The 288,358-nt window shown below is 45.5% G+C and overlaps 4 protein-coding genes and 1 non-coding gene across 6 annotated transcripts; 3 read left to right on the top strand and 2 right to left on the bottom strand.

Annotated features, from left to right (window-relative positions):
• Positions 1–65,851: 65,851 nt before the first annotated feature.
• LOC135899303 (probable ATP-dependent RNA helicase DDX43) lies at positions 65,852–67,843 on the top strand. The gene has a single exon (XM_065428542.1). It carries the CDS (start codon positions 65,962–65,964, stop codon positions 67,681–67,683), a length of 1,722 nt encoding a protein of 573 aa, XP_065284614.1. The 5' UTR covers positions 65,852–65,961; the 3' UTR covers positions 67,684–67,843.
• Positions 67,844–68,201: 358 nt separating this feature from the next.
• On the bottom strand, positions 68,202–68,274 carry TRNAP-CGG (transfer RNA proline (anticodon CGG)). Its single transcript has one exon. It is a non-coding gene; the product is annotated as a tRNA-Pro (tRNA).
• Positions 68,275–81,469: 13,195 nt separating this feature from the next.
• On the top strand, positions 81,470–200,762 carry Sap-r (prosaposin). Its single transcript, XM_065428627.1, has 34 exons — positions 81,470–81,647; positions 90,477–90,628; positions 90,692–90,763; positions 90,866–90,931; positions 90,995–91,054; positions 92,908–93,003; positions 94,286–94,420; positions 94,995–95,057; positions 95,299–95,355; positions 96,849–96,911; positions 97,479–97,577; positions 97,676–97,735; positions 98,892–98,951; positions 99,056–99,172; positions 106,702–106,822; positions 107,149–107,202; positions 110,688–110,767; positions 119,378–119,540; positions 126,319–126,422; positions 127,609–127,774; positions 128,311–128,423; positions 135,446–135,611; positions 138,926–139,050; positions 140,519–140,684; positions 147,644–147,759; positions 151,784–151,949; positions 168,895–169,010; positions 171,165–171,330; positions 182,409–182,491; positions 186,710–186,890; positions 188,405–188,559; positions 190,519–190,599; positions 196,156–196,284; positions 200,457–200,762. The coding sequence occupies exons 1-34, from the start codon at positions 81,608–81,610 to the stop codon at positions 200,493–200,495; spliced, it is 3,630 nt and encodes a 1,209-aa protein (XP_065284699.1). The 5' UTR covers positions 81,470–81,607; the 3' UTR covers positions 200,496–200,762.
• Positions 200,763–204,825: 4,063 nt separating this feature from the next.
• LOC135899368 (uncharacterized) lies at positions 204,826–223,846 on the top strand. The gene is made up of 4 exons (XM_065428626.1): positions 204,826–204,964; positions 214,963–215,039; positions 222,133–222,295; positions 223,538–223,846. The coding sequence occupies exons 1-4, from the start codon at positions 204,850–204,852 to the stop codon at positions 223,618–223,620; spliced, it is 438 nt and encodes a 145-aa protein (XP_065284698.1). The 5' UTR covers positions 204,826–204,849; the 3' UTR covers positions 223,621–223,846.
• A 13,309-nt stretch (positions 223,847–237,155) lies between these two features.
• Positions 237,156–281,266, bottom strand: LOC135899367 (pancreatic lipase-related protein 2-like). 2 transcript variants are annotated; one of them, XM_065428624.1, is made up of 9 exons: positions 281,129–281,265; positions 267,172–267,224; positions 263,315–263,403; positions 259,035–259,094; positions 253,319–253,456; positions 250,499–250,795; positions 247,680–247,932; positions 243,845–244,039; positions 237,156–237,851 (listed from the first exon to the last, which is right to left on the bottom strand). In XM_065428624.1, exons 2-9 carry the CDS (start codon positions 267,194–267,196, stop codon positions 237,622–237,624), a joined length of 1,287 nt encoding a protein of 428 aa, XP_065284696.1. In that variant the 5' UTR covers positions 267,197–267,224; positions 281,129–281,265; the 3' UTR covers positions 237,156–237,621. The 2 variants fall into 2 exon arrangements, with proteins under 2 accessions (XP_065284696.1, XP_065284697.1); XM_065428625.1 differs by lacking the exon at positions 259,035–259,094 and having other exon boundaries at positions 281,129–281,266.
• Positions 281,267–288,358: the final 7,092 nt, after the last annotated feature.

Here is a 288,358-nt window from a genome sequence, read left to right as displayed (position 1 = left end):
TTGCGAGAGCTACTGTATGTAACTTGTTTTTAATAAGCAAAATATGGTACGTTATGCAAGTTTTCTGTTGCTCTCGTTTAAATGTGCGAAGGTTCCACAGAGTATTTGCTGTATTCATTTGGGCATCAGAATGGGAGAGGTGCCGCCGTACGAACTTATTTAGGAGAGTCAAGGACGGGGGCTTAGGCCTGTCACATCTTTTTGTGAAACAGCTAGTAAACCGTGTTTCTTTTCTGTCGATACGTGCATGACCCCTTTCTGCGCACAATGTGCCAGTTATGACTGAGCAAGCATCTGTCGATGTACGTGATGTGCAATTTAAGTATGCCTGGTGCTCTTCGAGGGTACCTAAGGGAAGTTGTTGATAGTGTACGTTTTCTGTCCGTACGATTTTCTAATGATTATTCTTTTTCGGTGTCGCGGAAGAACTTGTATAGGGATATAGTGTATAAACGACGTGTTAAAGCGTGTCAAGAAAATGCAGGTGCAGCCAAACACTAGACCAACGAGCCGACGGCTGTAACCGCCAGCAACACGTTTAGGTATTCGTAATGTCTTGGCTCGCTGCAACAAGTAGGAGGATTAAAAAAAAAAGCATTATGCATCACATCATGGGCTGACAGCGAAAAATAAAGGAAGAAGCGGGCTCGTCCGGGATTCGAACCCTAAGCGCGAAACATATCCTCAGACAAATGAGCCACTTGCTTTTTCTTTATTACCGACTTGGCAATATACAAAACGAGACATTTGAATAATACATGACGGTCACGATAAAAGCGTCCGCCATTTTTGACTGACACGGGGGCTAAAAACACTTGAGTTTCGCAAGCTCAGTCAAAACATTGAGACATGCTGCTTTGTCTTTTTGCAAACTATAGAATTTGTTGATATAGCAAATACTTTCAATGTCGTGTTCTCTAACAGGTCGGGGGTTTCATTCAGCATGCCTCACTGCCATTCTAATTTTCCATAAACTATGCAAGGACAACAGCATGAAGATGTCATATGGTACAGTGTCTTGATTTATAGTAGGCAAGAAACGAATGCCGTATGGCTATAATCGGTAAGTCTTTCTTTAAGGTTCTCTGTAAGACACCCCAATGGAAAATCGCATCCCAACAGTAAAGTAAAGAATAGATGTGTTCGACTATCTAGGGTTTCCTGCGTAGTCAACAAGTTACGTTCCATAGCAGAAAAAGTTCTTATTCATCTATCCATGGTTTCACAGGTAATGTATTCGTGTGCAGCTGGAAAAAAAAGGAATTCACAGATGGACGCACTGGCATTCGCTTTACTCTTTTTGGCACGTTCTTTTCAGGTCTCATTCAGAACATCGAACCACACAACGGTGCCGGCAACAATGCATCGATCAGGTTCATATTTAAGCGCTTTCATGGTACCCGACTGAGATACTTCATGGAAAACCGAACCTTCAACTGCCGAAATGCCCAGAGTACTTTCTTTAGGAAAGCGCGCATACTCCCTTGACTGCACCGACGAGACGAAACAATGAATTTTGGTATAGGTTCGGGCGACTATGCCTTACTTGAAACGAAGTTAACAAAAATGCTCCTTTTGGTCCCGTAAAAAGACAAACTTAGACACAATCTGCCGTATGAGCAAGTGTGATCGACCATTCCTCCATTTTTTTTCGGAACGCAACAGATTGATGTGACTCGTGCCCTCCCAGCTTGAACCCCATACAAACACTGCCAGTACTCTGTGCAGTCGTTGTACAGGGTGATCATTTTTAAGTTTTATGTGATATTTTTTTAATCGCCTGGCGCACATAGTATAATTCTTGTCCTTGAGCTGGATTAGTCGAAGAGTCAGACATTGCTAGCAAGTGAGAATATTTGAGCAAAGCGTTTGTTCGGCTTGGTAATCCCTATAGTTATTAGTGTTTTAGCGCAGCAACTACAAAAAAGCACACAGGTACACGAACGGAACAGGCGCTAATTCCAACTAACGTTTAATAGTGTACAGTGTTTTTTTGTCTGTTTTTCTGTATATATTCAAAACATCGGGCATTAAACGTTTCTTGGAAGTTAGTGCCTGCTCCGTTCGTGTCTCTGTGTGCTTTTTTGTAGATTCTGCACCAAAACACCAATAACTGCAGAAATTCCCAACAAGGACGAACAAACGCTTTGCTCAAATATTTTCACTTGCGACCACAGTGCTATCAATACACACGCGCGCGCGAGAGAGCGCTGAGAATTCGCGGAGAGCGATACATTTTAGAAACTGTACAACGACATTTCGACGCAATCTTCACTTGAGCGTCCGAGGCTCGTCTTCAGCTATATAGAGTCCCTCGTGTAAACACAAGGCCCTTAACAGCACTTTTAAATCCATGGAGTTCACGTTGTAACAATATTCAAATTAAATCAAATCAAACCTTTATTTCTGACACCAAAACGTCGCAGAGACAGCCAAAAAGTCACAAGTCGGTTTGTCATAGGAAGTGTGCCCCGCGTTTTCCCATCAAATCCAGAGTTTATTTTTCTTTTCTTTTTTTTCTTTCTTTCCCTGCAACTTACTGACTGCAGACGCCCTTGTATGGGTCCTCTGCAGTTTTTACGCGCTGCGCAAGTGTCGCTCGCTCGATATCGCGCGACTTGTTCGCCTTCGACCTTTTCACGTGCGTTGTGTAACCATCGACGGTCGCGCGTGTCTCTGTTGCGCCCGGCGCATAATATAGCACACACGAAACGTGAGTGCGTACTCAAATCGACCGCACTTTGCAAATAACAATGAAAATAGATAAGCAGGAAAGGCGGCCGGGCCGAGGGTCGGCGGCGTTGTGTATACCGATCGAAGTCGAGGTTAAGGCCGCGGACATTCCTGCACAGACGCGGCCAAAAACTGGGTCGACGCGCACTGAGCCAGTGTGCCGAGCTGTGCACACTTCCCGTTCCTGGCGAGATTGGCGGCCGCGCCACGCTGCAGCGAGGCTGGACACGTACGCCACGCACTGCCCCGAGACATCCTTCTTTTCGCGCACTTCTCCTTCCGCCCGCCGCGAGAAGACGGCCGTGGCGGAAGGAAGAAGGGCCCAGCGGCTTTCCGGTTCGAAGGGCAGCCCTTATCTCCGCAGAGGATCGAGCGCGCCCGGCGTTGTGCTCCGCGGACGTGGCTGCCCCGGTCTGGCCGCCGCGTGCTGCCATTGAGGTGCGCCCACTGTACGTTCCGCACGGCCGTTTCGCAACGACTTCGCCACCGCGGAGCCACGCTTGAGTCGGCGTGCAAACCGGCTCGAGCCGCTCGATTCGATGTGCCGACGTGAACGAGTTTGAGTTCCTCTCGTATGTATACACACACGTCGACCCCCTACCGTGCCTGTACACTCCTCGCAGGGCCCGCGGGCCGGATCTATACTAAACTGCTCGCGTGCCTTATGAGTGTACTCTGTATGTGGTGGATTACTGTACGCTGTTGCACACTTCCTTTCCTACACTATGTACCATTTACAGCGGTTAGACTGCGAAGCGCAAAGGAGATTGCGCTACCGGCTACGACGCCACACGACCCCGTACGACGCCTTCCGAGTGCAGCAAAAGGGGAACGGCCAACTCCATTCACTGTATGCGATGACAGATTGCACATATGAAACAAATTGGAGCGTGGCACACCTAAAGAAGTATCCTCCAACACTACGGGATAGCAACGTGCGCCGATAACGCGTGTTGTGCGGACGCTGACTTTTAGCAAATAAATAGTTGCATGTCATATGCGGGCTGTCCCACGTATAGCTTGAGTCGAACATTAAAAATATGCAAATGCCACCTAGCTCGACAGAAACAAGGTAATGTTGTTTGCCCGCGCTTGGAGATAATCAGATTATTTTTTGCATTCCGCCTAATTAGATAATTTGTCTTAATCAATTAATCAACTTCTGATATATTATAATTAGATTAAAAGTGTCGATAAGAAAATTGTGGAGCACCGTGAAAAACTCCCGATGCAGCTTTCTGTTCCTCTATACATGCTGCATAAAAGTGTTTCTTCGAGTGTGAAAGAAGCCCGCGAATACACGCAGAATTGCCGTGGACTGGCCGCTCGAGGCACTTTGCGTGTATTCGCGGGCTTCTTTCACACTCTCAAAAACCTTCTATGTAGCTCGTATAGAACGACAGAAAGCTGTATCGGGAGTTTTTCATGGTGGTCCACAATGGATCCACAGCTATACTACCTGCACGCCACACCCAGCAAAAGCCAACTCAAGGTCAGCTAGATCGCTGATCAGGTTGTTCAGAGAACCCGGTTCCTCGGTCAAACCTATGTGCTGTAAAGCGTGAGAGAATCTCCGCGGTGACTCTGAGGTTTTCTTCGCCCAAAATAAGACCATGTAAACTGTTCCTAGAGAGCTTTTCGTGCTCTCACGTTCTGAGGTCACACGTAGCAGACGCCCTGGAGATGACGCAACTGATAAAGCACTATATGGGTGGAGTAATCCTAAGACGCGTTTCTTACTTCTTTTTGTTTGTTTGTTTGTTTGTTTGTTTGTTTGTTTGTTTGTTTGTTTGTTTCGATGATTCTGTTGCCGGTTGGTACTACATGCAAGGCTATACTAATGAGCAGCTATAATATAGTATAGGCTATACTAATTAGTATACTATAGTATAGTGATGAAATACTAATATACTAATAATGATATTATTGGCGCACATTCAAAAGGTTACCAGTGTTCGTACTAGTGGCAGCGGTAGCTTGTGCAACTCTAGAGGCTGTCTTTACGAACCTCCATCATTCTTCCCCGCAGTCACGCCTCAACGTTGTTTTTCCCTCTTCTCCTATACATATTTTATCTTACATTCATTTTTATATTTTAAGCTTATCCTTCACTTGTTTCGCCAACCCACTCATCTTTCGCTTCGTACGTACTCAAGCGCCAAAACTCACGCCTCCGCTCACTCACGCCTCCGAGTGCCACTACTTTTAGGAACGATTAAGTAAAGCGCTCACTACAGCAAAAACAGGACAATGGGCCTTAGTTATATTCCACGTTTTTAAAAGATTGCCGGCATGATATTTCCGACTCTTCTTTTTTTTGCGTGACAGTAATGTCCTGGGCCTCTAAATCATAGTAAAAGTACAGGCAGGCGTCAGATATATAGTATCGATAGCTTTTCTGCAGCCAGTTTTGATTTTGCTGATATGGGAAGGGGGGAGGGGGTACTGTGAAGCCACCAGTGGTGTAGCCAGGAGTAGAAGGGGTACCACAATGGGCATGTGTCTCCCCAACGGAATTTTTGCATACGAAGAATACCTGGCGTAAAACAACGTGCGACAACTCCCCCTGTCCCGCCTTCCTCCTCTGGTCAGGTGCAAGCATGCCCAACACCCGAAAAAAAATGTGTATGCCTATACGCCACTGGTCGTGACGTCATGACCCAGAAGGGAATCGTGTCGTCGGAGCAGGCGAAGTTTTGGCACTCTCTCCGGCTCGACAGATCGGGCCTCAAAACCACCAGCAGAATAGGAGTCGACCGAGGGAGGCGGAGTGAGTGCCAAAACGACGCGATGCACGACTCCCACGTGACCATCTCCTGCGTCATGTCGTCACAACACTCTCGGAAAGCGGAATTGAAAAAAACAAATGGCTGTAGAAACACTATCGATATTAAACTATTTAGGCAGCTCTGAGCCTTGCGAGCGTTTGTTCTTGGGTTTAGAGGTTCGGGGCATCAGTTAACGCAATAAACTAAGAGTCAAGAAATATTCCCACGTCAGTATTCATTTAAACCAATCTCACCCCGCTTTGTTAATCGCACAGCCACTCCTGCAGTGGCCCACTCACAACTCCAACCACGGGCATGGCACGATGTGTGCCGTATCACCGACTGCACACGCAAGCCGGCCTATCTGCATTCATCGATGCATATCGATTACTCTACTCGGGCGTCGTAAATTATGCGCGTTGACTAAAGGACACGCTTAGCATACAACCATTACCCATATACTACAATGGCTCAGGGGGGAGACTAATTGTTATGGACGCGTAAGGCACCAGGTCAGGGTTATGCACTGCTCACCAAGACCGATGATTTCTCTTGTAGGCACTCTTACCGCTGTTGTTTCAGCGATGATTGCCTTGGAGTATTAAGAACACGAGATTCGAGATAACATCCTTACTCCTAAACCTTCCCAGTGTAATAGCTTGAATACTTCTTCCAAGCACGCAGTGAATGGCATTGTAGAGATTGTGTCTCCTTGTCTGACCCCTTTCTTTATATGTATCTTGCTACTTTTCTTGTATAGAATTAAGGTGGCTGTGGAATCTCTGTAGATATTTTGCGGGGTATTTACGTAAGCAGTCTGTACTCCTTGATTACGCAATGCCTCTATGACTACTGGTATCTCTACTGAATCAAATGCTTTTTTCGTAATCTATAAAAGCCGTATAGAGAGGCTCATTGTACTCTACGGATTTCTCGATAACCTGATTAATGACATGGATGTGATCCATTGTAGAGTATCCCTTCCTGAAGCCAGCCTGTTCCCTTGGTTGACTAAAGTCCAAGGTTGCTGGTATCCTGTTGGAGATTTTGGTAAATATTTTATATAATACTGGGAGTAAGCTAAAGGTCCTATAATTTTTCAGTTCTTTAATTAACGTCTCCCTTTTTGTGAATTAGTATACTGTTTCCATTCTTCCAGTTTTCTGGGATCCTTGCAGTCGATAGACACTTATTATAGAGAGCCGTCAGTTCTCCTTGCATTATGTGTCCTTCATCTTTGATTAAATCGACTGTTATTCCATCCTCTCCTGCCGCTTTTCCTCGTTACATGCCCTGCAAGGCCCCTCTAACCTCATCTTTAGTTATAGGAGGAGTTTCTGTATACTGTTCATTATTGTTTCGAATAGAATACTCCTGAGTCTTCTGGGTACAGTACAGGTCAGTATAGAATTCTACCGCTGTTGTTATTATATCTTCGAGATTGCTGATGATATTGCCCGGCTTATCTTTCAGCGCATACATCTCGGTTTGTCTTATGCCAAGTTTCCTTCTCACTGATTTCAGGCTTCGTCCATTTTTTACGGCTTCTTCCGTCTTTGTCACGTTATAATTTCGAATATCACTTATTTTTGCTTTGTTGATCAGTTTTGACAGTTCCGCGAATTCTTTCTTATCTCTTGAGTTGGACACTTTCATTCTTTGTCGTTTTTTTATTAGGTCCTTTGTTACTTGGGAGAGCTTGCCTTCTGGTTGCCTTGGTGCCTTGCCTCCCACTTCATTGCTGCCTCTGAAGCCAGCCTCGTTACGGTTTCATTAATTACCTCTATATCTTGATCATTATCATCTCGCTGTTCTAAGGCTGCATATTTGTTTGCAAGTACCAGCCTAAAGTTGTCTGCTTTTACCCTTAGTGCCTCTAAGTTGACCTGTTTCTTTTTGACCAATTTTACACTTTCTCTCTTCAAATTGAGGTGAATCCTAGCCCTCACTAACCTATGATCACTGCACTTTACCCTACCTATCACTTCTACATCCTGCACTATGGTGGGATCGGCAGAAAGTATCAAATCAAATTTCTTGTTTCACCATTAGGGCTTTTCCAGGTCCACTTTCTGTTGCTACGTATCCTGAAAAAGGTGTTCATTATTCTCAGCTTATTCCTTTCTCAGCTTATTCCTCTACCGTTCCTGGTATCGACGGCGTAGTTGCCAATTACTTATTCACCAGCCTGCTTTTTCCTCACTTTTGCATTGAAGTCGCTCATTACTACTGTATACTTAATTTGCACTTTTCTCATCGCAAATTCAACATCTTCATAAAACTGATCTACTTCCTCATCGCCGTGACTGGATGTTGGTTCGTAGGCTTGTACTACCTTTAATCTATACCTCTCATTAAGTTTGATTACGACTACTGCTACCCTCTCGTTAATGCCGTAGAATTCATCAATGTTGCCCGCTATGTCCTTATGGATTAAGAATCTTACCCCGCATTGCTTCTTATCAGGGAGACCTCTATAGCAGAGGACATGACCGTTATTCAGCAATGTGTAAGCCTCACGAGTTCTTCTAATCTCACTAAGGCCGATAATATCCCAAACAATGTTTGATAGTTCCTCGAAGAGTCCTGCTAAGCAAACGTCACTCGGGAGGGTTCGGGTGTTAAACGTTGCAAGGGTCCGTTTCCATTGGTGGCGTGTCCGGATCCAGAGATTCTTAGCACCCTCTGCTGCGTTACAGGTCTGACCGCCGCCTCGGTCAGGTGCTTTTCAGCTGCTGGGAACTGAGGGCCATTGGTTAATTGAAGATGTCATCAGGGAGGTTGTAGCCGAATACTGCACCAGGGAGGCCAATTCCTGTTCTGGTGAAGGAGTGTCTTCGTTCAGCTTAGTGGGCCTTCCTAATTTGGTTGTACCTGGATTAGTATAGCCCCACTCGCTCTCGGCATCTTTCGCCGGTTTCAGGCGTCACTCCAAGCCTACAGGCTTGGAGTGACTATTAAACACCATAGAGAACTATTAATCCCCATACGTCACTAATGCCTATCTTATTAGCAAGTTTATGTACTTAGTAACACATAACTGAGCTGCAGAAATGAAGCTGGTTAATGTTACACACGACCACTGACGCATTCGTGGCACGAATATGTGGAAGCTGATGATATTTTGAAATGTGCTACTAAGGGGACATGTCTTAAGCACTGACAGGCTAGGATTACGCCATTTCTTTATTATGTTTTCACGAAGCTTCCCTTGGGGCATAGTTGCAATGTATCTATGTGGACACAAGATGCTAATTTAGAAGTTAATGAGAAAAGTTTTCTTAATTATTCATATTATTGGAAATTACTCGACAAAATTTTATGTCCAGCACTAATACGAATCTTGCTCAGTAAAATTAATCATTTTCTCTATCAAACCTCTACTTCTCCCCGTGCAAGTGGTCTCGTATAGCAACAGTAATCACTGTCATCCTTCGTGTTACGCGGCTAACAATATATCCACCAAACTGAGGTCAAAACATCGCGTTTGCAGTTGCCTTAGAGACTAGAGGACGCAGAAGATGGGTTGGATGAGGGAACAGGGACAAAATGAAGCGGCAACCTCTGCTCGTGTCGTCCACGCCTAAACGCTTAAGGGTATTATTATTATTATTATTATTATTATTATTATTATTATTATTATTATTATTATTATTATTATTATTATTATTATTATTATTTAATGAAAAGTATACCTGTAGCTGCTTTCTGCCCAAAGCAGGCACCTCGAGCCAACTAAACTCTCTTTAAATATTTACAGAATTATAGCTCCCTGCTGTTTTGTTTTGTTTTCTTCCTTACATGAACTTTCTTATCCAGTTAAATGAACTTTTGGTGCCTTCCATAACTCCCTTTCGTTTTATTCGTCTAACAGCGTAACAGCGTACGTAATAGCTAGAGCACCTTTCGCTTCTTCTTTTTTTTTACTCTTTCGTTTTAACGAGAGGATCATAACAACGATTTTCTCTCCAGCTTACACCCCCCCCCCCCCAAAAAAAAAGAAAAAGAAAAAGAAAGAAAGAGTGAAGAAAACCCTGCAACGTCAAGGATGACCGCTGTTTATATCTCGATTTGGCAACTGAGGTGCACAAGCCAAGCTTTGAAGCGCTTGCACCGCGGGGCTGCTCGCAACCTCGTTCTCCTCCGATTCTCGTATTTCCATCTTGCTCACGAAAAGGCGCGCCCATGCTTCGAACAGGGAGGGCGCCAAGCCTGCGTCCGCCACGCGTCAGCGGTGCGGGGAGAGACCCGCGGTCCGCCGCCGTGGTGTGCGCACACACCGCCTGCCGCTGCTCGCTGCTCGCTGCTCGGCGACGTGCCCGGCGCGCCGTTCTGCTGGCGCTCGCGGCGCGGCCCATGTGGGTCAGCTGGCCCTTCCGAATCGTCTGCAGCAGCAGCCGCGGCTTCTGCTGCTCTCGCTTGCTGACCCGGCGCGAAATCGGCCCCGGCTCCTCTTATAAACTATTCACTCGCGCGCGCGTCTTTTTCCTGCGGGGGGAGGGATTGAATAAGGCTCGCGGCGCCCGTTGTAGGTCAGTGTGATACCGCGACTGAGCTGTTCCTTCCTTCGGACGGGCCGCGGCGGAGAAGAAAAAAAAAATGAATCGAGAACGGGCCTCGCTGCTGGGACGCACACACAAGGAGTAGCCGCTGCTGCTGCATCTTCACCGATGCAAGTTGCAGCGTCGGCCGCTCTCTCCCTTCTTCCAGCCCACTTGCTTTTGTTGCCAGTTTCTACTGGACGGCGTCGTCTTCCACGCCCGCGCTTTCGTGTCTGTGAGGGGCTGCTGCGAGCCGTCGCCTTTCGCGTGCGTTCCGCCGAGCCCGCCTCAACTTTCCACGCGGGGGAACGAAAGCTGACGAGTGGCTGACCGCGCGCCGGAGAATCTGGCTCGCGCCGGCGCTCCGCTGGACCCCACCGCGTTCCTGGGGCCATCGGAATGCGCCGCATGTATATAGAGAGAGGCCGGGGGGAGGAACGAATGGTGTCGCCATGGGTTGTGAGCGGCGCCGCGGACCAAGGAAGCGGCAGCCTGTAGCAGTAATATGATCAAAAATAACGTACAGCGCGAAGGACAAGGACAGCGATAGACGACATACACAGCGCTGACTTCCAACAATATTTTATTGCGTTGCCACATCGTGTGTATATATACAAGAAGAGGCATGCGCAAAAAAATGTACGACAGTCACATGGGGTGTTCTAACAGCAAGTCATTGAAGGGGTCACGGAAGGCTACAGTTATTTTTGATCATGAATTACCAACTAGCCCAAGCAACCACCCTAGTTCAGTAATATGACTTCTGTCTACGATCGGCCCCCTGGCCCACATGATTGAGAAGGTCGCACCTATATTGCAGCAAAAACATTGTGTAGCTGCACATTATATTTACCTTTTCTACTATGAAATACCGAAGGGGAGCTCCCCTTTTTTCTGCAATCACCCCACATTGTCAGAGAGTATATACCAGGGGTTTCACTGCAATTCCTTATGTCGTGTAGCGGTTTTAATACTTTCTAATTAGGAATGTCAAAGATAAAAAAGTATGTATGTGAAGCCGAGCATATGGTAGAGGTGGAGAGGGAATGGGATAACTAAGAAGATAGTATATATATATATATATATATATATATATATATATATATATAGACGGCCCCCGTGCGTGCTCACTCGAGCACGCACGGGGGCCGTCTCTTTGAAAATCGCAGCTGTTCATTCGCTGTGCAGCCGTCTAAAACTTTGCCGACACGATCAATACAGTATGATCTACGCACCGAGCTTGCCTGTTTGCAGTGTTCAAACCCGGTGAGGGGGCTGTTCAAGACGTCAGGTCCCATAATTTTTTTTTAAGGAACAGTAACCACACACCCGGTTCGCCACCATGTAGAACAGATGTTTTCAACTTTTGCTCCGTGAAGTTCCTCGGGAGGACAATTGAATACGCATAACTGATATAAAGTTAACGAGGCTATTAGAATAAATACGGAAAATCAGTTCTGCGGCACCCTACCCGCCGCGGTCTTATCGGCTATGTTGTTGGCTGCTTAACACGAGGTCGCGGGATCAAATTCGAGCCGCGGCGGCCGCATTCCGTTGGAGACGACACCAGATATATATATATATATATATATATATATATATCATCATCATCAGCCTGGTTACGCCCACTGCAGGGCAAAGGCCTCTCCCATATTTCTCCAACAACCCCGGTCATGTACTAATTGTGGCCATGCCGTCCCTGCAAACTTCTTAATCTCATCCGCCCACCTAACTTTCTGCCGTCCCCTGCTACGCTTCCCTTCCCTTGGAATCCAGTCCGTAACCCTTAATGACCATCGGTTATCTTCCCTCCTCATTACATGTCCTGCCCATGCCCATTTCTTTTTCTTGATTTCAACTAAGATGTCATTAACTCGCGTTTGTTCCCTCACCCAATCTGCTCTTTTCTTATCCCTTAACGTTACACCTATCATTCTTCTTTCCATAGCTCGTTGCGTCGTCCTCAATTTGAGTAGAACCCTTTTCGTAAGCCTCCAGGTTTCTGCCCCGTAGGTGAGTACTGGTAAGACACAGCTATTACATACTTTTCTCTTGAGGGATAATGGCAACCTGCTGTTCATGATCTGAGAATGCCTGCCAAACGTACCCCAGCCCATTCTTATTCTTCTGATTATTTCTGTCTCATGATCCGGATCCGCAGTCACTACCTGCCCTAAGTAGATGTATTCCCTTACGACTTCCAGTGCCTCGCTGCCTATTGTAAACTGCTGTTCTCTTCCGAGACTGTTAAACATTACTTTAGTTTTCTGCAGATTAATTTTTAGACCCACTCTTCTGCTTTGCCTCTCCAGGTCAGTGAGCATGCATTGCAGTTGGTCCCCTGAGTTACTACGCAATGCAATATCATCAGCGAATCGCAAGTTACTAAGGTATTCTCCATTAACTTTTATCCCCATTTCTTCCCAATCCAGGTCTCTGAATACCTCCTGTAAACAGGCTGTGAATAGCATTGGAGAGATCGTATCTCCCTGCCTGACGCCTTTCTTTATTGGGATTTTGTTGCTTTCTTTATGGAGGACTATGGTGGCTGTGGAGCCGCTATAGATATTTTTCAGTATTTTTACATATAGCTCGTCTACACCCTGATTCCGTAATGCCTCCATGACTGCTGAGGTTTCAACAGAATCAAATGCTTTCTCGTAATCAATGAAAGCTATATATAAGGGTTGGTTATATTCCGCACATTTCTCTATCACCTGATTGATAGTGTGAATATGATCTATTGTTGAGTAGCCTTTACGGAATCCTGCCTGGTCCTTTGCTTGACAGAAGTCTAAGGTGTTCCTGATTCTATTTGCGATTACCTTAGTAAATAGTTTGTAGGCAACGGACAGTAAGCTGATTGGTCTGTAATTTTTCAAGTCTTTGGCGTCCCCTTTCTTATGGATTAGTATTATGTTAGCATTTTTCCAAGATTCGGGTACGGTCGAAGTCATGAGGCATTGCGTATACAGGGTGGCCAGTTTCTCTAGAACAATCTGCCCACCATCCTTCAACAAATCTGCTGTTACCTGATCCTCCCCAGCTGCCTTCCCCCTTTGCATATATCCCAAGGCTTTCTTTACTTCTTCCGGCGTTACCTGTGGGATTTCGAATTCCTCTAGACTATTTTCTCTTCCATTATCGTCGTGTGTGGCACTGGTACTGTACAAGTCTCTATAGAACTCCTCAGCCACTTGTACTATCTCATCCATATTAGTAATGATATTGCCGGCTTTGTCTCTTAACGCATACATCTGATTCTTGCCAATTCCTAGTTTCTTCTTCACTGTTTTTAGGCTTCCTCCGTTCCTGAGAGCATGTTCAATTCTATCCATATTATACTTCCTTATGTCAGCTGTCTTACGCTTGTTGATTAACTTCGAAAGTTCTGCCAGTTCTATTCTAGCTGTAGGGTTAGAGTCTTTCATACATTGGCGTTTCTTGATCAGATCTTTCGTCTCCTGCGATAGTTTACTGGTATCCTGCCTAACGGAGTTACCACCGACTTCCATTGCACACTCCTTAATGATGTCCACAAGATTGTCGTTCATTGCTTCAACACTAAGGTCCTCTTCCTGAGTTAAAGCCGAATACCTGTTCTGTAGCTTGATGTGGAATTGCTCTATTTTCCCTCTTACCGCTAACTCATTGATCGGCTTCTTATGTACCAGTTTCTTCCGTTCCCTTCTCAGGTCTAGGCTAATTCGAGTTCTTACCATCCTGTGGTCACTGCAGCGCACCTTGCCGAGCACGTCCACATCTTTTATGATGCCAGGGTTAGCGCAGAGTATGAAGTCTATTTCATTTCTAGTCTCACCATTCGGGCTCCTCCACGTCCACTTTCGGCTATCCCGTTTGCGGAAGAAGGTATTCATTATCCTCATATTATTCTGTTCCGCAAACTCTACCAATAACTCCTCCCTGATATTCCTAGTGCCTATGCCATATTCCCCCACTGCCTTGTCTCCAGCCTGATTTTTGCCTACCTTGGCATTACAGTCACCCATTAGTATAGTGTATTTAGTTTTCACTCTACCCATCGCCGATTCCACGTCTTCATAGAAGCTTTCGACTTCCTGGTCATCATGACTGGATGTAGGGGCGTAGACCTGTACAATCTTCATTTTGTACCTCTTATTAAGTTTCACAACAAGACCTGCCACCCTCTCGTTAATGCTATAGAATTCCTGTATGTTACCGGCTATATTCTTATTAATCAGGAATCCGACGCCTAGTTCCCTTCTCTCTTCTAAGCCCCGGTAGCACAGGACGTGCCCGCTTTTTAGCACTGTATATGCTTCTTTTGGCCTCCTAACTTCGCTGAGCCCTATTATATCCCATTTACTGCCCTCTAATTCCTCCAATAGCACTGCTAGACTCGCCTCACTAGATAACGTTCTAGCGTTAAGCGTTGCCAGGTTCATATTCCAATATGTCAGAGAGTCAAAAGTCACGCGCAGAACTGCCTCTACCTCAAACTCACTTTTTTTATAGACATTTAGGACACGAACTCTGAAGGGGAAAAATATTGACAGGCACAGAAAAAGCATATCAATAAGTTTTCCCCTTTATAGTTCGCGTCCTAAACTTCCACATAAGCATGAACCAACTTAGCCCAACAACAAGTATTGGTAGGATTCACTGCATGAAACGTCCCACGGGACCTCGGCAAATAATCGTCCAATGCACATCCCGCGATACCGCCACTGGGAGGTCGCCACGGAAAAAAAAAAAGAGGGAAAAGATGAAGGAAAAAAACATTGTGCACTTGTCCACCGCACGTCTCGTAATCTATATGAAGAGATGCTTTCGTGAAGCGGTTGATCACATGCTATATAAGTTTGCGCATCTCATTCCGGCGTGTTTGCCGTAAACTGGCGCGCGCGCATGCGCTCTCGCACGCCCCATGGTGTGCGCCGTGTGACACATGGGGCGATCGTCTCAAAGATGCTAGTTGGCGTTGGCAGGATATAGGTGCGCATGCGTGTCATTGCGGCCTAATTACGTCCGGTGTCATCGGAAGTTCTCTTTATTTCTTTTTTTCCTCAGTGTGCGCTGAATACGTCCCTATGAAACAGACAGACAGACAAAGAACTTTAATGGCAAGGTCCTGAGACGCTTTGCCCTAGGGCAGAGCTGCGGGCCGCTCCCACGTGGGGACTGGTAGGCCGAGCCTAACCGCCGCATCGTGGGCTCTCTGGACAGCCCAAGTTTGACGTGCATATTCTGAGCTCCGGATGGCAGAGCTCCATTCTTGTTCTGTGATGCGATTGGGTCCCTGTAACGAGGGGCATCGCCATAGCATGTGTGCGAGATTGCTAACAGCCCCACAGTCGGGGCAAGTAGAGCTGAAAGCCTCTGGAGTGATCGTGTGGAAAAGGGCCAGGTTCGGATAGCACTGCGTCTGAAGCATGCGTAAAGTGGACGCCAGAGGTCTAGCCAGTTTGCAGTGAGGGGGAGGATAAGTCCTCCTACCCAGGTGATAGTGCGTAGTAATTTCGCTGAAAGTAGTGAGAGTGTCCCGAAACTCGAGAACCCCAGAGTCTGAGCTCAATCTTGCTCCCGCGCGGTGGGTTAGTGCGCGCGCTTGGGAGTGGGCAATGTCATTAAGATTGGGAAACGAAATGAAAGAAATTAAGAAAGAAAAATTAAATTATGGGGTTTTACGTGCCAAAACCACTTTCTGATTATGAGGCACGCCGTAGTGGGGGACTCCGGAAATTTTGACCGCCTGGGGTTCTCTAACGTGCACCTAAATCTAAGTACACGGGTGTTTTCGCATTTCGCCCCCATCGAAATGCGGCCGCCGCGGCCGGGATACGATCCCGCGACCTCGTGCTCAGCAGCCTAACACCATAGCCACTGAGCAACCACGGCGGGTACGTCCCAATGAAATATTGCATCCCAGCAATATATGAATGCGTGTTCTATTTTAACTGTTTCTTACCGCACAAAAGTCGCTTCTTACCTGTATAGACAGTGAGGACGCGGTTCCATTTGACACCTTCATGATCCTCTGCCTTCGCAGCTTCTGGAAAAAGAAAAAGGATTCGAGAGTGTCTTGCCAAAGTTAATGCGCGTTCTGTGAGGAAAAAAAAATCGATTCGCCATCCCGACCCTGCGAAGTGGATGGCCAGCGAAGCTCTGAGAAAACCACTCAAATGCCGTCGATGGGGGTATGAAATGTTTTATTGTTCTGCCCAGTTTTAACACGACACCGTTGTTGAGCATTACGATTTTGCACTCTTCGACGCTCATCGTAATCACGTGGTTCTTCGGGAGTCTTCATTTTCCGTGGTCTACCCCTAGAGGTCCTGCGATGAACTGAATGAGTTGCTAGGCAGATCTCACTTTTATATATGAAGTGTGGTGACGTCGCTCGCTGATTCGTATGCTGCTGTTGCCTCTTTCCCGCGGAGCAGCTTATGCAACCGTAATCTTCACCGGGAAACACACGCGGGGAGAAGGAACGTGCCTCGCATTTTTCACGGGTGCCTTGTCATCCATCGTGCGCTTTTGACGCTTGTTTTGCGCGTTTCTTTATTGAAATGAATACTGAGCTGTGTGTTGTATGCTTGATTGCAAAGGAGATATGCACTTTTCTATGTTTTTTTTTCTTTCTCTTTCTTTTCTTTTCTTTTTCTTTTTTGTTTTTGTTTTGCTGATGGACACGAAAATCCCGACAACCTAGAGGTTATAGCAGCTTCGCTGTAAAACTTTATTGAAAGCATTGCATACGTTCGTGGTGCCTACAAACTGCAGCCTAATCCGCCACGCTGGCTTGCTGTATTAGATGAATTTGTATGTTTGAGGAAGTTCTAGTTTTTTTTTTTTTCGACACTCATTCATATGTGTTTAAATCAGGCTGTATTGTTGGAAATATCTCAGTCAATCTGAATGTATGCCACTGAAATTATGCAGGCAATTAAAGTAAAAAAAATCCTAGGACACCTAAGGACTTTTTATGAATTGTGGATGCAAATGCATTAATGTGCAATTGAACGCTGCTGAGCGGTCCTTCGGGCTTTGCTCTGAGGGTAATGTTTTCGCGTTTTTGCTGCGGGGTATGTTATCGACTTTTGCGGTTACGTTGGCGTGGTTTATTTTTAAATGCATAAACATTTCTATGCCTACCCAACGAGGAACCCATCCGTCCGTCCGTCTGTCACGTAAGACGAATCGCTATAAAAATTTAATGTATCGAAGGCAGAGCAAATTCGAAAGGGAGAACTTTGGCTAGGGTTAGTTTTGAACCTACTAGCCCACGCTCAGGAGTCGGGTGTCTTACCGACTGGGCAGAACACCCACGCTTACAAAGGATGAGTATACCTGAAACCGTTGAAATGTTGTACCGGCGGTACAAAACAAATGTCAAAGAACAGTTTCTATGAAGGCTTCGTTGAAATAATTGATGATGGTTGTATAAAAAAACATCCTGTACCACCGATCTGCCACCGAAATGTCACCTATCTCCAACCTTTTATTGACGAGTGTTGCCTACAGGCAACATACCAGAAAAAAATGTTTTTTCTTGCCGAGTTTCAGTATTGAGTACAAAGTTTCTTGCGGAATGTCTTCGGCCAACACTAAATGACAGGCAGCAAGCGTCATTTGTTGGTTATGAGTAGGAACACTGGACGAGAAAGAAGCTTGGAACGCGACTGTCTCTCTTTTGAATACAAGGTCAGCGGAAACAGGCCGATGCAAGATATCCAGGTGCAGTGAGGTCACACATGTGCTATAAAGCAAAGTAAATGTAAACCTATGGTTCACATATTGTAACATTGTCGCGGCCGTTAGGCCACGGCAGGAACGAAACGTACGTACACGCCTGGGAACGAGACAGGTAAAACTCAGCCTTTATTGTCAACAGCAGGGTGGTTATATAGTAATCCAGGAGAGGGGGAATGGAAAGGGGAGACAGCGAGTTAGAAAGAAAACTTCACGCTTGCGCAGTGTGTAGCCCGCACTATGACACAGCGGCCGATACAACACTTCTTCCTCCTAAAATCGGTCAACAGGTCTCCTCGTCCTCGTAGAACGTCGTAAGACTTGAGCGGGTTCGCTTTGCACTACTGCTTCGGGTGACGGAAGTGCCGGGAAGGCGCGGTCAGCATGATGATCCCCAACTGCAGGCGGCAAGGCAGATGCTTCCAGGCTCACATCGAGCTGTGGCGAGGATTCCTCTGGCCTGAATGTAGCGCCGTCCGAGCACGCGTCTTCCGCAATGTCGGGTGACTGCGTTTCTGTAGGCCGACGACGCACCTGGTCCACGTGCCGCCGGACAATTGCTCCAGGTGTTTCTACTGTAACCATTCGGGTCCCAGATGTAGATGTCACATGTCCTGGTATCCATTTGTCTCCTGCCCCATAGTTGCGAACGTGCACACGGCTCTCTAGTTGGGGCAGCCACTCCTGGTTAGACTACCCTTCGTCTCCACTACCCTTCGGAAAACACGTATCCAGGCGCGATCTAATCTGGTATCCGAGAAGCATCTGTGATGGCGACTTTCCGCTCTTCTGGGGTGTCCTTCTGTAATTGAGCAGTAGTCGCATTAGTTTGTGCTCCAGTTTTCCTTCCTTCAACTTCCGAAGACCATCTTTCACTGTTCGGACAGCTCTTTCGGCGGCCCCATTAGATTGCGGGTGGAAGGGGGCGGTCCTAACGTGCGATATGTTGTTGTTCTCGATAAATGTTGCAAATTCACGACTAGTGAATTGTGTTCCGTTATCGGAAACTATCGTTCTGGGCACGCCAAATCTGCTGAAAATGTCCCGCAAACAGTGGATTGTAGCTGTCGAGGTAGCTTGCTTCAAAGGAAGCGCTTCTATCCACTTGGTGTGCGAATCGATTAGCACAAGCACCATCTTGCCTTCTATCGGTCCGGCAAAATCCACATGGATGCGCGACCACTTCTCAAAAGTTTGTGGCCAGCTTGCTGGTGGAGCGGCTGGCGGCATGGGCAAATTGTCGATGCAATTCTTGCACTGAGCCGACATTTCCTCAATCTCTCGGTCTAGCCCTGGCCACCAGAACAATGATCGCGCAATCGATTTCATCGGCGAAGACCCTTGGTGGGTTTCATGCAGCAGCTGCAGCAATCGCTTTCGCGCACCGGCTGGTATAACCACTCGATGGCCCCAATAAATTAACCCATGTGCCAGGGACAACTCCAGTCGACGGTCAAAAAATACCGCCAGGCACGGCTCAAGGCCTTTCGAGCTTCTAGGCCAACCACGTAGCACGTAATGCTTGACGCGATCTAGTGTCGGGTCGACAGCTGTAAGGTCCTTCAGCTTTCGTGTCGTGACTGTGCCTTCCTCCAGGATTTCCAAAGAAAAAACGTACTCTTGCGGCTCTAGGGGCTCCATACTGGGACCGGGTGATTGCAGCGGAAGCCTGCTGAGGGCGTCCGAGTTCAGCAGTTGTCTTCCGGGAGTGTACTGAAGTTTGTAGCAATATCCTCCGAGATAGAGGGCCCAACGCTGAATGCGGGCTGCAGCCATAGACGGTGTTGGGCGGTCGGCCCTTAGCAATCCGAGGAGAGGCTGGTGGTCTGTAACCAAGGTGAATTCACGGCCAAACAGATAGTCTCGGAATCTCGTGACCCCAAAAACGAGTGCCAGTGCCTCACGCTCCAGCTGCGAGTAATTCCGTTCGGCTTTCGTGAGAGTCCTTGAACGGAATCCTATCGGTCTGTGGACGCTGCCTACTGTGTGAAACAGTACTGCGCCAATGCCGTGTGGGGAAGCGTCGCACTCGAGTTTCAGCTCCTTTAACGGGTCAAAATGGGCAAGCACTTCGGCATTCTTGAGACAATGTTTGGCCTTGGCGAACGCAGTTTCCTGGGGCTGGTTCCACTGCCATCGCGCATTCTTTTCTAGTAACTGATACAACGGGGACAACACGCTTGACATGTTCGGCAAAAACCTTGAATAAAATGTTAGCATTCCGACAAACGAACGCAGCTCGCTCACGTTACGAGGGCTCGGTGCTTTCATGATAGCTTCCACGTTCTTTTCCGTCGGGTGAAGACCGATACAATCGATACGGTGTCCCAGATAAGTAACCGATGGCTGGCTGAAATTGCATTTGTCATATCGCAGCTTTACGCCATGCTCTCGAAACCGATCCAACACTGTTTTCAGCCGAGCTCCGTTGTCTGCCGCCTTTTCAGACACAAGCACATCATCTAAGTATGCCTGAACGCCAGGCAGGCCCGCTAGAATGGTATCCATCTTCCTTTGAAATATAGCAGGAGCAGAGGAAATGCCGAACGGCAGCCTGTTGTAACAGAATAGGCCTTGGTGCGTATTAATGACGCACAGCTTGCGTGAAGCTTCGTCTAGTGGCACCTGGTTGTAGGCATCTTTCAAGTCGAGTGTACTAAAAACTTCACCACCGCTTAAAGACGCGAACATGTCTTCAATCACCGGAAGGGGATACTGCTCAAGTGCACAAGCATGATTCAAGGTGGCCTTAAAGTCCCCGCAAATCCGGACTGTGCCATCTTTTTTAAGCACTGGTACTATGGGGGTCGCCCAGTCCGAATATTTTATGGGCGATATTATGCCTAGCGACACTAGCCGATCCAGCTCTTTTGCCACCTTGTCGCGGAGCGCGTACGGAAGCGGTCGCGCCTTGCAAAACTTGTTTACCGCACCTCCCTTGAGCACCAAGCTGGCTGGGGGTCCCTTCATCAGGCCCAATTCCTCGGAGAAGACATCTTCGTAGTTACTGCGTAAGGCGTTGATGTGGTTGATGGCTTCTTCCGTCACCGGCACTTCTTTTTTACTGACTTGCAGTACCGGAACTCCAGCCCTATCCAGCAGGGTTAACAGGTCTCGACCGCACAGGCTTGGTCCGGTGCAATCTAGTACTATGAGCGTGCATTCAACTGACACACCTTGGTGCCCAACAGCTAGCCGAAGCTCGCCTAACACAGGCAGCCTTCCAGCGTAGCTTGAAAGTTTCAGATGTGAAGGCTTCAAACTTGGCCAGTGTTTGCAATGCTTATCGAAAACCTGTCGCGCTATGACGCATACTGGTGATCCTGTGTCTACTTCCATTGCCAGTTCTACGCCGTCCCAATTGAATGTGCGGCGAAGTGGCGGCTCGAGGCACTTCGTTCGCGCCGACAGCAAAGTCCAGATATGAGCATTTTCATAGCAATCTTCTGATGTGGTTTCTTGCACTGTTAATGTTTGACCACGAGGCGCAGGTGCAGCAGCCTCGAGTTGCTTGTCGCTGCGATTGGGACACATTTTTGCGAGATGTCCACGTTGACCACAGTGGTAACAGCGAGCTTTGGCCCAGCTGCAGCTGTTAGCGTCATGTTTCAAGCTTCCACATCTACTGCATTGCCGACACGCTGCATTTTCGGCGCTTTCTCTCGGTGTTGGCCGGCGACGCGCTTGCACTTTCAATAGTGGCGTTACTTCTGAGGAAATCTTTAGCGCATCGTTTTCCGCGGCTTCAGCAGCTATTGCTGTCGCTTCGGCTTCTTCTAGCTTGAGCTCTTTCTTTGCCAAGAGTTGTTTCCGTACTGCACTTGAGCGTACCCCGCAGACAATCCTGTCTCGGATCATCCTGTCAAGGCAACTGCCGAAGTTGCAGTTGTCTCCGATGCGGCGGATCTCGACGAGGAAAGCCTGAATAGATTCTCCTTCCAGTTGGCAACGACTGAAGAATTTGTAGCTCTCCGAAATTTCGTTCCGTTTAGGGTCATAGTATTCATTCAAGGCTTTGATAACTTCGTCATAACTCAATGAGTTTGGCGCGCGGGGAGCCACCCTTCCGGCAAGGATTTGAATAGTCTGCGTGCTCAGTGCAGCCACAAGAAGTGCTCTCTTCTTACTTGACTCAACGATGCCATTTGCTTCGAAATATGCCTCGACTTTGATCAAGTACGGCTTCCACTTATCTGTGCTTTCGTCGAAGCTCGGGAGCATCTGCAAAGCCATGGAAATCGCTGGCACGGCTGTCTTCAGTGCCGGGGTGTCTGGCTCTGCCTTGACTGCGTGGGTGTCGTCTTGACTCGTCGCCACTGTAACATTGTCGCGGCCGTTAGGCCACGGCAGGAACGAAACGTACGTACACGCCTGGGAACGAGACAGGTAAAACTCAGCCTTTATTGTCAACAGCAGGGTGGTTATATAGTAATCCAGGAGAGGGGGAATGGAAAGGGGAGACAGCGAGTTAGAAAGAAAACTTCACGCTTGCGCAGTGTGTAGCCCGCACTATGACACAGCGGCCGATACAACACATATGATAATAGATGTCTATACAAATGGAAAACGAAGCCTTAGATCCCTTAGTGTGAAGCCCAATTCCAGTTTCCTGCCTGGGGTTTTTCCCCCTATTGCTAAAAACATTTCCGCAAAATATCTTTTTTTCTTTTTGTTGGTTATGCTTATTACTGATGTGTTTTGCAGATTGAGATAGAAAATAAACATATTTTCTGGGTACATATATGTCTCGTCCTTAAAGGGTTAAAGACTCAAGATCTTCGCGTCGCGCAACGTATACATATAAGCTGTCAATAAGTTGATAAGGATGGTAAGGAGTGATAAGGGGCTATATGAGCCTCATCACGGTTGATAATGGTTCGACGCGGGTAGATAAGGTGCTAAAAACGGTAAGGGTTTATAATGGTCGGAGCAGTTCTGATAAGGGCCGATAAGAGTAGATAAGGGTCGGGTCCTCTCCGATAAGGTTGTTAAAGACAGATAAGGGTTGATAGTGATCTGAACGATTGTGACAAGTTTGATAACGACCGATACGGGTTGATACGGGTTCACACTGGTAAGATCAAGTTTGATAAGATTGGTAATGACACCGGGCTGCGTGGAGATGAGCAAGTGGCGCAATGCTTACGCACATTATAAAATATGAAGACGCCAAATAAACAGACACACACAAGAGAAGAAAACGGGACAGGGCGCCTGCTTACGCACACTTAGGCAACTTCAGCACAGTTTTTGCCACAACTTTTTTTACAGTTCTTACGTTCGCGCCCCACTACGCGGTCCTGTACATTAAGCGCATCGAATTCCAATACAGGGGAAGGGCGCATGCATAGTTCTGCTATGGCTGAATGCGGCACCTGATGAAGAATTCGGCCCGCACATGCAAGCCTTCACGGAGCAGAAATTGAACACCTGCTGCAGCGATAGCGCGCCAAGTGTTGCGTGAGGGGAAAGGACATTACCGCTACGTGTCTCTCCCTCTTCGCTCGTTTTGCTGCGTTTTTCCGCTCTTCGTCCGCGGTGTACTGGCGTGGAGGGCCACGTTTCGCTACTGCTGAGGTTACGGCCGCCGACGTTGTAGATACGTCAGACTCCATAGCGGTATGTGTTGCCCGAGCCCGCAAGCAGCAGCAGCTTGCGGTGACTACGCCGCATGCTACCGACGTCCTGCGCGACGAAAGACCGAGGAAACAGCAGCGACCACCAAGGCCCAGTGGTGGTAAGAGAGAGGCACGTGGAGGCGATGCCCTCTTCCTTCACGCAAGACCTGGCGCGCTATGGCTGCAGCGGGTGTTCCGTTTCGCCCGCTCTGCTCCGTCAAGACGCGCTCGTGACGTGGCGTCGCGTCCAATGGGAACTTAGGGGCCGTTTCGCTGCTACAGACGCCGGCTTTTGCGATCACTGGGCAATTCGATGCTTTCGCATAAAAAAAAAACTATTGTGGCCTAATGACTACAGCACTGGGCTGCTGGGCTGGGCAACCGAGATTCTATCCTACTGTCGCGCACGTAATTCAATATATTTTGAAGGTATGAGCTATTCGACAAGACAGCAGTAGCACCCAGCAAGCATGGATAGGAAGTACAGGAGGGTTCGCAAAGAAAGTTCCGCTTTGAGAAAGAGACTGGGCTCGCGACCTAAACGCGGCGTGGTCCCTGAGCTCCGGTTTAGGGGACTGCAGGGAGGAAAAGTCGCTTGGCGGATGCTAGTCGAGACAGGAACAGGAGAGAATGTCGACGTTGGCAGTGAAGCTCACTTGGTTAGGAGTGGCCTTCACAAAGGCATATTCTACATTAATTGGAATGACTGACAGCGCAGCATGCGAGGTCTGTGGCACCGAAGAAAACATCGACCACCTGCTGTGCCACTGTCCAAGATATCCCCCAGAGAGACAAGAACTTGTCAAAGCTTTCAAAAAACTGGACAATTGGCCACTTTCTGTGCAAGTGCTGCTGGAACACCGCCCCCATTGCCCGTCGGCCCATAAAGCGGTGAAGGCGCTTTTGTGTTTCTTAAGGACGACGGGTTTGTGCGACCATCTGCGACTTTTATTGCAATTTCTGTAAGACCACACGCGTCAACGAACTCGCCGCAATTTCCTTCTTTCCTTTCCTCCTCTCTCTCCCTGTGATCTTTGTTTTCCCCTTTCCCATTTCCCCGTTGTAGGGTAGCCAACCGGACGTTATTCTGGTTAACCTCCCTGCCTTCTACTTTTCTCTTCCCTCACCCCCCCCCCTCCTGGCAGCATGGCAACGTGACATTTCAGTTTATCCTAACCCACAGTGAAGAACCTATTCGGAAAATTATTGCAGTAGGGTGCTCCGTATATGGCAACGTACAACTTCCACTGCCTATGCAAAATTTGCAATAGGGTCTGATGTGGGGCTCTTTAAAACCACACACTGGCTATGACAGACGCCGTACAATGAAACTCCCGATTATACGCCCGCCGGGGTTGGCTGAACGTGCATCCAAGGCGCGGTACACAAGCCTCATTGCATTCAGTCCCCATCGGAATGCGACCGCCGCGGCCGCGGGAATTGAACCTGCGACCTCGTGCTCATGTAGCAACCGAAAATATTACTGCTGATTTAGGGGGGAGGGCGCGGAATAATGGCGACTTTCTCAATTCTCCAGCGTTTGTCTACATAATAATTTCCAGTTGAACCCCGATTTTACGAACAAATTAGTATTGCCGAAGTGTTTACCATTGAGTATAGACAGTATAATGTATGTACGAATTTGAACTTACGAAAGAAAGTTGACCCTCGGTCCAGATTTTACGAAGCCACCCCGACGAAAAGAGGCGGAAAAACAGCAATGCGTAAGCGCTGCTGCCAGCGCAGACATGGACGCAACACAAAATTTGGAGGACGAGGACCTTGTGAAGCCTGTTGCCGACACACAACAAGTGCAAGAAGATGACGACGCTGACGCAAACGTATAGACGGTCTGCCAATAGCTAGCGAGCTCATGGACGCCGTCGAACTCCTCAGGCGACTTGCTGCTGGGTCTCAAGAGGGAGGGCAGCGGATTCTCATCGCCCTCGCGAGCTACGGGAGCTGCGTGACGACCGTACTGACAACCGTATAGGCAAATTAAAATAATCGACCTTTTCGCCAGCAATAATTGGCTCCTGTAAAAGAGGAGATTTTTCATTTTTATATTTGACGCAATTGCTGATTTTACTTAAGTTTGACCATTTCCTGTAGAGTTCGTAAAATTAGGGTTCAACTCTATGTAACACTCCTCGTAGTCTGAAGTATAGAACATTTTTGCGAGGGCGCTGCCATCTTTGGTGTTCCTGTATATGCTCCCGCAGGGAGCATGCGGGAGCATATGGAGGAACACTAGCCATCTTAGGCCAGTAACGCCATCTATCGTCTGGCCGGGCACAGCCACCATGCTGGCATGGGCGGCTGGCTGTAGAAGCGCGTGGCTAATAAGCGCTGCATAATTTCCCTATAACATACATAATATTTTTTTTTTTGTCTACTGGAGAATTTCTCTCGCGTATGCAATGTAGAAAAGTGACTGTCTTTTGTTTAAATCTGGGGTCAGAAACAACCTCTCCAGTTATCGACTGCTGCAGTGCTTCCAATTATTTCAAAAGTACTAGAGAAACTCTTCTGTGTAAGGGTTGTGTCAGTTTGCCAGAAGCATTCTTTGAAGCTACGCATCAGGGCAGGTTTCATCGAGGTATGTCAACAGAAATGGCTCTGTTAACGCAAAATGATCTAGTGTTAACTGGGTTTGAGCAAAAAAATGCCAAACATTTGGTCTTTATGTATGTTTCTCTAAAGCATTTGATGGAATTAATAATATGATGTTGTTCATGAGATTAGAGCCCTACGGATTACGCGTCTCACCTCTTGAATTTCTTAAATATTACTTGAAGACAAAAAAAGCGTGCGTCAGTCTTGGAGATGAGTAGTCACGTTTGCTAAACATACACGCAGGGGTTCCCCCGAGGAAGTACGTTAGGGCCTGTACTTCTTACGATGCTATATCAATGACATAACAAACGTTAGTGACGCAGTCCAGTTTATTATTTATGCGGATGATCTGACCCTTCTTTCTTGAAATTGTATTACCTAGACAACCTACCACGAGTGGCTGATACCACACTATCATTTATTCTTATGGTCTAGAACAATTTCATTGGTCATGAGCACAAAGAAAACAAAAGCTGATATGTTTTCCCTGCTACAATAACATGTAAATGGTGATTTAGACGTTTTTCTTGGAGCTCAAAAGCTAGCTATTGTGTGCGACGTCGAAAAACTGGGGGTATTATTTAATCAAAATTTCAAATGAGAAATGGCTGTTAAACATTACTAAAGTAATGTTTAACAGTCTCGTAAGGGAACAGCAATTTACAATAGTTAGCGAGGCACTGAAAGTGGTAAGGGAATACATCTACTTAGGGCAGGTAGTGACGGCGGATCCGGATCATGAGACGGAAATAATCAGAAGAATAAGAATGGGCTGGGGCGTGTTTGGCAGGCATTCTCAGATCATGAATAGCAGGTTGCCATTATCCCTCAAGAGAAAAGTATATAACAGCTGTGTCTTACCAGTACTCACCTACGGGACAGAATCCTGGAGGCTTGCGAAAAGGGTTCTACTTAAATTGAGGACGACGCAACGAGCTATGGAAAGAAGAATGATGGGCGTAACGTTAAGGGATAAGAAAATAGCAGAGTGGGTGAGGGAACAAGCGCGAGTTAATGACATCTTAGTTGAAATCCAGAAAAATAAATAGGCATGGGCAGGACATGTAATGAGGAGGGAAGATAACCGATGCTTATTAAGGGTTACGAACTGCATTACAAGGGAAGGGAAGCGTAGCAGGGGGCGGCAGAAAGTTATGTGGGCGGATGAGATTAAGAAGTTTTCAGGGACGACATGGCCACAATTAGTACATGACCGGGGTTGTTGCAGAAGTATGGGAGAGGCCTTTGCCCTGCAGTGGGCGTAACCAGGATTATTATTATTATTATTATTATTATTATTATTATTATTATTATTATTATTATTATTATTATTATTATTATTATTATTATTATCATCATCAAATGAGATGAGCATGTAGAGTGTGTAACAGAAAATATGGTCAGGGCGCATGGTATACGTTGCATATTACAAAACACTCTTGCCATGAAAATAAAGTTATTGCTTGCTGTACAATACAATATTCGCCGATGTTGCTAAACAGTTTTATTTGTTTTTAGTTAGACGGAAATATGATTTCACAGCGAAAATTGAGAGGGCATTTTGCGTGCACTGAATAGATGGGTATGAAGTCTGGGCGCCAGTTCTTTTTTCGAAATTCACTCTCTTTTTAGTTTGTGAACAGAATTTGTGTGGTCTATGCGATAGGACTTACATTATGACCGAATTAAATAATTATTAATTATGACCGTTATGACCTAAAAAAATATAAATAAGTAAAATACAAGAAATAGCGTGACACACTGCATACAAAAGTGAGCAACATGCATTTGGTCGCCTCGCCTTAGAGTGTATCGGCATATTTTTAAACTCTGGCTAAAGTTAGCTGAAACACCCTATATAATGCGTCAAACAAGGCAAATAAAAATGTTGCGTAATCACAGGCTCACAGATCACAGAATCCTACCCCCCCCCTTTTTTTTCCTCTCCCCCCGATGCATCGTTAACCTATACCGGCGAGACAAAAGACTTTCTGGAGAGGTTGCGATAACATCGCAATGAAGGTCATGCCCACAAGCGAACGCGTTGCAATCCGTCGAGTCCCCACAGTGGTGGTGGCGAGCGACCATTGATTCTTTTTCTCGTCTGCTAGCCAGAAAGCGTCCAAAAATCTCTGAGGCCAAAGTACACACGGCCAGAGAAAAACTAACGCGCACCAAAGTGCGTCGCGTGGTTGTCACGGCAACACGTGAAAAACGCATGACCTCTGGCTAGCTCTGGCAGCACACGGGTAGCGAGAACAAGAAAATTGAAGAGGCTGAGTGTGCCGTCGCGAATAAAAGTCAAAGCAGAAAAAATAAATAAGAATGTAGTTGCCTTTGCTGGCTTTAGTGTCTTGACATGGATGCTTTGGCGCAGGTGACATGACTGCACAAAAGAACCATCACAACGCTTCGTCTCACCAGACCTTGATGTGCGCTTTGTCAACTTGTCTGATAGTGTGTTGGTTTGGCTTGTCTCGTTGTACTGTCCGATGTACAACTTTAGAAAAGTCAATGCAACTTTGGCGTCAAATGTTTATATGAACATTAAGCCCACAAAGATCTGAAATTGAAAACCTAAAGCACGACTTTGGAAATGTCAATGCACTTTTCGCATCAAAAGTGTATGTGATTTTTATACCCATAAAGTTTCGGAATTTAAATCCATGCGCTCCGTAGATTCTGCGGCCTCCGCGAGATGCCGCGACGAGCCCGCTCACCATCAAAACGCCCTTGAAACTTTGTGCTCGTATGGGGCTCTTTGCGTTATGTGACTCCAGCTGCACTGGCGTTGCCACGAAATCCAGCCCGAGTTCACAATCTTCGCGCCGAAATGTCTTTTCGAGCATGGAAAATACGTTCTATACAAAATCCAGAAGGATTTCCGGCGCTGGGGGTTGTTTTGGTCGGCTGTGCATGACGGCACGAAAACATTTCGGGAGGGAGGGGGCTGGAGCCCCATAAGCCCGTTCCTTCCGTGAAGTATTATTTATTTTGAGGCCAACCCAGTGTTCCCTCTGGCTACGCCTCTGCTTTGAGGGTACTACAAATTAATTAATTAATTAATAATATCATCGATGCTTGCAAGACTGCATGTGATGTACCTTAAGCTGCTGCATAGACACGTGAACGGAGATAATGAGAATCGCGCATTAACGCCATCCGTACTCCTTCCGCATGTTTTTGCACAGCAAGCACGCAGCAAGTTACATTGCACAGGCGTGAACCAGCGTGAGACCTCTTCTCATAATATTCGCAAGGGACGTCGATCCCGTCCGCTACAGTGCACCTTTCGGCGGTGCCGCAACGGTTGTTACGAAATTTGAATTTGCCGCGCTCCACGAGCCGCTTGCGCCGAGCGCGTGGCGTGGCGCCCTCAGGTGGAGAGCAGCGCCGAATAACTTACGGCGCTACCCAGTGGCCGAGCGAGATATTCCGAGGTTGAGTTCCAGTACGCGGGCAAGTAACTAGCTTTGTTCGAAGTAACTCAATTGCGTCGTCGCCAGAAGCGCCACAGCAGGCACTGTCAAAGCTGAAACGCAGGCGTCGTGGCCCAAAGCAATGTTGACGAGAGCGCAGCACGCGCGGAGGGAATCAAACTGCACCTGACAAGAAGGGGAGCGAAACTTCGAAATTAAGACAACAAGAACGATTACAGTAGTGCAACCCCTCTAGCACGTTCCCGCTTAAGTCGTAACGACACTTTGTACGAAGCCAAGGAACATCTTCGACTGGGCTGCCTTTAACCTAATGTACTTTCTACTTGCACGCGTCGCAGCAGCTGCTTATTGTTTACTTGACGGCTTAGGTACACTGGTTTAGCTCTTCAGTATGTTTTCGAGATAATTCACAGCAATGTCGCGTATCGCTATGCTATATAGATGGGCTTATGACTACGCTTGAAGCAGAAAGGAAGCACATGAAGTTCCTTTTTTCTCTACATTATAGTTTGAAAATTTGCATCGAATTAATATTCTAGCTGGTTCATATCGCACACACGAGGTCTGCTCCTGTGGAGGCGCATGGTTTCAATGTTGCCACAGCAGTCCACAAAGTGGTCTCTTGCCAGGAATTTCATTTTTCTAGCACGAACATGCACTGCTTCTAACAATGTAAAATGTGAAATATTATTTAAAGGTAGAACAAGATTTTATTTTGTTTTTAACATTATTTTAATTTTTCTGGACATTTTAAGAATCGCCTGTGGCACACAGCCTAATTCTTGTCCTTGAGCTGGATCATTCGAAGAGTCGCACATTACTGGCACGAAAAATCGAAACCCATATTCAACTAATTAAAAAAATTATCACATTAGCTTCTTAATTATTTACTTTACGGCACATATTGCACGTTACGAATTGTAGTCGGTGAGTTTGCAAGGCGTATCTTCATGCCGAGAGTGGCTTACTGGTGAGATGCTTTGGTGGGGAGGTTGAATGAGCAGCAATGGCTTTATTTACATTTTTACACAATTAAAGAGCACTCACATTTGCATGTTTAATCTGGGGCACTCATGTTTGCATGTTATGGGGCCCTCATGTATAGAGCACTAAGCCGGACCAAAAATGTACAATATTATATCATAGCACACTCGTAGCATGCTTGATGTACCTCATATAAACCATCATGTTTCCGCAGGTCTTTACACCAAGTGGTGCCAAGCCCGCGTGTGATGGCACCTTCGGGAGAAGAGGTCCGCACAACCTCGCACGTCTCGCCAGTGGAGTAGCCAGCATTTTCTTTTTTTCGGGAGGGGCGCCGGGAGGCACCCACTTTACCGGGGACGGGGAGAGGGAGGGGGGTTACGAAAGTCGCGTGCTAACATAGAAATATGGGGGGAGAGGGGGAGGCACGTCCCCGGTGTGCCCCACCCTGGATACGCCACTGCGGACTGCTCTAGCGCACAAACGTAAAAAGGAGAAAGTAGGACACAGTACTGCGATTAGTCGGGAGGAGATCAACGGCATAGAATGATCGCCAAATGTCATCCGGTCCTTTTGGGCACCGGTAATTAGCTGGCTGGAGTTTCTGCAATTAGTTTGCAGATGCCCAACGCGCCCTTTAGCAATTATATGGATAGCAATTATATGGACATTGCGGGCGCATTTCCGCCTTCGCTATCGTCCTGATATTCTATATAAAGTCCAAATGCGATAACATCGCGGCCGCGCGTCGTATGCTTCAGGTGCGATTGAAACCGTGCGAGGGTGACCCGAGATAGGATGGTGGCTAGATCTCGCGCGCCCAAATGAGGAAGGCGGCGAGGAAGCGCACCGTCTTCCATCGTGCGCAAGGCAGCAGCTACTCCAGCGGCGGCTGCGTATGGCGCGCCTGCGCGGGACCTATCTCGAAAGCGATCTGGGATGGGTACAGAGTCTAAGTGTACTGAGGGCTGATAGCTTCGTGCGCGCTGCGTTCTCGCCGCTTACTTCGCGTTCAAGTGAGAGGCCGCATGAAGGGCTAATTCGTTCACTGCAGCTGCCGCTCTCCCTCACGCCAGAATTGTGACAGCGAGTGTTCGCGGTCATCGAGTGAGATATGTTCATGTTCGCCTGTGCGCGCGTGCCACCATGCTTAGTGGTGGCATGCTTAATGGTGTTGCGCTGCTAAGCACGAGGACGCGGGATCAAATTCCGGCTGTGGCGGCGGCATTTCGAAAGGGGCGAAATGCAAAAACGCCCGTGGCATTGGGTACACGTTGAAGAACCCAAGGGGGTAAAAATTAATTTGGAGTCTCCTAGAACAGCGTACCTCATAATTAGATTGTGGTTTTGGGACTTAGAAGTGCCCCTCCACTTTTTTTTTCTGTACTTGAGTGGCGGGATGCAATTATCGATGCTGGAAGAATATGGCCAGGAATATATCAGTGCATCTCAAGGCGCGCCAGAAATTTTACAGAGTTATCAGAAAAGTGACTAAAACAAGTAATTGTGCCATAATCTAAACTCACATCAGGTCAAGATCTAGTACTTCACGGGGTAGTATTTGCGTCAAACTGCACAATATGTATATTTGGGTATAGAGGCTCAGATATAGTATGCGCAAAAAGTTACAAAAAGTGTCAGTCTAGAACATGGTACGCTATCACGGCACCGAGTGTATATTTTTGAACATACAGAATTTTAAGAAATTGTGTTTTTAAAACACACACATACGCGCGCGCACACACACGCACCCACGTGCACATTCATATGCTCGCAGACACGCACAGACGCACACATGTAAATCGTGACATCAGCACCCTGTCTCGTGGTCCTTCTTCTCTGTATAAGAAGTGGTAAACTTTTACAATGTAATGATAGCGGCGCTGTGTTGACATTCAGATACAAAAAAGCAGCCTCTGACTACAATGCGAAGGCCTCGAAACAAGATTCCTTGCGGTACCCGGCGCCTGCATTGCCAACTTTGCCAACTTAATTCACGCGCATCATTTTTGGACTTCGTTCTCTGTCGATCGAACGCGGCACTGCGTACAGATGTCATAGTCAAGGGGTCTATCCTGAAAGAAGCTAAAGCGTGCAGACACGGACACAAGAGAACCAGGCAACACAAACGAAGGTAAGGCGAGCAGACATGGGCGCAGGAGAAGAGAACCAGACAAAACAAACGGCAGTTGTGTTGCCTGGTTCTCTTCCCTTGTGTTTGTGTCTGCATGCCCTACCTACAATCACGATGAATCCCTACCAAATAGCTCAACTTCCTGTGGTTCGCGGGGTCGATGTGTTGAGCAAAACACATTAGTTATTCCCCTCTCATTCTCTCTTGTCAATGTCGACAGGCGTCGGACCCAATACGCTTGTTTGTTGTATAGTGCGTGCCAAGGGCGGCAACAGCATGTCACTAATGTCACTGGTTCTGTCGTCTGGCGAAACTTACCTTTGTGACGATTTCATCGGTGCATTGTCTTTCTGACAAAATGATCGATCACCGGTGCTCCTGCTTCGAAAACAGCTTAAAAGCTGCAGTCGCATGGAAACAGTGTCACTGTCAGCGCACAGTTGCCATCACTTAGCTGACGAAGCAAATGTTAAATAACTATGACCCATACTGAAGCCCACATATCTTCAGAATGACTGCGAGCACAAGTTATAAAACCACGCTATGATTATGAAGTACGCCATAGTGCGGCACTCTGGAATAATTTTGACCGCCTTTAACTTCCAGCTGAATACAAGTACACGAACGTAATTGCATTTTCCCTCCGTCGAAGTGGGCCGCAGCGCTCGGTATTGAAACCGCGACCTGGAGCTCAGCAGAGAAACGCCGTAGCCACTGAACTACCGCAGCGAGTTTACTACTGTTACGTTTCGCCTACGACGCGCGATATGGCCGGCGCGGATGCAACGGACGTCGGGGCTTCGTTCAAAGCGGCGGACATTTTGGCCCGTTCGGAGCGGCCGCGACGCATCCCCGCCGAGCGCGTCCCGGCATGTTCAGTGCCACGTGTCTTTGTGTGTGCGTGTGTGTGTGTGTGCCCACGCTTGTCAAAGCGCGGCAGCCGGAGAGAGGAGCTCCCCCAGTGTGAAGCGAGGAAGTCTGACCGGCGCCGGCCCGGCTGATGCGTCACCTCCTTGTCCCAACGTGTCTCTCAGTCCCTCCGTCGCCGCTGTCACGTGGTGTCGTCCCGTGACCTTCCTTCTTGCCCGCGACGCCAAGAGTATAAGAGCAGCTGCCCCCGTACGCCAGGAGAGAGGCTCCGATTTCTTCTGTTGAGTAACGTGCTCTCCCGTCTCTCCACTTCGGTCGACCTGACCGCCCGCTCTTTGCGATGCTAGAATAAACAAGTTGTTCTGTTAGCAGTCGCCTCATGCTTTGCTGGGACCTTCGGATGCTTCCAGTGTGCCCCAGGCCGCCAGGCCAACGCTACCCTTGGGGCTTGCGACCCATTTGCAACAACGGGCGCCAACGGTCCGGTTGCAACAACGGGTGTCAGCACTGAGGTTCCAACAGCTGGTGGCAGCGCTGAGATTCCAACAGCCGGTGCCATCGGTGCTGATCAAACACTACGATCTTATTGCGCCACAACCTTCACGTCAGATAAAAAATTGGGAGAGAAAGGAATGAAAGTTGCAGAAAGGCCCTATCACGTATCATCCAGTGGCTTACACCATATAGCATTTCTACCGAAACCTTCTCTGGAAAATCTTTCTTGTGAGCAGAACACTGCTGCTCGATGTAGACTGGCTGCGAGGCTACAGAGGAAATAAGAAGATATACGCTAGTAGACTGGCGGTGTCATTAATTTTGTTAAATGCTATTTAGCATTTAGCCTTTCTTTGTTTTCAGTCATATTTTGCAAAATGATGGCATTCTTAGGTCTTCATCGTTCAACAAAGAATTTGGTACCGTTGTTTGCCTGTTTCGTCCGCTGTTGCCGACGGGCATCGAAAACACTGCACGTCTCCACAGCAGCGAGTTTCTCCTATGGCGAAGGGCGAGCTCACCAGTAATTTTACAGCGAAAGGCAGCGACCATACAGCTTTACCGGCCTGCCTGACTAGCCATTCCGGCCTGATAACGTTGCATTGCATGTTCTTCCCGGCGTTACTGGCCCCAACCATGGAAGGACGGCTGCCCATCAATACAGCTCTCTTGGGATGACACAAGCCACAGGCAGTCATCAATATAGGATTGTGTCCGAAAATGCGTTCGAAATGCCTTAAAAATGGAGAAAACGCTATGATTATGTGATTTACTTGTGAATGCTTTACCACACAGGTACGCATAATAAGATGACTCGAGGTAGTAATTGGACAGAGTAATTTTGAAGATCAGGCTCTTAACTCTTCAACAGAAAGAGTCCGACGCTTGACCTTGATGTACGATCTGAAGCCCGTAATCCGACGAGTTGATAACCGCAAATCGGACGTACGAGAATTCGTCCTCGCAGTATCCTCCGCAGTATACCCGCAGCGGCACTGGCTGCGAGGATACTCAGTCTCTTCGCGAATTCAGCCCTTTCTATCGCTGACGTAGTATTGGACTCGCACACTGTGGCCGGCACGCTCGTCACTTTCGCCAGCGATGACATTCCAGCGGCGGGACCCTCCAAGCTCATGGCCTGATTGCTCGGAGACCATTGTTCGCCCTCGTTATCATGGGTGGCGTGTCACTGAGCAACGCAGCAGCGCCGAGCGCGTCCGGTCTCTCGGTAAACGCCCCCTTGGATGCCCAAACTGCTCATTTGACCTTAACCGAGACGGAAAACCACAATCCGATAATGAAGAGCGGGGTAACGTCATGGGTAATGTATAGCTCTGCGATCGACCAAAGGCAAGGAATGCGTATATGCACATGTATCCATGTAAGCGCGTATTACAACAGCAGGAAGTTGTTATCGCAGATATCTCCAGCAAGAAGTCGATGCCGACCGTTGTTGCGAGTGGATAGACGAGCCATCAGAAATAACAATCGTTTGGCGATCACGCGCTATTTTCGCGGTGGCCCTCGCATTTTTTTTTTTCATTTTGCGAAGGTTGCTATCGCTACTTCTGTGCACCTTTCGTTTCGACGTTCTCAGTGGCGAGAGGTATATTGCCAGAGTGTTTTTTGTCGACCGGAGCGTTTCTTGTCGAGCTACCAAGTGGACGAGAACGTTGAACTTTTAACAAGTGCCAGCGCGTACATTCGTATGCAGTTACTACGTGTCTCACAGACAATTCCGTCAGGAAAATTCATTCACTGCGATTATAAATGGCACCTATCGGTTGTTGTTGCTTCGATGTATACCATTTCCAAAGATATTAAGCCCACCTTTTCTTAGCTGGCCTGTTTATTGTTTTGTTTGTTTCTTTGTCACTTCAGTAGAAAAACTGAGGGAAAATAGTTGACCGAAATTGCCAGGCCTGTCAGAATACCACCATCGGAACGACTTTCTCTCTTCAGCACCTTTTCTTTGATTGCCCCTTACTGCTTGAATTTTTTTTTATTGTGAAAAAATTATACATGCCTCTCTATAAGACAGATGTACATACGTACCTAAACCAACCTCACTCATCTAAAGAAACACCTGGTGGATATCTTATGAGCCAAAATTGTCGCTTATATATATGTATAACATATAATATATATGATACGTGCACCGGCAATTACTGGTAAATTTTGTGACCATGCAAAAAGACATTAGAATTTTTGACAACTTGCAAATAATATCACAACTGTTAAAAAAAGTTTGCACATTGCTTTAACTAATCTAGTATATTTTTTCGCAGCTCCATCTCGTAAACGTTTCACTAAAATTTCATGACGTCATCCTTCATTGACTAATCAATATCTTAAATATATCAGCCGCATCATTTATAGACATTAGTTTTATGTTAATTTTCGCTTTACGTTGTCATTAGCAATTTGATACAAGCCAAAAGAAAACCTTCTTCCTTTCATTCCGAGAATTATTTGTTGCTGCTGCTGTTATGAGCTCTTGGAATGTGGCAGGAATCGCGTTATCTTCATCACAAACAATGATGGCAGTTTCATTTTCTTGCCTATTCTATACCATAATGGTGTTGAGAATTAGTATAGCCATACAAACATCAAATTTGTTCTTTTGCGAGCAAACGAATCTCTATTCTCTTGCACATGACTACCCACAACTGCAAGCCGTACCATATAGGATACAGCCTCACAGAACCACGTGAACGTATTTCTCAAACAAAACATCTCAGTAGTCCAATAAAAAGCTAATAAACACCCTGATTTTTTTTCTGCTCCGTTTCCAATCATTTGAATCGTAAAAATAACGTGTTTATTTACGAACTTTTTTTGCGCGTTGCATGACGTGCTGTCGCCATACATTTCTTAATGGAAAATCACTCATAAATTATTTCGAATGCTAATGCTGCTATGTATTTCATTGCTTGGAAGAATATAGATTCCAGGTGAACAAGTAGGAGTTTCTTTCTTTTCAATTCTGTCCTTCTAGAAGTTGCCACATGTTCTTTTAATCGCCGTCTGGCGAAAAATATGACGTGCTTTATCTTAAATAAGTGTATTATATTGCTTTTTTGAAGAAAAATATCAGCCGAACCAATCTCGTGGTTACTGTCGGCAGTAATGCTAAGCTTAGCATTCAATCCATATATCGACGCGACGTATTGCCACCGTCTAAACACCTTGTGTCATTGTCGTTTTGTCATTTAGAGAGACACATTCCCAGCGCCAATTACCTGGTCACTGAAGTTCATTGAAGAGCGGCACACACCTACCGGCGCTTACCGAGTGACCCAAGTTGCTAACGAAGGGGTTCACTGAAGGACAGCACAGATCGAGTGGCACATACAGACAGTGCTCCGAGTAAGCGTGAAAGAAATTCGTTTAAGAGCGGTACATATACCCATGGCGCAGAGGGTTGCCAACTGTCCCGAATTTGGCGGCACAATCCCGATTTTTGAGTAAATGTTCCGTGTGCCGACATGGCCCAGTCGGGACGGCCAAATGTCCCAACTTTTGCTTTTTTTTAATTAAAATTACATTATGGAGTTTTACGTGCCAAAACCACTTGTTACGTTTCGCCTACGACGCGCGGTATAGCCGGCGCGGATGCAACGGACGCCGAGGCTTCATTCAACGCGGCGGACATTTTGGCCCGTTCCGCGCCGCCGCAACGCCTCCCCGCCAAGCGCGTCCAGGCATGTTTCAGTGTCACGTGTCTTCAAGTGTGCGTGTGTGTGTGTGTGCATGGTGGTGCCCACGCTTGTCAAAGTGCGGCAGCCGGGGAGAGGAGCTCCCCAAGTGTGAAGCGAGGAGGTCTGACCAGCGGCGGCCCGGCGGATGCGTCACTACACTCGTCTCAACATGTCTCTCAGCGTGTCCGTGCCCCGCCGTCACGTGGCCTCGTCACGAGGCCTTCCTTCTTGCCCTCGACTCCGAGAGTATAAAAGCAGCTGCCCCCGGACGCCAAGAAAGAGGCTCCGATTTCTTCTGTTGAGTAACGTGCTCTCCCGTCTCTCCACTTCGGTCGACCTGACCGGCCGCTCTTTTGCGATGCTAGAATAAACAAGTTGTTCTGTTAGCAGTCGACTCATGCTTTGCCAGGACCTTCGGATGCTTCCAGTTGTGCCCCAGGCCGCCAGGCCAACGCTACCCTTGGGGCTTGCGACCCATTTGCAACACACTTTATGAGGCACGCCGCAGTGGGGGACTCCGGAAATTTGGACCACCTGGGCGGCCGCCGTGGCTGGGATTTGTTCCCGCGACCTCGAGCTCAGCAGCCCAACACCATATCCACTACGCAACCACGCGGGAGTTCTTTTTTCCTTTCTGCTGGATAACAATAAGTAAAATGGATTTCGTTTTTATATTCCATGACAGCTCGTTTTTCGCACATTCTTCCTTTTTGTGTTCTGATGCTTTCTAATAAACATAAAGACGTTTTTTTTTGGTCGTTGTTTTTTGTCGCGATTCTAGTCTACTGTAGGCCCTAACTGTTCCCAGTATATATATCCGCACAGGTAACCGTGTTAGTCAGGCAGCTATACTGTCACCTGTTTTGTTGTAAATCGCGACTCGGTTGGTCTAAAAAAAAATTTCCATTTTTGTTGCACGTACAGACTGACGGCTCGGTATTAGCCAGCCACCCCCCTCTCCCTCGAATATCCGAATTTTTGTCGAAATTGTTGAAGTCGTCGCTTTTTCGTTTCGTTACAATATGTAAGGGTTGACGACACTTATTGGCAATATCAAAAGAGAAAGCACGATGGAAGTGAGGAATTGTTTTTAGCGAATAGTCGTATGCGAATTGATTAGGAAATTTCACTTTTGGAACACCCCTAAATAAAGCAGTACGATCAATGAAAATAGATGTATTGTTTTATTTTATTGTATTAATTTTACACCGACAGCTGTGAAGGGCGCTTTCTCTAACTATCGTGTGCAACGTCAGACACCGGAAGGCATGACCCGCCGTGGTTGCATAGTGACTATGCTGTTGGGTTGCTGCTCACGAGGTCGCGGGATCGAATCCCGGACACGGCTGCCGCACTTCGATGGGGGCGAAATGCGAAAACACCCGTGTACTTAGATTTAGGTGCACGTTAAAGAACCCCAGGTGGTCCAAATTTCCGGAGTCCCCCTCTACGGCGTGCCTCATAATCAGATCGTGGTTTTGGCACGTAAAGCCCTATAATTTAATTTAATTTTAACCGGTATGAACCAATTATATCATCATAGGTCGCGTCTTCTTTGCAGAGGTTGCCACAAAACCTTATCTGTCCCCTGTCTGAGTGTTTCTTGCAATTACTTCGAGGAAAAAGACGCGCTAGGCGCTTTCTTACGCATAAATATGCCTGGAAGTTGGTGCTTCTCATTGGCATCTCTCTGAGAGAGCCAAGACATCTTGAATATACGTCTTGCAAGCCGTAATCCGACTTTCACAAAGGCTGGGTCAGTATTGAAAAAAGAACGTGTAAAATTCTACTTTTTCTCTACTGTAGCTTAAGAACATCATTTATTAAAATGTATGCGCTCGCAATGGGGTGTACAGTTACATCTAACGTGAACAATACCGGCTGGTCGCTTAAGTTGGAAAGTAAACAGGAAGCACTGCGCTCTGTGCGTCGGTTTTAATCGCATGTTTCCGTTTCCTTGATTTACTTTTCCTATACGCGAGCCACTAATGAAAGATGTACTAGAGGATAATCAAGCCTTTTTGTTAAGATTTCAATCCAAGAAACCTTTATCTGCGCCACGTTGTAGGCCAAGCCAAGACATGACAAACCGTCCATATTCCGGCATTCCCTCGAACTATCTTTTTTCCCAGAAACATCTCCTTAAATCCAATGATGAAGGCAAGCTTGCGATACTATATATATATATATACCTATCAGACGTTTACCCTCAAGAAATGCTCTCTTAGTATAATTTAATCCTGCCTTTTGTTCCGATCAAGACACTTCAGGGGCCGGTGTCTGTGTAGTTGTCCCTGCCGCGAAAACACTCGACTTACAATTGTTTCCGGAGAGGAAAAAAAACAGAAAAAACAGCTTGAGCTTGTATTGTCAATGAAACAAAGGCAATTGTGGGATACTAGTGAAATATGTTGTAGTCTCGACAGCGGCTGTATACTCGGTCGCCATCGGCTTTCAGGCCTCACTCGGCTGAAGCGTTGGCTCTACAATTGACCAGTTTTGTTTAATCATACCAATAAAGCGACCACGGATTTAGTCGCAAGCACTTCTACACCATCCAAGTCTAATTGTTAAGGGCAATGCTTCTAATTAGTTCCTTCCGGATCACTCTATCGGTCATTCGTTTGTTCTTGAGCTTCGTCATGTGGATACCGTTCCTTGGATAAACAGTATTGCTCTCAGTGCAACCCCATTTCCTCTTGCCACCAGAGAAAACCGTCATTGTCTTCTCAATAATATCAACCATAAGCACTATACAGCTTCGTATACCCCATCAAAACGCACTGCTGATCGAAGCACTTGCCAGTGCGCGGTTGAATGATCAAAAGAGCGTGGAAAGCAGAAACCATAGTGCCATGATACAGATACCTTAAATGAAATGGAGCTGCCAAGGCGTGTTCAAGCTGTCATATATGTACGAGTCGCCAAACTGAACAGTTTTAACAACGTGGCTTTGCTGGTTACAAATCGGAACGCACTGCATACACTGAAAGCTTACGCAACGTTTTCGTTAGGCGGCCCTCCTCTTTCGGCGGGGACGGTAGGATGGGAACGGTGCGATTAAGCGTGCGAACAGTGCTGCAACACATATACTCCCAATTAAGGAACTCCCGACCGGCACGTAAGTGAAACGAGTGCGCCTTGGCCAAAGAGCGCCCGACACACTGCGTCATATGCACTCACAGGCGTTCTCCATACACGTGCTACGTTACAAAAGTTAACTATTGCGGCAAACTAAACTATGGCGCCGCGCACAAGCTATATAGGTTTGTTTCGAATATGAAGAATAAGAACAGCAGACAAAAAGCATGCGCTGTTCTCAATGTGCGCTGCAACCGCACGACGCTTCTTTCGCAGCTCCGTCTGGAATGGGTTTTTATCTGCGTCGCTTCAACGAAACGAAACCATACGGGAGACACGATAATGGATGAGACACTGAAAGCCGAGGAACAGGTTTCGAGTGACCAGATAGATATGCCAAGTTCGCACGAGTTTATCAAGCGTCGCCTTCGTATCTGGTAGTCCTCGTGGGGGCTGCTTGAAGAGGATAAGAGAGCTCTCCACGTGCCCTTCTGACGCCCTGTCTGTTCGACGCCGAGTCCTCGGGCTACGAGCGCTAGTGGAAACGCCAGTATTCTCCGAGCTCCAGCGACTTTAAAAGCAACGTTCATCGTAGATCTAAAAAAAGAGAGAAAAGAAAAACGACGCTACAAATATCCTTATTACGTGTTTACTTTTTCGAAAGAAGCGTGCTTTTACTATGCAGTATACACGTGAAAGCATGAAGAAGTTATCTACTCAAATTTCGCTATCAGAAAACGTAGTCTATTTGTGAATAAAACGTGCCAAATTAGGTTACCGCTGTTCTGGCGCATGTGGTAGAAAAGCGAAGCACTCAACTTTCCGTAAGAGCTTCCGAACATACGTTTGTATGCATTAATAATTTTAATGCCTTTCCGAATGGAATTTCCCGCATCATCTCGCGTGTAACTGCACGAAATAATATAAAAAAGATAAATCACCAGCGTGATATCATAATGGCGTTCTAGAAATGGAGTAAATACAACCACAATACATCAGAAACTGATGGCTGGTTCAGTGAGTGTTTCTCCAGCCCTCCCACCTCCAAATAAAGGAAATATTTAAATAAACGGCAAATATTCGCTAACGTATTTTATCCTTGTGGGGGAGACCGTTTTCTTTTCGTTTCTTTCCTTCTTTTTTCTTGGCAGCGCACGGGCGCTAGAGAACCATAGGACAAGAAAGGAGACCGATACAAGGCAAGGCGAAACAATTAACAACCGAACGTTTATTTTATTTGTTGTTTGTGCAGAATAAATGCTGGCTGACAAGCAACAAGCCGAAGATGCGCATCAGCACAAGTACATAAATAAAAAAAAACAGTACTGCGTGTTCATACCAGATCCCGATAGGAAGTACACGTCTTTCTGTGATAGCATAACAGAGGGAATGCTAACACAACATTCTTCCACTCTGTTTGTCTCGCGAGCTTCGATAATTTCTCTCTTCAGCCGATCAGCAGATGTGCCGAGATTAGCGTTTTCCAACAAATGTGCGCAGCCGCAGTTTTTACAATGAAAACTTATCTTTTTTTTTTTCAGAACATTTATGAAGTAGGAGGCAGTTTTAGGACCGCGTTCGGCGCCTTACGCACGTTAAACGCAAATCCTTGGCCGGATGCTACGGTGCGCGTTCCTTCAAGAGAGAGAGAGAGAGAAAGAGAGAAAAGGAAAGGCAGGGAGGTCAACCAGCACTTTGTCCTGCCATTGTTGTGTCTTCATTGGCGTGCTGTCTCTGTTGACGCTTCATCTTTGGAAAGTCAACCAGGCGAGCGTCCGGTTTGCTACCCTACACTGTGGTTGAGAGAAAGGGGGAATTGAAAGAGGAAAAGAGGAAGAGAGTGAGCCCTGAGTGCACGGGGGATGATGCACAGGCGCACTATAAGCGGTGTCTCAAACCGGTGCACTTCAAGTACCGTACTAATGCACGAGTCGTTTTTTGTGCCAGTGACGGATGTGGCCCCGGTACGAGTATATTTCACTCGGAGAACAGTCTCAAGTACATTCGGTTTAAGGTCGTCCGGAGAGAAAGCGAGAGAGAGAGAGAGAGATGTTGGTCGTCGTAACGAGGACATGTGCACAATAGGTGATCGATGGTTTCCTAGCACCTGCAGGAATCGCACGTCGAGCTATGCGCCATTCCCATGAGATAGGAGTAAGGGTTCGTAAACCCCACCCCAGCCACAAGCGGCACAGCAGCGTTGCTTCGCCGCGGGAAAGGCTAGGTGGTAGCCGTAGCAAGCGTTCTAGTTTATGCAGTCGGCATTGGAAGACAGTTGAAGTCCAGAAAGCGTTTCTTGAAGACTTTTAGCCTAACGTACGGGAACGGTAAATATAAATAAAACGTTAAACGATAGAGAGCAGTCTGGCGACTCGTGCCAGACACGTCCAAACCAAGGTAATCCATTCGCAGTCACCCTGCTGTTCTTATGCCGACGCGTCCCGTCAGGCCCAATAAATTCACAAATTGTACGCGCTAGGCGCTCATAACTACTGTTTCGGGTGACTTCTGAGGAAGCGAAAGCTTATGTCTCCATTTATTGGGGATCAACGATTGCGAGAGCTCAGCCATCGGGACAATCGACACAGAAGCGGAAACCGTGGACGCCACCATGCTTGACAACGCAATTTCAAAACGTATGATACACTGGCCAGTTAGTATGCATGTGTGTGACATAAAAAAGGAGTCACCAGGCTCTCTGATATTCAAAAATGCAAATCTCCAAAAATTTTGTTTAATGTCTGTTACGTGCCCTTTATCACAATTATTCGATTTGCTTTATGTTTATAACATCTTTTTCACTTCCTTTTCGTTTAATTTTTATGGCTAGGCCGACTCGGAATTGCCTTATTTGATTTATGTTCGGTTTATTTCGTGTTTTCATTTATCCTTTTGTTGTCGTAATACCAGCCGATTATTAGCCTATCTCCACAGTGGGTTCATATTTACGATAACCCAAGCAACCGAAAAAGAAACATTAAACTTTTCTGAAATTTCAGACTCTCGTCTTTTAATTTTGCCACGGCATTTCGGGATCTATCATTCAGCAAAATTAACCAGTGGAGTGAACCACCGGCGCCCTAATTCAGTGAATATCTTTGACTGGCTGAGTGGACTGTTATATCTTGGCTAAAACGTTGTAAGCTCAAAGTAGCCGGTCGGAACCTTCATTCAGGTCGACTTTTCAGCTTTGTTTATAAAAAAAATTATATATCTTGTGAGCTCCAGACTTCTACATTAATTCGTTCACAGTAGCCATGGCAGCGGGGTCAACGACGTCGTTTTGTTACTTAGCACGCTAGGTTGCGGGTTCGTTTCCTGACCGCGGCGGCCTCATTCCGATCAATTAGGAACGGAAAAAAAAACGCTCGTGTACGTAGATTAAGAGTGGACGTTAAATAACTCCAGGGGGATTGAAACTCATCTAGAGCACTCCACTACGGCTTCCCCCTACTGGGCATCTCAGTATGTTACAAACCCCATAACACAATAATTTAACTCTTCGATGAGTGAGTTCGAATCAACTCCTATTAATGTGTGCCCTGGAAGTGCCCAGTTATTTCCCGAGGCAACTTTACTTCACCCTTCACAAAATACATAAACTCAGGGGTAAAATAATACCCGGAAATTTTGGGCGTTGCCCCAGTGGCCGTCTGCCAAAGTTCACTGTAATGCACCAGTGTAACTAAATGGGCAGCATTTGTAACATTGATCTTTCAAAATGCCGCCTGAATTTCAGCATCTTTCAGTTGGCAACATCGAGATGGTACGCCCGTCTAATAATATGCGTGTCTGCACAACTTATTCGAACTTTCCTGCTGCGTTATAGCTCTGTTTAAATCCTGACCGAAATTCTGCTAGAACGCAGCTAAGACGTTACGATTAAGTGTCGTAAATACGTATGTTAATAAAAAGGCGTACCTTCTCGACATTGTTAACGGAAAGTTGCTGAAATTCAGATGGTGTTCTGAAATATTTTTTTTAATGCTGACCATGGAATTACGCTGGTGCACTGTGGTGAAGTTCGACAGATAGCCGAAGGGACAATGTTCAAAATTCCTGAACGTGAATTTAAAGTTTCTTCAGTGTTTGAGCAGGGCCGTTCAGACCACTGCTTATGGGGAGCGTTCCGGCCACTAGCTCCTCCTTTCCTTTCTTTCTCGCTCTTTTCTACCTTTCCTTTCCTTTTTTTTCTTTTCTTTTTTTTTTCTAGAGGCCAGAGCTCTCTCCGATCGTCGAGGTCATGACGATAACACGCGATTCCAGGCTGACAAGGGAGCTTGGCGACGAGAAAAGCGTGTTCGTTCCGGCAGGGAAATCTAGGGAACGTATGGGGAAAATACGTCGCCGGTTTTTGCCGGAGGGTTACGAAGTAGCGAGGAACAGGGGCATAACCTAGAGAAATGTATGTAACCTAGGGGCAGCGAGTACTGAAATTCCGTGACTCAACGTTATACGCCTGCAGCTAAGCGAAACGGAAGAAAAAAAAAGGGGGCGGGGAGAGAAAGAAAAGCAAAAAAGAGGAGAAAAAGTACACGCCAAAATAAATCTGCATAGCTAGTTGCATCGCAGAAGCGCATATTTGACGCTGTAGTCACTTAAATTTGTGCGGCCCAACTCTTCCTCCCGCGACCGTGAATGACGACAAATGGTTATAAAATTACGAGATGCGTAATATTCTGTTCAGCTATCCGCCTGACGCGCCTGACATGCGCTAGGTTCTGTCGATGTTTCATAACTAAAGGCACTCTTCTGTACCCTGCTTAGACGTATGCTTACACGGAAATCCCACTCCGGCAACGCTGGCAAATTTGCATTCGCATGGTCTTCTTTTGGCTTTTTTGATCTCACTTCACATTGGATTCAGCCTCCGAAACTACTCACAACTACTCGCATGATAAGGGTGAAATGTGAAATAAAAATAAATAGAAGGGAGAAAAGAAAGCCAGGTCGTAACACAGGCCTGAAGCGCCGTACTGCCAAGCGAGAAAGGATGCGTCACCGCCGAGCTGATCCGGAACACCGCGCCGAAGCTGCCGCTGAGAAGAGGCGACGACGAGTCGAGGGTCCCGAGTTTCCGTCCATGAAAAGCGAGAGTCGGCGCCTGAACGCACGGTGTCGCCGAGAAAGCGTTCCCGGCCTGCGACTGCTCGAAAACGTCCAGCGTAAAGCCCGCCGAGACAACAACTTAGCGAAACCTAGCATAGCCTCGCAAAGCCTGGAAACAACTTGGCCAAGCCTACCATAACCTCGCAAAACCTAGAAACGACTTAGCCAAGCCTACCAACAACTTAGCAATACCTAGCATATCCTCGCAAAACCTACAAACTTAGCCAAGCCACATAAAAGCTAGGCGATCACAAGCTCCGCTGTTGACTCCAGCCTTGCACTACTAGTGCAAGCTGCGCACGTTTATTTTTATTTTTGTTATAATTCACGAATGAGTGTTTTTGTACAGTGTTTAAGGGTACCCATGGTGGCATGCAGTTACCTCTGTTAAAATTTTACACGGATTTAGAGAGAATCGTCGCTCGCGGTTAACGGAGAAAAAATATGCCCCCAATAGACTGAATGTCCTCCTCCCGTGGCTGCGAAGGAGTCTCTTATGGCTAAAGCAAACTCAGAAAGAACAGTTCATAAGAAACCCCCGCGCGTTTTCAACAATGCCGACTACGATTCACGCACATCCCGTCATTCCAGGCAGCCGACGTCCGGTTCGAAAAACCACAATAGGATGATCTCAGGCTCGTGCGAGCGTATATATATATGTGTGTACTGGAATGCGCCGAGGCAGCTGACGAAGACGTCAGGGCGCCTGTACTCGGAAGTCGCACTGTTCGCGGCGCCGCTCGCGCGTCACTTTTTGTCTTCCTCCCGGTGCATGCGCGTCGGTTTCGTGAGACTATTCTGACGACATCCGTCGGCTCGCGCATGCCTGAACGGCTGACAGGCATCGTTCCTAAGCCCCTGCGCACGCTGAATTGTCGTCACGGGACCCACTGAAATCGGCGGAGGCACGCAAGTGTCAGGTGCCGTTGCTATTTTGCCTATCCCTCTTAAAGCGACACTAAAGAGAAACACGTACTGTTTAGTTTAGACTAATAAGATATCCTTCGCAGACGGTATTTTTTTTTGTTAATTTCGCAATCATTGGTTTACTATTAGAGGAGAAAGCGAAGGCTAAAGTTCGAATTTTATAGTATTTCGGGCCGAAACCATACCGCTAGTACGTCAACGTGACGTCACAAATGTCAAAGTATTTAGTCGTTGTTGGGCCATTCTGTCTTAGTAGAACTTCTCGCAGCTTCCTAAGTTCAATTTCAGGCTCCTCTAGAGTACAACGCAGTCCACCTTTGCCGATCAAGAAAAAAATAATAAGAATTAGACCCATGTAGATGCCGTCAAAATCCATGACGTCACGGCGAAATAGTGCGGAGCGGCGTCGCCGCCCATTTTTCGTTTTTGTGTCTTTCCTGGCTATGCCGATTCACATTTCGCGGTGACAGTGGCTTTTTTGGTATTGTAGAAGCGTAATTTAGTAATACCGATACAAGCATTATTTTTTTCTTTAGTGTCCCTTTAAATTTGGCCTACTTCCTTACCCTTCTGTCCGTTAGTGCGTAAAATTACGTCTATAATGTCCAGTACTTCGACACCGATGTTCCTCTCTCTCTCTTCGATCACTACAATGTGTCCGAAGCATCACTAAAAAACTTTTTTTTAAAGTAAACCCCTTGTCTCGGGAAAACAGCATCTTCGTTTGGAAATTGAAGCGTGAACTCGTTAAAGAAGCCACGAAACCGCATTTTCGCACTGAAACTCATTTCAACATATTCGTCATTGATCGAGGGAAGGTGCTCTGAAATTTTTAGCCAAATTTTAAGTTGCGTATAATAAAAACATTTTTTAATTTTTTTTCTTCAACCTTCGCTTATACTCACAGCCGCTGACGGCGCAAACCGTGAGGCACTCCGCGCTTAATCTGCTGCCGTGGCTACCGAGTTTCGTTTACTCGGATGAGTCTAACGTGTTACTGCTCGTCGTTCACTCGACATAAGGTGCACACGATACTTCCCTGATAACCCGCGCCAACTTATCAGCTACAAATCAAACTCACAAAAAACAGTGTTCAGTGCGACCGGAGGAATTCGACGATGATGAAAGGCCGGGTGTTGACACCACATAGAATGATGCTTCCCACACTTATGCGCGCTCACTATACAGTGTAAAATATAGCTTGTTTCAAAACCATTCGAGACATGACTAAACTCTAGCAAAGCACTTCTTGCGTCCTCTGAACTAGTTCAGCCACGAGAAAAATCCCTCACGCAAACTAAGTGGACGCACTCATTGCGCATTCTGTACATGCATAAGAACCTCAGTAGTTTGTTTGAATTTCATTAATTTTGAAAAGAAGTTGAATAAGCTCATTCTGCGAATATGAATGTAGGTATCTTTCTTGTTCGTGTGAATGTCGTTATTTTTGTGGGTAATAACTGCGGTTTTCCGTACATTGAAATCGGCGATCTGGTGTGCGGCTGTGTAGGGCGGACTGCGGACTCTACATGGAAACGCACGGCGTATAGGGCATTATTTGTACCACGCAAATATACGCATACAGCAGGCTTCCCCGAGGTATAGGCCAAGTGCAGAGGTTCCCCTCTCTATTACACAGGGTGTTCAAAATTAAGCTATATGGTTTTCTTAAAATTAGGCGCTGGGAGGCACGCCAAGACCACCTGGGCAAATAAGTCATGTGGCCAGGGGGACACAAAGTGAGATGATAATTATCGCTGTCAGCAGTCCAATTAACTAAAATTGAATAATTATCTTTTTGTTGGTTGCAGTAAGTGGGCATGTTGTAATTGAAAAGTTAGAGGCAGTCCTGTTTCTACGCAGTATCAGTTGGAAGAACTCTAGCCTGTCTGTGCTCCGAGCTATCAGGCTACAAATTCTAATTGTCGTTCGCATGATTACGCATGCAAGAGAGTTAGGATCGGCACAAAGCTCTTTCCTGATGTGACGTGGCTGTTGCGTGCGGCGTTTAGTCTGACAACGGGGTGGAGGCATATAGGCAAAGATGATAAATGTCCCCTTTCCCCTCTCGGCTGGCGAAATAAAAAAATCGAAGAAACCGGAACCGCTGTCGTAACACGCGACCGCGCAGCCTGTAACGATGGCGGCAGTTGTCATGCAGAGATAATGGCGCGAGCGGAGAAGCCGGAGGGCAGTGCGCGTGTGTAATGGTGAACAGACGAGCGGGCATGGTCCTTGCCTGGGCTACGCAAATAAAGTGACTGCGGATTTCGAAGTACTGCAAGCTTTATTGAAATCAAGAACAACAACTGCACGGCACACCGCGCTGTCATATCTTGATTTCGCCAGCCGAGAGGGGAAGGGGAACAGTTATAATCTTTGCCTATGCCTCCCCCCCCCCCCCTCCCTTGTCAGACTAAACGCCGCACGCAACAGCCACGTCATATCAGCTTTGTGCCGATCCTAACTCTCTTGCATGCGTAATCATGCGAACGACAATTAGAATTTGTAGCCTGATAGCTCGGAGCACAGACAGGCTAGAGTTCTTGCAACTGATACTGCGTAGAAACACGACTGCCTCTAACTTTTCAATTACAACATGCCCACTTATTGCAACCAACAAAAAGTTAATTATTCAATTGCAGTTATTTGGGCCGCTGACCGCGATAATTATCATCTCACATTGTGTCCCCCTGGCCACATAACTTATCTGCACTTATCTGCATAACTTACCTGCAATTATCTGCCTCCCAGTGCCTAATTTTAAGAAAAAAGCTTAATTTTGAGCACCCGGTATTCGCGTTAAATTCAGCATACTATTGTGCACTTGCGGCACGTAAGGATGCCTACCAAGAGAATTATTTTTATTGTTTTTGCTCGAACATGTCTTTTTTTTAGCGGATATATATTTATAGGATCGTATAGCGTCATTATTGTTTTAGTGGAATCTATGCGAGAAAGAATGGCGACACCGTTCGCAGTTGTTAAAGAGCACGTTTGCTTTATCTGATATCCTTTCTCGTCCAGAGTGGTCATAGCAAATTTTAGCAGGTTTCTCTCTCTCTCTCTCTCACTGTTATCTTCTTTCTTTTTTTCCTGGTGGATATTGAAAAGTGTCTAGCAGAATCCTTACAGAAAAAAAGAAAGAAAAATACACGCACAATTCTGAGTTAACTCTAAGAGCAGCTAATTGTAACCTGATACCCACGACAGGACAAATACTATGCGCACGCATTCACTCCCATGCTCTATTCTCGCCGATGTGTCGTATTGCCGTAGGTGACGCGTTAATCGGTGAGCTAAATATGGTTTTTGACTCCACAAGCTGCACATCAGCACGGCGATCGCTGCTGCCGGTGGAAGAAGCTTCCATCCCAAAATATGACTCGCCAATTCTGGATCATTCAGATCGAGTCTGTGGGATTGCGAATATCTTGCCGTATGGGCTTCTAGTTATTTCGCTGCTTTGTAAAACTACCATCTTGGAGACCATACGATATTGTTTTCACTGCGGCTGTGCGCGTGGTGGTCATCATAGGACCTGCAGAAGCGCGTGCGATTTCCGTCGTCCACGCCGGTGCCTTTCTTTCAGACCATCCGCATCCACTAAACAGAAATGACATACTCGCACGTATTGTGCGAGACGGAGGCAGAGCCCCTTCGTACGTAGCCTGTACAGCCAGCTGTATACAGAGCTGGCCACACTTCTGCTGCAGGTGAGCGTCTTGGGATGTGTGCTCGTCGCCGCTCTCTGTTTGTAGACTGCGTATGCGCATCCCATCCTCGTTTCTCGGACGGCGGCAGTGGGTATATGTATCTGGAGCGCTGCCTGAATCGGCGATGCGCGCGCGCGACGCCAGCGTTGTACAAGCGCGGGAGCCGTGCGTTAAACCGAGGAAATGCCGCAGACACTCGGCTCGGTCCCTCCGCGCTCCCGACACAAAGCCCGAGGCGAGCCCAACGAAGAGACCGCTTGCATAACCGAGCGGGAAAGAGACGAGAGGCGCCACCGCGGGCTGTGGCGTGCACACGCGCACACATGGCGCGCGCGAGCGCGTACACACATTCCGGTCTGCGCCCATGCGGCGGCGCTGGTTCACCGCGGCAAATCTCGGAGATGAGACGTGCGGCACGGTGGCCCGGTGTACACACGCGGTAACTCGAGCTGCTGACCCCGTTTCGGCCGGCTCAGGTGTGTCGAACGCGCCGGGATCACAACGACCGGGTTTTCGATGGCGGCGCCCGGCGCTGCTGCATACCGCATGCTGGGGGTTGCTGTGCGCCGGGGGCTGAGAACAGGAGTGACGGGAGATCATAGCCATATGTGCCGAGCGGGTAAGGACCCCGCAGGGAGTGGGGATCGGAGATCTCCGCAGCGAAAGGCAAACAGATCCTTGGCGATGGAGCTGACCGTTTCCACGGCTGGTCGTGTCGTGCTGTCGCTCCGGAATTACTCCCGACTAACTGAAACTGCGTAGACGTTGCGTGTGTCGACGACTGATGGTTTCCAACGTTTTGAAACAACACTCAGGCTATGAGGAGCGCTGTAATGGGTGCTGGTCTCTGGACTACGGGAGGGGGGGCTCCTCTTTAACGCGACCGAGCAAGAATATCGATACACGGACGCTTTAATTTCACATTCCACCCCTGTCGACGAAGGCGGCATTTGCGTTCACTAGTCGAAATCGTGACCTAGCGCTTGATCAACGACGGGTTACAGTCGCTGAGCCACTGCGGGTTTGCCGGTGATCTTCTGTAAAGTACAGCGAAGGTCAGTGCTGCGTGCCACAAAATATAAACAACGTTTCCACCCGCTGCTCCTTTATATGCACATGGGAACGAATTATTCGTTTTGCTCGGCATCCACTGCATTGAATTCGATAAAGTTTTCTTCACATAAGAAAATTTTAAATCCAATGACTTTCATGCGGCAACTTCTTTTTTTTTTTTTAGGCCATCAACTAAATTATTATTGAAAAATAAAGAAATAGAAAAACTGAAGCACCAAGTTTGCGTTTCTAACTCAATAGAGCTTCGTCGTAAAACCCGCATTGGGATAGTGTGTAACATTTGCGCCTTTCTCGTGCGACTGAAGCGCATTCGCAAAGCCACGAAGAAACGTCATACCGGGCAGGCGCGTATTCGCTGGGCTGCAAAAAACGCGGTGGAGAACAAACACCAGCGGTTGCGTGCGCCTTACGTCAAATACAAGCAAGAAAAAAAACTTCTACGATGACAGAAGAACTAGAACAGTTCCTTGTGTTTATTTAGAAATCAAATTGCGCGCATCACGTGTCTCGTTGCATAACATTCAATTTAAACCTTTCATCAAAACTATGCGATTGCCATAATCTGTGGTCTGTATTATTATTAGTATTATTATTATTAAGAATCTAGCCGATATTCTTAAAACTTCATAAGCGACATAGCAACGAATTTTTTGTCTGTCTCAAATTTCAATGATTTCAAATGTTTATTTGTTATACCAGCCATGAACACGATTGCACAGTTATATTTATAGTATTAATATCAGAGCCTACGAAAATATTGGGAGGTATTTAGGGAGGTAGCGGAATCAGTCGCAGATTTAGCAGATGCATTTATAATAGTGGAAACAAATGTACCAGAGGATTGTGTTAGTATGTATAAATTAAAGGGTAACAGAGCCCATTTTATGTCACGGCAGAAAAGATGAGGAGGTGGCTTAGAGTTGTTTGTTAAGACAGGATATGACGCTGTGGTTACGGACATTTGTTTAAACCAAGCCGAAAACTTGAGAGTAAAAATCACGTTTAGTAACACAGAATTATTGCTGCTAGCTATTTATCGTCCTCCTAACATTATCACACGATAGGCCAAATAACAGCGGATCAGATTCGTTTGGCGGGTGACCTAAACATTAATATATTGAGCACTAGTTCAACTACTGTGTCGGATTACCTCTCCAATTTATCAACACACGGCTTACAAGTGACTGTAAATTAACCTACGACAGAAGAACTCTTACAAAATAGACTAGTATCTTCCTGTATAGACCACATAGCAATAAGAGATCCGAATTATTCATTAGCGGCGTGTGTCATTTGGGAAAAAAGAAAGCGGATCACTATTTAGTCACATGTCGCCTTAATGCACATTTACCTCTTTCCGGAAAGGACAATTCAGAATAAAAAGATAATACGTAATAATAAACTGGAAGTGCAGACTTTTAATGGGATAACATTTGACCATTTGATTGCACAGTATGACGGGGCGCAGATGATTGAAGATTCGAATTATGCTAAAGTTTATGAAAAATTTGAGCAGCTAAATGAATTTGAGCTTTCTAGTTTGTACACAATAGCTAAAAAAAACAAAGGAAAAGTTTTCGGTCGACATAATGAGAGTTATGTCCTACAGCGATTGACTGTAGAAAAGGGGCAGGCGTGCGACGAAAAATCAAGACTTGAAAACGGAATATAAGATTGCGAGGAATAAAGGGTCGTTGCTCTCTTGAGATCAAGAAAACGGCGGTATTTTTCAGATAGATTTGATCAAGCACACAAATATTTTGCAAAAACTTGGGCTTTAATAAATAAGCTCCAAGGCAATAGTGCAGCACTTACGAATGTCTTAGTACCTTTTTCAGAGAAGCCAGATATAGTGGTAGATAAGTTAGTTCATTATTTTCACACGTTTTTCTAACTTTACGCAGTCGCAGAGACACACTTGCTCACTCAAACAAACTGTTCGAGCATCCGCTTTTTTTGCCCAGGTTGTCGAAGAAAGCCTCTGTGTTTACAATGGGTGTACATGACGCCGGCGCGGCTCCGAAAACGTCCGTTTCGGCGGATATCGTATACGGTGACTGGGTGGACGACACGCGAAGCTTTGACAACAGCTTAAGAGAACTTGCAAGCGCTTTCGGAGCTCATTGCGCTTTTTCCAAACGGCGTGAGCAGCGTATACGGTGCTTGAAATAAAAGCGGGGCTAAAATGTTTTCCAGGCTATCGTACCTTTCTGCTTATGAATTGAATCAGTATCAGTGTGTTTAGTTCTTCGTTCTTTATTTAGCAAATACTCTTAAGCAGTGGCTTGTCACGTTTCTGACTCAGTAGTGTTCCCCGTGTGGCCACTATCTGATTGTTTATTTTCTGCTTATCGATCGCGGGTGTGCTCAGTTGCGATAGCCTTGTTCTTGCTGGGCACAAGACTTGTAACGTAGATATTCGGTACGTTGTAATAGCTTGTAGCAAACACCCATTATAGCTAGTCACTCGCTTACTGTGTGGATCGTTACTGAATGTTCAGCTTGGAACATTATACTGTGTTGTCGATGTAGTGGCCGTCGCCCATGCTTCGGAGCATTGATTCAACTACACATGCGCCCGCCACTTATTCTTGATACTTTGGCGATAGAGTGGGTGTAAGTTTGTGTGTAAGTTGGGGTGAATGTGTGTCGATAACGTGCGAGAAACTTACTGCATGCAAACAAGCGGTGCTACTCCCTCTGTCACCGCATAACAAGCGGTACTGACTCATATAGACGTTCCGGCCGGTTAATTTCTTTCTTTGGAGGTTAGCGCTACAACGCTGGTGGATGAGAGAATTTTGTGTTATCTTCCAAGGAAGCCTTGCACCGGGAAGAGCCAGCAACACAGGCCATCCTTGTGTAGCAGCGGTTCGTGAACTTGTGCACGCAGAATAATTATATTCCTTAATATGTCAGTCACCATTTTTGCAGCTAACTACTGCACACGTCTTCACTCCACCGCTCCATATTTTGCAGCACGAATGGAGCACACTGCGTTAGCGAAAACTCAGTTGCATTTCCGACAGCTGATCGCACAGAAGCAGCGCAAAAGAGGTAATGGTTTCGTATTCGTGCACTTTCGCTGGGGCAACGGGCGGAGCGCCGCCCAAAGCGCAATCTCGTTACTCTAAAGCAAACTGCTTCGCGAAAAGGGTCAATATTATCTCAGTACAGGGAGGAGTGGGCACGGAAAGGTCCTAGGAAGAGGGAGCTGGGAGTAAATACAGATTCTTGCTTCCCCGAAGCTCCCGTGGTCTCGGAAGAGATCGAAGCAAGTTCACTGTAGATCCTTTCACTGTTACGTTTTTGTCCACTGACAAAGCCCGATAAAAAGAGTGAGCAAGAAAGGCAATAGCCCCAATATCAAGTTGCAGGAGTGCGTTAAAACAGAATTCCGCAGATTTTTCAACACTTTTCCTCTGTACATAACGACAATTTTACAAGTAAGGTTGCCGTAACTTAAACGAAAATGTTTAGGTATTAGTTTTGAGGCGTAATGCGGGAATGTATTTTATCTGAAAACGTAACAATAGACTTTCCGAACATTGAAACAACTTAGAAAGATGCTTTATGTCCGGCGTAGCAGCCTGATAAGGCATGTGACCGGAAGCTACTTGGGGCCACACGCTCGCTGCTGTTATCGAGCGCGTCAAGCAGTCGATATCAAGTGAACAAACTTTACATCAGCAGGGAGTATACGTAGAAAGCCAATACAAAGTCTGCTTGGTTGCTACCAATCTATAGAGTGACTGTCACGGACCTATACTCGCGGACAACTTTCTGCGGTAATGAAAGGAAAGCTTCGGAGGCAAAGCACGCGTACACGAGCGCTCCCGAAAATAGTCCCGCACTTTCATCCGCGTTAGTTTTGGCTGGGAAGAGAAAACATAAACACCTGATGTACAACAGCTACATAAGACAAAACACACCACTGAGTGTTGAATTACTTTGCGGCTTTTTCCTTCCGCGTCCGGGCAAACGCGAAACCGTCGCACATGAAGGTGCGCCAATTAAGCGTCTGTTCCGAGCAATCAAAAGCGCTGCCCATGGCATCCGAGATTGTGCGCGCTGACAGGTTTTGCTCCAGCCGTCCTATTTGTAAGGAGAGAGCGTAAGTTCAGTGGTGGGCGTGGTCGCCTTCTTGCGAGGGCTTTTCGTGCGCATATAGCAGGCCTATATATACATTTGCTGCGGATGAGCCGAGAAAAAAAATGCATATTTGGAGCTACTAAGTATGAGTTGGGATTTCTCATATTTAGTCATCATCGTCGTCATTGTCCTATTTATGTCCACTGCAGGACGAAGGCCTCTCCCTGCGATCTCCAATTACCCCCTGTCCTGCGCCAACCGATTCCAACTAGCACCCTCAAATTTCCTCATTTCGTCGCCCCACCTAGTCTTCTGCCCTCTTCTACTGCGCTTCCCTTCTCTTGGTACCCATTCTGTCGCCCTAATGGTCCAACGGTTATCTAATCCGCGCATTACGTGACCTGCCCAGCTCCATTTTTTTTTCTCTTGATGTCAATTAGAATATCGTCTATACCCGCTTGCTCTCTGATCCAAACCGCTTTCTTTCTGTCTCTTAGAGTTATGCTTAGAATTCTTCGTTACATCACTCTTTGCGCGGTCCTTAACTTGTTCTCAAGCTTCTTTGTCAGTCTCCAAGTCTCTGCCCCATATGTCAGCACCGGTAAAATGCACTGATTGTATACCGTCCTTTTCAATGATAAGGGTAAGCTTTCAGTCAGGAGCTCACCATGTCTGTCATATGGTATTTAGTGCTCCCTAGGAGCCACAAGTGCAAACGGGCACTGTTTCTATGGGAAAGTGCTGTTTATTGTGAATAACTTATCACAGCAGTGTGGCCCTTATTCTATTGGAAATTATTTTGATAAATATTTTATATAATACTAGGAGTAAGCTAATGGGCTTATAATTTTTCAGTTCTTTACCGTCTCCATTTTTTTGGATTAGTATAATGTTTGCATTCTTCCAGTTTTCTGGGACCCTTGTAGTCGATAGACACTTCGTATAAAGAGCCGTCAGTTTTCCTAGCTTTATATCTCCTCCATATTTGATTAAATCGACTGTTATTCCATCTTCTCCTGCCGCTTTTCCCCGTTTCACGCCTTGCAAGGCCCTTCTGACCTCATCGCTAGTTATAGCAGGCGTTTCTGTATCCTGTTCATTACTGTTTACTCCTCTGGGTACTCCTCTGGGTACTGTACAGGTCAGTATAGAATTCTTCCACTGCTTTTACTATGTCTTCAAGATTGCTGATGATATTACCCTGCTTATCTTTGCGTGCATACATCTTGGTTTGTCCTATGCCAAGTTTCCTTCTCACTGATTTCAGGCTGCGTCCATTTTTCACGGCTTCTTCAGTCTTTCTCACGTTATACTTCCGAATATCCCTTATTTTCGTTTCGTTGATCAGTTTTGACAGTTCAGCGAATTCTATCTTATCTCTTGAGATGGACACTTTCATTATTTGTCGTTTCTTTATCATGTCGTCTGTTACTTGGGAGAGCTTGCCTACTGGTCGCCTTGGTGCCTTGCCTCCCACTTCATTGCTGCCTCTGAAGCCAGCCTCGTTACGGTTTCATTCATTACTTCTATGTCATCATCATGATCTCTCTGTTGAAAGGCTGCATATTTGTTTGCAAGTAACAGCCTAAATGTGTCTGCTTTTACCCTTACTGCCTCTAAGTTGACCTGTTTTTCCTATTTTACTCTTTCCCTGTTCAAATTGAGGTGAATCCTAGCCCTCACTAACCTGTGATCACTGCACTTTAGCCTACCTATCACTTCTACATCCTGCACTATGCTGGGATCGGCAGAAAGTATGAAATCAATTTCATTTTTTGTTTCACCATTAGGGATTTTCCAGGTCCACTTTATGTTGCTACGTTTCCTGAAAAAGGTGTTCATTATTCTCAGCTTATTCCTCTCTGCGAATCCTACCAGCATCCCTGCTCTAGCGTTTCTATATACGATGCCGTAGTTGCCAATTGCCTGTTCACCCTCCTGATTTTTCCCCACTTTTGCATTGAAGTCACCCATTACTACTGTATACCGAGTTTGCACTTTTCTTATCGCTAATTCATCATCTTCATAAAGCTGATCTACTTCCTCATCGTCGTGACCGGATGTTGGAGCGTAGATCGAGGCTTGTACTACCTTTAATCTATACGTCTTCTTAAGTTTGATTACGGCTACTGCTACCCTCTCGTTAAGGCTGTAGAATTCGTCAATGTTGCCCGCTATGTCCTTATGGATTAGGAAGCCTACCCCGTATTGCTTCTTATCAGGGAGACCTCTATAGCAGAGAACACGGCCGTTATTTAGCAGTGTGTAAGCCTCACCAGTTCTACTCTCACTAAGGCCGATAATACCCCAAACAATGTCTGATAGTTCCTCAAAGATTCCTGCTAAGCTAGCCTCACTCGGCAGGGTTCGGGTGTTAAACGTTGCAAGGATTAGTTTCCATTGGCGGCCTGTCCGGACCCAGAGATTCTTAGCACCTTCTGCTGCGTTACATGTCTGACCGCCGCCTTGGTCAGGTGCTCCGCAGCGGCTGGGGACTGAGAACCATTGGGTAATTGAGTGAGCCATTTGGGGAGAGGGTGGCCGAATACTGCACCAGGGTGGCCAATTCCTGATCTGGTGAGGGAATGTCTTGTTGAACATTTGGCGCTTGTAAGAAATTGACGGCTCTGCCACCGCCGCGGTCCTAATACAATTCTCGGGAATACAAACGAAAAATCGCAAAATATCTTTTTCTCGTGTTTTTTTTTTTCATTTGTAATCTTTGCCGTTCGATCCGTCAAGAAGTCGTTGATGCATGCGTATGCTTTACGTCCTATATCCAGCTCAATACCTCTGATCCCCAGAAACATGCACCCGGAGTTTCCCAGAAGAATCGCAAGAGCGAGAGCTCTCCAGGAAAGATTCCGCAATGCCAGAGATGTGGAAGATGTGGACGTGGCGGAGTACACCGTCTGAGATATACAAGAGTATGTCAATAGTTGCTACGAGTCTAGAACGTGACTCCAGAGTTAGTGGCATTGTAAAAACAGGAAAGGCGGAGGTGGCGAAGGAGACTGCCTTAGCACTGGCAATAACCTCCACAGAGGGTAACATCGTAGTCAGCGACTCCAAGACCACCGTCAAGAACTATGTCAAAGGAAGAATCTCGCCGGAAGCGCTAAGAATTTTGCCTAACTTTATTGCAGATCGAGATATTTACGTTATATGCATGGGCACCCGCACACTCAACCCTTCCAAGGAATGGAATAGCGCACAACCTGGCTCGAGAACTGACGGACCGAGCAGGTGACACACAAATACTGGGATCGGGGAGAGACCGGCTGGCCCCTTTTAATGACATCACCAAGCACTATAAATTGGGGAAGGGCCCGTTTCCCCCCGGCACACTCCTCGCTAAGTAGACGGCAAGCGACGACAAGCGATGGCATCACGCTTCTAACAAACAGCTACATATATCCGAACCGGTGGCCTGCCACCGCTACTAACCGGACCTTTACACGGATAGATGTAGATTGTGTCAAGAAATGGCGGACCTACAACATATGGTTTGGGCTTGTCCTCGAACACCCACACAGAATAAAACACGTAAGACCAGAGAGCAGTGATAGACCGCATTGATCAGCTTTGCACCGGAAGACCAACTTAAGGCAATCTAGCAGGCCGAAGATGCCGCTAGGCATCTTCGGCCTGCTGGATTGCCTTATGAATTCTGGAAGCTCTGGAAGCTCTGGAATTCCTGAAAGTTCTGGAAGCTCTGGAATTCCTTAAGCTCTGGAAGAATTACAGAGAAATGTACATTCGCGGAACAATCGCAGTTCTTTTGGGTCCCTCGTTTACTGCTCTACCAAGTGCGAAAACCGATTGGTATTGTTATTTGGGAAGTTGCGTAACGATGCCTGGGCGCCAGTCCCGTACAACGTCGTAAAGCTCAAGATGCAGCGGTTCTAGACGTACTGCGCCCACTGCCAAAGGTTGGAACAACACCCACATGAGCACAGCAGAGAAGTGGCTAAGTCAGGCGGTTCGACTGATAACTGTAGAAGCGTCATCCAAGACACACGGAATTGTTCTCCACTTCCGGCGTCGTTTTCTCTACTTCCTTTTTAAGTGAAAAGATGTTGATCCATAAATATTTAATAAAAACAATGGTTAAATTTGCTAATGTTCGCTTTTCGCTCGTATTAGTCTGTAACCTTGCATGGCTCTCTCCTATAGTAGATCACTTAATTTCTCAACACCTTGCGACTCTTATTTCCAGTTGCCAATTTTGAACGAAAAGTGCTGTACAATTAGGGAAAACCCAGACGAGGTAACAGGTGGCATTCATATTGCTTATAGGTTTAAGGGCTAGTGCAGGGTTTGATGATGGACGCTGTTTCGCATTGTTTTATTTTACACCTTATCTAACCCATATAGCGGGTATATGGTTCCGGGCATCTGCCAGCGTCGTGGCGAGCCCTCACTCGAAGAAATAATGAAGCAAAAGGAAAAGTTAAACGCAAGTGGCGTTTTTTCCGGCCGCAACTCGTTCCACGAGCATACAGACCAGCTAAGAACCGAAACCCTTTACTGGTCCCTGGATTTGATATATTTGATATTTGATATTTCAGTAGTGTTGGCTAAGCGAAAAATTACTACTTGCTACTGGGCCCAACATCCTCAATTAGATCATACTTTCACATTAAGCGAGCTTCAATGTGCAATTGCATCATGTCGCCAAAAGTCTGCTGCTGGGCCGGACGGCATTACGTACAATATGCTAAGAAACCTCGGACCGACAGGTACAAATGCTCTCTTAGACATCTATAATAACTTATGGATGGAGGAAACTGTACCTGACTCTTGGAAAGTCGCTCGAATCGTGCCAATTTTAAAACCTGGTAAGACGCCCTTGTGCCTTGATTCCTTCCGCCCTGTTAGTTTGACAAGTTGTTTATGCAAAGTAATGGAGAAAATGATTGACGCGTGACTTCAATGGTGGTGTAATGAAACGAATGGGCTGTCCAACTACTTAGTAGGATTTAGAAAACATAGATGCACAGTGGATGCAATATTAGATATAGTAACCTGTGTGGAGCACGAGCGTGCACGTGGGAACATGACTATAGCAGTATTCCTAGACATCAAGAGGGCATTTGACACTGTTAGTCACGTTCATGTTTTGATAAGCATGTTGGAACTTGGTCTGTCTGGCAGGTCCTTGCGATGGATTTCTGAATTTCTAGCAGGTCGCAAAATATTTGTTCAGACGGGTGAAGGAAAGAGTGCTGAACATGTTGTCAAACAGGGAGTACCACAGGGAAGCGTACTCAGCCCCTTCCTTTTTAACTGCGTCATGGCTGATTTAACACGAAGGTTGCCATCAAAGTTAAAATTCTCACTGTATGCAGATGATGTGTGTATCTGGACATCTGGGTCTAATACTCAACTACTTCAAATGGCGTTACAAGATGGCATAAATATAATCAACAAATTTTTGAGAGAGAGAGGGATGGTACTATCGCACGCAAAGACAGCTGTATTATCCTTCACTCGAAGGCAGTTAAAAAATTTCACTCTTAATCTGGAAGGACACCCTCTACTGATTGTCACACAGCATCGATTTCTAGGCATAATACTTGATAGGCAGCTATCCTGGGCACCCCACATAAAGAAACTCGAAAACGAGGTCAATGCCGTCGTGGCTGTACTTCGTAGACTTGCAGGCACATCATGGGGCGGATCAGTATCGTCCATGCTAACTGTATACAATGCATTAATACGACAAAAAGTTGCGTATTCCGCGCCCATCTTACACGGACTTTCCCACACGTCAGAAGAGCGACTTCAAAGACTTTTAGCTAGAGGACTACGCCTATGTCTAGGAGTTCCACGAGCGACTTCTAGTTCTCTTGTAATAGCTGAGGCTCGCCAATCACCATTTCCAGTTATGCGAACAACAGAAACATGCCGGCATTATTTCCGTCTTCAAACCCAGCATAAAAACCACCCATTGGCTCTAGACATAATGAAACGAGATAGAAGTTATGTTCATATAGAAATTCAAGAAAATCTTCACATATTGCCAAGAAATGAATTTTGGAACTCAGACATCGAATATCCTCCTTGGCTGCTTACAGTTCCAAAAAATCGAATTGTCAGTAGATGGGATATTCAGCAAAAGAGAAATGTTCATTCGAGCTGCTCAACAACTAGCGCTGTACCAGATATATATGCGGTATTCAGGATCCACACACGTCTATACAGATGGCTCCAGTACAGCAACCTCTTCAACTTCATCATTCATTATACCGCACCTCAACAAACAAGAATCATTTAAGTTATCTCGTGCGACTTCATCTACAACGGCTGAACTGTTCGCAATCCTATGTGCGATAAAATTTATATTGTCAGTAAGAGATGCGCAAAAATGGGTAATTTTCAGCGATTCACAGGCGGCTCTAACATCACTCTGCAACACAAAGGGGAAAACATTCAGTGACAGTATAATATATGAAACACTTAAAAACCTCACAAAGGCAAGCGAAGCGAAACGTGCAATATCATTCCAGTGGATACCAGGGCATTGCGACATTCCTGGCAACACAGCAGCCGATGCAGCAGCACGACAAGCGCACCTAAAAGATGATACGGCTCCGCTCCCAATATCAAAGGATGAATTACGCTGCATTATAAGGACAACGTCTCTCAAATTGTCTAGAAACACTTGGTTTGACCAGAATTATAAGAGCTCAGACTTATACCGTATTGATCCAGTTATTGAATTGAAATTTTCATTGTCATTAGATAGAACTATGGAAACCCTTATTCATCGATTAAGGCTAGGCACTGCTTACACAAAGCATTTCTTACACAGAATTGGCCGTGCGGAAACCCCCGAATGTGATTGTAGATTTGTAGACGAAGATATATATATCACCTCCTTCTAGATTGCCCACATCACGACACACCAAGAAGCCGACTTAAATCAGCGCTAATTAAATTAGACCGCAGACCTTTCAGTTTAAGGAAACTTTTGGGCCCTTGGCTAACAACGGCCTTGCAGAAGAGTGCTTTAAAAGCACTAAAGACTTTTTCTTGAAGACAGCGGCATTGCTGGACGTTATTAGCGCTTTCATTGTTCCCTTCATTTCATTGTCACTGTATATATCCATCTGTTTGTGAATTATGTTATGTTGACTGTTCTGTTGAAACTGTATGTGATAATGCATTTACACGATGTATGTACCACCCGCTGACTAGACAATGTGTTATTAGGCGACAATATCTTTTGTACTTTTGAGACTTTCATCCAAATAAGTGTGGAGACATTTACATTGTATATTGTATGTACCATGTATTCCTTACGTCATAGTCTTCCCGTGGAAACGTTGCGTGATAAGTCCTGGTGCTTGTGTGAAAAGACTATTTGATATGTAACCTTGAACCCTGTACGATGTATGACGGAACCACTCAAGAGATGAGGAGTAGCCGGCGCCTTAGATTGTGCGCCAACATCTCCTTATATCATATCAATAATAAAAAGAAAGGTTGAACTAACGAAGCAATAGCGATTCGCGCGACCATTGAATAGATGGTGACAACTGACCGGACCTCGAGTTAATCGTGCGGGCACCGAACGTATGAGAAAACTGGCCTTCACACCCCAGGAGATGCCGATAACTACCGCCATCCAAGAGGAGTGAAAAAGGCAACAAAATGTTGACCGCTGCATAGCTGTCAAGTCTCAACATTCATTTGATGGCGCTTTAGGAATGTTTGAGGAGTGGTGGTGTGCACTCTTAAGCAAAATTACACCCTTTTGCCACACAACGATAATCATCAACTGTCTTGTCCGCATTTCCCTTCTTAAGAGGAAGCTTTAGCTCGGGTGCTCCTATCTAAATACATGTAAAAGGAGAATTCGTTTTTCTCGGCAACCACGGCACGAAATTTGACGAGGTTTGTTGCATTTAAAAGAAAAACTTAAAATCTAGTGACTGTTGGTTTCGAATATTTGAGTTAGGTCGTCAATGTTTTATTAAAAATTGGCAAAAATACAAAATTTTCAAAAAACGGAACTATCAAGATTACAGCTCTGTAACTCAACAACAAAAAATGATAATAGGATTCTGTGAATTGCATCTAATAGTACATCTAAAGCGGACAAAATAGATATGTTACACATGAATATAAAAATATTTACTAATAGGGAAATACAACTTTTGGAACACCCTTGTAACCAACGTAACAAATTCACGTAAGATGTAAAATGACATATTGAATTTGTCCGCTTTGAATGATCTAATGGATGCCGTTTACAGAACTGCGATATCAGTTCTTGATGCAGAGCCATGAATTTTTAAACTTCGTGCTTCTTTTTTTTTTCAAACGGTCAAATATTCGAAAATCGTTTTAAGAAAATTCAAGCCCGAAATCGAAATTCCGCTTCCAACAGTCACTAGAATTTAGCTTTTTCTTTCAAATGCAGAAAATTTCATTAAAATCAGTCCGGGGGTTATTTCATAAAAACTTTTTTGCGTTTTACACGTATTTGAATCGGCCGTGTCGGAGTTGGGCCCGAGCTAAAGCTTCCTCTTAACGCGGCGAGCCCGGTACTTTCCAGTAACGAACGGCATGCGCGTTATCAGCATGACATAGCATTCCCGACAGGAAAGAAGCGGGCGCAGCGTTTTCAAGAAAGGAAACGCAAGCAAGGCAGATGACGATTGTCGTTGTGTGGCAGAGATACACCCCAGCTACGTGCCTGGTTTCCTACAATAATGGGTGTACCCACAAAACACATGTGTACCTCTCGTGCCGTCACATGTAGACGTTAGCTCGGCTGCTTGGTCAGGTTTCAGTTTCGGTTTGCGCATAGTTGCTTATTTAAAATTATTTTCGAATTTGCAGAACCATTATACTATCAGACGCGTGTCAGGGAAGTCTCGGGGTCATAAATATTACCTTGACATGGTCAAAAAATTGGCTGTGGTTTAGCTCTTGTTAAACCTGGTTGAATTGCGAAAGCCAAGTTTCTTGGAGACGTTCAACTCTTTCTCTCATTCTTCCTACCTTGCTTAGCTTTCGCCTTGGAATTTAACTGTTCGGAAGCAGTAGAGCAACTAGATTCAGATACAGACTCTACGTCGGTAACTTCCATGGTGAGACTGATCAACCAACGCGTAGCGCACCGCTATATATCCAAGTGAATCCGCCACGGAGGGAGCGCAAGGCGAGGAGGTCGTCATATCAACGGAGCGACCACATGTTAGGCGCGGCGGCGGCTCGGGAGCCACGGCACTAAAGCCCCTTTCACGGCACACGCCACGAGCGGCTCCCTCATGGGCTCCCTTCTAGCTGCGGCGGGGAGCAAGCTGACGTCATACGTCGTCACAGCAACGGAGAGAGCTCACCCCACACCACCTGCTAAGCGCCGCGCCGGCTCTGGAGGAGCCACGGCATACGCGACGAGCGGTTACACCTGGCGTATTATTGCTTTCGCAATAAAAATCGCCAGAATTGCCCTTTAAGACTGCTTACGTGTGGGAATGTGAAATCATCCTACAGTTTTGTAGACCTCGGAACGTCATTAACGCGCTCATGAACGCACGCATCTAGGCACACCTTCAGTCAGCCAGAACCGTCCGTGGCGTTGGGGAAGCGTGCCCGTCTCGTAACACGGACGCACAGATCCGATTTCCACCCAGGCAGAAAAGTACAAAATTTCCATTTAATTTAGTCATTCATTCACTTTGTTCACAGGGATCATCCACCTGAGGAATTTTGACGTCAATTCATATATTTTTGACGTGTTTTTTACTCTTTCGCCTAATGCCAACGGTCATGCCGACACCCCCAGATTTTCGCGTAATGCGGCATGTAATGCTTTCGCAACTAAAAGCGTGCATATTGATCTTATTTGACATAAAAATTCCGCCACTCATTGGCCCGGCCTGCGGTGATTCGTGCCTCGCAGATGAGCTTCTGCTAATCTTGCCGCTTACTCTTCCGCCGTGGAAGCTTTCACCTCTTACACCAACTTCTAAAGACGCCATAGCGAAGACCCGAGCACCTCACTGCACAAGCTCATGGTTACAGATGACAGCTTCATGAGTTTGCGTATTTTATTTTTTGCGCGTCGCCCGCCACGATTAGCAGACGACAGGCGCCGCCCAGCACCGTTCTCTCTGCTGACTGCAGCGCTATTTTTGCGTCATAATGCGGAGAAGGGGTGAACTACGCTCCAGACGTACGTGTCGGTCGGAACACCTACCTCTCTAGCCACTATAGCCAGGTCTGCCTATTCGTCAGTTTGTTCGTCAGTTTGTTCATGGATCACCGTGCAATTTTCAACACGTCATTCGCTATACGTCATAGGTATAGCCATGCCTCGGACTGCAACTAGCACTACAGCGAAACACGATGTTGTTTGCACCGGCAAGACGTACGTTCCTTCAGTTTCGCGGCCGATTTTGGAGACCCGGCTTGATGACGGCGGGAGCAAATGCGACAGAAGACTTGATAAAAAGTTTACTGACGTGAACGCAGATACTGAGCCACCGGCAGCAGCGCTCAAAGTTGTCCCAAACGCTAGAAAATGTGATGACAGTGCTCGAAAGCACCAAGATTTCAGCTGTTCACGGATTCAGGTCAGAAGAGACAGTGACGATGGTGGCTGCCGTGGTTTGTCTCTCCCTGACAGGGCCAAGCTGTTTGCCGATATCGACGAAGCGAAGAATGGGCAATGGGCCTCCCTTCCACGAATCAAGAAAAACTTCTGCACTGAACATTACCATGATACAAGCATGTCTGCGGATATGGTAGAAGTTTTCAGACTTGCCAACAACATAACTGTGAATCACTGCATGGCGTCGCGAAAGCCCTCAACCCCAGATGTAGCAACGAATCCCACAACAACATTTGAGCAGGCGTTTGCCAATTACCCGATAATCCTTAAAGAAATTGACAAAAATCATTTGGAGAAGCCATCGAGAATTCAGTGCCAGGCCTGGCCCATTCTACTGCAAGGCCAAGACCTCATCGGTATCACACAAAGAGGTGAAACAGGAACGATCCTGGCGTTCCTCTTACCAGCCATGGTACACATTGACGGTCAGATTCTTCCAAGGGAGGCGAGGAAAGGTCCTTCATGCTTAATCATGGCTCCTACGCTTGAGATCTCGCAGAATATTGAGCGAGAATTCAAGAAATACAACTACCGAGGCTTTAAGTGTGTGTGCGTTAGCGGAGGGGGAAATCGACGAGAACTGACGGCAGCGAAGTCAAGCGTGGAGATTGTCATCGCAACACCTGATCGCCTACACAATATGGCCTCAAGAAAGATAATCGACTTTACTTACGTCACGTTTGTCATACTCCACAAAGCAGATCGCATGTTAGACACGGACTTTAATTTTAACATCCAGGAGCTTATGCTCAAAATACGACCGGACCGGCAGGTAGTCGTAACAGGTACCACCTTGTCAGAAGGCGTGCGTCGCTTCGCCCAGCAGCACATGGCCAACCCCTTCGAGGTGGTAGTCGGCCCCCTACAATTTGCCCCTGTGCACAGTGTGATCCATAAAGTCGTCTTGTGTGACGAGAGTGAAAAGCCGGAGCATCTTACAGATTTTCTTCAATACTGCCTTCATCCAGGCGACAAGACAGTCGTTTTCTTGCGTAAAAGGGACAGGGTAGAACGCCTGACGGTGGAATTGGTTCTGGGTGGCATTAAATGCGACTGCATCCACGAATGCTTGGAGGCTTGTGACCGGCAGCGAGCACTCAATGACTTTCGGAGAGGCACAGTGCCAATCTTGATCGCTACCGACCTTGAATCTCAAGCGTTGGACGTCGAAGATCTGACGCATGTCTTCAACTACGACTCTCCTCTAAACGTAGAAAAATACGTCTATCGAGTAGGCCGCGCAGGTCACGCTGGGCGTCGCGGTTTTTCCGTTACGCTCGTAACCCGTCAGGACTGGATGCAGGCTCGTGATCTGATTGAAGTTTTGGAAGAGGCCAACCAATATGTCCCCCAGGAGCTGTACGCCATGGCTGACCATTTCGACGCATGGAAAAAGCGATGTGCGTTTCGGTCGTTTTAAGAGCGCTTGCGACATAACGGGTTCATCAGCATCACCTGCAACCGCGGCCACTTATAACGCAGTTGATATACGGTTTCTCTCAACGCAGTTGATGTGTAGTAGATAAGTATTTCTGTATGGCATGCTCTGGACAGGTTGCCTTTTACTGCAATAAATAAGGTACAAGCAACAAAACGTGTCATAGAGAACTATGACGGTCACTGACGGTCGCGCCCCTGTCTAGGCAGGCACGTAGGAATTTTTTTTTTTTTCGGAGGGTGCCCAAGCCTCAGGTGCATGGTCTGAACAAATGCTTCCTCGGACACATACGCGCACAAATATATATATATATATATATATATATATATATATATATATATATATATATATATATATATATATATATATATATATATATATATATATATATAATGAGAAGCCAACAAACACTGACACCAAGGACAACATAGGGGAAATTGTGCTTAATGGAATGAAGAAACGATAAATTAATGGAAATTAAAGTGGATGACAAAACTACTTGCCACAGGTGGGAACCGAACCCACAACCTTCGCATTCCGCGTGCGATGCTCTACCAATTGAGCTACCGCGGCGCTGTTTATCCATCCACTTTCTTGGGTATTTATGTGTACTATTAGAACTCTGGGAGTGTTCGCCAGCGCCACCACTTACAGACCTTGGCGGCGGACGTGGAACGTCCTTGCTGCCGCAGGCGTCACGAGACCGTGATCTTTCTGGGTGAAGGCAACTGGTCAATAAACCCACATATGCTACCTGAAGGCATCAATGTTGCCGGATTGTTGGCATCAATGTTGCCTGAAGGCATCAATGTTGCCAGATTGAAGGCATCAATGTTGCTCCGGCAACATTGATGCCTTCGCGCATCTTTGTGGATGTAAACCGCCATTCCTCGCGAGGCGCGGCAGGCGCAAGGCGCGTAAACGCGAGCTTGCGCGCGTCTGCAAGCGTGCGTGTGGTCTGGGCTTAAAACCAGGGTTCAATAACTATTTGTAACGCTTCTATATCCCCTTCAGTCACAAATTATGTTCGACTGCCGATAAATGTGTAAAATTTACGTAATTTGATGCCAAGGTGCTGGAGGCTCCATAGAAAGCAAGTCAAGGCGGGACGAGAATGATGGTGCATTTTCTAAAGAGCTACCATAATTACATGATAACTACATATTAATTTATTTTGCAGTCCAAGGTGCTACGTCTCTTTATTAAATATGGTTAATCACGCGCTCGAATTACATGCAGTGGTTAATTATCTGGCACAAGCACTGCAACGAGGGAAAACGATCTTTTGAAATTACTACCGAAACGCCCCAATTCAAACGTCCCCTCAAACACGGTGGTGCCTTCACCAAAGCAGTCCTCTAAAGCGACAAATTTCTCTCAGAAGTGAAGTGGGTGTACTTCAGAAAAGCAGAACGTTCAATTTCCTCAATGCTTAGTGTTCGTTGTCTATTCCTCGCAACCACAGCATAGTAATGGCAAAAATAAGTCGCGTCCACAAACGTGTACGCTGTGACTGAAGGGGATATAAACCAGAAACGTTAACATTATACAAAATTTTGCACTTAGGATGACGCTCCTTCCTTCTAAGCAGGTAAGTGTAGTTTCTGAAACGCAGAGTTATCATGGGGCATTGGGAAACGTATCTGATAACGCTAGCGTGACACTCTTGAACACTCGATCAAGAATTTTTTAACGCGACAGCGTTAAGGAGCTCGTGTCGCAGAAAAGCCGGTGTCGTCGGTGTCGGCGGCGTTGGCCGTGAGCGATAAATCCCAGCAGGCGCTTCATGAATAAAAAACAACTTGCAAGATGGGATGGGTGGGAATCGAACCAGGGTCTCCGGAGTGTGAGACGGAGGCGCTACCACTCAGCCACGAGTTCGATGCTTCAAAGCCGTACAAAAGCGCCTCTAGTGAATGCGGTGTTGCCTTAGAAACGAGCTGTTTCTAAGGCTCAGGCGTGCGTCGCTTGGTCAGGCGCACATATCGTTGCCGCGCCGAACGCTGCGTTGCTCAACGCTCACCGCGTCCGATGCGGGGCGCGTAGTCGCTGCGTCGTAGCCCATTGTCTTACACCCCTTGGCGGGTCGACGTGAACGCTGTCGCGTTCCACTCTTGAAGGCGAAGCTTAAGCGTCCTCCAATTTTTTTGTTTTTTTAGAAGCTGCATTTGATGAACACGCATTTAAAACGCACAAAAAGGTGGCGTAAATACCCTTTGTGTTCACAAAATTTGACCTTTATTGTAGTTACTATGTCAGAGCAGCCGTCTGTCTAACGCCGCTAGTAAAACGTATTAACGACAACCCGAAACACTTGTATACGTGATCTACTGAAAAATGCGCATTTCACTTACACATTTGAAACGTTGCGTAGACATTACCCGTTACGTGTCCATTACTTCCCCTAAATCTGAACAAGGTGCCTTCTGTTCATCGAGGACACCGGAGAAACAAACTACGAGCCTCGTATATGACGCACGAAAATAGGGGAAAGAAATGGTTCAGTTTGCAATGAACCTACAAAGATTAAAAGCATATCGCTCGTCACTGAGAGCATGCTTCCTACTTCACTGAAATATAAACATCGCGCCTCAACTTCGCTTACCGAGGAAACTGAGGAAATGCAGCTGAATGCTTTGTATGAGGTACAAAAATTGGGAGAAGGCTAGGGTTCAGTAATTATTTTCAAAAGACATAAGTTACATAAACAGTTCGAACATTGAGTGTGCGTCAGCCAAAATGTGGCCCATCTCCTCAAAATATGAAATTTCTGATGTGCATGTTCCTTCCAGGGAACATGTACTCGGGCGCTATACCGTAAAACTATTCCAAACTTTTCTATTCCAATTCTGCAATCAGCCCTCCGCGATCGGTCAACAACTTTTTGGACCACCCACACTTCACCTGTCTGTCCTGCGACGTCACGAAAACTGCCTTAGGTCCCCATCTGATATGACGTGTTCACATTAATTGAGCATGATTTGTCCAAACAAAAGAAACATGGTTATTTCTGATCCGACGCCTCTTCGCCATAGCCCTCAGCTATTGGTCAAACGTTTTCGGGCTGCACCTACTTTACCTGCCTGCCACGCGACGTCACTATACTGCAAAAACTCACGCGTCAAAGTGACGTGTATGCGTTGTTACGATCGGCCTGCGGGGGCTGACGATCTTCGGAGAAGCGACCTCCGAACCCCTCTCAACCCGCTGCGACGACTCGTTTTGTAAAGACGACAATGCGCCTCCTCGTACAGCCCGACGGCGCCGGCATGTCTAGTCACGTTCGAGTATTGTTAGTTGATTCGCTGCCACCTTCACGGTTTGCTTGGAGCAAGAGAACACCTGGAAGGGGATGTTTTGCGGTGCTTTCCCACGGGCCCCAGAGGTCGTCACAGACAATGGACAAACGCGGCGGCCACTGACTGTGGGGTCAGCTCTGGGATCAAGAGTTGCCTGCTCGGTTCAAGACCTCTGTGTGCGTGAACCCTCCCCCTCAAAGGCGGGTCGACTTCGATGACTTAGGACACTCCCATTAGTCGAAGGCTGAACGGCAGTTTTCCCTCACCTAGGGATCTAGAGAGGACAGAGTGTTTTTAAGCAGCCTCCGGCTCTTCAGTGTGCATTCTCTTTCAGTCATGCTAGACTGATGAACTGTAACGTTCTCCACCCTTCATGTAGATATTGTAAATAAATCCCATATTCCTCGTTCTCGATGAGAACAAGTCCCTCCCTTCAACAACGTCCTCAGCGTGGATGAGTTGGACGACGGCATGGGCCAGCTACCATCTATTTCGTGCCCGACCCCAACCCTTACAGCGTTAAAGATGCATTAATATGTCGAACAAAACTGAATTCCCTTCTGAATAGCCGCAAGCTGCCCTGTTCCGGTACGAATAAAAGATGGCTGCCGCCGATCGCTCAGGCACTGGCTATTCGCACCTGCCAGAGATCACGGGTTTATTTGTGCATAATGAAACTTTTTGCGTGGCCGTGTAACGTTTCCGAGCACTTTCGGCACGTTTACGACCTCGTTCTGTCAACTCTTCTTTGCTGGGGATCCGTTTTAACGTCATCCTTAAGCTTCCGTTGCATGCCGCCGCGATTTTCGACCAGCCACAGCATGCTAAGTAAGGGAAAGCGGACCAATCGCAGACGCCGGCACCACCCTCTTCATCCAGTTAGCGATTTTCAGTACGTTGGCTCGGCCCCATCGTATCCCTCTCCGCTTGAGCGTACGCCTCGGCTCTTGTCAGCCAATTAGATAAAACAAGCCGCTCAGTGTATGCAATGTCTTCGTTTTTCAAGCAAACAAAAGTGACCTCCTATGAACGAGGAGAGCGTTTAATTGGTCTGTTCAGGCAAACCTGCGGGTGACCGCCCGATGCTTGCGTCGGCGGTTACGCAAATTTGACGTAAGGAGATTGAAAAAAACACATTGGAATAGTTTTACGTTATAGGGCCCCTAGTGTAATTAACTCGTACGTAGAAGCAGCATAAAATTGAAATGGACAGACACTGTCAGAAGGGGCACATGTCTATAAAAAGAAATTGTCAGCCTTGTAATAGTATTGTAATGGTTCTGCACATTCGACATGGTCGTTTTTAACAACGTATCTAGGATAAGTCGTGATCACACACACACACACACACACACACACACACACACACACACACACACACACACACGCACAAAAAGAAAGAAAAAATAACCGTAAGTACTGTAAGAGCCTTTATTCGATTTTTGATCGTAATGAGATGCTGAGTCTACAAGACTATGTCGACTATCTCTAGACAGTGTTTCAAAAGTTCTGGTATTTCATAATCCAATGACCTCATACCGTAATGCGTGCAGTCGCTGCGCGCGGCCGATTACGCTACTTTAACCGGCCCCTCCCCCCTCAACCTTAGGTTAAACATAGCAAGCTGATTTTGTTTCTTTGCGAATATGATTGAGCAGTCCCAATAAACTGGGCATGTTGCAAGAAGCGCAAGCTGAACTTTTTTTTATGGCGGGAACTGTCAGCGTCAGCCATTTCCGCAATGCGAGCGTGTATGGGGCATCCCACACGTCGTCCGCCACAGCGCGTCGCGGCGAGGCACGAAAGACAATAATCCTAGCTGCCAAGCGGGGGACACGTTATAAAGAAAAGCGTTACTTACGTGGCCACTGTAGTGAGAAAGAAAATTTGGCCTCGGATGTTTTGTTGAATTTTCTAGCGATCAGGCGAAAATGCAAGCTTTCGATATGGGGGAGGGGGGGAGGGGGGTACAAATGGCATACTTTGCCCCTTCACTTTTGACAGTGCGTGGGCAAGTGCCTCCCTTGTCCTTCCCCCCTCCCCCCGGTAGTTACGCCTATGTGTAGTGCTCCTTCACAGAACTAGAAGAATAATTGGCCCGATATTTCTGTGCCGACCGTGCTGTTGTGCCATTACCACAAGCCCGGATTCCGAATCTGCAAGATGCAGAATCTATCCTGCGAGCGCCCTAATTCTCCCTTCACAAGTCAAGATGCTGAGCCGTCAGGCAGCGGGTCCTGCGGGAGAAGCGGAGAAGCCTCGGCAAGCCGCAAGTTTGGACGTGTCAGCGTGTGCCCGACAGCCCGGCGCCGCACCTCCCTTGCCTGGAGGTCACCGCGCGCGCGAACTTTGAACCGGGTGGCCAGCGCGGTCGCTGGTTGGACCCCTCGGACGACCGTCGTGTGCTGACTTTGTATTGGGCCGTTTGAGTGACAATGGGCCTCGGGGATTATAAAAGCAGCGACACGCCGCTCGAAAACAGGATCTGCCGACCCCACCGGGAGAGAGTGTCGCTCCCGACTGGGGTGAGATGTGTAACGCGTTTTCGCCGGACGTCGTCGTGCGAGAACAGTCGCGTTTGTTGTGAGCACTCGGCCCCAGTGCCGACCCGTTCATGTCCTGTATGATAACCTGTATATAATGTATAAAGTCCCTTTTGTTATTCTCATCGACGCCAGGCTCGGAGTCTTCGCTACCAACGCTCTGTCACGAAACGGGTGACGAGCGCTACGGGATCACAAAGCCGTATTCGTGGTGCAGCGGTGCAAGTTCGTAACACTGGTGGCACCGGTTGGGTGTCATAACACTGGATGGCAGCTACGGGATTGACCGGCATCAGCTACCTCGGCGCGGTGAGTGCCTGAAGTTTACCTCAAACACCAGACTTTCTCTGACACAGGTTATAGTAGCTTAGGGAAGGATTTGGTGTTGCATTGTGATAACCTTGAGTGTTTCAAGCCTAGTAAGAGTGTTTTGGAAACCAGGGGATGCTGAGGGGGTAAACAGGGCAGTGTGTGAAATACTTGCGTATGTCTTACTAGTAGTGTTATAGTAGCGTACGGCAGGTATATTCAAAAAGGGTAAACAGCAGGAGGACAGTGTGAACGATGGAGAAGTACAAGGTGAAGGAACTTCTCGAAATTTGTGAGGAGTTGGGCATTGAGTTGGGCTCAACCAAAAGAAAGAATGCGATCCTTGAGGTCATGAGGACTGGGGACGTAACGGCTGAGGAAGCCGCAGAGGCCTGGGCGGATATCAATGAACGTCGGGAAAGGGAGGAAAGGGAGAAGGAACGTTGCGAGCAGGAAAGGAGAGAACAGCAACGTCGCGAGGAGGAAAAGGAGGAAAGGAGAGAGATTCGTGAGCACGAGCTTAAAATGAAAGAGTTGGAGACCCGAAATAGCTCGCCAGCGCCTAGTCTCACTTCTAACGTTCCAAGAATACGCGATCAACTTCCACCCTTTGTCGTCGGAGAGGATATGGCCAAATACCTCGTGAAATTTGAGCACGTCTGCGAACGGAATAGCATTGAGCGATCCCTTTGGGCACAGAATCTGTTAGCCTTGCTTCCTGGGGAGGCATCAGACGTAATAACTTGCTTATCGAAAGAGGCGTTTGAGAGCTACAGTGATGTGAAGGAAGCGCTACTGCGGAAGTACAAATTGTCGCCCGAAGCTTTCCGGCAGAGGTTCCGGTATGCAAAAAAGGGTAAGGAGTCGAATGTTGACTTCGCGTTTCGTCTAAAAGCCGACCTGGTGGAATGGCTGAAGGGCGAAGAGGTTTACGACGACCGCGACAAAATTGTCGAATGCATCGCGTTGGAGCAGTTCTACCGTTGCATTGATGAGGATGTCCGGCTCTGGCTGCAAGATAGGCTAAAAGAGGTTAAGCTAAACAAGGCAGCAGAGTTAGCGGAAGAGTATTATACCCGCCGCAGCTTGCACAGCAAGGCAGTGCGCATAGAGAAAGCAGATAGAAGAGATGGGTTTTACGGGAAGCCCGACGAACGGAAGGAAATCACGCGTCGCGAGTTTCGGGACGACGAGTCGCTTCCCAAAGAAACTGTAAGGGATGGACAGAATGCATCTCAGAATGATGACGATGGTCCGAAACAGCGAAACGAAATGACGCGTTCTTTTGAAAAACGGAAACCGTTAACCTGCTACAATTGCAAAAAGCAAGGGCACATCGCTGCAAGCTGCCCAGAGAGAACTGCTTTTGCAACGATACAGGAAACTCACAAGAACATACGTCTATTGGAGCCCTATGTGCAGGAAATTAAGGTAAACGGCAAGAAGTGCCGAGCACTGCGGGACTCTGCAGCAACTATGGACGTTGTTCACCCGTCTTTCGTCTCCTCGAGTGATTTTACGGGAGAGTGCGTTAGGATACGGCAAGTGGCCGAGAAGGAGAGTGTCTGTTTACCGATCGCAACGGTTATCATTGAAGGAGAATTTGGGAAACTTAACACCGAAGCCGCTGTGTCAGCCGCCCTCCCGGAGCAATTTTCCTACCTCTTCTCAAATAGCTCGGAGCAGCTGCTGAGGGATCAGGGCAAATCATTCTTTGCCGACGTGGCGTACATGGCCCCCACGCGATCCAAAGCGCGCCCGCTGTCGAGGGAACTTGACTTAGCGTCGGTGAGCGAACAGCGGTGCGGTACAGGGACCGATCAGGGTAACTTGAGTGGCGAGCAGTCACGGGAGAGGCAGAGCTCGGAGGCTGGCCTACACGAGCGGGTCCTGGAAGTGAGTGGGAGTGACGCGTGCAGTGCTAGCCGCGATAGAGACGCGACGCCGCAATTAGGCGACGCGGGCTCCACACTCGCTCCGGTTTCCGCCAGCTGGCAGGAGCAGGCTGCAGTTGAAAGGGAAACTCGGATTCGCGAACAACAGGAAGATTGTTCACTAGGCGATCTGAGGAAGAGCGTCAAACGGGGAGTGGAAAAAAAGGGGGTTTCATTTGGCAAGGAATCTGGCTTATTGTACCGCCGCTACACGGATAAGCAGGGTCGCAAATATAAGCAGCTTCGGATTCCGCGAAAATATCACCGGGAAAAATGAATGACCTCATTTGCTTCCTCAGAAGTATGTTTTCGGTCCAAGTGATTTCAAGGGGACCATTCTATTTGTAATTATTATTGCTGATTAATAATTGTTTCTATTTTGTTGCGTTGTTAATTTGAAAATTGGTTGTTTGAGCCTTGTGTACTAGATCGTACACCTGCCTCTTGTTGCAGCGGGAGCAAAAAAAAAGGGGATAGCGATTTAGTTAGGTTGATTTGAATTATGGCTTTGTCTGGTGTTTGACGGGAGACAGAGGGCACTTGTTCGTGTTGGGTGTTGCCTTTTGCCGGTCGGTTTTGCAAGCTGCAGAACGACCAAGCGGGACCAGTGGCGAGAAGCAAGGTCTTAGGAACGACCCGAGCGGAGCTGGTCAAGGTGCCTTGGCGACGACGCGGTGAGCAGAGCTCCTGTCCTGGCGAGTCGGACCTGGGCACGTGAAGTTACCTGGCGTCCCGACACTGGACGTGAACTTGGACGAGCCTGACGAACGTGCGCGCCCGGCATCCGAGCCACGTGGAGGCAGCTCGTCTTCCCGGCGCCTTATCTGAGGGCGGGGATGCTGTTGTGCCATTACCACAAGCCCGGATTCCGAATCTGCAAGATGCAGAATCTATCCTGCGAGCGCCCTAATTCTCCCTTCACAAGTCAAGATGCTGAGCCGTCAGGCAGCGGGTCCTGCGGGAGAAGCGGAGAAGCCTCGGCAAGCCGCAAGTTTGGACGTGTCAGCGTGTGCCCGACAGCCCGGCGCCGCACCTCCCTTGCCTGGAGGTCACCGCGCGCGCGAACTTTGAACCGGGTGGCCAGCGCGGTCGCTGGTTGGACCCCTCGGACGACCGTCGTGTGCTGACTTTGTATTGGGCCGTTTGAGTGACAATGGGCCTCGGGGATTATAAAAGCAGCGACACGCCGCTCGAAAACAGGATCTGCCGACCCCACCGGGAGAGAGTGTCGCTCCCGACTGGGGTGAGATGTGTAACGCGTTTTCGCCGGACGTCGTCGTGCGAGAACAGTCGCGTTTGTTGTGAGCACTCGGCCCCAGTGCCGACCCGTTCATGTCCTGTATGATAACCTGTATATAATGTATAAAGTCCCTTTTGTTATTCTCATCGACGCCAGGCTCGGAGTCTTCGCTACCAACGCTCTGTCACGAAACGGGTGACGAGCGCTACGGGATCACAAAGCCGTATTCGTGGTGCAGCGGTGCAAGTTCGTAACACTGGTGGCACCGGTTGGGTGTCATAACAGTGCACCCGTGGCTCTTCGCAGTTCACTTCGAACTCGGTCGCTCTGTGTGGATCTAAAACGAAATTCCCCTGCTTGTATCGAGGGGGACAATGAAGCCGTGAAACTGACACTAGGCTCTCTTGCCCAAGTCAGAGCGACGAATTTAGCGATATGTAAACCCCCCTACCGCCCATGGCAACCTGTTGGGAAAATCAGTTTCTTTGCACGCGAGCAGGAGCGCATCTCTTGCGGAAAAGAAGCGGGCGTGTCAGTGCTTGAACTTTTATTCCTTTTTCGCTTGCGAAAATGGGCGGATACTTCTATTCCCGGGGGAGGGGGGGGGGGGAGGGTTGCCTTGTTGCCCCGGAACGTGTTTGATTCTAGATGGATTTTAGGGAGACGCACGCCTGTCCGCCACGTGCACGACCCTGTAGAAGGTGCGTCTGTCAACCTGCCGCTCATTAACAAAAAACTGCTTCGGGACATTTTATATCACATAAAATTGGAGTAATGGTGTATAATGCAGTAATGAGTAACGGAGTGAAGCATAAGAGTTATGCGAAGGTTGTGGGTTGAGTACCCAACGGCAACAAGTTATCTTTTCGTGCACTTTCATTTGCCCTTTTCTTTATTAGTTTCTGCATTTCCCTGTCAACTACATGCTTTCCTTGGCTCTATTACCTGCTGGCTTTATATGGCCGTGATTAACAAAAATCTAGCCGCTCTATTTCCCTTCTCCTCGTTCATTCATAGCGAGGATCTCGAATCTGGCCGTCTTGACGCCATTAGGTGACATGCGGGGGTTTATTAGCTACGTGTCTACTCTCCTAAGTTCACGCGTTACATGACTTCATTGGGCATAAAGAAAAGCAGGTGTTCCACATCCGCCCGCCATGGCTTTGACTGGCGCTGGCTAACACTCCCAGGGCTATATCTAGTACACATAAATACCCAAGTTAGCGAACGGATTGATGGCCGACGCTGCAGCACAATTGGCACGTATGGCGCATCACACGCGTAATGCGAAGGTTGTGGGTTCGGCCCCGCCCACCAGCAACAAGTTATCTTTCCGTCCTCTTCCATTTTCTCTTTGCACCCCCCCCCCCCCCCCCCGCTTCATTATTTTCTGCATTTCAATTTTAACCACAGCTAATTGTCCCTATGCTCTCCTTGGCTTCATTGCCTGCTGGCTTTTATTCAATAGAGCGAACCTTTCTAATCCTTCTGCGCCTACTTTCCCAGCCTTTAGGTAAATAGGCACGAAACTGCAAAGTATCGCCATCTCGCGGATTTGCGTGATGATGATCGCGTGACGTATTTACATGGGGCAACTTTTCGATGGAGCCCGGCGGAGAACACTTGCGTGTTTAAAGAGCAAACAAGCGGTGCAATACAGAAAGGCCCGCGCAACTGTGCGCAAACAACATTCCTCGTCTGCGCGCGCTTTCGCCCCACATTCCCCGTCCTCGCATTACGTACCCTTGCGTCGGTATGCAGAAAACATCCACTGATTGTCGATTGTTTGCGCCGAAATAACTGGCTCTTGCTCTATATCCGCAGCACGATTTAGAGGAGGATGCTGGTAAATTAACAACAACAACAAAAAAAGACAGTGTACATACAGAATTAGACACACTAAAACAGCACGACATGTACGGGACAGAAAAAGGACGACATCGTCCAATCAGCGCTGTGTAGTATATATGCTTTTTCTGTCGATATTGCCGCGCTCCTAGTTTCCTTTGTACCCGGAGAAAAACATGACTGGCTTAAGCCGAAGCAAATGACGACGCTGTCGGCATGAGTCTCGCCAATGATGTAAAAGCAAAACAACAGTAGGTGGAGGAAAGTTTCCAGAGTAAGCTCAGCGAGAAAAAGAAGTTTCACATTGGCTATAAAGCTTTTCCTGATTGAGATACTATCCCTAATTTATTAGTGCATGCGTATTGCGCTCTAGTTGATTAGTTAACATTTTGCGACCTGATTCACTTTTAGAAGTCGACCACTACATATATTATCCCCGCCAGAAAATTGTCACAAGTCAGTTTATTATTTTCTTAAATTTACCGAGTGCGTAATTCGCTCGTCCGCAAATGACGCACGAATCGAAAGAGGGATTACTCATCCATCCGGTCGTTTTTGCATTGTTTCTTCGCACGCGCGCTGGGTCGAGAGAGAGAGAGAGAGAGAGAGAAGAAGCAAGACGCAGTCACGTCTGTTTACCTCTGCTGCGAAGCACGACGAATGCTGCCCGTTTGTTTGCGTGCCTAAAATAGCACCTTGTCTCTGGGCGGTGCGAAGAACAACAGTGTCACGGTAGAAGGAGAGAGGGAGAGACGACATCGATCTTCTGGAATATTTCAATAAACAGTGTTTCAAGCGGCAAACGACACCTTTTGTTTGAGCCACGTCACTTGCATTCAATCACCTGATCAGATTCCTATTTCTTGCTTCGGCCATTCCACTGCATGTGGTTACTGAAAGCGACGAAAATGTATGTATGTATGTATGTATGTATGTATGTATGTATGTATGTATGTATGTATGTATGTATGTATGTATGTATGTATGTATGTATGTATGTATGTATGTGTGTGTGTGTGCGTATGTATGTATGTATGTATGTATGTATGTATGTATGTATGTATGTATGTATGTATGTATGTATGTATGTATTGTATGTATGTATGTGACTCATATCCGGCTACTTTAGGTGCATATTGCTTTAAGAGGCGGACGTTGTTGCACATTACAGTCAGCTAATTATTAAAATTTCGCTGTTCAAGTTTTCATTTATTCACATATGTTCTCATTGCGTAATTGAAGCTGGACATTAGATAATGATGTCGCAACTAAGTTCTGAGTCTGGCACCATGATTCGAGGCATGCCTCCCCATAATGCGCCTACGAAATATATTGACGTTGAAGTTATTATTTCCTTGGAGTGCATATCTTGCGCCCTGCTGGACAAATTGAACTTGACGTGGAAACGACCACGAAAATTCAAGAGGCCGACTTGTGGTGGTGTGCACAGCAAATGCATAACCTGCCCCAAAATATGATCGGTCGATTGACACGTGAGTGACTGGGCACACCATCCGACCCAGATGTACAAACAAACAAACAAACCAACAAACAAACAAACAAACAAACAAGCAAACAAACAAACAAATACGCAGATCCCACGCGCTGCGGGAATCGATGAGTAGCCAGATTGACCAACGTGTTTGCCTAAACTCGAAAGCAATCAGCAATGTGACGAAGGGGTTGGGCATACCTCTCTCAGACACAGCAGTGGTGTTACGTACAGTAAAACAGAAAAAAAATCAAGGTTTTCGTAAACCTTATTAAGGTGGCTAACTCTGGTAACAAAGCCCCTTTTACAAGAGTGAATAAAATATCTGAAAGATAGCACACTTTGTTTTAATTTGAATAGAGTTTCCTCACTGTGAACTACAGGTGAATGAAGCACGAATACTGGATGTAGACCTAGATGGTCTTTTGTGGCCGTGCAAACTCTTGCAGATTAGTTGCAGATTAGTGAAGAACCTGCTCGATGGTGCGAGGCAACATGGCCTCTTTGTGATGGTGCGCAGTCGGGTATCATGACTCCAACTCGAAGCGAGCAGAGTTTTGAGATGTTGTGCGCCATGATATTTAAGTATTCTTGTGATTGTCGCAAATTATGCACAAGATTGTCTTTATCATCCCATAGTAATAAGTTGTCTTGATACCTAAAAACCTCGCAACGCTGTGTAAAAAAAAAAAAAAGCTCCCCACCAAAGTCTGGCCACTAGCGCTTGTACAATTTAACTTAACTAAGTTAAGTTGTGTTCCTACTTTATGAGTTTAACCATTGTCAGTATCAGAATAAAGATGTGCAAAATCTGTCTCAGGAACTCTTCAAATGATTGCAATTTAGCCGGTAATCCCAGCAATTACCAATCGGCTGTTCTGAACTGTTGATTTAGTTTCGGCTTGTTCCTTACGTTTGATATGACAAGAGATACGCATTGCTTTTGATTTTGCGATTTAAATCTCCCACTTCTCATCACTCAGAGGGAAAAAAGAGTTCAGAAACTCCAACTGCAGAAAATCCTAGGGAATCTAGGGACTACCTAACGCCTTTAGGGCGACGACGGAAGCAACGGAAGTGTGTGGTGGCGTCGAGGTCGCGGATCATATGATTGTGATTCTGCAGATCCCGTCAAAAGCTCTATCCTCGCCTGCGCTTGCAGACAGTTCGCCTTGTTTTCTTTATGTGAGCGTCTGTCCTGTGTTCTTCGTGTGGCAGCTGACACTTAACCTCGCGGCGAAATGTTTGCGAGGGTGCTCCTCGCGGCGAGCATCATTTGCTGTGAGTATACAGCCGCTGCCAATGCTGCCTTTTGTCGGCCGATTTGTACCGCGTATATCGTTAATTATTTCATGCAATGTGTGTTTCTTTAGCACTATGATAACATATTTCTTTTTGTTTCTGCATTGTATTTTAGTTGAGTGCATGGAAGTGATCCGATAACTTGTGGTCGTATTTGACATTACAACTTTTGACGAACACTGCTCGATGAATGAAAATACCCCTGATCACACGTGCACTTTTCAGCGTGCTTGAGTCAGTGCAGCTCGTTTCAGATCGAGTGATCTGACACGGTCGATTCAAATGTAGTTGACAGCTCTGTGCTTCGAACGCACTCATATAAAGTGCTCGTGCGAAAGGGGAGATTTTTCTGCGTTTGGGTGTAGTTGCTGTGTCGAAGTTTGAATCGGGATAAACCAAAATCCATTGTCATGTAAGAAGCACAATGGAAGCCCATTGTATGATCTGTTCGCCTATGATCGCATTTGCGGGTGGAAGTTACTCTTTGAAGTTAGCACAATATGCGGTACGTGTGACGTCGCATTGCTGCATTAATGAAACCTCTTACGGCGTTTATGGAACTAGCGTAAGGTGGCAATCGACTACTGTTATGCTGAAAGTCCAGTCTTGGACTGTGTCGAAAGATCTGAACAGCTGCGGTCGTACAATCGCGATTGTTATTTAGATGTGACGCGCATTGCGGCATAATGAAAACTATTTTTCTCTGTCTATGGCTGATTCGCAATCTCGAATTTTGAGTCCGGTCATGGTTATGCAGAACCCGCGTTGATGGGTTTATGGCAGGCGGCACTTATTTTTCATATCCGCTTTAGGCGCTGCTTGTACAATCGTGCACGCCAAGATAATGCCTAAAAATAAAATTACTAATGAAAATTGTAAAGGAAGCAGAGGTTTGCGTGAGAATGGAGACTTGCCGTGATCAACAACGGTCGAAGGAAGGATTTTTCTGGAGCCATCGTTTCGACAAGGAAACTTCATCAGTCAACAACAGGCAAAGTTGTTACTCTGACAAAGACAAGTTCCCTTTGCTGAAACACTGGCTCCAGATACATTTCTGGTTTGACCGCTGTTGATCACTTTGCAGTTTAAAGTATTTAAAGTGTGCTGCACACATCATAAGACACTTATAATTGGACCTGTGCTACAAGCTATATTTATTTTGGCTAAGCATGCCAGAGAAAAAAGTTATAACATAGATGTCTGGCCATTTCTTTGTGGCACCAGTATGTAGACATGTGGTGCACTTGGTCTTCTGTAGTTCTTTGGGTAAATTTCTCAGGCAGCTGGGTGTTCTCAAAGTACACTTCATGTTCCATGCATTAAGTACTTTTAAGATTCAGGACGTGTAGTCCACATTTGTGGACAGAACAAAAGTTGTTGAAAAATTCTTATTCAGTTTTGCAGCTGTATGTTTTAATGATACTGAAGGCCCAAGAAATCTTGAAGCTAAATTTTCAGAACTAGCCAAAGGAACAGTCCTTGCTGCTTATAACAAATGACGAGTTGTCTCTGTCTACCTTCAGTCCTTAAGTCACTGCCAAAAACAACCATAATGGTTGGCTCCTGCTGCCTTGCAACAGGGTACTTTGTCAGCCTGCTTCACTTTTAAGTAATACTGGTGTCACACGACCAGTTTTGATTGCAATCAAGCCTGATCCAGATCAAAATTCCTGACTGCGATTGGCTCCCCCATGCATCTTGCCCAAAGGAGCGAATTGCAACCGATAAGTTTGATCTGGATTGGGCTTGATCGCAATCAAAAGTGTGCCGTGTGACACCCATATAAGATTAAACCCATCATGCTGTCTTTTCTTTGTTTTTTGCTTAACTTGCATTTGTGGCTCAAATGAAATGTGCTTTATATTTTCAGGAATGGTATGTATTTTGGGGCTTTGCTTTTATGCCCCTCCTTTTTTTACATTGACACCATTTGGGGCCTCACTGAGCAGATGTTTGATTTTGTATGCTTTGTGCACCTGTGTAAAATAAAGCTGCGAGATATTATGAAAAAGAACTGCATTTAAGCAGTTACTCACCACTGCTGAAATCTACATTTCATCTAGGTCAAGTGGTTTGTTGAGGATCATCTGTCCTTATTTGTACTAATAGGACAAGTGATACTCATTACAGGAACCTGGCTTTTTTTTCCCACAATGCCTGAATTTGTTCTCTCGTAACACTAGTTACAAAAAAGGACGTTGAGTTACGTAATGGGAAAAGAGCAAAAAACTTTTCAATTTAATGCCTCTGTCACTCCCTGTGTTACAGGCACTTTCACTCCTCAGTGAAGTTGACCTGTGTCTGTACTTCAGGTATGGTTAGAACGATAAGATGCTGTGTCATCCAACTCAATGCTCATTCAGATGCTGAGCCCGGTTAAACTTCTGGATACCATGTCTCACTAGGTGTGCCCAAGACAAGGACATAGTTGACAAATGGGCCTCTGCTGCAATAATAACAATGTAGCCGGCAATTTTTATTGAGAGAAAGCTACTTTGTTTATTTAGTTGTAGGTGAAAGGTTGGCGATTTATTATTAATCCAGCTTACAACTACACGCATTGATTTGCACACTGTGGCATTGTACTGAGGGAAGATATCAATGGGAAACTTTATCCGTTCATGTTTATACTTTTTTGAAGTTACTTCTATATTTTTTGTACTTGTTTTGTGTGTGCTAGCCTGCTGAGCTTGAGCAAGCTGACAGCAGCCTTGAATCTTTTTGGAAATGGCACCAGAGAACACAAAGAACAATACGTTTTGACCAGCTTCGATCGCATTTGAGGATTTCAATCACTTAGTGACATATTGTATGCAGGAAGTTAACAGCAGTTGATGTTGCAAAGAGCATTTAGTTGGACCTAGTTGCCAGCAGCATCTGTTTTGAAGATTTTAGTGCAAATTGACTTAATGATTATTGAAACCACCCACATGACAGGAATGCAACAACAATTTTGTTAATATGAAGAACATGAACTTGCTGAAATTTATTCTGTTGAAAAAAATACTGGTCTGTTTATTTGACTGAACTGTTTGTTTTGTAAAGATACCAGTGAGGGCATAATGATATTCTTGCTTTTAACAAGGAAGGTAGTAGTATACGGGAATGAGGCCAATAAATTTCACACAGCTGAGAATGATTTTTTTGCCAGTGTTGCATATTTTCATTCCCTCTGTGTTGTGGCTCCTTTAGGCCTTGTTGGGGTTGTTGGATTTAAGGAGTTAGAGTTATCGCTAGGAGTATGAACCTCATATGGTACTCGTTGCTATGCCTACCAAATTTTGTGGAGCTGTTGAGAGTTATGACGTCATAAAGAAAACATAGCATTTCTTCAATTTTTCTGTTAGAAAATAAAATGAAATAAAAAGAAATGTCTGTTAAAAACTGCTAAGCGGCAAGGAACCCCACTGGCATGATTAAAAAACATAGTCCGAAAAAGAATATTGAAGTAAGATTCGTAGTGCTAAGCACAAATTCTTTTCACATTACCTCCCAATCCATGATAAAAAATAACTAAAAGAAACTCTGGACAGTGATCTCCCCTTGAAAACAGACAGACTGAATCTCACTTTAAGACGATACCAGAGCGCCTGTTTCAGAAGAATCCTCAGTCGAAATTAATAATTTCTTTACCTTGATGTTCACATGCGAGGATTACTCTACCATTTCTGCAATTCCAAACATAAAATATAGGTATATGGTGCCAATAAAGATTGATTATAGCATTTCATCTCTAATTAAGAATCTGAAGGCCTCTACCTCAGCTGGCATTGATGGTATTGATAATAAAATTTTAAAGCATACAGTTGCATATTCAGCCCCAATCCTCTCACGCATTTTCGAGCAGCCCTTATCAACAGGGGAACTACCATGTGACTGGAAAGTTGGGAAAACTAGTCTGATCTTTAAGTCTGGGGATAAAAGCAAGATAAGTAATTACTGACCCATATCATTAACAAGCATTCCATGTAAACTTCTAGAGCATGTCATAGCATCTAATATTGTGCAGCACTTAGGAGCTAACAATTTTTTCTATCCAATGTAACATGGCTTTAGGAAAGGACCTTCTTGTGAGGCTCAACTCATCGAATTCACTCATGAGCTATTCATATACATAGACCATGGATTCCAGTTTGATAGCATATTATTGACTTTGCTAAAGCCTTTGATCGCATTCCCCACTCTAGAATGATAGCCAAGCTGCCATTATTACATTAAGACAGCCTTACAATATCGTGGATGAGGAACTTTCTCGTGTCCTGCAAACGGTTTACGTTTACTCGCAATCATTCGTCTTCCTTGGCCGACGTGACATATGCTGGTATATCTCAAGGTAGTGTACTGAGTCTGCTATTGCTTTTCATCTAAATCAACAATTTGCCGTCCACCTCACATCAACAAACAGATCATTTGCTGACGATTGCGTAAGTTATCACAAAATTAAGACGCTCGATGGTCACTTCGCTCTTCGAAAAGATCTAGATGAAATTATAAACTGGTGCACGCTATGGCAAATGTTACTAAATACAGGAAAATGCAAATTAATGACCATCAGCTGAAAGCAAACAAACTCTGTTTACACTTACTTGCTTAATAACGATGCTGCCGCTATCACCCCCTTGTACAAATATCTTGGTATCCATATTACAACTAACCTATCGTGGAGGTCACATATAAAACATGTTACAGCAAAAGCATCTAGCACACTTGGTTTCCTAAAACGAAACTTACGTGAAACCCCCTCAGCCACTCATAAAATAGAGTACAGAGCCTTTGTTCTTCCAAAGCCCGAATTCGCATCCGCCATCTGGTTGCCACATTAGGAATACTTAATCAATTCTCTCTAATCTGTTCAAAACCGTGCTGGACGTTTCATCACCAAAGATGACAGTAGGCATTCTAGTGTTGCTGTTATAAATAAATCACTGTCACTCCAATCTCTTGAATCACGAAGATTGGAAGCTCTGCTTTGCTTACTGCACAAAATAACTCGCAGTCAGCACACAGCTACATTACAAATTTGCCAACCATTTCGCACATCTTGCCGCTTATATAACACACACAGTTTCACACGTATGTTTGGCCGCACAAACGCATTTAATAAATCTGCATTACCTCGGGCAATAGCAGCTTGGAATGAACTTCCAAGCCACTTTGTTGAAAATAATAACCTGGAATCTTTTAAATAAACATTTAAAAAATGATTTCATAGCATAGTCATGTGCACATTTTGTTTTATTTGCCTCATGTGACTTAGCTGTCATCATCCTTGTTTCTTGCCTGCTGTTTATATGTATACATACGTTTTCAGCCCTTTTCCAAGAGTTTCATTACGCCATGTGTTTTTCTGCTTGCTCAGAGTGTTGTTGTTCCTGGCTTGCTCAATGTTAAACGCTGCCATTTTTTTTCAATTCTTTGATTTGTTGTTAGTTACATTCTCCTGTTTTCGCTATATGTTGTTCTTTTCTTACCCCCTCCTCCCCCCCTCACGCAATACTAAATAAGTTTGCTTATGCAAGCGCAGCTGTGCATGAGTAGTAAAAGTGTGAGCTATGATGATTTGAATGACTGGTAGGTTTGGTAATTTTCTACTCCTTAGTCCCCCTGGTTACAACCGTGACTGGTGGTCATTAGCATTCTTTTTGCCCGGAGTAGACAAAAAAGTGTGTTTATTATTGGACAGTTTTAACTTGGCATTCTTTAGCTCCTCTCAGACCCATGCACCATAACAAGTTACATACAGCTGCTCAGTGGGATTGCTAGTGCATGTGCACACAACACTTACGCATGTGGCACTGGAAAGTGGTATGCAGCCCTCATTTCACTGCCAAACTGACTGAGTGGAACATGATGGTGCCTCCACTGGGTTTCTTTGTTGTTTTGCAGCCGGACTCGCCATTCATTGATTGCTTGAGTCTCTGGGATAAACATTTATCAAAAATGCGAAATGAACACAGTTCTCTAGCACTTGAGTACTCAAAATGTGAGCTGAATGGACTGTAAGAGAAACTCAGATAAAGCTGTCTGTTATAGCATGACAAGCACTTGGAAACCAGCAGAAGTTGCTTATGTAGATCAAGACTTGAATGTCTCATTTAAAGAAATTTTTGTTTATTCAGGGTGCAAGGTAGTTCGTACCTGAGATTGAGTGACATGCTGCAGGTGAAACTAGCTGATGGTAATGAATGGTAGTACTCGCATTGTGTGCACTAGCGCAACACTTGTGCCTTGTGTCTGAGGGGTTATACAATGGGTGTAGAAGAAAATGCGAGCCAAACTGCGTGTCTTTAGTACCTTGCAGTGGCATGATAGGCACAGTGGCATAGACACTGGCATTGACTGCTTCAGTGAAGGAGGAGGGCCTACTCAATTCGTGTCCTCTCATGGTGTCATCTTTGCGCTGTCTTGTTGTTATCTCGATTCTTCGCATGTTGCTCGTGTTTTGCTTTACAAGGGTAGTTTTCAATGTTTATGTTCCTGAATGAATGCGCATTGATAGCAGTATTGGGAGGTTTATCATATCAAGGACTTTGGGTATTGTGTAAAGATGTGCACATGCTGTGGCCTTTCCTGCTTTTATTTTGCCACACAGGATTAGTGAGTGGGAGTGCGAGCTCGCATGATACTTTGGCTTCTTTTGAATAAGCACTGCCAAGTGTGCAGTGCAGCTTGATGAGAATGTCAAATATTCTTTTGGCTTCTGTTTCTATTGCAGCAATGTACACGATGGCTGTACTAAAGTAACAATTATATGTCAGTACTGTTTCTCCTCGTGCTTCATGACTACTCAGTTTCATTCTTAGCGGGCAACACTGCAGAAGCTACGCAAGTAACACAGCTTAGTTGGCTTTGGAAGCTTTGATTATGGACCCACATTCCATTACTTTTATCAGCAAGGCGTCAACGGGGTTGCACAAGGCCAAGCTTTAGTTTTTTAATGCTTGTATCTGACATGCGGTGCACTTTTTGATGATATGCCTTCACCCTTTCATAAGAAGTGGTGTGATGTATGCGATTGAATGAGCTTATGAATGGGTGGTGTGTTTTTAGAAATAAACACTGCATAGTAGTGTTGGACGTGTTGGACCTTGTCTGTTGTTCACTGTGTCTGGGTCGAAATTTCTTGCACCAAGTTTACCACTCGACAAGTAGTGCGGTCATAGAAGCCTCACTCAGCACGTTTGAGAGTACAGTTGGGCCGGTATTTTGTAGGGGTGCCTTTTCCGATGCTAATGCCTTTGGGTACTTTTTTGTGTTCGTAAGTCACGCTCCACCCTGTTGCATTGCTGGACCACTCATGAACATGAAAAGTGCGAAAAGGCATTTAGCTTCGGGAGAAGGCATTGCTAGAAAATATCAGCCTTGTTTATGTTCTATGAAATTTCATGCAGAATAACTACATATACAACTATTCAGTCAAGTTGCAAGTGGTCACGTAGGCTGTAAGCTTGTGGGGATAACAAGGCTGCAGGCTTTCCCGTGCCATTGCATGAAGGTTAACACACACAGCTGAAGCTTCTAGCACTTTCTTTGGGCTGATGTTATGTACTGTCGCAGAGTTTTTCAGTTTGTCAATGTAGACAGAGAATTGTGTTAACAAAAATGATGCTTTGAATTTGCATGCATTGTCATGTTCTATTTTGTAAATGTGCAGAACTATTTTCTGTTTGCCTGTTTGCTTCATTGTCATAAAAGCTTGAATTTTTGTTGCCTGCACAGAAAAAGCCATGATTTCTGAAAGATACTTGTCAATTTATAATTTTTATTGCAGGGTTTATGTTTATACTACCTAAATACACTAACAATTACGAGTTTTATTGAGCATCAATTATTGAAGTGCTCTGACAGAACTTTGTTTTTAGCATTGTGATTCCCTTACTCATTGTAGTAGTACAATGTTGCAACATTGGCGGTAGAAAGCTGAATATTTTTTATAATTCATTATTTTCAAGATATAGTTGCAACCAAAACCACCTATGCTGTGCTTCTGAAAATAATTAGAATTTAAGCTTTTAATGCAAACTAGAAGTTTTATTAATTTGCATGCAATTGCCTGAAGAAAACCAACATTTTGTGTAAAGAATCTCTGCTCAATGAGGCAAGCTTTAATAAAACATTTTTATTACTATCATCACCAAGCAGAACTCGTGTCTCTACCTCCTGTGAGCATAAGATACATATGCTTCAGGTTTCACTGCCGATATTCTGTCAAATACGCCAAAAAATTGGTTGTGCTAGTTTATGAATTTTCATCCCCTAAGATATGTATCCGAAGGCACTCAGTGTGGGCATAGCCTGTGTAAATGTTTCTCTTGTTGTGGAATGTGCACACACTACCCTGATAGATATTTTATTCCTTCAGTAAAGGCTTCTGACATGATACATTATAATCGCTACTTTTCTCTTTTTCAGCAGCGGACTGTAAGGCACTAATCCTGACTCTGCAGTCATCTTATTATACAATATTAACTACGTACCCATGCTGTGGCAGCACTTGTAGATGTATGCTAACTTAAAACTGGATTGTCCAATGGCATATTCAAAAGAATGGGACAAGCATTTCTTTTGATTTAATTTTTTATTTCATTTTATTCTAACATACCTTTTCTAAGATTATGTTTCTTTCTAACGTAACATATAACCCGAGTTGTCTATGATAGCTTGCTTGCATTGTTTTGCTAACATTTTATTTATTCTTACACATTTATTGTGTTTGAGTCTCCATGATAGTTCGTCATTGTCTTTGAAAGTGGCTAATCTTGCAAAAGAAAAGCTTTTAAAATGAAGTTTCTTTTTTTCTGATTTTAGTAACCAGTGCAGTTCCCCTGGTCAAGCCATCTGACAAAGTTTGCCAGACACTGAGCACATCATGCCAAGACCTGTGGGTTGCGTCATCATGCAAAACTGTGAAACCCTGCATAGAGATGATTTGGGAAAAGCTCGAAGTCCCTATGGACAAGGTAACTTCTTCAACTTTTGTCAGCAGTGGTGCTTAGACCTTACAACTTGTGCTTTGCTCACAGAGCAATGTGTGCAACATCTGCAAGGAAATGGTTAAAGAAGCAAGGGACCAACTCCTCAGCAATGAAACTCAGGTACTGCAAATTTCCTTTTCATAGCTCTTGCATCCTGCCTCTTTGGATGCAAATGCCATTTACGTGTCACTGTATTACAACACCATTGCATTTCTTTTGCAGGAGGAACTAAGAGAAGTGCTTGAAGGCAGCTGTGCATTGATACCGGTTGAATTTATTAGCAAACTGGTTCGTATTGTTTGTTACTGCTTTGCATTTGATTTTACTAATGTTTTTTCTTTCACTTTACAGTGCAAGGACATGGTTGACAATTTCATTCCTGATCTGATTGACATCCTTGTTTCAAGGCTTGTAAGTGGGTCAACACTTATATTCGTTGCTGTGCTATACTTGTGGACGACATTCTGCAGCAATGAAGGGAAAGCTATAGGGGCTGAGCATCTGCACATTTGTTACTGTGCCAAGTAGTTCAGCAGATTTGGGCACACTTTCTATTTCGGTACGTTTCTACTTTCTCGATGCAAATACTGAATCAGCGTAGCCTTCTATTGCAGTGGTGGTCACCATCAACTTAGCATAGGGGTTGATGGTGTCATTTAGAAATATTGTGTAAATTGCGTACTCAAGCACTCACGCCTGATTTGCTTATTATAGTGGGACCTTCCTTGCAACCCTGCAAAATCGGGAGAGCAGATTCCATGGTTGTAATTTAAACAACTTTCACTTGATTGAAGGCACAGTTATGCAGGAGAGGCAAATTGCAGAAGTGTGCAATGCTGAGCTTGTTGGGTCAACATGTTCTAACATGTGAAGTCGTTCTTTTGCACTGTTTTCACATTCTAAAAACATGCAAGAGTGATTTGGCATGCTAAAGGTAAATAAACATATGGACTTCATTATTGTGACTTCATTTTATTTGTGTACGTCCAAGGCATGTGGTATTCCTTACACGGCCTTGGTCTGTGGTATATGTATATATATGTACATATGCTTAAAGTGTGCTGATTGAGCAGAGGCCTGTTACAAGTCGAAAGGATAGAAGGGCTTTATTCCACGATAAATGCACATAGAAAACCATTCTTTAAAAAATTATGAATCTAGTTCTGGAATTTTTGTCTCAAATACCTTATTGATGCTCACAAAGCCGGCTTCGCTGTATCTATTCTCTTTCAGTTAAAATTGAGACCATATGGTGCATAGATGTATGTTCAACATTGCACCAAAAGTGCTTGTCACTGTGCCAACTCGTCTTTTTTTTTTTTTTGCCTGTGCCATGATCTGCCCCAGAAGGTCCAATGGCTGTTCTGCTACTGTATTTGCAATGGTTCCAGATTTGCCAATACAGGAAAGAGTAAACTGAAAAAAAAAATTATTTTAACACTTAGTGGTGTATTGGTAAAGGGTGAGTGCTGTGTTAAATGAGATGTTTATTTCCTGTTCCCTAGCTTAAACCAGTGTCAGTGAGACTCTGAGACTACTTTCAGAAGTGCCTTCATGTGTGTGCTTTGCCTCTGTAGCTTTATCATCATTGCCACAGAAAGCATAGGTAAACATACATAAACCCTATGGCTTGGGTCTATCTTTTAGAAGGTCTTTTACTTGACTTTGACTATAAAGTTTGAGTTCCTTCTTAAGCACATGTGATGTAGGGCAGACGGACTGGATCCCAAGGGAAGGGAAGCGTAGCAGGGGGCGGCAGAAAGTTAGGTGGGCGGATGAGATTAAGAAGTTTGCAGGGACAGCGTGGCCACAATTAGTACATGACCGGGGTTGTTGGAGAAATATGGGAGAGGCCTTTGCCCTGCAATGGGCGTAGCCAGGCTGATGATGATGATGATGATGATGATGATGTAAGGCAACAAAATATGAAAGACGAATTAATCATGATAGGTGTTAAAGCATATGAAAAACATAAATAAGCAGCAAAAGGGGGCTGTAACATTTCACAATGCCAGCAATGGACAGATCTAGCTTTCTTGCTTTGCTTTCTTAAAGGGAGGCATTGTCCTCTGTAGAGAGCAGCTGGTCTGTATGACCATTGTAGTCAAGGAAGTTGCTGCCCCAAATTACAGGTCCTTCACCACTTTTTCCTTTTGCAGGCTGTTTTTCTCGTTGTCTGATTAGTTTCTGACAAATTATCTGTTGTAGAAAATTGATTAATTGTGAAACAAGAACATATACTTGTGTGCTTCACAAATTCTTAGGATCCAGACCAAGTGTGCACAATTGCTGGACTCTGCAATCCTGACTTTGTTACCAGGAAGCTTCAGAATCTCCTGGAGCACAAAGTCTTTATGGCGGTAAGTGGCTACTGGAGGGTTTCATTCTGAAATAAATGGTATATTACTCTGGGGGGGATGGGGGGAGGATTACTTCAAAAGCACTTTGCACTCTAAGCACGCTACTGTCTTTTGGAGACTGTGTTCTTGTTAGCCAGGAAGCACAAGACAAATTAGACCTTAAAGCTTACTCTAGCAAGGGTTGTGGACGCAACCTGAATGCAAAACATACCAATGAAAAAATTTCAAATGAGAGTACTGATGGACTAAGACTTATTCATGACATTGGTATTGCCAGCATTTTTCTTGGTCACAGACACTGGAGCTGGCTCCACTTTTTCATGGTGTCTGGTGCATGAATAGCTATGATGCAAGATTTGTTTGATGGGCGTGTTTTTGTAAAGATGCAAGAAAGAACTAATGGATATACAGTATTTTCATGCTTCTGCTGCTATAAAGGCTTCTGGTAATTGTGTCCTTATTAGAATGAATGAATGGCAGTTATGGGGGGGGGGGGTTGATTTCTTGAATGCTGTCATATTAAGTGCTGAGAAAAAGAAACCTTAGCTCCATGCTATCGATGCTTATGTTTGTCCTATAAAAAGTTGTGATACTGATGAATAAAAAATTTGGAGGATAAGCAGCAAAAGGGGGCTGTAACATTTCACACTGCCAGCAATGGACAGATCTAGCTTTGCTTTTAAGAGGGGAATGTGAAAGCATTCAAAGATCCCCGATTGCTTCTCATGCTTCCCGGCAACTGCAACTTATGTAACTATAATGTTTACCTGGAAATACTGATGGCAAACGCTATGCATGAAGGCGAGCTTTAACATTTTTTATTTTTTGTCCTCATTAGCCTTTGTGCACTGCTGCCGCGAATGTGCGGAGGCAAGCGCCATCTGGATGGTGTGTTGCAAAGAACCAAGCAGGGTGAACCACCCTATGAATGGTAGAAATGCTGGAAAAGTGGTTTGTGTTTGAGTTTCTGCATAACAGTTATGTTTTCTCATATATTCAAATTACAATCCGGCGCTATCATGTCTGCAGGTTGTGTGTAAGTCGTACTTTACGATTTTTCTGATGCATATCACTTTGAGAAATTCAGTTAGTTCAGTAACGGCTATGCACCATGCATGGTTTGGCATGCATGGTTTGGAGTGATTTTTTTGCTCATGAGATGCCCAGCCCCGGACGCCGACACTGGATTTTCTGCGGCATGGGGCGCTTAATGCTGTCGCGTTAAAATCTTGAAGAGCATTGTTTTATTGAATGCATTGTCTTTCTCTCTTCGCAACTCTAGTCAATGCAGTCTCGCCTCTTCCTGCCTTTGTCAAAAGAAGGTGCATCAGCATCAAGTTCTAAGAAGGAAGCCACATGCGCTGAGTGCAAGACTGCCATGAAGCACTCCAGAGAACTGTTCAAGAAATTGCCCTTGGTAATTGCAATTTCTTGTTTATTCTTTTTTCCTTTATTTTGATAAGTCTGCTACTATAGGTTCCTGAAATACTCATTTCATAATAGAAGTGTCGATTTTAATTTTTGCTGCTTTTGTAGTCTATGAATAAAGATACACGGTGAAGATGGCATGCAATTTGTTTCCTTCCCTTTGTATTCTGCGTGCATTGCTGGTAATTTTTTTATTGTGTTCTTTATGATGTTTTGTTTTCTGTTAGTTTTGTTTCTTTAAATGCAATTTTCAGCATGCAGCTACAGCTGTATTCATTGTGAAGAAATAGATCCTTACCGAATTTTAGTCATGATCATTACTCCTTATGAATTTTTCTTGGATTTTTTATATATTAGTGCATCAAATATGTTCACAGTTGCTTCCGAAACAGCAGTCTTTTTGGTCATTTCTAGGGCCAGCATTCTAAGTTAGTAATTCAATCCCTAAGACAATGTCTTTAGTTCTTATAAAGGTCACCTTTTGTTTTAAAAAAATAGGGATGGTTTTGCTTATGTTGGTTGTACTTGCTGCTATTTATGGCACATTATATTTCACATTACAGGCAGGAGTCAAGTCTGCGGTCCTGAAGGCTTGCCAAGGAAAGCTTGGCACTGCCAATCCTGAGGTACTGTGCAGTGCTGTGAATGTTTGTAAAGTTGAAATATTGATACTGCTTGTAAGCTTTCACATGTTGGAAGATGTAAAAGTGAACTATATTTGCATTTATCAACAGGGAATAAATAGTACATTTTAGTGCACCCATTATTCACTGGTAATTTTAGTTAATGCAGTGGTTAGCCATGGTTTGATTAGGACCTGTGTGTGTGTGTGTTTTTTTTTTTAATTTGTAGTCTGATTTCTTGCAGTGCTCCACATTGGTGAATGCTTTCCTGCCATCAGTCTTCAAGTACCTGCAGTCATTGGTGAGTATTAATTATTAAAAGGCATGCATCACTTGATATTGTCTCATGTCATTGCATCAATTGACACATTCTTGCGGTGTGTGTTTTTGGCATCTGTGTAGAGTGATGGTGTGGCATGGGTCACTGAGTCACTTGTAGCAGTCACATTTCTAACAGATTAGAGGCCAACTGCATGAAACATTGGGCTGCATAAGGAACCTAGCTTCAGATAGCGCGATATAGGAGAGCCTTCCTGCAAAATTTTGTGCTTGAAATATCAGCAGATGCTTCGTGAAAAGCTAGCAAAAATACTTATTTTTGGTACCGAAACTAAACGTGGGGCCATTACTGCTAGTTGAAAATGATGCAGAACCCGGAAAGTTGAAAAAAGAATGCAGTGCCTAGGCATGACCATGGGGTTGCAAATCTTGTAGACCATGTGCTACGTTTCTGTCATATCTGCTTACCATCAGGTGCCTGTGGCATCTGCTTAGGTGTGATTTAAAGGCTGCCGATAAGAAACATAGACAATAACCAGCCTTCTAGCTTTGCGAAAATAATTTCAATAGTTTATACTACTCATTTATAAGCAAAATTTTGTTGCAGTTGGCCTTTATGATCACTTAAAATATTGTTACCAAAATCGTAAGAGAAACTTTTAATGTGTTTTGTGTTTCATGGGGCCGTGCATTGTGGCCAAGAGTGTTTTGGTCACTTGGCATTGAGCCAGGGTGTGCACAGCTCCTTGGGACTTTTGGAAAATTGTTGAAATTGAAAAGTATGTTTTAAAGCCCTTGACAGGCCTGGAATTCTTTTTTTCCCCTTGAAAACCCTTGAATTTCTTAAGTAAGTCTAAGATCGATTGTCTAACCTGCTTTCTGTGGTGGATCAGCATGAACCTGGCAAACTTCCAGTTTTATAGAAACAGTGGTATAAAAACTTAAAGCTGGCGCGAGTGTACATGCTTGATACAACTTGCGTGGAGCTGGAAAAACCCACAGTGGGTGAGAGTGAGACACTGGCACTTGGTGCTTCGGTGTGCGCGCGCTAATTTCTTCGTGCCTCATTAGAAACTTGAAGTGATCAAAGCTGGACATTTCCAATATAATTTTTGTGTCTGTAGTGCAATAAAGCTATCTACTATAATGTTTTGGAAATTTTGTTATAGCAAAAATTTGGCTCTTTGGGATGCTGCTCTTGACTGTTGGAATAGCTTTGACGGGGCCTGGAATGTCCTTGAATAGCCTTTAATTTTTGTCTCTGAAACTTGTACGAACCCTGTGAACACGTGACATTGATGTGTTTCAGTGGAAAGCACATGAACAAAAAGTGAATTATACTAGCAGTTACGTAACTACCGCCTACTCGGCATTTACCTGAAAAAGTTTGAACAGTAGCATCATGGTGTGCTACATTCTACTGCTATGCTGGTATATTATGTGAAGTGGCTTGTGATTTGAGGACATTTGAAGAAGGTGCGTTTCCTCATGAAAATTTATTTCCCTCTTCTTTAGAACCCTGAAGAGTTTTGTGCCTATGTGGATCGCTGCAAGGCTCCGAGCCCACCAAAACTGAGCGTATGTTTTTCTATTTTGTAAAAAGGGGATATTTTTGTGTTTTTCACAACATTTAGAGTGCAGGGCCGGGTAATGTTGCGATTGTATCCCTATTATTCTTTCTTCCTTTCTTCCCCCGCTTCATCAGTGGTTTTAGCAGCACTCCACCTACATTATCTCCAGGGATGACCAGCTGTAAGCACTTGATAATATGAAAGGAACAGAAACAAGCAAAAGTAATACCTGCATTATGCCAACCAAGATCTTGTTGCAGTGTTAATATTAATATTTTCAAATAAAAGTGAGCATGATATTGATCAGTTAAGAAAAATTTGCCTCATTTGGAGTGTTTATTTTCTTAGATCTTTACTTGATGTAAGTAAGCATTTTACACATACGATATGATCAGTAAAAGCACTTCTAGTACTTTTGCTGGAAATACATAGCATCCATACTGAGTGTCATTCAGCCATTTACATTACCTCACATTCAGGTGTTGTACATTACCAACTTATTATGCACTGTAGTGGCCTGTAAATTTCCTTTGTGGTCACTTTCTTAAGTGGGGCATTTATTGATCTCCTTCAGCTCCCGCCAATCACCATAGGAAAGGACAATTTGACTTGCGACTTCTGCAAGCAGCTTGTGGATCATGTGAGGCAAATTCTTGCTTCAAACACAACAAAGGTGTGTTGTCTTTCTTTATTGTGGAAAACATACACTTTGGTTCATTGAACGTTAGTCACCGTAAATATGCATGTTTTATTGCTTCCTTTCTTTTGCAGCTAGAATTTAAGCAGGCTTTGCTGAACTTCTGCGAAGAGCTTGGGGCTGCTGCTGAAGAGGTAAGAGGCTGTGATTATAAAATGTGCACCTTTGCTGTGGTTTTGCATTGCAATAATGCCCAACCTTGATATAATTTTTTTCCCCTTTATCATGGCGTGTGGGATATAATTTTTTTCCCCTTTATCATGGCGTGTGGCCTCATTGATTTCAATATTACTATACCAGGGTTTGAATGCCTCCTTGTCGACCCGCCACGGTGGCTTAGCAGCTGTGGTGTTGCTCTGCGAAGCGCGAGGTCGTAGGATAAAATCCTGGCTGTGGTGGCCGCATTTCAGTGGGGGGGGAAATGCTAAAATGCCCATGTAACGTGCATTGGGTGTACATTAAAGAACCCTAGATGGCCAAATTAATCCGGAGTCCCCCACTATGGCATGCCTCATAATCAGGTACTGGTTTTGGCACATAAAACCCCAGAAAAATATTATATTATGCCTCCTTGAATACCCTTTCTTGATATTGAAAAAAATGTTTGGGGACCTTTGATGTACCCATAAAGATAAAGGGGTACGTTGGGTTTTCTGAGAACTGGAGCAGAGGCAGTTTAGGTAATTTTACCAGCACACTTCAGGAAGGGATTTGTAGTTCAGAAGCTCTGCACTGTCTGAAACATAATGTTCTCTTGGTATTTGTGTAAAGTGTAATAGATTGAAAGTGTCTGATCGACTGAAATTCACAGTGCACATGCTATTTCTCTTGTCCAAATAGGTTATTCTCTCTCTCTTTTTTTCCCCTTATATTTGATGGGCATATGTGTCCATCAAATATGTAATGTAAGCGTAAGCTTTGTAATGTACACTATACCCAAGTTTGCTCTTGTACACTGGCAATGGGCCATCTGTGCAAAGGGTCTCTAGATGTGCATATGAAAAGGTGAGGAAAATGCAAAGTTTCAGCATCCATGGCATTTTGTCAAAGCTAAAAGCTTGCAAAGCTTTCTTGCATGTTGTGTGTAGGCTGATTTAGTGGCCCTTTCAAAAAGCCCTTCAACATTTTCATATTTTGTAAAGAAAGTAATGTCTACTGCATACATGTGTACGTGCATGCATGTGCGCGCACACATACAGTGCGCAAGCAGAGACACACATAGTTCTAGTGTTTAACGAAGTTAACTTGTGTTCTGTGGACTTATGTTTTCCTTTTCTTTCTGTCTTATAGTGCCAGAGTGTTGTTGACGATTACTTTGACAAGATGTACTCTTACCTTCTCGAAGCTCTTGTGAGTATATGCCTTTATGCCTTTTTTTGTTGAGACCACTGCCAAGCATTTGTGCACTAGTACTGCCATTGGCACTGACATAATGGATGCAATGTGTTCTGCAGGAGCCAAATGTTTTCTGCAGTACCATTGGCCTCTGCTCTGCTAACCGCATGAAGTCTGAGGAGAAGGCGCTGAACAAGCTCGTCATCAAGGCAATCCAAGGTGCACTGCAACAGAAGGTGACTGGCTATGGCCTCTTCTTTTCATCATTTGTGCTCTTGCCACATGTATGGCAGTTTCACCTGCACTGTATAATTTTTGTTTTGTGTGTGTGCTTTAAGGTATAGCCGAATATCTCGTTGATAATTTTTATCTAGAGTTCTCTGGGTACCTGAGTTATATGTTGCGGCTGCTGAATGTAGTTAATTACTGGAATATGTTGGATGAGGTTTCTTTTGACATTACTAAAAGGTAAATATATGAGGTGGTATTTGTTCTAGTGAAAGGAACATGCCCAAGCAGTCGCTGTTGGTATTGGCATCAGTTGAGCTACCATACTGCTTCTTTTTTACTCTTTGTGCTTTCCTAAAAACTGCAGGTTTTGCTTCATTTATCTTTTATAACACTGCATGTTATAAGCCTGCCTCCCTCCCTGCCTCCTGCACTAAAACGTAAACTAAAGTTATCGTTACTCACTGCCAGCTGTCTGTAGCACATGGTACTGTGAAACGTCTTTCTTTTTAAAAAAGATTTTGTAAGCACTTAATTTTTGTAAACGTTACAGAGTGAAAATGCTGTGAAATTTGAAGACAGGCACAGGCCATGTGATTGACCAAACGTGGCACTTCAAATTAGAGAAACTGAAATTTAGTAGTTGTAAAAAATATGCCGGAAGTGTCCATTTTGCAAAAAATTGTGCAATAATATACAAGTTACAGTATACATACAGCATGAATGAAGCCAGTGTTTTCATGCTACTGGCTTCATAAAGGTTATAGATGATAAATAGACATATTGAGCATAGTTTGTCTTGAGAAGTTGTTTTGCAAAATTTTGAATCTTATCCGACACTTTATCTTTTAAGAGCAGCTTACAAATTTACTATTCAGCAAGAAGAAAGGGTTGTAGGAATCGTATTCTTTGTGATTCAGTGTCTGTAATCTAAGCGTACCAAGGTGCAGTTAGAAATGATTTTTTTTTAATGCTGTTCTGCAAAAGAGTTTTTTCGCATATCTCATTCGAATCAACCACATTGGGTTCTTGATAGCGTTGTGCGAATATTCTAAAAGTTTGAATATTATCGAATGTTGTATATTTAATATTCGTATTTAATTTGAAAAACAGATATTCAAAAATGTTCAGATAGTTGGTTGGATACGAATATTCGAATCAAATCAAATATATTGCTGGCTGTGTGGGAGCAGCCATGGTTCTTGGCATTTGTTTCTATCTCACCTAAGACTATTGGGGTGATATTGGGCTTCTTCGATTTTCGGAGTTCTGGCAGCCCGCTGGGAGCCAGACGGCAGCCAGCTAGTTCCGGTTCTGACAGGAAGTCATGTGGGCTGGGATCCCCAAGACAACCCGAACCTGCCCGAAGTTTGCAAAATCGAACGCCGGTACAGCTGGCCAAATGTAAACATGCTACCAGCATGGCAGCGCCCGTCGAGGCCGACGCGCGCTCGGCGTAGTCGGCCCATTTGTGCGTTGCCAGCTTGAAAATATATAGTTGTATTCAGGAACACGATCACTTTTGCGCGATTTCGCGTGACTCGGCCAACCTCGCCTTGCGCAGCGCAACCGATGGCCTCCGACGAGGCGCATGACAAGACGTGAAATCGTGATTGTATACTCGAAAGCGATAGCTGGAGGATCCCTGCTCGCAGCGATCACGTCGACCACCGGCGACAATGATGAGTTGGCGTTGTGTCATCACAAGACATGAAAAAGCAGGTTAACGGGTACGTCTCATACGCATAAAATTTCGCGCCGACCTGGTTGGGCTTCGATTTCAGAAAGTTTGTTGTGGCTGATGGTGCTTCTCATTTAAGGAGCTGGGGACGCGGCTGGCGCGTGAAAATGCACGTCGCCTGTGACCAGCGAAACGTTTCACACGAAAAACAACATTGGTCGCAATCATGAGAGCAATAAGCCAATGTACTACCGAGTGCAATCTGTGTATTCTTAGATCAACGGCCTGCAGTTCAAACACATGTCGGTTTCGAGCTGCCACCCAAGCATACGACGGAGAGACGGAGCGCACACGGGCTAGCTGCAAAGCCTTGGCTAACTGCAGAAAAAGGAGATACATCCGCATGCATACGCGAGATATGTGAAAAGGAACGCCATCAGTGAAAGACGAACCGAAAATGTACCGCAATGTGTGAATGAGCGCCTACAGCTTGCGTGGAACACGATGCAGATAACATGCACGCATGAGAGCGCGGCGTGCTGATCACCGCCGCGAAGAAGCAATCAGGGGACACACACACACACAAAAGCTTCAAACGGTTCACCACGGCTCGTATCACACCGCTTCGCGATGCGGAACGGAGCGTCAGCACCTAAAACGATAACGCTAGAAGTAAGGAAATCCGAAGATGACCGTAGACAGTTGGCTGAGCGAGGTAAGTTTAAGTCCTCAAGCGCCCGTGTAGCAATCCGTGAAGTCCCCGTAAAGATGGCGGCGAGCGCCCATCGCCTCTTTTAGTCGTCTGCTATCCAGAGAACTTCCAGAGAGCAGCCAGACCAAAATCGTCCTGGCAGGTTCTGGCAGCCCGCGGGTAGCCAGAACCGTCCAGCGCGAGCAAAACGAACGCCCGGCAGAAGTGCGTAGTGCGGTGGGCGGAGCAACCCGAGAAAAACGAAGATGCTCTGGCTGGCTCTGGCAGCCCGCGGGTAGCCAGAAGTGGAAAATCGAAGAAGCCCATTGTGCTGAATTTTGTGACAATTTCGTGCTGCTTGAGAAATTTCGCCTGTAAAGTGCACTTAGCATAAACTATGTGGGAAAGCCAGCCTCTGGGTAGCCAAGGGCTTGGGTTTGCAAACAGCGAGTTTTTTCTTCTTTTCTTTTCTTCTTCTTTTCTTTTTTTTTGTTGTACCACCCCCAATTCTGAGTTTATTGCTTGGCAGCAAGTGCGATGTGCGACGACTAGCACAGGGTCAAATGCCTCCGAATTTACGGGCATATGGTGCTGTATAATAAGGCACAGGCTGGCGAGAACAGCTAGTGGGAATGACTAAATTTTCCAAGTTAACATGAGCCAAATACACAATGTTTTAGTATAACGACTTACTAGTCATTACTAGTCGAACAATGCAATTGCATTCCAACATAACAAATTACTAACCAACTTACTAATAAATGCATGTGCATATTACTATTCGATATTTGATTCAATATTCAAAACTAAGTGTGTGTATCCTATTCGTATTCGATTCGTATTCAAAAATTTTAATACAGTAGAACCCCGCGGTTACGTTCCTCACTGCTGCGTTTTCCCGGCTGCTACGTTGTTTTCATCCGGTCCCGGCATAGCTTCCACAGGATCCAATGTATAAGGAACCCCGCTGTTACGTAGTAGCTGGGAAAACGTTCCCGCGTGATACGTCGCAACTTAGCACCCTGAACTCGCCTGGACTAACGCAGGCAACGCGTGCCAACCGCCATTTTGGCTTTTGACGAGTTTTCACGAGTTTTGGCCGGGCTTGGCTATAGAACTGGCTGCAAGCCGCCGCACGCCAGTTCGAGAGGCCGCCGCTAAGTGGCCATTCGTGAAAAAATGCTCTCGCTATCATCACTGTGATTATGGTAACCGCATGGTTTTTGGACGGGTCGACTCGCGGAGGAAGGAAACTGGGGAGAGGCCCTGACGTCACTCTTTGTGAAGCCGGAAGTTGGCGTTGCTCATGGCATGCTCCGCCTATCGGGCCAGCTCACCTCTCTTGTTTACATTTCTCGCGAAACCATGCCGCGCCGCGCGCAATCAGGCTGCTCGGACGCATGCGCTCCGCAGAAATACTAAACAATCGTTAGCATGATTACGCCAAAGAGGGCAAAATTTCCCGCGCATATTCCTTCGTCCGTTGCCATTCCCGTGGTGCGGTGACGAGGAGGAGCATGAGCCGCATGATGCCGGGGAGTTGCCAAATCGTAGCTTTGGAGAAGCCGTCGCGGCTCTGGAGTTCCTCTGCAGGTACGTCGCACCTCACAGCGACGCTGACAGCAATGCGGCCTTCCAGGCTATTGAGAAACGTGTGGCGATTTCTAGCGAGCGATAGAAACGGCAAGCCGCCATTCCAGACTTTTTTAAGTCCTAAGTGCACTCTGTGGAAATAAATTGTCTATAGTGGAAGCTGCACTTTTTTCATTCATTTTCGGAGCTTTCCTCACTGTTGCGTTTTCCTGGCTGTTACGCTTTTTTCCCCCAGTCCGGTGAAAAACGTATGAACGGGGTTCCACTGTATTTGCACACCCCTAGATTTTGAGCAAAAACAAAGGAAGAGTGCACAAGCTTGTATCAGCACTTCTGCTGCCTGCCCATTTCTTTTTTGTTTCTTCCTAGCTACGAGCACATAATCCTTTGTTTTGCCAGCAGTGAAGGCACGGTGATCTCATTTGGAATGATATGTAAGATGTGGTGGGCAAGTCTACTTGAAGAATTTCTCAGGAGGTCCACTGGTGCATTCAGACTGATCATTTTGGAAGCTTTTGTAGGGTTGGCATCGAATGTAATGCAACAACACATAGGTGTGACCTTCAGTATGCACTACATTATGACGAAGCATGTGTTTTGATGTGAGAAGATAGGGAAAAACATGTGAGTAGCACATGCACCTTCGCATCTCTTGCCTCAGGCTACCCACAAGTGAAAACTGTTTGCATGCTAGCACATAATACAGACTGTATCTAATAATGCTGTTTTATCAATTGATTGCTGACTGTATACCTGTAGGGGAAGTTAACTGATTAAAGCAGCGTGTTAAGCTGGCCTTTCAGCTATTGGTATCTTTGCTATCATGGAGCAAAGCCATCATGACCATAACATGGCTTTGGCACTGGTGTGGGCTGCTGCTCACCACAAGATAATAACACTTTTGTGATACCCTAATGTTTTTTCTTAAGCGTGTGAAAATTTACTGCAATTGTTTTTCATGGCATTCTTATAGAAATTATGTTTACTTGTCAACATCTCTATGCATTATGCTCAACAAAATAAAGCAAAAATCAACAAGCTCCGCCACCAGTCCTCCCAAGTAGTGCACTGATCGGTAGTTTTATCTGAAACTTTGTCTAGTCTTCTTTCCGGTCTGTATTGTGGTTTTCAGTGTTCCTTACATGTTGCCATGGTTGGGAGTCAAATTTGAACCCATACAACAAGAATGTGGGCCTGTGGCACAGAGGGAGATGCCTGGGGTTTGCATTTGTACATTTGAATCTCCAACGCCACTCATATACAGTGAGACCTCATTCAACCATAGTTGGCCGGAGCTTGAAAAAAGTACGTACTAAACGGTAGTACTGTTTAACCGAAATATCATGAGATCGACCACTTACCTGTCAAAAACGAAACTCTGAGAAAGTGTAATGAAAGGGGAAAAAACATGCAGTATTTATTTTCTTCGCGCAACAAACATGTTATTTTCGTTTGGTGCCGCGGCAGCCTAGCAGCGACGATAGTGGCCTCACACTTGCTGAAGCTGTGAGCCAGCTTTTCAGCTGGCCCCTCTTCTCGGCAAGCAGTCACATGGCAGATTCCTCGTTCACGTTGCATATTCACCGTGCACAGATGCGGTAGCGTTGCAGAAGTCGCGGGGCACCTTTTCATTGCGGGGTGCTCTTCTATTCGCGACGATTGCATTCATGAGGCTGCCGTAAAGCGCAGCTCCTGCCACTGTCGGGCCTGAACCGCCCGTGCTGTTGCTTTCCATGTCGTCCTCATCACTGTCGCTAGTCGACACTTTGGCAACAACAGAGGCAACGATGGCGAAAAGTCTAACCTCGTAGCCGACATCTCTTCGCGGTCACAGCAGTGCTGCCGAGCAACTTCTTTGCATTTTAAAGGCCACACACCGTAGTCAACAGTAGATCCCTGTTGCGTGCCAGCGCAGACTTCTTCGTGTCATGATAGCATGAACAATGTCTTAATTTTTCTTCTGTGCTGAGCACCCGGCGTCTTTTTTATTCGAGCTTTGACATGACACAAGTCCTTATTTGCACGACGCCACAATGCTCTCATAGAATAAAGAACCGCCGAAATGATGTTGATGTGGCTTCGCGTGCAAACGCACACGGTGCTTGGAGGCTGTTGTTTCGGTCTCTGAGGCTTGTTGTTCTTCTGGGCCGCCCGATGGAAACGACGCACTGCCGTGTTTGCCCGATGAAAAGTGGAAACGCTATGTGTTAACCAATATGTATGCAATAAGCTGGTACGGTTTATGCGGATACAAAACACATTACTTTCAATGGCCGCTGAGTCAAGGATTTGACTTTAATACTTTTAAAATGAAACTACTGTTTAATCGGGTATGGTTTAACGAGGTTTTACTGTATATGCGCACTTGGGAAAGGTACTTGTTTAATTCTTTACTGACGAGTGTTGCCTAAAGGCACTTTGAAAAAAAATAATTCTTTTCTTGCAGAGTTTCAGTATTCAGTACGAAGTTTCTGGCTAAATGTCTTTGGCCAGTACTGAATAACAGGCAGCAATCGTCATTTGTTGGTCCAGAGCAGGAACACTCGATGAGGAAGAAGTTTGGCATGCGACTCGCTGTCTTGTGAAAGCAAGGTCATAGGAGACAGGCCAAGGAAACATGTCCAGCTGCAGTGATGTCACATGTGTGATCTAAAGCAAATGAAATGTACACCTGTGGTTCACATATCATGAGACCTGTCTATACAAATTGAAAACGAAGCCTTAGGTGGCCTGGGGTGAAGCCCATTTCCAATTTTCTGCCTGGGGTTTTCCCTCTAATGTTGAAAAAATTTCAGCAAAATATTTTTTCGTTTGGTTGATTATCTTATTCTTGATGTGTTTCGCATATTTAGATAGAAATTAAAATTTTTTTGTGGGTACTTATATGTCTCATCATTAAAGTGTTAAGAGGAACCTGTGTGCCAATTTGATGAAACTAACACTTGAAAATGCCTGAAATGGGACTTTGCTGATGTTTTGGCCGCCGGAGTGGCCTTCATCGAAGTCAATCTTGGGCATTGCTTTCTGTCCAAGCCAATGTAAAGTCACCAAGCCAATTGTATAGCACCCATTGTAATAAATAGCACAGGTAGTTGGTAGCTATATTATACACATTTTTAGGTGCATGGAACGTACAAACAGCCTTTATTCAATGTGTATTTTCTCAGAAATATGCATTTAAGTGTTTACATTTTTTGAAGAACTTGCACAAAGGTCAAAATTATTTTTAGTGTACCTTTAAGAATTTCCAAGCAGGCAGCCTGTAAAGGCCGTGTGGCAAGCACTGTTTTGCTACCTGTAGTGCACCTGTGTACCAGACTTACTCAGTTGTAAAATGTAATCAGCATTAGGGCTCTTTTAAGCGAGTGTTCTTGACACCACTATTATACTGAATGGAGGTTGGAGTACCTATGACCTCATACATTTACAGCAGTACTTTTAAGGGAAAATATTTTTAGGAATGTGTATGAAAGCTAGCTAAGTTGAATAAGTACAGTGACTGCAGCATTTCCAGCTGTCTATAGTAATAATGTCTGTAGGAGGGTTTAAAAAGTCGTATGGCATTGCCCTAGGGCCACCTCAAGAACCTAAAAGCTGCCAAGAAAGTGAAGGGTTACTTGGAGCCATCTCCTTCCGTTCCTCTTATCAAGGTCTACCCTGCTTTGCCAAAGAAATACTTTGACAACAACAAATGTGAGTCTGCTTGCTTATTGTTTATACCAGGTCTCTCTTTTTCAGTTTAGTGCAACCAGAATGACATAATTGTGTATGTAAATGTATTCATGTTCAAGTAAATCTAATACATAGAATTGTTTTATTTGCACTTCTGTAATATAGTGTATGTGCAACCGTAAACATGATATACAAGAGGCAGCTTTGATATCATGGTAGAGGAACAAAAAAAAAAAAAAAACAAAAAAAAGCTATCATTGCTAGTTGCAGTGCAGCCAAAAGTACGATAAAATGCAAGTGACGTGGACAGTTGGGCATGTTTATTTATTACATTTTCACCTTTTCAGCTGAAATTGCATTTCCCATGGTAAAGACCTTCCCTGCCCAGTATAGCCCAGTTGGTAGGTACTCTTGGCTTTTTTTCTTGTTTTTCTTCTTTTTTTGTTTGTTTTAGTTACTGGAAGAGGTTGCAACATAGGTCTCAAGTGTGGTGTGCAGGACCGTGAAACTCTTGTGTATTGTCCATTGAGGCTCTCCCAAGTATGCATACCAGCCATCCCCACCCTATTTGCCTCAACCTAGGCAGTGTATCCTTCCTCCCCAAACAATCCTTTCCAGGAAGTTCTATTTTCTTTCTCTCCCTTTTTTTCTGGCAGAAGTGAAGGCATTAAGTAGTTCTACTACTGCTACTAGTATTACTACTAAATAGAACCTTATTGATACATTCCTTTTCGTTACGCTTTCCAGGCCCTTACACTCTGAAGCACCGTTCCTGTTTATTTTCGATAGTTCTTTGTACTAGCTTCTTGTTTGCTATGTTTATCTTCCTGGTTGTTGTGCCCAAAAACTGCGACTTGCCACCACTAGTGTGGCATTGTCCTTTGGCAGTATAGGGATCGAAACGAGGCCCTATAGCCAATGGGACATGTCATGGGATAGGCTGACAGGTAGGTGACCATCTAGAATAGGAAGTGAGCAAGAGAGAGAGAACAAACATTTAATAATGCAAATCAGTGAGAAAGAGTTCTTTCTTCACCCAAAGCGGGTGGCCTCCTCAGTCCAGGTAGCCATTGGCCCTTGCTGCTTCCCTGCTGTGGTTCACCAGCTTTCGCTGGTCCTCCAAGTCTGGGGCCGCAAACATGGCCTCCCATGATTCTTGGCGGTCTTCTTCTGTGCTTTTGTTTTCGGTTCTTGATTGAGCTTATTGATTGTTGGGTTCAGCAAGATTAGGACACCCCATCACCATGTGACAAAGGGTATCTGGCGCCCCGCAGGATAGGCAAAGGTATGAGAATTGGGCCGGGTGCATTTTAGGCATTATAATGCTGTGTACATAGGAGTTTCATGGTATGGGTTGTGACAGCGCACACAAGACAGGGACAACAGAAAGATTAAAACGACAACACAGCGCTGTGTTGTCCCTTTCTGTTGTCCCTGTCTTGTGTGCGCTGTCACAACCCATACCATGAATCCCAACCAACTGGCCCAGCTTGCCGTTCTGATACATAGGAGCTTGTTTGGAGATGCCGCAGAGCAACTGTCTTCGCTGGTTAGACTGGGGTGCGGTAAGGGGTGTACCCTTCTTTCAAATTTGTAATGCTGCAGGATATCCAAATATTTTTTGGGAATATTCTCGGACCTTGTCGCCTTTTGGAACCCCTCTGGCAGGAAAGCCCCGCTTGTATGATCTCGGGTTGCAGCGTGTGCCGCTTCGTTTCCCGTCAGTGACTCATGGCTATAGGTCCAGACGATGTTGGTCTCGGGAACTTGTGTGCATTACGATATTTCTTGCAGGATCACCTTTTCAAAAATTACGATACGCGGATAGCGAGTTGCTCAGTATTACGGCATTTTCCGTGCATGTGGAGATGGCCAGTGCCATTGCCACCTCTTCGGCCGTGTCCGAATCTCTTGCGATTATTGTTGTAGCGGCCTTTTCTTCCCCTTTGGTATTAATTGCAGTTATTGTGAAAGCAGGTATCGTTGGATACTTAGCCGCATCTGTGAGTTAGGGCCTGCAGAGAATTTCTCGCGAAGTGCTCTTGCTCTTGCTCGTCTTCTTTCCTCATGAAAGTTTGGATGCATATTGCGGGATGCAAGTGCCACTAAGGTATAATCTCGTATGTGTGTTGGGAGTTTCGATTTTTTCGTCCGATTTCGCAGTTTCCTCCACATTGTAACCCAGCTGAAGAAGCATGCCTCTCCCAGTGGGAGTCAAGTTGAGTCTTTCAACTGGCTTGTTTTATGCACTTCTGAGAGTTCTTCCCATGTATTGTGCAGGACAAGTTTGAGTAATCATGCCGTAGATGCTGCTCACAAGGTCCACAAGGTGCAAACACAATGAACCAGAAAAGCAGCGATACAACTTGCACTTGCGCCATCTTGCACGAGTGCATAAGAGCCTCTGATTGGCTGTCTGAGCAAGCGCCTAAGGCGGGCCAGAATAATTTTTTGCAGGGGGGTGTTGATGTCTCACCCGACGCAGCACGGTCACGTTAGGGAGAGCGGATGGATGGAGCCGCGCCACCAGGTTTCCCCGCCACTGCAATGGAAAGCCAACTTCTGGGGGCACTTCTGCGCCGCTTGTAGTTCGATATATTGGGAGTCGCTGCTATTTTTATTAGATGTTAGCGTAATTTTTGCTATATATACTCATTGTAACTATATCGTGTTCAGAAATTGTTCGATATACAGAATAATTTGATGTAAACGGTTTTGATATAGTCTGGTTCACCTGTATACACATACGTTTATTATACGGAAACTTTCGCTCCTGAATGAATCGGATAACTGTGCCAGCAGGTTCTCTGTGACGCAGGGCCCAAAGCACTACTCACGTTTAAAATAATATAATGTGCACGATGGGCTCGCTTCGATCACAAGAAGGGGAGCATCTCGGTAGGCACATATCGGCAGCGCGCTTCGGGAATTTCTGCAACCCATTTCGTAAACCATATGTGCCTAAGAAATCCTTTGATTTATCCACGATAAATGTGTTTTCCTAATTGCGATGGATAACTCAATATAGAACGATTTCTAAACCGTTCTGGCCTTGTAGTTCCGGAATCTCACGTGTGCAGGCAGCCGTGAACTTGGCTAGGCAAACCATACAGGCGTACCGACGACCTTTCACCGTTGCAAATGCATGCTCGTGATCTACAGGAGTACAAGTGGAAACCCGTGAAAACGAATAAACAAAAATAACCAAAATACAAATAAACAAAACTGAAAGTGGAAGACTGCATGCCGCCCGTGGGAGCTGAGCTCTCAACTCCTGCGTGACGTGCAGTACTCTCCAAATTGAGCTTCGTTGAAGACTGACTGTCCTTGCATCCCCTTTAGTGGGTATTTATGTGCATGCACATATAACCTGGCCCTGAGAGTGTTGGCAAGCACTACTCACGACTGGCTGTGGAGGTGGAACATCCATTAAGCTGCAGGTGTCACGTAGGGCATTACCTTGGGAGCGAGCAACTTGCCAATAATTTCGTACATGTACGTACTACCCCAAGATTGCCAGCCGGAAGACCCTCGCTATGCAGTGAGCAAGAAGAATTGGGAAGGGCCCAGTGAAGCCTCTCAGTACTCCTTATTCTTTTTGCTCACGAATTCTTTTAGTACTTTTGGCATCAGTAAGGCATAAAAAAACAACATTGAAGCTGCTCTTGAAGCTGATTGATTTTCAGTTGAGTTTCATGGTGAGAGTGCTGTAATATGAAATGGGTTTATGAAATTTTGCTGGATTATAAGTGATATAGTCATGCAACCAAACGCTACTTCCTGCCATAGGGAACAGCCTGGAAAATAAAAGCATAGTATGCCTCATTTGTTGGTGTTATATCTGTTCCTGTAACATCTTTATCTTTTGTCTTTTTATTTATTTCAGTTGAGGACATCTACACCTGTTCTATTTGCAAGGCATTCATCACCCTTCTTGAGCAAGTCATACCAGTAAATGCAACTGTGGTGAGCATAATTTATCCTTGCTTCCTTTGCATTAGGATTTTGCATACCCACGTGTCACAGTGGTGTTAGCGAAGTGCACATGCTATAATTATGGTAACAAATTTACCTTAAATATTTACTTCAGCATGTTTATAGTGAGTTCACCATATACCCAGTGAACCATTTATGTCCCATAGATGTCCACAAAACATCATGTTTTAGACTTTGCCCACATCCTATAGATAATTTCTATATTTATTCAAACAACATTACAAATACGTACCATGTATAATCTAAGTCCCATCCAGATCATGTTGCTGTAACGTTGAAAGGATGTTGCAGCTGGACATAAGTGACCTCTAATAGATGCTCCTTTTAGTTTTGCAGGAGGTTCATAAAACATCTAATGGATCTTTTCTATTCACATTATATTGAGCTGCATACCTGCAAGTGCCACAGCAGATGTACTATCAAACACAAATGAAATGCGAACAGCAGAGCATGTGACTGAAGCAAGACTGAAAACACAGTGTGGCATCAACCAGCCATCATTGTACACATGCACGCGCATATGGTTTCGATGCGGAATGCGGGCCTGCTTGTAGGGAGAAGCACTCGTCATACGACTCTAGTTTGGACCACTCTAATCAAATGTATTGCTCTGATTCGGAGTAGCGCTTGTACACTTCGTGGCGTTCTGCGTACTGTACACCTGGCCAATTTTTAACAGTATCGCGCAACCATCGACCCGCGTGTTTGTCAGCACCTTATCATCACGGCACGGAGCGGCAAAATAGCGAAAGTAAGCGCACGTGTATACATGCGCATATCTCGTTTGTTTCACTGCTCAGCGCCGTTAATAAGGTGCTGACAAGCACGCGGGTCGATGGTCGCGCGATACTGTTAAAAATTGGCCAGGTGCACATGCGAGCAGCATTTAAATAAATACTGTCACTATTGTGCATGAGTTGCATTTGTTTCAAGGTAAGGGTGTCTTTCGGTACTTTTGCCATTGAAAAAGATTTTTTCATTTTTAGAATTCGTTAGTTGGGGGATTGACCTATATTCCGGTCCGACCTATAGTCCGGTTTTTACGGTATATCAAGCTGCAGATGCAGCAATGGTGCTAGCCACCATAACTGTGTACTGCCAGGTGGGAACGGCACTGCTGCGTCGAGATGAGAAAACAACTTTGGGACAAAATGCAGGTGACGTCTACTGCAGTAGGGTGAGCAGCACTGCACTCTGTATGAGAACCACAAGCTCACACACGTGCACAATGACTGGCCGACAATGTAAACTGTACCTTTAGTTATGCTTCGGCCACACGCTCTGCTGTTTGCATTTCATTTGTCCTCGATGGCACATCTGCTGAGGCACAATAATGCCACAGTTGCCACCATTGTCGTCAAGTAGCTGGTGACCTTGTTTTAAATGTTAACATGTAAAGGTCAAAATTTAAATTGCAACACTTATGAAGTATCTTTCTTATTACGGAGAAATTTTTGGATGGCTCATGGGTAAAAAAATCCGATGTCTGGTGTCGTGGCACGAAAATTCAATGGCACCAAATTGGGGGTCAAACCTTCGATCCTTGGGGTTGAATAGGGCGAAGCAAATTAAGGCACAGTTCATTAAGATAGCGTTCATTAAGGCACTATAACCCACAACCTTTCATGGAAGTTGAACCCACTTGGTGATATGGGGGAACTAGCCATATCTCTGAGTAGGATTCCAATTGACATTGTGAAGGTCGAGAGTAGAACCCACGACCTTTGGTGTTAATTAGGGTGTATTTAATTAAGGTACTGCTACTTAAAATGGAGCTCATTACGGCAATCGAACCCTCAACCTTTGGTGAAGTCAAACCCACGACCATTAATTAGGGTAAAGGTAATAAGACACAGTTAATTAAGGCACTCAAACTCATGACCTTTGGTTGGAGAAAACAAGTAATTGGAAATGCATTCGAATCAGAATGACAAGTAATTTAATGAATGTCTTGTGAGTGCCCTGGCTTTCGCCTTCATCCTCTTTAGCGTATGCTAAAGTGACTGTCAACTTTTAGTATATGTAATCCTAGTGCTCATCAAAATATGAAAACTTGGCTCTCAAAATCGTAGGTTTTTATTTTGATCCTTGTGAATTATTACAAATCCTGCAATGGCTACATGAAAAAAGTGAGTTCATTTAGCACTAGGTAAAGTACACAAGTGAGACTCACAATGTCATATCAGTGTGACTTTTTATTTATACGATTGATAAAGCTTTATTGCAAAAATGATTGGCACCCAGCCAGGCACATGTATGAAAATATTCACTGCTCTGCTAGCTGTATACAAACACTTTAACATGAATCTAAAAAAAAAAAAAACATGCAAAGAACTTCAATAAAAAATTCTTGAAAATTCAACTTGGCTAAAACAAAAGTAATGAGAAAAGGGTGTTAACACTCAGAAAATGACTAGCAGTCACAATGTCAGTTATATTTAAAAGATTAAAACTGATTGCTAGGAGGTGATAATATCACATGCTAATGAATGACCATAAGGGTATGGCCTGCATGCCAGCACATGTTTCTGGGGCCACGAGATTCAAGATAGAAAGCCAGTACTCTCTAGCTATCATTAAAAATGCATACTAAAAAAAAATCGACACAAGCAGAATCCCGAGATGGAATACTCATCTTGATAAGCAACTTGCTCGGGCTGCTTTTCACACCACGAAAGTGCCAAAAACATAATGCTGCTGGAGACTTTGAGATAAGCATTGCAAATGAGAAGCATCTCTGACACTTGAAGAGGTGCGCTAGAAACCAAGTGGTACAAACATGTCTGAAAGTGAACTACCAAAATGTTGCCCTCAGGACATTTCTATAAGAGCTCCGCAAGGCAAACAAACATACCACAAATAGCAGTCAAAAGCACAGCTCTAAATTTCAGTACACAATTGTACAGTTCGGCCTAGTATATACATACTTGGGCCATGGTCAACCAAACAAAATTCATAAAGACACACCAATGAAGCACACTTCATGCTGCTTGTGTGCGGTAAATTACCCGGCACTTGTGTTAAGGCCCGTGCTGATTTGATATCCGTGGTGATGTGAAGGCAAAGATATTGCGAGTTCAAGCTTGTCTTTTCTTTATAATCTGTCCAAATGTATCAGCAAGTTAAACATTACATATTTTTAACAGTGTACTAATAGATATAACTGAAGAAGCAAGTGTTTATGTATGAGAAAAAAAATGACGTGACTGAAACCGAAAGCTTTGGCTTTTGACGCGCAGTGTCCAGCAGTGCTTGCAGAGATCATGCAATATTGCTACTGATAACCACGTTACAAAAAACAAATGCGGTTATAACTGAAATTCTGGGCTTTACTACTTCAACTTGAACCTTTTCAAAATGAACAGATGTATACACTCAACGACTGATTTTTCGGACCCTCTAGGGAACGTAAAAACGTCTGAAAATTCAGGCAGTCCGAAAAAATCAATGCATGCAAAAAACGCACTTTTTTTTCTTTTTTTCTCGGATCTAGAGGTAAAGGGCGAAGTACCAGGTTTCCGAAACCCTGCCAAAGCATCAGTGAAGTGGCTATAAAAAAACGCATTCAAAAACTCTGTATGCAGCCGACTGCTGGTTTATTATGTACATGTGCATCGTCGGGCAGCCGGTTTTATTGCTGCAGTGGCTTGAAGAACTTGTTGATTGTTGTTTGGACGGCGTTCCGGTTGCATGCGATCATATTCACCTCAATCTGAGTAAGGGTCATGTCAGCACTCTACAGTGATGAAAGAGTCAACAGTGCTCGCGTCAACTCAGCGCTTGTAGGCGGCGCAGGCATTGGCTCCTCATTTTCAACATCGGAGCCTTCTGAATCCCCCGCAACCTGACTCCTAGCTCCATGCCGAACTCCTTGCTCATGTCAGCCTGCGGTGGGCTGCTCACGACTTGCTTAATAATGGCGGCTTTTTTCTCCATCGTTAACTGATGGTACTGCTTTCTGTGCTTCGATGTCATTGGTGAGGACGACGAAGATGGAGTGGGGGGCCATCGAAGGCAAGCGAAATCCTCAAGTTGCGAACAGTGGAGTTCGTAGACGAGCGTCGAAGCACCTAGGCCTAGTGTCGCAGGCACACTTGACACAACAGCACAACCACACACCACGCTAGCCAAAACGTGGCCTACGCAAACAAATGAAATGGTGCCGCTCCGGAAACTCCGCCGGAGGCGGAAGCGAAAGCGAAAGTACGACGATGAACAGAGCCAGCATGGCCAGACCAAATGGGCGTGTGATGGCTAGATTTGGCTAGTTGTAGTTCAAAGCGGTGATGTGCTTCGGCTGCAAGTCGATTTCCTGTGCAAGGGCGCTGCGCGAGGAACCAAAGGACCTTCCGTCGTGTCAAAAAGTTCGGAAAATTGGACGGTGGGGGGTTCCAGCGTCCGAAACTTCAGATGTCCTTATACAGTCGCTGACCGTTTATTCGGACCTCACGGGGACTGCGAAAATGTCCGAATAAACAGGTGTCCGAAAAAGCAGATTAAGAAAACAAAAATGAAATCCTTTATTTCCACGCACTTATTCGGGCTCGGCAGTAGGCTTGGAAGAAATCGTGAATGCGCCGTTGCATGCTGTTCCGTTTACGCGCAATCAGATAAGCCTGAATCTCGGAGAGGGTCGTACGGTCACTATTGGCGGCTGAAAGCACAGTCACTGCTTGTACACGCTCCGCATGCAACGGCAGCGTAGCACATGGTGCGTCATGTGGTGTAGCACGTGGTGCATCCGGCGGTGCAGCAGAAACCTGACGAATGATCTTGCCGTCGTCGAGTTTTGCGCATGTCAATACAGCAGTGTCAGCACCTATGAAACTGTCAAATGAGACGGTGTCCGGAATCGCAATGGAACCACTGCGCAGGTCTCGGCAGAACATTTTCCGTGTCAGTAGGGAGCACACCGGAAGGCGACAAATCTTAGGGCTCCCGGCACCCGCTTGCCGGCATTCCCCACCGCGGTCTGCACGGGCACTGTCGGCGCCATTAGACCCTTGACGCGATGTTTACGTATGCCGCGTTGGATCACCGAAACCTCGACACAGCACACAAAGCAAACACCACCGTGCTGACACCAGTCGCACAAACGAAAAACGCGGCCTGCTCGCAGCGTCTTGCGCAAAGAAACAAATCAGCTGCTGGATTGTCTTGACATGGCTTACTAAGCTGAAACCGGAACTGCTGCAGAGTCGCTCTATCTAACCAGGCAGAAACGATGATGATGAGCGGGAATTTCCAGTAGCGCCACTTCGTGGGGCAGCAAGGAAGCTCCGTTCAAAACAAAAATGGTGTTCAGCAAGTCGAACCATGCACCGGTCAGAGTCGGTGCATGGTGCTCTCAACCGAGTTGGCTAAAGGAGTGTCCGAAAAATCAGACGAGAGGTTGCAAGGTGTCCGAACTTTCGGCAGTTGTTATACATTATGGTCTATGGGGAGAATGGCGGTGCCGTGAAGCTGACCGAATAATCGGGCATGTCCGAATTTTTGGAGTCCAGAAAATCGGTCGGCGACTATACATTGATTCTATGGGGCTTGTGGCGTTGCCGCGAAGACGGCCGAAATATCAGGCATGTCCGAAAATTTGGGCGTCCAAAAATTCAGTCGTTGACTGTATTTCACAATCGTCGAACAAGGAGCCGTCCCGGGTGGCACACCCAGGTAGCACATTGTCTGGTGTCTCGAAAAGCGCATGGGGAGGTTCCGACAATTACCTCCCCTTGAGAACTCCCCTGAGCTGACCCCTCGCCACGTGGCTGCCAATTATCCGCAGTTCTCTGAAGTGCGCCACCGTCCCGGTTGGATCGGAACACGTGCAGCGGGCTGAAATAGCTGCAGGCCGATCCTAACACCGGAAGGCGATGACAAAACATGCTTCACAGTTGTTTCTGCCATGTGAGCTTTACACTCGGTGCTCAGACTGCGATTTCATCTGACGATTATGACAGCATGCCCGATCAGTGCCCTTCCACGGACTTTGGGATCGACGACCTGTGCACTGCTGGTGTTGCAATTCCCACTGACATAAGATTTGAATGATTCACCAGTACTGATAACGAGCTTCACCTCTGCAGAGTGAACAGACAATAAAATTGTTCATCAAGCGATCCAGACGATTCTGAAACTAAAAAAATGAAGACCCAGCGGCTGTGTTGCTTATGTGCTCTGCATTGATGCAAGCGTTGATGAGGCTGCTGTCAGGCTACTATACATGACTCTAGCTGAACTTCAAGCACACATTATCACGTGCAAGTGGAATGGTGTACAAAAGCAAATGCACAAATTTTTCAAACCATTAGGGCAGTAAAACCATTAGGGCAAACCATTAGGGCAAACCATTAGGGCAGCATTCATTTTTTTTAGACTGCCTGATCTTTTTTTTTTTTTGCATATGCAATATCTAGGGAGTCCGAAAAATTGTATGATGTCTGGACATGTAATTCACTACTTACAAATCTGGCTCTGAGCTTTGCCCCTTGACACCACAAGGTTAGATTTTTTGCAAAGCTTAATTGTGATGACTGAGCTTACCTTATGCGCTAAATTGTGCTATGACAGGAGCATGCTAAGAAGCACAAAATTGGGCACATGCTCGCAGGCTAGGTTGAAACAAATGCAAAGAATCACATCGGCTCCTGCACGACCAGCAGTATATTCTGTTTGTTTAATAGAATTTTGAATGTTAAAAATGTTTTGACCTATCTATACTACTTATTTAGTTTTTGTGCAAGAAGGGAGACAAAGAGGCCAGATTTTTGTTATTCACACTTGCATGAAGCGAACAGACAATAAGCCAAGGAAAGCACAGGAAATTTCTTGATTATTTTTTTTGTTGTTGTTGAAATGTAGAGATGGAGCATGAATATTAAAAGCTAATATTCAACTGGTATTCAAAAATTTTAAATATTTGGACCACCACTATACTTCGTTTCACAAGCTGTTTGCAGCGCTGTGGAAGTTAGGGGCCGCTTAGCCACTCGGGATGGAGCGCATCAGAAAATTGTGTTACTGCACGCCTGTCGCTCCGTGATAATAATGACAAGTGGCTCTATCTATGTTAAACAAAGTGTACTAATATTTAGGTTGTTTATTTTTGTAGCAGGTGGCGCTGGTGTCTTTTTTTTAAAATCTTTTTTTTGTTTTCTTTTTGGATTGGCAACACCTGTTCCAAAGGGACTGGCCCCATTTCTTTTTCTACACACAAGCAGCCAAAATTAATCTGGAGCCCTCCACTATGGTGTCTGCCATAGCTCACTGGAGACGTTCTCGTTCTCATTTTCGCTTCTCTCACTGCGGCAATACTGAATGATCTCGACTTGTGTGCGCACAAGAAATGACTCAAGTTATCCCGTTAGAGGGGTTCACAATTCATCGTCCTCAGCGCAACTGAGATCAGCACCGCTGGTTGTTTTGTCTTCGAGGTTGATCACAACGGCAGGACCTTGGTCGACAGCATCGTCGATTATGTGGTCCAGTTTTCTCATCTCATCTTCCTGATTGAGAACATGCTCCACATAGCTCTTCCACTTTAGCCTACCCTGGCGTCACAGCTCCGCTATCTGGCTTGGGTACCGGCGGCGACACTGCACGATGTGTGTCGCTTCGATCAGCAGTGCGTTCTGAGACCGTTTCTTGTATCGGAAGCTGAGCTTCTTCACCATCCTTTGCATCGTTGCTGCGGACACATTCGGTAGTGTGTCATGCTCTTTGAAACGCTGCACCACTTTGGTGAAAGTCGGAATCTCCCCTCTCTGGAAGCAGTTGTGCACCACCCTTCGCAACACGCTCAGGTCAGAATCGTCCAGCTTCCTTGTCCGCTCACTGCCTTTTCCACCGCAACGCTTCTTCGGGGACACACAACACTCTGCCCGCCTTCTCCGTCTCCATTGTCCACTGGTAGAGCATTTGCTCACTCACCTGGGCAAGTTTTGCAGTCCTCTTGATAAGTGAATTCAAGTTTGAACTGCCTCCGCACTCGACGCGAAGCCTTTTAAAAACGTTTAAAGCTATCTGCTTCGCCAGCTTGGCGGAAGAGCGCACATTTGACGGACGGCACACAGGGGACACAGCAGAATCGGGCGATGCCATGCTGCCGAAAGACAGCGCATCACCACCTTGTAACAGGCCTCCGAGGAGCTGTGTTCGTGCGGGTCATTGCTATCAGTTTCCTGACTGATTGAAGGCGCTCTCTATACTTTAAAATTGTCATTCCAAACTGTTTAAAATTTTTGTGTTTAATGTTTTAAATCTAGTCCTAAACTGCTCAAATATTTGACGGACTATTTGCTGTGCTCCTGCAGCCCTCATTGGCTAAGAGGCCCCTACCTTCCACAGCGGTTCAAACAGCTTGTGAAATGAAGTGTAGTTACTATTTAATGGCCATCTTGATACATGCGTGCAGTGGAAGATCTGGTATCGTCACTAAGTTTTTTATTAGGTTGTAAAGTTATCTTGAAGTTTTCATATTTTTTCTTGCTTTCTGTCAAAGTAGAACGTAATGAATCACTTGAGCCCATTGCGTAGCCATGCTTGATTTTACTCAACCTTACAGTTCTGTGTACCTATGTGTTGCAGGAAGACGTGAAGTTTGTCCTTGACCAAATTTGTGAGCTCTTCCCTGCAGAAACGGAAAAAAACTGTCGAAGCTTCGTTGACAAGAATGCAGAAGTGATCCTCAATTTTTTGGCCCATGATGTTGCCCCAGCCGTCATTTGCCATGAAATAACTCTTTGCATGTGTGAGTATTTGATGATATGCTGTCTAGCATGACAGCAAAATACCAATGATTTCATGTGCATTACTTGCCCTTGCTTGCAACCCACACCATCCTTTACAACTCCTGAAAAATGGAAAACAATATATAGGTACGCATACACAGTTTTCACAATTAACAGTATATAGTAGTGTTATAAAGCATTAAAAACAACCTGGTAGCATTTTGGTGCAAAACGGGAGCTCTAGGAGCCAGCTTGTTTGGCATGTTCAAATGCTGTCACTATTGCTTTCATTTGAAGCATCTTGTAGCTTCATGATAACATGGAGTCCACTTACAGATCAGGCCATTTGCGATGTAACAGCTGATATGTTGTTCTAGATCAGATATAACACACAGAGCGAGATGTGAACTCAAATGCAAATTGTAAAGGCCAGCGTCCCATTGCTAGCAATGGCCTACTGCCTTCACTTTTTTTGTGATAGGGTGCACATGCATATCGCTTAGAATGCAGCTGTGTGAAACAAGGCACTGGCTAAAGTGCAACTGCTGTATGAAAGAACCTGAAGACATGCGAAGCAGTCTATTAAAATTGAGAGGCAAGACGAATGCAGAGTAGGACACACCCAGTGAACAAATGAAAAGTGAATGAGGCACTTTACCTTTAAGTAGCATTGCCACAAGCTTGGGCAGAAATGCATGCAGAATTCCGAAAAAATCTGTAGATGAGAATATACACACTATTTGTATAGTCTTTTGCAAATTTCTTTTAACTGTATGGAAAGCAGAGTGACGAGCAGTTGCTTGAATAACATTTATATTGGCAGAGCAGGGTCATTGCAGAAAAGCATTATGGCTATGGCCAGGCTAATGTTATTATACAAAGAATTAAGGGGTGGGTTCCACCGAGTTGCTCATGGAAGCACGTGCTTACCACTCATGTTCGACCCCAGAAAAGGGCCACCTGCCGGCAAGCACTCTCGTGAAGTTGTACCAGGAAGCCTCAAAGCAACTATGTACAGGTCTATTTGTATCAAACATGTGCATTTATAAATTTTCTCAAGCATTTATATAAAATAGATGTTGCAGAGGGAAGCAGCATCAAGATCAAACTACGCTAGCATACACTGTTCTGATGTTGTCCGAATGGCTGTTAGTACTTCGTTCGAATGGCTGTTAGCGGGAGTTTTAACCATTTATCTTTCGAGTAGAAAATCAAGGTGGCTTAAGGAGAGCAGACACATTCTTCGTGAATGTCCTGGGCGCCCTTATTTTAGCATGTAACTACTCAGAAAATGTGCATACATGTGACTTGCTCTTGGAGATTTCAAAACTTCTCTGTGGTGCTGAATATTTTTCACAAAAAAAATGTCTGTACAAACCTGTAAATGGAGTAACACTGCCGCCATGGTGCACATTTCTCCTGTAAAGCGCACTTTTTTTCATCACTTAGCTATTGATCGTAAGCACTTCCTGCACATGGACACTAGCATCACAGGTATGCTGTGGCCAGCCTACCTGGGTATTTAGCGCACTGCTGTGCTGAAAGTCTAGCGTAAACACCACTTAGCTGCGACACCTGTGTGGTCCACGTAACCTTTTTTTTTTCGTGCTTATGGCATATTGTACTGTGGCCAGCAGCAACCAGCAAAGCATGCCAGGTTTGCACCTGCTGCGCTGTACATTAAGTGTTGGTTTATGTGATGCACACTGGGAACTCATTCACTCTGGCAACTCGCAGAGGTTGTGCGACCAAGTTGGTTGCAAATACCGTATAGACTCTCGTAAGCACTGCACTCATGTAAGGGCCGCACCTCCAACTTGACATCCCAAAATGTTGGGGAAAAAAAAAATTACAACGCAGAAACAATCGCGTTCGGTGCTCCGATACTGCACGCCCGCATCGGTGACTTTTTGTGCACTGTGTACTTTTCCCTTGCAGCTACTAGATGGCCAGAGGCAGGGTGTGCATAAGGTCCGGGGTGTGCTCGAGTCGGAAGCTGTGCCGGCACCATTGTGACCAAAAAATCCAGTCCTGTGCACAGGCCGCACCTCGTCAAAATTGTGAAAAGAAAGTGCAGCCCTTCGCGAGTCTATATGGTATTCTGGTACACTCAAGTCGCAAAGTGACCACTCGGAAACAGTTGTAAATGGCCACTTTTGGTCGAAAAGCAACTGTTTTGGGTCAGTCGCCCGCTGCTCAATTTTATGGCACGTTCACACCGAGAAACTTTCTATCGCGCAAGGAACCGTGCAATAGTTGGCGGCAAAATGGGTGAATTCAGACTGGATCTCTTGCCGCGTGAGATGCTTGTTGCTGCCCACCAGCTCACTAGATGTGCTGAAAATCGCCAGGTCACTTCTCATGGGTTCGTTCTGAATTCATGGTTAGCGCAAGAATATTTCGTATGTGTCTATAAAACAGAAAAATGAAATGCACTACACACAATTCCAGCCATTAGATTGTGGGGCAAATACGGTAATGAACATCCGTAAAAATTTTGAATCGCACTTGCATGTCGTTTGACTCCGTGCCTCTTTAGCATCACAAACACTTAACTGTAGCCTCTGTAGCTACAATGACGGCATGCTAGTCTTCAATGTTGTGTTGGTCGGGCTCATAGCTACAGTGCGTGTATGACTGTACTGCCTCTCGACTTTTCTCGACTTTTCGCTACGTAGGGCAAGACGTCACTAGCGCTCGCCAGTTGCATTGCACTACACTTGCATATACACATTGGATAAACGGCGTTCTTACATTGCAGAGCAATTAATTTTACAATGGGCTGGAATGACCGCGTTAATTTTCTCCAGTGCAACTGTGCAGAGGAAAAAAATGCTACATACTCATGGTGAAAGCCTGATTTGGCTCGTAACAGCATGGGAAACACATGTGTGTTTCCACAGCTATTTTAATGCACATAACGTCCATGTACTACACAGTACACTCATCCTGGAAACTTCTCTTCACACGAAGCATCACACAGATGCTTAAACCACAGCAAATATACTTGCAAACAACGGCATGACCGGCCATACTTGCACCATTTGCAAGATAGTTTACTGGATTTTTACAACTGAGAGCAGCGTCTGCCCCTATCCCCTCCGTTCTGTTGAAATCCCGTGCTCTGATTGGCTTGCAACAAGTGAAGCTTTTTTTTCGGTGGCAAAAATCTGTCTCGGACCGATCAGTACAAGGAGGCCTTTTTTCTGTCATGTAGAATTTTCGGTTGCTGATGTGGTCGCCAACCAGGCAATTTTCCCGTGTGAACGGGACATCACAGTCAAGTGACAGGAAAATTGTTCAGTGGGTGCTTTTTGCACAAAAGCGTCCATTTGTGAATATTTGTGAGCGGTCGCTTTGCAACTTGATTGTACTAGAATATTTGTGACCTCTGCGAGTTGCCAGTGTGAATGAGCCCTTGGTGTGCTCCTGGTGGTCATGCACCAGCGTGCCACAATTTGTGTCTGCAGTGCACGTGTGATAATAAATAGGGTAGCCAGTAAGTTGGACAGGTTTGTGACAAGACCACCACTGCTTTTTTCCGGCTATAAGAAAGCCTGTAAAATATGAAAAACAAAAAGTTGTTACTGCACTCATGCGCAATCATATTGTAGCGCTCTCAACCGTGTTTTGCGCGAATGAGGCATGCACGCAGACTGTGGCGAAGCGAGTGGCCGCCACTCCCAGCGTTGGCTTGCCAGTGCAACAGCTCCTTCCACGACAGCGTGTGAAAAGGACATGCTGCCATCTCTGATAAGCGATAGCCAAGTCACCGAAAGTTGTGTGCGCGCTCCATTCACTCGTCTCGTCAGCGCTGTGTTCGTCTTCTTTCATCACTATCCTGTTTTCTAATGCTGTTTGCTTCAAGTTCAGTAATGTACCAACCAGCCCAATTCAACACTCTACTGAAGCACACATTAGTGCTGGGTCGTATTCTGCAACGGTTTGCTTTGGAACCGGTTCGCTCTCACGAACGCCATTGGTCGTCGCTTTGTTGTTGTCATCCCAAGTGGACGTGTGCGACTTGAGCGAAGGCGAGATCCGAAGGCATTTTAGGTGCCCCAAAAACGGAATGCAATAGATTTGCGACGAGCTGAATATCGCGAACCACAAGATTTCGTAGCATTGACACTGCAACTTAGGTGCTGTGCATGCTACGTTTTTTTTTTGCTACGGGTTGTTTTCAGCAGTGCGTCTGCAATGTAGAAGCTATTGGGTTGTTGCAACTGTTAGGCAATCGCATCATTACCACCATCGCTAGGGTCATTACGGTTTAAGGAAAAGAAAAAGGGGTGTGAGATTTCTCTCCTCACTGCAGGAGAAAACTGCAGTCAAGAATGCTTCCTTGACTGCGCCGAGATTCTCGAGGTTGTGGGATGTGTGGATGGAACTCTCAATCGCAATCGTCCACCCTCAGCTCAGCCATGGCTAAACGAAGTCCTATTAGAGCTGTGGCCTAAGCGCAGATAACCGCTTTGATTGCTTAAAAGGACCCTGAAACGATTTAGACGTTCTTGTACAAACATATCGAGTCGTTAGAGTAGGTCCTTCTGATCATTAATTGACGCATATAAGTGCTCAGCGTAAAGCTTGTAATTTGTTATAAGGTTTTTAATATGTACATCGCTGCTCATCACAGCACATTGCTTGGCTGAATTTTAAGCCACCTCTACCCATTTTACGTCATTTGCCTCAGTGACGTTAGTAGGCCGGCTATCCTATTGGCTGCCCAGGGCGCGTCATCAATAATTTTTCTAACTTTATGGTGAACAAATGTTGTTCATAATAGTTGGAATCTTAGTTAATTTGTTTCTATGAAAAGAAAGCAACAGAAAGACAATGAACAAGAACGATTTCTCGCTACACTTAAGCACTTCTGGCTCACAGCAAGCGTCTGCTTGTGTTACAACGTGCTCCATTTTGACGAGAGCTCCGCGGTCAGAGTTGGTCTCAGTTTTTTCGGAGCACCCTGATTCGACTTTGTTGCATTGCGTGCTGCAAACGTAGCGACTGGGAATATGTCAAGCTGCGACATCGTGTCCCTCCGCAAGACAGCAGACGAGCGGACTGGCTGCAGCGCATCTGACTGCCGCTATCCGACCGGCAGCAGGATTTGCGCATTTGCGGCCGTCACTTTACACCGGAGGAATACTACCGCAATAGCGTTTCGCGAGTCCGGTATTCGGGTAAACGCAAGCACAAGTGGACAGGGCCTCGTCGTTTGGCCGTGCCGTTTCACAGGATGAACAGAAGCGCAAACGTGAGAGGTCTGCACGGTGCAGCCACCTGGCGGCACAGAGCTCAACCAAACACAGTAGCAGCAACGAAGCGTATTCTTTGCTGCTGATGTAAATTTGTCGCAGGAATGTAATCGTTAACACATTATTTTTGTAAATGCTTAAAATGCTTTACATTTGGTTAGAGCAATATTGGCACTTTGTTTGGCTGGTTAAACTCGGCGCCAACAGGTGGCTGGACCATGTAGACTGATCAGGCCACTCACATATGTCTATGCTAAAGTTCCTTCATCAGCTTGAGTTTATGCCTCCAGCCATCCTTCGAAACGCCCAGGTCGCCTTTGGTTACCGGAATGCCAGACACGCTTGGCGCTGCGACAGAATGCTCGCAACGCACACTGCTTCGATAGCTCTTGCTTGGGGTCGACTGCCAACCAGTTGGCGGAAAGTTTGGAGAAGCTTCGCGCGCTCGCTCCTAGAGAACCGGAGTCGACGACACGACGTGCCATCATGACGCAGAGCCAGTGAAGGCGGAGCTTATCCCCGATCACTTGTCGAACGAGTTGAGGAGAAAATGCATGAATATGGAGGAGGGTAACTTGTAATCGTCCGTCACTCTCTTAATTTGAGACGCTTCACACAAGTCGTGGTGCAAATAATTAACTGTAGGTGTACCCTATGCGTCTACAAAATTTGTCCGGACCGTTTCAGGGGCCCTTTAACGTATGGCGCGCCACCTAGCGTCTAAAAATAAACAAAGCAACGCAGGTAAAATTAATCCACTAGCTGTCTGCGTCGGAAGCACAGTTACTACTGGAAATTAAATGTACAAGTGTTGTACACAAACCAATATTTTTTTTCCGAACTAGCAACATCTGTCAATTATTATATTGTCCCCAATAATGTACAAACAAAAAACAAAAATGATGACGTGACCTTGCAATGGAATGCCGCTCGTTCATTGATCTCCCTCGTGCCGCGATATTCCACTCTTTCTCCGAGTGACGTCACCTTGACGTAACAGCCAGGCCGAACCGTTTCCAAAGTGAACTGTTGTAGAATACGGCCCCTGTTTACTGGTGGAAGGCCTCTTTGTGAACCATGCTTGCATACTAAATATGGTACTCCTTGTTCAATCTGTTATAATTGAGGATTTGACGAAAGCTTATCTGGTAAGGGAAGAACATGGCTTTTCTTTTATTCTTTTTTTTTTCTGTTGGTGAGAGTATGTTTTTCTTCAGCCTTGTTCAGTCGGTATTTTGTGGTGTGTGATGGTAATCTACCAACTGTAGAGATGAAATGCTTTATAATTGCATCTTGACTTGAAAGAGAAAGAAAAGATGTTTGCACGGTTTTAGTTATACGGAGCATTATAGCAAGCTTTATTTTTGCCCTGCCAGACCAGGGAGTAGATTTTAAATGCTATATAATAGATAGGAAAACTGGAAATCCAGTGAGTTGTATTGCTACTTTAAAAAGCTTTAGTTTGAGGTGTGATCTCTAGGTTATTTTGTACAAAAATCGGCCTAGTCATCTCTGCAATATTTTTCTTTTTTGGTAGCACTGCCCCCGAAAGATGGGGCTGTTTTGGACTCGCCAGATTGCGAATACTGCAAGGTGACTGTTGAATTCTTCTATGATGAGCTCAAGAAGAAAGAAACTGAGGTTTGTGGCTCTGTCTTTTTTTTCATGTTACGCTTAAATTTCATCGACAGTGCTGCAATGCTACATTCTATGAATCCAATTTTATGCTTGTGCATTAAAGTTTCTTTAGGAGAGATGTGCATCCTTTTGTTTGAGTACTTTATGCCTTAACTTGCTGAGAACAATTTTAATGCTTGACATTAGCTGCCTATAATGCCCAGTTGAGCTAAAACATGATGTCCTTTTTCATTTTCTTTGCTACAAGGCGCAATTTTTTGCACGTAGAAATTATTTGTGCCTTGGAAGAATCATGACACCTGGCAGTTATTTCTGTATTCTGCTGATAGCTATAACATTGAGAAGTGCTCATATGAAAAAGAGCCCGCAGTTGTCGGAATACACTGTCCTGTAGACACCTCATCTTGCTGTGAACCATCTGAATGCATCTAAAAAGTCTGTCGTACCGTACTGAGGCTGCACGCAAGTTCGAGGTGAATTGCTTGTACAACAGCACAAGTAAAGATAACAATATATCCTGGCATTGGGGTGGAAGTAGTTGCGTGGAAATAATTTTGTAATATTAATCTGGAGCTGAAAGGCAAGCAAGGGCATGAAAGTACTGTTCATTATAATAGACACAGCAGTTCCAAGGTTGCCACTTGCTGATCACAAGTGCTTAGATAAATTAGCAGAGCGGAAGTAGTGTACAGTTCTCATTGCATGAGGACAGTAATGACTGCATTAGTGAATACTACTAGTTGGTCATCCCAAATGGGTAGCTGATGTTCGCATCACAGCTGCTTATGTTAATGGAGGAACTTGGAGCGTGAAATGCGATATATACATATCTTTTTATTACAAGTAGCGATGCAAAAATTTGCATAAGCTTAACTTTGTTTTACTTCATTTGACACTGTGTTGTTTTTGTCGCATGTGGCTCGTACATAGCCCAAATGCCAGCTGCACATGTCGTCCTTTCACCTTCGTGGCATGCATAAGGCAAATCTTGAAGCTGTTCCTGATATATAAGTGCACCTGGGCATTAGTATTTCTGCTCTTGGGGATTTCTCATTGGTGCTCCATGGAATAAGCTATCTTATTGGCACCAAGCAGCTTTGGCACCAGGCTTACAAGTGTGCACCTCCAAATTTGAATTTAATGTATACGCACAGTACACAGTACTATGTTCTGCTGTGAATCTGTACAGGAAGAAGTCAAGCGGATAGTTGAGAAACTTTGTCAGCTGTTCCCGAGCAGCAGCAGGGACAAGTGCATCAGTACGATCAACACCTACGTCGACATGGTCATATCCCTCGTCCTTCAGGAGTTCACCCCTGAGCAGATCTGTCAGCAACTGGGCTTCTGTGCCTCAAGTGAGTGGGATGTCACTGCACCTTTATTTGTTGTTTGTTGACGAATGCCTTGTGCCTGCAGGTTGGTTGGTTGGTAGCTTTGTGGAGTTGGCAGCAGGATGACATTTGTAAGACTCTTTTGCAGCCACATTCTATTTTGTCAGTCGAACATGAAAAGGTAGATCAGTATTTAAATATTAGCTAGCTGCAAAAAAATTGGCCCTGCATAGAGGTAGGCCTATGTAGTATCTTTTGCTTGTGGTACATGCCAGCAATAGTATCACTACAAGTATAATTGTCTCGTTTTTATCAAGTCAGTGCTTTTTCGTTTTAATGCGACCCATTTAAGTTTTACAGTTCTTGTGAAATGGACCAGTAGCGTACTGTTCATGAACTAGACCACTAGATTTCAACCTGCATGTTGAGGCTGCAAAGTAAAAAAATAAATAAAAAAAATCGCAACACCTGGGTTTTCGAACTTTACCTCACAGTAGTGCATTATTATGGTGTTGGTACTCTATATTAACACATCCCTTTTGTGCATGTTACAATTCCAGCAAATGTATCTACGCCAGTTGTTCCACCCAAGAAAGTCTCAGATGACACATGTGACCTGTGTATGGCTGTGGCCAAGTTTGTCTATGACAAAGTGAAGGACGAGAGAACTGAGGTTTGTTTTGCCATTTTTTGCAATGCATATGCTTTTGGTGTCGGTATCGTGGTACATTCTCACCAAAGTTGAGTCATGGAGGCTGATACAGTTAGGCCCCCTTTACCAACAAACGTGAATGTGCCTTAAAACTCTTTAAAAATTAATGTGCATTTTTCTTGACTTTCTTGAAAACTGGGGTTGAGGGTAACTTTTGAGCTTTCAAAGCAACAAACTCCACATCGTGGTTATGCCATGGACACTGTCTGTTGGGAAACAATCCCAGATTATTTTCTTTTGGGAGTGTTGCTAAACCACTGCAATGTAGCTTGTCCACAGCCACCAACAATAGGCTTGTTTAAATCACCATTGCCATTGGGGATCTAGCCAAAACCAGATCAAGGGACCAAGCCAGGCCACCATTTTGTTGTTTTGCTTGTTGGTTTATATTGCAGCCATCGTGGCTCCATTTTTGTGCCTAGAGCCCTAGGCTCTAGAAATGCCTGGCAGAAAGTACGTTTCAGCCATTTGACATTAACATGACAAATATTTTTGACTGGAGTCGGACACTACTAACCATCATGCCAGAAAGCATATGAAGTCATTGCAATAGGAAAATCAACTTTGCTGCAAGAAATTGCGACTAAGAAGGAGATTTTTCAGTGTATGTGTATGAATAAGTTTGTTTCTCCCTGTCTGAATATGGGCCTTCAGCATCCTTGAAATCGATAAAACTCATTCTTGGGTGAGTTGGTTGATATGTATTGAATGGATGGAAACAACTTTATTTAAAGAAGAGGACAGGACACCACGGGCACCCATTTGTGTCCCGTCCTCTTTGTCCGTGTTCCTTTGCGCTACAATGACTTCAATCCTTGAAAGCCTTTAATTGTCTTTGTAAATTGGCCCAAATGTTCTGTACAAGTCCTGACTCTGTTTTTCATCATAAATAATTTCTGTGCTCCCATTCAAAGCTTTTTGCTTTGCGCATTCAGCCTTCCATTTCTTTTTTAAATCTACAGATGTGTTTTGTTGAAAAGTGATGCTCTCACCATATTATATATTTATGACGTGCGTCTTTGTTCAGCCTTATTCGGTGCATGTTATTCTACTCCTGGCACCTCAGCTCGCATGTTCCTTATGGGCTTGCACACGTTCTCCCCTTTTGTCTCCCTAAAAAAGTGTCCTCTCTGCTTTTTTTTTTCTAGGTATACTTGAATGAGGTGTGAAATATATTTTGTGAAAAGGGACAGAAAAAAGAAGACAGTGAAGTGCCAAACTACCAACTGTTTACTGACAGCCTCAGAAACACACGGAAAAAAGATACTTTCCGCGTGTGTGCAGAGAGCCAAGGTGTGCCGTAGAACAGCATGGTCATGATAGCATATATTGAAGAAAGCAGATATCTGCAGAATACAATATGATAGATGTATCGCTGACACAGTCAGACCCTTTCTTTTTAATATAGAATGCTTCCAACAACTTCTTGGCAGTTTGTTCCCTACTTTTGCCAAGAATCCAAACTTGTTTAAAGCACGGTGTACAACGACAGGCTTTACAGTGCGGAGAAAAATGCACATTGTCACACTTTTCAATACTATTAGCATGCTCCCTCAGTCTCAGTTGTCATTAATACAAAGTCCCGTTTGTCCAGCGTAGGACTTGCCGCTATCTGAGGCTGTCGATAAACAGTTGATAGTTTGCCGCTTCACTGTCTTCTTTCAAAGTAAAGCTTTCTTTGCCTCTTCCTTGGGCTTTCCCACTGCTGCTGCTTCTGTCTGGCACACCGCGTTGGGGGGCGGTTCAGAGCGTGTGTATACATGACAGGAGCGAGACAGAGAGGAAAGGTGCGAGAAACTTGCGAAAAACTCGTTTAGACCCCACCACATCGAATTTGCGCAATGCTCTCTGGAGCTCCCTGCATGTTGCCACATTAGCCTTTCTACAGCTGTAATTATCCATTACCCCTCTCAAAAGCATTGCAGAAACTTCAGCACTTCCCTTTCTACTAACGTGCGAGTCCAGAGGGGACGTAGATAGAACTGTAGAGAGGAGCAAGGGAAGGAGGCAGTTCCCATACAAGGAGAGGGCGAGGGGAGAGGAGGTGATGTGAGAAGGCAAGGAACACTACTACCATACGACAGCGGTTGCGAGGAAACTGGATAAGCTTAAGTTCAAGGTACGGTACAGTACGTACCCGCTATATCTGAAAAATAAACACCATGCAAATAATTCAAGCGGACAAACTACGCAGGGCGTGAAGAAGCAGAGCCAGATTAAAGCACGCTGCAGGGTCCAGGCGACACTGGTCAGCTGTCAAATCAACACTTCTGTGCCCGCTGCAGTAGCTTTGCATCTATGGCATCGCTAGAGGTCACAATATTGATCCCGACTGCGACAGCCGCATTTCGACGTGGGCGGAATAGAAAATGCACGTGCACTTGGATTTTAGGACATGTTAAAGAATATCACGGCGTCAAAATTAATTCGGAGACCGCCACTGCTTGCCTCATAATTGGATTGTGGTTTTGGCACATAGAGCCTCGTAATCCAATTCAAGTTTAATATTTTTGCCACGATGTGATGTGCCATGTGAGGTAATGACAATGCTCAACCCTCTCAGAGGTTATGAAATATGGCACACAACGCCTCAAGCAAACACCTGTCCCTGTGTGTTCTGTGTACTATGCAGACAAACAGCAGTGGTGCACGCAAGGTATTGTTTAACATCAACTCGCCACTCTTATGTTTGACTAAACGTTGAAGAAATTAAGCTTTTGCTGTCAGCATCTTCGCTAATTATCATCAATCAAAACAACCAGCACAGAAAGCTTCACTTGCATTGATTCCCACAGTGCGTGGGATCTGCGTAATTTTTTTTCTGTCCCTTTTCACAAACTGTATTTCGCGCCACCTTCAAATATACCTAGGAAATCTAAGCACCAACTTGCCCACCAAGTTCTTTTGGTCTTCTCTGCTTGCCTGCCTTCTTGGCTTTTTCAGCTGCCACTTGTAAACATTTGTTGAGTGCACCCACGACCACTCTTAAAATTTTGCACGGATTGATGACAAGGAAAAAGGAATTTCACTATTTTAGCATACCTCTAAGTTCTTGCAGTGTTCATTACACATTGCAGACACTTGGAAAGGCTACATTCATTTCAACTTACACAGTTCTTGCAGTGTGCTGCAACTACTTCTCTGAATTTTTAGGGTTGGCAGTGTCCATTGTAAGGATTGGGTGTCGTGGTCACGAAGTCGGGCATCATACAAAGGATCACGACTGACAACCGCGAGCCTTCGAAAAGCGATGATTGGTTTTCGTGCAGTTACGCCGACAAAACTAGTCATCGTGTGACAGGCCACTGAACGAATACATCACACTGTAACATGAGTACCACAATGCCTGTGCTTATATTTATATTTAGTCGTGTCCAATATGAATCCAAAGATGCTTTCGAAGTTGAAATGCACAAACTTTAGCACTCGCCAGCTGTCCACATCAAGTTTGAGCCGAGGTTGATTTCGCTCGGTGGAGGTTAGCCGCAGTGTAGCAGCCAAGTTCATGTATTTGCCAGCATTAGACCTGCACTGAACGTACGCAATATGATAGGAGCTTCTCTTATAGTTCAGTTTTGATCGTAGTGGCTGTTGCTCTTTAAAAGGGTGATAGTGCTTGCAGAGTGTTTCAACGACACAAGTACAGTGCATTTGTTTACATAGGCATGTACTATCGGCCAAAAAACTAAACGGACCACGGCTCAAGTGGCCGGAGCGGCTGCGGGGCCACACCGGGGCGCTGCTATCGCCCTCCGCGCGCTTACGACGAGAGTGCCCCGTGTGATGTCAGACTTTGCCCTCACTCTCACGCGGTACCTCATCACGCTTGATAAATTTCTAGTGCACCGTTCGGTTGCTCTGCTGCGGACGGTCGCGATGAAGGGGACCGTGCATCGCCAGCAATCCAGCACATGACGCGGTCGTACAGTAGCGGGCGGCCGCAGCGCATCAAAGCGCGGCACTCAGAAGAAACGAAGACCCATCCTGATTGTTGTTTTGCTTATATTCACCTTGTGTGTCATATTAGTGCATGTCGCCGGCGTCCACCGCTGCTTGATTTTAGGCAGCATAATGCAAGTAGCCGCAACGGCGGCTACGGTGACGCGCGCTCTTTCACGTCCGCGCAATAAGTTAGATAGTGGGAAGCGCTGTGCGGATGACCGGTGCTATAACGGTGGCGCTCTACGACTCGATGCCAAGGCGAGTAAGCCAAGTCATCGGGGTCGACGGCAACCTTTCATCGCACCGAGGACCCCTTCAAGCCACGGAATGCTCCCGTTTTCACGGCTCACTAGTTTCTCCGGTTCGTCTTCCTAATTATCTCTTCCTGGCCGTACTTTTGTAATGTTTCATAATTGCCTACGCATTGTAGTGGCTAACTAAAGCAGTTTTCAGAGGCGTCACTACTGTAAATAGTAAACCCACTGCCGAAAAAGTAATCTTGACAGAAAAGCTATGTAATCAGTAAAGCGTTGCGCCTGAGGGCATGAAAGTGCGCTCGTGAAAGAGCGCGCGTCACCGTAGCCGCCGTTGCGGCTACTTGCGTTATGCTGCCTAAAATCAAGCAGCGGTGGACGCCGGCGACATGCACTAATATGAAACCCACGGTGAATATAAGCACAACAACAATCAGAACGGGTCTTCATTCCTTTTGAGTGCCGCGCTTAGATGTGCTGCGGCCGCCCGCTACTGAACGATAGCGCCATGTGCTGGATTACTGGCCATGCACGGTCCCCTTCGTCGCGACCGTCAGCAGCAGAGCAACTGAACGGTGCACTAGAAGTTTATCAAGCGTGATGAGGTACCGCGTGAGAGTGAGGGCGAAGTCTGGCGTCACTCGGGGCACTCTCGTCGTCAGCGCGCGGAGCGCGATAGCAGAGCCCCGGTGTGGCCCCGCAGCCGCTCCGGCCACTTGAGCTGTGGTCCGTTTACTTTTTTGGTCGATAGTACAAGGGGGGCCACTGATTGCTGTTTACTTCAAGTACAGTGGAAACCGCACGTTGCTGACATGCGCTAATGACAAAATGCGGCAAAGCATACAGGCGAGTGCATGAGAGGCATTTGTCACACTGAGACAAGCAGGTATGAGTGTCCCGGACAGTTTGAAAACAGTGACTGGGCAGTCATATGTAATATGGGGAGGGCAGTTATTGCTGATTTCGAAAACTGGGTCTCACTTTTCGTGCTCTTCATCAGGCATATAGTTTGTGTGTTCACCTGCCATGGTTGGTTAGTGGCTATGGTGTTTTAGCTGCTAAGCACGAGGTCGCGGGATCAAATCCCAGCCATTGCAGCCGCATTCCCCCACTACGGCGTGCCTCATAATTAGATAGTGGTTTTGGCACACAAAACCCAATAATTTAATTGAATAGTTTGTGTGTTTGATAGCATATTGTTAGAATAAACTCTGCACACATAAGTGCTCGTTTAGAGAGTGTGTAGCTTTCAAGTGAAAATCTGATGCCTGCTGTACTCCCATGACAACTAAGCAAGGTTGTTGTTTATGCTCCAGTATGGAAGGGGCCACAACTTGTTGCCTGTTTGGCATAAGAGCCAAACTGTGCTTCTTGGTAGCTAAGAAATTTGTCAGTATGACCATACACGCAGATCTACCCCTCTATGTAGTCGCATTTCATTTATGGAAGAGCCGGTGAGTGTGATCGGCAGCCTTCGGTCAAGAACGGTGACGTATCAGTGTTATCATCGCACTGTGTCGCCGCTTCCCACTTTTTGTGTGTGTGTCAACTATGCTAAGAGTGGTTCACTTGAGGTCAGTATGGCTGTATAAAAGCGCAGTTGATGCAACATTTGCGTTGTCCGTGCAATGTTTTCACTCAGCCAATCAGCAGATTTGTTTTGTCGGTGTCATCGGCATAAAAGCCTGTCGTGCTACGATGACTCACTGTTGTCAGTCATGTCAGCATCATCCTAGTGTGATAATATAGGTCTCCCATTGACACATTCTCCTAACTAGTTGGCACGCGCATCATAACTGCCCATGCTGTCCAAAATTTTTCCGGTGCTCGCCTCTAGGGTACAGTGCATGCGCGCTCGAAGCTTGCAAAAGGCAGTTTAGCAGCCTTTTGAATGTCGTCGACTTGAGTAGCTTGCTGTATACACACACAACTCTTTTTTTTGGCAATTAGCCCACACCTTGAATAATGCATGCCTCTGAAGATGGCTTCACAGTGAGGACACGGGCAAGTTGTTTGTGGAGGATATAGACGTGCCCTCTTGTAGGAATGCCAAACTTGTCAGCATCTCAGTACCCACGTTGACTGAATTGAATGTTGTGCGACATCAGTGCCACAATTACCCCAGCATCCGCTTTTCGGCAAACACACCAAACCTAACACCATGCAAAGTAAACTCAAGTTTGCAGTAATTTGAAAATTCTGCTTCAGATTTTGTGTGCTTTCCTTAGTGATCATTATGGGCCTAGGTACTTTCAACTGTGAGATTTCTACTGTGCAACAGAAAAGGGTATATTTAAATGGTATATTGGTTTTCAATACCTTTAGCAGAACTGTTTTCCCAATGGGAGCCTACTATAATCTATTTTCGGTGCTAAAATAGTGACTGCGAAAGAAGAACCTTGAAGAACATATCAAAAGGAATTTATACTGTAAGTCTCTTGAGGAAAGTTAGTATGATGTGCCAATTTAGACATTGCATAGAAATAAAGGAAGATTCTTGCTACAAAATAAATTTTGCTACAAATAATTTTGGTCGTACAGTATTTGACCATGTATTAGTGTTCTATAAATGTGTTTTTAATTCCATTTCTTACACATATCTCGCATCTTGCCATGTTTCTTTTTAATTAAACTGATATTTTACATGCCAGTTTGTTTATTAGAATCAAAAGAACACTTCGAGCATATAGGCATGGGCATCAAATAGTGCAGTTCTTTCTGTTATTTAGTTAATGTTGACAAAGCTTTTCCCTTTGCCAACCATTGGCTTTGGATTGTTCTTTTCAGGAGAAGGTGAAGGAAGCACTGGACCAAGTGTGCACTATACTGCCTGGCCCACTGGCGCAGAAGTGTGTTGATATGGTCAACACCTATTATGACATGCTGGTCAACCTCTTCCTCCAGGAACTTGTCCCTGATCAAGTGTGCAAAGAACTCGGTCTGTGCCCCTCCAGTGAGTGCCACCCACTAACGATGATAGCCATTTAGGACATTTTAGGCTTTTCTTATAGTACGACTCTCCTACAGGCACCTTCATACAACTGTCATTACAGGCAGCCCTGTGACATTACTTTGACTGTAAATCACTTTGCTTCAAAGGATTCTTTGTATGGTCCTGACTTCAATTCAAAGTGAATTGCGCAGATTTGCATGTGTAAACTAAAGTTATTCAGTCTCAAAATCGAAGCATCTATTTTTGCATTTCACTCGTCCAGTGACGTCATAAGTTGCTTCCATTGACAGCTACATTTTCATGACCGGAAGCTTGCATAAAGGTGGCCACGTCACCGCAGTCAGTGCCCACACTATTTGATTACGTCTTTCTGGGAGCATGTGCCATTGTTAGTGATTCCATGGGTGGGTCAGGTGAGACCTGAGCAGGATTTGCTGCTCTCAGCTTCCTGAGATCAGGAATGAAAGGGTGGACAGGTGCTAGGAAATTTGAGGTTGATCAAATTGCTTTTAGTGCACAGAAGTAAAAATAGAACAGTAAGTTTGGAAGAAGTAAGAAGGAGTGTCCAGAAAGAAAGGGAAGTACCACATACTCTTGTGTAAGAACCCCACCCCTAAATTTGTGCTTGTAAAAGAAAAAAAAGTACTTCAGGAATTATTTCTGCATAACTGCACTCCCCTTAACTAACTGTGCACTTCATAAGCTGTGGCTGCATGGTGTGGGCTCCTCTTTGTCCATTTGTTGTCTTTACAGCTGATAGTGGGAAGCTTGCTTACCTGAAGCATTGGGGTCATCACAATATTTGCACCTTGGTGCCTTGCAGCTTATCCTGTTGCACTTTCTGTTTGTGTGTAACCATTTGGGTAGCATGAATGTCCCCATCATTTTCGTTTAACAGTGGCTGCCATAGTGTGGCAGCAGCTCGAGCACTTTCACACCGTGCATGTGGATTTATACACTTTGTTCGTACGTCTGTGAAATGAGCTTTGGTTGCTCCTGCACTGCCTTACACTTATGTGGGCATGTAAATTCATGTTTCACATGAAAACCTCAGCAGTGTTTCTTGGCACAACCTTATCGGCAGCATGAAGTCCGAGCTTATGTTCAAAGCGAGCTTCACCTATGAATAGCATGTATTTGCGGTAAATTGAACTCTGTGGCTGCAGCTCCATGTGCTATATGCCAGTGTGGACAAATGAGATGGCAATTGAAGCTAGAATAGAGGCTTCCAGTGGTTGTTGCATACGGTGGCAAGCATGCCTGTTTTTCATAGCTGATGCACGTTTGGTTGCATTTTACGCATGTACGGGCTGTTGTGAATTTCAGGTGTCGGCCTTCATAGTGATCAAGGCGCAAATGTCTTGTTTCAGCTGTTGCATATTAAGTGAGGAAGGACATGGGAGCGAAATATATTATAGCTTTAGGTAAAAAAAAACATTGTTTGAGTTTCTTGCAGTTTCACGTTATTCAACTAGTATTCAAGAAAATGCCAGCAAAGTTTCAGCCACATCTACGCTCGGTTGTGAAAGTGCATTCAGGGTGTGAAGAAAAGGCTTAGTATGAAATGGTTACATCATTATAAAGATGGCCTATTCCTCTAACTATAAGCTAAGGAGTGACAAAAATAGTAGGATGTGTGCAAAGGCTGATAAACTGAGTCAAACGCAACACATTTTGAGCAGAAACTGCAAAGGAAGCCAAACTCAAAACACTATTTGCACAGGCAGTGTCACTTGACTACAATTTACCGCCACATGAGGTTTCGTGCCAACACGTGGTTTGCTGGTTCATGCAGCTCTGCGTAACTGTTTTTGACCACCATTATGTAGTGCTCTACAGCCCCTTTGCCATATCTTCTGCGCACATTTGCATCTGTAAAATGGCCCTGAAGTTTGGCACTCGGCACAGCTTTCGAAAGTGGCATCGTTTCACAAAGCTGAGTGGCACAGCCTGCGGGGAGTGAGCGACCGCATGCAAAAGAAGCTCGTGCTCCAGGCTTTCCAGGCCACCATGAGTGATCGACGCTGCATCTCCTTCCCCGACGCTGGCCGCGTCTGTTTGGCAAGCTCAGGTGTTTCAAATGGCCGCAGCCCTGGCAGTTACAAAATTAAATGTTGAACAAAAGGGATTCAGAGAATGCTCGAGAAACTGGTCACTGTTTATGTCATGCAAGCGGCACACCATTTGGAGAAGAGCTTCAGATGACAGTGAATGCAACAGAGTGCCCAAAAGGGGCCAGAAAAATGTTGAATGTTGAAGCCACTTTTGTAGAAGAATGGAAAGCACAAGGCTCCACATATTTTCCAGCAGGGCTTTAGAGGCCACATAGGAAGTACAAATGAAATAGCACAAGTCTTAATCTTTATTAGCTTTTTCTCAGTTTGCATTTTTTTAGCAATGTTATGAGTTTAAAAAAATTGTTTGTCTATTACAATACACAGACTTCGCTTTAGAGAGCTTTCTGGGGTTGAATTTTATGCAGAATACTTCTGTGGGCTGAGATTTTAAGTTTTTCCTTCCCTACAGAAAAATTGAAATTTTGAATGCAATTATACCAGTGCCTAATACATAGAATATTCTTTTTTTATGTTAACTACTAGAATCTAAATAAATGGCTCCACAGTAGCATAGTTTGGGCATTCCTAGTATATTATATCAGGCACAAAGTGCTGACCGTTTGGGATGGTAATTTTTATAACTAACTATAGTTATTTGAGCTTTTGAGGAGCCACAACTCTTTGAAAAAATGTTCTCTAATGATAAAATTTGGCACTCAGCCCTATACTATAGCTCTCAACATGCCTTCCAATTTTTAATAAAATTGAATAGGTGGTTCATAGACCGTGCCCCCTCCCCCCGTCCACCTTAAGTTGTTTGCCTAAACCCCTTAACTGTAGATGCCTTTTTACGCATGTACTGCACGGCTTCCTCTGTGCACAAAAAATGTGAGTGAGGGGAGTAGAGCAAGGTTTTAAATGCCATTCAAGGTCACTTTATCCAACTAGGACAGCAGAAGTGTGTGCTGCCTGCAATCCTCTTACGTTGAAGTCCAGTTTCTTCTTACTAAATTTCTGCATGCATTGAGCCATGTTATGCTTAACTAGGCAAGCAGCACGTTTTTCATTGGTTGCTATTTTATTTCTTTCAGGATGCATTAGTGCATTGATACTAGTGCCATTGCATTATTTTTTAGTTAATAGCTGAATACTTGATGTGTAGCACTGTTCAAGCTGGTGAACGAAATATTTGAAACTGAGCACAAGGTCAAGCCTTTAAATCTTATTCTCATACTAGAGCTTCTTCTATCACTTTAGCAAAGAAAGCCGGGATGCACCCTGTTGCAAGTGTCCCCTCTAAGAAGCCTACAGACGAAGAGTGTAACATCTGCCAGACTGTGGTGCAGTTTGTCTACAATGAACTGAAGAACAACAAGACTGAGGTTAGTTGGTGCACTTTGCCAGTCTTGCGCCTTGCAAATTCCTTCAAATTTTGATCACTGATCACCATATTTTGCTTAACTTTTTTGTTATGTGTGGAGGTGGGTTTGTACGAGACTTGCCCTATGAATGACGGTCAAGAAAGGGCACGATGCTCCTCCACATCAATGCACTACAGCAGGGTTCGTAGACTCTGACGTGGTGTAGAGAAGGCTTGCAAGGCTGTTGCGTTCGTGTCCCCATGCAAGACACAGTCACAATGTCATTGTTCTCTTGGCACAGCGCCTATAGAAGCTTCTACAATGGCCACAATGACCACCAATCTGTCTGTAATGTGCAACATTGAGTGTAAAAATAGTGTCCAGCTGTAGGTCACAACTTTCAGACTGACAACCATGAATGTCACTTTTGCTGCTGTTGACTTTTGTTTTGTGCGCACAAGTTTGCCATATAACTTAAGGTGGGACCTGCGTCACGGATAAAAACAGTTTTTGTTCTTGACTCATGAAATTTTCAGCAGCTATTCGATCTTGTTTACTAATTACAAATATTTAATTAATTTTATTATTAGTCCACCCAAAAAAAGTTTCAATTATTTTTGTGTTATAAATTTGGGAGGTGTCTTGCAAAAAATGTACTGCACTAAGATAGCTAAAATTAAGCATGTATCTTCCTGATTGTTCGAAGAGTGCATGTTTAAATTAGTCGGGCTTAGTCAAGCTGCAGTTAGGCAGCTTTTTCCCGCCACAAACTTTCTCTTCTTGAGATGAATAAAGTTTTTTGATTGATTGATTTTAGCTGAAGTTATGAAATTATAAAGTTGCAACTTTGCAAATGTGAATTTTTATTGGCGATTTCTACAAGATTTGGAAATGTTGCAGTAAAGCACTATGTCATAGCTTTTGTGCACTCTCTGACTCTAACATTCAGATAAAAAAGAAATCAAGAGGTTTGAATGAGTAGCAGGAACAAAGTGCTGCTCCCAAAATTGCCTAAAGTGCTGCTACAAAACCAGGTAGTTTTCTTCTGAAGCAGTGTTGAAAGCTTGTTTTGGCAGGAAAGCAAGCTGCAAAGATGCTCTTTCAAATAAGACCAAGATGGCCTGGCTGTGATGGACAGTTTTGGAATATTGAATGACACAAAATGGTCATTCAAAACTTTCATGTTCAAAACTGAGCATTTCATAAAACAAATACAGTGTTTTCTGCCTCACCGACATGTCATTTTGAACTAGTTCTTTTTCCAGCAAGTGTGCCCTGATATAGGGACTAGAAAAATAACATGAAATAAAAGTATCAATTTTTTTCGGTGAATTTTTTGTCTCCAAGACCCATGGGCCCTCTTACGCATACGACTTTTCAGATCTTTAGGCTGTTCTACTAAGCAAGCCTGCACTACCCTATCCTTACCTTGTGATCCTTTATTGTGCGAGAGTAGCCATGTTATCTTTTATGGTGGCTGGTGGCGCAGGAGGAGGTGAAGCAACTCTTGGACAGGGTGTGCTCTCTGCTGCCAGACTCGTGGAAACAGACATGCACAGACACAGTCAACACCTACTATGATCAGCTGGTGGAGCTCATCTTGCAGGGCTTTACGCCTGAACAGGTCTGCCAAGAGCTTGGCCTCTGCCCTTCTGGTAAGGCTCTTGTCTCTGTTGGCTGGGCGTGTCTTCTGTTTGTTGGTGTCTTTAGCGCGTGCCTATTTGGTTGTTAGAGGGACAGACAGAATGTTCAGAATGTGAATCGAGATAGCCCCACTGATAGAAAGGTCGTATCTCGTATTGACTGAAACGAGCGCCATTTTCCTCATTAAACGAAGATTTATATTTTTAGTTCTTCATAACAAACCGCGAGAAATGACCTCTTTGGCAGCCTCACGCGGCAAAAGCATCACAAAAAAATAGGATGCCCTATCATTTGACCATCTATTATTGTACGTGGCTCCACGACCTTTTATTAATATGGAAATGCAATACATTTTCTTTATTATAATTTTTTCTGTAACTTGCAATGCACAGCTAAATCTTCGCTTGTTATGAGTAGAAAAATGGCGCCATGGCCTCCGAGATCAGGTGGGGTGCGCTGTAGCCCATTCTCGGAAGCAATAGTGGTGTTGAGGTCTTGTGCCCACTGCCAAAAAGGGCACCACGTTGTCACTATCTAGTATGAGTAGTTGCACTAGCCACAGATGCAGCAACTTATACAGCAGTATTTTATTTTTGGACAAGGTGAAAAGTAGAAATTTGGATGGTTAATGAAAGTTGCACTCACTGCTGCGAAAGCCACCCACCGTTCTGCTTTCCCAATTCGCTCTCACTTCTCAGTGTTGCTGGCATTGGGACTCCTATTTCTTTTGAGATTGCTCAGATCGAAAAGTTCTGCTTACAAGATTTCTATGTGTTTTTGGAAGTAACAGCTGCAGATACAGTCAAACCTTGATATATTGAACACGGATATAACGAATTATTGCATATATCAAACACTTTCTATATCACCTAGAAAATCGCATGTATTTAATATTTTTTATTTCAAACGAGGTCGGACGTAAAATGTGTATACAGTAAAACCTTGTTAAATCGTACCCGCTTAAACAGTAGCTTCGTTTTAAATGTAGTAAAGTCAAATGCCCGACTGAGTGGCCTTTGAACATAATGCGGTTTGTATTGCATAAACCGTACCAGCTTATTGCGTACGTATCTTAACGCGTAGTGTTTCCACTTTTCGTCGTGCAATCACGGCCGTGCGTCATCCCCATCGGGCTGCCTATTAGAACAAGCCTTAGAGATCAGAACAATGGCCTCCAAGGGCCCTTTGCATTTGCGCATGAAGCGGCATCAACATCAACATAATTTTGGCGGCGAGGACTCACATCATGCCGAAGCTCGGAGAAAAGCACCGGGTGCTCAGCATAGAAGAAAAATTGGACATCGTTCATGCTATCGCACGTGGCACGAAGAAGTCGGCGAGGGCACATGAAGGGGATATACTGTTGACTACGGTGTGTGGCATTTGGAATGTGAAGAAGTTGCTCGGCAGTGCTGCTGCAACCGCAAAAAGATGCCGGCTATGAGGTTTGAATTTTCGTCATCGTTGCCTCTGTTGTGTAAGTGTCGCCTAAGGACAGTGATGAGGACGACACGGAAAGCAACAGCAGGGGCGATTCGGGCCCGACAGTGTCAGAAGCTGCATATTACACTAGTCTCATGAATGCAATCATTGTGACGAGAATAGCACCCCGCAATGAAAAAGGCACCCCGCGACTTCTGCAGCACTACCGCGCCTGTGCACGGAGAATAGGTATGCAACGCCAACGAGGAATCTGCCGTGCGAGTGTTTGCCGAGAAGAAGGGGCTGGCTGTAAAGCTAGCTCGTAGCTTCAGTAAGTTTGAGGTCGCTGTTGTCGCTGCTAGGCCGCCACGGCATCAAATGAAAATGACAGGCTATTGTCGTGTGAAGTGGATAAATACTGCATGTTTTTGCCCTTTCATCGCACGCTCGCAGAGTTTCGTTTTTGACAGGTAAGTGGGCTATCTCGTGCTATTTCGGTTAAGCAGTACTACTGTTTAGTACGTACTTTTTCCGAGTTCCGGCCAACTACGGTTTAATGAGGTTTCACTGTATCGAACTTCGCCACCCCAGACCACGTGCTTTCTGTTGACAGGCGGTGAGCTTTCCCACAACATACTGGAAGGCAGCAGTGGCCCGATAGGCGTTCTCACCTTCTGTGTGCTATAGCTGCACACATTGATAGCTCCGAGGACGCCATTTGAATGTAGTAGCGTACGCATGTGGCGGCTTGGCTAGTTCGACCTCAACGACGCATTGCATTTGCTGCACTGACTCCTCCTCGTTGCCGTGCTCTGTGCCTGCCACGCCTCATGAGGAATGGCGTTTGCTTCCGCAGAGATGCGCGACAGCAGATGTTGACTGGGCTCACTCATAGATGCCATGGCAGACGCCACTTAATACTTTGTCATTGACAGTGTTTCAAAATGCTTCGATAGACGGACATGGAGATCACAATGGAAGTAGCAGTCAAACAAAGACGCTACGGAGGTTGATCTAGCAAGCGCTAATGTTGTCCTGCTCATAACTTCTGCTGAGGCTTTAGCTGCTTTGGCCCTTCTACGCCGCTGCTGCGGTGCAATAGAAGCAATAGAAAGCACCGGCCTATCGCTTGTGGATCATTTAGACTATGTTGAGGACGCCATGGTTAAGCACGCAGCTGTCAATAAGAAGCAATCTACACTGCTGCAGTACTTTCAGCCAAAGAAACAAATACGTTGTGTGAAGCTTGAAGTGAGCACAGTTGAACCTTGTTAAACCGTACACGCTTAAACAGGAGTTTCGTTTTAAAGTAGTAAAGTCAAATCCCCGACTCAGCGACCATTGAACATAATGTGTTTTGTATCCGCATAAACCGTACCAGCTTATTGCGTATGTATCGGTTAACACATAGTGTTTCCACTTTTCGTCACTCAAACACGGCGGTGCGCCGTCTCCATCGGGTGGCCCTGCAGAACAACTAGCCTCAGAGATCAGCACAGCGGCCTCCAAGTGCCCTGTGTGTTTGCGCGTGAAGCCACATCAACATCAACATCATTTCGGCGCCGTGCCAGAGCGTTGTGGCGTCGTGCAAGCGAGAACTCACGTCATGCCGAAACTCGGATAAAAAAGACGCCGGGTGCTTAGCATAGAAGAAAAATTAGACATCGTTCGTGCTATCGAACGTGATGCGAAAAGTCGGCATTGACACGCGACATGGGTCTACTGTTGACTGCGGTGTGCGGGATTTGGAATGCGAAGTTGCTCAACAGCGCTGCTGCGACCGCAAAGAGACGTCGGCTACGAGGGCCGACTTTTCGCCATCGTTGCCTCTGTTGTTGCTGAAGTGTCGCCTAGCGAAAGTGATAAGGGTGACATGGAAAGCGACAGCACGGGCGTTTCAGGCCCGACAGTGGCAGGAGCTGCGCTTTACGGCAGCCTCATGAATGCAATCGTCGCGAATAGAAGAGCACCCCGCAATGAAAAGGTGCCCCGCGACTTCTGCAACGCTACCGCATCTGTGCACGGTGAATATGCAACGTGAACGAGGAATCTGCCATGCGAGTGCTTGCCGAGAAGAGAGGCCAGCTGAAAAGCTGTCTCACAGCTTCAGCAAGTTTGAGGCCACTGTCGTGGCTGCTAGGTCGCCGCGGCATCAAACGAAAATAACATGTTTGTTGCGCGAAGTAAATAAATACAGCATGTTTTTTCCCCTTTCATTGCACTTTCTCAGAGTTACGTTTTTGACAGTTAAGTGGGCGATCTCGTGCTATTTCGGTTAAGCAGTACTACCGTTTAGTACATACTTTTTCTGAGCTCCAGCCAACTACGGTTTAACAAGGTTTCACTGTATTTACTGTGCTACGATTGGTTCATTGATTGATCTGTATAAATTTTTTATACGTTTTTTACGTGATTTTATATATCGAATTATGGCTATATCGAACTATTTAACGATCACCGCACTGTTTGATATATCGAGGTTCGACTGCATAAACACCCGAGGATGAGTGTTTCGTTGCACCATTAAAAACTGGGTACTTAAAAATTTTCATTCACTTTAGCCCCTTGATATACAGGTCAATTTAGCTAGGAGCCGGACATAAATGATGATTCTTTTTTTACATGACCATTGAAACCTGGGAATGAAACCTTTACGAGGTCATACACAGAAATGTACATGCTTGGCTTTTTAAATGCTGTAGGTTTCCATGTTCTGCCTAGATTTATGTACACTGTAGAGGCCTGTTTGCTTTACAACAAGCATATTATTGGTTTCCATTTACATTGCATCCTTTCTTTGTCCAACACTGCAGCTTTTCTTAATGTGGCATCCCTTGCATATGCCCCGTTGTCTATTGCATGCTATATAGGCATGCTTATCAATTTAACATGTACCACATGGCACAAGTCTTCGCTTTGATTTGTTTAATTTTACAATTTCGCAACGTTTGCCTCGTGATCATGGTCACATGAGCCTTAGCTTTTTGCTTTTGCTGCTGATGTTTATAACACGTTTCACAGATAACTGTTTTTCGTTCTGTTAATTTGTTGCCAGTGAATTAGATATTTTAGTTAATTCAATTTGACCGAAGGTCCCAGCAAATATCCTTGCATTTCTATGGGTTTGACCCCAATTGTTACCCAAATGGCTGTAGCTTGTGCCTTGGTGGTGCTAAGGGACATTGGATGCATCAAAGACATGCTATCTCCGGCCAAGAATGCCCATTTTGGGCCTGCCAGCTGTAATGGCAGCCCGCAACAAATGAATGCTGTACTTACCGGATATTAGCATGCACCTTTTTTCCAAGAAAATCGAGCCAAGAGTGGCCTGTATATTACACTTGCATACAAAATCAAAGCTGCACTCATGGCCTACTGTCAGTTTTTTCATCCACTTTCATTTCCATTAATTTATCATTTCTTTATTTCCTTTATTAAGCACTAGTAATTTCCCCTATGTTTCCCTTGGTCTCGCTGTTTGTTGGCTTCTTATAATATGACTAATAAAACTCGGGCCCCTCGATTAACCCCCTTTCTTCCTGTTTATTAGGTGGGGTGATGAAATTTAGAAATTCGCAGGCGCAAGTTAGAATCGATTGGCGCAGCACAGGGATAATTGGAGATTGGAGGGAGAGGCCTTCGTCCTGCAGCGGACTTGAAATAGGGGGATGACCATGATGATGATGATGCCTACCTTGATAACTGATGCGTACTAGAGATAGGAATTCAATGAATGGCCAGTATATTTGGTACGTGCTGTTATTCACGTTATCATGTCCAAGACATCAAGAATTTATCACTGCTAGCCTGTCGCAACCAACAGAAGGGGTTGTAACAGCCAGCTTCCGGGCGGTCACAATTTACGCAATAAAAATCCTCAGGCTGTTCTTGAACTCAATGCTGTGTCCTGCCGCAGTACAAGGTCTGTTCGATTCACCTGAACAAGTTCACGAGGTGCTGCACCCTGCCATCCGTTTCAGTGGTGCAGCAATGGCGCCCTCTTAACCACGCCGTTTGTTCCAAAAGGTGCACGAAAGGTGCAGGGCTGGTTCATGATTTTTCTGCACCCTCTCTACTGTCAGTGCCGACTTGGTGCACATCTAAATGTGTTAACTAGCAGCAGACGACACAGCACAAGGGTGCAAACGTCGTTCAATCTTTTGCTTACGCACACCTGCTATGTCTATGCGAGGGCAGGGTCCACATATGCCTCAGAAGCCAATCATGCCAGCAGTTCAGGACCTCTCAAACTATACCTACTTGGTGCACATTGGTTGGACAAACCATTTAAATAGAGCTGCACAATTTCTGAACTTCTCATGAGCCACCATGAATGGATTAACAGTGCTGCATGCGTATTGAATGGACGTACGGTTGGCGACAGATCATTTGGACTCAACTGGGACTACCAAAAATTCAGTATCATTGGTAGGTTGAAAAGCCAGATTCACCCAGAAATAAGTGACCCTATTCCACAAATGGCCAAAAAAGATGTGCCGGATTGTCACTTACGGGATACCTTCAATGTCGCATGACTAGTGCAAGACCTCTTGGCACCTACTAGCAATGGCATTCTCGTCACAGTGCCAAGCATGCTATCTTGTCACAGTGCAGAAACGCTGCCACCTGTAAATGTGTCCAGCACTAGTTACACAAAATAACGTCAGCACAAAAGTATCTTCGAAGATTGTCCAAGAATACGACCCTAGCTTGTCAACGCGTTGGTGCACTCGTATAGGCCTGCCTTTGCTTAGACATTCCGTGGCCATGATTTTCTGTGCAATCTTATGCAACTCCTTTTCACAATTTTTGGGCTTTGTCAGTGGTCAAATTTATTCTCCGCATACATTACCAATGGAAACAGCCAGCCATGAATGGTTGACTGCAAAATCGCGGTCCTTCTTTTTACCATAGTCATGCTGCCATTACAGATAGAGGAAAGTACAGTCAATGCATGCACTGAATTCTCCTTGGTGTCTACCAGACTGACCAGGATATCCTGGTTTCAGTTTTTAGGAGGCGTCGGCATCATGGGCGGTGATCACGTTGGTTACGTATCAGAATGAAAATACCCGTATTGCTATTTCTGCTAGACTCGGTGGCCAAATTAGCACAGGGTCATGTAGTCAGGAGTCAGAATTATTACATGGCGCAGTATAAGCTGTCCAAAATTTTGGTCGTCCTGTCTATGGGGTTAGTGGATGTGTCGCAGAGCTGTCCCAATAATCAAGCATGTCCAAATTATCAGTGTCTGAATTATCGGTCGGAGGCTTTATTAATAAATTTAATGCTTGCATGTGAACATACAGAAAATTATCCATAATTATGTTCCCCTAATCATCATCTGCCTTAGTAACATTCTTCATAAGGAAATGCATGGAATTTCGCATCAAATTACACTGCTAGCATTGGTGCCTTCTTCAAGATCAACCTCCCCAACCCTTTCATACTTTGTTGTTTGTGAAAACTAATCACTTTAGGTGGACTTCATAATGGTCTGAGTTATGTGTAAAATTTTGTTGATGTAGTGCCTCATTTTGGGTTTCAGCCCAGAGAAAGCTTGGTGCAACCAGACCTGTCAAAGTTGCCAGTGATGAAACGTGCATGTACTGTACAACAATTGTTCAGTATGTGTATGATGCTCTCCAGGACCAGAAAACTGAGGTAGGTGCATATTATTGCAAGGAATCTCACATTGGCTGAATTGTGTAGTTGAATCAACCTACTAGTGTAATCCTGGCCAATTTTCCAAGTGGTGATGAATATGTTCTACCCTTAACCAAGCTAACAGGTTATTTGTTAAAGTACCAGTTTAGAACTCGTTGCATATTGAATAACACCATACTGCGCCCACTATTTTTCCAACCTTAGTATAGAGAACTGGCGCTGGCTAGGAGCGCTAAGGCAATTTGAGTGTCCTACTCAAATATGCTGATTGCATCCGATAGGGACGCTTCAAAAATGCTATGACACCAGTGCCTTGATATTTGAAGATTGAGCTGGTTGCTTAAGGAAAAAAAACATACCTGAGCAAGTATGCACAACAGGATGAGGCAAGTGTCTGCTGCAACAAATATGAGGAGACAACAACTCGGCACATGCTAATGAAATGCAGAACTGTTCACCAAGCGAGAGCTGTAGGTAATGTGTGCCTTCCAGAAGCACTGGGATTTTAAGTGAATGGAAGCATTTAAGTGGGATGCGGCTTTTGCTTCGTGAGAAATAGGCAACAAAAAAATCGATTTTTTGAAAATAATATTTTGAGTTTGTATAACTCTGCTTTTATCGGAGTCCGAAATATCATCACTGTAAACCACGTGGAAATGCACAAAAAATTTGTTTTATCAGCCAAGGTTGTGAAATATTTCGCGGAAATCGAGAAAGAGCAGCGGTCTTCAAGTGACAATATCTCCAGAACAGCGCAACCGAGCGCTGCCATCTTGGTCTTGTTGGAAAGCGCATTTCGCCGTCTTCAAATTTGTCACTTCAGCTATCTCCTCCATACAGAAACAAGCACACAAAGAGCAAATGATTGAAGGTCGTGCCCCTCCACGGTCGTGCTAGAGTTGGCTAGAGTCTGCGATTAGCCGCGCCCTCCACGTGACTACAGCGGTTTTCGCCATTGATCTGGCACTCGTGTCGTCTGCTTGGTTCTTTGCACCTCGCGAGTATGGACGTTTCCACTCACCGTAATCTCAGCATCGGCGACACGAACTTCGCAACCGAGATTCGCGCGCAGTATCCTCGGACATGCGGCTAAGCCTTTTAGCACTCGGTGTTTTGGAATTAGTGACTAAGCACATCGCGCAAGCAATCCTCAGACCCGTGGCTGAGCATTTCGCGCATAGCAGTCTCCGACTCGGCGATCAAGCACATTGCGCGCGGACTTTGCAGACCCTCGCCTAAGCATTTTGTGCATCGACGCCTCCGACTGCGCGACTTAGTACATTGAGCGTGCTCCTCGGACATGCAACCAAGCATATTGCGCGTTCAGTCTATTATCATATTGTCACGAGAGCTCGTAACAATATCTATCATACCACCACCTCATAAAGAGAACTTCATAATGACCTCTGTTATAGGCCCCTTGGGCTGGCACAGACACTTGGCTGCAGAAGTGATCGAGGCATACAAAAATACAATTCTGGAAAGCACCTAGCAGTTGCACATCTATGGCTGGCTCTCTGATCCTAAGTTCCACAGCCATCGTCAAGTGAAGATGACACAGAAGGCTGCCGAGAGCCTTCATTCAGTAACATGGTCAATTCTACCAAAAGAAAAAAAATGCCTCACTGATTGTACTGAAGACTAATATCAATCAGGCAGCCTGCAGGTACAACACTGGAACTATATTCATGCCCACACAGAGTTCTGCTCCTCACTTGGTTTGAAGCCCAGGCACCATGCTCTTTGTAGAGCAGCAGCAAAGAATGCCATACAAAAAAAGAGGTGGGGGGGGGGGATGAAGGCACACCAGACCAGAGGCCACATGTACAAGAAGCCCCACATCACAAAACACCCCAAAGACAACTATTTTGGTGCCTTTTAGAGAACTGAAAAGAAGGTGAAACTTTGAGAGCCATTTTCTCAAAACTGTTTTTTTTGCCTTTCTGCTCAGCTTCTGGAGCTGATTTCTTTGTTACTGTTTAGCATATTGTGTATCCGTTTTTTTTTTGTCACATTCCTTGGGCTACAGTGCAGGTTGTGACATTCTCGCTTTCTTATCTTGACTCTTTGTAAGTTTATGATATGGCTATTTGTCTACCCTGAAAGTGTGCTTGATGTGTAGGTAACATAAAAAAATGACACTCCAAAAAAATTTGTTGCGAAAAAAAAAAGCAAGAATTTCATGACCTTCAGCCTACATTTAGCTCTCACATTTTTTATGTTCCCCAGGCTCTCCAGAAAGTTTGAGGGGGAAAAATTCTGCTCAATAAAATTAAATAAAATGTTCGGAAGATATTGCTCTGAAACTTTTATGGAAGCATCAGGGAGTCATTCTAAACATTTGTGCCAATTTTGATCAATCTCCATGAAGAAATAAGGAAGTTGATTTTTAAAGCCACATCCCCCCTTCAGCCTGGACACCATGCACTACATAGAGTAGCTGAAAAAGATGCCATGTGGAAAATGAAGGCTGCAAAAGCTCATCGGGCTAAAGGTCAGATGGTCAAGCGATGCCGCATTGCAAAGGACATGAAGGGCTATAACCCTGGTGCCTATTGAATTAATAACAACTTTGAACCTCGTTTTCTCAACACTGTTTTTTTGGCATGTTGCTCAGTTCGCGGAGCAGATATCTTGGTAACTACTTTACACATTTTGATTGTGTTCGTTTTGTAAGGCTCCTTGAACTGTACTTGGGGGATAGCGCTGTTATTTTTTATCCTAGTGTTTTATAAGTTCTTAGTAAGGTTCCTTGTTTACAGTGCAAGTGTGCTCACTGCAGTGGCACTGGAGAAAACGTAAACTACAAATTTTAGTATAGCAAAAAAAATTTTGAGAATGCTATCTCCTTCTGCGTACATTTTACTTCATCTTGTAAATACTCCAGTCTTTCCACGAGGTTCCATAAAGAAATAATTAATCTAGCAAGAGGTTTTCGTGGTATGGTTCTCAAATATTTATGAAAGCATCGTACAGCCATTCGTAGTCTCCGTGCCAATTTTGATCTACGTCCACCAAGAAACAAGAAAGTTGGTACTGAAAGCCACGTTCCCCCTTAACGATTCAGGAGTCGAGGTAAGCAAGAGATGTTAATGTATTGGTGAAAGCAAAGCAGAGAACAGATTGATAGGACCGGATCCGTTACAGGCATAGGTAATGGTACAAGGTAGATATAGAAGATTTAAGGAAGAGAAAAATATCAAGAACATGTAAGAAAAGTGCTTCACTGAAAAGAGTGGTTAGCATACCTGATTAGCTCAAGCAGGTTGGGCGGCTAGTTGTCACTGCCCCGTTTCAAAGGGGTAGCCAATAAATCATCATCATTGATATCTTAAAAGATGACAGATGTGCACTTGTATCAACAATTGATAACACCTGGCATGCCTGGCCAAGTTCTGTTCGTAGCAATGCACATTTTGAGGAGCACTGCGCTCTTATGTTCTAGCACGCCGGTGCCGACACTGGACACATGCAGCTTAGGTGAGCAGTGAATTATGCTGACGCAAAATCGAAGCATTTGCTGCTAAAAACTTTTCTCCGCCCATTAGGCAGTGTGTTACGGCAATGCTGTTGGCACGCCAAGTTTCAGCACTGGTTGCCTATACATATGTATTTAAAGAGAATGAATAATTTAATTTGCCCCCATGTTTGAATCTTTGTTTCTACATTTATATTGTTATTAACTAATGTTTTTCTATTTTCATTTTACGGCATTATGTACTTATTCAAAGTACTTATTTGGTTGAAATTGCTCTGTCTTATTTGCATTTTTCTCTCTTTGATTTGTTCCATTCTTACTATAAGTGGTACAAAATATTTATAAAGTTCTATTGCATCTGTTATATTAAGACAGTAGCCCCCCCCTCACCCTTCTCTCCCCAGTTCTCTTTAATTTATATGCCTTGTGCATTACTGTGCTTGTGTTATGTATATGATTGCTCCAAATAACCTCTGAAATAAATTTGAACTTTACTAAATTGCTAACACTGCTGAGTTTCCTGCTCTTTTGTGCTTCCTTTAGGAGATGGTCAAGCAAGCACTAGATGAAGTTTGTACCCTCTTCCACGGAGATAGGCGGCAGGAGTGCGTTAACATGGTCAACACATATTTTGAGGTTATTGTATCCCTCATACTTCAGGACTTCACTCCTCAGCAGATATGCCAAACAATTGGACTGTGCCCATCATGTGAGTACTAACTTCTCAGTGGAAGTTCCTTTGTAGCATATGATTACAAGTGTTTTCTTCATTCATGTTACCATTCATTCATTCACAAAACTTTATTAGTGTCCTGAAGCCCGGTCTTTTCAGACCGAGGCGGGCCGCGTCCACGTCGGCACCGCCAGGCCGAACCTTATGGCGTCATCGTGGACCCTCTGGACAGCCCGTAGCTGATCTTGATATGAAGAGCTTGTTATCAACTTGCGCCAGTAAAGCCATTTTTCTTCGGGGTCGGCGAGAGTCGCGGGACAGCCCGCCAGCATGTGTCTGATGTCAATGATGCCATCGCACAAGCTACAATCTTTCCTAATTTCTCTTTCGGGGTGAATTTTATTTATGAAGTACGGAGTGGGGTACGTCCCGGTTTGCAGTAAGCGTAGCGTCACTGCCTGAGCCCTGTTAAATTTTACGTGTGGCAGAGGGAATTGCCTACGCCCCAAGTAGTAATATTTAGTGATGTCGCTGTAAGTTAATAACTGATCTTTATGCTCCCCGGAATGGTAGTGGGCGTCGGTTCGGTTCTGACCGGCACGGCAAGCAAGTCCTCGTGCCAGGTCGTTTGTCACCTCGTTGAGGTTGGGCCGAGTCTCGTCCACTTGTCCCATATGTGCAGGAAACCATCGGATTTCAGTTTTGATAGTTTCGACCTTGTCGATAATTTAGCCGCAGTCCCAGCTACATAGCCTTTGTCAAAGCTCTTAATTGCTGCTTTGGAATCGCTATAGATGAAAGACCATTTACGGTTCCTGATGGCTAGAGCAATCGCGGCTTGCTCCGCCGCCGTGGAATCCTTAGTGAAGATGGTGATGGCGTCCCGTACCTCGCCCCGGCTGTCGACCACCACGGCGGTGTAGGCCTCTTTGCCTTTGACCCAGGCAGCGTCTACAAGGGCCGCCTGTTGTCCTAGCTGTTCAATTTCTTTCAACAAAGCTTTCGCTCTCGCTTTTCTCCTGCTAACATTGTTTTCCGGGTGCATATTTCTCGGGAGGGGGGTGGTTCTGATCGCGTCTCTAAGTTTCGCGCTCAATTCTTCCTCGGATTCCTTCGGGTTCATTGATCTATTTGGGTCTGTCCCTATCGCTTTGAGTATAAGCCTGCCCGCTCGCGTTTTCGTCAGTCTTTCCTGCTGCGCCATCTGTTGCGCTTCCGCCATCTCCTCTATCGTATTGTGCACGCCTAGGTTCGTGAGCTTCACGTTCGAGGTGCTGATGGGTACACCTAGGGTAGCCTTCACTAACTTTCTGATCAGAGTGTTTAGCTTGTTCAGCTCGGCCTGCGACCGTTTAAATAGACCTGCCACGTAGGTGAAGTGACATAGAGCGAAGGCGTGCACTAGCCTTAGAGCGCTGTCCTCAGCCAGGCCTCTGTGTCTGTTGCTGATTTTCCTTAGTAATCTGATGACTTGGTCCGTCTTGTTTGAAATGTGCTGAATGGTATTCAGGTTGGTACCTCCCGCTGCTATGTGGAAGCCTAAAACTTTAATATTTTCCACCTGCCTGATCGCGAATCCGTCGTGACAGTGTAACATAATCTTGGGTTCCTCCCCGAGGACGTACGTAGCCCCTGGGTCTTCGACCCCTGCGTCGATGTTTTAGGACCAAAAGCTCCGACTTTGCCGCCGAACAGTTGTGTCCCATCTCGCCTAGCGTGCTTTCCACGGCGTATATGCTCTCTTGCAGTCTGGTCTCCGTTTGGCCTACATTACCGTTGGCGCTCCATATGGTTATATCATCGGCGTATATTGCAAAGTGTATACCTTCTATACTCTCCAGTTTCCTCGCGACTCTGGTCATTGCTAGATTAAATAGCATGGGCGAAAGTACGGCCCCTTGCGGGGTGCCCCTGTTTCCCAGGTTCATCACCTTCGATTTTAGTTCACCTAGCGTGAGGCTTGCTTGCCTACCGCCCAGAAACGCCTTGACTACACTGTATAGCCTCTCGCCCAACCCCAGCTCGGACAGGACCTCGAGGATGGCCTTGTGCTCTATGCGATCAAAATCTTTTTCGACATCTAGTCCCAGAATCGCTCTCGCGTGCACCGGGCTAACGTGTATGAGCTGGTGTTTGATCAGGAGCATGGCGTCCTGAGTCGATAGTCCGGGGCGGAAACCGATCATGTTATACGGGAGTATGTCATTTTGCTCGACGTATCTAGTGAGTCTGTTAAGAATAACGTGTTCCATAGCTTTACCTATGCACGATGTAAGCGATATTGGACGTAGGTTATCCAGATGGAGTGGTTTGCCCGGTTTTGGTATGAGGATGGTGTTAGCTATCTTCCATTCCTCCGGATAGTCTCCCTTTCTCCACAACTCGGTGAAATGATCCGTCAGGAAAGTGATCGACTCATCGTCTAGATTCATTAAGAGTTTATTGGTAATACCGTCGGGTCCGGCTGCCGATCTACTAGAGAGACCATGGAGGGCGGCCCGTACCTCACCCTTGGTGAAATCGCGGTCCATTTCCTCGCATGGTCCTCCCATGTACTCCACGCGTTCGTTGTGATCGCCCGGTTGTTCGAGCGGGAGATATTTGTCCGCGAGCTGTCTCATGACTACCTCCTGAGTCGTGCACTGGCTGACTTGATGTACCAGTTTTGTAATTGCTGTTCTGTTGTTTGACTTAGTGTCGCTCTCGTTCAATAGATGTTTGAGGAAGTTCCAACTGCCTCCATGTTTGATTCTGCCGTCTGCCAAGTGGCAAACTTCGTCCAACTGCTGTTTCACGAGCGTTCTCGAATGCTCCTCGATCTGTCTGTTTAGCAATGCTATCTTTTTCCTGAGCTTTCGGTTCAGTCTTTGCGTTTTTCATCTTTGCAGAATGGATTGTTTGGCCTCGATCAGATGCGCGAGCCTACTGTCTATGCTCTCTATGTTTTCTTCGGTCTTAATTTCTTTAGTGGCCTCCCTGAGGTCCTCTTCGAGCTGGTTGATCCAGGTCTGGAAGGATTGTCTGCCCGCTTCTATTGGTTCCGATTCTAGTCTCTTCGCTCTAACTTTCCTAAAAAGGTCCCAGTCCGTGCACCGAAAGGTTCTAGTCTCTTGTTTCGGCATACCTATACCTATGTGTATGATATAGTGGTCGCTGCCTAGATCGGTGCCCGAGTTTTCCCAACTAGCTTGTTTCGAGTTGTTGACAAAAGTTAGGTCAAGCGTAGAGTCCCTGCACGTGGACGTGCCACAGCGGGTGGGGAAAGACGGATCGGTGATCAGGCACAGTCCCAGGTTTGTGGCAAGGTTCCATAACCCCTCACCTTTCTTTGTATTCCAAGCGTATCCCCACGCTTGGTAGGGGGCATTAAAGTCCCCTCCGATGATGAGCGGGGAGTTCTTTGCGACTGCGAGTGCCTTGTTGAAAAGTGCCCTAAAGCTTTGTTTCTTGTAGGTGGGACTGCTATAAATGTTCAGGCAGAAGATACTCTGCGCCCTGCCCTTGTGCCTTTTGAGTACGACTTCTACTAGGATATACTCGATTTTACTCAATCCGAGATGGATATCGTGTTCGATAAAGGGTAGCTTTTTGTCAACGAGGGTGGCCAACCCCCTTCCGGAATCTTTTTCTCTAGATACCGATTTGTACCCGGTTAGCTTTACTTCGTCCGCTAAAGTTTCCTGCAGCATAATTACTTTTGGTTTGACCCCCATCGATCTAATTAATTGGCGCAGCGATGCCTTTTTGTTGTGGAATCCGCGACATTTCCACTGCCACACACTAAAACTGTGGGCGCTATCCATGATTATTGAATGGGTTAATTTTGCTGTTACCCGCGATCGATCTCTTTGGAGCGCCCCCTGACGTTCCGGAGAGTGATTTTACGCTTTCTGATTCTGACGGCAAGAATTCGTCGTCGTCGCATTTCGTTTCAAGTTTCTTGAATCGCTGTTCGGCCGTTAACCTCCATTTCCATAGTTTATCCACTTTAAAGTTAGTCCTTTCCGTCGTTTCTCTAATTTCTTTGATTACCTCTTTCAGCTCGCTGAGGACTGAGAAAACCGAGTCAGTTTCGGGGCTTACTGCTCTTTTTTTGGGGGCGGGGGAGTTATCTCCCTCGCTTGGTTCGTTGCTTTGACCTACTGGTCTGGCTACTGCTACGCTGGCAGGGCTCGGCTGTGCCTTCTTTTTCAGTTCTGCTACCTGTTTGGTCAGCTCTTCATTAGCTTTACGCAAAGAGTTTACCTCTCTAATCAACTGTTCTATTCTGGCATCATTGCTTTCAGTCACCGCCGGCGTAGTGGCGCCACCAACGATTCTCACCGTACCTTTGACTTTATCCGCCCAGGCGGTCCCAACTGTCGGCTTGGCACCGGGTGTTCCATCTTCGAAGAGCGCCTGGGCTCCTCCCGACTTAGAGCGGCTTCTCCCCCTCGCGGCCGATCGCGACCGGGCGCGTTCCCTTTGCACCTGCAATCCTCCCGACTTGGAGCGGCTTCTCTCCCTCGTGGCCCATCGTGACTGGGCGCGTTCCCTTCGGCGAGCTCGTACCACATAGGGTGTTTGAAACCTCTGCTTGCACACCTTGTCTCCGGTGGGATGGTCTCCTCCACAGAACTTGCACTTGGGCGTGCAAACGTGGTCCGCTCGTGGGTTGGGGGCTCCACACCCTCTACACTGAACAGAGTCCGGCGTGGGGCACACGTCCGAGCGGTGTCCTACCCTACCACAAGTGAAGCACACATCAAATTGTTTCCTGTAGAGATAACATCTCAACAAGGTCGGCCCGTAGCGCACAAAGTTTGGCACTTTCAGTCCATCGAAGAGGACGATGACTGAGCCTGACGTCTTGATGCGCTTGGCGGCCAAAGCGAGCGGGTTGCGCTCATGCACGATATTCCTTGTGATAGTAGACTGGGAGTCCCTGATGTCGACTTGTCTAATCACCCCTTTGCACGTGGCGTGCGGGGCCGTCTCGTACGCATTGACCTCGTACTCCGTGTCCACAATTTTGAAGGACTTCATTCTCATGTACCTTGCCGCATGGTCTGGTTCAGGCGTGCTCACCACCACGATATTTTGCGTGAAGTTGGGGCACACCATGTCTTCACTTGCTTGCTCTGCCGTTAGGCATGAAGCCTCGATCACTGCAGTTCCAATAGCGGTGGTACTTACTTTGCTCAAATTTAGTCCTCCTCGTGGCCTGATTATAATTTTCCGATGCCCCTCGGGCAGTTGGGCATCCTTGAGGCCTTTACTATACGGTACTTGATCGAACCGGTGTTGGTGGCGGGTCCCTTGCTGCCGCCGGACACTTGCGAGGTACTTGGCATCGCGTTCGCCGCGTTGCTGCTCTTCTTTCCGGCACGGGATCGTCGTCCGGTAGCCACTTGCCAACCGAAATCTTCCTCGTTGTTGTCCTCTTCGTCTTCCATACGGGAGTCTGCCATGTCCCCCTGGCACGTAGGCCGGCAAGGCCTAATGGGCCCTGCTCCTCGCTAGGGTTAGCTCCGCACGTAGTGGGATGAACAGAGAAAGTTCAATAAAATTGTCAAAAATTGGTTCCCACCTCGAAACTTCGTATCAGTCGAGTCTGGGCAACTTCACGAATCTGATGATGTGCTTGAAATCGTCGTACCTCGAAAAATTGGCCAGCGGAACATCGAAAAAGACGGAGCCGATGTGAGAGACGTGTCTGCTCCGTGCTCTTCTTCTTCTTCCACGTACCAGCACAAAAAAATATAAACCGCCACAAAAAGAGATAGATGTGTCATATGTTAGATGCGACTGAAGTTTGTTAGCACAGGGCTATATTAGGCAAGAAGCATAACAAAGAGCATTATAATTGCGTATACATGCCATTCTTGTTACTGAGACACTCCATTTCATTCTGCGTGACATCAACAGAAGCGGTGTTGGTACATTTATACTATATCGCTTTCTTTTTTCATGCCGAATGCCTCAGAAACTGATAATTGGGTTCTGGTTAACAGGCCGATTACAACAAAATTTCACTTTGGCTAAATTGGTTATAAATGAGTAGTACACTAAAGCAATTTTAGTAAAGCTTGCAAGGTTGGTAATTGTCTCATTTTCTTATTAGCAGCCTTTAAATGGCACCTAAGCAGACGACACATGCAACTGATGGTTATCAGGCTTGACGTAAATCCCAGCACTTCGCCTCCCTAGATATTTAGCACGTTGCAGGCAGCTATAGGTGGCACATAAACATGCCACCTACAGTTATACGAGAACTGACGATCCCTTCAGTGCAAGCTGGGTGGGCAGTGGGTGAAGGAGTGGTAACTTGATCAAGAAGGTGCTACGGGTGCACGGGAGCAGGAGACTTGCGCCTGTCTGCTTCACTCTCCCCCTAGAATGCACGTCGTCTCCTCCTGCTCGTGGATGTCCATACGCAGGCATGCACTGTATCTTCGAGGTAATCTGCAGCAAGCGCAAAGCTGCAAGCCGAGAGGGTTGGTGCCTTGTTAGACATGTTTCCGTGCGTCTAGTGGTGGTGGTCACATATTGTCAAGGAGGTCTGAAAAAGTTTGCTGGAGAGAAAGCTCTTGTAACTTCTTACCAGCAGAGGTGAAGCCTGTGCTTGCCCCTGCTTTGCTTCTGAAATAGAGCCTTGTTGAGTGGTGTCCGCTTAATAGATCAAGTGCTTTGGCTCTGTTAATATAAAGGCTGGGCTAATTAGAAAATTAAAGCTAGTTTTTCCAGACGAAAGTATTCTCTTCGGCTGGGTATCCATGATGTTATATCGAACAAAATTTGCGAGGATGTTCAGGCTTCATCTAAGAACCAATAACAGAAAGATATATGTCAACCAGTATCTGTACAGCAAAATATGCCATGTTAGCCTCGTTGGGAGTGTGAAGGAAACGCCTCTTTTCCTTCACTAAAAGCTAATGTTTTATTGTGCCACTTCTAAGGTGGTGGCAGACCGGCTTCAATTATGAGACAGCATTTCTACTCTAGCAATTTTTCCTTTAACCCTTTGAGGGTCGAATTATTTTGAAAAAAATTTTCCCAGGTGGTCAAATTACTTTATTGCGAATCTTGAATGTACAAAATGTATTAAGTCGGGAATAAATTGTAAAAAATAATTAGGAACAGTATTTTGGTGTCGGCATCACTCAGAACTGCAAAATGTTCAATACTATTTCCGAGCGTGGTACTCCTTGAAACACGGGTCTACGCACAGCGCCATATCGCAGTCTGCACACCTAAAATGCGCGTCTGTTCTCTTGAAGCGAGGAGTTGTGTTGGTGCACACGACATCTCTGCGTGCGGCTGCCTTGGGCAGATGTCTGAGGCACCCTCTCGCGTAAGCGCGTTGCCGCGGAGAGCGAGAATACCTCGTGAACGGTACTGATAAACAAGTGGTGATAAACAAGCTAAGAGCAGTGCCAATCAAGATAGAAATCAACTTCCGCCGCCCCTGCGAGAGCGTGCCGACAAAGAGAAAAACCACGTTTCGCGCGCCTCCGTTGCGATCATGTCGCGGAACCGAAACCGCGAAAGCGCGTTGCCACTGAGAGCGAGAATACCTCGCGAACGGCGCTAAGCAAGCTAAGAGCAGTGCCAATCAAGATAGAAATCAACCTCCACCGCCCTGCAAGAGAGTGCCGACACAGAAAAATATGACGTTTCGCATGCCTCCATTGCGATCACGCGGCGAAAACGAAACTGCCAAAGGGGCGTTGCCGCAGTCTGAGCGACGCGCTGAAGCTAGCAATCCGCTCTGTTTATCTCCCCAAGAAGGCAGCACCAATTTCAAACACATCTTGTAAGTGCTAAGAGGTGGCAGCACCTCCCGATGAGCGCTCATCGTCATTATGGCGCGAAATTTCAAACGGAGGGCCGGAACCGTACCCGTACGGCGAAGACCTTGCAGGACAGAAAACCGCCGCCGTACATGTACGGCTAAAACCTTCAAAGGGTTAAACTTCCTGGCATAATCTGAAGTTTCCGAGACACAGCAGAAAACGTTAGCTTGCATTGTGACAGGGAGTGTTCGTGGTCATCGAGCTAGATCTGTTCATGTTTGCCTGAGTGTGCGGGATACTGATAAAACTACGACCCTTACTCGATGTAGTTCTCTCTTTATAATCATCGTCAATGCATGAGCTTTCTGGCGAAACTGCTACATTTCCTTATCTCAGGATGAATATCGGTATTTTTTTACACTTTAATTTTTAAATTGTGTATGCCATCTGATGGGGTCAGCCATGGCATCCAAGATTTAACGCGCACCGCGCGACGCGACACATGCAAATCTTGGACACTGTGAGTCGATGCGTTGCTCTTGGCACGATCTGCACCACATGCGTCGACTCTCGTAGCCGTGCTATTATGGCCCTGCCTTGTTTCAATTTGTTTATAAGTGCGATTGACAAGGTAGTCTGCACCAGGAATGTTCTGGGAATTTGTGAAATTTTACTGCTGAAACTTAATGCTGAAAATTTTGTTAAATAATTATTGCATTGAAGAGTAGTATGCATATTTTTGTGTTTGCCGCTGCTATTAAGCTTAGTCACTAAAAATTATTATTTTGTCTTGAATCTCCTATTTTAATTATCTGACGCAGTCGTTGTTGAAGCACTCTGTATGTCCCATAGTCTTGGCCTGTCAGGAAATGTGCTCCACCATTGTAACTCAATAAGTGTTCATAAATGAATGAATTACAAATGATACACTATATGAGAAGGTAGAAAACAAATTATGGAAATGTTTTCATTGTGAAGAAACATGCTTTTGTTTTATTCAAGATTGCATATGAATGGCTTCACTGTAAGGCACTTCTACCAGATTTCGAGCCCTTTTGTAAACTCGCAATGGGGAAGCCCCCTTATTATTGCGTCCCCTGCTTTAAGTTAACTAGCTGGGGCCTGAAAAGTGACTAATAAAGAAAAATCCATTAAGAATGTGCATTTTATGACATTGAATTGCACATAACCCACTTCGTATGCCTGCTTTGCTAACTAATGCATACTAGAGGTAGGCAAGTCTTAAAGTGGCAATATATTATTTCATTGAATGGGCAGTATGTTTGGTACGTACTATTATTCATGTTTACCGTGTACTAGACTATGGTCGAGTGGGCCGAACGGCGCACTCTTGCTGAGGCGCCGCATGTGGAAAAATTTTGCGAGGGCGCTGTGAGCAAGCTGGATAGGGGTGGAGACGTGCTTCGCGGCATATTCAACGTAATTTCGCTGTGGGCCCTGAGACCGGTTGCGCATGTACAGTGCTCACGGAATGAAATAGGACACGGAGCATTGAGTAGAACCCATTTAGTAGAGCAGAGTACGCGAGACCACCGTGTCATGTCGCTATGAACTTGGTCACCAAACGTGACGAGGACTCCGATGTAAGCGTACGCGCCAAAATTACGTCGATGTGACACGAACTGCAGCCGGTTGAAACGAAAGTATGCGCATTACTTAGCCCTAAATTGACGCGTTTCATTCCGTGAGCACTGTACACTCTTATAATAGTGCTTTATTCCCACAGAAAATTTTGATTAACACATTTTTGCCACGTATATATATGTCAGGCATGTGTTATACAACACAACGTCTTCAATTTTGTTGTTGTCTAGTGCGTCGTCTGCTAGTGAGCGTGCGTTTGCTGCGCGGGCGCTGGCGGATGGGCAGGTTTTCTTGCAAAAATTTGTGCAGTAAAACTTTTATGGTTTTACTTGCATTGGTGTGACCGCGACTCTTGTTGGCCAGTGCCAATTGTAGTTTTATCCAGGTGAGCAGCTGTTCTTAACATTGTTTTCTAAATGTAACACGTAATTTTTGCCACAGACGCCGCCACCTATCTGCAACATGAAGCTACGTAAGAAAACTTTATTGATATCGTGTCATTTGATGCATGTTTCTTGGTGGAATATTGATCATGGATAATGATCAAAGAAAACAGTATTATAGTGAAATAAACTAGGTTCATTAACTGCATGGTGCGAAAAGATGCAAATGAGCAGTGTACTTCTAGGTAAATTTAAGGGTACATAGACATATATATTCACGACATATATGCAAGAGAAAAATTATAAAATATTCTACATGCACTGATTGAAGAAGTGAAAACGCCCGTCCGGAATAAACGTGTATCTTTTAAAAGCTGCACCAGCCTGAGGTGAACTAGTAGACTTTCCAAGAAAAGGAATCAAGGCAGTTATGGGACGTTAATATGAACAAAAGTGTTAGGGAGAAGATATTGCCTATGTTACTCAAACTCAATCGGGGAGACTGGGAACTCTTTACTAAAGTAATCTCCGTGGCTTGTCTGGCGATCTCCTTCAACGTGCCAGCAGGCAAAATGAAGTAGAAACATATATAGTCTAATCGAATGATATTTGCTATTCAGATTGTATTCGACTTCAGAATTCACTATTAAAATTTATTGAATAGCCGTTTGTGTTCGAAGGTAAGGAATAATAGCACTTTTGAAGCCTCGAAGGTGAGGGGCCAATGCAAGTGGGGACACTTATTCCGAACGATTGTGCTGCTGGAGAATCGTGGCTGTTGCGCGGAGGCGCACCAGTTCCTGAGAGAATCAATCCATGGGTGCTAATCGGTTCTTGTGAACAAGTTCCTAGCTGTCATTCAATATAAGCGCCCCGTTTTGGGACAGCCTGTAAATCTGCAACTTTGACTCAGGCAAGGAAAAAAATTTTTTTTTTTTTACAGTCTCACCATCTCTGCAAGACTGTAACCCATTAAAATTAAGTGCCCAATGCAGTACCACATTTATCTTCTTCAACGAACACGGCAGATCTAAAAGTATGTTTACGTGTATGTGAGGCATGCCGTTCCTTTAAATGCTTCAGTATTGTTCTTATGATAGTGCACCGGATAACTTAAAGCAGCCGTTTGCATTGCAGAAGCTTCTTAGTTGAGCGGACGTATAGTTGTGAACGGCATTACATTAAAGGTATGAAATATAAGATAAGCGTAACATGTTTTTCTCAGTAATCAGACTCGAGAATAATTTCTTTTGTTTACACCCCTAAAAAAAAGCCAAAGGACGTAGCTACCTTCTTTTATTTTCTTTTTCTTTTCTTAATTGAACAAATTCTAGCGTTTTACATCTGGCGATATGCTTATGAGGCATCCTGTTCAGTTCTCACCACCTGGGGTTCTTTAACATGCACCTAAACAGAATTACGATCTACGAATTGAATTCCGTGACCTGGTTTGGACCCGTGAGCTTGAGTTAGCAGTGCAACGCCATATCCACTTAACAGCGAAGGTGTTAAGGGCTACTTTCCCCACTATCGCATCCGCATGCATAAAAAAACCCCGAACATAGTACAAAAAGTCCTAATCATTGGCAGGTCGAAAAGCCAGATTCACTCCGAAATAAGTGACCCTATTCCACAAATGGCTGCCAAAAAAAAAAAATGTGCTGGATTGTCACTTACGGGATACGTTCATTGTTGCATGAATAGTGCAAGACCTCATGGCACCTAGGTACTAGCGACAACATTTTTGTCACAGTGCCAAACATGCTATCTTTTCACAGTGCAGAAACGCTGCCACCTGTACATGTGCTCTAGTTACACAAAATATTGTCAGCACGAAAGTATCTTCAAAAGTGATTGTCCAAGAATATGACCCAGGCTTGTCAACATGTTGGTGCACTCATACAGGCTTGCCTTTGCTTAGACATTCCGTGGCCACGATTTTCTGTGCAGTTTTATGCAACTCTTTTTCACAATTTTTGGGCTTTGTCAGTGGTCAAAGTGATTCTCTGCATACGTCACCAATGGAAACAGCCAGCCATGAATGGTTGATAAGAGCAGCATGGATTCAAGCGAAAGGCATCACTGCAAAATCGCAGTCCTTCTTTTTACCATTGTCATGCTGTCGCTACAGATAGAGGAAAGTACAGTCAATGCATGCTCTGAATTCGCGTCGGTGGCTACCAGACTGACCAGGATATCCTGGTTTCAGTTTTTTAGGAGGTGTTGGCATCATGGGCGGTGATCACGTTGGTTGCGTATCAAAACGAAAATACCCGTATTGCTATTTCTGTTAGACTCGATGGCCGAATCAGCACAGGGTCATGTTGTCAGGAGTCAGAATTATTACATGGCACAGTATAAGCTGTCCAAAATTTTGGTCGTCCTTATATGTTAAGTCTATGGGGCTAGTGGTGGTGACACAGAGCTGTCCCAATAATCAAGCATGTCCAAATTATCAGCATCTCAATTATTGGTAGGAGACAGGGGCGTAGCCAGGGGGGGGGTGCTTATGGGGCTTCAGCCCCCCCCCCCCTCCCTTGAAATTATTTCGTGCTGTCCATGCACCGCTGACCAAAGCGGAAATCATTCTGGATTTTTTCTAGAATGACTTTTTCTCGCTCCAAAAAAACATTTCTCTTCAAACATTGCGAACTGGGGTGTGATTTCGCAACAACGTCCATGCACCAGGAGTCGCATAATGCCAAGCAGCCCCATCCGAGCACAAAGTTTCAAGGGCGCTCTGCTGGCGAGCGGGCTCGCCGTGGCATCTCGTGGAGGTTGCGGAATCTGTGGAGCGCATAGATGTCAATTCCAAAACTTTATGGATATAAAGTTCTCATAAACTTCTGTTGTGAAAGGTGCACTGGCATTTCCAAAGTTGTGCTTTCGATTTTCAATTGTGGAACTTTGTGTGTTTAATGCTGTTATAATAATTTGACGCCAAAGGTGCATTGACTTTTCTAAAGTCGTACGTCGGAACATACAACAAGGCAAGCCAAATCAACAAACTATCAGACAAGTTGACAAAGCATGCAGCGAGGTTTGATGAGACGAAGCATTGTGGTGGTTCATTTGTGCCGCCATCTCACACAAAAAAATATCAAAATTTTTTTTTCACCTATTCCAATGCATCCATGTCAAGACACTAAAGCCAGCAAAGGTAGCTACGTTCTTATTTATTTTTTCTACTTTGACTTTTATTCATGAGGACACATATAACCTCTTCAATTTTTTTGTTCTCGCTACTCTACCCGCGGGCTGCCAGAGCCAGCCGGAGCACATGCGTTGTTCTCGTGTTGCCCTGACAACCATGCGGTGCACTTTGGTGCGCGTTCGGTTTTATCTGGCCGAGTGGTTTTTCGCCTAGCAGAGTTTTTGGGCGCTTTCTGGCTAGCAGACGAGAAAACAATAGAATGGTCGCTCGCCGCTATCACTGTGGGGACTCGACGGATTGCACGGCATTCGCTTGAGCAACATCTCTGGAAAGTCTTGTCCAGCCGGTGTAGGATACTGAGCAGTATGCATATGATTCTCGGTGGACCAAACGTCTCAAATTGTCTTTGATATTCCTTCAGTAGCCCCATTAGGGGCCTGAAGTGGGCATTCGATTGGGGCCAAGACACTTTGCGTTTTTTCATTTCAGTGGGCCCGCCCCACAAAAGGAAAAAAGAAGACATTGTTGTGGCGCAGCGAATTGTCGCATGGTGAAAGTTTGATTTTGTTACTTCTTCTTTTGCGAAAAGGAAAGCAATGGATCATGGGACGCTTCACCTGCCGGATACTCTTATTATATTATTGCGATAGCAATTATACGGACACTACCGGTGCATTCCTGCCGTCGCCCTCATGTTCTGTGTAAAGTCCAAGGGCGATAACACTGGGACCGCGCGCCGCATGCTGTATGTGCGAGTGAAAGCGTAGGGGCGAGGGGGGTGGCATGGGTGGGCCGACGATGGTGGCTCAGTCTTGTGTGCGCAAAGGAGAAAAGCGGGGCGGAAGTGCGCCGCCTTCCGTCCCGCACGATACATCGGGGGGAGTGGATGGAATGGGGGCCGGATCTAGGATTCCATGAATCTGTGATTGCGCAACATGTTTATTTGCCTTATTTGATGCATTATATGCAGTGACTTTGTCTTAGATATGTAGATTAATTGGAGACTTATATGTATATTTAAATGTCTTGTTGCGAGGTTTTGTGTATATGTGCAGCGAACTTTCTTTACAGTGACACATTTTTGGGCCCTTTATCAAGCTGTATCTTCGCATTTGTATATTCCATTGTATCTTTGCATTTCTAATGTACGAAGGCAAGTCAAGTGAAAGTGAGCCAACCCACCCTGCGCAATAATGGTTCGGTTCATTATCTGCGAGGCATGCGCGTGGCACAGAGGAATCTCTTATTTACAAAAGTGACATGCAGGTGTGAGGATAAATGTTCATTATTGCTCTCATACACTTGGTTGAACGTGGTTGCGTGACGTATGGACACTCCATAAGTTGAGCAGAGTGGTGCCGTGAGGTTTTCGACAGCTGAAGGTGTTTCCTAAAAAGAAATTAGTCGCCGTATGGCTGCCGTGTACCTTGAACATTGCATTTTATTGTTCGCTGTGAAGAGTTGGAGCAAACGGTTCAAAGAGGGACGTGAAAGTTGCAAAGACGTTAGGCTGGATAGTTGGGCGTTGCTAAGATGATCCAAGACCAGGCTATAGCCACCGTGCAATCACCCCAACAAAATTGCAAAGGTTGGTGAGCTGATGAGACAAGAATGGAGGATAAGCATCGATGAACCGACCGAGCATGTGAACATCAGTCACCATTCCCTTCACGCCGTAATTCATGAACATCTCGGTTATCGGCTCTTGTGTGTGCAATGGATGCCCAGGATTTTGAATCGCCTCCAGAAGATGGAGAAGTTCGGCGCTGCCTTGACTCATCTGATCCGGCATCACAATGAGGGGGACGACTTCTTGTCTGCAATTGGGATCGGGGACGAACCATGGTGCCACTACTACGAGCCTGAAACACGACGGCAAAGCTTACAATGTAAACATTCGAATTCACCACCTCCCAAGGAAGCAATGGCCGTAATTTCTGCCGGAAAGGTGTTGTTGACTTTCTTTTTCGATCGTCAGGGGCCATTACTGATAGAATTTGGTAAATCTTGAGAGACTATCAATTCTTTCTGATATTGTGAAACGTGGGATCGGCTGCTTATTGCAATCAAGAACAAATGACGCGGAAAACTGACGAATGGGGTCATTTTGTTCCACGACAATGCCCGTTCTTATGTCACTGATGTGGTTAATATAAAGCTGGTGACGTTAAAGTGGGAAACGCAGCAATATTTGCCATACAGCTGAGGCTTGTCACCTTGCACTTCCACATTTTAGGGCAACTGAAAAAACATCTCAAGGGAACCAGATTCTTGTCGGACGGTGACGTGAAAGAGTCAGTTGCAGACTTTTTGGAGCAGCAACCCATGGAGTTTTACGAGTCGGGTTTCACGCGACTCGTTAGTCAATGGGACAAATGTCTAATTGCTCATGGAGACTACTTTTAAATAAAGTACTCCGTTTGTCATATATTTGCATTGGCTCACTTTCATTTGACTCGCCCTCGTATATTTTGCAGAACTCATGCTTTTTATACGTGATCACTGTTGCGCCTATAATTTCGGTGCAATTACTCACGACACAGGACTGGTGACAGCTGCTCCTGCGTAATACATTGGAGCAAATGACATCGTAATTGAGATTTTTCACTGGCCGTTGCATGTGTCCAAGACTGTAAACAAGGTTCTTGAATGAAACAAAGTTTCATTAACATATTTGTCCTCAACTTGTTCATTTCATGGCCTTTACATTTTTCATACCAGCGGCATGCAATGCTTTGCTGGTTTCGAATTGATATAGTTCTGAAGTTCGTGTGATATTTTCTTTACTTATTAAATAGACAAAAACATGGAAGCATTGATATCGGTTACTTTGGGCACAATATTTGGCACATAAGAGTGTATTCTTTTATAAAAAAACTAATTATTTTACATGTTTTGACAGTGCTAGCATTTAAGAATTTGTTTGCAGCATCTTTGGCAATGGCAATGCAGTTATTATTAATATATTTGATCGCTTGGCAAATTCTTTAAGAGGAAGCTTTAGCTCGGACCCAACTCCGACGCGATCTATTCAGATACGTACATGTAAAATGCAGAAACGCTTTTCTGAGATAACCCCTGGATCACATTTAATGAAATTTGTTGCATTTGAGAAAGAGGTGAATTCTAGTGTCTATTGGAAGTGGAATTTCGATTTAGGGCCTGAATTTTGTTTAAAATATTTTGGCCAATTCGAAAGTTAGAAAAATCTAGAAGCACGATGTTTACAAACTAATAGCTCTGCATCAAGAACAGATATCGCAGTTCTGTTAACGGCATCTACTATAACAGTCAAAACAGACAAATTTGGTATGTCAGTTTGTATCTTACATGAATTGGTTACGTTGTGTACAAGGGTTCTGCAAAAGCCGTATTTCCATAATACTACATTTTTTGAGATTTATGTGTAGCATATCAATTTTGTCCGCTGTATATTTACTACTAGATGCAATTCACAGAATTGTGATATCATTTTTTATTGTGGAGTTACAGTGTTTTAAACTTGATAGTTTCGTTTCCTGAAGATTTGTGATTTCTGCAAATTTTTAATAAAGAATTGACAACCTAAATGAAAAATTCGAAACAAACAGTCACTAGAATGAGCTTTTCTTTTAAATGCTACAAACCTGGTCAGAGATGGTGCAGTGGTTGCCGAGCAAAACGAATTCTCCTTCTACATGTATTTAGATAGGAGAACCCGAGCTAAAGCTTCCTCTTAAGGAGGAGGCCAAGCTGCAATGTGAGCCCCCCCCGAACAAAATTTCTGGCTATGCCACTGGTCGGAGGCTTTGTTAATAAATTTAATGCTTGCGTGTGAACATACAGAAAATTATCCATAATTATGTTCCCCTAATCATCATCTGCCTTAGTAATATTCTTCATAAGGGAAGACATGGAATTTCGCATCAGATTACACTGCTAGCATTGGTGCCTTCTTCAACATCAACCTCCCCAACCCTGTCACATTTTGTTGTTTGTGAAAACTAATCGCTTTAGGTGGACTTCATAATGGTCTGAGTTATGTGCAAAATTTTGTTGATGTAGTGCCTCGTTTTGGGTTTCAGCCCAGAGAAAGCTTGGTGCAACCAGACCTGTCAAAGTTGCCAGTGATGAAACATGCATGTACTGTACAACAATTGTTCAGTATGTGTATGATGCTCTCCAGGACCAGAAAACTGAGGTAGGTGCATATTATTGCAAGGAATCTAACATTGGCTGAATTGTGTAGTTGAATCAACCTACTAGTGTAATCCTGGCCAATTTTCCAAGTGGTGACGAATATCTTCTACCCTTAACCAAGCTAACTGGGTTATTTGTTAAAGTACCAGTTTGATCTCGTTGCCTATTGAATAACACCATAGTGCGCCCACTATTTTCCCAACCTTAGTATAGAGAACTGGCGCTGGCCAGGAGGCGCTAAGGCAATTTGAGTGTCCTACTCAAATATGCTGATTGCATACGATAGGGACGCTTCAAAAATGCTATGACACCAGTGCCTTGATATTTGAGGATTGAGCTGGCTGTGTAAGGGAAAAAAAAAAAAACATACCGGAACAAGCATTTACAACAGGATGAGGCAAATGTCTGCTGCAACAAGTTGCAGGAGACAGCTCAGCACATTCTAATGAAACGCAGAACTCACTGGGTCAACTATTGACCCAGTGAGAGCTGTAGTTAATGTGTGCCTTCCAGAAGCCCTGGGATTTAAAGTGAATGGAAGCATTAACAGTTCAGCTGTCGAGGTAAGCAAGAGATATTTGAGTATTGGTGAAAATAAAGCAAGTAAGAGATTGATAGGACCGGATCCATTACAGGCATAGGTAATGGTACAATGTAGATATAGAAGACTTAGAGATTGATAGGACTGGTTCCGTTACAGACATAGGTTGGCACAAGGTAGATATAGAAGACTTAAGGAAGAGAAAAAATATCAAGAACATCTAAGAAAAGTGCTTCACTGAAAAGAACGGTTAGCATACCTGATTCGCTCGAGCAGGTTATGTGACTAGTTGTCACTGCCCCGTTTCAATGGGGTGGCTAATAAATCATCATCGCCGATATCCTGAAAGATGACGGACAGGCGCTCGTATCAACAATTGATAACACCTGGCACGCCTGGCCAAGTTCTGTCTATAGCAATGCACATTTTGAGGAGCACATGCGCTCTTACGTTCTAGCATGCTGGTGCCGACGCTGGACACATGCTGCTTGAGTTGAGCAGTAAATTATGCTGACACAATATTGAAGCATTTGCTGCTAAAAACTGTTTTCTCCGCCCAATAGGCAGTGTGTTACTGCAATGCTTTTGGCACGCCAAGTTTCAGCACTGGTTGCCTATAACATGTGTATTTAAAGAGGCCCTGAACCACCCTTCGGGCTTGGTGAAACAACATAGTCCGCGGGTAGCATACGCTGTTGTGAACATCTCAGCCAAGTTCTGCTGTCGTACACAGTCCGTGGAGCTCACAAGCGGAGCACTAAGTCACCTTTTTCTTAAACGCTTTTGTTTCAAAAACCCCATGATCCTCGCTTTTCTGTGTGCTCTATTTCGTCATAAAGCACACTCCAATATGCGGCTGCTATTGGTCGCTGCGCTCGGCTACACTGCAGCCGCTGCAAGGTGCCGCCACAAGTCCAGTGGCTAAGCGCACAGCGGCTCTCCGAGGACAGCCGCGTTTGGCTTTCGTTTAGCGTGGCATAGGCACCAAATTGAAAATTCGAACTGCGCGCAACGGTGACGTCTTGGTGCAGTGCAAGGCATTGGAGGAGGAAGGGGAGCACAGCTGAGGCCGTGTTTGATTGCCGATAACTCCGGTTCTGCTGAATGCATTAAAATACTTTTAGCAGCAAAGTGGTTCTGAAATAGCTTATATTCACTTCAAATGTCTTTCTCCGCTTCGATAAAAAGTGGTTCAGGGCCCATTTAAAGAGAATGAATAATGTAATTTGCCCCTATGTTTGAATCTTTGTTTCCACATTTATATTGTTATTAACTAATGTTTTTCTATTTTAATTTTATGGCATTATGTACCTATTCAAAGTACTTATTTGGTTGAAATTGCTCTGTCTTATTTGCATTTTTCTTTCTTTGATTTGTTCCATTCTTACTATAAGTGGTACAAAATATTTATAAAGTTCTATTGCATCTGTTATATTAAGACAGTAGCCCCCCCCCCCTCACCCTTCTCTGCCCAGTTCTCTTTAATTTATATGCCTTGTGCATTACTGTGCTTGTGTTATGTATATGATTGCTCCAAATAACCTCTGAAATAGATTTGAACTTTACTAAATTGCTGACACTGCTGAGTTTCCTGCTCTTTTGTGCTTCCTTTAGGAGACGGTCAAGCAAGCACTAGATGAAGTTTGTACCCTCTTCCACGGAGATAGGCGGCAGGAGTGCGTTAACATGGTCAACACATATTTTGAGGTTATTGTATCCCTCATACTTCAGGACTTCACTCCTCAGCAGATATGCCAAACAATTGGACTGTGCCCATCATGTGAGTACTTACTTCTCAGTGGAAGTTTTTTTGTAGCATATGATTACAAGTGTTTTCTTGATTCATGTTACCAGCACAAAAAATATAAACTGCGACAAAAAGAGATAGATGTGTCATATGTTAGATGCGACTGAAGTTTGTTAGCACAGGGCTATATTAGGCAAGAAGCATAACAGAGAGCATTATAATTGCGTATACATGCCATTCTTGTTACTGAGACACTCCATTTCATTCTGCGTGACATCAACAGAAGCGGTGCTGGTACATTTATACTATATCGCTTTCTTTTTTCATGCCGAATGCCTCATAAACTGATAATTGGGTTCTGGTTGACAGGCCGATTACAACAAAATTTCACTTTGGCTAAATTGGTTATAAATGAGTAGTACACTAAAGCAACTTTAGTAAAGCTTGTAAGGTTGGTAATTGTCTCATTTTCTTATTAGCAGCCTTTAAATGGCACCTAAGCAGACGACACATGCAACTGATGGTTATCAGACTTGACGTAAATCCCAGCACTTCGCCTCCCTAGATATTTAGCACGTTGCAGGCAGCTGTAGGCGGCACATAAACCCGGAGGTTATGCCAAGTAGCTGCATGTTCCGAGTCATGCGTCACTTCCAACGAGCAGTAATGGCGTCACTTTTTCCTTTCAGCTTTGGCGTTAAAAAGAAGTTTACTTTTGCTAGGCTTTTATGATGCATCCGCTCGTGTTTCAAGTTTTGTGAAGGTGTTTATTGACAGGGTACGCAAGGAGCGAGAGGTCGAACTCAGTGCGGTAGTCAAAATCCTGCGAGCAGTCAGGAGTGGCCCCGTGCGTAAAGCGCTGGTGATGCGCCTGACTGACCGGTACTTCTTCCTTACATTTTAAACGCTGGAGATGTGCCGGGCGAACCGGCGCTTCTTCTTTGTTACATTTGTCCACCAGAGAAATGGGCACCATCCTGGCGATCTAAGCATAAGGTAGCATAGAGGGATCGTAGGAGGGCTTGAGCCAATCTATGTGAACAGTTTAGCTACTGCGACGGCGCTGATCAGAAAACAGCGACACAGGCTCAACGACATAGTTCACGGGGGAAGTTTGTGCAATAACACGGTAAGGTCCATGATATCATGGGAACAGCTTAGAAGAAAGGCCGGGAGCTAAAGGTGCAACCCACAGCCAAACCAATGAATCAGAAGGGAAGCTTGGGGGGGTTGGAGCCACCACGATGAAGCTTCTGGTGTGTCTGATGGCGAGTTGTCTGCATTCTTCAGCATGCTGCGCAACTTGAGAGACAGGAACACATTCTGATGAATCAGGCTGGTAGGGTAGAATGGTATCGATGGTGCAGGAAGGTTTGCGGCCGTACAGTAAGAAAAAATGAGAAAAACCAGTGGTGGTTTGAGTGGCAGTGTTGTAGGCGAATGTGACGAACAGAAGCACAGCGTCCCAGTTGGAATGGTCGGACGCGACATACATGGCGAGCATGTCGCCAAGAGTTTGGTTGAAATGCTCCGTCAATTTGTTCGTTTGCGGATGGTATGCGCTAGTGGTCCTGTGGATGATGTAACACTCCTTCAGAAGCAATGTCACAACTTCAGATAGAAAAGCGCAGCCTCGATCACTAAGAAGTTCCCGAGGGGCTCCATGACGAAGAACAAAATGCCGCAGTATGAATGATCCAACGTTTTGGGCAGTGGCAGATGGAAGTGCAGCAGTTTCTGCATAGCGTGTGAGATGATCCACTGCAACAATAATTTCAGCGGTTGCCAGCCCCGGTACAAGGAAGTGGACCGTAAAGGTAAATTCTGACACGATCAAAAGGATGGGACGTACAAGTAGGCGGCTGCAAAGATGCGGCAGTGGAAGTAGGGACCGACTTTCAGTGCTGGCAATTGAGGCAGCAGCAGACGTACTTGCGAACGAACTTGTACATGCCAGGCCAGTAATACCGTAGCCTAAGGCGGGTGTAAGTCCTTAACACGCCACCATGTGCACATTGGGGATCAGTGTGAAACGATGCGCATAAATCAGCCCGAAGATGATGCGGTATTACGGGGAGCCATTGCCGACCCTCGGGGAGATAGTTGCGACGGTAGAGAAGTTAGTTTCGAACAACATAGTGATGCGACTGCCGCCGTAGCGTCCTAGATGCTGTAACAGTGGCAGGATCATCGAGAAAGTCCAAAAGCAAAGAAATACACGGGTCTTTGCTTGCTCAGAGCGCATGTCATCGATGGCAAGTGCTGACAGGACAAAGTTGAGTGGGCAAAGACTGTGCGCGTCAGGTGAAATGGGCGAGCGGGAGAGAGCGTTGGCATTCGTATGCTTTAGTCTAGAGTGGTACATGACCCGGATGTCGTACTCTTGCAAACGAAATGCCCAGCGTTCAAGGCGGCCAGATGGGTCTTTCAACGAGGAGAGCCAGCACAGCGCATGGTGGTCCGTCACTACATCAAATTGGCAGCCGTATAAGTAAGGTTGAAATTTCGTAAGGGCCCAGAGTATGGCTAAACACTCCTTTTCCGTAACAGAGTAGTTTAGCTCCGACTTTGTCAGCGTGCGGCTAGCATAAGCAATGACGTATTCCTCAAGACCACATTTGCGTTGGACAAGAACCGCCCCAAGGCCGACTCCACTAGCATCTGTATGGACCTCAGTTGGGGCAGCGGAGTCAAAATGTCGCAAAATAGGAGGAGAGGTGAGCAGATGGCGAAGGGTCGTGAACGCGTCATCGCATGCTTTCGACCAGGCGGATAGGGCGTTGTCTCCAGGCAGCAGTTGATTCAAAGGGGCCGTGATCATAGAGAAGGCCTTAGCAAAGCGGCGAAAATAGGAGCAGAGGCCGACAAAACTGCGTAGTGCCTTCAGGTTGGTGGGTTTGGGGAACTCCGCAACTGCACGGAGTTTTGCAAGATCCGGAAGCACGCTTTCTTTGGATACGACGTGGCCTAAGATGGTAAGCTTACGGGCAGCAAAGAAGCATTTCTTGATGTTAAGCTGCAGGCCAGCTTTAGTAAGGCAGCTTAATAGCTCTCTCAGTCATTGGAGGTGAGTCGGGAAATCAGGTGAGAAGACGACATCATCTAGGTAGCACAAACACGTGTGCCACTTGAGACCACGCAAGATACTGTGCATCATGCGCTCGAAAGTAACAGGCATACAGTTAAACCTGGATGTAACGAACCTATATGTAACGAATTCCTGGATTTAACGAAGTTTTTGAATTCCCCAACGCTGCCCCCATTGAAGCCCATGTATTTTCGACCTTGATGTAACGAACGCGTTGCGGCGGTTAGCCTTGATGTAACGAACTCCCAAAGCTGATCAGTCATTACTTTTTGCACTTTTAAGGAAAATTCGGCCGAAGAAATGCTCTAGATTATTGAATATTAATATTGTAAGGAGCCAGCAGCTACGCGAACGCCAGGGATTGCCGCGACCGAGCAAAGTTAGCGATGATGATGATGATGGCGGCAACTAGCGCCGCTCCGTGCCTAACGTAGCAGTCTTTTCAGGCTTTGCTTGTCTAGCGTGACGCCAGGTGGCATTGGTATCGGCAGCTGATTTCTCTTTCAGATTTATTTTGTTTCGTATAGATTTGAGGACAAGCATTCTTATTTAGTGATTTTTATTTGTTTCAACGGCTTAGACGCACTTATGTGTAAGAATTCACTTGAAAAGCAACGCTGATAGCCGGTTCTTTCATTGCCAGGGCGCGGGAAGGGAGAGGGACGATGACGAACGACACTCCATGACGAACGACATGCGTCACTTTTTTTTCTTTCTCTATGGATGCATTGCATTCGCCATTTTGAGTATTGTCCTGCGCTCTGCACGTGTGCGTGTGTCAACTGTGCCCTGGTACTGGTTTGTCCGACTTGTTTTGGAGGTGCTAGGCCTGCCTGTCGGCGTGTAGTCGTGCGTCTCCGCTTCTAACTGCGTCGTCGGTTGGTCGTGATGAGTTCTGCTGCCAGAAAACGAAAAGTTCTGTCTTTTGAAGACAAACTCGCAATTTTAAATGCTGTCTCCGCGGGCGAGAAGAAGAAGGACGTTGCCGCCCGTTTCAGCATTCCAGCGAGCACATTATCAACGATTTTGAGTGCGGAACACAGCATCAGAAACGCAGTGGAGTCGGGAACAAGCTCGAAGAAAAAAGACTGAAGCTGTCCACATACACTGATGTGGACAAGGCAGTGTTCACATGGTTTTTGGACACGAGAGCCAGAAATGTACCCATAAGTGGTGCGATCTTGCAACAGAAGGCAAAGGATTTTGCGTGTATCTTGGGCCATGATGATTTCAAGGCAAGCAACGGGTGGCTGCAGGGATTTAAGAGCCGGCATGGTGTCGTCGGAAGAGTAATCAGCGGCGAATCTGCCTCCGCAGACAGCGATGCTGCTGCTTCGTGGGTGGCTGACGAGCTGCCTGGAATCCCGAGTCGCTTCGAGGCGGCTGATGTCTACAATGCCGACGAGACGGCCCTATTTTATCAGATGCTTCCGGGCCGCACGCTAGCGTTACAAGGCGATGACTGCCGCGGTGGAAAGCAGAGCAAGCTCCGCATAACGATTCTGCTGTGTGCCAACCTCGACGGCACAGACAAGCGAGTCCCGCTAGTTGTCGGCAAAAGTGCCCGTCCCAGGTGTTTTAAGGGGACGAAGCGTATGCCCGTGAAGTATGTGGCGAATTCCAAAGCTTGGATGACTCGGCCAATATTTTCTGAGTGGTTGAAGGAATTTAACCAGGACGTCAAGCGGCAAGGCCGTCAAGTTTGCCTACTGCTGGACAATTGCTCGGCGCACCACGTCGAGGGCCTGCAGCTGTCGAACATCGAACTGCATTACTTCCCGGCCAACTGCACGTCTCTAATACAGCCCCTGGACAAAGGGGTCATTAACAGTTTTAAATGCTGTTACCGGCGCCGACTAATCCAGAAGATACTTCTCGACATCCGTCTGGAACGGGAGATGAAGATCGACATTTATCAAGCAGTCGAGATGCTTGCTGCCTCCTGGCAAGAGGTCAGGGCAGAAGTTATCGCGAATTGCTTTTTAAAGGCCGGAATAGCCAAAAACGCACGGGCTGGTGCCGACGAGGAGGAGGAGGAAGACCTTTCTACTCCGTCCGATGTGGCCGAAGCGTGGAACGAGCTATGCACTAACGGTGGTGTACCCGACGACGTTGAACTGACTGACTTTTTGTTTGCCGACAACGCCGCCGTGGCTACAGAAGAAATGTCTGATGCAGCAGTAGCTGAAAGCGTGCAAAATCCCGATGGCGGTGATGATGGTGCCTGTGAGGCAGATCCGTGTGACGTGCCTTCTGCAAAGGAGGTGATGAACGCAATGGACGTTATGCGCCGTTTCGTCGGCTCGCTCGACGATGAAGGAGCTCTACACGATTTAGCTTCTTTGGAGCGGCGTGTTGTGCCGTCACTTGTGCCGAAGAAGCAAGCGCAAATTACGCAGTTTTTTGGTGTAAAATAAATGCTTGAAGGGTGAGTTCACCTTCGCGGATATATTGAGCTATTTGGTTTCGTTTCTGCATCATTCGTACGAGCCTTCACGCGAAACCTGCATGTAACGAAAACCTGCATGTAACGAAAAATTGCGAGCTTTTGTCAACTTCGTTATATCCAGGTTTAACTGTATTACAGTGGCCGAATGGCATAACATTAAATTCGTATAATCTGTCCAGTGTGACGAAGGTGGTTTTCGAGTGGTCAGCCTCGGCCATGGGGACTTGCCAATATCCAGACCGCAAATCCAAAGAACAAAAGAACTCAGCACTTTGCAAAAAGTCAAGAGCATTGTCTATGCGCGGTAGGGGATATACGTCGTTGCGCGTAATTTTGTTAAGGCATCTGTAATCTATGCAGAAGTGAATAGAACCATCTTTCTTTTTTACAAGGATGATAGGCGACGCCCTCAGGCTATGGGACGGCTGAATCACACCACACCGAAGCATATCGCTCACTTGTTCGTTGATGACACAGTGTTCAGAAGCTGAGATACGGTAAAGACGCTGCCGGAGTGGGGCGTGCGAACTGGTGTCGAGGCTGTTCGATACTGTGTTGGTGCGGCCGAGATAATGTAGATGGCAGTCGAAAGAGGCGGTAAATTCGCAAAGCAAGCTGATAAGTTGCGCACGTTGTGTGGTTGTCAGATCACCGGAGATTGACAGATGGAAGCACTCCAACGGCGGTCGATTGGCACTGTCAAGGGCGGCGAGGGACGTCAAATGTGCGTTGTCGAGAGCATCGAAGAGCATTGAAGAATCCATAGTTAGCACGTAACCGAGGCACTCTCCGCGATGCAAAGTAATCGGCAGAAAAGACATATTGCACACACACATGACACCACGACCAGCACTGAGGGCGATGACGGCAAAGGGCAACGGAAGGGAACAGTGACAGACGAAGAAGTCACATGGCATGAATAGCACGGTTGCATCACATGCTGATGCACAAGATACGGAGACAATGGCGGTTGACTGAGGAGGGATATCAGTAACTTTGGCCACAAGCATTTTTGTAGACGTCACAGGATCGTGGTCCATGGCTGCATCGGCAAGAAAAGACAACTCCACCTCGGCGCAGGCACAGTCAATGATGGCATTGTTTGACGAAAGGAAATCCCAGTCTAGGATAACATCGTGGAAGCAGGATGGCAGCACAACGAATTCAATGACATGAAGTGACTCCTTGATGACAACACGTGCACTGCATGCTCCCAATGGTTCGACAGGCTGTGCGCTTGCAGTACTCAAATGCACTCCGGAAAGTGACGTCGTTACTTTTCCTATTCGTTGGCAAAGTCCTGCGTGTAACACCGAAATTGCTGCCACAATCAATTGCTGCCCGTATCGACCAGTGCAAATGTTCGAATCCCTTCGATGTATACCTCAATGACGTTGCAGGGGTTATTTCGAGGACTTTGGCAAATCAAAGGGGACGCAGTTCTCGCCTCGGGAACTGCAACACATAGTTTCTCTGAGGTAGAGGGCTTGGCCGGCGTCTCACCGGTGAGATGGAGCGGCGGTGTGGGAATGGGGAACCACGAGCATGGTTGAGAATAGGGGTTTCATCCGGCAGCGCAGGAGATTGTAGCTGTTGAGGGACATAAGTGCTCATGGGTCAGCGGTTATCACAAATATGCAGCATACGGCATCGACAGAAGCGGGCAACATGTCCCGGAATACCACAAGGGTAACAAATCGGGCGGTTGTCCGCTTTGCGCCAAGGATTTGACTGACGTGGTAGCTGTGGTGCAGGCGGTGAGAAGGGAATTGGTGGTGGTCGCGCAACAGCTTGGAGAGGTGGACGTGAAGCGAAGGGTGGCCTTGCAGCGATGTCAGCGTACATCAGGGGCACCGCGACGGTAGGTGGTTGAATAACAGTTGGCAGGCACTCGGCGACTTCCTCCTTGATGACGCTCTGTAACCCCGCTGTCAATGGAGAATATGGTTGCGCGTTCGTAAAGGGCATCAGGGAAAGCTGCTGAGCAACTTCTTCTCGTACGAATTCCTTTATCTGGTGCATTAGAGGCGAGTTGTCAACATCTAGCGTCAGACCTGAGACAGCGGCGAATTCTGAGGACGGATGTCGTGTGACGAATCACTGCCTTCAAAGTTCGTCGTAACTCTGGCACAGCGCAATGACAACAGACACTGTGGTCGGGTTTCGGGCAACCAACATTTGTAGGGCGTCGTCCTCAATTCCCTTGAGGATATTCCTGATCTTGTCGGTTTCTTCGTTACAGTTTCAAGTTTCTTACACAGGCTGCTCTATACCTACATTATCTGAAAGGTGGCTTTTTACGCCATCCCAAATTTCGTGGCAGTTGGCCTTGATAGTTCTGACATGACATTTTTTACTTTTCATATTTTTGCCAATGAAGGTCCTGGACCTCGTAACTTTAGAAATTATTCTGACAAGCATCAGAGTGCCCTCAATATTTACTACAACAGCTTTCCATGAGACAGCTTCAGTTTTCTTTTCCGGGAAGTGCTTGTGCCATGACGTCGTGACTAGAGGCCAAAACATTACACAACATGCATACTTTTTCCTTAGGTTCTTATCGTGCCTATTTAACATATAAGCACAAACTATGGCTCTAGAAACATTTTAGTGACACTTTTATTGTGCTTATAGATGCCTATTTCATTGTTGGTGCTTATTTTGAATTCTTGGAGCCTAAAAAGGGCCTTTTTCACTGTCTTGTCCTAGCCTTATGTTGTTTGATGTTTTCACCCACTGGGGAACTCGGCTGAAGGCAGCTCATTATTATCACAAACACTTTGGCAGTGTAAATGCTCTTATTAACAGTTTGCAGCAGATGAAAGCATTGATGTGAAAAGGGCTCAAACTACACTATGCGACAATACACTTGAGGGTGACTTATACCCCTGTCACACTGGGTGTTTTAATGTCATTCGAACCGAATGGCATAAGCATTAAATGACATTATTCGGTTGCTACACAGTGATATTTAATGTCATTAACACCGAATGGCTTCCGTAATCGAATGAGTTCGAGAAACTCATTCGGCTTTGCACTCGGAGCGAATGTGTACTCTCAACCCCAGAAACAAAGCAATACAGGACACAGTATTTGCAAATTGAAAACTGTACTCATACAGAAATAATAGTGTTTGCGTGTTTTAATGGTTTTGTTACATGAAAGAAACAACATATGTGCGGCAGGCTGTCGCAAAATGTTGTTACTCTCCAGCTCAGCAGCGTCTGGCCGCCGCCCATGCCGCTGCCACTCTGCTCGTCGGCCATAGAACGTCTAATCGCTTCCTCCAATTATTACGCCTTGCTCGTTATGCAAAGTACGCAGCAACTAACCGCTTCACCTGCTGCAACTTAGCGTCGTCATCCAGCGTCACCATGTCAGCCATTTTGTTTGTTTTCAATTCATCGGCTACTCAGGTGGCTAAGCCTTGCTTTGGCTTATAGTGGCCACATAGTCTGAAATAGAATAACTTTTTTTATAAGCATTACTAAAATGTATTTTTTTCAGTGAAGTGACGTCCCAAAAATATATTTAAATATATGGATTGCTTATGCAAGCACTTTATACCTACCTTGTTCTACTTTAGTTGCCACGTTTTTTTCGGAATGATCGCCATTGATATAGCCTCCGAATGACATTAATTTTTCGAGTGTAGCACCTCCGTGGGCAAATGACATTCGTTGTACCGAATGCCATTCGATTCGAATGACATTAAAACTCCCAGTGTGACAGGGGTATTAGTGCACTTGTGCGCTCATTTCATGTGTTTAGCCAACATCATTGAGAAACTTCAATGCTTGGCCACAACTCTGACATGGAATGAGGGGATTGTTTTGAATGTCAAGGAAAGGCTCACCACCATGCTCAATGGACCTGTTGCTGATAGAGTTAGTTCGAGACTTCAACCTATCTCGAGAAAAACCCTGGGTTTTCGGTACTGAAAGAAATGCCAAAGGTTCTGGATGGTGAACATTCTGGAATTCCAGAGGGCTTTGGAACAGTGAACCTTCCAAAGTACAAATATGTGTCCCTTTCTTCGGTGCATGTTGAGCATTCTTTTTTTGTATAGAAGTCAATGCTCAGTGAAAAATGGCGCAACATAAAACCCCAAATTCTTGAGATGGGGCTTTTTGTCACTGCTTTCACAACATTTTTTCATGATGTCCAGTTGCACTAAACTTCAAATAAATTTTGAAACTTACAGAAGTTGGCTCATTCTGTTTTATCCGTAAAATAAATTGAATTTCACAAAACAGGGGTTTATTGGGCTGTGTTCCTTAGAAAATCTTAATTTATCCTCAGATGCATAGCAGGAGTTCTTATTAACTGAGCTTATACATACCTAAAGCACAGTATTTGGCGCCTATATGTACGTTAAATGACAGCTTTAGTGCCTGTTATAGGCACGTAAAACAGCATTTTCTAGTGCCTAAGAATCCAGTCCCTAGTCATGACAGTAGGCAATCACGTGGAAGCAGGACATCGTGATGGTTTGGCACTCGCTCCAGCTCGCTCGGTTGTCTGCTATGCTGCTACTTATTGCATGATTCAGTGTAGCAGTGTAACAGACCACTATGGACCATACCACTGCTGACTATACAGTCTAACCTTGTTATAATGAAATGGGATGTAGTGAAATAATGAATATAACATAGTGAAATTCCCCTTGAAATCCATATAGAGATTCATTGTGCAGTACATGCAATAATGGAAATAACCAAGTAATGGATATAACAAATTAATTCTGGCTACCCCTTCAGTTATAACGAGGTTTTATTGTATAAAGGTCGAAATTTCAAATTTTGTGCACTCTATAGTATGGATGCGGACTATACATCATATAAATTTTTAAACATTGTTGGCATGTTAAAAAGAAAAAAGGCCTGACTACATGTACAACTTTTTCAGTGCCTAATTACTACATAATAAAAGCAACTGCATAACGATTCTCGCTGTTCAAAAACTATCTTTCCAGCTGATACTGGCAACTCTCGATTTGCAAGCATATGGTACTACTTGCAATATTTAAAGTGGCTGCTTTTCAGTGCCTTCATTTCTGAGCACATACACAATATCTCATTTGTTGCAAATAAATTAATGAATATGTTAATGTATAAATGAGGTGCGAATAAAATTTTTGCCAGTATACCAGTATACCAACTGTATACTGGTTGTGGACAGGCTGGTAAACAGAAATTATTTTCAGCTGGAAGTTTTTCCCGTCGACTATACAGTGGATGCACATTATGGTATAACTTTTTTTTATCGCCCAAGTTTGCCTTGTGGACTATAGCTTGGAAAATACATTATTTATGAGCATCCGTGTGATTGCTGTGGTGTGGCAGGTGTTATTTTATAGAGCGGGTGTCATTTTCTTTCAAAAAGTAAGCTTGAATGCTAGGATAAACAGTGAATACTCAATCAGTCCAGTGAACTCTATTAATACAAGCCTGATGTCAAAAGTTTCTAAATTTGAGTGAAAGGTGCACAGTGCTCTCTCAGTTGAAGTTGCATCAACTTTCAGTTAGAGGTGAACTTTTTTCTGACAAGATGCTTTCTTTTTTTCTCTTATAGCTCCTGGAGGAAATGTAGAGTGTACATTCTGCCAGTATGCTCTTCACTTTATCCAGAATGAGCTTGTGGACAGTAAAACTGAGGTGACTTACTCATTTTTTCCACACTGCTGTAGACAGAGGTTTTCTGCTTGAGACCTACTAGTCTTAAAGGGACACTAAAGGTTACTATGAAGTCAAGTTAAAGTGATAAAGCAATGGTCTAGAACGTCTAAGGCGTCAATATAATCGCGAACAGAGCTTTAGTAAACGAGAAATTGAGGTAAATGCATGACACGATTTGAGACCCCCCAGCGACATTTCGGTACTAGCCCGATGACGAAGGCACTCCTCATCATAATTGATGTCACTAGTACTCAACTACTCGTATTAAAAAGATCATTTCATTAGGTTATAAGGTGGAAGAAAATGCTACTTGTCTACTTCTGTTCGATTCTAAGAAAAAGTAACATTTTGACGTTACCCTTCAGTAGTATGTCCAAAAACAAGAAAGGGGCTGGCAGATGGAATGGCACACTGTGGTATAAAATTTTTTAAACAGGGTTGAAGTACCTCAGACAGGCTGGCCAACGTTTCGATAGGTGGACCTATCTTCGTCAAAGGCGAAGCCTTTGACGAAGATAGGTCCACCTATCGAAACGTTGGCCAGCCTGTCTGAGGTACTTCAACCCTGTTTAAAAAATTTTATACCTTCAGTAGTATGGGTGGTCGAAAGGTTTTGTTTTCGCTCGACTCTGCGCCGCGCGCGGCGATGCACGCTGACTTACTGAAGTCGTGTGGAGTGTCTTTCAAAGCAACGCTTTCCCGCAGCGTTGTTCCGTCGGTTTTGCCTGCATTCTCCGAAGCGCAAGAACAACTGCAGGTCGAAGACGGGGCAGTGAGGGCGGCATTTGGCTTTCATGAAGGAAAGCTACAAATGTGCGAATATGTACAGCCATGACATACAGTTGCAGTCGTAGTAGTACGCAACGATGCCGGCAGAGCGAGCCCTCAGCAGCAGGTCATGTTCATCAGTGCTTAAATGGCTGAAGTCGACCCCAGTATCCCGAGCCAATGGTCATTGTCAGGGTCGTCCATTGCAACGAGCGTCAAAGTTGACGTCATAAAATAAAGAACCAGCTTATTGTCGCGCGCTTTCCCTTCCGCTAGTCACCATAGTTATGCTTTCGCGCTGCTGTCGGCTCTGTCTTGGCTCTGTTTCTGGCCGCGCATTTGCGTTTTGCGCAGAAAAGCCGTAGCACCGTCTGCGGGCGCCATTTTACTTACTGACGGCGCAACGTCACTATGAGACCATGACGTTACCACTCCTCGATTGGAGGGCGGGCACTTCAGAATGCATTTCCCCTTAAAATAAGTCTCTTCTTCGCATGAAACAAGCGTTTCAAGGTTTCTGGGATGGTATTTCAACAGTCCACATTGACTTAACCTTAAGTGTCCCTTTAAGCATGGTTGGAATTGCTTTGGCAGTTGCTTTCATTGAAACTTGGTTGTTCTGTATTTTCTTTGGGTTTCTTGTTATATAAGGCCATACCTCAGTACTGTAATGAAAACGGATGCAATATAGACTCTTCCTTGCTGATGTCGGCATGTTGCAAATATGTGCTTGTAACGGATATTGATTATAGCAAAGGTATTTTCATGTCGGGTACAGCTTCATTTAGCAAGGTTCAATTCTATAACAAAAAATAAAAAGGAAAAGCTGGTTATACTTCTAGAAAAGCAGTGTTTAGTATTTATACAGGTGCTTGTAAAGTAAGGCATCCTTAGTTGGTTATCAAATGAAAATTTTGCTTCCATTAACACTGCAACAGTGGCTCACTTCATTAGGAAGCAAAGGGACTTCCTGCAGCAAAAGATACTTCTGCAATTAGAAGAGAGGTTGCTGGAATTATACTATGTTGCTGGCCCAGTGTGTCAGTGCTTGATGCTGGTAGCAGACAGCCAGCACATGGGCTAGTGGTCACTGCATGCTTACTAATCCTAGGATGCCTGCACTATACATAACCATTATTTAATATCTCTGGATATTGAATATTTATTTCTCCAATCACTTACAAATAGAGTAAAAAGACCTTTTGGCTAATATCCACATCTGCATGCATGTGTATAAATTTGGCTAAGCTGGAGGCTGGAGCAACCAGCTTATTTTTGCTATGTTGCAAATTGACCAGTGCAAAAGAATTAATAGCCAAGTTTAGGAATATGTTTGCTGTCTGTTTTTATGCCTAAGGGCTTAAGTGCCTCCAATAAACATTCAGGTGTTTCTGTTTACTGTGGTTGTGCAAACTTTAGTGGAAGAGGATATACTAGTTCTCTTCTCAGCTTTTCCAATGCAGCCAAATCTCCTCATAACAAAGTTGCATGTGATGCACAAATACCTTTGTTATATCCGATATTCGTTATGAGCATACACATTGATATTGGCATAAAAAAATTAGGAATTTTAGATTCACTTCATTATATCAGATGTCCGTGTTTGTTATATCAAGGTTGAACTGTACTTCTACGAATAAAAATATGGTGATGAAGAGAAAAGAAAGGAAGAAAAAAACAGGAAATCCGTTGTGAGCCTGTAACTTGTATCTGGACAAGTTCTTTCAGTCAACCTACCGGCATTACGTTTTTTGAGTCCATAACCACATCTTTGAGGTCAACAGTGTCATTCAGCGTCTTCTACGTTTTTAATTCCTTTTTGTTCTTTAGACCTGGTTGTAAGTTTCAGCGACAAGCTTCTTTGCATTCATGTTTTGCATACTGCTGTTTGCAGTCCTCCTCAAAGATCGAGAATGAGTGTACAGTGAATGCTTCGAGGCTTACATTTTTTTGTTGGCAAGGGAGTTTCGCATTGCTGCTATAGTTGTGCAAGCTTGAAGACTAACTTAAAGTTTTCTCTGCTGAAAAATTGACTGTAGCAAAGATGTGGTTGATACTCTGAGTGAACTTGATCTTTTAGCAGTTTTTGCGAGTGCTTTTTACAAACACATATTGCTCTGCGAGTTCTTTTTGCTTTATAGTGGGGAGTGATCTTTTGCATGTACAGTGCTCATGGAATGAAACGTGTCAATTTATGGCTAACTAGTGTGCATACTTTCGTTTCCGCTGGCTGCAGTTCGTGTCACGTCGATGTAATTTTGGCACGTATACTTAGATTGGAGTCCGCATCACCTTTGGTGACCAGATTCCTAACGACATGACATGGTACTCTCGAGTGCTTTACGTATATGCAGGGTTCTACCACCGTATTTGCTCGCATAATGATCGCACTCGCGTAATGATCGCACCCCTGAATTTTGTCGTCAAAATTCGATTTTTTTTTATTTCCCGTATAATGATCGCACCCTGAACTTGCCGCAGCGATATGTCGTGTGCCAAGTCTAGCTAATAATTAATAATGATCGCGCTTACCATCTGTCGAGTGCTACGCGAACGACTCGTCTGCACGCACCAAACATGCTTAAGTAGATGCCTCATTTCATTACTTTCATCACTTTCCGCACAACCAAACTTGCCTTTATTATGGGTAGGCTTTATAATGGTTGTAGTCAACAAAAACAATAAAGGCGCCTTTCGATTCTTTTCATCTGCACTCGTGAGCACGCAACAAATCGTGCGCGGCAATGATAGTAGCCACGTTTACACTGATACGTTAAAAGTGTACCCTGTTCATATGCCAACGCTTGTTACACAGCTAAGATATTCGCCCACCCTTAGCGGAAACGTGCCGTGTTAGGATAGTAGTGAAAACAGGTGCCGCAGTTTCCGCAGCACGCCGGCCATGGGTTTCTGTGACTGGCACCTAAGCGCGCCCATCTGTTTCTGTCCCCTCAAAGTGGACATGGCTATGTTATTGCCGCAAACTTGCCGATATTAACGATATTATTTTTCACTGACATGGAAGAAACTGTTTCAATGCATGTAATGTACTCACGAGAAGAAAAAAAAAGATCGCGTTCGGCGCGTTCGGCTTGCTCCGCCGGCCGCCATTTTTGTTTTGGTGTCCCGCACCCGCATCCCGCAGCAAACGCGGGACGAAAAAAAAATTTTTTTTTCCGCGGGAAATTTAACCCGCGTAATGATCGCACCCCTGAATTTGCGTCAATTTTTTCTGACAAAAAAGTGCGATCATTATGCGAGTAAATACGGTAAATGCTTCCTGTCGCGTTTCATTCCGCGAGCTCTGTACAAGAATGTTAACAGGCCTAATAGCGTGCAGCTTACTGCATTTATAAAGCTGCTGTTGCCATGTGCTGCATGAATTTGACCAGCTAAAAGGCCAACCTCATGTGTTTGCATTTGTCGTAGGAGAAGGTGGAAGCTGTACTTGACAAATTGTGTGCCAAACTGCCAGAGGACATGGCTAAGGAGTGCATGGCATTTGTAGAAGAGTATGGACCAGCTGTCATGGTTCTCCTTGCTCAGGAGATAGATCCCAGCATAGTGTGCGTGGCTGTTAAGGCCTGTCCAAAGGACGGGCTCAAGAAACGTAAGTGTTTTCTAAAGCTCACTGACCTTGAATGTGGCTCATGTAAGAGCAGATAATAGTATAATGAAGGTATTTTTGTGTCAGATGTGACTTCGTTATGAGGTTCAACTGTATTTCTAAGTTGGCATTGGGCATTGAAACTAGGTACATTTTAGATCAGCTTGTACTACAGTCGAACCCGGCTATATCGAACTCACAAAAAAAAACGCCGATCAGTTCGATATAGAGCATAATTCGATATAAGCCTGCTGAATAATTGGATGTCATAAAAGCACATACCATTTATAAAATCACGTTATTGATGAAACAAGCTTAGTTTCGCATGAAATAGTCCTGCATTTCTTCCTGCTTGTGCAATTTCGCTGCCTGCGACGCATGCACTTCTCCAAATTGTCTAAGGAGTCGGGAGCAGCTGAGGCCACAACCTTCCGCATTCGCGCAGAAGCACCGGACTAGTGCGAGCGCACCAATCACTTTGGAGGATGTAGGCAAAGGGCCGTCATTGATTTCCTCATTGTGCCCACTTTCACTTGTGCTCAGTACGATGTCGGCAATGTAGTCTTCGTTTTTGGGCTCTCCCGTGGTTGCGACACTATCATTTGCACTCACAAACTCGTCCACTGTTGAGTCGTCAACAGCTTCCGGAAATTCTGACAGCTCGCTCCAAATTTCGGCAACACCGGCACTGGCTGCGTCGCATTCACCAGAATTTACAGTTATCACCGAGCACGCGGAAGCCGGCACGGCTGAAGCAATTTCGGATTAACCACTTGTACACGGCCGTGCGTGCGCCTCGGGTGCCACGGGCACCTGGGCGAGAGTTTGGCCGCTGTAGCCCTAATTTCCCCCTTATTCTTCAAGATCGTCCTGAGAGTTCCTTGGCATTATTCACGCTGCGGGGACACATCCGACTTCTCACCGCGTTGGACCCGATTTATGATTTCGAGCTTCATGGCGAAAGGCAAATTCTGCCGCTTCATCACGGCAACACTGTGGGAGAAGGCTCGCAAGACACACACACAATGGACCAGAAAAGCACTGAGACAACTTGCACTTTCGCCATTTTGCATGACGAGGGCACAAGAGCCTCTGATTGGCTGTCTGAGCAAGCGCTGCGGCTGGGCCAGGATCATTTTTTGCAGGGGGGTGTCGACGGCTCGTTCGAAGCAGCGTGGTCACGGTAGGGATGGTAGGGAGAGCGGTTGGATGGAGCTGCGCCGTCGGGCTTTCCCGCAACCGCGCGGGAAAGCCAACTTCTGGGGGCACTTTTCCGCCGCTCGACGTTCGATATATCGGGAGTCGCTGCTATTTTTGTTCGATGTAAACGTAATTTTTGCTATATATACTCATTGTAACTATAGCGTGCCCAGAAATTGTTCGATATATAGAATAATTCGATGTAAACGGGTTCGATATAGTTGGGTTCAACTGTAGTGCTACGTTGGCAAAGTGCTAGTATTGTTTGCTTTACCGCTTGAACATTCTGGTTGATAACAATGTCTTTGTTGACTCAGAATCTGACCTGAAGCTGAAGCTGAATGAGTGTGCCAGCTGCGCAGCTGCAATCAGCTATGTTGAGCAAGTACTTAAGGACACCAAGAACGATCAGGAGGTTGCCAAACAATTGGCAAATGCCTGTGAGCATGTGCCCAAGACACTTCAGTCTCAGGTAATGGCTGCATTCTGCTTGTGCAATTGATTGTTGAAAGGTATTGGTACATGGTAGCTGTGAAAAAAAAAATTTTTTTTTCACACCATTCTTGTGCATCCTGAAACTAGAAGGTGTTGTATGCCTCTGTCTGTGTAACCACCATTTCAAATCCCTGTTTTATGTTGTACAAACTGCAAGGAAACTTTGTTTTGTTTGTGTGCATACCACAATTACGTAGTAAGTTGGTCAGTGTGGAACTTGCAAATGCACACTGTTACATGTAAGGTAAGCTTGAAATAGCACCCTTTTTCTCTATTTCAAGCATTTCAGTCGTGAAGGGATATGTCTAGAATGAACAATAATTTACAAGGTTCTGTTTATTTGTATTGGGCTTTCTCTATGCACAGACAGAAAATGTGCTTAGAGTCAAGGGCCCATTGCAAACAGATTATTTTATTTGCTGCATATGGTTGCTACTTATATGTGGCTTCTGGTTATACTGCTCTTACCAAATATTCAGCCCCTCAGTTCCTCCAATTTTTCTCACTCATTGCATAGTGAAGGTCCCTACACTCTGGCACTATTAATGCCTTGAGGTAGCACATGAGGGTTTGTTGGCCTACTCCTAATGTTCTAAGAGGTTGAAAAGATGTTCCACCTCCACTGCCAGCTGCCATTGTAGCTCAGTTAAGCATCGCACCCATCATGCAGAGGTTATGGCCTTAGTTCCCGCTGGCAGAGAGTTCTTTTTGTTGCAAAAGCGTAATATTGCTCATTGAGTGAAGAAGCCGGCATCTGTCGTCTGTAGTAGCGAAATGGCACCTTAATTTGCATTGCCATTGGCTGCGACGCCACGCCACGAGCATGCTTCGACGGAGCAGAGCAGGCAAAAAGGAACGCCTGCTGCCATGCTAGCGTGCCAGCTGTTTGAGGAGAGAGGGCATTGCTGGGACGCCACGTCACCCTTGTTTTCACTCTCCAGAAGCCGGCGTGCGGTCCATATCTCTTTCTTACTCCCACTTGGCTTAGCTGCTGCGTGTGCCTGCCAGCCTTGGTGGTGGCTGCTGCTGCTGCTTCGTTGGATTTTCGTTATGCAGGACGACAGTGGCATGCGGCGTTGGCACCGCAGGCTGCTGCTGCTGCTTGCCGGCTTGGGCAGCACGTACTGCTATGGTACATTACTCGCAGCGCAAAACTCAAAGGACTGCTCAGTGGCGTTAAATTAGACATTAATGTATTTGCATTCATAACTCGTAAGAAGCACTTGGGTGTCCTCGGATTTTTTCTTCCGCTTTCATTTCACTTTTCCTTTATTAAGAATACGAAGCCTGCTGCAAATTTAATCCCCATTCATATCCACATTTTCAGTAAAAAAATATCTGTTAATTTTTCCTATGCTTTTCCTGGCTTCATTAACTTTGTCTTCATATGGTTGGGACTAATAAAAAAGATTTATCCCCTTGGTTTTCCCAATTCCTTCTCATTACTTGTTCCTATGAAGTCGTGAGATGATTTTCCTCCATGGATTTCATGTGTACACTTTTTATGTTGCTTGGGTTTGTCCTTATGTTGCTTGCGTGATTTGTCTGTAGTAATTTTTGAGAGATTTGTGAGCTTTACAGTCCAAAAAACGATTTAGCAGTCTTCTGTGACTTAAAAGACTTTGTAAACTTGTTGGTAAAGTTTAGTCTTCAATAGTGAAGAGCAGCCCTTAGCAACACGTGCCAGGACGACCACTTTTTTTTTAAACATGCTAAACTTTTGGTTTGATAAATGACCTTTGCTTGTTGATCTCGTGGCTTTCTGATTTCTAAGAAAAGAAAATTGCTTGGCATTCGTAAAGGCAACCTTTGCATATAATTATCATAGTATTTTTCCTGGAGCTGATGCTTTAGTGTTTGACCAACGGTCTGCCCTGCCTTGTTGATTTGGCTCTACAACCTAAAGGGGTGCACTATTTTTTCCATTGTTCTGCAGTGCAAAGCCGTGATTGAAACCTATGGGCCAGCACTTCTCCAGGCAATTGCACAGTTTGGCAGTGGCCAGAAAGCGTGTGAGGTAAGTATTGTTGGGCATTATGCTGCTCCACACAAAGTTGTTCTAGCAAGGCATGTTGGAAGGTTTCCTGCACTAATGTGCAATCTAAATATTGTAATTGGAAATGGAGCGTTATTTGCATTGATGTGCCCAGAATCACTGTGAACTGGAGACATACAGCTGTTATCAAAGTGCCAAGTCTCCTCTGTGTGCTCATTTTCACCTCAATACAGCATAAATGTAGGGGACCCAATAGTATTGCAAACAGTGGAACAGCGCCTGTCAAGTCTCTTGCAATGTTCGATAGTCAACTAACACAAATTAGAGCACATTCAGTTCATAGCTCACATAATGTTCTACAGAAAAATCTGCGTTTTGAAAAATCTGCAGTTAGGGAACTTCAGAAACCAAACTTCTAGCTTCTGCATTTTTGAGCCATTTCTTTTCTTACTTTATTGCCAAAGTTGTTAAGGCATCTTATTAATAAAAAGTATCATTAAAATAACCAATTGCCACCACAAGAATGAAACTCAAGTACAAATAAGAGCAAAAAATGTTCGGTTGGCACTCATGCAAGAAACTTCTGTACTATTATGCATATGCTTGCATGTAGTATGGCAATCTTGGCAGCAATTTTATTAAGGCCCCATTTTATTCACTTGAGTGCCTTAGTGCATTCCGATTCAAAGTATAACGAATCGCAAAAGCAAAAAATGGGTAGTGATGCCACCTTCCCGCACTAGCTGCTTGCGATGTCATGGATTTGGACAGTATCAGCACAGGACTAATTAATAGTTTATAGATAAACAGAAATAATGTTTTATTCTAAAGGAAGCAAAGAGTTTACATTGTGAGTCTTGCAAATATTTTCTGCATAGAAATGGGCCCACAGATGCCAAAATTGCTTTGAAATTCATTATGTACTAACACTGACATGTGGGCACTGAGGTTTCTGTGCAAGATTCTAAAACAGACACATTAGGCTTCATTTTTTTCACAACGCATAAACTATTTTCTGCCATATAAATGAAAATGCTAATGTCTTGAATGAATACTTCCTAATCTTGAATTCATTTGCTGTTGCCCTTTAGTGTCCCTTGAATAAAATATGAAAGTGTATGGTTACTTCCTTGTAGGTGAAGGTTTTATTTAGGAGGTGAAGCCATAGTCTCCATACCATGCTGACATTTGTCATCAAATCCATTTCATTATTTTCTACCATGCCAAGTCATCACTCTTGAGAACCATGATTTCATGGTGGCATAGGGGCAATGGCGAAACGGAAGAGAATGCAATTGAAATACAACTGTTACGTTATTCTTGCCTAGGAAATATTCTTCTCTGAACTCTACTTTTTATCAATAAAAATAGCTGCACCTATAGAGTAGCGTGTTAGTATTCACAGAAATTTCCAGCAGGAATTTCTCAACATTTCGGGTTCTGCGTCATATGTTGAGAGTGATAAGGGCACTGTTTTTCTCAGTGTTAGTATCAAAAGCTAGGGCTTTGTGTGAATACCGAGTGGTTGATTTCTAATGGAATATCGAATAAAGTCAAGAAAGAAAGCGGAATATCAAATCGATTATTGAATATGAGAAAATATTTTACAAAATTTAATGCTCATAAATTTTGGGCAAGAAGATGTGCTGCTGCACATACTCTGGAGTATCCTAACATTGCATAACAAGAATGTTGCAAGCTATCGGCAACTTGGGTACATAGAAATCAAGATACACAGTATGGTCTTCCTTTATTAAAGGGGCCACAAACCACTTTTTATCGAAGTCAATAATCGCATGTGTAGTTAAATTAGACTATTTCAGAAATACTTTGCCACAAAAAGTTCTTCAGTGCGTTCAGCAGAAGCAGAGTTATCGGCCATCAGACATACCATTTGCGATGCTTCCGCTCCTTGTTCAAGGATTTGCACTGTGAAGGCTACAGCGGAGTAGGGTGTGTGCACAAAGCTTCGCCTGCTGAACGTCACCATAGTGCGCAGTTCAAATTTGATTTTACATGTTTACTTAGGCACCACTATTCTAGATTTTGGCACCTATGATGCGCCAGATGTGATTGTCCTCAGCAAGTAGCAGTGCGCTCAGCCAGTTGACTTGCCGCGGCATCCTGCGGTGGCCGCGGTACCTACGCTACGTAGCAGACTGTAGCTACACGCAACTACAACATTTGCTTTGTGCATGACAGGGCTAGAGTGCGTGCTTGCGCTTATATGCTTCTGTAAGGCTGTGCTACGTGGTGCTGACCAGCTTTGTACTGCACCAGCTTTACTAACGGATAGTAGCCACATCCAACTGGCGTATTTTTCAAGTGCTATCAATATCTCCTTACGAAGTGAAGTCTGCCAAGGCGTCTAACCAGGAGGGGCCAGGAGTGAGTGTATGTGCTGGCAAGCGTTTGTGTGGTCTGACCTTAAGTTTCGCATAGTTCGAGGCTAGTTGAGTGTTCAGAACTAGCCGAAATTAGTGAAACCTGACGGCTACCACACCGATAAGTACGGAGGCCAAAGTTTAATTTCTGCGCGGGCGGGCGGGCGTGGCTGAGCTTGAGCTGATGATAGTCGGCTTCTTTAGGAAGTATGTAATCATTACTGAAATTTGAAAGTATATTTTTGCTTACTTCAGCATGCTTATTAAACTGCGTCAATAAATATACGCAGTAACAGTAGGAAGAAGTGCACTGATCCAAACACCCTTCTTAATTGATGTTAGCTACTGGCCAATAAGAGCTGCATATGGGAATGTGCTATATTACCAAATAAAGCGCCCAGAAAAGAGTGAGGAGCAGGCTTCTGTTAAAAGAAAACATTTGAGAGAAAGTTGACTTTGCACTACACTTGCAAAATGCAAGTGCCGCCGACGACTGCAAAATTTGGCTGGGATGTTCACAGCAGCATATGCTATCCATAGACTGTGTTTTTTCACTAAGCCCGAGGGGTGGTTCAAGGCCCCTTTAAAGGGAGCTACAGTTAAGACTCGATCTAACAAAACCTGATTTTACGAAGTTCCCGGTCTAACGAAAAAATTTCTGTTTCCCGGCAAGCACCCACAAGGTTCAATGTTGTCATCAACCCGTATTAACGAAACTAGCTTGCGTTAAACCCGATTCAATGAAGTTTTTCCAGAAATAAATGAGTAAAAGAAAGGTGTGATTTCTTCTCAATTTTGATGCAGACAGGTTTTTCTTCGAGTGTGCGCTCTAACGCTATCGCATTTCAACATCTAGGCACCCTAGTCACAGCCCTAGCTTTATTTTGATAAGGCTACACGCCGCGCCCATGCACAGAACAACGGACTCGGCAGTCGCTATCATTCTTACATGCCAGATAGCGCTAGGGACGGCGGTAGTTGGGCCACCCTCGCGGACTTTTTACATCACAGGCGTGGGTTAGCAGCAAATACAATGCCACAGTACCGTTTGGGTGTCGCTACGTTGCAATTTTAGATATTGAAGGACCGAAAAATCCCTTACTCGATTTTCCATACTTCCTGATTTAACAAAATAATTCGTGTGGTCATTACTTCATTAAATCGAGTTTCAATTGTATTGCCAAATTAGTATGCCAGCACTGATTACAGCTCACCTGTAGGATGTGAAGCTCTGGAAAATTTATTTTTTATCAATAGAATTTCTTGAATAGGATCTAGTGCATTTTCCCCCTCTGGAACTAATGAGTTAGGGACGTTTTGTTGTACTGATTACCGATGAGCTTCTCGCTTTATTAGTGGACCTGCGTTTTGCAGCTATCTTTTATTTATTGAACAGAAAGTTTCTCTTTCCAGTTTTTAAAATACAGAAAGGCTAAACCAACTTTACAGCAGTTGAGTTATCGTAAGGCCAATCTGCGCGACAGACAAAAGGACCGCGCATTGTCTGACTCGACCACCACTCTGCACATAGCCAGCACCGACGGTAAAAAACAGGCACCATTTGTGCCGTTTCATTGTCAGGTTTGATGTGATTTGCCACCTGTCTGAAATTCTGAAATCTGGAGGGTCACTGCAAGTTCACATGCCTCTCGCTACCATCTCCCCTCCTCCTACTCATTCATCCTCCGTCTCTTGCTTTCGTTTGCGAGGCAGTTTGTTGTCTTTCCGAGTGTTGCACGGCTTGTGCGAATAGATTTGCATCAGTTTGGCACCAAACTGCAACTTAGTTGTCAACGTCCGATGAAGCAGCATTCATTAGGCCTAATAGCCAAGGAAGTGTGGCCGTGATGAAAATTCGCCGCTAGCCAATGCGGTAATGGGCTGCAAACCATCGTGGAATGCTTGCCAATAATGTGTGTGTACGGCTGGCGCATCAGCGATCGACGGCTGTTGAAGCGCCGTGCGAAGTTTGTCGCTGCATATACAACACAATATGTGTGCCTGCGTGAAGGATAATCGGCCTAATCTTTGCACCTCATGAAAACACGTGTTGCTTTTGTCGCCATTCCCTGTCCGCATCACGTTACCATTTCAATCAGTCTTGTTGGCTTGGACAAACCTTTTACCGACACAGGCGGCCCCGGCTGACGCGGCGGTATTCTGCAAATTTGGGCATTCGGGCGCTGTGTGTGCGTGATCCATGCATTGGGCCGACGTTGGGGGGGCACTCGCAGTAACAAAGTTCGCTACTGCATCAGACAGGGCGGCCAGTCCGTGGCACGCTCAACACTCCTTTTATACTGAAACCAAAGTGAAATGCTCACTTGGGTGGCATCGAGCACGAGGGGCTCCATGGTGTATGCAACATGTGGCACTGTGCAGGTTTCCATATCGAATATATCGAATATTCTAAAAATCTTATAGTTTATATTCGGTTTGCAAATCGAATTATTAGAATGTTCACTGTTCAATTCGATTAGGTGATATTCGAGTATTCATGCACTCCTATCAAAAACATTTATTTTTGCAAGCTTTTCATGATCGCATCCCCTTGAATTTCGAACGCGCAATTTAGCATGAAGGCTGCTCCATATTTACACTCTGAAACAAGGATTTTTGCTTGGTCTAAAATTTTGTTTCAGTCGGCCTTTAAGCTGGATCCACATGAGGGATCAAGCTTCTGATGCCACCTTCGGCCTACTTAATGGCTCATGATAGCATTGCGACTGCCTAGTCTGTGGCATTCTTATGCACAGCAGGATTTGGTGCCTCCGAGGCCTGTGACACACGGTCCATGAACTGAATTGGCAGTTCGGTCTGTCATGTGGATTTACCTTTTACGAATCCACAACATTATACTGTTTAAATTTGGTAACTTTTGTTTGTTATTAGCTGTTGCTTTGGAAGTTTAGAAGGCAACTAGAAAGAAATGATTTTAGTACAGTCTTTATGGCTCTGTTAGCTGGCACACAAGTGGCACAGTTATGTGTTATTGTTAACCTACGAGCCACATTTCTCAAGGAACATCTACTATTTTTGACTTAGTACTTCTTTGTTTTCTGCATTTCATCTCCTTTTAGCAGTTTGCACTTTCCAACTTTCATACATAGGCAAGCAGGGACATGTGCAGTGGTGTTCTGTGATCCTCACGATTGCCTGCTTCTAACAGTTTCTCTTGTTCTGTTACATTCAGAAGCTGGATATCTGCTCAGGTGATGTTGTGGCATACAAGCATCACCAGAAGAAGCTAATCGGCAGCAACCCATGCACACGAGGTCCAGCCCATTGGTGTCACTCAAAGGAAAATGCTGCAGCTTGCAAGGTAAATTTTCTGGGTTTAGTGCCATCAGAATTAGTGTGGAATTTCTTTCACGAAATACTGCATTGTATAAATCCATGAGAATACATCAGGTAAGTGTTTGACGTAATAGTTCTGTGGAAACCTACAAGGTGGAGAGAAGTAATTAACAAAGGGAAAATCGGACGTCCACCCGTCTGTAGCAGTTGCTACAAAGGAAACCCATATGGGTTCCTTGAAAGAAAAGCCTTGCAGTTGAAGAAAAATTCGTCCTGGTCCAGGACTCGAACTGGACCAAGACGAATTTTTGTTTAAACGTGAGGCATTTTTTTCGAGGAATCCGTATGGGTTTCCTTTGTAGCAATTGCTACGAACAGGTGGATGTCTGATTTTCCCTTTATTAATTACATCAGTAAGTCTTTCTCTTCAACAACCAGAACACATATGTAGACAGAATGTTTTCTTTAGTAAAACAGGAATAGGTAAAACTTGGTTTGTGTGTGACTGAGTTATATGCTGTGCTCCCCTTTGTACGTCACTGATATGAGTTGTACAAAATTACACTTATACCTGTGCCACACGGGCGAGGTTAATGCCATTAAAAGTTTTAAGACCTTAAGTTTCTTAATCCCATTATATTTCGATCGCTGCTACACGTGCATACTTCATGGCATTAAGCATTGCGATTGCGATAGCAGCAGTGAAACGGTTAAGTTTGCTTGCCAATCGTAATACAATAAAAAACAGTTATCGAGGGAGCACATGTTTAAGAAATGGCATGAGAAACATTAATAGGCGTATAGGATGTAGTTTACTTCAGGAATGTCATTGTTGCACCCAGCTGTAAACTGTTCGAAGCCAAAGCTAGCTCGACGGCCAATCCATAGCATAGCCAAAGCATTGAAATTGGAAAAATAGCTCACAGCTTCAAAGCTCTCAAGCAGCGATCTTGATCAAGAATTTGACAATGTGCTCCAGTTTGTTCTGGCGTATGTGCTTCGAGTCAAGATCGTCGAGAAATTGGAAGGCTTCCGTATGAGACCAACAAGGCAAGGATGCTGTGCGATCGAACGTCTTCTCCTGGCTAATGCGCTCATGATTAATGCTCTAGCTGTGAGTAGCGGCAAGATTGCTTGCTGATCTCTAGAAAATAAAGAGCTCCTTTTAAAGAAGTGAAGAGTAAATTAATTGTTTTTATCGAGAAGTTTGCTTAATATCGTGAGAATATAGTCACTATACAGCCACGGCGGGGACATTGTAAACGAGAGTACGCATTCGATGGCCAAGTGAGTTGCAGTAATTGTAAGAACACACTACGCCGTGAGGAAGAGCAATTTTTTAAAGAAAGTGAAGAATATATTCATTGTTCTTCACTAATAATTCGTTTAGTCACGTCAAAATGTGGAGACATTGGGAACGAGAGTACGCATTTGACGGCGAAGTGAGTTACGAGAACGCACTACGTCGCGAATGGCATTAAGCTTCAATGCCATTAAGCATGTCCGTGTGGCACCTTGCGAATGACATTAAAGTTTAAGGCATTAGCCTGTTAATGCCATTTTCTGTGCCCGTGTGCATGGGGTATTAGTCTAACACAACTTCATTTAATACGCTGTAGAGCCATTTTGTCTGCAAGTTTGTATGAATCATGGGGAGCAAAGCATATTCCAGCTTATAGTATTCTCAATTGAGTCGCTTCAAAGATGAACAGGTTCATTTTATGTGGTATCCACCTTTACTTCCATTACCATTCAAGCATCAGAGGACAGCTCAGAAGTCGGTAGGCGTGCAGTGACTCCTGTCATGTGATCTAATAGGCCTATTCTTTTATGGCCTGATTTTAGGCTTTTCATTTTGTCTTGACACCATTATGCAGTTGAATGTACTTTTTGCGCACAGTTGGATACTTTGTAACTATTGTCTGTACTAATGAAACTGTTCCCCTCTGTATTCTGTGGTAAAGGTATAGCAATGAAGTTTGCCTGTATTTGATCATTTTTCACTGTGGCACATTTAGTATGCCAAGCTACTGATACCCCTGTAAGCTTTGTGTGCTCCTGTCATTGCTGCTGCAGTTAGTAGTTAGCAGTAGCATTAATTCTAACTGAGCTTCTATGAAGCAACTTCCTGGTAGCTCTTTGCTTTTGAGCAGTTCTCTCTCTGCATGTCTAATGTTTGACAAAGCAACGGGTTACATGAAAGAAGAAATGGTGTCAGGGATAGAAAAGCGGCAGATGTATTAAATGTGAGATTAGGTGCATGCAGTTAGAAAGCACAGCGCACATGATGCACACATTGGTTAGTTAACCTTGGAAGTTTTGATGCGCGGTCATTGCGTGGCCATTCCATGCCATTGCAGGAACTGGCAATGATGCAAAAATGTGTCGGCTGCAGTAAATATGTTAGGTGTTTTGTGAGTAAAAGTCCACCATGTGGGTCTTGTTTCGAATTTTGTTCTGCAGTGTTAATTTTTATGCACATTAAATGCCAGTTACTGCATATGCCATGTTGTGTGACATAAATCTTGTAAAAGATCTTGTTTTTATGTTACCATTTACAATATTGAATTTGCAACTTGCTACTACAATTTCAGAAATAAAAACTGCACATGGTTGCATGATATTACGTGCTCTGCATGGTTATGAGGCGCAGCACTTACAATTTCTGTAAACACCATCCTTTCTTGAACTTTATGTTCTGTCTAAGCCACACATTATCCTATTATTTCTGACTGCATATTGATACTAGACCTGCATAATAAGCTGCAGTATTCATATATCTTTCTGCTGTTTTCTGCTGTCATTGCACAAAGTTATATGCAGTGAAATCTTGTTAATTAGCACTTCAAATGGCCCAAGAATGCATTCAAATAGAGTGCGAGTTCAAATGAACAGAGTCTACGAGTGAGCACCTAGGAGCTACATTGAATCCACCTGACATTTTGCTTTGCTGCAAAGTTTTTAGCAATGGGCTGCCACATCATTGTTTCAGGGAATTTGCTCTTCTAACAAAGTAAATTGTTCGGCGTGGAAATAAAAATGGGATGCAAGAACACGCACATGTTTGCAGTCTGTTGTTTGTGCCAGTCTTAATGGAATTTCTTTTGTTGTTGTTCATTTTAATAAATGCTTTTTCATGGAATGGCAGTAAAACTTCGGTTGGAACTATTGCTGCATCTGTGTACCTCTCTCTTTGTCCTGATTGTCGTCTGCCATCTACATGTATAAAGAACTAGATATTTTAGAGTTGCTTAGAATATCCATGTAATATCCTCTGCTTATGCTGTTACCAATAATAGCTGTTATAGTTTTTTGTAACCATCACCTTAAGATTGCATGTTAAACATAAAAAGGGGACACGTTGTCCTAAAACTATCATCAGAAAATTGTATAAAAACAAACACTGATGGATGAGCCTCAGCAAATAGTGTGTATATGTGATGTAACTTCACCTATGTTGAGATAGTAGAAATAACTGTTTCATACTGTTGCATTATAATGTACATGCTGTAACAAAATGATACCTTTTAACCTTTTTCTCACCATGCCTAATAAATATTGATTGTATAGCTGATCAATAGCTGTGATCCAATTTTCAGGGCTATCCATGTGCATTTGGTGGAGTGTCAGTTTGTTAATCTACTAAAACCTCAACTGCAAAGTAATATAGCCTATGAGACAAGCTAAAAAATTAAATTGAGGCTAACCTAACTTTGGACACACCACAAACAAACAATCATGTTTGTTTTTGTAGGTTTAGCCACTTGACGCATCTGAAAGTGGTGCCCTTGAAGTGAATGTTTTGAGATACAGACCCCCTTCCAAGATATTCTACATACTGTGTTATCTTCTTGTGAGGAAGACTATATTTGCTGTGTTTGGTACATTGTCTGATGTGTGCATTTGCTTTTGCAAAATGAATCTTATGTTAACTTCAAGTTTTTCTATGGCATGTGTACCATTTTAGAGGCTACTAATTTTGATGCATATGTTTTGCAACATGTGTGTAATATGTAGGTATGTTGCAGTGCTATGTAGAGCCATATTGTTGTTTACAAAGGAAATCTAGGAACTCTAATTAATGAGCTCGTTTCTCAGGGTGAAGAAAGGGTTTTTGAAATTTTGTTTCAGGTGACTGTTTGGTTTCAGTGACTTACATATGTTGAAATAACCCCTTTCTTTTCTTCTCACTTGCAGGCCACCCCATATTGCGTGAAAAAGGTCTGGAAGCAGTAGTGCCTCTTCCTAGGTTTTGTTTGATACTCATTTTAAGTAGTGCTTGTTGATTAGAACTACGGCACAATACTACTCACAATTTTTTGTTTTTGTTATATAATTGCATAGAACGGATAGACTACTTATAAAAACCAAAGCATTTTGTTTTGTTTTCCTTGCTTTTTTTATGCCCATTTGCTTTTGGGTACACAATGTTTCGAGTTTATATTCTATGTCAGTTTTTGTGCACATTTTGGAAATGGCAATAAACCTTGAATACTGGTTTTACTTGGGTTGCTGATTGGGTTGTGGGTTCCTTCATACGCAACCACGAAAGTAATGCAATTTTTTTTGTGTACTTTGGTAACTGTTGTTAGGTTTATGTCACACAAAAGGCACACAAATATAAACTGAAGCAGGCCACTTTTTATGTGTCATATATGCAGAGAGTAAGAGTACACATCAATCCTTGCCACATTCAGAATGCTATTAATTTTAGCCATAAAGGGACACTAGGGGCAAATAAGTTTGGTGTGATTGATGGGTCTTGCAAATATCAGCATTTGTTCTGCAGCAAGGGATGACTTAGTCATGGTGAATGTCGCAAGTGGAGACAGCAGATCACCTAAGAAAATAGGCAGGGAGATGTCATCTAAATGTTGGGATCATGCCTATCGAGCACTACAGCATTTGCTAACTCGAATGACTGCGCCACAGTCCCGCAAATATTGCCAACAGTGTGAAGTAGCAGCACCACTGAGCTTTAACTATTGTCTTTCATGTTCAAATGCAATGCTAAAAAAGTTAAACCTCGATATAACGGAGTATTTAACTTTTCATAACCTCTTGTCCATAGAACACCATTTATTTAGAACCTCAATATAACGGTGTGTTTCTATGCGATTTCAATATAAAGAAATTACCTTCTGCCGCAAAGTAATACCGAGACAATAAATGAAAACTTCTGCAGACGCAGATGGTCAAATATCACCAATGTGCTTTAATGCTTCAAACAGCGGTTTCTTAATGTAACTGTAACGACAAGCGGCTGCTTGCAAACGCACCTCTCAAATCGCCTGCGGCGCAACAAGTGACTGCCAAAGTTCAGCTGCATCATGTTCCATATAAAGTCCATGTGCGCTAAGATCCTATCGCACACTTTGTGCTTTAATTGCGAGTGAAAGTGTGCGAGGGTGAGACAAGAAGGATGGTGGCTTCACAAGGACCGCCTTCCCTCACGAGCATTGTGTCCAACGAAATGCATTGTTGTTCCAGTTACCTTAAGAAACCGCTCTTTTATGCATTGAAGCACAAAAGTTACTGGAACACCAATGAATTTGGATGGATGCTTTCAAAATCAATATCTCAGAACTGGTGCTGTCCAGTGAATTGGTTCCAAGTGGATACGCCATGCAAACTCAGCCGCTATAATTGGTAGATGGTAATATGTGGCATAAAGTACTTAATTAAAAAGTTCACGTAATGTTAATTATTCAAATAAACCTTTTGATTTCTCATCGAAGTAATGGTTGCCTCATTGAGTAACTTAGATCAAGGGTTAGAATTGTGCTATCTGCCATTGGCAATCTTTAAAAAATTTGGTGCAGCTAAAGAAGACCCTCTGTAGTAGCTCATTGTACCATATCATAATCACCTGCCAGCTACTTTTCCCTGTATATCCCACTTCCCCTTACCCCAGTGATGAGTAGCAGGCTAGGGACACACTCTCCAGGCTGACCTCTCCTCCTTTCTCTTCATTAAAATCTACTCCCCCTCCTATATGTCGCCACAAAGACTCTCTGTAACCCAAAGTTGGCTCAAAGCACCTTAGATCTATTAATAAATCCTTAGAGTTGGCATTGTTATGATCAACCTGTCGGGTGTGAAAAGCATTCAAACTGGCTTCCCCCATGTCAACATAATTGCCCTCTTCTCCGAGATGGCATTGCCCCTTTTCACATGAGCTGACACAAAAAGGTAGACAAAGCAGGACAAACCAAAGGGCAAGAAGGCACCCCCCCCCCCCCCCCCGCTCTCCACAAGCTGACAAAAGGGAAGACAAATCGAAGGACAAGAAGCCCCCCGCTCTCAAGAGCTGGCACAAAAGGGAAGATGAAGCAAGACAGACCAAAGGGCAAGAAGGTGCCTCCCTGCTCTCCACAAGCTGATACAAGCTCCAAAACCAAAGGGCAAGAAGCCCCCCCCCCTTGATTTCCACAAGCTGATCCAAAAGGGTAGACGAAGAAAGGCAAACTGACGGGCAAGACGGCGCCACCCCGGTCCACACAAGCTGACACAAAAAAGGGACGGTGAAAGCACTACTACTTCCACTGCCACGAGTTATTTAAGGCCGTGCTGGCCCATGTGTTAATAAGAACCGCTCGAGACTTGGATGAGGGTCCCATCCATGTACCAAAGAAGTGAATACAACCTTTTTTTCTTTTTCTTTTCATCATCATCATTATGCCCGGCTACGTCGTCATTTCTCGATTCCTGCGGTGAAGACCCACCTCACCCAATTGAGATTATATCAGTATCACTGGATCATAATCGCCTGCCACCTACCTTTCCCTGTATCTGTCGCTTCCCCTTACTTCAGTGAGGAGTGGCAGGCTAGAGACACGCTCTCCAGGCTGACCACTACTCCTTTCTCTTCATTCCTCCTAGATATTACTACAAAGACGCCATATCCCTGAGTTGGCTCAAAACACATTAGATCTACGGATAAATCCTTAGAGTTGGCATCACTGGATCGTTCCGCTGAAGATTCAACGTGTACACCTGTGAGCAAAAGTATACGGACCAGGGATTGCGCGATAAAACTAATTTTCTCCTGTGTCTGTGAATGCAACAATTGAAAGTAAAGATTGCAGTTATGAATTTTCTAGTGCACTCGTCAGTTTCCGTGTATGCGTGTTAATTACGAGGAAATTCTGTTTTACCGGCGACCCTGTGGTTCGCATACTTTTGCTCACGGGTGTACGTCGGACTGTGCCGCTGTGCTGCTATTCGTCAGATGCAGCGCCGCTGGGAAGATTTTTACCAACAGCGAACGACAGAAGTGCGTTGTGGCACTTTTAGACCGGTTTCTGTGGAAGCTGTGGCTGGAATATTAAACGATCCGCATCATATAAAACGTGGTCTCGCGAGTCGCATAGTTAAATCTGGTTGACGTTCAGCATCGCTCAATGCCCTCATGCATTCACACGTCAAAAGCAGGTAAAGAAAGCAGGGGCAAGCAAGTGTCCCTTGGATGTTGTATGTATGCATGCGCGAGCGAATCGGCTCGTCTATAGTCCCCATGCCCTCTCGTATCCTTAGTAGCCATGTCCCCGCTTTCAATTTCCTCAGAGGCTTCTTTATTACGAAAGCTCGCCCTGTTGGGGAGCTTTTTGAGAGTCGTATGCCTGTGAAGGGATCCGTTGGTCCATTCAGCCTTTTCTGGTAGATCTCCATAGTCGCACGTATCCATCCATAAGGTAGAGGGTAAGAATGTTGGCGAGGAGCTACCTTTCCCACAGTGCCAGTGAAATCTTTCTCATTATCCCTTTTTCGAACGAGTAATTTGTGCGGTAAGCTGTCTTTTTCGTTCCAACACTTGGGCGATTTTGGCTGTTTGTGCATGCGTTGCTGTACATCCGTGCGCTCATTACAGCTTCAGCTCCTCTTTGTATCGGTGGCATTCGTGGGGTAACTATGGAGGGATACGTGGCAAGCGCATCAGGCTTATTTGGAAGGCTCTCCTGCATTCCGACTTGTATATGGTTCGCACTAAAGTCAGCTGCGAAGAGCACAACGTGGCGAAGACAGTAATAAGTTAGTGCACCTTTGGCCATCTGCCATGTCATGCTGAACGCTCTGGCTCTTATCAAACACCGAGGTTAAGTAGCATTGGGCTTTTCCAGTCCTTGGCAGAGAAAACACTAGGAAATAAGGAACGCCGTGCTTAAGTCTCGCCCGTTCTTCTACGTTGTAGTTCTAAGTGCCCGTGGCAGAAAATGCCGCCCACCACTCCATCCTTTAACAAGCACTGCTTTGTTTTCGTGCTTTCCTTTCACCTAGTTTACATTGTGACCATGTTTGTCTGCTTGTCATTTTTTAAAATCTCATGAATACACCTATTTGTTAAGATCCATAGTGTGAAATTTTAAGCGTGCAGCTCTAAGACAATCGAGCGGTGCAAGAGTGAGGGCTTCAAGGCAAGCCCACTGTGCTCAAGTTATCTGGCAGCAGCCTGAAAAATAACAGTGCACGAAGTCCACACGGCGTGCATGGAGTGCGTGCCACGATGAAAGAGCTCGTGCTTGTGTAAAAGGCTTGACTGTGTGCATGCTCGTAAGGGCGGCACGATTCGGCATACTTACATTAATGCTGCATGCAGGGGCTGTTGAAAGAGACGTTGGAGAAGCACCCCCAAGAGCAAATGAAAGAGCAGCGAGAGTCAGTGACCAGCTTTCCGTCATCACTACGCTTGGAAAGTGTGTCTGCCTGTGCGTACAGTATTATTTCTTATATTTGAATTGTGAATTAAGCGATTTCATATTTTTGTCGTCGGGCTGATACTTGCAAGCAAATATGCAGCCTTAGAACAGAGAGATGACATAGAGGTAATGAATGAAACCATAACTAGGCTGGCTTCACAGGCAGCAAAAGTGGGAGGCAAGGTACCAAAGCAACCAGTAGGCTAGCTCTCGCAAGTAACAAAGGACCTAATAAAGAAACGACAAAGAATGAACGTGTCAAATTCAAGAGCTCAGATGGAATTCGCAGAACTGTCATAACTGATAAACAAGGCGAAAATAAGCGATATTCGAAACTATAACTTGAGAAAGACTGAAGAAGCCACAAAAAATGGACGCAGCCCGAAATTAGTGAGAAGGAAACTTGGCATAGGACAAACCAAGATGTATGCACTGAAAGATAAGGAGGGTAATATCTTCAGCACTACCGAAGGTATAGTAAAAGCAGCGGAAGAATTTTATACTGACCTGTACAGTACGCTGAGGAGCCACGACACCTCCATTCGAAGCAGTAATGAACAGGCTGCACGGACTCCTCCCATAACTAGCGATGAGGTCAGAAAGGCCTTGCAAGACATGAAACGAGGAAGAGCGGCAGGAGAAAATGGAATAACAGTCGATTTAATAAAAGGTGGAGGCGATATACTGCTTGGAAAGCTGGCGGCTCTATATACGAAGTGTCTATCGACTGCAAGGGTCTCAGAAAAATCTGGAAGAATGCAAACATTATACTAATCCACGAAAAGGGAGACGTTAAAGAATTGAAAAATTATAGGCCCATTAGCTTACTCCCAATATTATACAAAATATTCACCAAAATAATCGCCAATAGAATAAGGGGAACTCTGGACTAGTCAACCAAGGGAACAGGCTGGCTTCAGGAAGGGATACTCTATAATGGATCACATCCATGTCATCGATCAGGCAATCGAGAAATCCGCTGAGTACAATAAACCTCTCTGTATGGCTTTCATAGATTACGAAGAGGCATTTCATTCAGCAGAGATACCAGCAGTCATAGAGGCATTACATAATCAAGGAGTACAGACTGCTTACTAAATACCTTAGAAAATATCTACAGAGATTCCACAGCTACCTTAACTGTACACTAGAAAAGCAAGAAGATAACTATAAAGAAAGCGGTCAGATAGGGAGACACAATTTCTCCAATGCTATTCTCTGCTTGCTTGGAAGAAGTATTCAAGCTAATAAACTGGGAAGGCTTAGGAGTAAGGACCCACAGCGAATATCTTGGCAACCTTTGGTTTGCCAATGACATTGTTCTAAGCAACACTGCGGACGAGTTACAACAAATGATTGAGGACCTTAACAGAGAGAGTATTAGAGTGGGGTTGAAGATTAATATGCAGGAAACAAATGTAATTATGAATAAATGGGCAAGAGAACAAGAGTTTAGGATCGCCAGTCAGCTCTAGAGTTTGTGAAGGAGTACGTTTACCTAGGTCAACTAATCACAGGAAACCCTAATCATGAGAAGGAAATTCATAGAATAAAAATGGCTTGGATCGCATACAGCAGACAATGTCAGCTCCTGACTGGAAGCTTACCATTATCATTGAAAAGGAAGGTGTACAATCGGTGCATTTTACCATTGCTGACACATGGGGCAGAAACTTGAAGATTGACAAAGAAGTTTGAGACCAAGTTAAGGAACGCGCAAAGAGCGATAGAACGAAGAATGCTAGTCATAATGTTAAGAGACAGAAAGAAAGCGGTTCGGATCAGAGATCAAACGGGTATAGCCGATGTTCTAATTGACATTAAGAGGAAACATCTCGGTGCCCTTCCACTGTGAAGGATGACCAGTGAAGCTGTGTATGTGAGCCCCTTAATGGCGAACTGCATCTCCGCCGCGGGTCGGCCTGGCATTTCGCTATCGTCGGGATCAGCCCAGGTATGGGGAGTGCTTAACGCCTGCTTCACCTCCGCCGCGGGTCCACCCAGCATTGCACCATCTTCGGGGTCGGCCTGGCATTTCGCTATCTTCGGGATCAGCCCAGGTATGGGGAGTGCTTAACGCCTGCTTCACCTCCGCCGCCGGTCCACCCAGCATTGCACGATCTTCGGGATCGGTCCACATATGGGGAGTGCTTAACGTGTGCTTCACCTCCGCCGCTGGTCGGGCCGGCATTGCACTAATTTCGGGATTGGCCCACATATGGGGAGCGTTTAACGCCTGCTTCACCTCCGCCGCTGGTCGGCCCGGCATTTCACTATCTTCGGGATTGGCCCACATATGGGGAATGCTGAACGCGTGATTCACTTTCGCCGCGGGTCGGGCCGGTATTGCACTAACTTCGGTATCGGCCCACGTATGGGGAGTGCTTGACGCCGGCTTTACCTCCGCCGCTGGTCGGGCCGATATTGCACCATCTTCGGTATCGGGCCACATATGGGGAGTGCTTAATGCGTGCTTCACCTCCTCCGCTGGTCGGGCCGGTATTGCACTAACTTCGGGATCAGCCCACGTATTGGTAGCGCTTAACGCCTGCTTCACCTCCGCCGCGGGTCGGCCCGGCATTGCACTATCTCCGGGATCAGCCCATGTATGGGGATTTTTTTGCTTACCACGCCAACGACACGAAAATTTCCTTGGACACTAGAGGTATACAGCTTTGCTGTGAAAGTGGAGCTGGGCAGGTCATGTAATGCGCAGGTTAGATAACCGTTGGACCATTAGGGTTACAGAGTGGGTACCAAGAGAAGGGAAACGCTGTCGAGGACGGTAGAAGACTATAGGTGGAGCGATGAAATTGGGAAATTCGCGGGCGCAAGTTGGAATCGGTTGGCGCAGGACAGGGGTAATTGGAGATCACAAGGAGAGGCCTTCGTCCTGCAGTGGACATAAAATAGGCTGCTGCTGCTGCTGCTGCTGCTGCTGCTGGTGGTGGTGATGAAGATATTTTTGTCGCGCAAGTACTGACACCAGCAATCTAGAAGTCTGTTTATCTAACCGGATGAGTATATGTTGCGTACATTAGTGGCAGGGAAAAAAAAATCCTGTCTGTGTGGAGTTGAATTCCACACATGTACTGGGCGGACTGAAGTTCCGTGTTAAATTCCTTATGATGGTGGGCTATAGACCCTTTTTTGCAGAGGAGTACCTCCAGAAGAACCAGATGGCGCTTTTTTTTTTTTTTCATGGCCCGCCGCACATTGCCTCAGCGAAAGAGCACGAATACGAAACCATTACAGCTTCTGCCGTGCGATCAGCTTTCGGAAATGCAACTGGGTGTTCACTACCGGACTGTTCTCTTTCATGCTGCAAAATCTGGAACGGCAGAGGGAAGACGTGCGCAGTAGTAGGCTACCAAAATAGTTTCTAATATATTGCTACGGAACAGCCACCACAGTGTGGCGGCTGTTCCGTGGCCACACGTGTACAGGCGTTGACCGAGTCCCTACGTGTCGTACATTCTCGACGTGTTGGCCCTTTGTGCCAAGGCTGACCCGAACATGACTGAGGACGATAAGGTTAATCACGTCCTCAAAGGCATTGCTGACGACGCCTTCAATTTACTGGTGTTTACGAACGTCACCAGCATCGATACCATCCTCGAGGAGTGCCGCCGTCTCGAGCATGCTAAAAGCCGCCGGGTATCCCAGCACATCACGCGACTTCCCAACACAGCTGCTACGTCATCCTGTGACGACCTCTTCCACCAGCCGTCGCGATGTGACAACTTGACCCGTATCATTCGTCGTGAGGTCGAAGCGGCACAACCGGCGGCCCCTTCATGCCCGTTACCTGATCATTCTCCGGTGACAATCTCCTTGATCCAGGCCGTCGTCCGTCAAGAGTTGTCCAACGTCGGTGTGCAATCTATTCATTCCGTACGCTCGGAACCTTTGTCTCCCGCACGTCCCCACCGCGCTCTTCTTACTCCTCTTATGGACAGCGCAACCCCTCCGAATGGCGAACCGCGGACGACAAGCCGATTTGTTTTAACTGCCGATGCATTGGACATGTCGCTCGCCACTGCCGCAGCCGCTGGACTTCGACGCGCTAATATCCTGATTACCCCCCTCGCCCCTCTAGCGCATCCTTTTCCTTTGCTCCTTCTATGCCCGCTCCATCATCTGACCCTGCGACACCTTTGACACGACTCCGCTACTCCCGCTCACCTTCTCCCTCCCGCCGCCAATCTCGCTCGCCCCCGTAACGCCGTGCTCCTTCTCCGACCTACTCGCCGCACCCCCGACCGGAAAACTAGACAGTGCAGCTTCTGGAGGTGAAGCTGCATTGACGACATTGACCCGAAATCCTCGCTTCACCTTACCCACGAACAAGAAGCTTTTGGACGTTCTCGTCGACAATGTTCCTGTGTGCGCGTTGATTGACACCGGGGCGCATGTGTCCATTATGAGTGCTGCTCTTCGCCGTCGGCTCAAGAAAGTTCTGACGCCTGCCCCGAACCAAGTTGTACAAGTCGCCGACGGAGGGACTGTCGCTATTGTTGGCATGTGTTCTGCCCGACTCACCATTGCTGAGAGACACGCCGTCGTTCTCTTCACCGTCATCGAGCATTGCCCTCACGAACTCATTCTCGGTCTGGATTTTCTTGCCCATCATTCTGCCCTCATTGACTGTTCGGCCGGCTCACTTCGCCTTGACTTGCCTCTCCTTGCCGACCCTGTGAACCCGCCTCCAAGCCATTTGAGCTGCATAGATTTTGTTCGCCTACCACCTCACTCTGTGACACACGCAGTGGCGTAGCAAAAGGGGGGGCCGGGGGGCCGTGGGCCCCGGGTGCACGGGGCCAGTAGGGGGGGGGGGTGTCATATACGTCTGAAGACACCCGAAAATTGTCGATATGCTTGCCTTCCTCGACTGCACCCGGGGGGGGGGGTGAGGTGACAGAAGAGCTGAGGGCCCCGGGTGCCAGACGACCTAGCTACGCCACTGGATACACGTCGACTTATTGTCCTCACCAGCTGTATACCTGACGGCAATTACGTGGCCGCACCAATTCCGGCCGTTATGCTTACACATGGTGTTACCGTGCCGCACACTGTGCTGAAAATTACTGGCAACCGCACCTGCCTTCCACTTGTCAATTTCGCTCTAACCGCGCAAGTTCTGCCTCAGGGGATCTCCTTGGCTATAATTCACGCTTTGCAGGATGATGAGGTCGAGCCATTCACAGTGGAAGATCGTTACAGCTCAGCCCATACCGTGACGTCATCGCACGGTACTGACGTCGACATTAAGAAGATGGTCTCCGCTGACCTTACACCTGCTCAAGCTGAAGCTCTTTGCCGCGTTCTTGAAGGCTATCGCGACATTTTTGACTTTGACAATAGACCCTTGGGTCAAACGTCCGTCGTGACCCATCGCATAAATACTGGCGATGCGGACCCTATTCACCGACGTCCATACCGTGTTTCTGCGTCGGAACGAGCTGTTATCCAACAGGAAGTCAAAAGATGCTTGCAAAGGACCTTATCGAGCCTTCCTGTATTCCCTAGGTATCTCCCGTCGTACTTGTCAAAAGAAGGATGGAACGTGGTGCTTTTGTGTAGATAATCGCCACCTGAACAAAATCACAAAAAAGGACGTGTACCCTTTGGCACGTATTGATGACGCTCTAGACTGCCTGTACGGTGCCACCTATTTTTCTTCTATCGACTTACGGTCCGGCTACTGGCAGATATCCGTCGATGACATGGACCGAGAGAAGACTGCATTTGTTACCCCTGACGGCCTTTATCAGTTCAAGGTGATGCCTTTCGGTCTCTGTAACGCGCCCGCCACCTTCGAACGAATGATGGACTCTTTGCTTCAGGGGTTCAAGTGGTCCACCTGTTTGTGCTATCTGGACGACGTCATCGTTTATTCGCCCACATTCGACACGCATCTAGACCGTCTTTCAGCGATTCTTTACGTGTTCCGCCGCGCCGGTCTCCAGTTGAACTCGTCAAAATGTCATTTCGCTCGCCGCCAAATCGCCGTCCTTACACCCCGTAGACGCCTTAGGCGTGCGACCCGATCCGGACAAAATTCGCGCCGTTACGAATTTTCCTGTTCCGAAGGCTACCAAGGACGTTCGTATTTTCGTAGGGCTGTGCTCTTATTTCCGACGCTTTGTGAAAGATTTTGCCACCATCGCACGTCCCCTTACCGACCTCTTGAAGAGACGCCCCTTTTTCTTGGGGTCCTGACCATGCCGCATCTTTCTCGCGGCTGACTACTCTCCTTACCACGCCTCCAATTTTGGCCCACTTTGACCCGTCTGCCTCGACGGAAGTTCGAACTGATGCCAGTGGTCACGGCATAGGAGCAGTGTTAGCACAGCGCCAGCGTGGACATGATCGCGTTATAGCCTATGCCAGCCGACTTCTATCACCCGCCGAGCGCAATTATTCAATCACAGAGCGCGAGTGCCTCGCTCTTGTGTAAGCTGTTGCGAAATTTCGTCCGTATACTTGTACGGACGCCCCTTCTGTGTCATCACTGATCACCACGGTCTCTGCTGGCTATCCTCGCTCAAGGACCCCACGGGACGACTCGCTCGCTGGGCGTTACGCCTGCAAGAATATACCTTCTCCGTGGTATATAAGACGGGACGCTTGCACCAGGATTCCGATTGTTTGTCCCGCTACCCCGTCGACAAACCGGCTGATGCGGACGCCATCGCTTGCGTTTTCTCTGTCCCAGTTGCTTTAAATCGGCAACGAGCAACGGCGCGATCCTTCATTACGCGCCCTCAGCGACCATCTGGAGTCAACTCCTGGCGACGCCTCTCTCCGGATGTTTCTCCTTAAGGAGGGGACATTATACCGCCGCAATCTCGATCCACACGGCCTTGACCTTCTGCTCGTCGTTCCATCGCACCTGCGTTCGACTGTATTTCAGCAACTTCACGATGCTCCCTTGGCTGGACACTTGGGCGTCTCGCGCGCATACGACCGTGTACGCCGTCGATTCTTTTGGCCGGGTCTCGCCCGCTCCGTGCGGCGCTACGTTGCCGCTTGTGAGCCCTGTCAGCGCCGGAAGAAGCCCTCCACACCTCCAGGTGGATGTCTCCAGCCGATCGACATCCCACCCGAACCCTTTTTCTATGTTGGTCTAGACCTTCTTGGACCATTTCCTCTCTCGGGCTCCGGAAATAAATGGGTCGCCGTCGCTACCGATTATGCTACGCGGTACGCAATCACCAGAGCCCTCCCGACAAGTTGCGCTACTGCCGTTGCTGACTTTCTGCTCTATGACATCATTTTAGTGCACGGTGCTCCGCGCCAATTACTCACTGACCGTGGCCGCACCTTTCTGTCGGCAGTCGTCGAGGACATCCTCCGCTCCTGCTCGACAAAGCACAAGTTCAGCACGTCCTACCACCCCCAGACCAACGGCCTCACGGAGCGCCTCAACCGGCCCATCACCGACATGCTTTCCAAGTACGTTGCGACCGACCACCACGACTGGGATCTTCACTTACCATATATGACGTTCGCATGTAATTCATCGCGTCACGGCACTGCCGGCTATTCACCGTTCTATCTCCTATATGGCCGAGAACCCGTGTTGCCCTTAGACACTTTGCTGCCCTCGGCCACGCGTTCCGCCACTGAATACGCCCGCGACGCGATCGCACACGCCGACCACGCGCGCCAGCTCGCCCGCTCCCGTCTCGAGGCCTCACAGGAGCATCAGAGATGCCTCTATGATTGCCACCATCGTGACGTGCACTTTTCTCCGGGTTCTCTGGTCCTTCTCTGGTCACCCGTTCGCCGTGTGGGCCTTTCCGAAAAGCTGCTGTCGCGCTACACTGGCCCTTACCGTGTGGTACGACAAGTGACCGATGTCACGTATGAAATCAACCCCGCCGATCTCTCAGCGTCGTCATCAGCTGCAAGTGACATCGCTCACGTGGCAAGACTAAAACCCTACCACACACCTTTCACCGCGGATGTGTAGATTAAGCACCGGGACGGTGCTTCTACAGCCGGGGGTGATGCTACGAAACAGCCGCCACAGTGTGGCTGCACTGAGGAGGACGAAGACGACGTGTGTGCCGGTTTTGATATAGCGTCGCCATTTTGGCCTCCGTGAGCTTACCTGTAAATAAATTGTAAATAGTATTCGGCTTCAGCTTCACGTAGCAATATTAATAGATAGAACTAATGTGTCTGACCAAGTCCACAGATCGCTGCTACATAAGGACTGGTTCTTCGCGATGCACGGCTTTTCTCGAGGATAAAAAAGTTCACTCATTCGCCAGCGTTCTATAGCTAGCGTCCAGAAAAAGGAACTCCAACACCGGAACGTCAGCAAGAGTTGAGTATACCGCTCGTCACACAGTGACAAAGGGAGTAGCGTCAATGCTTGGCATAGTAAATTTCTCGCACGTTATCTACACGCATCCTCCGCAACTCACACGCAAACTTAAGCCCACTATATTGCCAACTTATCAAGGAGAAATAAATGGGCCATACTTAAATCAATGGCCCGAAGTATGGGCGACAGCCACTACACCAAATGCACGAATGTTAGGAGCTGAACGTGAGGGTCCACAGTGTAAGCGAGTGACTATCGATAATACGTCTTTGCTACAAGCTATTACAAAGTACAGAACATCGAAATTACATGCCCTTGTACGCAGCAAGAAGAAATCTATCGCAAGTGAGCACACCCGCGAGCGATTAGGCAGAATATCAGATAGTGACCACGCTGAGGAATTTTAGTGAGTCAGAAACACGACAATCCGCTGCTTCAAAGTGTTAGTCAAATAAAGAACGAAGACCAAAACGCACGGATCCTGATCTAATTCACAAGCGGAAAGTTTGAACAGTTTGAGATACATTTCTAGCCCCGCTTATATTGCAGCACCGTATAAGCTGCTTGCGCCATTTGGACAAGGCGTAACGAGCTTCGAAATGCATTCGTGTCCTCTGAAGCTGTGAGCAAAGCTTCGTGTCATCCACGCAGTCACCGTCTACGATATCCGCCAAATCAGACTTTTTTTTTTTTTTCTGAGCCGCACCGGGTGCCGTGTACGTACAACGTAAACACGGAGGCAACGGAGGCAGCTGAGGTAAGCAATGGATGCGTCACCACGTGATCAACCATGCCGGCACCGACTGGATCGCCGTGAAATGAGACAATGCTATATTATACCGTACTATATTACATACGTGCATACCGTACATGCTTTGTGGAAATCTGAACGGCGATGCAGGGAACGTATACGTGACAGGAAACGCAAGAATCGCACGGTCAAAATGTATGTGCGCGCATGCCTTGAAATTTAGTAATGGTATATACCAGAATATTTTTATTCTGGCACCCGAGTTCAGAACTTTAGAACAAGGCCTGCGTTCTGCTTGCGCATACGCGAGCCGCTTGGGTAGCTGCGAAAGCCGTGCAGACTTTTGGTCCTTGGAAATATATATATATATATATATATATATATATATATATATATATATATATATATATATATATATATACGCAAGCCGTTTGCGTCTCCTAATTACATCTATGTCGACCCAAAGAACACATATAGCAGGTACGGCTCTGCGCGCGCGCCCAGTGTTGGAAGTCACGTGATCTATGTTTTGGAAGCGTGGTATAGTTGAAGGGGCAGCACGAAATGATCGGCTTTGGGACAAGCGCGTGCGCTTCCAGCTGCCAGCGTCACCCCTGCAGCTTTGTGACCGCGAATGGTCGTCAAGAGAACTGTTTTCATGTATGTCTCTGGGCGCATGATCACACGCTTGTTAATAAACGAAAGTTCACTGCAAATCCTACTGCCCACTAAACTACGAGCTTTACTTCGTGTAACAGTCTAGCTACTAGCTTAGATATAGCTGTGAACGCTTTAACTTTCGAATCTGCGACTTATTTTGCGTCCCTGTATCGATTCGCACGGTGACGCTGAGCCGTCTCATGCACGGACGCTAAAGCTATAAGCCACCGCGTTTCTTGTTTTCTTTTTGTTCTGCAGCCAACGACACAACGCAGTGCAGCTTCTGTAAGTCATACCTAGACTACGTCGAGAGGTGCCTGATGAACAGAAGTGCTGTAAGTATACTTCCGTTGCACCCATAACAGCTCCGATGCCTCTTCATTGCTTATACGACTTCTATATGTCAGGTTTACCAGATTCCGTGACTAATTGGCGCAACGTGCGGAAGGAGGTAGACCTGTATACAACGGGGTGAAATCTTGGCAGACGCGTTCCATATACCTTAGTTGAACAGACGATCAGCTGCATTTATAGCATGTTCCAATTCGTTGCGCAACTTATAGTTTGGAGTCGTTTTTTGATTGTCGTTCTTTATTAGCATGCAGAATTATGAGTTTCTACTTAGACAAGGAGAAAATCAGTGAAACCCGCGTGCTTTCAGTCGGTCTCGCATGTTGGTTTTTGGCCAACGCATATATGTCGCTGCGAGGCCAAAGCGCGACGTCACGAAGATGCGGCTGCACTGCCATCACACTAAATGCTGGCGAAATAAATATGAAAACTCCTCTGGCGTAAATTTTCTCAGAATGTAATATTAATGTGCTTGGCAAAGATCTTGAAATCTATTTGGCAGTCATTATCGTTTAAAGTGGCGAGAAACGAAGAGGAAGAGACATGTCAACTACCGTTTTTCTCTTCTTTCTCTCTGCTCCGTATGCCCGGACGTTGCGCCGCCATGTCTCTTTGCTTATTAACATTCAGCTTGAAATCGTACTCGGCGTACACAGGTACGCAGACATTACAGGCGCGCGCCTTCGTATGTCTCCGCGTGTGCGTGCGTGTGAGGAGACTGTTCGCGCACATCTCTTCGCCGACACATACTCCGTTTCATACATCAGATGCAACGCCGTGGAAGCTACGCAAGAAGTACGGTCACCAAAAATGTATCACTCCGCGCGTTCCGTCTATGCTTCGCTGCTCGCCAGCGGCGTTTGCTCGCGCGAGCATGCACGTGTATATGCACCATAACGGGAGGCCGCCGCGAAGGGCCGAAACAAGAGAGAGAGAGAGAGAGAGAGAGAGAGAGAGAGCACACACACACAAATACGAGAAGCAAATTGATCTAAAGTAACGTTTACTAGCCGTATGAAGAAGAAACCGAAGGGAGCGGATGCACTTCACGCCGGCTCTGTCTTTCGTAAATGATTTCGCAGTGTTTATGCAAATATCTCTGTAATTTTGCACCATCATCTCCCGCAAGTTATCCTGACTCTACCGATATTCGTCTTCAAGGTGGGAACTGCATTTTCACCGCTTTATTGGACCATTTCTGCCGAGCCGCTGCACCGCCGAGCTAAGCTTACTGCTAAGCTTAGGGCTCCGGCCGCTACGTGAGCCGCAGTTACGGCTGCGCGTCAAATTTCTTCAAGCTGCCATGGAAATACAAGTTGCAGGAACTGACATCTCACCCACCGAGATTTCCGAAGAAGCAGGATGGTGCACCATTGGCCCGCGTGAACGACTTTCTCCTTGGGGCAAGCGCGCTAACCCTAACATTGCATCAGCCTCCCAAACCGGCGTTGGAGACACGAACAAGTCGCAGCGAGGCCCGCGCGCTCACAAGCAGCAAGTTCTGAAGGCAGGGAAGATGCCCACTCTTCCACGTGATCACCACAAAGTAGTTATCAGGCCACGGGGCGGCTTGAACGTTGCAAAAGTCGGGGTCGTCCGCCTCGCTTCGGCCCTATATAGGGCAGCAAAGGTATCTCCACAAGACGCCACGGAAGACATTGTCTGCCCAAATATTCAGCAAAATATCATCGTTGTGAGTACCCCTCACTCTCCTAATGCAGAACGGTACCGCCGACTCGACAGCTTTGAGGTCGACGGACACCAGTTCGAGATACGGGCATATGAAACTGCGCCCGACTATACAGTCAAGGGAGTCGTCCGAGGCATTCCTCTCGAAGAAGACGCGAAAGACATTCACCTCAATATCGTCAACAAGAGGAACCCGAGTGCCTTAGCGGCCAAAAGACTCAGCAAGACCACGTCGGTCATCATCGCCTTCGATGGTGGCCGAGTACCAACGTGGGTGTACTACGGGGGTGCTATGCTCAGGTGTACCTTGTACAGAAAGCAGATTGACGTGTGCCACCAGTGCGGACGCGTCGGCCATTGTATGGACGTCTGCCCGAACCCCCAAGACCGTGTGTGTAGAGGCTGCGGAGCCTCGAACCCAGACCCCAATCACACATGCACGCCAAGGTGTCACCTTTGTGGGGGAGCGCATCCCACTGCGGACAAGGCCTGCAAGGCTCGATTCAAGACCCCATATCTTGTTAAGAAACGACGCGGAGACCGACAGAGGGCAGCTGCGGAGGCCGCCCTCGAGCTACAGCAACAGACCTACGACCAACATTTCCCACCTGCCTCCCGCTCCCGCTCTCGAGGCCGGGCCCGGTCTCGCTCGATTGCGGGGTCTCCATCCCGCCGGCAGAGCAGGTCTCGGAGCCGGGCGCGCAGCAAATCTCCCAGGGCGAGCCGTAGCCGTTCGAGCTCTCGGCGTCCGAAGCAAGCCGGCCAGCAAGATTCGGACCTACCTGACAAGGTGAGCTGGGCAGATGCGGTTAAGGGCTCGCTGAGACGCAAGGCTCAGGGAGCTACTGCCTCGACTCCAATACTGTCTACTGCCTCAGAACCCAATAATAAGAGGGACCCCAGGGATGTGGCATTAGAAGAAATGCAGCGCGAAAACGCACAATTACGTACCGTCGTGCTACAATTAACCCAAGAAATTCGAGAGATTAAACAGTCGATGGCGCAGACATCTATACCTAAACCTCCTTTAGTCCCGACTCCCGTCACGAACGGTAACGACAGTGCGGCGCCGCCCACAAAGAAACGCGCGGCGGCCAGTTCCGAGTCTCAACAGCTCGAGAACCTCGAATCAGCAGTAAGTGATTGGCGCAAAGCACATGTCACGATAAATGACTGGCGGAAAGAACAAGAAGAAATGAGGAAGCTGCTTTCAGAAATTCAAACCGGGATCCGCAACATCGGCGTTGCGGTCAATAACCTCACTGCTCGAACAGACAGGGTTGAAGTCCATATAGACAAAATCGAGACTCACATAGGCCTTCGCCCAGGCGTGGAAATGATGCCCACCATGGGCCCTACAGTCATTCACCCTAGCCCTGTTTCAGGTAACGCACAAGTACAGCACCACGATGGCCAGCCCCACTAACGAGCTCGTGGTGTGGCAGTGGAACTGTCGGTGCTTCACTAAGAAGCAACCACTGCTGCAACAATACGTCCGACACGCGCAACCCAAACCCGACATCATAATGATACAAGAAACAGTAGGTACCGTACCAAAGCTTCCAGGTTACACTGCGCATGCCTCGCCGATTCCCGTTGATCGCGGACTTGCAATTTTAATTCGGAAAGGGACAGTAGCGCAAGAACACAGCGTAAGCGGCACACATGCGGAAAACATGCTTGTAGAGCTCCTTCCCAATAGAACACGCAACCACAGTGTATTTCTCCTCAACGTATATAGTAATCCGGCTCACTCACGGGCTCGTTTCCTCTCTCTGTTCCGAGGGGCGCTTGCCTTGGCGGGCGCAAACCCGTTTCTGGTCGGGGGAGATTTTAACGCCCCGAACGAGGCCTGGGGCTATGGCTACACTACCGCCAAAGGTCGACGCCTGTGGCAGGACCTACATGATGCCGAGTTAACTCTTATTACCGATCCCACGGCGCCGACCCACACGGGCACCTCTACGGCACGGGACACGACACCAGACCTGACGGCGGTCCGTAACATCCCTCAAGCAATGTGGCGCAATACCTTTGAAGATCTCGGTAGTGACCACATGATCATAGAAACACGAATTCCTCAAGCGGGTACACCCCCTTTTCCTAAGCTATTCAAATGGACGGACTGGGACAAATTCCGAAAGCAGCGAGCTGAACAGAGAGGTGAGGAGAACATCGATGACATCGAGGCATGGATGGAGACGCTCAACGACGACATGAACAAGGCGACGCAGACGCTCGCACCCGAAGTCCAGGTTGACAAGATCGACAGCCGACTAGCCCACCTCTGGGAAGCCAAGACGTCACTAAACGCAAGATGGAAAAAGCAAAGGCACAACCGAAAGCTTCGTAAGAAGATCGCACATATCAATCGCCAGCTGGAAGAACATTGCCGGACCTTAAGCCGCCAACAGTGGTATGACATCTGCAACGCGGTCGATGGGCAGCTCCACAATGGCAGTACGTGGCGCCTCCTTCGTCACCTCTTGGGGGAAACGCAGAGCAAGTCTGCTCAGCAAGCAAACCTGCAACGCCTTTTGCACAAGGAACAGGCTACCACGAGTGATCACCAGCTCGTGACACGCCTGCTAGCCAAGTACTTCCCTCAACGACCCGATGTTCAACACGGAGATTACACTGGAGAGACAAATGTGACACTCGATGAAGAATTTCATGAGTCAGAGATCCGCGCAGCTCTCCACGACTTTAATGGCAAATCAGCACCTGGTCCCGACAAGGTTACGAACAAGACTCTAAGAAACCTCGATGATGCCTCGATAACCGCTCTTACGGCATGCATCAACAAATGCTGGCGAGCAGGTTGCATCCCAGAGGCGTGGAAACGCTCTAAAGCAGTCCTGATACCGAAGCCAGGCAAGCCGTCCAGCCTCGATCACTTGCGGCCCATTTCCCTCACATCCTGCGTTGGCAAGGTGATGGAGCACGCGTTCCTCTCCCGCATCAACCACCACCTCGAGGACACTGGAGCCTACCCACCCACTATGGTGGGCTTCCGGTCCCACCTCTCCACTCAAGACGTCATGCTCCAGCTCTACCACCAGATTATCAATGACCCAACTAGTGGCAACCGGGCCATCCTCGGTCTAGATTTGGAAAAGGCATTTGACAATGTAGCACATGCAGCAATCCTGAGCCGCATAAACAAGCTCAACTTGGGTGAGCGAAGCTACAACTACGTCAGAGACTTCCTGTCGCGCCGCACAGTCACCCTCGCGGTCGGCAGCATGACATCCGACGAACATACACTAGGAAGCACCGGCACTCCTCAAGGATCGGTCATATCCCCGCTCCTTTTCAACCTCGTGATGCTGGGTCTCCCGGCCTACCTCGACGAGATCGATGGCCTCCATCACGCCTTGTACGCAGATGACATCACCCTGTGGGTCAACAAGGGCAGTGATGGTCAGATAGAATGCGCCTTACAAGCAGCGGTCTCTGCAGTCGAAACCTACCTCCAAGACACAGGTCTCCGGCTATCTCCACTGAAATCGGAGCTGCTCGTCTACCGCTCGCGCCGCCGGCCCAAGCCTACAGCCGAATCGCGCCAATGTGACGACATAATCCTCTATACGCAAGACGGCTCCTGCATTCCCCGAGTCCCGAAGATACGCATCCTAGGCATGCATATAACAGCCAACGGGTCAAACATGGAAGCTATTCGCAAAATCGAAGGCAAGGTTACAGCGGCTACCCGCCTGATCAAACGCATTACAAACAAGCACACGGGCATGAAGGAGGACAGTGTCATGCGCCTCATACACTCTTTCGCAATCAGTCACATCACTTATGTGGCTGCCTTCCACAACTGGAATGTCACTGAAAGGGAGAAAATCAACACCCTTATACGCAAGACTTACAAGATCGCCCTTGGCCTACCGGAGTCCACAAGCACTGCTCGTCTGCTACAGCTGGGGGTATACAACACGCTTGAGGAAATTGTGGATGCGCAAAGAACCTCTCAACTCGAACGCATGTCTCTGACAGCCACGGGCCGCTACATCCTGCAGAAACTCGGCTTCAACTACCACGTCCAACACGGTCAGAAACAGGTCATTCCACCTGACCTCAGCGACACGCTGATTGTCGCCCCTATACCTCGAAACATGCACCCCGAATTTAATCGGGGCCGACGCCAGGCCCGTGCCAAGGCACTGCTGCGCTCCTTGGGTGGAAAGAGGACTACGCGCTTTGTAGACGCCGCAGAATACACACGAGAACACCGGTTCACGGCGGTAGTCGTAGACGTTAGCTCCCGGCTTACGCACGCGTGTAGTGTCGCAACAGAATACCCCGAAACAGCAGAAGAGGTAGCAATTGCGCTTGCGCTTACTGACCCCCTCTGCGAGGTATATTTAGTGACTCGCAATCCGCAGTTCGCAACTACGCGCGGGGGCGCATTTCCTCCGAAGCTCTCCAGATTCTAGGGAAAGCTGGTCGACAGCACTTAGATAACACCGCCATCATATGGTTTCCAGCGCACGTCGCAACCCCCACCGATGAGGGCCTCATTAACTTGAACGAGGTAGCACACCGCTCTGCGCGAGAACTGACCCGCCGCGCAGAATCGGAGACCGCCTCTTCGAGTTCAAAACTGTTGGCTCAAAACACGCGAGAACGCCTGGTCAGGTACAATGACATCACCAAGCACTACCAGCTAGGCAGGCGGTTGCTGCCCCCACCTCACCCCATGCTGAAACGTCGCCAGGCAGTCATCTGGCGACAATTGCAAACACAAACCTTCCCCAGTCCGGTGCGATTGCAGCACATTTTCCCCGCGCAATACCCGACTGCTCTTTGCAAATTATGTCAGGCAACTAGAGCGACGCTGTCACACATGTTGTGGGAGTGTCGGGTTACATCAGCTACAATGGCAGTAGCTCCGGAGGCTCTTGCGTCGAAGTGGGCCGCCGCTCTGCGCAGCTCCAACCTCAAGACACAAGAGTGGGCTGTCCAGCAAGCCCGAGAGGCGGCGACGAGGCAAGGCCTCGAAGTCCCCTCATGGGAGACCTGAGCCCGGGTCGTCAAATTTGCCGGATTCAGAATAAAGTTGCTTCCATCCATACTAGCCGTATAAGTACATAGCTTATTTCTAAGAATTAACTTTTTTTTTTCATTTAGAATTGAGCCTATATAAACATTTTCACAAAAATCGGCCAGAAAACACTGTACAATTCCTAAGCGCGAACGCAACCGCTGCCAGAAGTCTCTAGCCACCACAGCGTTGCAATCGATGTATGAAATGTGGTATACGTGTAGAAACAAGCGAGTTCGGTACAGGATAAGTCGCGAGCCTTCTTTACGCTTCCGCGAAAGGAAGAACGCGGTCCAAGCTTGCACGGGCAATAAATCACATCGTATCGTTCCCAGGCGCAGGTAATGTACCGGGTGAGCGTGGTGTGCGAGTTTTTCTACACCACGATAGAAGAACCCTGCCGCCTGGCCGTGGACAAAAACGCTAACATCATCTATGCCGGCCTCAAGTATCACAGTGACCCTGCCCTGCTTTGTGGCCTTATGACGCTCTGCCCGCGTAAGTCATCCGCAGTATGCATGAGGTAGTTGTCAAAGCGACGGCCTGTATAAGCATACCGTATACGAAGTTGGCGTTGCCACGTCCTGAAGAAATGGACGTTGTTTCTGACCAAATGACCCGCCGCGGTCTTATATGTATAGTGGCTATGGCGCTGCGCTGCTTAGCTCTAGGTCGTGGGTTCGATCCTGACAGCGGGGGCCGCATTTCGATGGGAGCGAAATGCAAAAACGCTCGCGTACTCAGAGTTAGGTTCACGTTAAGGAATCCCAGCTGGTCAAAATTAATCCGGAGGTACCACGGCATGCTTCATGATCAGATTGCGGTTTCAACACGTAAAACCCCGGATTATTTTGTTAAAATTTTTACCACTTTGTAAACGTGAAGCAAGCTAATGTTGACAGTTTTCATAAAAACGCGATAAAGACGAGGACGAAAGGAACACACACGACAGGACTGGCGCTACTTTTCGTCTGTATGATGATTAGTGCATGATGTATACGTGATGCGCAGTGCACTAACAAAAAGAAAAGTAGCGCCAGTCTTGTCGTATGTGTTCCTTCCTCGTCTTTAGCGCATTTCTATGAAAACTGTCAAGATGAAGGGACTCGCCCAAACCAAGGCATTTTTGCGACAAAAGTTATGTTTTACAGCGATTGCGACTTCGGCTACCTTCATAGGTGAATGTCATGTCAGCACCATTGTTCACGACATGCCGCACCAGCTGCAGCGCATAGGGACGTAATTTTTTTAACATTTCTGGGCTCTCTTCAGAGCTCAGAAACGACTCGCGTTAAAGATAATGACATGAAAACAACTGCATTCGGTGTACGTTTCTGAGAAACCTTACAAATGCGCGACTTATGCGCTAAAATTAATGTTTTTTTTTCTATTCAACGTAACTAATTTACCAACTAATCGCACTTCAAAAAACAGTATGTGTAACTCAAGACGAATACGAATTATATATGCCATGTGTCCGTCTTATCTAAGGTGTGCCACCCTATTTTTGAAGTTTGGTTCTGGTTACGTGAAGCACCTGGTAGATTGTGCGTGAATTTGTATTCGGAAAACTTTGTTTTCTTTAGGAAGAACTTGTTAGTTAGGTTTCAAATTTCGTATTTCACTATTGTATAGTTGTTTTCTGAGGCGAAATGGGTGCTTATGGACAACGCCTGATGGTGTATCTGTCAATTATAATTTTTTTTCGCGCTGACGCTGTCTCGCTGCTTTCTATTTCAGAGATATCCACTACACATTGGCAAAAACTTTCTGGAGAGCCTTCATCGAAAGGTTGTGACTTCAACCCAGCGATTGAACCATAACTTGTTAGATGTCCCAGTGCTATATACGATGAGACGAATCGAAAACTCCTCTACAAAAGATGATGAAACTATTCATCGCTAATCGCATAAATCACGTTCCAATCACACGCTCCAGAGGCGTGCAATTGATTTGGAAATCCAATGAATGCAGAGGATCGAGTAAACTCGGTGTCACCATTTTATACGGCGTATAGTCGCATACATAATAAAATGAGTTATCCAACTATTGATGACTGTTTTGTCCCCCTACTTGATTTGCTCACAAAGTGAGGTGGAAAATGCAGGGGTATCTGCCTACCTGCCGTTATGAGATAAATAACACTTGGCAGATTTGTGTTGATACATATTTGTGACTGACACAAAGCACACTGTGCGGACGAAAGGAACTGACGCGCAGATGTGGACTCCGAAATGAAAATTTAATCAAAGCGCCGCACCATTTTTTTCTTTTTAATTCCACTCGTTTTTTTTTTGGGGGGGGGTGGGGGGACTTCAGGCACTTTGAGCTTATCTATCTATCTAGCCTCCTACGTCGGTGAGGCTAGCGGTGCCTACCAACTTGATCCGCTGGGTATACGCTCAGGTTTGCGTTGCTGGTGTGGAGAGACTTTTAGCTTGTACGCTATTCCGGTAAACGGGAGCGGTTTGGGCGGATTACCGGATGGTCGGGGCGTAAACGTGAGCGGCCGGAGCGATGAAGCCGCCTGGTGTTGTAGAGCTCAACCAGACAAACGCATAGCTAAAACTGCAGTAACTCACCATATCCTGCTTCGCCACTCGTGCAAATTTTTGGCAGCGGCGTAATTGTGAACACGATTACGCCACTGTCGAAAATTTACGCCAGCAGCTAAGCAGAATATAGTAATTAGCTCTGTGTTTGTGTGGTTGAGCTTTGCGCCACCAGCTGGCACCACCAATCTGGCCGCTCAGGTTGACGCCCCCGCTAAACCGGAAAACCGCCCGCGCTTGCCCGAATACCGGACTCGCTAAAAGTGTCTATTGTCGTCGTTCGAGCTCCGGAGTTAATTACCCGAGGTACTTAAAGGGTAATTGAAAGTGTAGATAGACAATCAGAAGAATCAGAAAGAAAGTGAGATAAAGACAGCGAATTGGATGCAAAGAATGGAAACGAAAAATACCATGGATATTTACGTGAATGACAAAAAAGAAATTAGAAGGGGAAACCTGTACAATAACACGAAGGGAAGTGCGTTGCTATTTGATGTTCGAGTTGGTTGCCTAAGGACAAAAACATGTCGCAGCAACTATTCGCAATTAGATGAGGCATGTGTATGCTGCAGGAAAAATAAGGAGACCACTGAGCACATCCTTATGGAATACGAAGGTATTCACCCTGCGAGACCAGTACGCCGCGTACACCTTCCAGAAACGCTTGTATTTAAAGTGGACGGAAGCATCAACCGGTCAGCAGTGGAGATAACCAAGATAACAAAAAAAAAAGCAAGGAAGAGATTGAGACGACCGGATCATGTACCGGCATAGGTAGTGGTACAAGGTAGATAGAGGCTTTGAGAAAAAAAAAACAAAAAAACTCAGTGACCTTCCACTCTGTGAAGTAGGATGACCAGCGAAACTGTGTATGTGGGCCTCTTAATGGCGAATTGCACCTTGCCTCTGCCGCGGGTCGGCCCGGCATTGCACTATCTTCGGGATCGGCCCTAGTAATGACGTTTTATTCCTAGTAGGGCCGCATCAGTCACGGTGCGTACTCGACGGCACGAACGCAGGTGGCGCCTGACGCGGACGCCGTAGGAGAAGGCTCCAGTTCTGTGTCGACACACGGACACGATCCTGGGGGAACTAGCCCTTAAAAGCTTCGCAAAAAAAAAGAAAAAAAAAGAAACAGAAGTTAAGGAGATGTATACAAAAATGCTAGGATGAAAAGCATGTATAGCGCACCTGAATAAATCAAGCAGGCTAGATGACTATTTGTCACCGCCCGTTTCAAAAGGGATGTTAATAAATCATCATCATCATCCGGAATGTCGACTGCGGAGCACCGGGTGGCGGCTGCCTTCGTGCGAACAGCGATTCAAAAGCAAGTTTTCCACCCCGTGCACGCCAAAAGGCTCCTGACGCTCACAAAGAAAGCCTTGGAAGACCGTAGCTTCACCGAGAACTGCGTCAACTCGGACATCGCGTTCTTCAGTGGTTAACTTAGGCAGCTAGAGGATGACATTCTTCTGGGATACTACTGGGTGCAGCGTGAGAGGAACGTGTTCGTAATTTTCGAGCCGCTAGGCAAGCCCAAATTCCTTCTGACCCTCAGCATGTCAGAGCTCCACGATGAGCGCCTGCTCGAAGTCGTCGATCGAGAGAGTAATAATAATAATATTTGGGGTTTTACGTGCCAAAACCACTTTCTGATTATGAGGCACGCCGTAGTGGAGGACTCCGGAAATTTTGACCACCTGGGGTTCTTTAACGTGCACCTAAATCTAAGCACACCGGTGTTTTCGCATTTCGCCTCCATCGAAATGCGGCCGCCGTGGCCGGGATTCGATCCCGCGACCTCGTGCTCAGCAGCCCAACACCATAGCCACTGAGCAACCACGGCGGGTGATCGAGAGAGTCGAAGAGCCGCTCGAGGTGCGCCGCCGCAGCGTCGATGCCATATAGCCAGCTATACCGGCGAAATGTAACCTCGATACCCACAGTACGTGGGATGTGCATTTTTTAAAGATGCAAATTAAGGCGAGGTCACTCGATTCCGGAGCGTGCAAAGAAGGCAAGATCATCACAGTGACATTGCCACATCAGAAGAAAGAACCTACATTAATAGAACCTGCTATTCACAAGATTCTAAAAAAATATAATAATATTCACTTTTTATTTTTGCACGGGCGGAGCACCTGCTGTTCTCGATGTTATCTTTTTGCGTGCTGAGTTCATAGACAACGTCCACACATACCGACACACGCCACAGGCAATGCTGCGCGTGCTCGCGTTGCATGTTGTTTTTTGGCTACGCGCGCGAAGCGCTCGTGCATTATTGTGCTCTGATTCAACTAAGGCTAGGGAGCGGGGATATATGTGTAAACCCCTTACTTTGATGCATGCGGTGCCCCTTCGTCAGTTTTTCGTCGCCACCAGCTTAGCTAGCAAACGTACTTGCATCGAGCACTATACCAGTCTGTTAAATGACGAGACGGTGTTTTACAGTGACAGCTGTCTTTACAGCTGCATTTGCGGTCTCGACGTTACCATCCGCCTTGGTGCCCCAGAAACTCGGCAGCGTCAGTTAGTTTTTATTACAAAGAGAGAGAGAGAGAAAAAAACACATTGTACTGCACTCATCAGACAGAATAGATAAGATGCTTAAGTTTCCTTGATATACGCAGAGCGAATAGTCACTTTTGCGTTTCTACCGCAGCAACTTGGCTTCTTCAAGACCGTTTGATATTCTTTGGGGCCATTCGAAATTTTTCAAACATCGAATACGAATCGAATATTTCGTTTTCAAACCAATGTATTTCATTTCAGACTTCAAGATTCGATTTCTTTGAATACCCGTATTTAGTTATAGCTGAGTAGGCGGCCACGCGTTATGGTTATTGGGTGCTGCCTGCCATGGAAATAGCACATATTTATAGCTCATTGGCCGCTTCAAGTAACCGTTGTAAACTATCCAGGAAACGGGATGACGTAGCTTTCACAGTTTGCTGTGAAAAAACAACACCACCAACAGCAATTGAAAAGCGCCGGGCTACGCGAGCACGCAATGGGAGTGCGAGCAGACAAGTGAAAATGAGACATTCCAGGCGGTACACAAAACAGACGACATAAGGCGCGAATCTCCCACCTATAGCGTCGCGGCGGAGCTCCGTTTGCAGCACACTGCCATCGGTTCGCACACGAGTCCAATCAGTCCGGCTAGCCGGGAACGCGCACCCTCAGCAGCGCCCAGAGAGTGGACGGTATACGATTGAAAGATCGATGAATGGGGCGATGGTATGAGTGCGGTCTGGTATTGCATGTAAAGCTGGAGGAGCTTTCGGATGCTACGTAATAACGGTGTGGCTTCGATATGCGTGGTAAAGTATGCCGCTGGCCTTCCTGTCTTTACTGTATACCCGTTTCCTGGAAATAAAATTATTTTAGACATTCGTGGTTAATTTATTATGTAGCCGAATCGAACAGGCACCCCATTCGAAATTCGATGTGAGTGTGCAACACTCGAATTGACCACATTGACGAGACATTCCGTTAACGTTGATTTTGAACGAGGAAGTGTTAAGGCTCAGCTGCAGCATCGGTACGTGGAAGGGTGACCAGAAAGCCAATGCAGGTAATGCATCGTACAGCGAGTTCGACTTCGAAAGTTGTGTAACTCGTAGTGCAAACTCGTAAAACACAGCGCAACTACCATCATTTAGTGGAGGAGCGGAACTATTGAATCGACAGGCGAAGCATGCATCGTCACTTTGGACAAAGCTTGTCTGGCAAATAGCTACAATACCACGGCTAAGCGAATGTATGCTCCAGGCACCCAGTGTAGTCGTATGCGTACTTGTTTCCTGGTACGTGGCACATTTCCGTGCATCGCTATGCCCGGTGATTTTATTTTTACTTTTTCTCCGCTGATCCGTACGTAGACGAGAATTCGTGCTTCGCGCGCTGTCTCACTGCACTAAAATTTATTGTCGTGTATAGCGAAGCGAACTGTACATCACAAAACTCAAATTCTCTGTATAAACTGCAGCAAAGGTATGGCCTGATAAACTGTCGTTCGCCTTAATTAAATGACGGTGATCGGTGTGGAGCGTTGGCTGCATTCAACGTTTTCCACGGGTGTTCGGGTGATCCTCCTCTGGCCAGTTGTAGGCTAAGTTGCTATGCATGCCCCCTTTTTGCAGCTCGCAACAAAATTCTATAAGCGTTGGATTGCCTTTTCGAAATTTATTGTGCTTGCTTCTGTCAGATGCGGACTTAGTATATAATGTCCTGCATACTAGTGTTTCTTTTGTGTGCTTAATTTCTTCTGAGTCGGCGCTTTTGCTTCTAAATAAAATACCAGGTTTACTAGACTATTTCTCTATTAAAACACATATATTAAGAAAATATGCTTATTTTGCGAATGTACACTTTAGAGGGAAAATTACTTTTGCTTTCTCCGCGAAATTGAATCAGGAGTGCAGCGTGGTCGTCATAAGCATTATTCACTGCGCTATTCTGGTACACAATGAGCAAAAAAGAAACGGACACACGTTGCATACATGTGTGTCAATTTCTTTTATTTTCTCCTTTGTGTAACAGTTTAGCGCAGGGAACACAACGATTTCATACCATCTAGCCCCAGTCGAATCCTTATTAAGCATTATGATCTTTTAGTTTAGTTTTTTTTTTGTGTTTCACTACGTAGTTTTCTCTGTTTTAGATTCCGTCGTTTCTAGTGAATATACAAAGTGATTCACTAGAAGCGATGGTACAGCCTCATCTAAAATAAAATTCGGAAATATCTGTTTGATCTTTATATTCTAAATCCTATATTGGCTGCTGACGCTAGAAGCGCTGGTTGTAAATGGTGAAGACGATTGCGCAAACAGCCGCAAGAGAGAGAGAGAGAGAATTCATACTTTGCAACCCATCTCCCTTTTCAAGGATATCTCGTATCACTGGTCAATGTTGTAAATGGCAAATCGTCGCCAACAGGGACAAGAGCTAGCTAAGGACTTAAAGATTACACTTTCAGTAAAAATAAGAAAGGAATTTGACATCCACCTGACTGTAGCAGAACGCCACAAAGGGAAACCTATCGACGTGCTTCGTTGCATTCTGCTACAGTCATGTTGCTGACAATTTTTACTTACCCTAAACTTACTCCACCTTACGGATTTCTGCGGAATTTACTTGAATAATTCATTTTATTCAAGCTTCAAACACTTGGAGTTGTCGATTGCTTCAGCCTTGTACCGCCTTTTGCTAACCGTCCGGTTAGCTCAGAGCGACCGCCCCGAAAATGCTTTGGTTCTTTGTTTAATCCCCGAAACAGGACTCATTTTACAGCGAAGCTGTCTATGGCTAGGATGCCGGAATTTCTTCGTGGCGTAACATCGACAGAAAGGAACGGTGGGCCGATCCCGGTGGCAGTGCAAGGCAGAGCAATGGCTTATACCCTGGCAAGGTAGACGCTACAAGCAGTGACTCATACGTGGCTTACAAAAGGCAGAGACTACAAGCACTCAGAAAAGTGGAGCGAACAAAAAAGCATGTGTTTCAATAAAGAAGCACAAAACAAGCATCCGAACCAGATAATTGATGATAAGGTTCTCCTGATTACAATGTGAAGCACGTAGCGCTCCCCGCAGACCAGTGGCGTAGCCAGAAATTTTCTTCGGGGGGGGCTACACCACTGGCCCTATATATATATATATATATATATATATATATATATATATATATATATATATATATATATATATATATATATATATATATTTATATTTATATGTAGCTGCATGTTGCAGCTCAGCCTCCTCCTTAAGAGGAAGCTTTAACTCGGGTGCTCCTATTTAGGTACATGTAGAAGGGGAATTCGTTTTTCCCTGCAACCACTACACCAAATTTGAGGAGGTTTGTTGCACAGAAAAGAAAAAGTTTAATTCTAGTGACTACTGGCTTCGAATTTTTCATATAGTTGGTCAGTTATTTATTAAAATTGAAAATTTTCAGAAAACGAAACTATCAAGTTATAAACTCCGTGACTCAACAATGAAAAATGATATCACAATTCTGTGAATTGAATCTAATTGTACATCTACAGCGGACAAAATAGATATGTTACATATGAATCTAAAAAAAATAGTATTGTGGAAATACGGCTTTTGCAGAACCCTTATACACAACGTAACCAATTCACGTAAGATACAAACTGACACAGCAAACTTGTCCGCTTTGACTGTTATAATAAATGCCGTTTACAGAACCACAATATCTGTCCTTCATGCATAGCTATTAGTTTGTAAACGTGGTGCTTCTATTTTTTCAAACTTTCGAATTTTCCAAAACATTTTAAACGAAATTCAGGCCCTAAATCGAAATTCTGCTTCCAACAGACACTAGGATTTAACTTTCTCTCTCAAGTGCAACCAATTTCAATAAAAGCGATTAGCAGGATTATCTCAGAAAAGCGTTTCTGCGTTTTACAAGTATTTGAACAGGCCGCGTCGGATTGGGCCCGAGCTAAAGCTTCCTTTTAAACAATTTATCGAGGGATCAAATACATGAATAATAACGGCATTGTCATTGCCAAAGATGCTGCAAACGAATTCTTGAAAGCTACGCACTGTAAATACAAGTAAAATATGTATTTTTTCATAAAATATTATACTCGTATGTGCCAAAAATTGTGCCCAACATAACTGACGTCAATGCTTCCATGTTTTTTTTGTATATTTATTAAGTAAAGAAAATATCACACGAACTTTAGAACTATATCAGTTCGAAACCAGGAACGCAGTACATGCCGCTGATATGAAAAATTAAAAGGCAATGAACTGAACAAGTTGAGGACAAATATGTTAATGAAACTTTGTCATTCAAGAACCGTGCTTACATTCTTGTATATATGCAATGTCCAGTGAAAAATCTCAATGACGCTGTCGTTTGTTCCAATGCATTACGCAGGAGTAGCTGTCCCTTGTCGTGTATCGTGAGTAATTGCACCGAAGTTATAGTCGCGACAGAGAGCACGTATAAAAAGCAGGAGTTCTGCAAGATATATGAGGGCAAGTCAAATGAATGAGCCAACAACGGGGTACCTTATTTAAAAGTAGTCTTCATGATGATTTAGACATTTGTCCTATTGACTAACGAGTTGCGTGATTCCCGTCTTATAAAACTCCTTGGGTTGCTGCTTCAAAAAGTCTGTATCTGGTTCCCTTGAGCTGTTTTTTCGGTTGCCCCAAAATGTAGAAGTCGCAAGGTGACAGGTCTGAGCTCTATGGCGGATGTTGCAGCGTTTCCCACTTGAACTTTGCCAGTTTTGTATAAACCACATAAGCGACGTGGGAACAGGCATTGTCGTGGAACAGGATGACCCCGTTCGTCAATTTTCCACGTTGTTCGTTCTTGATTGCGGCACGCTGCCGTTCTGGCGTTTCACAATAACGGAAACAATTGATAGCCTCTCAAGATTTAGCAAATTCTATCAGTAATGGACCCTGTCGATCGAAAAAAAAAGTCAACAATACCTTTCCAGCGGAAATGATGGCCTTTACGTTCTTTGGGCGTGGTGAATTCGAATGTTTCCACTGTAAGCTTTGCCGTCGCGTTTCAGGCTCGTAGTAGTGGCACCAAGGTTCGTCCCCGATCACAGTTGCAAACAAGAAGTCGTCATGCTCATTGTGATACCCGATCAGATGAGTCAAGGCAGCGTGAAACTTCTCCGTCTTCTCGCGATGGATAAAAATCTTGGGGATCTATTGCGCACCAAAGAGCCGATAACCGAGAAGCTCGTGAATTGTGGCGTGAACCGAACTTGACTGATGTTCAGACGGTCTGCCAGTTCATCGATGCTTATCCTCCGTTCTTGTTTCAGCAGCTCATGAACCTTTGAAATTGTGTGGGGGGTGATTGCACGATGGTTTTGGCCCGGTCTTGCAATGTCTTTGCAACGTCCTTTGAACCGTTTGCTCCAACGCTTCACAGTGGTCAATGAAATGCAGTGTTCAACGTACACGGCAGTCATATGGTGATTAATTTCTGTTTTGGAAACACCTTCAGCTGTCAAAAACATTGCGACACCGAGCTGTTCAACTTTTGAAGTGTCCATTATGTGACGCAACCATATTCAACCCAGTGTATGAGAGCATTAAAGAACATTTATCTTCATACCGGCGTGTCACTTTTGTAAATGAGACATGCCGTTCTCCTGCGCGCATGCCTCGCAGATAATGAACCGAACCATTATTGCGCGGTTAGGGTAGGCTCTCTTTCATTTGACTCACCCTCGTACATTATAAATGCAAAAATACAATGGGATATGCAAATGCGAAAATACGGCTTGATAAAGGACAAAAAAGTGTCACTGGAAACAAAGTTCACTGCATGTATACACAAAACCTCGCAACAAGATATTTAAGTATACGTATAAGTCTCCAATGAGTCTATGTATGTAAGAAGAAGTAACTGTATATAATGCGTCAAACAAGGCAAATAAACATGTTGCACAATCATAGATTCGCAGAATCCTAGATTCCACCCCCATTCCATCCACTCCCCCCGATGTATTGCGCGCGACGGAAGGCGGCGCGCTTGCTCCCCGCTTTTCTCCTTTGCGCACACAAGAGTGAGCCACCATCGTCGGCTCACCCATTCCACCTCCCCTCCTACGCTTTCACTCGCACATACAGCATGCAGCGCGTGGTCACGATGTTATCACCCTTGGACTTTATACGAAACATGAGGGCGATGGCAGGAATGCGCCTGGAGTGTCCATATAATTGCTTTCGCAATAATATAATAAACGTATCCGGCAACTGAAGCGTCCCGTCGCCCATTACTTTCCGCAAAAGAAGTCGAACAAAATCGAACTTTCACCATGCGACAATTCGCTGCGTCGCAACAATGTATTTTTTTTTTCTGTGAGGCGGAGGCACCGATATGAAAAAAAAAAACGCATAGGAAAGTATGTTGGCCAGAATCTAATGCCTACTTCGGGCACCTAATGGGGCTACGGAAGGAATACCGAAGAAAACATGAGACGCTTGGTCCACTGAGAACCATACGCATACTGCTCAGTATCCTACAGCGGTGAAACAAGACTTTCCGGAAAGGTTCCGCTCAAGGAATGCGGTGCAATCCTTCGAATCCCCACAGTGATGGCGGCGAGCGACCATTGTTCTTTTTTTTCTCGTCTGCTAGCCAGAAAGCGTCCAAAACCCTGTGCGGTGAAAATCCACTCGGCCAAAGCAAACCGAACGCGCACCGAAGTGCACCGCACGGTGGTCGGGGCCATACGAGAAAAACGTATGCGCTCTGGCTGGCTCTGGCAGCCCGCGGGTAGGGTAGCGAGAAGAAAAAAAATTGAAGAGGCTCAATATGTCCTCGCGAATAAAAGTCAAAGTATAGGAAAAATAAATAAGAACGTAGTTACCTTGGCTGGTTTTAGTGTCTTGACATGGATGTTCTGGCGTAGGTTAAAGAAAATGTTGCTCTTTTTTTATGTGATGTGACGGCACAAATGAACCACCGCAACGCTTCGTCTCATTGGACCTCGCTGCCTGCTTTGTCAACTCGTCTGATAGTGTGTTGATTTGGCTTGTCTCGTTGTATGTTCCGATGTAAGACTTTACAAAAGTCAATACACCTTTGGCGTCAAATGTTTATAACAACATTAAACCCACAAAGTTCCGCAATTGAAAATCTAAAGCACAACTTTGGAAATGTCAATGCACCTTTCACATCAAGAGCTTATGAGATTTATACCCATAAAGTTTCGCAATTGATATCCATGCGCTCCATAGATTCCGTGGCCTCAGTGAGATGCCGCGGCGAGCCCGCTCACCATCAAAGTGCCCTTGAAACTTTGTGCTCGGATGGGACTGCTTGGCGTTATGCGACTCCTGGTGTATGGGCGTTGCCACGAAATCCAGCCCGAGTTTGCAATCTTCGTGGTTAAATGTCTTTTCGAGCGTCAAAAAACATTCTAGACAAAATCCAGAGTGATTTCCGGCGCCGGGGGTCGCTTTGGTCGGTGGTGCATGGGCAGCACGAAAAAATTTCGGGGGGGGCTGAAGCCCCATAAGCCCCCCCCCCCCCCTGGCTACGCCCCTGCCGCAGACGTGTATATAAAATAACCTGCCTAGCAATTGATTTCAGTGTTGTTGCGCCTCCGCCATGGGGGCTGCCAAATTACCATTACTTCTATTCCTACCATTGCTCTAAAATAACATTACTACCATTACTCTCAAGCCATAAGAAGTGGCAAGTGTGGTATTCAACAGCTCCGCTGGACATCCCATTTCGCAGGGTCGGGATGGGGAGTCAATTTTTTTCCTCGTATGTGATGTTCGCTCTACATGGACACCGAAATGGGCCCCACTGTACTTTTATACTATCCAGGATTTTTTATATTTTGCTTTAAAGGAGTGCTGACACACATTATTTGTGTCCGTTGTATTTCTCTTATTATGTATTTAGATTTTTTTTTGCTTTTTTTAAGTATAGCTCTCAACTTCATGATTATGGTGCGATGCCTCAATTCCTCGAGTGCGGCCGCAAATAACTAATATTGGCACCTGTTTATACCGCCATTTCAAAACGCGCCCTCAATTAAGTCCAGCGTGGTTTCGGACGTGTGTCAGAGGACAGTTCACGTCTTGTTACAGCGCAACAATACAAAACGCAAAGATGAAGAAGGCCACGGGACAAGCACTGGCGAGACACACGGTGTCCGCTGCACTTTGCACGCGTTTTGAACTGCTACCACTACCAGGCAGAGTAACTATTTATTTGTTGCGGTCCGAGAAACTGAGGCTTCATAGCGTAATTGCTTGGTTGACAGCTACACAATAAAGAAATAAAAACGAGACAAAAGCTTTGTCTGTAGCTTCTTAAGCTTGCTCTACATTGTGGATTTCCGCAGAACTTATTTGCACAATTTCAGTTAGCATCATCATAATTGTTTTACTGTTACCATACAGTTTAGAGATATACGAGCCTGCATGCGTAGCGTAAATACAATTGAGCGGCAGCGCCTGGCAGTGTGCAGGGACAGGTGCTTTCTATATTACAGCGTCATCTTGTAGCTTAAGCCGTAAAACGTGTTCAGGTTATTTGGACACACCGAAAATCAAGAATTTTACGTCATTAGAATTTTTTGATAAAAATGATTGATCTCACAAGTCACTAAGGATTTTGGGCACATGGTGCGCGCGGCAATACGCGCGCGTACACGCGGAAATATGAAGCGGTGGCATGGAAGAACATCACGGACATACAGACGATAGAACACTTTGGGCCACAAAACTTGTGATTGTGGCAAATCACAAATTGTGGTTTATCAATCACAAATTATCTATTCGTAAAAGAAGGACATGACGTGACAGTAAGCGAATACATTTTTATCCAAACTGAGAACAATTAATGCACAACAGACCATAAAGTTCTCTTCAGTAGAGTCAACCTTATCGTGTACGTACACCAGATATAAAACAAGTAATGCTCGTAATATAGAGCACTATAACACATTGCGTGAACGATACATTTTCTAAGTTTGGACAAAAGTCTTTGCGTGCAAGACGATGGCGGATGCAATCATAATTCAAATGATTATTCCATAACATGTTTGAACGAAATAATGTACCTTTTATGTTTTTGTTATCGTTGCCGTCGAAACGCATTGAACCGGCATTGCACAAATGTTTTGTTATGTTCACCCACTCCTTTCTGTAATGCCTTCGGGCCCTGAAAGTATCTTAAATAAATAAATAAATAAATAAATAAACCGGCGAGACATTGCAATTACTGCACTGAGAAGAGTAGAGTAGAACTTCGGTATTCGGGAATCGGTTTTAACCATGGACATGGTTACTTAAAAAGGCCAGTTTGTTGCGAGACCATCTCACAATTTCTGCTCCCATGGGGTGCGCGTAGAAAGTGCGTCATACGTACACCTCTGTCCTGCACCGGCGTCAGCCTCCCCCGCTGTAGAGTGGTGCGTTTCTTGTGAGGAAATGCATTCAGTTCGCGCGTCTTCTGGCGACGCAGTAAATCAGCTCGTAATGCTTACACATTCTCCTAGATGGAGAGGAGGTGGACAGCTCTCAAAGTGCTGTTGTTTCTTTAAGTATTGCTTATTCTGGCGGATGAGGTGGCGATGTCGGCCTCAGTCGTCACATTTAAACTTCTTTCTAGTCACATTTTTGCCACGATACACTTTCTACAGAACAGTTCATCTGCACGTAATTCGAATAATTTTCGCATATATTTGTGTGCACATATAACCTCCCACCCCTTACCTCCACTCCCTACCCCTGCTTGTACAATACCCCTTACCAAGGTATTTAAGCACCAGATAAATAAAGTATAAGATGTTACGGGGCCACTTTTGCTTCCCTTTCAGGGGGCCTGCATCGGTGCAAGCAGCGGTTGTGACTCGACTATCCACACATGTGAGCCTTTCGCTACGTAGCGAAGCAGAACTCTGTTTAAACCTCCTCGCACAATATTGTGTGCCTTTGAGATAAAGTGCGATTGAATGGCTTGATTGTGGAAGCAACTAGTACTTTTATTTCTTGCGAATCGCAAATACATACGCGTATGTCATGGAGGATTTGTTGACCAAGTAGACAACTCCATTTTTTTTATTGCTCATCAGGTCGTTCTTCTCAAGGTTAGGAAAGCGCGAAGGGAAAAAGACGACAGAACAGATGACGAACACTTTCCTGTGTCCTGTCGTTTTTGTTTCCTTCACGCTTCGGCAACCAACTTCACGCCAACTCGCCCAATTCGACACTTTGTGAGGTGGTCATTGTTCTATTCTTACCGTATAAATGAGCAACCAGTCACTCTTCTACGCCATTTCTTGTTTTTTTTATTTCATTTATTCATGATGTTAGTATACTCGACATAAAACGAGTAATTAATAGACGCTCACACACACAGGACTTGGTGTACACGCGCGTGCCGAATATCTCTTCAATTTACCTGCCATGGAGGCTCCACTTCAGGCACTTCCATTCTCCGGCTTGATTACTCACGGCTGCAGCGTCGCTGCCGTGCTTCGCGCGCACGCTAATTTTTCGCTCCGTGTGATTTCAGTTCAGGGCGCTCGCTGCACTCGAGCGAGAAGGATTGAAAGGAGAAGCTTTGGCTTTGTCCGGTCTGAGATGTCGCGACAAGAGTCACCGCAAGCGATGACGGCCGTACCGGCATTGAACTGCTCTGAAAGTGTGGACAGTGCCGGCAGAGGCTCGGCTGCGCAGTCCCGAGCATCGGCGCTCCGTGCTGGAGAAAAGACGGCGACGAACGAGAGCTCTATGCTTTGCAGTACTCGGACTTTGCGTTGGTGGTGAGCAATTGGACGCCCCGCCCAGCAACGGTGTCGCTGAAGTAACCCATGAGGCCTCGCTGGCCGCGCGACTGGCACTTGTTCTGCTCCAGTGCCCGGTAGCCTCCGGCGCACGGGTTGGACACGAAGCGGCACCGCTTGTTGCGGAGGGACTCGAGGAAGTACGCAGTAGCCCGGAAGTGGTCGCATGGCAGATCTGCGTGCAACCAGAGAACAGACCAGTGAACGTGAACATCCAAGCTCTGGCTTGACGGTCGGCCGTCACGCAACCAATCACAACTATTGTCGTCGGCAGGCCGGGTGTGCTCTACAGTGTAGACCTTTGATCAGCATACGCGGGCTATATGGCCGTGGCCAGAAACAACAGAAGCTAGATATATTAGGGCATTTTGTGGATGCAAGCTGACAGACTTTGAGCACTAAAGCATGACTTCCCGGTTGCACTTCTCGAGGCTGTCAAGTATTATCTTTCGCCTTTCTGTGTTACATTTTTTCCCACCTGGTAACCCCAGCTGCGTCATGCATATTAGTGAACTGCTGTTCACTAACTGTTCTATTTTGCTGGTGTAAGCTAAATTTATATAAAAAGCAAAAATAAAAACAAGATAGGAAAACAAAACGATGTGCATGCAGGATAACGATTATTTTCTATCCTCGCTTATATTTAACATTTGATGCACAACAAGCTACTGTCGAAGAATGTTTGAGGCACAAAACAGGGAATTTACTGAGTGCAGGTGCCATGGATTCATCTCCTCAAGCCAGCCGGCTTGTTAGCTAATGAAGTGTTTTGCAAGTGTGTCCGTGTAAGAATGCATAATTTTGTTTATTTCAACGTTTTTCAGCGCCACTTTATGTCTCAAACGTACCAAAGCTTAATCACTTTCCTTTCGTCGTCATTCTCCTCATCTTTTAATTGAAACAGCAGATAAAAAAGGCAGAATTTCTACGCCCTTCGGCAGATAGAGCCAGAAACACACATTGTTTACAAGAAATTTACCACAAAAAAGTATTGGAAATCCATCTCGAGTAAGAGAAAAATTTTTGGGACAGTTTCATTCACTTTGATTGTCATGACCGCCAAGGAAGCAAAGGACAGTTTTAGGAAGCGTTATTTGCAGGGTGCACAAATAATGATGATGACTGATCTTCTTAGCAATCGCGTACCAGTTATTTCTCCAGTGTGGGGAGGGGGGGAGGAGGCCAACCGCAAACCATCTAACCTTATTATTCTCTCTCTCTCATATATATATATATATATATATATATATATATATATATATATATATATATATATATATATATGGCCTTCGTCCTGCAAGTGGACATAAAATAGATAGGCTGCTGCTGCTGATGATGATGACCTGTTACTTTTTCTTTCACTCTCCCTCTCTCTCTCAGAGAGTCACTCATCATCATCAGCCTATTTTATGTCCACTGCAGGACGAAGGCCTATCCCTGCGATCTCCAATTACCCCTGTCCTGCGCCAACCGATTCCAGCTGGCGCCTGCGAATTTATTAATTTCATCACCCCACCTAGTCTTCTGCCGTCCTCGATTGCGCTTCCCTTTTCTTGGCACCCATTCTGTAACCCTAGTGGTCCACCAGTTTTCTAACCTATGCATTACATGACCTGCCCAGCTCCATTAATTTCTCTTAATGTCAATTAGAATATCGGCTATCCCTGTTTGCCCTCTGATCCACACCGCGCGCTCTCTTCCTGTCTCTTAACGTTATGCCTAACATTCTTCGTTTCATCGCTCTTTGCGCGGTCCTTAACTTGTTTTCGAGCTTCTTTGACACTCTCCAAGTTTCTGCCCCATATGTCAGCACCAGTATAATGCATTGATTGTACACTTTTCTATTTAATGATAATGGTAAGCTTCCAGTCAGGATCTGGCAATCTCTGCTGAATGCGCTCCAATCTATTTTTATTCTTCTGTAGATTGCCTTCTCATGATCAGGGTCCCCTGTGAGTAATTGACCGAGGTAAACTTACTCCTTCACCGACTCTAGAGGCTGACGGGTGATTTTGAACTCTTGTTCCCTTACCCGGCTATTGATCATTATCTTTGTCTTCTGCATATTAATCGTCATCCCCACTCTTGTACTCTCTCTATTAAGGTCCTCAATCATTTGTTGTCACTCGTCCGCAGTGTTGCTGAATAGAACAGTGTCATCGGCAAACCGAAGGTTGCTGAGGTATTCGCTGTCGATCCTTACTCATACACCTTCCCAGTTTAATAACTTGAATACTTCTTCCAAGCACCCAGTGAATAGCATGAGATTGTGTCTCCTTGTCTGATCCCTTTCTTTATAGGTATCTTCCTACTTTTCTTGTGGAGAATTAAGGTAGCTGTGGAATCTCTGTGTGTACTTTCCAAGGTATTTACCTAGGCGTCCTGTACTCCTTGATTACGTAATGCATCTATGACTGCTGGTATCTCGACTGAATGAAATGCCTTTTCGTAATCTATGAAAGCCATTTAGAGAGGCTGATTGTACTCTGCAGATTTCTCGATTACCTGATTGATGACATGGATGTGATCCATTGTAGAGTATCCCTTCCTGAAACCTGCCTGTTCCCTTGGTTTACTATAGTCCAGTGTTGCTCTTATTCTATTAGAAATGATCTTGGTGAATATTTTATATAATACTGGGAGTAAGCTAATTGGCCTATAATTTTTCAATTCTTTAACGTCTCCCTTTTTGTGGATTAGTATAATGTTGGAATTGTTCCAGTTCCCTGGGACTCTTGAAGTCGATAGACAGTTCGCATAAAGGGCCGCTAGTTTTTCAACCATTATGTCTCCACCATCTTAGATTAAATCGATTGGTAGCCTATCTTTTCCTGCCGCTTTTCCCCATTTCATGTCTTGCAAGACACTTGTAACTTTATCGCTAGTTATAGAACAAGCCTCTGTAACCTGTTCATTACTGCTTTGAATGGAGGTATCGCGGCTGCTTTGGGTACTGTACAGGTCAGTATAGAATTCTTCCGCTGCTTTTATGTTCGAGATTGCCGATGATATTACCCTGCCTATCTTTCAGTGCCTATCTTTCCCCCCTTTCCCGGGAATATGTGCGGGGGAAGCATACGGGGGCTAGAGATAAACAGCTTCGCGATAAAAAAAAAGCTATCGTTTCAAAGTCAATAACACCAAGATTCCGGCCATACGAGAGCTACTGTCACGTCAGAAATTTTAAGCATGAAATGCTTTTAGCTCCCGTTGTCGGCGACCTTCAAGTAAGCTGGAGTAAAAAAGCACCGCTGTTATCTGGGCAAGTTGCTCGAACAAGACGAGATTAATTGGGCAACCAGTCAAAACTTCAAATGCGGTCTCTGACCCATAACCCTTTGTACAGGACCGCATTACATACGCTAGCTACTGCCCAAATAAGTAAAAAAAAGTAATGCTTCCGATTTCTTACTAATGTTTGTTCACAATGTCACTGAAGCTGTGACTTCTAGTATGCTGAAGTTATATTTGTCGTTCCCAATAGCGACGTTCAAAAGGCAGATGCCGGGCGCCATACACTTCATTGCCATCTTTTGGCGCTGAGGGCTGGCTTTGCGTCGCCTCGAGAGATGACGCCACGCTATCCACCGCGGTGTCTTAGTCATGTGTCCTGTGGCTTAGCGGTTATGGTGTTGCGCTGCTAAGCACGCGGTCGCGGGATCAAATCCCGGCCGCGGCAGCCGCATTTCGATGGAGGCGAAATGCAAAAACGCCCGCGTCCCGTGCATTGGGTGCACGTTAAAGGATCCCCTGGTGGTCCAAATTAATTACGGCGTGCCTCATAATCAAAGCATGGTTTTGGCACGTAAAGTCCCGGAATTCAATTCATTTCTCTTCTAGCTAGGCAGTGCGCTCTGTCTTCCTAGCGTCTTTCGCTGTCTGTCGTGCGGTATTCAGCTGATTTTCTTCTTCTAGCTGGGTAGCGTCCATATGGACTCGTGCACAGTATGGCGTGGTGCAATGTAGAGTCGTGCGGTTGTGGCGTTGCGAACATGCACTACACCCATTTTAAGATTGTGGCTAGTATAAACGCCCACCCATCTACTTTGCCGGTTGCCATTTGATGCTTATATCTACTCTCGATTACGGGAGAGCGAGCAATTTTCTTTTTCGTGGGGAGGGGGGAGTCTGAACTTCGACCCGAGCTAAAGCTTCCTCAAAGGAGGAAGCGTTAGTTCGAGTGCTCCTATCTAAGTACATGTAAAAGGAGAATTCAAGTTTGGCGCAGCGGTTGCCGAGAAAAACGAATTCTCCTTTTACATGTTTGCGGAAGCTTTAGCCTCGGGTGCTCCTATCTAAATACATGTAAAAGGAGGATTTGATTTTCGCGGCAACCACTGCACCAAACTTGACGAGCTTTGTTGTATTTAAAAGAAATACTTAAGGTCTAGTTATTGTTGGTTTCGAATTTGTGATTTAGGTCGTCAATTTTTTACTAAGAGTTGGCTAAAATTTCAAATTTTCAGAAAACGAAACTATCAAGTTTACAACTCCGGCAACTCAGCAATGAAAAATGATATCACAATTCGGTGACTTGTATCTCATAGTACATCTAAAGCGGACAAAATTGATATGTTACACATAAATAAAAAAAACTTAGTTATATAGAAATACAGCTTTTGCAGAACCCCTGTACACAATGTAATAAATTCACGTAACATATAAAATGACAAGTCAAGTTTGTCCGCTTTTAATGATAATCTAGTGGATGCTGTTTACAGAACCGTGATATTTGTTCTTGATGGAGAGCTATTAATTTGCAAACTTCCTGCTTCTACTTTTTTCGAACTGTCGAATTTCTGAATTCTTTTCAATAACATTCAGGCCCTAAATGGGAATTCCACTCCAAACAGTCACTAGAATTTAACTTTTTCTTTAAAATGCCGCAAATTTCATGCAAATCCGTCCAGTGGTTATCTCAGAAAAGCGTTTGTGCGTTTTACGTGTATTTGAATAGGCCACGTCGCAGTTGGGCCCGAGCTAAAGCTTCCTCTTAATTGGTTTACATATGGAGTATGGACTCATATAACAAGCATATGCGCGAATGCTTCAGAAACACTAGGATACATTCGCGCAACCTACGTAAATGCCCATTATCCGCATATTAACGTTCCTGATTTTCGTCCGTTCGCAGCTTGAGTTCGCGTCCCTGATATAGTCTTCTCATCATGAATATCATGAATGTTAGACGACATCCAGACTCGAGCTAGTTGATTCATCTCCCACAATTACGATAGACAGTCAAGCATAACTCGAATCAAACTTGATCTTTCACTTCCTGCACCAAGTAGTCGTCGTGACGGGGCATTGCTGTCGTTGCTCCATAAATATGTCCATCAAATGAAGTCATCGTCTTTGCCGCTGGAACGTGCGAGTTGTATATCACGACGGCCGAATAATGAGTTAAGCTTCATTCGCATCTGCGGAAACACGGATGCATTTATTTAGTCAGCTTTGCCACGAGCCATCCGTTTGTGGAATTCTCTTCCTGAGAGCACTGTCACGCTAACGGATAGAGATGAATTTGGGCAACTCTTGAACATGCAGTTTCTGTCATAAAAAAGTGCCATACTTTATGCCATGTTCTCTATACCTGTATAACGTCACGCAGTTTTTTTTCCCTCTTTCGAGCCTTAGACTACATTTTCTTATTATGTGCGCGAGCAATGTACGTAATAAAATCTATCGTATGTTTTGTACGCTACCCCTAAATGTAATTTCTGTTTATCCCAGTATTGTTAGTGTTGTTTATTTATTCTGCTTTTCATGCTTGAAACTACCCTTTTTTATACGATGTTTGATTATGTGTGTGAGCAATGTGCGTGATATAATTCATACGATGTTTGTTTACTACCGCAGCTCTGCATTTGTAACCCTGTTTTGCAGTGATTCTTTCTACTCATCTTTGCGGTATTCTCGTGTGCAAATTTCTTATGGTGATGCCCCCCTTACTCAATGCTCCTCATGGGGCCTGAAGGTATCTTGAAATAAATAAATAAATAAATAAATAAATAAATAAATAAATAAATAAATAAAAGAGGAGGTAAGGGGTTGAGTGATGAATTCCGAACGCCACGAACGCTGAAATGTCCGCGGCCGGTATTTCCGGCTCATGTTGAACTGATGTCGCTGCCGTTGCCCCTTCACCGAGAAGACCGCGACACTCACCGAGTGGTTTGCACCCTGGCTGCTTCTTGCCGCCGTTGGGGTAGAAGTCGACGTGGCCGACTTGCCGGTCGATGCCCAGTTCGCCTACCACGATAGCCTTGCCGCCGCTTGTGTGGATGGCGTCCACGTAGCGGGCGTCCTTTTCTGAGAGGCACACGGTTGTGTTGTCGAACAGCGGTCCGGCCGTATCCAGAGCTGCGCAAGGAGCGTTGCCGTAGCGACGCACGTTAGTGACGGCAGCGGCCGAGAACCGAAATGGCCCGCACAAAGCTTTAAAAAAAATTGTAAAAAACAGAAGGCCGAGGTTCTCGCTTGGTGTCAAGAGGAAAGAGATTAAAGTCTAAAGAGTCGCTTTCTTCTTTTATTAGCGAATGACGACAGCGAAGTACTGGAACAGAATACTTCAATGTAGGATATCTTGAAGCAGCAACAATGTATTCCTGCTCCAACCGTCTCCAGCAAAACTAGCTGAATGCATGGCTCTTCAGCACGCTCGATCAATTGATCAGACTAACGTCGGTGAATTTTACTGAAATATTAACCTACAGGCCTTCAATTCTAATTTGAGGATCTGACATGTGAGGTCCTGCGTATTAAATAACTGTCTCTGCTGAGAGTGGACGGCCGTGTATAGCCACCAGCAAAAGTTTAGAGACCGATACCACTAAAAAATTATTCTTTTTAGCAGCCTAAGCATGCTGCGGACCGAATCAAGTGGTACAGCCTACGTGCGTTTGTTCTACCAATGTAATCCATTGAGATGATTCCACGTTTCACGGATGTGCTAAAAGAAATTATTTTTCTTTGCTGTGGTTTGATGCTGTGGTTTCTAGACCTTTGCTCGCAACTGTACCTCGTGCACGCTCACACGGTTATGGCGCGTACCACGCCTGAGGCCTACCAACTGTGTTGCTGGTGGTTCCTCATTTACGGATGGATACGCAGGCACATAGAGACTATGTCAAGTCTACGTATATGCGGGTTCAATTTACGTGAAGTAATTTCTTCTACGTCATGAAATTCGGCACATCGTAAGTGTCCAACTTGCCCAATCAGCCACTGTTCTATATATATCGTTCGTTAAGCCTACGTGAATATTTGCAACATATCTGACATCACCTTGAAGTGTTCTACTCCAGAAGCCGTTTTCGTATTCGGGACATAGGCAGTCGACTGATTCAGACCTACTATGCACCACTGTTCTATGAAGTGCAAGAACTCAGTCGGTACCAAATAGCTTCAGCTAAGCAGTTGCACTTGAGCACGGACATACGCGAGAATCTGTATATACATTGATTATCGCAGATGCTGTATATCACACGTTTTCTGTGCATAAAGGAGAGGCAGTACACTGTTAAAATGTTCTGTTGAAAAAAAAAGCAGAAATAAGCATGGCAATTTTGGTATCATATCGTTTCTGTTCTTTTTTGTTTTCTGGTAGCTTGGTTTTCTCGGATTTCACCAAAACAATCTTTTTACTGTTTTCTTTTTTGCAATTTTACAGAAAATATTGTTAGTATGTTTCATTACAGGAGTAACTTTTACTCCCCTCATGACTACAGCTTTCGTGTAGTACGTAATAGCCAAATGCTCGGATGCGGTTGTAATTTGCCATACACAAACTCGCTACGTAGAATGCATGAGACGTGACCAACCCCCTGACAAGCCATCTGGCGCCCAGGCACCTGGCACTACGCGACACCCATCCAACTATCCACTCTACGAGTTTAATAGCCATGCTCCGAATGGCGTCACTCACTCTGATTGCAGCTGTATCTCGTTCAGCAACGGCGACCATTTGGGTGTGCGTTTGAGATATAGCTAGCTGCCTATACTTGCGTGGCTGGTGAAGCTGCACACTAATGTTAACTGAGCATAGTGAAGAGACGAATAAATGTAATTTCGATCGTAGTATACATGACAAGTTTTTCAGTTTACCGTATGGGGACCAATTCTGTTAAAATCGAGAGAAAGGTTGTCTTGGACCACAAACAGAAGTTTTGTTTTAAATGAAATAATTTATGTTTCTTCCATTGAAAGAAATTTCCTGCACTAAAAAGTATAACCTTTTCGTTTTTTCCTTGTTTATTTTTCCCATTTTTTTTAGTGTAGGGTTTTTTGTTTTCCTACCAGGCCCAGCTTCGGTTGGAGCTGAAAAAAATTTTATGCGCTTAAGCAACATCCGGAAGGATGTTGAGCTATGAGATAACACATAATAAGCCTTTGACAGGTACCGTTTAAAGACGTTCTAGAAATATCGAGCGGAGCAGGGCCTCTATAGGCTCTTTAACGATGAAACATCGGTACTGATTGATCGTCACGGCCCAAGCAATGCAGTGGTATTGTGAACACACTACGCATTCACTCTGCGCCATGAGGCGAATATCGTAACCGAATGTGCACGCAAGGCTTTTATATCCCCGCAGAACTGAGGACTGAGTGTCATGGATCTCACAACATCTGTGTGTTCCTCTGTCTCAAAGATTTAGTGCCTCCGGTTTCTCACTTTTAAGGCACTGTGAATGCAATAAATTTTTTTTTTGTACTCAAATGTACGCACTTATTGTCCTTGAACGTTTTAAGAGCTGACGACTGTTCCTGCGGAAATAACTCACCTCTCACCTTCTTTTAAATGTAAAAATAAATAGCCATGCTCCTTTTCACTTAGCACTTTACTTCAATCAAAACCCTATTAGAAAAAAAAAAGATGCAGTTTCGCCAGAAAGGCGAAGCACCGATTGCGATAGCAAATTAGTAGATAGCTATACGAAGTAAGCAAGTAGGTTTTATCGGTCATATAAACTTTTAAACATTTGTTTACTAACTAAATTAACAATGATAGGATGTGTAAGTGCGACTGAACGAGGACCGTACGGCGACGGCGACGACAGAAATGCGCCTGGTGTGTCCATATAAGTGCTATCGCAATAAAAAGACGGAGGCAGGCCAAATTAGAAGGCACAGCTCTCGATGCCCCGTCAACTGAAAGCGGCTATTCATGCTTGCGAATCTATCCGTTAGCCAAGATACTGCTCGGTCAGTTGCGAAGCTGCTTGACGCTACCAGCCGGAGGGTAGGAAATCCATAGCATGCTGAACCGCTTGTGCAGAAGCTGGCTTAGTTATCATTGCAGTCTTTGCATAATATTGCTCAGCTATTATTTCTTGTAAGCCGATAGTTAACTGACGTTACAAGAAACTTTACTACAAGATTAGACGTGTTTTTTTTTCTCTCGATGTAACAGGCACATTGAATAGCGTGAAGGCACGCTTTAATGTTTTGTGTAAGATGGTTTAATTAGAAAGTAATTGCAATGACACGCGGTTCACGAATTGCGAATTGTGTAGTGTTCCGCGCATTTTTCCGCTTTAACAAACACCGAAAAATAGATTCGCTTCAATTAAGCGCCTGCAGCTCCGCGTACGTGTTCAATGAATCCAACGCGTAATGCATGCAAGAGTATTAACGTGCACGGGGTGTGCGTCAACAGGCCGCTTGGTCTTCGAAGCCACGTTTAATGACGAAGGCTCAATGAGTTGACGTGATATTCTCCGATATCTCACGAGAAAGGCAGAGAAAGACAGGAAAAGCGAAAAAAAGAAGAATACACTGTACACACACGACGATACAAAGAAGATACAGCGGGTTTTGCTCTCGTCTTTTTTCCCCCTCTTCGCCCCGTCTTTTCTTGTTTTCTTTTTTCGCGTTGGCACAGCGCATTCTGCTGCCTTGCGATGTATATTATGCAAGGGGCGGGCGCTGGAGATCTGCCAGGCAGTGCTGAAGCACTCGCTCGTTTCGCGCGGCAACAACAACAGCAGCAACGTAATAATACCGGTGATGCGCGGGATGAGCGTCCCGGTGCTGTTCTTGAAGTGTCGGCCGAAGAAGCCGGCGATCTGGCCTCCCAGGCTGAAGCCCACGATGTGCACCTGGTCCGGGCCGAGCGTGCCGCGGTGCGTGTCGATGAGCCGCTGCACGAGCAGCGATGCCTCGCGGCCCACGAGCGCCGTGTTGCCCGCCGCTTTGATGTAGCTGAGCTGCTGCGCGCCACCGCTCCAGTCGACGATGATCACGTTGTAGTCCTCCTGCAAGCAAGCGGGCTACGTGAGGGGTGCGCCGCGGTTTTGCAGTGACGTCAATGCGACCGAGATAACCCATCCCGCGATCAATCTTATACTTCGGTCCTTGGCGAGCTTCTGGCGTAAATATCGACCACCTGCAAGCTTGCTTAGGCCGATCAGACAAATTAGAGGGACGTCGTTATTGCAACGAACGTCGTCACCACTGCTACGGGCGTTACAAGTTGCGTCAGACGACGCGCGTTTGCGCACATTGTGGGACATTTGGCGTTTTCTGCCTGCGGCGCGGTGCACGTGCGTTGGAGTGATTAGCATTCTCTGTATTCACCGATGCGAGCTTGCGCGGCGCAGTCTCTTGTACAAGGTCGTATAGTAGTGGGCAGAAAGAGAAAGATTATACGAAGGCAAGGAGGTTAACATGGGCGGCATTCAGTTTGTTAAATAAGGAGGGGGGGTAGAGACGGGGTGCAGAACAGTATACGAGGAGGAGAAAGCAATAGACACGGCATAAGTCTTCCAGTACACGTGTGTGGCCAAGGCACGACGCCGCACCCAATCGATAAAACGCTCGCTCGATGAGGAAAAGAAGGGAAAAAAAAGAAAAGTAAAGGAGAGAGAGCAAGGAGAAATAAAAATAAAAAAAAAAACATTAGCAGCATATTTAAAGTCTTCTGAGTATTAGCCGACGAGGCTCGAGGTCGCTTTTTAAGTGCCGGTCATCTAAACGTCCTGATGCAACGGGGAGTAATCTCTATAAATCAAACTAGGCGAACAGCGTCAGGAATCCTGTTTCTTGGGCCAATCGGAATTGCATTCTTGAAAGGGTTGAGCTTTCTAAAGAGGCTCAACATGAAGGCGAACGGATACACAAACGGGAGCGCTCTAGCAACTGATATTTTATTGTAAATCCGCATCTTCATATATATGCATCACTTACCAGCCACGTGACGCTTCTTATCGCACTCACGAATTTAAGAAGAAAATTTCCTTTTCTGATTGTCAGTGCTGCCTTTGTCGCCGCAAAGTTCACAGATATCGGCAATTTCACAATCGGCAATTTTGGTGAGGACGCAATGGGCGTCCGTAAAAGCTTTGCTGCGGCAGGTAAAAGCACAAATGGAAGTCTTGAGCGGTTCTAGTCTTGAAGGGATACCAGTGGCAAAAAAGAGAGCTAAATAGTCTAGGCAGCACTGGATGTTGGTCTTGTTGGCACCTCTGACTGAATGTGGTGAGCATAAACAAGGCGGCGCAGAACGCCGGCAGGAAGGTGCGCACCATCTTGTTTTTTGTGCTCCTTTTTGTTTTGCCTTTTGCCCTCAGCGTGTTCATCAAGCTGGATGCGTGCAGATTACGCTTCGTGAATAGCAAATAGAAGACCCTTACCGAAAGCGAACGCTCGACGTATGTTACGAAATTAAGTGAATGATAAAGACGAATGAACTTGATAGCTTTCGAATTTGGGCTTGTTGGTTGAACATATTCTGATCTGAACAGCGCCGAGCAGGACGAGAACGAAATAATGCATACACGTTGCGCTGACTTCGAACTACTATTTTAGTTCGAAACGAGCGCATATATAGAAAGGACAGATAAAAGAACATAACAAGAGAAAGAGCGCGGAATGTGTTATCGTGCCCCTCCTGCCTTTTCTATATTAATTATTTTCTGGAAAGTGCCAGTGGCCTCATATAACAACGCTTGACGTACCCGAGCCACATATTTCACGAGCTTTCGAAATGTTCTTAATCAGTTGTTTTTGAGGTCTGCACAAAATTCTCGTATGATTAAAATCTGGGCGACAACAGCACTAGGACTGCAGTGAGGATCAATCGAGCGTAATTCTCTTCTGGGGTTAACTTCATGCTCATTAAACATTTAACACAGCGTCCTGTTTGCCCAACATAGCGCTTTCCACACGCCAGCGGACTGTGATGTGCAACACCTCTGTAACACTCATGTTGCCTGGGTGCGTGTGTTTTATCACGTAACCAGCAAAGAGTTGATGGCTCATCACAGCTCATTGAAGAAGGAATAATCTGATTTCAATGCATTGTGATGACTGTGTCAATTTTTCAAAAGTGAGTCGATGGTTCGCGCAGACTACGCTTGGCATTTTCCACAAAATATCAATTGAAGGCCACCTCTATCTTTATCACTTTTTGGGGGAGGAAGTTTAGCTAGGCTGAATGTATGAGCTAAGGCAACCGCACCAAGTACCTCAACTTCCTTGCTTGTCAGTTGAGATAGCAAGTCTTGCTTTTTCCGATCCAAAGGATTCTCCGAAGGCGCAGTACCTATCCAATTGGTTAGGTTTTAATTATTGGCAAAACTGGTGTGCTGCCCGCATTTTATAGATCTTATAGAGAAAAAAAATGAAAGTGTCTTTAGCAGTCTCCCCTCTCTCCGTCCATTTTACTTCCCCACCCCCATCCGCTCACTACTGATCGCCGTTCAGGTGTGAGCAGATCGCGTTATACAGTTAGTGCGGTCAGGAGTAACTTCCTCGCTCCCGCTTAATTTATTTTTAACAAACAACTAAATGACGATACCAGCATACGATGGGTGCACGTACCAGGTCCAGGAATGCGTCCTTGATGTCCTGCATCCAGCGAACCTTGCTGCTCTCGAGGAAGCCGTGCACGATGAGCTTGAGCGGCTTGCGCTGCTCGAACTGGGCGAGGCGGCCGAGGCTCTTGGTGGGCCGGTAGTCGAGCTTGACGGGCGAGCGCCGGTTGGAGCGCGAGTAAAGCAGGAATTTGGTGTCCACAGACTCCGGATCGCTGGGGAACGAGGTCGGGTGTGTGAACCTGTCCCGGTTGCTGAAGCAGCCGACGAACTCGTAGCACACCTTGTCTTTCTGGTCATCAAACTGCGATGGATGATAGCGCCAGGCGTTGGTGAAATTGTCCCCTCTCTTCTTTGCTCTCTGCTATCCTCTCTGCCTGTCATATTACTGCCACCGGAAATGCGTCGCGTAGGAAGAAAATAAAGGGATGGTAGAGATACGGCGGGTCATGGGCGTAAATGCAACTTGGGTCCTGAGCTCCGATATGGGAGAAGGCAATTGAGGAAGGAATGATTCGTCTGTGGGCGATGGTCAAGTCAATGGAAGAGAGGGCCTGCAGCGGGAAAGGTAACTCGCCTCCGTTCGCCGTTGCCTCACAGTAATTTATTTGCTTCTATCTATAATATTACAAACATTCTTTAAAAAAAGAGAAAGAAATGCTTCATATTTCGTCAACAAGAAATCTATACGGAAGACAAAAATTTGAAGGACGCTTAAGCTTCGCCTTTAAGAGTGGAATGCAATAGCATTCAAAGATCCCTGACTGCTTCTCACGCTTCCAGGCAACTGTAACTTATGTAACCGGAATGTTTGCTGGGAAACGCTGTCAGCGAACGTTATGCACGAAGGCGAGCTTTCTGGTAGAAACACGGCCTCGCATGGACCGCGCATGCGCGGAGGCGAGCGCCATCTGGATGGTGTTGCAAGGAACCGGGCGCGCCGCTCTATGAACGACAGAAACGCTTGAAGAGGGGTTTGTGTTTGAGTTTTCGCGTAACAGAATTATGTTTTCTCGTATATCCAAATTACAATCCCACGTTATCATGTCTGTAAGCTGTGTGTAATTCGTACTTTACGATTTTTTTTATGCGTTTTACTTTGATAAATTTATTTATTTCAGTAACGTCTTTGCGCTACACGGAGGGCCTGCGTAGTTGCGTGTGCGTAGTTCGGAAGGGTTTTTCGCTATTAAGACATTCTACGCTGGACTCGGGACGCCGACGCCGTATTTTCTGCGAAAAGGGGCCCTTAACGTTGTTGCGATAAAATTACGTGGTTAGAAACGTTCACAAAGAAAAGAAGAAGTTTCAGTGAAACAGGTGTTGCGACACGAAACATTATACAATCGCTAAAATGGTTCTAATTGAATAAAGAACAGCACTTTATAGGCCCAACAATGTCCGAATGTGGCAAAAACAAATATGCTGGGCGTTCGAGGAGTACAGGACCCATAACGTGATTAGCTTGCACGCATTACGCAGTTCAAGCTAAGTTCTAATCGCTAAGTGGAAAGTTCACGTGGGGCGAAGGCATGCTTTGTAAACTGGCATTTTTACAATGGCAGAGGCTTTCTGATGCCAGTGCGCAAGTACCATATAATAATAACAGTTAGCTTCTAATTGTAACCCTGCACATAATAGCGACTTAATGCCCACAGCACTATTTGAATTGGTTTAAACTAAATGTTGTGACTTTCAGCAAATATATCGCTTTGAGCAATTTCCTGACAATCTTTGCCGCTTTGCAGGGCTGATGAGTATATGCCGTATGGGACATAAAATTTACACCTTATGCTGAGTTGTATATGCGTGAATATGACAACGTCCACAGTTTTACGAGTTCATGATGCCATATTTAAGAAAGACAACATTTGTTGCGATTTTCATTTACTTGTTTTGCGTTCAAAATTACGTGGTAGTTTGCTGTCGCATAACTTTGAACGTTCTAAGTCATTTCTTTGCTGGGAACAGGTCTAGAAAATATAAAATGTATAACCATAAACCATTTGTGTTTCTTGCCTCCGGTAGCAGCACTGTATCTGGAAGGCTCTCTCGCACTGCAGTATCTGTAACCTGTTTGTTCTTGGTTTTAAGGCGAAAGCCTGGAGTGGATCGTTACGATGGCTTACACCAGAAAAAAGCAGCGTCTAGTTCAGTGAGACAAAAAATATAATTATCAGGAATGGCTCATACCTCCGTAAGCAATCAAAGATGCAATGGCTGAATATGAATGAAGAAACGAAAGAAAGAAAGAACGAAATAAATAAAGAAGGAACGAAAGAACGAACGAAATAACAAAGAAGGTTCAAAGAAAGGACAGAAAGCAAGAGAGAACGAAAGAAAGAACGAGAGAACCTTCAGGTAGTGCATTAGGTGCTCGCATGTGTCGTTGAGAAGGTCGGCCTACAGCGGCATACGTTTTCTTCACACTGCGGCTCGTTATATGTCTTGCAAGAAGTCTGACCCCTCCGATCGTATAACTTAATGCGCGACCACGTGTGCAGCAGGCTTTCGCCTTCACGTGTTACAGGAGTGTTACACGCTGCCAAACTTTTTGCAAAGAGAATAGCTTTCATTGCCTCTTTTACCGGTTTTCGTGGTTGGTCGGGCTCGACAAGGAAAACGTTCGTTCGTTCGTTCGTTCGTTCATGCTGTTCTATTTACTTACATTGACAACCATTGTCAATAGTTTCAACAAATTTTTTTTTAGAGAGAGCTCTCGCTCGCTCTACCAACAACAGAATGGTACAGGAAACGCCCAATCAAGTGCATAATAACATCAGCGAGCTTTAGATACCAGGCTGCGGGTTTTTTGTTTGGAACTCACCTTGGGCAATAGCTTCTCGGCAAATTTCCCTGGAACAACTGAGTCGAAAACTTTACCCGTGGAGTCCAGGTAGCGGGCAGCGTCGCCAATTGGCGAGCTCGTAGACAGTTGGGGCTTCGATTGCTTGGAGGGTCGGAACTGCAGGCAGGCGATATGCAAGAATGGCATTAGAGAGCGATTTCGAGGATCATCACTGGCTTATAGAGTGTAGCTGCTTTGTATACTCCGCGCAAAAGAAAACGAAAAACCTGCAAGAAAAATAAAGCTCTCTTCCTTTTCGAAGGCCACTGTGTGATTCCCAGCAAGTACAGTTCTCAATCGCTATATAGCTGTTATGAGTCGTCATTTCTGTTACTGGAGCAGAAAAGCTTATTAATGGGATTAGCATTCTTTAGCAATGATATCCACTTTGCGGTATGTCTGTATACAGGGTATTTCACGTAAATCGAATCGAGGATTAACAAAAAAAGTTGTTAACCGCAGTTGAATGAAACCAACCGCATATGGTTTGCCGTCACGTGGCGCTTCTTAGAGTATCGTTTTTTATATTCCGCTTCATTCGTTAATTAAGTCAGATCAATTATTCAAAAATTTAAAATTTCACTTTAAGGCCATGTGTGTTTCGTTACGTTGTGGAGGAGGCTCAGTAATGACCGAGCCAATTTTTTGTGGCAACGCACACGCTGCGTGGTGATTTTTTTTCCCGGCGTTTAAAGAAAGCCTGCGAAATATGAGATAAGACCACGTGACTGCGCTCATGCGCTATCGTATGGACAAGAACGGCACCGCGAGCGGCGCTGCTACGCCGGCGTTGAGAGCGCCGCATGCGGGGCGAGATGCAACTAACGGGTGGTACGCCTCTCCCGTCTCCCGTTCGCGCCGCCTTGATTGCCTCTTGCACTGCGCGTATTTGGGCGCGTTTCGTACCGCGCGCGCGGTGTGTGCCTACGTGCGTGTGCGTGGGCGCTTTATTCGAAGGACGATGTAGTATACGCTTCCATTTTAAGACGATCGGCACGCTTGACGATTATTTTTATGGCTGCAATGCGGCGAAAGGGCGGCGTCTGCTTAGCCATGTAAGTGACGCTGAGCAGGTAATTGGAAACGACATCCTATGTGCAGCTGGAAAAATCGTCGACATATACGATGCATGTTAGCTAAAGTCATTTTTGCTGTTTCCCACAATATGTTTGCTACGAAGCCGTGTTGTCTCTGATGGCGACAACGGACTTCCATCGACACTGTGCGGAAATAAACAATATATATCGCCGCATAGCACAAGTACGACATGCGTACACAACTTTAACTAGTACGTCCCCTGCAATATAGAATAGAGGCAGCAATGTAAATAGCTTGGCCATTTTTTAACTGTGCTCAAGGGACGGAAGTTAAAAGTATTAGTAATCATTTCTGCTTCAGCAATACCAGCGCGATGAAGACGCGGGCGTATATCGTCCAGTAAACTCGATCTATCGGTGCAGTGGTGACGCAGGAATGAACTCCGGTCATGTTCAATGCATCGTGCACATATTCAATTTCTCGGCACGCGTGAACTTCGGCTACTGCTAGCGCATACAACAGAAGTGGTTTCCCTTCTTGGGCAGCTCATACACAAACGAAACACGAGAAAGAGGACAGGACAAGCGCTGGTCGGACAACTGAAAGTTTTTGTATCAATAAAAGGATTATATATAGCAAGTAATAATGAAATGCGTGTAGGTTACATATAAAAACCACCATACGCTCACGAGTGATCAATGAACGAGCTGGCTTCGTTTGCCAGTTGTTTACTTCGTTCGGCGCACCGCAGTAATCCATGTCTGTCGTCTGCTTTTTCGTACCATTTTCTTGTGAATCGGCAGAATTTCACTGATGGCATCAACCCTTTCGTGTTTAAATTGCTGTCGTGACAGTTAACAACGCAATAATAATTTCCGGTCATCCGAAGAGGCGCCGTCGCGTGCAAGAGACGTTTCGCGCGCAGCGCGAACTCAACGCGGGCGCGACCGTGAAGGGAAGCGACGGCGGAAACCTACACCCGTTGGAAGTGAAATCGTTCCGCCAGGGGAGAAACGAGCGCTGGCGTTGAGGATGAAACTTGGCGTGCGGACGTCCATTGCAACGCTCTCAATCCCGGTTCGTGCAAAAGAACCGTGCGCGTGGACCGTGGCGAAGTTAGCCGCCGCGGCTGTAGGCATCAGCTTCACAGTACGTGAGCATCTTTGACGGTGGCACACGGAAAGAAAGCGCCGTTGTCCATGACATGGGATAGGCTGGAAGCACGGTTGAGAGCTAGGGGCTAGGGTGGTTGCCTGGGCTAGTTGGTAATTCATGATAAATACGACGTACAGCGCGAAGGACAAGGACTGCGGGAGACGACAAACACAGCACAGTGTTTGTCATCTCTCGCAGTCCTTGTCCTTCGCGCTGTACGTCGTTTTTATCACGGTTGAGAGCGCTGCAATACGATAGTGCATGAGCGCAGTCACGTGGTTTTATTTGATATTTTGCGGGCTTTCTTTAAACGCCGAAAAAATTGCCATGCAGCATGTACGTTGCCACAAAAAATTGGATCGGTCTTTTCTGAAGCCCCTCTACAACACAACGAAACGTACTTGGCCCTAGAGTGAATACAAAAAGTTTTCATAATTCATCTTAGTTAATCAACTACTTAGGCGGAATATAAAATGTACTTTAAGGAGCCCCACATGACGGCAAAAAATATGTCATTGATTTCATTTAGCTGCGGGTAACCACTTTTTTTTAAACATCCTTGGTTCAAGTTACGTGAAACACCCTGTGTATAACCTCTTTCACCCAGTGAGCCAAGTTTTCTACTAGCTTGGGCCACTAGGTATTTGCTGGCTACTGTCCTGCCGAGCAGACAACATGGGTAAATGGGTATGCGCATAGAGGAAGGAAAATGTTAGGAGGGAGCATCGCGCAACGCTATTGAAGTCGAACTTGGTGGCCCAGCACGGGATAGCACGTCAAAGTGCGCGGTTGATTTTAGTGTTCCCGCTCTGCAGGCAGAGCCAGGGCAGGGCTGCCGAACAAACGCGTGCCGAATAAAAACTACTGGCATAGCTACGGGGAATGAAACGTCTCAGCAAATCTCGATTCTTGCTCCATGATCTCGACACAAGAGGACACGTGTGTGGCCACCACTGAGCAAATGTATGGGCTTCACGGAGCGTTTGCTTGCCAAGGTTAGCTGCGTGACGTAATGCTCTGTCCTAACCTTTCCCTTCCTCCTTCTTCCTCCGTGCTTTAATGCACAATTTGCAGCTGTCTGTTGTCTGGCCTAGTAGACAACTTGGGTTTATGTTTTACTGGGTATGTATCCGAACAGACAACATCAGGTAACGCGTGTATGTGTAACTGGTATGTGCCCATTCTCGGCCAATCCCTCCAGGATGGATGTGCCAAGGTGGCACAAAGGGTATGTAGCCTTAAATATATTCAAGCGATAGCACCCCTTCTATATCAGACGCCTCCACGTCGACCGCGGCCGCTGGATGGAGAGCCATCGCAACGAAGTTGCAGCCAGGATACTATAGGGATACTACGAAGTTTCAACCGGCATTGGGGTTGGCAGCGAGATTGCCATTTCGTGTGCCTGTGGTGGCAGCACGCGGTGTCGCTATACTGTTGCAATGCTAACCGCATTAGCGTCGACATTCATCGTGAGATGGGTTCTGCCGGGCCGGCACTTTTTTTTACCGTTCATGGGAACCCGTTTTGTACTTGCTTATTGAACAAGCTCATGACATCCCGGTTGAGTGTAACTTTTTGTAAGCTTTATCCGGTTAGATTCCTGCTAGTTATAGAGTTACACTATTCTCTTTCTGCTTCATGTCAGCTCACGAGTACAAGGAATACGAAGAGCGGCAGTGAGGAAATGAAAGAGGCGCTGCGACCAGCACACGCCGTAAACGAGCTGCTCTCGACAGGGTGGTGCACCGACGGCGCGGCCCGCCCCCTCACACCCGTCCTAGCACGGGATTAGAGCTCTTTTTATAACGAGTTTGGCGTCCCGCACCAGAGGGCACGGTTTGAGGCGTCTTCTTTATGAGAATGCGTTGCCAAATACTGGGAAGTTTCGAGATTACTGCTGTCCACATGCTTTTTCTCATTCACCGACGGACGTGGCGGTGACGAAACGGCGGCCTCCGGCAGGCGGAGGGCGCGCGCGCAGAGCACACCGTTCAGGCAAATGTGCTGGGAGCTGTGCGCCATTATCACCATACCAAGTGCAAAAAGAAAACAAAAACGAAAATGACATGTGGCAGATAGCGTAAACCTAACCCTTGAGCTAAATTACTCGATGAGGCGGCCGTTACATCTACGAGAGGTCAAAATGCTTACCTAATGGGGTAATCATCACAATTACACTAAATCACGTTTAATTAACTTCAATTTCACCAAATATGTGCCGCAACGTAAGTAATTAAAACATCAATAAGCGTACCTATGTTACTTATTTAATTAAGTATTTTGATTTCGCGTAGAAGTAATGGCCGCCTCATCGAGTAATTTAGCTCAAAGGTTAAAGTTGTACTATCTTCCACAGTCAATTTCCTGAACAAAGCATTGGTGCAGCTAAAAAAAAAAAGGCTCCCCACATATATGCCGCTCTTATATCATTATTATCACTACCACTTGCATCCGTGGATTCGCTTACTTGAGTTTACTTGTTAAGGTCACAAAGACATTCATTATCTTTTAATCTTTGCATTTTAAGCAGGTTTACGTTCATGTATGAACATAAACTCGATTGGGTTTCTTAAAGCGGTTAAAACACCACACGGCCGAAGCACTTGACATGTAGCAACGCGTAGGCGACCCAGCACAAGACAAACGTGATGATATCGGGATAAGTGATTTTATGCCTTAGTGGGTCAGGTGAGACAATAATCCAGTTAAGTGATGTCTGGAAAGTAGCAGCAAAAGTAGTAGCAGCAGCAGCCGCTACTACTACTACTACTACTACTACTACTACTACTACTACTACTACTACTACTACTACTACTACTACTACTACTACTACTACTACTGCCACGGCGGCATTATTTAAATGGATATGATAGCCTGAAAGGTAGGCTTGACGTGTCTAATTTTGTAGATCGTTCACGTTAGCCTGTGGGCTCCGCTGGGCGTCGGCGCCTGTTCCCAGCCTATTCAAATGCGATTTTCAGGTTTCAGGCGCCTTTTAAATGCTTTGAATTGCACCAGCCAACTTCGTGAATTTCGTGACAGTTTCTCAATGTGTAGCAGCGTTTTGTGTGGCGAAATGTACAAGACTTCTTACGCCGGCCGTTATGTCATTACAGTCGTGTGATCCTAACCTAACCTTTGAAAACTAAGGCAGCTAAAAACGCACGCTTTCTACCTTTTATACCAGCATAGTGATCCATTGTTCGTGCGTCCAATGTTTGTTATCTGCCGGAAATTCAGCATTTTAGCGTAGGGTCGGGCAAGGAATAGCAAGAAAAAAAAATGAAGGGAGAAGGAAGGTAACACTTATTCACAAAGGGCTTGAAAGTGCGTCGGTACGTAAGCCACACAAGCATACACAGGGGAACAACGAAAAAGCACACATAGACCAGCACACACATGCACGCATACGTTACGACCTCTCGGGCATCTCGTTTCTTCGAGGTCTGAAAAGGCAAACTAAGCGCGAAACAAAGGGAGCAAGGAAGGTTTGCCACACCGATCGCAGCGTTCTCGTGGGCAGGAACGACAGGCGACGAAAGGAGCGAAACGCTTTACCCTGAACAGAACAAAAGACAGCAGGACAACAGATGTGTTATCAACAGGACAACAGACAAGTTACAAACAGGACAAACACAGGCACAACATACAGGTGACGAGTGGGTTACAAATGGGGGAGGGGGGTATGCGCAGAGAGCACCTCGTGCAGGGGGTTCACGCACGAGGCAGCGTCCCGGGTGCGATGGCTGCGATAGACGCTTGCAATGGCTGGCGTCGAAACCCTGGCGCGTCCGCACGCGCTGACGCAAGCCAGCACCACCAGGGTCTGCGATTATCCTACTGCGGGTGTCACGTGCATTGTGCGTGGCTACTGGGCATAAACAATAAAAATCCTTGTAATAAGAAAGCAGCGGGAAGAGGCGATAAAACCGCGCGATATTTCGCGACGGTAATTGAAGAACACGTACAGGTTTGTACGCTACCTGATGTCGCCCGTTTTGTTCTAGCGTAAGCTGATCGACAAAGACAACAGAAAGGCCCATTTGATACACACACAGCGCCTTTCTGTTGTCCTTGCCGTTCAGCTTGCTCTACAATAACATAGGAGATGCCATGCCGACAAGCCCATATAGCTACCCTCATCGACCTGATGTCGCTCGACTTGTTCCCTGTTATCGCTGAAGGATTTACGTACTACGGCTTCACTGTTATTGACCTATAAGCACGAAAATATTTTTCGAACAATGACATCTCAGGAAAAACCGAATACATGACATATGTGCTTTTCGTATTTGCTGAAGCTGATTGGGTCGGTCTGTATCGACGCGGTCTGGCTAAATTCTTTTACAAATTTCGGTTGTTTTATTTTAGTACATGCTATAGTGTGCGGATACTTGCGTTCAGAGTTCAATAAATTATTATTACTAAATCCTTTGTGAAAATTACGCAAGTTACTTGCAGCCTTAAGAAGAGCTGTTGGTGTGCGTCGATATGGGGTTCTTGTACTGCTGGTACGAGGGCCGTTTTTTTTTCAACCTCCGGTCGCTCCGTGCAGGCGCTACGCGAGCAGCAGAAAGCGGACATGCGCTGTAGGCAGCTGCGCAGCTCTCCCGCTACACACTCCGCCATTGTTGACATTAAGGCGTCAGTCGGCATTATGCTACAGCCACGTAAACATGGCTGCCATTATTGTTGCTCCCGCCAAGTGTGAATTGCGAAGTGTTATTCGTTTTCTACAGGCGGAAGGCCATGGTGCTGCAGAAATCCATCGGAGAATGAGTCGAGTGTACGGGGAAAACTTCATGAGTGATGGTGTTGTGCGTGAATGGTGTCGAAATTTTAAAGATGGACGTAATGATGTGCATGATGAAGGGGGCCAAGGACGCAAATCCGTCGTTTCAGATGACCTGGTTCAACGAGTTGACAGAATGGTTAAAGAAAACCGCAGATTCACCATTACTGCTTTATCTACGAAATTTCTAGAAGTTTCAAGGTCTGTTTTGTACTCCATTGTTACCGAACGGTTACGCTACAAAAAACTTTGTGCACGTTGGGTCCCAAAAATGTTGACGGACGGCCACAAAACTCGACGAACGGCGTCAGCTTTGGAGTTCCTTGAGCTTTATCAGGATGAAGGAGACAACCTTTTGAAATCAACCGTGACTGGGGATGAAACCTGGATTCAATACGACACACCGGAAACAAAACGACAATCACAACAATGGATGCATTCAAATTCACCAAACAAACCAAAGAAATTCAAAAAAACCTTCAACAACAGAAAGACCATGGCTACTGAGTTTTGGGATCAACAAGGTGTGTTGCTTGTGGAGTTTATGGAGCCCGAAACCACAATCACTGCAGCTGTTTATTGTGAAACTTTACGACGTTTGCGTAGAGCCATTCAGAACGAAGAGGGAAGAGGGAAAAACGAAGAGGGAAGTTGACCGCTGGAGTTGTTCTAATCCATGACAATGCCCGTCCACACACTGCTCGAGCAACTCAACGTCTTCTCGAACAATTTGGATGGGACATTTTCGATCCTCCGCCATACAGTCCAGACTTAGTACCCTGTGACTTTCATCTTTTTCCTGGACTGAAGAAGTGGCTTGGTGGGAAGCGCTTTCAAACCAATGGCGACCTTCAAACCAACGTCAAGGACTACTTGAATTCATTGGCGGCAACTTTTTTTGAAGAGGGTATTGCAAAGCTTGTTCACAGATATGACAAATGCCTCAATCTCTTCGGTGATTATGTCGAAAAGTTACCGTAACTGTACTAATCTTTTGGTAATAAAATTATTGTTTTAGATGAACTTGTTTTTTATTTGTAGCCTATCGGAGGTTGAAAAAAAAACGGCCCTCGTACTTCAATGTTCTGAAGGATGACGGCGATGGTTGACCACTCTATAGAGCACTGAAGGGCTAATGATACAATAGGAGCCCTTGATATATGGTTCGTAGTCAGAACTGAACATACGTTTAGCGACCTGCATTGCCAGGCGTTGAAAGATAGTCACTCTTGACAAGTGTTCAGCGGCTCATTCAGCTAATAGGAGCTCATCAAAGTTTTTGTCTAAGGGATACTAATGGTGCTCAACTGACTGATTTAAATGCGTTTGTGGTCGAGTGGCTTGCGGCGGGAGCGGCACAAAATGCATTAAACTCATTACCATGCAAGATAAGATACAGCTGTTTCGCTTCAATGTGGAGTATACGATTTCGTTTTGCGTGAAACGATTACTTGTGGGCTGCTTTCAAATGACATTGACAGCAAGCATAAAATGTTATCATACGAACTTGAAAGTTTAAGCTGGCTACCGTGGCGTGGGTTCTACGAGAGGCTTCGATAATAAAGTGGGTCGATGGTGCAGAATCGCGCTTCTTTAAAATCAGCTGTTTTGAACTGATCTGGAAGATAGGACAGGCTTTATTAGCGATGCCAAAGCCTCAATTCGAGGACAAAGGCCTTCAGCCTCAAGATATCTGAAGTCTTATTTCACCTCGGGTAACATTATGAGGAGGAAAAAGCGAGAGTTTGTTAGAGGACTTGGGGTACAGAAACTGAGAGCCTGGGTGTGCAAGCTGCAAGGAAACACATGGTCCGCAGGGTCGCAAGCTTGATCACTTTGCTTGAAAGCGGTGGCCACGCTGCAAAGGAAGTCGCATTTTGTCAATTTCGCATGTTTGTAGAAAACACGGGTAAGCGGCGTTCACTGATTTCAATATAACTTGCGCGCAAGCAGTACAGTGGTCACGAGAAAAGGCCCTTCCTCGTGCGACTTTCAGGATCGAATGGTTTGTGTGGACGACAATTAGCGAAGCCAAGGCCTAAGTGCACGCAAGAGGCCTTCTCTACACCTACGACTATGTTGCTAAGGGAGCTACGTCTACATGTTCGCAATATTTTTGCTCTCTACAGAGTCTGTGCTTAGCGGTTTCGGACGAAATGCAAAGTGTTTAAGATTATCAACACTGTCGTAAACAAAGAGAGAGAGAGAGAAAAAAAATGTGCTCTGTTACATTTGATTTCACAGCTTTGTGAGTATCAGTGTGAGAGATAAGCGAAAAAAAAACCCCCAATTATACAAGAGTAGTGACCTTATATAGTCATCCTGTATCTACTCAACTAGCATGTGTGCCTGATGGGCCATCTGAACTGGAGCATACCTACGATATAGCAGACGAGAATTATAAGCATAACCCGTTCAGCCTTGAACGATATGAAGGTATCCGGCCACCGCGTGCATCTAGTCAGACTAACACGTCCTTTATAATCCTGATGTGACTACCTTTGTAGTCAAGGTCAAGAGCCGCGGGAGAGAATAAAGAATGCGCAAGATAGGCTCATGTATTTTTGTCAATTTCTGCCAAGTATAATCTGTGTCTCAGTACCTAACTCACTTAATGTGATCACCTTCAAATCGCTTCGACTGTACGTACCTTAAGATTGTTAATGATGGCAACGCCCCAGCACGCTCTTAACAGTTCTGAGCTCTTTACGCCGCTGCTTTCTTCTATTCAGTCTTATTTGTGTTTTTAGGAGCAACGATTGAGCTTTCTTAGGCAGCAGAACGCAGCTTATAGAGCTGAGAAATGTTAACAAGGTGCCTACGCGTGGGTGATGGCATCTATATGAGTTCTGCGTTTTGTTTAGTTTTGTGCGCTACGTAGCGCTGTTTAACATGTGTCATTATAATGTGTCCTTCATTGTGAACTTAATGTCGGTGTGGAAAGACGCGCTTCAAGCGGTGATGACTGGGGCGTCTCGGAGCCGTACCAAGGCGCCAAGTCCAAACGACTCTTGCTGGGGTGCAGCGTTCACCATCAGCACGCCCGCGGAGAGAGAAGCCGCCAGGAGCACGAACGCTGTTTGCGGTGCAGGAGAATACGAGGAATAAAAGAAAGAGAGACCAGGAGGCCACATTAAAATTTTTCCATGAGAAATGCCGTGTGATGGCACAATTACTCACGATTAGTGAGCAAATAAAAAAAAGGAAAAGAAACGTGACTACGAGAAACGCATCTGAGCTCACGAGATATGTAACACATCACTTGCTTTAAAGCGAGCATTGTCTATGCACATGACCGATCGGTTACCCGCTTCGATTTTCGCCGTTCCCTGAATGAGTTCTCTATGATGCATTTTCAGTTAGAGGTATATACCCTGGGCGCAGCTGTGCTCAGATTGATAATAATTCACTCTGGAGTTGAAGTTGCGAGGCGTGCTCTGGGGAGGGCGCTCGAGAACACGCTCAAGGCTGTCCCCGTTAACTAACGGCGAGGCGCGCGGCGTAAAGACGCATGTTACATCCGCATGACCACGCGTTTTGTTTGGCTCACGCCAGCTATACAATGAGCTTCCATTCTTGTGCCATTTTGTGAAACGGAGTATGCAAATCTGCCGTGTCGCGCATGCCCTGAAGTAGTATTGGGGACTTAGCGAGCTCGCCAGAATAACTTACAAGCGGCATTGTCACAGTAGCGGAAAATCGTAATGTCCGAACAACACATGACCCACATGTGTTCGTGTCGCGAGGTTTATTAACTCTAACCTTACGCCAACGAAATTTTTATTCAGACCTATTCATTGATGCGATAATTGCGCGCCACCATTAGTCATTATTTCCACGTTTAATTTTCTTTTTGCGCTCGTCGTACGACGCCTAGCCGCTAGAATGTAACTTGTTGGTGAATATCACCTTTGTGGTAAAGTGGCGTGGAGAAGTAACATTTTGCCACGTAGTTTTACTTTCAGCGATCACTACACCCAACGAAGCACAGTGATGCTTAGCCTTAGAATAGGCTCCATCTTTACATGAGGGGATATCGCTAATTGCGTTGACTAAACTTACAAGAATGTATTTAAACGTTGCGGCTGAAAAATCCGCCTATCTCGCTCACAATGGAACGGAGTCTACGCTGTAATGCGTTTTATCTCGCTTAATCACGGCCTTGTTGTCAATGAGGAAAAAGAATGATACAATGTATCTGCTGCCGGGTGCCATGTAGAAGCGGCTTCCGCCTTTCTATAAGGTGTGCGCGCATATCTTAAGAAACCTTCCTGGGCGGGAAGCCACCGTTCTCCATCTTCATGATATCGATCCAAAATCATGCAAGGTTTACTGCTCGAGTCCCCAGTCAATAGAAAAAGGAGAACGCATACAACAGATCCGACGGTTTGTTTTCTAGTATTATGAAACAGACTAAACAGAAGGCAAACATACAGTGCTTCAAAGCGGCTTCCGTTTTCCAGTGCCTAATTTTCCGCTCTACCAGTATAGAACGCTGCAGGAAACCACAGCATTAACGTTTTCGAACATTCGAGGCTTCCAACTCAGATATTGCATTTACTCTGGACTTTCGACATTACTCGTTTGCTTGGTTACGCCAACGCCGACGCCGATGCCGACGCTCGCCGCAGGAAAGTGCGCCTACAAGCTGCGCTGTAGAATTGAAATGCGACTACCGGGGCGTGTGCTCGAAGTATAATTGACGATACTGGGTGCAATGTCGGTCAGTCATCACCAGACGAACGCGCACATACAGTTTGCCCGCGAAATGCGAGAATGCCTGACCATACTGTGATAGTTTTGCTACTTTTTTACAGCGGAGCTGTCGTAGGCTAGTTGCCAACGTTTTGTGATGTGCGTAGGCAAAAACGATGGCGGCGTCTGTAGAGCTAAAACAGATTGAGCATAAGGCAAAATCGTATCAGCGTATGTGTCTCATCTGCGTTTGAGGCCAGATGTGTCAAAAGCCGGGATGAATGATGGATGATAGTTTTCGCGTTGCGATTTACGCAAACAATGACAGCGCGGTCTTGCGCCCTAACGGGCGAGAGCCTTGCCGTTGAATGTGCCGACGCGTGCGCCGTATACAGATGGGGACGGAATCGCTGTTGCCACCAGTAGACGTTCATCCCGCAACGTCAAAGAGGGACCTTGAAGACTTTATGATCGACACATTTGGGTGGATCCTCCCGGTAGACCCCAATCCCATCCTCATGGCGGTCGTGCATAGACCTAACGTTCGCTAAGAACATATTCAGTGTCGTGAGAGAGCCCATGGCCGTCTATCGTAGCGACCATATAGCCATAATTTACGTGGTCCCGAGATAAACGTAAATTCAAATAAACATGACAACGTACATATTTACGTTATATTGTTTTGTTGTTTATTTTCGTTTCTTTATAGTTATATACAGCTCCCCTGGTCATCCACCTTCACAAAGTGGAATGGCCCTGAATTTTTCTTTCTTTAGATTAGAAATCGAGAAAACGAAAAGGAACGAAAACAAGCAAAACTATCGCAACCCGCCGTAGTTGCTCAGTGGCTATGGTGTTGAGCTGCTGAGCACGAGGTCGCGGGATCGAATCCCGGCCACGGCGGCCGCATTTCGATGGAGGCGAAATGCGAAAACACCGGTGTGCTTAGATTTAGGTGCACGTTAAAGAACCCCAGGTGGTCGAAATTTCCGGAGTCCTCCACTACAGCGTGACTCATAATCAGAAAGTGGTTTTGGCACGTAAAACCCCATAATTTTTTTTAAACTACCGCAGTTGGGCGAACATTTTCGCATCCGGTGGACAAACCGGACGTGCGCGTCCGTCTGGTGACGACTGGCCGACGGCGCGCACTGCATGCCTTCAATGCATGTTTCAAACACAAGCTCCGCTTTTCGCATTTCTATTTTTTTTGCCGATATCATCTAGTTGCGTGCTATAATTTGAGATAATTAAATGACATTGTAGTAAAAGGTTTGTTTAGGTATGCAAAAAAAAAAAGGAAATGGAAAGGCTGCTAACAACGCCTTACGTTTATTTTCGCACATTGTTGGGTAAAGTTTTGCACTGTCGAGTGGCTGAGCGAGGGGGGCTTGAAGGAACCTGTTTTCGGCTACTCCGTTTTACGCAGGTGGGAACTTGGAAGTGAACGGTAGCTTGTCTACAATTGTCACAAGCTAAATTTGGAAATTATATGCCAAAACAAAAGCGTAGGTACGTTTATGAAAAACATTTTCATGAGTCTACAAAGTACGAACGTCATTTCTGAGCATCTCCGTGATAGGAAATCTGCAGGGATATGATGGATTCGGAATGAGCGGGAGAAAGATAATTGAAGATCTCTGGAAGGTGCCTTCCTCCTGCAGTGAACTTAAACAAGTTGATGACGAAGTAGTGACGCAGCATTCTGGACACTATGTTTGCCAGTTTTTCAACATAAATTTGCGTTGAACACATTGTTCGAGTTACACCACAACCTTCCGGCGTTACGACAGCGTCACTACGGTAAGTTCTTCGTCCGAGAACCGTCAAAATAACAGGAAAATAGCGTGGTGGCTTATGTCCCCGAAGAACTCACACTTGTTGAGCACGTCCAGTTACCATGTCACGTGGCAATAAGTATAACAATACGGTATGCACTGCATTTACATCACAAATCTACGTAAAGCACGTTGCCGGTCTCGAGGCATGGAAGGCTGCGCATTAGCTGTAACCACTTGATATTCCTCGACGCACATTAAAATGCAGGCGTTCTACTACTTCGTATCTTGTGTCTTGGTCCCCGTCACATAGTTCGGGAACGGGAGGGAGAGGGTGGGGGCGGGGATATGTAAAGTAGGGTTGTACTCACCGTAAGATTGACAGCGTTTCGCCATGATTCCAGTTAGGTGAAGACAAAGCAGCCTGTGAGAAGAAGCAGAAGCAAAAGAAAGCCTGAGAGAACTTTCCAAACATGAATTTAATTTGTGATCAAGAGAAGGCTTAAGTCGAGGCTTTGCAGTAGGATCAGTCGATTGCTTCGAACTGTGGACCTGTGCTGCTATAGACGGTTTACAGTGGTTAGTTTGCGGAGCTCAAAAGAGATGGCGCTATTGGCTCCGACGCCACACGACGCCTTCTGAGTGCAGCCGAATGCCTGAATCGCTGCGAAGATGAGTGGGCTTCGTTACGCTATAACTATGGACTGTATGGGATAACATATTTCACATATAAAGCAAAGTGGGGCGTACGTTGTACACCTGAAGTATCATATGACACTATGCAATATCAGTGTACCCTGCAGTACCAATAAAAGGCAACGCCAGTTGGCATGTTCTGCGGACACTGTCTTTTAGCGAATAAATGATTGTCTGTTATAAATGAATGGGTATTTTTACAAATTAGGTCATTAAGCTTTGAAAAAGAGATGTTCAGCTCAGATATGAAACCGATATGAATAGTTATGAGCTCGAGTGAGCTATGGACGATTGAGCGTCCTTTCGCACACGTCTGATGTTGCGGCACTCTCGTGCTTCTTTAACGAAGATTTCGCGTCCGCTCATGCGTCTTTTGTCAACAGGAGAAGGCTATTAGTCAGGAATCGTACGTACGTGTAATCGCAGTGGACTGGCGCATGCAGCTTTTCTATTTTGTGGCAAGTAGGAATTAAAAAGGTCTTGTTTCACTGGAAATTTTGTTCTGAGCAGATAAAGCATAAGCAAATATCATTAACCGACTGCAGTTTCGTTGAAGCAGAAAACACCAAGGCAAATTTTTTATTATATCCTTTATTTCGGTGTATCCATTCGGTGACGGATAAGCTAATGTAACAATAGCGTATGGCTAAAGGGGCTGACCGTCATGCATATATAGCTCTGACTGTTCTCGAAGCTTATGCATCTTCGGGTACTGTCAGTCTTTTGCATGTTCGGAACAACAATGGTTGCGAGAGGCAGTGGACACAACAGAGATGCATTTTTAATGGAACTGAAAACAATGACATCGACCGACTGCTCGCACTCGACCACGGTCACGAGAATATGAACGAATGAATAGAATTTATTGATAGGAAACACAGAGAGGTCGACTTGAGCTATAGTGCGCTCTAGTCTGCTACTCTGCACTGGGGAAGAGGGAAGGGGAGTGAAAGTATTGGGATGGATGATGATGATAAGAGTGGTGGTGGTGATAAGAGTGGATAAGATGATGGTGAGTGCTTATGTACATGAGACAGTTGCCTCGCTAAAGCCGCTCGTCGAGCTTGGTGTCCTGCAGAAACTTCAACAATACTTTTGTTGCACGCATTGAAATTGCAGTGTCAGGCCATGGGCCGAGGATAGCTTCCCCCGACAGTAGTTGTCTGCCAACGCTGGCTAGGAAACTGTCTACACGGTCACGAGAGATTACACAGTAGTGAGGTGGTAAGAGCTATCTGCCATTGCGAGCAAATAGAAAAAAAAAGAACTAAAGGCCATAGAAGGTACCGCATCATCGGAGGAGGCACACACGCCCACTTGGATTATTCGCGCACCGTCATCAGGCCAAAATAAGGCTCTGCTAAATTGACGCCTCCACCAACGTTGTTTGCGCTTTCGGTAGAAAGCGCTGCATCACTGACGAATAATAATTCACACGTAAAAGAGAAAAACCAGCTCTTCTCTACAGTTACCCAGCACGTCGTGCGCGCTATCGAGAAGGGGAAGCCGGAAGGCGCCCAATGGCGACGCGGACACGTGTTCAAATATGGCAGCGCCCACGAAACGGCGCTGCAGACGATCTGTGGAGCTCAAAACAAGATCGTTTCACGGAATGGCTAACTGAGGAACAAAAAAAGACGCGCGTGTTCTGGCATTCTGCCAGAAAGCTTGAAGGGCATCGGCAAGAAGGTAATAGCGAGGAGCACTTATAACGAGTGACTTGCATGCGCATATCGGGTCGAAATGAAGAACCTGAAAATTTGTATGCAAGGCAGCATGCAGAGTGCCGCTCGAGGACGCTAGGAAAGAAACGCGTGCTTCGAGGTGAAAGCAGCTGACATACTCATGGGGCATCGTCCCGTTTAGCGAACGTGCGTCATCGGAAAATAGCCGAAGGTTTACTATTATTATCAAATATATGCGGCATTGCGGCCTTAAAACGTAGCTTTTCTTCTCGCGCTCCGTGCCACTTAATTGACTTATCTAGGAACGGAAAAGAAAGAAAGAGAGTGCAAAAATACGAAGCTTTAGCTCGGGGGCTCCTATCTAAGCACATTGGAATGGAGAAATTTTATTTATCGGCAACCACAGCATCAAATTTGATGACATTTGTAGCATTCTAGAGGAAAAGTTGGTATGTAGTGACTGTTTGAGGCGGAATTTTTATTTAGACCGTTAATTGTTTAATAAAAACTGGTTGAAAATCACAAAATGTCATAAACGATAACAAAAATATCAATGTTATCAATTCTGTCGCTCAGCAATGGAAAATGATATAGAAATTCTGTCAGTTGCATTTAATAATAGAGATGAAGCGGACAAAAGTTATGTATTATACACCGCTCTGAAAGGTACAACTAATTTGGGAGTAGAACTCTTGCAAAACACTCGTAAACGTTGCAAGAATTTCGCGTTGGCTGTGAATTATTATACCAAATTTATTCGCTTTAGGTGCTCGAACGGATTCACCGTACAGAAACGCGATATCTATTTGTGGTACAGAGTTACGGATTTGTAAACTTCATGCTTTTGTTTTTTTTCAGTCTTACAAATTTCCGACAATTTTCGCAAAACATTCAAGCCTTAAATCGAAATTATGCTTACTACTGTCACTAAAATTTATCTCTGAAATGCAACAAATTGTATTAAAACGGTTCAGGGTTATCTCATGAAACCATTTTTGCGATTTGCATGTGTTTGAATAAACGACTGTGCTGTACGACTGTACTGTACTGTATGACCGGGGTAGTTGGAGAAGTATGGGAGAGGCCTTTGCCCTGCAGTGGGCGTAATCAGGCTGATGATGATGATGATGATTAAACGACATCAGAGTTCGGCACGAGCTAAAGCTTCCTCGAAGAGCATCCTTTAGCTTTTCCTCTCTGGGGCTCCTCTTTGGGGCTCGGGGCCAAGGTCAGGCTCGGGCGCAACAGCGGTGGTACTCGGTTAGAATCCCAGTAACGCCAGGAACCCACCGGTTTTTCTAATTGGTACAGATGTCCCCCGACCTGGTGCTCACGCCTACTTGTGGGGTTTCTTCCTCTCGAAAGGGGGCTTAACTAAGCGAGAAGTGGAAATTGCATATTTTACGCGTCTCACATATGTTCTCGCGTTTGAGTACTCTTCGTGGTTTGAGCAACGCACGGCCCCCATTTTTATAAGCACAAAAGATACTTTCTTCCTCATTCCCGCACCCTGCATATGCCGAAAGAATCCTCTGTCCTTTTAATGCGTTAGCATTAGGAGTGCCTAAGTGGAAAAAGTGTAGTGTATGAACCCGTTCACGTGATATATATATATATATATATATATATATATATATATATATATATATATATATATATATATATATATATATATATATATATATATATATATACATACATACATATATATTGTGAGGAAGAAGATCGACACGCTGAAAAGCCCCGTTGCCATCGCGTGGCTCGTACCCAGTTCACTCTCTGGTTGCGCCCTACCCACAAGTGTTGCATTTGTTGCTGCTGCTCTACGACCTGAATAAACCCACTTTACAATTTGTGGAGCTGCTATCTGCCACAGGCAACGTTTAAAAAATTTGGAAAGTGTTGACTGAAACACCTAGTATACATAGACCAACTGGCCGGTGTACTGCTCGGGACCAACATCAGATGCACTTCGCTTATCTATCTATCTATCTATCTCCCGCCTAACTGGGTCGCTGGATAGTCAGTGGTGGAAAGGGTAGCGCATCCGGCTGCTGTGCTGCGGTAACAGGTTTTGAAACCAACCATCGGACCAACTTGCGCCACTGAGTATGGGGCAGTGTGTACACATGTGTCGCTCTTCGACGAACCTCTTTCATGCCTACATGGGTCACTGTAGATGCGGAACTGGGTAGGTACCGCTGTTCAAAGACTTTTTGACGCCGACTTGGAGCAGCGTGTATGTGCCGCCCGGTCTGTGCTGGTATTCAGCGAACCTCTTTGATGCCAAATTGCGTCACTGGATATGTGCCAGTCGGTGTGTGCCGCTCGGCAATGAATGTATTTCGCACCCTCTACCGTGATGAGAAATATTCCTTAAATTTCTCCGATGCTGCGTGGAATCGAACCCACCTCACGAGGGTTCCTCAAAGACTGCAACCCGGCGCATTTGTAGGGCTGAGCCACAAATGCGCTGGGTATGCGCCGCTCTTCAATGAAAGTCTCGTAGAACTTTCCACTTAGTGACTACTGTATTGCTGTTTTATGCTGTGTATTTGCTCTAATGTGTGTATTTTCTGACAGGAGGTTCCCTTTCAGCCACATGCTCTGTATACCGCTGCACGCTTAAAAAAGTTGGCACCCTGTCGGGCTTATCTTGGCCCGCAACGATAAGCCATATGCTCTGTATACCTCCTTCTGTATACTTGTGTAAGCATGTATATCTACTTATTAAAGAAATAAATTGAAACTGATATATATATATATATATATATATATATATATATATATATATATATATATATATATATATATATATATATATATATATATATAAAATTTGTGTTACCGAATATGTGCCACTGAGTGGGCGGCAAGCGAGGGAACAATTCTCAGCGTGATGATGATGACGATTTATTGGCACCCTCTTTGAGACAGGGCGGTGACAAATAGTCGCCTAGCCTGCTTAATTTACTCAGGTATGCTGTGCATGTTTTTCGTTCTACCATTTTTGTATACGTCTCCATAATCTTTTGTTCTCATCTTGTTCGTGGGCATCTGCGCGCTACGCTTCTCGTCTCAGAGGCCGCGCACGGATTTCTCCGCAGCGCCATTCGGTGGCTCATCGGGTCCAGAAAGAAGCGCGAGAGAGTAGCTTTGTTGCCGCATGGCGCATTTCCCAGTTTTCGCACGCACCGGTGCGTCATGCATTTCGGAGGCCATGCGCAGGCCTCGCGGTGGGGGCGCTACACGGCGCCGATCGTTCTTAGGGAAGTGCGAATGAGGCATCCCTCTGTAGCACACGCCTTGTACATAACTACTAGCAGTAGGTTGTGTCGCTATATTGATGCGAAATCATCAAATGGCTCATTGGGCGAAAAAGCCAGTGTCTGTAGCAGCGACACGGCACCTAAATTCCCATTGGCTGCGACGTCACGTCACGAGCACGCCTCGATGGAGCGGAGCGGACGAAACGGTGTCGCGTGAGGGCATCGCCGCGACGCCACGTCACCAGCGCGCCTCGACCGATGAGAGGAGTCGGGTTATCGTCGGCGAGACAGTCGCCTGACGCACGCCTGCGGGTGCTGTCGTCTCGCTCGCGGAAGCCGCCGCGCGGACCGGATTTCTATCACTCCCAGTGCGCTTAGCTGGTGCGTCAAAACATCGACGGAAATGTGCGCCAAATTTGTGTCGCGGCCACGGAGTCGCGGCTCTCGCCGCACGGGAAGCTCTGCTTCAACACACGTATATGTAATTGCGGCTCGAGGCCCACACACGCCGAGGCCGTCACCTGTGCAGCCAACTTGAGAGCGCGGCTCTTAGCCTCGCATTCGCTTCTACTTTCTTTTTTGCCACCTTCTACTGGTCTCCCTCTCCTTCACCTTTTTCCCTCCTTCACTTTTTTCTCCCCATACCCCCTTCCCAGTGCAGTGCTGTTGTGGTGACCTCGCCTGAGAGTCAGTTACGGCGCTGCACTTATCTCTTCACTTTTCTTAAAAAATCAAAATGATGATGATGATGATGACAATGCACGCCTGCTGGGGCCGAATCTTATAACGGTTCGGTTGGGGAACCGTTCCTTTGGCCTCACCTGATTGGCCAAAATTTTGATTACGTCACAGGTCGTCAGAGGCAGCGGGGCGGTATCGCAATTTTCGAATACGTCACGCATCTGTCAATCATTTTCAAAGCGAACCGGTCGAAGGAACCGGCGAAGGGGTAGTCCGCTTTGGGTTCCGTTGCTGTGGCTTGGCTGTTGGCTTGTGACCCTGGCCGCGCGCGCCGGTCGCGCGCCCCCGGAGACACGCGGGCGTCGCGCACGCGTGCGTTGGTTGCTTCGGAGGCTATTACTTGCCTTCGTCGTCTGCTTGGCGTTCCTCTTTCGGTGTCGACCACGGCTGGAAATGCGATACGCTTTCGAAGAAGTGACGGATAATGAGTTGCATCGCCCTTGCTGGCTTTCTAAGTAGACCTTTAGCAGGCTACGCTATCAAATGGAGGAGACTCGGCTGCAAGCGTACGAGTGGCCATTCCACGCAGAGGAAGGAATATTGCGCGCTGCGGTTCATCGCCACCGGCCTGCAGCTCCCAGAGCTCAGTCGGACGCGAAGCATTCATCGGAATTGCCTAGATCTCTGCTGCCGGCATTGTCCACAAAGTTGCTCTCGCAATTACTGTGTTGGCCGGTTGAAGGGCTGGGTGAGCTTTGCCGTTACCTCAGCTTCAATGTCAATGCTAAGGAGATATTTGCATGGTGAGATCGAATTCCCAGTGCTATCGCCAGTGTGAATAGCTCACAGATCGCCGTTCAGCAATCAGAAGGGTTCAACCTAGGCTGGTTCAGCGCTTCCTTCGTTCGGCTGATAAAACTATACAGTCAGGACGGGAAGGTATTGTGGAGCTCTCTTATTTGGCTGCCCTTTTTTCTCTAGTTCGGTAGTGCCATACCTTGTCTCTCAATTTCACGGCACAGCGCGCACCGTCAGCACCACATTCTTCGATTTTACTTCGCGCAGGCAATGCAGGGCCCATATACCATAATGTTCGATTTAAGTTCCACTGCTTCTATCACGCGACGCGCCGTGGGGCAAATCGCAGGGATAGCGGCAGCGCGGCGGCGAGCGAGTCATGTCCGAGCCGATGATGAAGCCGAAAAAAGAAGGAAAATTGATATAGTCGGCTAGTAAAGGTGTCCCTAAGAACCAGTTCACGGTTTTGTCGCGCTAGCTACTTGAGAAGTGCTGGCAGTGCGTTCCTGTTGCATGCTCGTGCGAGCTCCTGGTAGCAGACGACATAGCCCTGCGCTCTGCCAACTCCGTGGCCAACTCATTTACGCTTACGATACCGCCTGTGGGCTGAGAATGAAAAAGAATGACATTAATAAATTACTTCTGCATTGCGTAAACGCCCGGCAACACAAGTTTATACTTCAAAACTTGGCGTATAATATTTAATTTATATTTTACATTTATTTAGCAAGCAGAAACATTCTGCAATTCCTCGATTAGCTCGTCATATAATGACGTACACTTCAGAGGTAGCACCCTCTCATCTATTGGTCGCGTACTCCCCTTCTTCCACCGCCGGCTTGGGAGTGGCACATCTAGTGACGTAAGCGGCGAAGTGAACGGTTCGCATTCCGAACCGTTATAAGATTCGGCCCCTGGTTGTGGTGGCCGCTGCTGCTTCCTCAGTCTCTCGTCGCGCAGGACGACGGAGGCATGCGGCGTTGGCACCGCAGGCTGCTGCTGCTTGCTGACTCAGGCAGCACGTACCGCTGCACTCTTAAAAAGTTGGCACCCTGCCGGGCTTATCTTGTCCCACAACGATAATTGTCATCGGCCTTCACCGCACTTCCTTTCTTTAACGCTGCGAGCTCGGTACTTCCAAGTCACGAACGGCTTGCGCGTTACCAGTGTGAAACAACACTATCGACAGGAAAGTAGCGAGCGCTGAGTTTTCAAGAAAGGAAACGCAAGCAAGGCAGATGACGATTACCTTTGGGGGACAAGATAAGCCCCAAAGGGCGCAAACTTTTTTTTTTAAGTGTATGGTGCATCCCTCGCAGCGCAAAACTCAAGGACCCCTCAGCGTTCAATTTGACATTAATGTTTTCGCATTCACAACTCATACGTGCTTAGCTGTCCTCGGAATTCCCGATTCAATGCTAAACGCATTATATTCGACAGTCATCGTGAGATGCGTTCTGCCACAATATTTTAAATACAAGTATAAATGACAATTGCTTTTAAAGTCGAACTTGCTCCCATCTCAATGACACATTAACATTTATAGCTACACATCATATACAGGGTGTTCTTTTTATACAATACAGATTAAAAAAAAAAAAAGCTGTGGCCGTGAGACACCTGTCGTCTTCGCTTATATACGAGCGGGACAGCGAGGCAGAATTACCTTTCCGCTGCTTAAGTTACTCTGAAAAGACTAACTAAAAAGATGTAATTTTATTCTGTTGTTCACTTCAGGGCAGTTGTTTATATGGCGAACTTGCGCGGTGTCACAATTTATTGCATAACCATTTTTTTTTATAAATCCAGAAAATCGCGCATGACGTGAGATATTCATAATGACAAGTAAAGGTCAAATACGGGCACAAACCAAACTGAGCGCGTCCCGCTGCGCGTCAGACGGAAACGCCCCGCAAAGACGTACGGGGCGAAGTTTGAGGGACAGCATGACGCGGCAAATCCTGACCCGACACACAGCGCGGCACATGACATGCCAGGCAAAGCGTGCCGTATCAGTAGATGCCGCGACTGACGAGACGATCAAACCTTCTCGCACTTGCGTCAGCTCTGATATGATAGCGGGGCCGTCTTTACTGTGCTCCCCCGGCGCTCGGTTTCGATGGATTTGACGATAAATATCTCGTATTAGGTGTGGTTTTCGGCAGCTTTAGAAAATGGGGGTGCATTAAAATGTGACTGCCTTCGATTTCTCCATTAGGCAACTGGCCCAAAGGCACCAATAAAAAAGTTAATTAATACATTTTTTGTTTTAGTATTTCCAGAGTTACTCACGCGAGGGAAACTATTTTCCGCCTCGCCGTAAAGCTCGTATGTGAACACAGCTGCTGTCTTACGGTCATAGCCTTCTTATATAAAAAAAGATCTGTATTCAATAATAATAAAAAAAAACATTGTAGTTAATACGAAATAGGTTTTGGAGGACGAGATAAAAGGGGTACTTGGAAACTGCAACACGCCTGAAGTTTTATGTAGAGCCGTCTTTTCTGAAGCTTCGATGTGTACTTTATGGAACGATATGAATCCCAAAGAGTGCAAATCTTGAAGAAGAAAGAGCGAGAGAAGAACTGAGAGAGGGATTACTGCAAAAAAAAAACCAAAAGCATGAAGATAATTTCTCAGCAATGTTACGAAGTCTAGTAGAAAAATAAAATAAAACGTGTTTTCAGTTCTTTAGCTGCACCAATGGGGGGGGGGGGGGGGAGGAGGGGTCGTTTTCAGTGTCCGGTTATTGCTGACGTCATCTATTCGAAAAACTGAGACGCCCATGCATTCATTCTTTGGAGAATCCGGTGACGCACACAACATCGTTCCCAGGGTTCTCCAGCGTACCTTTCCACGAAGAGCCTCGTACTATTCTTGGGACGCCGATTCCCCGCACCATTTCATTACTTAAGTCTTCGGCGAGCGCAAGCCGCTGCCGACGTCATGTGGACAGGTGAGTACACCCTTGAACGCATATCAATTACATTGCAATGTAGCCTGTTATTTGAGCATAGATAGGGAGAAAACAAGCAATGAGCGTCGTGTACACACTTGCCATACATTTACTTGTACCCCGTCATTTGTGGTATATATAGAAGCATCTCTGCACGGCAAAAAGCAATGGTTTGTTTCAATGCTCACGATTTTGCAGTCGCAGGATATTCGGCGACGGTCGAACTATGTGCCGCATAAGTGTTCGCAACTTCTAAACCACACGCTTCTATAGTTTGGTTCTGACAGCAAAAGATAAATACCTCGGAAAGAGGATGGGAAAACGGCGCCGCGGTAGCTCGATTGTTAAAAGCACCGCACGCGTTATGCGATGACGTGGGGTTCGTTACCCGCTTGCGGCCAGCTGCTCTTTCATCCACGTTCATTTCCATTAATTTGTAATTTCTTTAATTCAATGAGCAAGCACAAGTAATTTCCCCTATGTTGTCCTTGGTGTCTTTGTTTGTTGGCTTCTCATATGATTAATAGAAATCGGGTGTCTCGGTTACCTTTCTTCTCGTATATATATATATATATATATATATATATATATATATATATATAAACGAGAGAAGAACGGGGATTAACCGAGGGGCCTGATTTTTATTAGTCATATCATAAGAAGCCACAAACACTGACACCAAGGACAACATAGCGGAAATGACCTGTACTTAATAAATGAAATAAAAAAAAACGATAAGTTAATGGAAATGAAAGTGGCTGAAAAACAACTTGCCGCAGGTGGGGAACGATTCCACAGCCTTCGCATTTCGCGTGCGATGCGATTGAGCTACCGCGATGCCGTTTCCCCGTCGACTTTCTTGGGTATTTATGTTTCCTAGTAGAACCCTGGGAGTATGACTAATAAAAATCGGGCCCCTCGGTTTACCCCCTTTCTTCTCGTTTATTACATAACGGGTGTCTCGAATCCAGCTACATTGATGCCTTCAGGTAGCATGTGTGGGTTTATTGACCAGTTGCCTTCACCCAAGAAGATCACGTTCTCGTGACGCCTGCGGCAAGAAGGACGTTCCACGTCCGCCGCCAAGGTCTGTGAGTGGTGGCGCTGGCTAACACTCCCAGTGCTCTACTTGGACACATAAATACCCAAGAAAGTGGATGAGGAAACAGCGCCGCGGTAGCTCAATTGGTAGAGGAGCCACGCGAAATGCGAAGGTTGTGGATTCGGTTCCCACCTGCGGCAAGTTGCTTTTTCATGCAAAAGGATAGAAAGTTGGACGAGTTGGTACGGTAACATGATCTTGAATTGTAGCGCGAAGTGACACAGACCGAGACTAGAAGCAGACAGGACGAGCGCTATTTCTCAACTAAATATTTATTAAGAGTATCAATATATATAGATACGATTTGCCACGATTCATCTACTGCGGCTACGTGCTTTGCTCCTCACTCGCTGGTCTGGTTGTGGGTGCCCTCTACTCCTCCAGGCCTTTCCTCTAAGCTGCTCTCCAAGTACCACGGTCCTTATCGGGTAATGAAACAAACATCCGCGGTCAACTACCTCATCGAGCCAACGGAAGCGCCTTCCGACCAGCGTCGCAGTGCCATGACCCTGCTGTGTTCTCCTGTCCTTCGGTCGCCAGGATGGCTTCTATATATATATATATATATATATATATATATATATATATATATATATATATATATATATATATATATATATATATATATATATATATATATATATATATATATATATATATATATATATATATATATATATATATTAGTGATTGCAAATACTGCAGCACATATGAGCATGACAAGGTCTAAAGATGTGAGTAAAACATATCAAGAGGTAGGGATGCCAAAAACCAAACAACAAAAGGCAGTACTTGCGATTAACACACGTGCTGAGAAGATATTGAAATTCGCTTTCTAACAGAGATATTGATGCGTGGCTTAATGCTAGTCTCTCCTAATCTTTTCATGTGAAATGCCTCGATTATTTTTCGTGTGGTTTGGCATTAGTGTCTTGAAACAATTTTTGTGTCTTCAAACAAAGGTTTACAACCGCTTATACGGCAGGTGTTTCAATATCAGACTGAAATAACACAAACAATCACTTAACAACCCTAATGCTTCACATCTAGCGTCGCATTGTTTCAATCGCGACGTGCTCACGTTTAGTTAGACACTTCAATCCCCTGTGTCGATGAATAAGAAGTTACTCATGCAGATTTTGAAAGGTCATCTTTTTTCCTTATTGAAAGGAAAATAAAAGAAATAGATGTAGTCACCCTATAACCGGTGACGGCCGGCTACTCCTTTTAGCATAGCAGAAACAACACAAAAATATACGTAGTAAGAAAATGATAAGAAACTACGTCTTATGGCCAGAAATTCACAGCACACAGTCCTACACGCCCGCGAACAGATAAATATAGAAGGCAAAGGCAAGTCGCAGCACAATGAGTTAGTAAACAAAGTCACAAACAGTCACAAGCGGACATGGTATGGACTGGGATGAGCATGTAAACAGATGAGCATACATAGAATACACATGGGTGTAACACGCAATATGCTAGCGCTAATAGTTACAAATGATAGAAGAAAGTTGTAGTTACATCTTGTGACTATCCAGTGCGATATGTAGTACTTAATTGTTAGCTATGGCAGTGTTTTCGTGAAAATGTTCGAGTGCGTTCAGTGATTTCCGCTGTGCTATTTTCGATGGCTATGGGCCCAGCAATGTTGCGAGTGGGAGGAGTCGGTGAGGATCAATGCAGTGTAGATCTTGTTCAGGCTGCCGTCTTTGCGTCGCGTATATGGGGCATTCGAGGTGTAGATGGCGAACATCCTCATGGTCGTGGCCACAGGAACAAGCCGGGGAAGGAGCCCGTTGTGTGCGGTATCGGAAATGTTTGGTGTATGCTGATCCAAGGCGCAGTCCATGAATTAGTGTCTCGGTATTTTTCGAAAGTTCTACATCCAACTGGTAATTCAGTTGAGGGTTAACTTCGTAAAGAATTGATTCCTTAGTATTTTCATTGGACCAGGTTGACATACATAAGTCCTTCTTCAGTACTCTTAATCTGCACTGCGTGTCCATTGGGGATAAAGGGATGAGTTGAATTTCTGCATCTTTATGGGCCGACTTTGTCAACGATTCCGCTAATTCGTTGCCTGCTATACCAGCATGCCCTGGGACCAACTATGATATCACTTCAATGTTTTCTGTCAGTAGCCTGGGTTAAACTGTTCAGTACTGCGTTTGTTATTCGTGCGTGTGGTTGGCTATCATCAACATTTTCAAGACATACTGAAGCCGACAAGGAGTCCGTACAAATTACCCACTGTTTTTTTTTTCGGTGTCTCATATGTTTTGATAAAATATGTGGCTAGGAGAATTGCCTCTAATTACAATTTTGTTGGTGACGACGTTTTATAAGCAAACAAGCAAAATGCTTGCGAGAGCTAAAAGCTACTATCAGGAAGTCTCCCACGTGTTATCATCGCGAGGCACCTTTTGCAAACCGGCCTCGCAAAGTTTAAACGTATCTTTTTTCGCCTGATTTATGCAGCCAGGGAAGTTTGGCAGAACTTGTCCGCTCATGTTCGGGCATTTATGGATCAAAATAACAGATCGCTCAGCCTTCGTAATTAAGCCAGGGGCCGTCGTGCTCCCCAGAGCACAAGCTTCGCTCTCTACCCGAGGTTCGACTGGCAGAGAGCGAAGTTTCTTCAATGGGGGTTCTGGCCCGCTACGCTGCACACTTATTATCAGCGGCGGCTCGCGCAGTTGGTTGAGTTGCCTGTCTTTCCTTCTTCGTGCACGGCATTTGTGCCGCACCGCATGATCAGGAAGAAAAGGGAGACGGGATTAGCAATAAGTGCGTACGTGCGGAACACCGCACTTGCGACTACTTAGTTATGCGGCGCCCAAAAGACTGAGCGACGGTTCCTTGCTGTGAATACTAGCATAATTTCCTTTTTGAAAAATCCAGATAACCGATGGGCCGAAGTGCAAAGTAACTCCGGGCTGCGATATGTGGCGCGGGAATTAACGCTTGAACGTGAGCTTTTTTTTTTCTCCTTCATTCTACGTTGCTGATCCACGTCCAGCGCATTACTGTGGTTACAGAAGCAAATGAGGTTAATGCATAGTCTGGGGATGAAAAAGCGAAATGGGTTGTTGTGGGCAGAAGTGTATAAAAAGAGACAGCGGGACAGGAGCCGCTTACCTATGGAGACGATGTGGTCCCCGCGGTGATGAAGACCGAGTGTCCGGCTATACTGACAGATACGCGCGCTTTGATTCGCCTACTCCGTGCCCTCGGCGATCGCTCTCTGACTTTGCCTTTCCCCTCTCCCCGTGTCTTACGGCGCGGAGTCTGTCGCCCTCGCTAGGATATTTTCTTACCCTTTTTTTTTTATTCTCTCCCTTCCGACTCGAAGGGCAGCCTGCCGAAGCTGAGGCCGGATTACTTCATACCGGCTTAGTTTCTTTCTATCTGCGAGCGGTTGAGGAAAGAGTAGAACGCGGCAGCTTTCCCAAAGCGGGCGAGGATGTGCGTGCATTGGGTGCTCCTGGGAGGGGCGTACCGCGCTTTCTCGCAAGCCGCGTAGCCCCCGAGGCCAGATCTAAGATGGCCCCAACAAGTGACGCCGATCGATCGAGAGAACGAGAGAAAAAGAAGAAAAAAAAAGAGGAGGCAATAACACCTCGGCATTCGTGTGTTTCAGGGACGATTAGGTGTACCGCTAGATGGTTAGAGATATCCGCTTATTCACTTGACACTGCTACGTAGTTGGCAAGCGCTAACCAACGGGGCCTGCAGTCCTTGAATTTCCTTAGGTGCTCTAGTTTCTTCTATCCAATGTTACCGCTTAGTTTGTTCCATGGACATTCTTTTTGCCACTCTAAATGCGCACTAAGCTACCAATGTTTGCCAAGTTGTGCAGACACGTGCTGTGCGAAGAAAGTAATTTTCTGGCTCGTTTCGTTGTTTTCGATTACTCAGGTGCACGTGAAAATTAGAAATGCTTTCATTAGGCGAACACAAGGCCTATCTGAAAGAAATTTGTTGCGCTTAGAGAGAAAGAATAGTAGATTACTTGCGACTGATGGGAGGTGATTTGCGTTCTCAGTCCTAAATTATGTTATAAATCTTGTTAATATCGAAGCATTAGGAAAAATATAAACACCAAGCTTACGCATGTATAAATATCGCGCCGTAAACAGATGCCGCAATTCTGCCTACTGCATCTGATGGAATGTTCAGAAGGGATTAATATCGACGCAGTATTATTTTGAAATGCAGGCGTAAAAGACATTGGCGCAAGAGAGAGGAAATGACGAGCACAAAAGGGCGGCTTTCTAGTTGTTCTTTTGTGTTTCGTTGTCCAGTTAAAGTCGTGAATCCCTATCGATCAAATCACTCACCTTTATGTCAACATATTCATTTACTGTACATGTAAGGCCGCTGCTACGGTTACGCCAGTTCTTGAATCTCATTCGCTATCTAGGAGCGTTTTGCATAGTCACATGTGATATATAAATTTTGTCAGCCTTACATACTTTTCCTTACATTTCTTTTAAAACGGAGCTTGATTTGGAAACTTGATGTATATGTATATTTTCTTAGAGTATCTTCAAATTTTGTTACTATGACTGAAAAAAAGAAATTAAGGTATAAACAAAGCAATTTGCTTACAGAATTCACGATAGCATGAATTTTTATTATTGTTAAACGCAAGCCACAGTTTTTTTTTCAAATCGGCTCAGTAGTAACCTAATGAGACAACTTCTGCATTTAACATTCGTTTCAATAGGGTAGGCAAAAGCGAACGCAGAAATTGTGCACATTTCGTTTGTTTTTGGTGCAACGAAATCACGCGGTATACGGCAATCATCGCCACATTTAAAAGTCTCAAATTAAAACCTTTAACATTAGCAAATACACTGACATAGTTCACTGTTCAACCAATCTATGAATTTAATCGGCGAAGCGCATAAAAGGAAAAGTCGGTGCAAAGCCTACTAGTCGAAGTTTCTCCTAACGCATAGACACACAACGAGCATAAATCCACTAGGCCAACTCGTAGGTGCGTGGGTGTTTCCTATCTACGGCAAAAAACACCCATGGATCTGACTTCCGTTAGATATTATTGATAGCGCTATCAAAAAGCATGGTTAGATGGATGGATGGAGAAAACTTTATTGAGGTGCATTAGGTCGCGCTAGTTTCCTAGCCCGAAGCTGGCCGCTCCCACGTTGGGACTGAAAGGCCTAGCCTTTCGGCCGCTTCGCGGGCCCGTTGGACCGCGCGTAGCTGTTCTTCTAATGTGAGACTGCATAGAACTGCGTCCCACCGCTCTTCAGTGTTGCCTTTGTCACTGCGTAACACGGAGCAACGCCAGAGCATATGACTAAGATCTGCGGTGTCGTTACATTTATCGCATGTTGTAGAAGTAGAGAACTCCGGATAGATTGTTTATTAGAAGTGGGTTCGGATCGGTTCTTGTTTGCAAGGGCATTAGTGCTATGGCCTGAGCTCTATTTAGTGTACTGTGTGGAGGGGGGAATACCCTGTGTCTTGTGTAGAAGTGTTTGGTTAGCTTATTGTACATGAGGAGGTGGTCCCTGCAATCTGGAACCTCAGCATCTTCTTGCCTTGTGGCTACATGGTTGGCAAGTCCTCGTGCATAATTGTGGGCAGATTCGTTGAGGTTCGCAGGAGAACCGATGATTTCTCCCATATGAGCAGGAAACCCGGTGATCGTGTGGGGTGTGATGACCTTTGCGTAGAGAATTGCCAAGACCTGTCTAGAGATGACTCCTTTGGTAAATGTCCGGACGGCTGCCCGAGAATCGCTGTGCATCTTGGAACTCTTTAGGTCTAAAAGTGCCAATGCGATGGCTACGTGTTCTTCAATTTCTGGTTGTGTGCTGTACGTGGAAGCCGATTTAACGACTTCACCTTTGCCATTAAGAAGGACCGCTGTAAAGGCTCGTCTATTGGACATGAAAGCTGCGTCGACGAATGAGCATTCAGCCTGATTTTTAGCTTTCTCTAGTAAGGCTTTGGCTCTGGCTTGCCTTTTGCCCACATTATGAGTGGGATGAAAAAAAAGTCATAAAAAATGCAGATTCTACGAACATGTGTAATCTACGTAAAGCGAAGGTTTCGTGAAGTGAGTATTTTTTATGCAAGAGTTCACGATTGCTATTGACTCTTAGACAAAGAGAGATAATGATAAGAGGAAGGCAGGTATCTTAACGTGGCTCAGACCGGTTGACTACCCAGCACTTGGGAAGGTGGGAAAGGAGATAGAAACGATTAGAAGGTGAGAAGAAGAGCTCGCAGCTCAAAGAACACAGGAGGAAGGATTAATCGTTCAGTCTCCTTTCTAGAATAAAAATGTCACATGTGTCTGGAAAAAAATTATTATTAGTATTTGTTTTGAACACATATACACCTATACACAGGTAACAGGAAAGGGAAAGCGAGGAGCAGGCTGGCAACTGCCACCGGAAGGGGCACAGCGCCTGCCTACTCTTCTGGACGGAGGTGACAGCAACACAGAAATGGAAGACAGGAAGGAGGGGAGGAAAAAGGAAAGAGGAAAGGAGAGCAACATGACAAATCTAAAGACCAAAGTAGAACACTGCAACAGGACAAATCTAAAGACTAATGTAGAACTCTGCAGCCGGAATTAAGTGACGCCGCGTCGAACAGCCTCCACAATTGTCAACCACATCCATGGCTAGTTCGCTATGCGGCTAATTGTGTTCTCCACGATGAGACGCCAAGTAAAGCTGCACGTAATCACCGTTTCACCGGTAGTCGGTTCACAACATACACTACAAGGTGTTTGAACCCGCCACCTTCCTTTCTTCGAAGGAAGAAGCGTTAGAGTACAGTACTGATCACACACAGTAGGGCCGGTCACTGAAGGTCACGCTACTACAGAATGTTGAATGTTCATGCTGGAAACGTGAACCTAAGTTAGTTAGTTCTATAAAGGTTAGTAGGGCGCGATGGGCCTGATCACGTTTAGATGCACAGCCACTGGGGTATAAACATAAAGAATCGACAGGAAGAAGTCATATTTGCGTGCATCTTTTGTGAAGCGTCAAATTCTCATTCTCGACTTGAGTAGATGGATTGCCTTTTTGATTAGATAGTTGCGAGAAATTTCAACGCTTATTTCCAACTCACGGCCGCGAGAGGCCTTGGATGTGCATGGCCAGTAATGGAAATTGTAATGTATTGCCAAGATAGTCATCCATGGCCAGTACCGTAGGGTTCGTCCCTCTTGCAGAAGCGCCGAGGTTCAAAGCTAATTTGAACGTTAACTGGTCAGCGGCTGAGATAAGGAAGAATCGTTGAGAGTACTCTGGTCGATGAAAAAGCAGAGAAAAGAGGGAGCCGAGGTAGTTGTAGGCGGGGGTAACTTTACAATGTGCGACTATATATAGGTTTTAATGAAGAGAAAGACTATAAAGAGCAAAATGCTAGAGTGCTATAGATGTAGTAAAGTTTGATTAGCCCAAGGGGGCGGGGTGACTGTCCGTCGCCAGCCCGTCTCAAAGGGTGTCTTTATAAATCATCATCATCATCATCATCATCATCATCATCATCATCATCATCATCATCATAATCATCATCATCATCATCATCATCATCATCATCATCATAGGGTACCTTGATGCACTCAGGAGCTCGTAAGAATTTGTTCTGTTACGTTACAGAACCCTAGGTGATCAAAATAATCGAGGGCCCTCTACAACGGAGTCCTTCATAACGCACTTGCATTCTTGGGACGTTAAATCCGAGAATTTGATTATTGGTTGCAGCTGAAACAATGAACCAGAGAAGTAAAAAAAAGCTCCGAAAACAGCTCGAAAAGCTCGAGAGGTAATAAAACAAGTCCGGAACCTGTCGCTGCTTTGAATGGCAAGGAATGGGACATAGAATACCACGAAGCGTCAGTGGAGTGCGACAAGCAACCCCCATTTGAAGACAGTGTACCTAGCACGTTATTCGCAATACGCCGGCTCATTCAACTAATACCGGGCGTATCAGCAAGGAATATATGCGAAATTCAGAAAAATGCGGTGGACCTAAAAACGTGATTTTCTTTTTCGGCGACGCCGTATTTGCGTCGGTGCATACATAAGAAATTGTAAGAAATTGTGAGAACAATTCCCTAGTAAACTCGCTAGCTAACTGAAATATCCAAGTGATCTTTTTTAGTCTGCTAGACACGTTTTGCAATTCCAGAATTGAAGCAGAGCAGTGCTCCAGGCATGTTCACTTAGTTTTGAGACAATCACTGCACTTGCTGTGAAAGCGCATGAAAAATAAACGTAAATTGAATGAAAGACTGCGTCTGGCCATTTAGGATACTCTTATTGTGCTATTTTCAGCCTTCTGAAAACTGATTTTCTTTTTATTTAGAGATGTTCAGTTTGCTTACAGCTATCGCGTACTTGTTGATTCCGGCAGCACAAGCGATAACCGCTGCGTCTGCTTATCGCTATAACAAACTGTCGCAAGGGGAGTACATCGCTGGCGTAATTTGCACAGCCAACACCTACGTTGCCGCCCTGTCGCTTATTAAGTGGCAGCGCGCCAATGGCTGTTGGCGCGCCGAACGTTTGGGTGCAGTGCAATCACGACGCCCAAGCGGGCATGTCACGCGGTGTCTTTTTCATTTTGTGGGCATCATCAGTAAGCTGAAAAAGACTAATGCTTAATAGAGAGAAAGACAGAAACTGTTTATTCGGACGCTTTGCAAACCGCTCTGCAACTTTCCAATTGGAATTTTTCCCTGGCTTCGTTGCTTCAGAAGTTGGTAAATAATCTTGACTAATTATCTAATAAAGCAAATTACAAAAAGTAGTGTGACACACTACATACAAAAGTGAGCAACATGCATTTGGTCGCGTCGTCTTAGAGTGCATCAGCATATTTTTAAACTCTGGCTAAAGTTAGCTGAAACACCCTGTTTAAGGCCGTGTCGTAATTGTCACGGCAAATATATATTGGTGTGGCGGGTACAAATAGTTCGAAAAAAAAAATTCCGAGCCTTTCCACTATGTGAAGATGAAAGACCAGCGCAGCTGTATTGCTCAACAGTTATATTACGTTTTATATGATGGTTATGCTATATTGGTTGTATAAAGGCACAAACACAAAACTTCGTTGCTTGTGTCGTCTTTCTTTTTAATTTATTTTTATTTTTCATGTTTGTTTTTATGTTAATATTTTATTATCCTTTATTTTTATGTATTTTCTTTTTTATTATAAATAATATTATTAGTTTCTATAAATTTAAACATATGCACTGACGTTTTGACACACATCGTCATACGCTAGTGAGCCCACAGGGGTATGTGCCACGTAGCTTTGACCCTTTCTGCACTATCACCAGGATCGGCCCACATGATGATTTGTTTTTGCCAATCTATCGGACACATTTTCTTTCTAGATTCTAGCCACAGGCACCTTCGCTGTAAAAAAAAAAAAAAAGCTGTCAGGTGTTCTACGCTGGTCAGACAAATCACATACGATCGTCTAACTAGCGATGTCAAGTTTACCTACTTTGTGCAAGCAATATGCACTGCAGCGTAATTAGAGCAATGCGATGTGTTGCGTTGAGCAGCTGGAATGGTCGCGGTTTCATCGGAAGAAGGAAGGCCATGAACAGGATTCAAAAATAATGTTGACAAAGAGTGGTCTAAAGTAATGCCTATGGCCAAGAGATGCCCATTATACAACATCCAAAAAACAGCAATTGTGCCGGGGTGATTTATTCGTCCACTGCAGCGGCACGAGTGTAGAGCAAGTGATCGCGCACCCTGAAAAATATGTGCCATTGCGTTGCTTGCATAACGACCAACCTGATTTAAAGAAAAAAATATCATCTCACCGGGGCCACCTGTACAGCGAATAACTGTTAATGTGTGCCAAAGCTGTCCTGGCGTGTCTCAACAATCGCCGCGTATGATGTCCATCATCAGATACATAGAAGTTTGGTCAACGACAGGCACTGCAAATTTTAGCATGGCCTGCTGCTTGTTCCTCTGAAAATTAACAAAATTGCTCTGCAACCAAGTGCGCTATATATATATATATATATATATATATATATATATATATATATATATATATATATATATATATATATAGTCATATAATGAGAAGCCAACAAACACTGACACCAAGTACAACATAGGGGAAATTGTATGTGCTTAATAAATGAAATAAAGTAATGATAAATTAATGGAAATTCAAGTGGATGAAAAAACAACTAATAAATATCGGGTCCCTCGGTTAACCCCCTTTCTTCTCGTTTATTACTTAACGAGGGTCTCGAATCAGGCAACATTGATGCCTTCAGGTAGCATATGTGGGTTTATTGACCAGTTGCCTTTACCCGAAAAGATCACGTTCTCGTGACGC

Source organism: Dermacentor albipictus, chromosome 1 (genome assembly GCF_038994185.2).
Source record: "Dermacentor albipictus isolate Rhodes 1998 colony chromosome 1, USDA_Dalb.pri_finalv2, whole genome shotgun sequence".
Classification (NCBI taxonomy): Eukaryota; Metazoa; Arthropoda; class Arachnida; order Ixodida; family Ixodidae; genus Dermacentor; species Dermacentor albipictus.
The sequence above is the reverse complement of the archived record's forward strand: the minus strand, read 5'-3'. Positions and strand labels throughout refer to the sequence as shown.

Bases quoted from the DNA above. Each gene is read 5' to 3' on its own strand.
- LOC135899303 (XM_065428542.1), top strand. From the start codon at position 65,962: ATGCCTCGGACTGCAACTAGCACTACAGCGAAACACGATGTTGTTTGC.
- Sap-r (XM_065428627.1), top strand. From the start codon at position 81,608: ATGTTTGCGAGGGTGCTCCTCGCGGCGAGCATCATTTGCT. The intron at 93,004-94,285 runs GTAAGTGGCTAC...TCGCAACTCTAG, and splicing joins AGCACAAAGTCTTTATGGCG to TCAATGCAGTCTCGCCTCTT. The intron at 107,203-110,687 runs GTAGGTACTCTT...TATTTATTTCAG, and splicing joins TGCCCAGTATAGCCCAGTTG to TTGAGGACATCTACACCTGT.
- LOC135899368 (XM_065428626.1), top strand. From the start codon at position 204,850: ATGCAGGGGCTGTTGAAAGAGACGTTGGAGAAGCACCCCCAAGAGCAA. The intron at 215,040-222,132 runs GTAAGTATACTT...TATCGTTCCCAG, and splicing joins GCCTGATGAACAGAAGTGCT to GCGCAGGTAATGTACCGGGT. The intron at 222,296-223,537 runs GTAAGTCATCCG...TTTCTATTTCAG, and splicing joins CCTTATGACGCTCTGCCCGC to AGATATCCACTACACATTGG.
- LOC135899367 (XM_065428624.1), bottom strand. From the start codon at position 267,196: ATGGCGAAACGCTGTCAATCTTACG. The intron at 259,095-263,314 runs GTACGGCTCCGA...TGTTCTGTTCAG, and splicing joins CGTTTGGACTTGGCGCCTTG to GGTAAAGCGTTTCGCTCCTT. The intron at 250,796-253,318 runs GTGAGTTCCAAA...CATCCATCGCAG, and splicing joins CCGAGAAGCTATTGCCCAAG to TTTGATGACCAGAAAGACAA.